General features: G+C 40.3%; 2 protein-coding genes across 3 annotated transcripts; one reads left to right on the forward strand and one right to left on the reverse strand.

Annotated features, from left to right (window-relative positions):
* Positions 1-39,419: 39,419 nt before the first annotated feature.
* On the reverse strand, positions 39,420-156,181 carry PIP4K2A (phosphatidylinositol-5-phosphate 4-kinase type 2 alpha). 2 transcript variants are annotated; one of them, XM_068405552.1, is made up of 11 exons: positions 156,131-156,181; positions 155,753-155,897; positions 90,577-90,674; positions 89,384-89,480; positions 73,203-73,355; positions 60,430-60,576; positions 58,083-58,121; positions 48,150-48,263; positions 44,670-44,913; positions 43,567-43,670; positions 39,420-41,734 (listed from the first exon to the last, which is right to left on the reverse strand). In XM_068405552.1, exons 2-11 carry the CDS (start codon positions 155,891-155,893, stop codon positions 41,654-41,656), a joined length of 1,218 nt encoding a protein of 405 aa, XP_068261653.1. In that variant the 5' UTR covers positions 155,894-155,897; positions 156,131-156,181; the 3' UTR covers positions 39,420-41,653. The 2 variants fall into 2 exon arrangements, with proteins under 2 accessions (XP_068261653.1, XP_068261652.1); XM_068405551.1 differs by lacking the exon at positions 156,131-156,181 and having other exon boundaries at positions 155,753-156,055.
* Positions 156,182-215,709: 59,528 nt separating this feature from the next.
* On the forward strand, positions 215,710-278,527 carry ARMC3 (armadillo repeat containing 3). Its single transcript, XM_068405179.1, is given in 18 exon segments — positions 215,710-215,757; positions 224,659-224,776; positions 227,175-227,300; positions 229,069-229,137; positions 229,468-229,643; positions 230,929-231,123; positions 231,931-232,114; positions 240,070-240,222; positions 240,347-240,452; positions 259,068-259,317; positions 260,488-260,624; positions 264,390-264,558; positions 265,448-265,548; positions 266,623-266,724; positions 268,220-268,309; positions 271,579-271,776; positions 276,650-276,812; positions 278,318-278,527. Coding segments are annotated over 18 exon segments (2,595 nt in total).
* The last annotated feature ends 9,831 nt before the right edge of the window (positions 278,528-288,358 follow it).

Here is a 288,358-nt window from a genome sequence, read left to right on the forward strand (position 1 = left end):
GCTATGTAAATCTCACAAGATTAGGGCATAAAGTGCAGCAGGCAATAGAATGGCTGTAGTTTGAAGATGCTGGAAAAGCCTCTCTTCACATTATTCCTGATAATACAAAATCAATTTACATTCAATGCATTTTTTCCAAACAATCATCCACCAACAATCATTGCTAATGAATGCAGCAATTGGATCTTAATACATTCCAGGGACATATTCTGCAGAGGTTTCATTAGTTCTGAAAATACTTTGTGGCATTGCAGTACTTTGTCATTAAAATTGCCAGGTTTTGTGATACAGATATCATGGAATTGTAATTAAAATGCTGCGGCACTGTAAGTGGCAGCATTTTGTTTTGAAATCCCAGGTCCTTTCCAAGGGCTTTTGAACCACTGTTTATGAGATCCCACCACCTTCCCGCCTTCACCCCGCCACAGCTGAGAGAACGGCAGCAGGCAGCAGCCCGCTGTATGGCAGGGTGGTGATGGGGCATGGGAGCAAGGGAGGTGTCGGTCAGACTCATGCACAGCACTGAACCCCTACACGCTGTCCTTCCTTGGGGCTACCTCCTCCTTCCCTGATGCCCCTGAAGAAAAGGCAACAAGAAGCAATTAAACGAGTTTCTCCCGCTTCGGATGCAGAGTGGGTTCAGGGCAGTGAACGCCGCAGGGTCCCACACGTGGCAGAAGCCGCTCACCTCGTGCTTCGGGGGCTGCCAGGGCAGCAGGCGTCGGCTGGGGCTGCTTCAACCACAAATCCCAGCAAATCCCATTGAAACGAAGGCATCTAGCACATGGAGGGTGAGAAATCCCAAAGGGCCTGACGAGGAAATAAGACCTCAAGTGCCGCAGCACACCCTCGGCTCCCCATCCCCATGACAACCTAGATGGCCGCTGAGATTAAAGCGAGCTGGCAGCGTGGCTGGATGGCACAGAGGCTGGGGAAAACGCTACAGGGCCCTCTGCTTGTAGGTCAACGGCTTCGATCTGCCTCCAGTTAGGAGGAGGTGGAAGTCCCCGCGCTTTTGACAGTTGCTTGGAGCTCCATCTGCAGCACTGCTGGGGAAAATATAATTTCTCCTGCGCCGACGCCAGCCCCGAGCCGTTAACTCCCGGCTGCGGGAGCGCGATCCGGCGTGTTGCAGAATCTGACCCACCGACACACGAGAAAGCGCTGGTGGCTCCCGGGCGGTGCGAAGAGGGGCCTGGGGCTCCCAGCTGGTCCCTGTACAGCAGGTGCTATTTCTGACGTGCCAAACGGTGCTTTTAATCTCTGCAGATTAAAGCCAGCCCCTGAGCACGGGGCTTCCCTGCAAGTAGGCCTCTCTGCGCCGTCTTGGGCAGTTGGGCAGCCCCCCCCTCCCCTCCTGTGACTCAGCTTCCTCGGCTCGGGAATTAGGATAATAATATCTGCCCATGGGAGCTTCATCGGTTACAGCCAGCGGCTAAAATTGTCAGACCAAGTGAGAGAAAAGGGCCGCGTATTGTTAGATTTCCCATCAGGCTTCTGCCTTTTCTACTTTCTAGCAATAAAAAACTAAGTGAACTGAAAATAAGGCACCTGGAAGAGGGAAAAAAAACCACCAAACCACCAAATCTAAATAAGACTCTATTTGTGATAAGCTTCCTACTGTCTTTAACAGTTTTGTTGTGCATACAGGCAAGCAACCCAGCTCTGGCTTGGAGGAAGGTTAAGACCCCCCAAAATGATGGCTGTCAGAGGCAAAGTGGAGAGATGAGTTACAACAGCAGCATTAATATTTTTTTCAAATCCTTTTCAGCTGTGGTTACAGCTCCCATTTATTCTGCCACTGATTAATTTTATCAAACATCGTGAACAAATAATTTGTATTAAAAATCATGCAAGTTCTACCCTTCATGTAGTTGGCTTCAGGCAGGTATTTATTGGATAACATAGTCTCAGACTAGTGAATGTTGACTTTTAATTAATATGAAAGCTTAGCATTGTGAATATGAAGAATAGAAAAAGGCCCAAGAAAATCCTGTGATAATGAAAGGAGATGACAACTAGGTTCTGGTAGTCAGACGTTTCTGTTGACATTGAAGGGTCAAATGTAGATATCTGGTGGAGGGCTGCAAATAACACACTGCAGGTCAGGGTTTGCATGTACAAATAGCTCTGTACGATGCCTGACTTACACCTGCTTGAGCTGCATGCACTTACATTGGCAGTGCTATGGTGGATATTTTTGTCCTGTCTATACTAGGAAGATGCTACCAAAATAGGAAGAGTGGTATAATGTACCAGTAAAGTGCTAAGGCTGTGAATGCACACCACACAGCTACGGGATTGCTTTCCACGGATTATACTGGTAAAAAAAAAAAGCAAAATTAGGGTAGTAAAACTTCATCTATATTAGGGAATTAGCCATCATGACCTACATACCTATGCCAGCAGAACCCTGTAGTAGCTCATAAGCACTTGTGTCCTGTCTAACTTGTGACGGGTAACATCCACTCTCACAAAAAGCAAACAAACGGAAAGAACTTGATTGTAATAAAAGTGTTTTATCATAGAAATCTACAGGAACTGTTTCTCTTGTCATGCATAAATCAGGAGCATGAGGTTGCCTGAATTTTCCATTCCATTAACTCCCTAGTTCTTGAGTTTAGATGAAAATAGTTGTGGAGAAAGGAAACAGAAAGAGCTATTCTGTGCTGTACACTGAGGATATCACAAGACATGCTAAATTGTCCAGTCACTTTGTTGGACATAAACCTACCACTAACTTCTGTTTGTTCTGTGGTTTGCCTTACAAAACTGTGTTCAGAATCTAGTTTATTGCATGTGCAGGAAGGATACTATTTTTCCTTACATTATTGCGCTTTATAACTAAACCCCTATACCTTCATCTACTTCATGCTGAAATTTGACAAAAAAAGAGGTGAGAGTCTGCCTTTTTCTCTGTTTCACGCTGAGGTTCAACAGGGAAGTTTCTACTGAGTGGAAACAGATATTCCATTAAAAGTCCACTGCTGCTGTATAATTTAAATGCTTTTTCAACACCACAAACTAGCTCAAGACAAACAGCTGGTGTTGACTAAGAACAGTATTTCAGCCTGTTACATGCTGTGATTATTACTCCCCAAACAAGAGTTTATACTTCATTTTCAGTGAAGATTAAATTAATTAGGGTGGCAATGTGATATGGGAATAAGGAAGCGAGTGAAATTAACAGTTTTCACCTACTCTGAGGTTTCTTTAATTAACTATTTCCATTTGGAAGTATTTTTCTGGGACTGTATTTTAGCAGTAATATTTCTTTTTGAGCAAATATTACACTTCGCAGGTCATGGACAAAAACACAATCACATCAGAAAGAGTTACTTCCATATTGACTATGCATGACATACTAAAGGAAAAAAAATCACGTTGAACAGACTTAAAAATTCTGTCTTTTCATAACACGTATTGGAAATTAATAGTATCCTCCCAATAAGTATGAAGAAATTGTATTCTGCTCCTTTATTATATTTGACAAAATTCCTTTCTCACGTTGCAGGAAAATTGTCACACTAGAGAAAGCTATGAATTCCTGTTTTCCCCATTAAAACATAGTGAGCATTCTCCGAAACCATCCATATTGTTGCAATGCTTCTTTCTCTACAGATCAGGGATTATTCCTCCATTGTCAAAAAAAAAATTTAATGTTTAGAAGCTTAGCTCTGCATCCATAATGCACTGCTGATATAAAAAATCTTCACTAGCCTTACAGCTGTCTCAGTATTTCGTAAGTCATTTAAAAATGAAATAAAAATGAAAAACATCTGCTTTAGAGACCAACCCCTAAGAATCTGATTCTACAAAAACGCTGGTCGCTCTCGCATGCCCTTAATGACCACTTATTGGCAGTAACATAACTTAAGGTTTTAATTGATGCTTTAGCCAGGCTTTTGACTTCACAGTAGTATTTGTAAAGATTCTAATTATCATGATATAGTAGAAATTAGAAGGCAATTTGTAAATGTTTAGATCAGCGTGATTAATACAGTAAAATTAGAGCAGCCTAAATGTGTATATAGTTTTACTGATGGGAGCAGTTCACACTTAAGAGAACTATCTAAAAATAACTGCAGATTCAGGTCTTAAGAGATAAAACAGTCTGAACAGGTTTTCATTGCCACAGAAATGTAGTATATTGTACAACTTGTGTGCCATCAATCCTGTAAGTATAATTCATATTCCATCAATTATATGAACAAAATTAATCTCTTCTCCTGTTTGAATGTTAACTGTGAATGCATATTGAGAGGTCTGAATAGATTTGTTATTTAAAATTATATGAACAAGTAAACCTTAGTGTACTGTTTCTTCACAAGAAGTTTCTGACGAGCATGTAGACATCTGAGGTATTTTGACTGGACCCCAAGGAATGTTTCTTTCCCTGAAACACAGCCCTGGAAACCGGAGTCTCCACCATGCGCTGCAGTAAATTCCAGATGCCCTTTCTGTGAATATTTTTCCGCTTTGCTTAAAAACGACTGTATCAGTGATGGTCTCACAAAAATTGGACAATATTTTGTCCCTCTGAAGCACATTTGAAAACACCAGATACAAAAGGAATGCAAACAGAGTGAAAACAAATTAATTAAACAGCAGAACCGTTTTGTAGCATCATTCTAAGGCATTCCCAGCCTTCTGCCTTAACACTCACTGTTCAAAAAAGAGCAATTTAGAGGTTGCATTTGCTATTCCAAACCAGTTAGAAAAGCTTTAACTGTGCATTACTTACAGTTGTTCAGTGTCTTTAAAAAATGCCACTTAACACTTTCTAACCATAGCATTTTTGCTCATCTGCCAAACTGTGCTCTTTGTATGCAAAAGCCAGCCATCAGTGTTTAAACAGACTTTTTCTTTAAAAAATTAGTTTCCTTTTGTAATTTTGATACAACCTGGGGCACCTATATTTCACAGAGGCAGAGAGGACAGAAGCATTTTGTTTCTGGGCAGCACGGGGTACCTGTTTTGAGTTAGCTCTTGCTTGTCTGACTCCCCTGAATGATTCTCTTGATTTCGAGGGGTCCACTTGCATGGGAAAAGTGAGCAGCAGAGACTGGATGCTCGTTTTATTGTTTCATCCAACACAGATTCATTTTCTAGGATCAGTTATTCTGTGTGATGAATGGGAAGTGCAACTAAAAAATTGAGCCTAGAAACCTAAGGTTAGCAGCGAGCGTATGGAAGTCTGATTGTGAAATATGATCCAGAACGCATTTACTAACAGACAAAACTCGAGACTCATTTCCCACACAGGCAAGACTGCTAAAGTCAGTAATACTCTGCTTTTCCATTACAGCCAACAGAATTTCTGCTGCACAAAGGCTCAGCAAAGCAAAGATAGAAAGATCTGGTACTCGGAGCAGCAATACTTTCATTTACTGAAACCTTGTGCGTGCAGAAGGTAGAATTAATTTAGTTGCAAATAAGTATCAAGAAATAAATTAATGAAACTACTAAATTTTGCAACAAAAATATGTTATGGGTACGATATTCTTTTGTGTCAGTCTTCTTAGAGAGAGGGAGACAAAGGAAAATGGGTAGGGAAAAAAAGGCTGTACTGAAGGCACATACAGAAATCAAACACAGGAAAACTGTTGGGGACTTAATAGTGCTAGAGGTAAATTGGCCACTATTCTTTCTATCAGAAAGAGACCAGAGTATTTGATTAAGTTAAACAGGAGCCATTTCTTTGTTCTTGAGAATAGAGAAAGCAGCATTTCAACCAGACAACTGAGACAGAGAACCCAGGGAAAAAAATATCTATTAAAGAGAGAACAAAAGGGAAAAGCACTTATACTAATTCTGTCAAAACTCATGAAGCATCCTGAGAGGTTTATAAAGCTGATATTCTTCTGAGGCACACAGAGACCAGGCTACAGTAGAATATTTGAGGTAGGTACAAAGGACTGGTGATTTCTTGGCATTTTTACTAGTTAAAGGCCCGGTAATACCTACGAAATCAGCTAAACAGCTACATCTATGAGGACCAATAAAACAGCACAGCTGTGTGGATTTGAAATTAAATGTTATAAAGACAAAAGCTCTCAAGCTCTATAATACTGAAATTATTTCAAGAGGGCCTGAAGAAAGGCAGGCCAGCAAATTTGATGAATATTTCAGCTGTTTTACCTAGAACAGGCGGCTCTTACGTTCTAATGAAGGGGCTGGCACTAGTATAGCTATAAACAAGAAGGTAAAAAGCTACCATTTCTTGAAACCAGTCATGTCAAATCAGTATCCTTTATTCTGCACAATAATTTATAATATTTACCAATCAAATTGCAAAATAAAACAAACCCCTCATCTGCACCTATATTCACTTAAATCACTGTTCCCCTTCAAGTAAAAAACAATACTAGCCATCTGCTGTTATTTATTCTTTGGCTTTTCATATATGAAGAAATGATCAGTTATCCTTCAAAAAAAAGCCTAATTCTTGTGTTTCTGATAAATTCATACAGAATGCATCTTACAACAGTTTGTGTACTGAACACATTTGGTGCAAATACCTTGAGCTTACAGGGACTAATTAGGGTAGATACTGATTTGAGAGCAAAATATGGCCCACTGGCTTCCATATTTAGGGTAATGCAAAGATTTATTAGTCCTCTAGGTAAACATTGACCTTGGCTTCACCTTGGTCAATATTTACTTCTTGGGTTAATAAATCGTTATATTAACTGCAATTGAAGTCACTCTCTGCTTAAGAGATAAAGACCAAACAGGACCTCATATGAAGACAGCATTCATCAGATAAACTCTGCAGCTTGATTTATCTACTTGCCCACTTGTCTTAAAAAAATGGTAATCCACAGATGGTGAAAGATGTTCCTCTCTGGAGGGGAAGGGGCTTTTTATACCTGTAGTTTGGTGCACTTCACCTGCTTTTTAAAGAAATGGCACAGCTTTGTGTCTCTTGCACTTAGGAATGGTCAGGATTTCCAGGATATTATTCTAAAGGATGTTAACATCCCTGCACTGTCTATTTACCTGTGGGCAAGCCTGGAGACTATTTTACTCAGCGAATAGCCGTCTTGGTCACAGAGTTGGTTGCTGTTTGGTTTGAACAAGGTGACAGGTCTGACTTTTTGGAACTCATAGTTATTTTGGGAAAAGGTGCTCACTGGGGGTGATGAGAATGACACTGCAATCAAACAGCAATAATAAACAAAGCAACTAACACTTGAGGATCTTGGAAAAACAGGAAACATTGAACTTATCAGAAGAGAAGAGACATCAAAGACTTTACTTAACCCAACTGCTGGGAATGGGAATCTCCATTACTGTAAAAGAAACTGTCTTGAGAAACATTTTGATAAGTAGAGGAAAAAGATACAATTAGAGATTTCCTTGAAATTAACAGTGGAAATTAACTCCTTCCACAATTTCAAACCGTATTGCATTGATTAAAATCTCACCATGCTGTTTTCTCCACATTTAAGTTGTGCTTTAAAAAAAAACCAAAGCAAACAACATATTTTGTCCATGGGTCTCTGAGCCCAGACTCGATTGCACCATATTTCACTTTAAGTGGATTCTGAACAATATGAAGTCTTTCTGCTTGACTGTTGTCCAAAAATTGAAGACCTGTTGAGAGATAATTACTCAGATTACAGAAAAATTAAAAATTGAACTTTCTGAGAAACAGAATCAAAGCAGCCTTGGAAACTAAATGGGAAAGCTGTTTCATTTTTAAAAACATATTAAAGATCTCACTTAAATAAACATCAACCACTTCACTCATGCAAGCATTCCCTTTGAAGTCAATGGGATTAGCCATGGATAAAATTTATCCTAATTCTGTGTAGAGAGACAGGTACAAAGTCGGTGAATCATTTAAATCCCACAGATTCTCAGCATTAGGCTTAAAAGCTGCAGAGGTCTCTTGTTAGTCCTTTGGACCAGAGTGTTTTGTCATCCGGAAATCTGGGGGGCAGGATTTGTCCTCACTGGAAGATACTTTAAGACTCTCCACCTACGTCCTCTCTTCCATCGAGTTGCAGTTTCAGCATCCGATTGTTTTTCTCCATGCAGCGCTGATGAGTTTACAATGATGTTGGGATGCCTTTCTGCAGGCAATGCAGGGAAATGTCATGCAAACTCCATTAATAAATCATCCTATTGGCATAAACTATTTGAATAGCACAGCCAGCTCTGCTAGCAAGACAATATATTTGCATGGTTGTATGTGTACAAATCTATACCAGGATATATATTCATCTTCCAAACCCCAAAAAACTGATCTGCATATCTTTTTTTTTTTTCTTCTTCGCTGAAAAGAGCAGCTTATTCAGTAAATGACAAGGATACAAAAGGATACAAGCTGTACAACGCCAATGGTGACTGGTATAATATACCTCTGACTTTCAGTGTAAGTGATGTAACTGTTCATAGCTGTACTTCTCTCTACACTGTCTTATTTCTAGTTCATGACAATAAAACATAGGTAGTATTTCAACAATTTGGTTACAAAATCAGCCAGGATTTTAAAAGAATATTTTTTAAAGGATAAACATAAATAAATAAAGATGGTTTTCTTTAATTTACTGGCATGTGAACCGAGGGTTGAGAATTTAACTGTTTGAAGGCTGTACTGCGAGTAAGTGGAAATCCTGGGAGAGGGAAAACCAAACAAATTATGGCTGCGCACTCCCAATATTCTGCTTTAATTGTTGGGGGTTGTCTTAGAGAACGAGACACGAGCCTTTCCCGGCGGCAACGTGGTATGGACATAGATAAATACAGGGGAGCGTTCACGCATCACGTGAATCATTTCCGTATCTGCACCACACGCCTGTGCGAACAGCTGGAGCGTGTGCCTACGCACGCCGCGCAGATAGAGGTGCGCACAGCAGCTGCAGTAGCATCACCGCGGAAGAAGACGACACGTTACCCGAGAGCTCGCAGCTACGGCTCGGATCGCGGCACCACCTCGGCGCCAGAAGCGCTTTACCGGCACCGAGAGCCACAGCCCCACCCGGGGCGGTTCCGTGCGCGGCACCCTCCGGAGGGCTGCAGGCGCTACGCGGAGCCCCCCCGGCCGACCCCTCCGCCCCGGGGGCGGCCCGGCGGGGGGCGGCCGCCCGGTTGCCATGGGACCGGGGCCGCCGCCGCCCCCGGGGCAGCCGCTCTGCCGCCACCGCCCCGCTCCGCGCTGGGCTGCGGCTCGCCTGCCCTCCCGGAGCCGGCTGCTTGCAGGAAGGAGAAGGGAGATTTTGGGGTGTGCGCGCTAATTTTTAAAGCCTTTTCCTTCGTCTCTCGCCGAAATCAAGTGGCCGAAATTGTCGGAGAAATGCCCCCGCCCCCGCTCCGGGTCTCTCGCCTTTGTTGTGCTGAGCCCGGCACCGGCGAAGGCGTCGCTAAATGAATAGTAAATTGTCTTTTAAAAAGGCGTGGCAGGTGCTGCCCGATGCGCGGCGAGAGGCGGCGGGAGGCGGCCAGCACCGACATACAAGAGGCGCGCTGGGGAGGTTTTAAACCCCTTTCTTTCCCCATTTAATCCACTTCCCACCCTAACGTGACTACTTCCCCGACATACTGCGTGCCGAGGGAGCCGGACACACAAGGTAGTCGAGGGCGCATTTGTATAATTAATAAAGTAAATGAAAGGGTTTTAAAAATTAATTCTACTCATTTAGTCACCAATCTGTTAATGAGGCATGGAAAGCCCCCGGGATCGACAGTCGGGCGTAAAAACGAAGTAGGCGAAGGAGGCACCTGCTGAATGGTAAAAGGTTTACAGAGGAAGTATCCGTATCTCGGGCGATATAAATATAACTAAAAGGATATGTATAACTCTGCCTGCTCTGGCGGGGTCTGGCTTCCTTCAGCGGTATGGAGGCGGCCGCGGTCTTCCTGCTTCACGGGGCTCCAAACTTTCCCTTCCCCAATGCCGCGGGGCTTCAACCTTCGCTCTGCCGCATCCCCCCAGCCAAGGAAGCCTCTGGTTCGTACCATAAATATTAATACTCTGCGCTAGTGCGAGGCATAATTATCTTCCCTTAATTGCAAATTCAACCAAAAATTGAGCCTGCTGTCATTCAGGCACCTCTAAATTATTGTAATTAGGTCTTTTTTAATGTCAAGTGAATCCCTGGGCTGAATGTTAGTCCTTGTATGCAGCAGCGCAACATGTAAACCATATGCTGGGCCGTGCTGCTCTGGAAACCCCACCGCCGGGGAAGCCCGGCCCCCCGGCCCCACTCCCGAGGAAAGGCTGAGCTCCAAGCGAGACGCGATGCAGGGGGATGCGGGAGGAGCTGCCGAGCCCGAGGCGAGCCCCGTTCCGCCGGGGTCCCGCCCGGAGCATGCCGCCCCGCGGGCTCTGGCGGCCGGGACAGAGCCGTCCAGCAGCGAAGGCGATGTCCGGCCGCGGCTCTCTGGCCGCTCCGCGCCGGCACCCACAGCTGCCGTGAACCCATTTTGTCACAGGCCTCCCGTCCCCCGCGGCAGCTGGGCAACGCCTCCTTGGAGAACTGACCCCCGCCGACCGAGCGCTGTCCGCGGAGCCCCGCCGCGGGGACGCGCTCCCGCTGCCCGCCCCGGGCGCCGCGCCGGGGGGACGGGGACCGCCCGCGGACGGCGGGGGCCCCTCCGCGCCTCCCGGTCCCGCCCCGCCACGCTGCTGCCGGCCCCGCCGTGCCGTGCCGCTCCGTGCCGCCCGGCGGGGCAGGAAGGACGGGGCCGGGCGGCCCGCGCCCTCCGGGCGGGGTTTGGCGGGGACCGCCCCGGGGCCTTCGTTCGGGGGCCAGAGGGTCGCCCCGGCAGCCCTCGGGCCCAGGAGGGCCCGGGCTGGGGTCTTCGAGCCAGGCAGGAGGGGCTGGGGAAGGGCCACCTCCTCAGCTGGGTGTTGAACCGGGGCCAGCTTCTAGCACTGGTGCTGCCTTCTTATACCGGTGCTGGGGCCGACGTCTGCTGGTGCTGCCCAGACTCAGGTCTGTTCCCATCATCTTTTGCGGGTGAGAGATGAGTCGATCTCCTACATAAATCCCTTGACTGGCCCGGCCCTGTGTAGCTGCGCCATAGGTGAGGCTAGCAGAGAGCCGAGTGCCGGGGTGTGCAATAGAAGCGTTGTAGTTGTGCCTCTTTCCTCAACGTGCCTTCTGAGAAGTGGACAGGGTGCTGCTCCCTGCGGCCTGGGTTCCCTGCCAAGGAACTGGCACCTGGGCTGTAGGTCCTTCTTCAGGCTCATGAGATAAGCCTTGGCTTTCTCCCCAAGCTCAGAGTAGCTGAGAGCACTGTTCCTGCCAAAGGGCGTGCATCCTTCTGGATGAAGGTAGGGTGCTGTGCAGAAAGGAATACTAGGTTTGTTGGGCCAGCAAGACAGCAATTAAGAAGGGAGCCCAAAGTCTGTGCTGAGGACCTTCTGCCAGAACAGAGGGAGCCTGGGACTCTGTCCCCCGTGAGATTTATGCACTTCATGCAGTGATTTTCATACAAAATACCTAATCAGCCTTTATGACAGATGCTAGAGCATGTCCGGTTGCATGTGGTCTGCTTGTGCTACTGTTCACAAAGTCTTCATCCAGTGTGCTGCCTTCCAGGTTGAAAGGGAGAGAACTACTATTTGGTCTGATGTATTGTTTCTACGCAGGAAACGTGGCATCAAGCTTTCAGAAAACTTAAAAATTCAAGGTTAGTTTGTAGATTGGTGCTCAGGAAGGGATCTGCCACGGCACTAAGCACAAGAGCCATGTGAACACACCATCTCCTTAGCCAGAAAGGAGATGCCCTTTCTCTGCTCATGCTCTCACGTTTGGTGGGAAGGCAGTGTAAGGAGCTCTTCCCCTCTTATCTCCAGTTTATTCATTCCTGCCCTTGTGCTGCCCGCTGTGCTGTGCTTGCAGAGCTATTTGTGTGGCTGTGAGTGACGCAGACTGAAGAATTGTTATGGCTATTTTTTATTCCCTCCCAGGTCTAATAACTCTGAATTCTACTGGGAAATTGTGCACCTCCCTTCCCTAGGCACACTCCTACACTGTATCTTCATTAACACAAGTCACACAGGACTCACCTGCAGCTTCTGATGTCCTAAGTCAGGTGATGGAGTGCGGGATAGATAGAATTATAATCAACAAAAAGTTTATTTTTCATGATGTTTAGTCTTCTCAGTGGGAAGACTGAGTCAGAAATTTTTTTTCCCTGAGTAGGAAATTCCCACAGTAAAATACCATCAAAAGAATAAGTATAAAAAAATCAAGCACTCAAAAATTAGGAAATGACAGGGTGAAGCTTTTCCCTACAAGTTAACGCGGTCTTACTGCAAAGGGCTTTAGGTTCACTTTGATTTTGGCATTTTACATCATCTTTGCTGCAAGACTCCCTCATTGAATGCAGAAGATGATACCCCATGCCCTGCAAGTGAGTCCAGGTTGTGTTTCAATCACCGTCCTTCCCTCGCGCAGGCTGCGGTGTTGTGTGGGCAGCAGGAGTGGGCAGCGTGGGAGGGAAACCCTGCGGGCAGCAGATCAACGCTGCTGGGGGCACGGCTTTGCCTCTGCTGCAGAGCTCATCTGTCACCTGAGCTGGTCCCTGCAACAAACTTTTCTGAGATGGTCATTTTGTGCTGTTCTTATTTCTGGTCCTCAGAGAATGGCAGCTGAAAGGGATCTGATTTGGGAAAAGCTTCTGTTTTAAGTTGTTGAGAGGTACACTGCGAATCTGTGAAGCACTACAGAACATGAAGTTTTCACAAGACCCAGCTCCCAGTGTTTCCAGTTGGGAGATCCAAAACTCAGGGCACTAACAGGTCTTACTGTCCCTGCCCAGGCTTACCTGGGGCTTCCCCCCCACTGCCCATGGCCCAGGACCCCACGTCAGCCCAGCCTGCAGCCATCAGTCCCTGCCCCAGTGATGCTGTAGGATGCCAGTCCCTGCCAGCCACAAGGGAGCAGCCAGCCCTTGTTGCTCCCTGACAAAAACTGTTAGAGAGATCTAACATTTCAGCTTTAAATTTTGTCTTTCAAGGTCTTGCCTATACAACTAAGAGAATAATGCCACCTTGCCTCACAGTGATGTAGTGCAAATAATTTAGCATTTCTGATGAAACGAGCTAGCGAGGTGGGAAGACCAGAGAAAGCCCCACAGAGAACTTACTGGTATAGTGAGAGTCTGGAGAGCCCTCACTGGAACACAGGAACAGCAGATCCCATCTTAAAGCAACCATATGGGAGTGAAGAACTGCATGCTTCTCATTTCACTCTTTGCTGTTGTCTTGAGCAGCTAAATTGCTTAAAACCTAAAAGGTCCTTTGAAAGTCATCAGGTATGTTAGCTGAGCTGTAAAACTTAAAAATTACACTCTAATATTTTTCAATGCACAGCATGTTACTTCCCTCCTCCCCAAACTTTACTTGCTGAAGGGGGATATTGTGGCAGATGACCCTATTCTGGCCCTGTTGAAGTCAATGGGAATTTTTCCCTCACTCCGTGAGAGTCAGCATTTCACATGGATGCAAAAAAAGTTACACTCCTTTGCCTCCTTAAATTCAGCCAAGGTCAGTGTGGATTTGGTGAGCCCTAAGTGTTACAGAAAGCTGTTTCCTTGAGCCTGCAGTAACTGTCCCTGTTTTAGGTAAACTGAACTGTGTTTTAAATTCCAATTTCAGAAGCAAATACAGGTGTGATAATTGCTACCTGTGAGCAGGAAACTATGATTGTATAAATGGGTCAACATGCTGCCTGGGCTTGAGCCAGAGAAGTGTTTTATTTGTGTTACAGAAACCATAGTTTGTTTAGAAGGAAAGTTTTAGATTAAATCTTAGTGTTTTAGGAATAGGCAGAGTCAGTGAAGCTTGTGCTATCCCTAGAGTTATCATCTGCTGTGTATTTTATTTGCTTTGTACATTATTTGCAATAGTGTTAATAACATTGTTTGCAATATTAATAATTTAGGATTGCTGTGAACCTGTGCTTAAGTCTGTGTGGGAAAATTATTTGGGATGGTAGTTATACAGCCACTAACATACTGTCTGTGAATTTGCAAATATTATTTATTAGCAAGTTTGGTTAGAAATCCCTGCCATGCAAGTATAATTGCCCTCGCCCTGAATTTGAGCTTTGCCCCAGCAGTAACATCCCACCCTGATGGGTGGGCGGCGCAGCAGGAGGGGTGCTCGAGGAGCCGTGCTGACTCTGCGGGGTCTGGAGTTGGTCTGACTGCATGGAAATGGCGCGTGGGTGCCTCTGGCCTGCTTGGTAGAGAAGGAAGGAGTGAGGGTGAGCTTCCAGAGAAAAGAGGACACTTTCACTGGAAAGATATTTTTGCACTGATAAAGACGTTCTGCTGAGTACTGTCACAGCGATGTAAAGCAGTTAATGAGATGCAGAGCTCCTCTTTGCCCAAGCTCTCACACCGTGCCCCCTTGCCAGAATGCAGCCCTTGCAAGCTGTGCTAGCACAGTCTCAAACCAGCCTTCCCTTGGGCTGGGAAAAAAGCGATTTTGGTGAGTGAGCCCCGTGCCCCACAGCTCGGAAGAGGATGGCAGGAGCTGGCCTGCGTCACGCGGCTACTGCAGGCGGCACAGTGTCATTGCTGGAGGGCCCTGGTAATGAGATGCTCTTAACTTGCCTTCCCTAATGAACATCTAAGATGGGATGTGTAATGGCAGAAAATCAAGTCCTGGCTTTGACGACTTGTCCCTATAAAGGTGCTGTGATCTGGTGCTGGGTTGGTGCATTAGCTCATTGCCAAGCGAGAAGCGATACCTGCTGGAAGGGGCTTTTTCGCTTGCGGTGGCAGTGGGTGGCTCAAGGAGCTTGGTGGCCCCGGCAATCCTTTGGCCTCATGGTGTGTAGCACCAGGTGGTACAACTGCGGGTGCGCTGGCAGCTCCAGCGCCGCCGTGGGCCCCAAAGCAGACAGCTGGTAGAACCACGGCGGCACAGTGCCCTCCCGTCAGCAGCTGATGCTGGTGCCGAACCGAGAGGCAGCTCCACGGGCACTGATGCAAAGTGACAGCAAGGCCTGTCAAGAAGCCCCATGTCACACCAGGAACAAGCCCCTGTCATCTTGGAACACAGCATTTGCTCCCGTGCTCGTCAAAAGGGACGTGCGATGCAGAAGGATTAACACCCAGCACTGAGAATTTGAGAGAATAGCTTCGCTCCACCTTTTGAAAAACATTTGAAAGCACTGAATATAAAAGAATTATTGTTAATAGAATACTTTCTGCTAATACATAATACTTTGAAATATACTAGTTTGGAAGCTGAATATATTTGATGTTACTTTTGGTGTTTTTTTCTTACATGCAGCAGTGAGGAGCACATCCCTCTCACCTGTTCTGGGCCAGCAGGATGAGGCATTTGCTTTTGGTGTGGGGACATAGATATGGCCATTCGAATGGTATCTTGTTTTTCTTTTTTTTTTCCCGGCAGAAATGCCTTGTACAGCTGACATCACCAGTTTAGCAATCTACAGTGCTGAATAATTGTAAACATGTTTGTCCTACTTATTCCCCTGGAGGATTTTTCCACTTAAAGTATTTAAAGAAATATGCACTTGCTGTGACATAGCTCTATTTGAAATATGTACTTGCTGTGACATAGCTCTGTTTTAGAAATACTGTCAGATTATACTAGTGCTAAAGTTCATAGATTTAGCAATAATTTTCCCACAATTAAAACCCAAAAGGTTTTGCTTGTAGATAAAGAACTCTTTAGCAGTTGAAAATGGTGTAACTGTCTAAGCAAAAACATTTGCTTTATTTATAGAAAATCATCCAGTGATATTAAATACATATCTGTTAAGAGACTGGTTTGTGGTCTTAGAGCTGATAAATGAACTCTAGAAACATTTGTTTCTCAGGTGTGTCATCTCTGAAGTACAGGTGGGTAAATAAGTGTTCGATACTGCTTGAGCACTTGCTTTTTCTGTACGCTTGTGATAGTGTTAGATTTTGTAAACCTTTCACCTCTAACTAATATTTGTCTGAAGGGATCAGAACAGAAAATAAAGATTTTTTTTCAAATTATATCAATGAAAATGAAAGTTAACAAGAGAAAACCACTAACAATTTTGAATAACAATATAATATAAGGATTGCTTACTCTTGTGTAAGCTTAATGTTTATCCTTGGGAATAAAGAAGAAAAGAGAGAATGACTGGGGAAATGGTGTTTCCAGAGCTGCTGGGAAGCACTGTTAATAGTTTAATGGAATTTGTTGTAGTATTTGTTAGAATTTCAACAAAAATATTAAGATGGAGTTAACTTCCTAGTTTTGTTTTTATTTGGTACCACTGTTGTTTGTGGATTCTCAGTCAGGTAAAGTGTCATGATTTATTCAGATACTTTACTACAAAGCTAGTTCATTAAGGAAGTTTATTAAATATTATCTGAAAAATACTCTTTGTAACAGTACAGTGAGTTGGATCATACATCCTCCTAGTCAAAAAAGAAGGGATTTTTCCATGTATCTAGCTCTTCTGTATATATTTTACAACAGAAGGATACATTTCAGTTGTTAGACATTTCACTGTACTTAGGAGACTGCATTTTTAGGTAGTAAATGAGTCAAATGGAGAAGAATCTGCTAAGTACTTTGATAGACAGGGTTACTTCTAATCTGTTTTTCACCAGGTTCCTGTGAAGACAGGGAGCTGATCAGAGAAGATGCAGGCTGGCGATTCCTGCAGGTGAAGTGTAGCTCAGTGTGCAGGGGAAGATGAACCCTCCCCAAGGTCTCTACCCTCTGACTTGGCAGCAGCCCCTTGCTAGGTTGGGACCTGGCCAACTCTGTCCCTGAGAGTGCTCGAGCAGCCGCGCCAGGCAGAGCCCTGAGGGGCGGCTTTCTTCCCCTCCCTTCAGTTCTGGTCTGTCAGCACCTTTCCACAGCTGGGGCCAAGCTCTGCTATTTCTGAGGAAAACCAAAACACGTAATTCTGTTAATCTGACTTCACTCCTTCCAGCAGTTTCTACAGATTTGTGTTTTGTGATTGATTCTGAGCTCTGAGTGAAGCTTTGCCATAAGTAGGATATTTGTGTGGTGTCTCATTTAGTGCCTAGTATCTTGAGGGCTCGTTCTATCACTTTCCCTTGCACAGGATGCTTACGAAGTCCCCTTTTCTACCTGAACTCCCGTCTGTATGAAAATGTGTAGGAACTTTGCCACTCAAAGCAATCTGTACTCCTCTGTCAAATTTGGTTAAAGCTGGCCAGAGGAGTTGGACGATGAGTGGGTCATACACATACAGAGACACATGGTGCCTGTGCGTCCTGGTTTCCTTAGGAAACGAAGTTAAAAATGACATCTGTATCTTTTCCTAAGATCAGAAGCCAAATAATTACATCTGTGTGTGGGGGGAAATCCTTCCTTTATGACTCCTGTACTTAGTGGTAGAAAGCTTAAATGCAAAACTTGAAAAAAAAAAACCCAGCTGTCTTCCTGGGAAGCTGCAAAACTTATGGGCCTTGCCAGTGTCCATAAAGGAGGTGGGCTGAAAACCAGTTCCAGGGCCAGAAAGGACAACAGCTATCCAGCCCAACCTAGGCATACAGTTCATGGGCTCACACTTTTATGATGTGTTTTTCAAATTTTTATCACTTTTGTGCAACAGTCTATAAGGAAGATGAGAGATTTGGAGAAGTGGGCATCAGGACTGCACATAGTAGCAGTCTCAGGAGTGAATTGTACTGTAGCAAAATCAATTCCTTTCACTCAATATTTCCATTTGCACCTTATGCCACAAGCTCATGCTCTGGTGCTTATTTGAACGGACTTCTCGGCTTCCCTCTGAGAAACTGATTTTCAAAGTAGTCTTCTGTCCTTTGAGCATCACCTGCATTTCTGATTACCATTTGGCTGTTCTGAAGCATCCTGTAGGGCTGTGACCATTTAGCAGAGCACATAAGAATAACATGTTCCCTTCGTTACTCTCTGCAGCCCTTGCTTTTAGTGCCATGCACAAGCTCTACTGATCAAGAACTTATGGCATTGTGTAGATCATTGATAAACAGATAAAATGATAAATAGACTGAGAACTAGTCCCAGAAGGTTCACCCAGGAAAGAGTCCCTTTCAGATACTTGCTCATTAAACGGCATTTTATGTTTTGATATTCTTCAGTAAGGTTTTTTTTTTATCTATGTATGCCTTATTATCTTCACGTAAAGCAAGTTTCGCCTGTTGTGTGGTACCAAGTCAGATGCCTGGGAGAGATCCAACTGTACTGTACTGATGCGGCTGTCTTCTGCTTTCTGCTCAGCTGTCTACTGATGTCAGGCCAAATGGTCCATACCTTCCGAGCCATTTTTCTGTGTTTTAAAATGAGGAGGCAGAGTTTGACGTTTTCTGGTATTGCCCAGGGAACTGGGCCTATCCAGGCAGAGTTCAGGGTGAGAAGCTTGAGGTGGAACCAAGGGCTGTGAGTGTGCCTGAAACACTGCAGAGGATGGGGCAGAAAGAGGGCAAGCTCGAGGAGAAAGACTGGAAGCCTGTACTCATTAGATCGTGCTCCTGCTCAAAGCAAGCATGGGATCTAAGATTCCTAAATCTCACCCTACTTTTGCAGTCACCAAATAACTGAGAAGTTTTCTGGTGAGTTGTGCCTTGTGTTCCCTTCCAGTGATGGTCCATGCAGATACAAAAACCTACTTCTGCTGCCAGCTGGTTTCTTACCTCAAGTGGCAGGTGTGTTGGTGGTGGATCTAAGGATGTCAGCTCTGGTGGTGAGACTTGTGGTTCAGCATCAGTCCATGTGATACAATTTCTGGGTTTTTTTTGGGGTTTGCCTTCAGTAAAATTTCTTCATTTGTTGTAGAGGTGGTATAACCATCGTTTAATGATAAAGGAAGCTGAATTATGTTCTGGAGAACTGGAGCCTGCCCTTGCCATTGCTACAGGGCTCTACATGGTCCTGGTCAGATTAATTAAGTCAAATCTTCTATAGACAATCACTGTTTTAATGTTTGTGAAAAAAGACATGTGGAATACTTAGCGACTCAAAGGTGAAGCTGACATAATGAGAGCTGTGCTTTGAATCTATGAAGTCGTATATAATGTCAAATACTTTGAAAAAGCAGGCTCCTGGCATCTCAAATTACTGTTTATTTTTTCTCCTAATCTGTCTCAGGTTCAATTCATGTTGTGTAAAATGGCAGTAATAGTGGTGTCTGCCGTCTAACCTAGGAGCAAAATAATAAAATATCAGCAAAGCATTCTGATACAGCAATGAATGTCCATAAGGAAACGAGTGATTCCTTTTGGATAGTAGAGTTTAAATAGCATGTAGAAATAAAGTCTTGGATTATACCTTGAATAACAGAAAGAAAACAAAATGCTAGGCTTCTGTTCATTAAATAAACTCTGTCTTCTCTGCAATGAATAACACAGAGATCTTGTGGAAGAACACTGTGGAATTATGTAATCAGAGATCATATATTATAATCTGATAAACAGGTATGCATCTGGAAGCAAAGTTGCACAGATATTTAGTTCTATTCTTTTCCCAAATCCAGTGTCAGTAATTCACTAATGTGTTAAATATTTTAAGAAACGACATGAAATATTATTTATCAGAAAAACAATATAAAGATCATCATGAGCTGTTTTGTGTGTCCATCTCCCCATACTCACCTCCCTGCCTGTTGCCGTATACATGTCGTAAATCCTCTACATTGTTGCTCTCTAAGGAACTGTGCAACTAGTTCATTGTTCATATGTCAGTTTGCATATGCAAATGGCACGCCGCCATGCATTTCAGCAGCAGAAAAAGCTGTTTCTGTAATCAGGAAAACTAGCAATTAATGAGGTGGGGGTAGAAGCAGATATTGCTATAGGCAGGAACAGCAGGCTTTTGTGCTGTTTCTCCATGACTTTTTGTGTCTCCGCTTGGGTTTTTAAACTGTTATGTAGCTGAGATGGCCCCTGGGTGTTGTCTTTCTGGTTAAATCTGCCTTCTAAGGGCTCAGCACTATGCAAACATGCAATTGAAAACTCATTGACTCTGAAAATGAATTTAAAGGTGAGGAGACCTGATTTGAAAAAAAAACTATGTAACTGAATAGCAACCTTTGGAAATCTCGTTTCCTCAGCAGATGTGTTGCTCTCCAGGCTGCCTTGCAGCTGAAGGTGGGAAAATAGGAAACAGCAAGAACTGAGGCAAACTTTCACCAGAGGCGAACATGTGTAGGAGCTGGGAGATGCTGCCTGGATGGACCATGAACAGGAGATGCTGCCTTCTGGACGTTTGCTCTGCCATACTTTCTGTATATACTTACACATAACTCCTGTATTTATCTACTAGCACTCTGCCCTGGTATAAACTAACATATTTTACGAATGCTTTTGGATCGTAGCATCGTATTTAAAAGGAAACACAGATGTTAGAGAGCAATTCAGAGAGGAAATGAAAAGAGGAAGAGCATCTGGAGACTGGAGTCTGGGCTGGAGCTCTGGTTGTTGGTTGATTTAGTACTCTTGGGTCTTTGCAATCGGATCTGGCCTTTCTGCTTTTGAGTAGGTGCCCCGAAGTGTTCCCCAGCATACTGGACTTTGCTCTGGGCAGGGGACTACGCACTGTGCAATTTCGAGGGTCTGGAGGAAGGACAGACAGCTGAGTTGCTTTGATGCCAACTCCAATTGCAACATTCACAGCCACGAGTTTTAGATCCTTTTCAGTTCTTACCAACCTTCTGGTAACGCTGGTGTCCAGAAACAGTAGTCTGTGTTAAGAAAAGTTTGGCAAAAGACAATGACCCAAAGAGAAGGGAGTCTGGGGACTCTACCTAAGGGTTTTGTGTGTCAGTCACTGCTCTGAGTTCAGGTAAAGCTGGTAAACCTGCTCCATTTATAGATTTCACAGACAGGCTTGTGAGCACCTGCACAACAAACTGTTGCACCACCTGTGCCGATGATAAATATTTTATACTCTGCAGAATTTGTGTCTTAACAAAACCCATAGTTACAGCTACCCGCATGTTGCTGTTGTGCTTATGTCTGCTGAATACATGCAGACTGTATTTGTACACCTGAACAGGCTTGACAGAAAATTCTTGTGTTATTCAGCTTCTCTCAGGCTGAGGAATACAGAGTTTTATGTTGGAAATTAAGTAGCCAATGTTATCATAATTCCCTGGTATTTGTTGGGAGGGATGTTTCCTTACCATCCCCACAGCCCTGCACTTGCTCTCCCTCAACCTCTCTTTGTCCTTGGTGAAACGTGAGGTTTAATGAACACTAAGGCTTACATACATAGTCAGTCTCTCTTCTGAGCTACGTTTTATTATTTAAATAAACATTTTTGTATTTTGTACCCTTCCGTTGACTTTGTCAATGCATAGTCTTGGAAATACTGAGTGAGTTATCTTTTACTATGAGGGGTGTAGTTTATGTCTCCTAATAAGTAATATAGGTGTTATCTGTGTTGAATGAAATGTCTTCCTTTCCTTGAGCTTTGGCGCTGTATATTATATACTGTCTAGATCTAGTCAAACTTAAAAGCAACACAGAAGACATTTGACGGAGATCAGCCTTAAGGTCAGTTCTTTGTTTTCTTTGGAGTTTGCCATGAATAGTTTGAAGGAAAGAGTAGAATCAGTGAGATGGGAGGGTGCAGGGATTTTTTTTCCAGACTTTTTTTCCAATTTATATTTAAAGTGATCAAAAAGCTTTATTAATGTAAGTTGTAAAGACAGAAATTCCTTTTCTTTCTTTTTTTTTTTTTTTTTTTTGGGTAGTGCTTTCTTACTTTTTTTTTTTTTCTGTTAGAGGGAGATTTTATTCTGCTCTGGGGTATTGACCGTTTTGATCCTCCAAACACACTATTCAGACCTCCCAGAGGTTTCTGCCAATACATCCAATTCAGGCTCCTAGGACTGCAGCGAGAGGAAAGTAGGATATACATGCAACACTTGTGGAGGCCAAAGGTATTAAAGGGTTCAGGGAGGGGTAGGTCCACGGAGGACTATTAAATGTAATGGTCCTGATGCAACCATGGTGTTAGTGGAGATGTGGACTCTAAATGCAAACTCTTTGGTTAGATCAGGAGATTTTGAGGTATTATATATGTGGGTTTGGAGATGTTTTTATTTCATATGTGGCTGTTTTCTAGATAACAAATCATGTATGACTGTTGCAAATGTATCGGGTTTTTTACTTCTCAAAGATAGCAAAGAAAATGTACCCTTTATGAAGCGTCCTTTAAATAATACAACATATAGGAGGGTATAATAGCTTCAGGTTTAGGCAAGCTAGACAATGCTCATTTTTGAGTGGGTTGTTCTGTTCTTTTTGGAAATCCAGTAGAGTTTTACCAACATGAATAGGATTGAGCCTTAAATGCTTAAAAATTAGCAATGATAAATATATGCAATTTAGATAGATATCCACAAATTACACACAGTAACAAAAGTGAACTGAGTACCACTAGCAGAACATGTAAAGGAGTGTACATATGGGTTATGGTGAACTTCAGCAGTTAGAGGAAAAATGATGAAAAGAAAGAAGAAAAGCAAGCTGCTTATGGAAATCATTTTCCAGATATCCTGGGTCATAAATAATTTGTGCCAGAACACAAAGAACTAAAAATATTGTTTCAATGCAGGTTTGACTGCTCTTGTATTGGACCAGGCAGCTAAGTTTGAACAACTGCTGTGTGAATAGGTTGCATAATTTTTAAAAATTGTTATCCCTTCAGGTATAATGGAATATCTATCAGCTAGGACACAGAGACAAGTTTGCAGCCTTTGACATTTTACAGAAGAAAAAAGAAACTGCATGCATACAAAAAAAAAAAATCTTAATTCCTTTATAAAACCAAAGACACCGTTGCTGACTCCATGTGAACAAGAACATGTGTTTTTTTTTACCCCACATTCATTGTCTTTAAAGATAATGCAAGTTTTGATGGTGCCTTTATGTGCCATCATTCTCTTCACAATGTGAAAAATGCTTTTATGTTTCTGATGGGGAAATGATAATTTGCAATCTTGAAGAGATTGTCATATAAAGGAGATTGCATGTACTGAACGGCATATGCTGCACAGATGAGGTAATGTCTGTGCTGCACACTTGAGATGAACCTGGTTGAAGCACAGAATACTATTTTAATGATGAATTAAAAAACAAAGGAGGGTGTGTGTGTGTGAACACATTACTTTGGGCAAAAAGGTGAAATCCTTCTCTAAGAAGGTTAAACATGAGAGAAAAATGCTATGCTGCAGAAATGAGCTGGAGAATTAACGCATTGTCAGAGGGTGTTTAGAGAAAGAGTATCTTCTCAAGTTGACATATGACTTAATGAGGGGCTGAAGAAATGTAGTGGAGGTGTAGAGGGGAAATAGATAAAAATAATTCCAGTTGCCTCTTGCCATCAGACTTCCAGGCGTTACGTGTTTTCTTTTCCTCTTGAGTCCTAATAAAAGACTTGTGGGAGTCAATGAAAATATTTTTGTCTCTGTATTCGATTTTTCTCCAATAATAGAAATCTTGAAAAAAAAAATGGAACACCATGGTAGTCCAAAAGGCATTTCTTTAGATGATGTAGATTGCAAATTATTTCCTCACAGGACAAGCAGTATAATCCTAGATCATAGTTCAGCTTTTAAATCAGTTTTGATCTATTTTCACAAAAGCTTTAAGAAATGTAATTGCCAGACGGTTTCAAAATCTACTTACTATTGCATGTGATAAGCTATGTTGAAACATACGCTTTCGAAAATAATTTGGATATGATCAATTCATATACTACCTGAAATAAACTGCTTTATATACAAAGTGAAGGAAGAGCACGTTTCATAGATGACTGCACTGAAGCTTTGGAAATGTGGTATTTAATATCTATATAATTTTTAGGAATTGCTGAGACTTCGTAGCATAACAATTGAGAGTTTTTACATTTTCCAGATGTTAGGAATTTCAATCTTTGTTGTGCAAAGAAACTTTTTGCTTTAATTATATGTATTTCTTTTAAACTGAAATCATAAGCTGTGTCACTAACATGCTCCATTTATCATGACAGTCTTAAGAGTGCACCTTCAAAAATAGATCTTGTGTAACTGCAGAAGTGGAAAGGAAAGCTGAGAGGTAGTTTTATTAATTGAAGAAGGTTAATCTTGTATGGTGACCTTCTTGTGCGGATAATCACAAATCTGAGCAAAACCTCAATTGTCTGCTGATGCGCCATTTCCACTAGTTACAATGAAATACATTATATTAACAGGAAGAAGGATTATATTAATATAAAAGTCCTTAGATACAATATTCTGTGATTCTGTGATATTTATAATTGTAGAATATAATTCTTGATAAGCAAGTGGAAGAAACAGTTGTAATTAAACAACTGCATATAATGTCAATAGTTTTATGCCAGCCAGCAAGAAGCCTTTCCCCTAGGAAGGCAGCTAGAACTACCGACAGAAGCATGATTGAGGTTCACAGAATCACAGAATCACAGAATGTTAGGGATTGGAAGGGACCTCGAAAGATCATCTAGTCCAATCCCCCTGCCAGAGCAGGATTACCTAGATCATATCACACAGGAATGCGTCCAGGCGGGTTTTGAATGTCTCCAGAGAAGGAGACTCCACAACCTCTCTGGGCAGCCTGTTCCAGTGTTCAGTCACCCTCACTGTAAAGAAGTTTTTCCTCATATTTATGTGGAACCTCCTGTGTTCCAGCTGCACCCATTGCCCCTTGTCCTGTCAAGGGATGTCACCGAGAAGAGCCTGGCTCCATCCTCTTGACACTTGCCCTTTACATATTTATAAACATTAATGAGGTCACCCCTCAGTCTCCTCTTCTCTAAGCTAAAGAGACCCAGCTCCCTCAGCCTCTCCTCATAAGGGAGATGTTTCACCCCCTTAATCATCTTCGTGGCTCTGTGCTGGACTCTCTCTAGCAGTTCCCTGTCCTTCTTGAACTGAAGGGCCCAGAACTGGACACAATACTCCAGATACGGCCTCACCAGGGCAGAGTAGAGGGGGAGGAGAACCTCTCTTGACCTGCTAACCACACCCCTTCTAATACACCCCAGGATGCCATTGGCCTTCTTGGCCACAAGGGCACATTGCTGGCTCATGGTCATCCTGCTGTCCACTAGGACCCCCAGGTCCCTTTCCCCTACGCTGGTCTCCAACAGGTCTGTCCCCAGCTTGTACTCATACATGGGGTTGTTCTTGCCCAGATGCAGGACTCTACACTTGCCCTTGTTATATTTCATTAAATTTCTCCCCACCCAACTCTCCAGCCTGTCTAGGTCTCTCTGAATGGCTGCGCAGCCTTCCAGTGTGTCACTCCTCCCAGTTTTGTGTCATCAGCAAACTTGCTGACAGTGCACTCTATTCCCTCATCCAAGTCATTAATGAATATATTGAATAGTACTAGTCCCAGTACCAATCCTTGAGGGACTCCACTAGACACAGGCCTCCAACTGGACTCTGTCCCATTGACCACCACTCTCTGGCTTCTTTCCTTCAGCCAGTTCACAATCCACCTCACTACCCGATCATCCAGACCGCACTTCCTCAGTTTAGCTGCGAGGATGCTGTGGGAGACCGTGTCAAACGCTTTACTGAAATCAAGATAGACCACACCCACAGCTTTACCATCATCTATCCACCGGGTTATGTCCTCATGAAAGGCTATCAAGTTGGTTAAGCATGACTTCCCCTTGGTGAAGCCATGTTGACTGCCCCTAATGATCCCCCTATCCTTGATGTGCCTAGAGGCAAGTTGTTCCATTACCTTTCCGGGAATGGAGGTGAGGCTGACCGGTCTATAGTTACCCGGGTCCTCCTTCTTGCCCTTTTTGAAGACTGGAGTGACATTCGCTTTCCTCCAGTCCTCAGGCACCTCTCCCGTTGCCCACGACTTAGCAAAGATGATGGAGAGTGGCCTAGCAATGACTTCCGCCAGCTCCCTCAGCACCCACGGGTGCATCCCATCAGGGCCCATGGATTTATGGATGTCCAGATTTCTTAATTGGCCCCTGACCCAGCCCTCATCAACCAAGACAGACTCCTCCTCTATCCTGACTTCTTCTGGGGCCTCAGGGGTCCGGGGCTCCTCAGGACAGCCTCCAGCAGTATAGACAGAGGCAAAGAAGGCATTCAGTAACTCCGCCTTCTTTTTATCCTCTGTCTCCAGGGCACCCACCTCATTCATCAGTGGGCCTACATTGCCTCTAGTGTTGGCTTTACCTGCAATGTATTTGAAGAAGCCCTTTCTGTTGTCCTTGACCTCTCTTGCAAGGTTTAATTCCAAGGAGGCCTTAGCTTTCCTAGTTGCCTCCCTACATCCTCTGACAACAGACTTATATTCCTTCCAAGTGGTCAGCCCCTCCTTCCATGATCTGTACACTCTCTTCTTCCACTTGAGTTTGCCCAGCAGTTCCCTGTTTAACCATGCAGGTTTCCTGGTACCCTTCTTGACTTCCTACCTGCTGGGATGCTCTGATCTTGAGCTTGGAAGAAGCAGTCCTTGGTGGACTCTAATTCAGGGATTGCTGCTTGAAGTCAAGCTGCCACCGCCAGTGAAAAGTGATTTCAGTTGAGGCACCTTCCTGCACAGCATCTAGAGAAGTAAGTGGAGGGAGGTATTGTTCCTGGGTTTGCTTCATATTACATTTTGGAACATGGGTTAGTCTCCTTGTGTGTCTCAGGCCCAACACCATCAGCAACACAGCTGCCATGACGTGTTTCCTTTTAGCCGCCGAGTGAAGGCTACCACACCGTTTGCTGTGTGCAGGGCTTTCCCAGACAGGAACCGCTATGCTTTTACTGTGCATAGCATGTGCAATGAGCCTGAAGCTTCTGGGAAGTGTTGGATTTACTGTAAATGTGCAATAAATTTGGCACTCAGGGAGTGTTTTGGGCTTACTGTGAATGTGTGAATCAGCCATGCAGGCTGTTAATGGCAAATCTGAAGCTTCCAGGCAGCATCTGACTTATGGTGTATGAATGTACAGTTAGAATCACAGGTTGCTTTGGGTTGGAAGGGACCTTTGAAGACCATCTAGTCCAACCCCACACCTGCCATGGCAGGGACACCTTTCGACTAGATCATGTTGCTCAAAGCCCCATACAACCTGGCCTTGAACACTTCCAATGATGGGGCATCCACAACTTTTCTGGGCACCCAGAGAAGTTCCAGTGTCTCACCACCTTCATCATAAAAAATGTCTTCCCTATATCTAATCTAAACATACCCTCCTTTAGTTTAAAGCCATTGCCCCTTGTCCTATCACAGCTGATCTGGACAAACCCTCAGAAACTCACTGCATTTTCAAATGACAAGAAGCTGGAAAAGAGGATGTGTTTGGGGAGACCTGGGCTAGGGCAGCTCAGCACAGATTGTTGCAGAGCAGGTCAGTGCCTTCTGGCAACTGGGGAGACTTCAGGCTTTGTCTTAGGTTTGTTGTTCCTTAAAGTGAAAATTGTGGGGTACTAAACTCTTGTAGAGAGATTAGAGGGCTGTATAAGGACAGAAAAAAATAGAGTGGTTTTTTTTTCTTCACTATGGTTTTGCATTATCTTCCCGTAAGCTGTGTATGAGACAGTGATGGAGTGGAGAATGTGGAGCTCCCGGAGAGGCAGCGTTTGAGGGGAACAGCTATGGGAGTGAGTCCAGACTGGTTCTCCTCATGAAAGCGAAGTGTGCTGCCGTCTCACTGTACATGTGCTTTGCCTGTTTTAATAAATCAGCTGGAGAATGGATTTTTTTCTTTTTTATCTCATTGGGAATAATTTTGTTGCCTAGTCTTCAACCTGGAGGCTATTTTTAATTTTAAGAGAATTTCTCTCTTGATGAGGTGATAACCTAAAATGGCACTGGAGGATCTGATGCAGCATGTTTTAATTCAGGGGCTCTGTTTTACAGTCAAGGCTAGTGATAGAGAAAGGAAGCTTGAAAAGAAATTGTTAACTTTATGGGTCTAAAGATGTTCACTTTTCTGCACATGTGTATTTATGATTTTGAACATTACACTGCAGCTTATATGCCAAAGAAATGCTTGGATCCCATGCAGTCCTCCAATGGGTTATACAGTTCCAGTATCTTATTGTATATGTAGAAAAACACATATTGCATAAAGAATATCTCAGAGAAGCAGCTAGGGAAAGCTGCCTGGCAGAGGACAGGAGGGGATTTGAGGATGGGCTCCTAACAAAACACTGAAGAAGATTGGCACTACTTACAAGGGTAAAGCCCAAACAAAAGCAAGAGGGCAGAAGGAATGTTACCACGTCAGGAAATATGCGCTGACAGCTGATACTGGTGCTGAGGACGGATGTTTCGGGCACTAGAGTTGGTAGCTGTCCCAGGACCAGCACAATTGGTGCTTCTGCCCTACAAACAGCTGGTTGTGGGTGGTGAAATCGCTGCCTTAAAATCAGCTCAGGCCACTACCATCCTTTTTCTTTTCCCTTACTATTTCTCCCTAGAATGACTGTGATTTCCAGGGGCATCATTAATAATGTTTCCTTTGCACCTGCACCAAAGGGATCTGTTTTTTTCACTTTGTTTCCAGAACAGCTGCCTTTTTCTTTCTGTTTTCAGCCCCGACACTCAGCGCGAGGACGTGATAGCAGGCTGTGAGCTTCTGGAGTCCAGAATCAGTCCCTTAACTGCCACAAAAAGTAAAAAAAAAAAAAAAAAAATCAATCTCAGTGAACTTTGGTATATTTTTCTAATTGATGTGAATGAGATGAAAGGGATAGCTGACTTCTGTGACCTCTGCAGGATAATTGTGTATCATGTGTTGTGTGAATAAAGGGGTGTGCCACAACTGCGAAAGTGGGAATTGACACCATTCTGATCTTTAACAACATCCATTGGTGTGTGTCGTCCAAGTACGTTAACAGCTGTCACCTTTCATTTCTCCTCTGCTCACCTCTCACATACCTCGTTCATTTGCGTGCTGCAACTTGGTGAGTTAGAAAGTTTGATGTTTAGAATTGTTGAGGCTCTTGTTCGAACTTATTTTGATAAGTGCCAGTGTAATCTGCTGATACTCTTTCCATCTTTACCAGAGCAAGACAGCAGAACAGAGTCAGCAGAACACCTGGGCAAGTTCTTCCCTGTGTTGCTGTATTGGAACCTGTAGGAGGAGCGCGTTGACACAGGTCTACATTACAGATAAGATACTTAGCAAAGGAACAGGTTCTTCAGTGGTGCAAACTGCCATGTACATTGTTAAGACTGAGGTCTGCTCTCCAGTGTTTTTTTTTCAATAAAATTGTTTTCAGTTGATTTTGTGGTATTTCTTTCTCAATCAAAAATGAGTAGTATTGAAAAGGTTTTGAGCAAAATTGGTTTTATATTATACATTTGCGAAAGAAGTATTATTCCTATGCTTTAATTTCATTAAAGCTTTTCCATCTGGCTGTAAACCACCATGTCTTACTCCTCATGGAAGGTTTCAGAGCAATCCAAGCACAAGTGCATCATCTTACTACATCATTGCTTCAGTCAATTCAAAGCTGAAATGTTCATGGTTGTGTTTTAAATACATATTTAAGCCTCTTTCTTATGGAGTTGAGAAGATGGTCTAACGCAGACAGTATGAGCTTGCTTTCCCTTCACTTGGCTAGGACAGAGTTATCCTGCTGCACAGAGAAGCTGTATGGTACTAATTATGCTGTAGGAAAGCTAGCACATACTGTGTTTGTGCTGGAGCTCCGTTTGTTCTGCTCTCATCTGGTCTATGGGAATTTATTTGGCAGCTGAAGGGATGTTTGAGCTGGCTGTTAAGTACTGCAGGAGCATTAGACAAATGGGACTGAAGATACTGTTCAGGAGAAAGTCTGTCCAAACATCTGTCTTGCTAACTAATTATACTTAATACAGTTACACTCAGTAAACCTTTTGGTGAGAAGTTTGACTCTCCTTTTACAGCTGCAGTTATGCTGTAAAGCTTTTAGTAGAGGTACAGTCATAATTCTTATGCTGGTACAAAGCAGAATATACTTCAATACGCATCCTAAATAAATATTCGAATATGGGCTAACAACATAAGTACTTTTACCATGATATATCCAGATCCATGGTAAGAAAGACAGGAAATATGAGTTTATGCTGGCACTGTTAAAACAGCAACACCTTTTAGTCTCACGGGGACTGGTTGTGTGAGTCACTGATGATGACAAGGTTATGCTTGAAGAACCTGGTTCAATAACTATTGTATTTAGATGGAGCCTTTCCTGGGCTTTGGATCAAATTTTAATTTCTAACTTAAGGTATTTGGAAGTGAGAATATATTTCAAACGCCTTTGGATTTCTTTTGATGTGTTGAATGTGTTCCAAAGTGAATAATGGTTCGAAGGAATGGCTTGTGCTTGACAGAGTGGACTTTAGAAATAGTACAACTTACTTTTTACCACTGTAAATCTTTGCTATAGGAAAGTCATAGTTAAAGCCAGACCTGACTGTGACTGTAGGGAGTGCATTGCAAGAGAAGAAGGTGAGACCATTTTCTACTACAGTGATTAAAAAACAGAGCAGTGCACTCTGGGCTGTGAATTAGTTTGGAAAGGTAACGTTTCAAGTTGTGGAATAAGCAACAAGGGGCTAAAGCACTTATTGTGAGCAGCTTGCTGAAACACAACATTAAGCTACATGGGAGGTCTGTTTAAAATCACTTTGTTTAGCAAAAAAGCAACAATTAGGATTAGAAACTGTTTGCCTGTCAACATCTAAAAATAATTTCCTGGCTGTGACTTCATGGCAATATCTGTATCATATGAAAGACCTAAAACCAAACATTGGTCAAAAAAATCTAGAAAATATCTAGAAGTGTGTTTGTATGTGATCCCTGGCGGTTTCTTTGAACTATCTGAACTTTTCCACCTTTCATTTTCAGGATAAGCTGTGAAATGTAGCCCTCCAGTAATGCCTGTCTGTGCAGTTATGTTTTCTAGGAGCTGGCAAGTCCTGTAACTGTGCAGACTTGCTTCTTTAGTTGCCCCATGTAATGAGAGAATGTACATTTGGAAACATCATAACAGGTTAAGTACATTGGCTTTCCTTCCGACCGCTCCTTCCTCCCAGATGACTCAGATGCTGCTTGTAGGGTTTTGCTGTAGAGCACAGCCCCTGTCTTTATTTTGGCTGTGGCTGCCTCGCAAGAGCTATGCCTGTCCTGGTGCTCACGAGGCTCAGCGAGTGCAGTTCTCTCTGAGCAGGGTTTTAGCAGGGTTTCTGTTTTGCTCACAGCTTGCGCAGAGTGCAGCAACTCATTACCGTGATCCTATTATGTCCCAGCTGCATTCTTTACATTGGCCACCTATAAAGCACGGATTAATTTAAACTGGTAGTTTTGATTTTTAAAGTGCTTAATAGCATAAAGCTTGGCTATGCTTGAAGATCATCTTCAGCCTTCAACTTCTGGGCATCTGTGGTTGGCCATGGTTCACTGTGTAATGTTTCCAACCCTCTTGCTCTAAATTGGGATGTATACTCATCTTTACTAGGGTGCAACCTGCTTTGTTTCTCATCTTTTTGAAAAAGCTTCTTTTTATTTTTAGCGTGTCATGGAATTTGATTACTAACAACAGCTCTGTACCTGCTTTCCCTCCTTCTTTGAAGCCATGTTTGACAGGAATCCAACAAATGCTGTTTTAGTAATCTTGCTAATAAATGTACAGTTGCTCAGTGGTAATGCAGGGCACTGTGCCTTTGGAGAGGGTCTGGATAATGAGCCCTGCTCACAGGAACGTATGGCACAGCAGCTCTTCTCTGGAGGTTTGTAAGTACAGAAACCCGTTTTATGAGGGCATTTTGTGTTTAAAACATTTGTGTTCTAATCTTCCAGAATAGCCATGTGTTCAAAGCACAAGCCTGCAACATGTACATGTCAGATTGGGTGACTTCTAGGATGTCAGCTGTGATCTGCTCTTTCACTGCTGCAGTGGTTGCAATTCATGGTCTGGTGAGACAGCTGATGCACCTTCCCCAAGAAGGCCAGTCAGAGCTCTGTGTAACAACCTAAAGGCTGGACTGAGGGTCCTAACCTAACCCCCCATGCTTGAGAAGGAAGAGGCTGCTTCATAGTGGACCTTAAGAGAATGACAGTCTTTTCACATCCATCTTCTCACCTGAAAAGCTTGTTTTTTTATGGATTAGTCCTCCCTCCCCCTCGCCCAAATGTACCTGTGAAAACAATCAGCTGTTTTAGGTCAGACAACTTAGTACTCTGAAGCCAAAAGTGTTTGTGGGGAGGTGTCTGATGAAGAGACTGGGTTAAGAAGGTAGGAGATCAGCAGGCTACGTAATGCATGAGGAAATATTTCTGGGTCTGTCAGAAGAAAACCCCATCCAAATAAACAGTGTTTCCACAGACTGGTTTGGGTCACACAAACAGCTTATTTTGATGATGAAAATATTCCATGTGTCCATCCTCCTACTCAAGAGTTTTTTCTGTATTAACATACTATCATGTGACATGAGCCCAGCAGTTTATGTTTTGCGTGGGTATCTCCTTGAAGCTTTTATTGCATTGCTTTTAAAGATGTTGGGGTTTTTTTATGGAGTGCCTTCATTCTGCTCTCTAGGCCGATCAGTTCTCCTCTCTGCTTTACTTCTACTCTTACACCATAGCACCTTTCACATTATTTCAGGTGAGAAGGGGACTATTCTAAAATGCTTTTATAGTGTTGTCAACATAATATTTTATGCCTTTCCTTCTGCATCATAACCTTTATGGTCTGAGATTTTTCCCTGCTCCTTAAGACAAATCCATACGGAACTACCCTCCCTGCCCTAGGGCAGCTGCAGTTAATGCCAAACCCAGGAACACCCAGCAGACACCCTTTGCTTGTTGAGTGTGTTCTCAGTAGCTTCTCTGTATTTCGTTTCTCATTCTCAGCTTTATCCCTCTACTGGCCTCACTACTGTCTCTTCCTTACTGCTTCAGAAAAGGTTAAGGTTTTTGATTTATGCCCTCCCCTTACCCTAAACCCTTGCTACTGCAATCTGTGGTGTGAGTTTCTTTTTCTCTCTAGAAGTAAATGAATGACTTATCAGATTAGTCCTGCTTGATTAAGTCCTCTGTCAAGGAAGCTCGGTGCTCAACACTGGTCCTCCTGGGAAGCTGAGAACTTGGGAGCACAGTGGTGGGACACTGCTCAGTGGCTTATTACATGTTTGTCAGATGCCATCGTTTGTGGAGGGCTTGTGCGGGCAGGCAGCGGTGTTACAGTGTTGGAGCAGCCTTCTGCCTGCCCCACGCTTGTCCCTAGCTGCCAAGTTTTGGGTGGAGCAGGCAGTGCCGTGTGTCCATCCCCACTCCATCTTCCCTTGTGTCTTTTTTTTTCCCCTCTCCTCTTTATAAATTGAGTCACCGCAGGACTAAACTTTGTGGCTTTATCCACTTTGTCCTGCAATTTGGTGGCAAACAAGACAGTTATATGTCTACCTGTCAATGAAAGGGGCAGGAACAGAGGGATACAGACGTGGACAATTAGCCACATGAGCATTTTCCTAAAGCATGGCTACGGGGAGCGTGTCTGATGAGGAGACTGGTGTGGAAGATCAGCAGGCTACATAACGTGTGAGAAAATGTTTAGAAAACATTCAAATAACAGGGGGAGACCATCTATTTTCTTACACTTGCTAACGCTCTGGGAGCTGGACTTGCCATCAGCCCAGGAGCCTTCTCAGCCCCATAACACACTTTGGTTGCCTCAGAGTAAAACAGTAACAGGGTAAGCAGGGAGCTGCATTTCAGTTTTGTCAGGCTGGTGGCTGACAGGGGAAGTGCCACAAGGAGCAATACAGGATTTTTTAAGGACATTACTTAAACCCAGAATGCAATTTCAAACACCACAATTCCTCAAGTAACACTAGGTTGTACAGAAAGCACGTTTTTCTCCCTCCAGCCTGGGGCCTCCAAAAGCACCACTGCACAGCTAGGCCCAGTTTTGAGACTACACATGTACACTCAGTTTCTCCCCTTCCAACAGACCCAGTGCCATCCCACTCTCCTGCACCCTGGGGTGAAAGAGCAGCCCAGCGCAGAGATGCTGCAGCTTGCGGCATGTGAAACACGACTTGGAAACTTCTGCTCTAGAGCACTTTACAATGTAATCTGGCCAAACACTGTCATTTTTCCTTCCACACAGAGCTTTGCTACGACTGAAGCTGCAGAGCAGTATTAACTGCTAGCATGCTCATCATCGTGCTTAGCTAAAAGCCGATTTTTTCCATTGTGCCCTATAAAGAGATGATAATAATTGCACAGTACAATTCAGTATCTTAACAGCCTCCCACCCCGAATACAAAGTCTTTGGTGCAGCCGATGTACAAATAAACTTCTGCCTGAGACTGACTAGTGAACTCAGCGGAAATACTTGAGTAAAGCCCTTCAAGGCAGAAAATATTTTGGTTTTGTTATGCAATTACATAGTGCGAAGGAAGACAGGGCCCTGACCTAGAGTGTGAAGTTCAATTTAGCATTATGCACCCGGCTGAAGTAGGCACTAATTGATCAGACCTACTTGGGTAGAAAGGATTCTTATGCATCGCTTGAATGCAAGCTCCTGGGATAAGCAGGCACATCTTGGGAACACGAGACTTTCTTTTAACCAGAATCAAACATGACCCTGTTATCCTCAGGTGGTGGAAGGCAAACTAGAATTGTTGTCAGCCCAGTAACTGCAGCTAGTGCTTGTATCTGCCTTGGTATGCCAAATACACTGTAGACGTTAGAGTGACTGAGTTATTCTTCAAACAAAATATTTTTATGCATCCACTTAAAAATATGTAAAACGGAAAAGAAAGCAGAGTGCTGTGGCCTTGGGCTTCCCACGCAGAGGCAAGGTGAAACAGCAGGAAAGGAGAAACGTAATGACTTAAATCACCTTCCAGGCTTGTATGCAAGTGCCAAACCTCTTCAAAACACAAGGTTCTCACAAATGCCATTTATTCCAATAGGATACACATCGCTAAATAAAATGAGTCACTATGAATGAATCAGATCAAGTGGGAACAAAGTAGGAGCTCTTTATAAGCTCAGAGCATATTGGGCAATAACTAAAAAGCCTGCAAATACTCAGAGCACTAGGTAAGAATGAATTTATGCCAGCTCGCAAATAAGTATTTTTTGTATCTTAATACGTAGGTCCAAATAATTATTTTATGTCATATCACTAACAGAGGTGAGACCAGAAGCTGTGAAAAGGGAGTATCATTAGGAAAGCTAAGATCATGGTACTGTTTACTTTGGGAAAAGAGAAAAACAGTATTTTATTGCAGTTATAGCGGCAACTACAGCTAAGCAGTAGCTGTGTGCTCATTTTGAAACTGCACTCTGTTCAAACAGCAATTATTACAATTTTTTTTTATTAGATGGCAAATGGATGGCTAGGAAATTCTCAAAATAGAAACCTGTAAATCAATTTCTAAAATGTGACTGACAATTAAGAAGCACCATTTTAACAGAAGATTTTTTAAAAAATTAGGCATTACAAAAAATAGAATAGGTCATTCTGTCTGGCTTAAACCATTTTAAATCTTAAACCATTTTAAATTTTAAGTTGGCTGGCTTAAATCCAGCCAACATGGATTCATGAAAGGCAGGTCCTGCTTGACCAACCTGGTCTCCTTCTATGACAAAGTCACCCGCTTAGTAGATGAATGCAGGGCTGTGGATGTAGTCTGTCTAGACTTCAGTAAGGCATTCGACACTGTCTCCCACAGCATCCTCCTAGACAAACTGGCTGCCCGGGGCTTCGATGGGTTAAAAACTGGCTGGATGGCCAAGCCCAGAGAGTGGTGGTGAACGGGGTAAAGTCCAACTGGCGGCCAGTCACTAGCGGTGTTCCCCAGGGCTCAGTTCTGGGGCCGGTGCTGTTCACTATCTTTATAGATGATCTAGACGTAGGGATTGAGTGCACGCTCAGTAAATTTGCAGATGACACCAAGCTGGGTGGGAGTGTCGATCTGCTGGAGGGTAGGAGGGCCCTACAGAGGGATGTGGACAGGTTAGATAGATGGGCTGAGACCAACGGCATGAGGTTCAACAAGAACAAGTGCCGGGTCTTACACTTCAGCCACAACCACCCCATGCAGCTCTACAGGCTGGGGGAAGAGTGGTTAGAAAGCGGCTCGGCGGAAAGAGACCTGGGGGTGCTGATCGACAGCTGGCTAAACATGAGCCAGCAGTGTGCCCAGGTGGCCAAGAAGGCCAATGGCATCCTGGCCTCTATTAGGAATAGTGTAGCCAGCCGGTCTAGGGAAGTGATCGTCCCTCTGTACTTGGCACTGGTGAGGCCGCACCTTGAGTACTGTGTCCAGTTCTGGGCCCTGCACTTCAAGAAAGATGTTGAGGTGTTGGAGCGAGTCCAGAGCAGGGCGACCAAGCTGGTGAAGGGTCTGACCTACGAGGAACGGCTGAGGGAGCTGGGGTTGTTTAGCCTGGAGAAGAGGAGGCTCAGAGGTGACCTTATTGCAGTCTACAACTACCTGAAGGGAGGTTGTAGTGAAGTGGGAGTTGGCCTCTTCTCCCAGGCAACTAGCGATAGGACAAGAGGACACAGCCTCAAGCTTCGCCAGGGGAGGCTGAGGTTGGACATTAGGAAGAATTTATTTTCAGAAAGGGTTATTAGACATTGGAATGGGCTGCCCAGGGAGGTGGTGGAGTCACCATCTCTGGATGTGTTTAAGAAAAGACTGGACATGGCACTTAGTGCCATGGTCTAGTTGACAGGGTGGTGTCAGGGCAACGGTTGGACTCGATGATCCCTGAGGTCTCTTCCAACCTGGTTGATTCTGTGATTCTGTGATTCTGTGATTCTGATTATTTTGTTAGACAAGGAAAGGGAATATTCAATTTAGTATATGCAAAAGCTAATATTTACATTGTTCAGTACACAGAGGCAGGATCACATTAAGAGAAACTGAAAGAGTAGGAGAATAAACTGTTCTCAGGGTCCACTGTAGATAGAACAAATATTAATGGGCTTAAATTGTAGTAATGTAGAGTCAGGTAAGGTATTAGAAAAAAATCTTTCTAATGATACAGCTAGCGAGGCATGGGAAGGGATAGCACAGGGAAGTCATGGAACTGCCTTCCCTAGAAGAGATTAACCCAATTTTCACCAATGTTTATCTACAGTTGAATTGCTCTGGGGCAGACTATAACTATCTCTCCAAGTCCTTTCCAGTCCTGTTTTCTAACAGTTCTAATAAGGCTCTTGTTCATGATTTTAATCTCACATAAGCCATCTTCACCACTTGAAGATGCTGCTCTCAAGCTCTTCCTCAATCACTTGTTCATACACATTCCCTTGTTGTAGCATGAAAGCAGATGTCTGGTCAGTCTCATGCAGGAGTAAACCAGCACCATTGTCCAGATTAGATTAAAGACAGCGCACTGCTGTCTGTGCAGCCTCTGCTCTTTGCTACCACATGGCACTGTAAAGGACATGCTGATTTCCAGAAACAACACCTGACATAGAGAAATCAGGACAGAAAGGAAGAGATGAAACAGATTTCTCCATTAAGTTAACTGCTCTCTATTTTTATTTTTTCCCCCCATTAAATATATGAGATTTTGAAAGAAACCAAGCGGACAGCACCTATAGAGCAGACACTGGATAAAAGTGGGGTATGAGACCACGAGAATGCAATGATCCCACCTGATGCAGGGACTTGCTAACTAGTATTACATTGGAAAAGAAGAGGTAAGCACAAGGGAGGGAGCTGGAAATTCAGGTTAGACATTTAGGTTATGTAGTTGACATAGAAAAATATTGTTTATAAGAATTTTTAATTTAAACATTTCTATTGCCACAGTCCTTACATGAACAAGCCAGCTGGATCTCCTACCTTGAAGATCATCACTGCCTTCAGGTTTTCTTCAGGTGAGAGGGGGAGAAAACATTTTATCAGAAAAGACATTCTTTTCTTATGCATTGTCATATACACACGTCTACTAAAGACAAGGTCCTTCAGCTGCTTGCTGAAGTCAGTAAAGCCTGTCAAACACAGCGTGACCTGTAGCAAACTCCACAAAGAGAAATGGTAATCACCCTTATCAATGCAGGAGAGGCAGGAGGGAAACACCACCAGCTAGACGTCTTGGGGACGCCCCTGTGTTGAGAGGTTGATATGAGCAGGATGTCCACAGGTAGCAGCAGAGCCTTGCAAATCCTAGCTGTGTAGCTGTATGAAGACGTGTCAGCTAGAGAATAGTGCTGTAGGGCACTGCAGGAGTAATTCCACTAAACCATCGCTTCAAAAGACAGGGCTGGCTTAAATCTTCAATGTTGTATACTTACTGGAAAGTTAAATCTGAGCATGTCCAGAAGTCTTAGGAAAACAAAGAGAGGAAAGCCTAACTAAATAACACTTCAGCTGTTGAATAGTTCATTGGAGCAGAGAATTGGAGCAGGATTTTAGATCTGGCACATTGTGCTGGCTTCGTATATTAGAAGCTCTCATTTTATGTTGTGAGGGAGATGGCACTGAGAAATTACCTACTGACAACCCATGTGCATCTGTATTATAAAAGCAGCACAAGAGTTCAGCAGCCTGGTCAGAGGGCATGGTAGATGGTTCGAGTGGTGTGCACAGAGAACCAGCGAGGGAGCTTGCTGTCCACTGTGGCTAACGTGTCCACCTAACTTGAGCAGCATTCCTTGAGCACCATGTTCATACTGAACCCTAAGCAGCTGGAGCAGCTGTGTGAAGTGCAGGCTTAGATAAATACTAGAGACAACATTAAGTGAGTAATTAAGAAGCTGAATCTCTCCCCACCCTATAACTTCACCTACTTTTAATAAAATAGCTCCTCAACCATCTACCCTGTGGGGAATGTCTACTTTATCATTAATTCTGTTGTGTATTTTACAGGTAAAAATATTGCTGAAAATATTGTCTTGCAACATCTGTGCAAAAAAACTGAATGAAACTGAAAAGTGACAAATGTATTAAGAGAATTAAAAGTTAGTCACAATAAAGACAAAAAGGCACTTTTCTGCCATTTGCCCACGATGTGCGGCACAGGCTGTATCAGGCACTGAAAGCCCTGACAATCAAAGCCTTGAAATTCTGGAACAGAGAGCCCTCCGTCCTCCCCATGAATTGTTTGGGTTTATTCGCAAGTACTTTTTAAATAACTGGCTCAGCGTAAGATCTTACACGTTAGAAAAGTTCTGCCAGTCCTTCTATCAATTAACTATTATGGACAATCTTCCCGTTTTTGTAGTAATATTAGGATTTAGTCCATAGAATTGTCAATTACAAACCTCAGTATTTGCTCTCAGAGCACAGTCTAAGCCCAAACACCCAAAGTCTAAATGTTTCAAGCCACTTGAAGTATGCATGGAAGAAGCACGGTAAAAATCTAATGAAAAAGTTTTAAGTTTCTTCTTCTTTTTTCCTTTGTGATATAGGCTACACATTCATTTTAACATCCAAAATTCATCTGTAAGTGATCAAAACCATAGTTGAAAGACAAGAACAAAGGACTTACCTAGTGAGTCATCAAAGTGCTTTATTTTATAAAGCCTTGCTCATGTTTGGAGTGTAATCTAAGCACTAACATATACAATAATGAGTCTTCTTTGCCCTGTCCAAATAAACAGTTTATCAACAGGAATGAGTGACAAAACTGCTACACAGACAAAAAGAATGCTTGGCTGTAAATGTCTAAAATTGTCTAAAAATGTACACTCATTGGCCGCAATTAAATATGTACTCCAAGTGTGTGTAGCTCATTTTTACTTCAGGGTCTCCCTGTGGCCTCATACTTTAAGAAGCCACAGCATGCTTCAGCAAATTAAACTTGGGTGAGAAAATAGACAACTGGTGTATACAGGGAGAGGACAAAAAAAATATCAAGCCACAGTACCAACTTATTTAAATACATACAATACAAAAGTATACACATACATTACAGTGCTGCGGACATCACTAAGTCAAATGTAACAAAAAATCCCGTCGGAAAGGTTGGGGAAAGGAGAAAAAAATTAGTACACAGCAACGGGGACAGTATTGCCTTTGGCTGCTGAAGAGAATGTAATGGGTTGCTATCGTACAGGCTCCTCTGAAGTAAACCACTACAGACGTTACGTGCAGTTGCAGGCTTAACAGCACTGACGTTAGTTACGGAGAAGGCATGCTGGCACTCCTGGTTCGAGTTACAAATGATGACAGAGAGGGTTTGACTTCTCTTACGTCGCCTACAAAATCTAACAACTTCAATAAAGAAATTTCAAAGGCACAGCTTTAGCACAGTGTATAAGTAGATAAACTTTTAAGCATATGTAAATTGGTCTCTTTCAAGCATGGAGTCTTTCAGGGAAAAATACAAGAAGAGGAGAAATACAATGTTGTTGTTTAAAAATTTTAAACAAGTTAAACATGATCAGCACAGTTTTAGGCAATGTACTATACAATCAAACTTGAGTAAATGGCAGGACAGGTCATTTTGATGCTAAAAGACGACCTTGGTAAAATCCCTCTGAAATATCCTTTCTCGTTTTATTGTAAAAGAGTCCATCATGGAGGTGAGCGAGACATTCACTTTAGTACACTACTGCACATGACACCTTGGAAGATGACAAACATTACTTCATTTGTACTGCAAAATAACTTTACATGTAAACTCAGAAGTCATATATTGTACACGGTTCTGAAATTCAGAAATATCCCTGCTTTCCTAATAATGTAAACAGTAAAATTCAGGGTTCATTTTTTGAGGGATAATCTATAACAAAATACCGCTGTTTCAACAGTATAACATAAGCATTTAAACTGCAAATTCCCAGTAAATTACAAGGGAATGGAATTTCTATCAGCGTGCACATCTTTCATGATGGGTGAAAGATGGAGCTACTATTGCCCCAAACTATGCGCTTCTTCAGATAAGCTTTTTTCCCACTTATAACATTATTAGTTCCTATATTGCAAGAATATAAAACAAACGAAAACTTCAGGTAACAAAGTGAAATAAGCAAAGTTTTCCCTTAACATAAGTCTACTCTAGCAAAAATGTACACATAGCACGAATTACATTAGCTCTTCGTTAAGATAAGAGACGCTGGCTCTCAGATGTCTGAGAGGCTGAACTTCCTGATGCAATGTGCTGAAAAGAAGACAAAAATGGGAAAGGGAGAAAAAAAAGGAAAAAAACCCAACTGCTAGGAACTGAATGGGAAAAGCCTCCGGCACCAAGGGTTGTTGCAGCTGTTTTTTGAAGGAGTGCCAGTGTGCAGGGTGTAAGTGTAACATTCGCAGTAAGGTTTTTATTATTATCATCATCATAATGAAGAATACTGTCATGTATCTTTTTAGTTCAAAAAATAAACTGATCCACAGTTTACAATTTGATATCAATATTGTAGATTTAACATGCATTTACTCTTCCCCACCCCCACCCCACACTTCTTTGCTCATTTATTCCGTTTCAGCTGGTAGCATCAGAGCGTTACTGTCACAGTGCACTCTGAGTAAGCTGTTCTATTTATTTAATTTATTTTTTTTTTCCACACACAGAAGAGTCAGAAATAGCTAGAACTATGCTGGGAATATCAGGCAGCTGTTAAAGCGAGTACTCCACCCCAGTTCAGTCATCTTTGCCAGCAGATGTAAACAAAGGGGTTGCTTTCTGCAAGATGAGCGCTTCTCTGAGTTCCTTTTTTTCCCTACACTCATAGCCACTGCTGCTGTCCCCAGGTCTCGTGTCTGTCCTATGTAACATGATAGGTTACGTCAAGATGTTGGCAATAAAGTCCAAGAAGCGCTTTGAATACTGTTCAGGATTAACAGTTGAAATTTCTGCACCAGCCTATACAGAGGATGGAGAGGGGAGAGGAAAGAAGGAAGAACCAGTGTTTTATTTGATGCTTTGTCATCAAGAGTGTTACTTACTCAATGAATTTCATTTGCAGTCCCAGAACCAGACGCTATAAACACAAACTGTAATGGCCCTCAACCAGAGTCTCACTGATGCTTTTTTAGGCTTCACGTGAGTACAGTGATACACGGTACTCACCACTGTAACTGTAGGACATCCATCTTCCATTTCTGAATTGTATTGTCTTTACTTTCCTTACTTCTCTTTACTTGCATTGTACTTCAGTCTCCTATATAATTTCTACTGCTTACTTAATCACGCTACCCACTGATCCATCAATAGATTCTGGTCTGTAGAGCAGCAGTGCCTTCATATAGAGAAGACTAAATTATCGTACTCAGATCCAGTGTGTCAACACTTGTGTAATGTATATTGCTATCCGAATGCTAAATAACCTGGTCTGGAATATATGGTAACAATGAGTAACATTTTTTCAACATATATGCATTTAAATCTGGACTCACTGAATAAGCTATACAATTGCTATTTCAATGAAGTCACGATTCCGTTCAGATTTTTATTAGAGGTTTTCAGAGCCTTAGGCCACATTTGTGGTTATATTTTTCCCATTTCACAAAGGGGGAAAATTGCATGCATGCAATTAATGAAAAAACTTCAGTGTCAGGTGGCTCAGGATGTAGACAGCAAAATAAACAAAATGGTTGTACAACAGTAATGTTCTGTAATAAGTTCTAATCACAGTCAGCTTTAATTATCATAGTTGTTACTTACAATATGTTTCTAGCCCTTATTTATGCCATAAGTGTGAGTTTTTAAAGTCTGCTACATTCAAAGTTCATTAATAATTGCCAGATAACGACTGCATATGGTCTGCATCAACTTTCAGCTGCTCTGACAGCAGAGAGAGTAATGAGAGCATTGTTTCAGAGAGACAAAAAAATACCTTCAACAGGCCTGTGCAGGGCTTATTGCTGAGCATTCCACATCACACTCTACTGTAAACTAAAAAGCCTTGAGCCCTTTGCTTAAAACCTCCCACAACGCCCTGATCCTTCAGATACTTAGACAGAGGAAGGATTTTAGCCTCATGAACAATTATGCTCTTTTTAAAAAGTTTATGAAATTTGAACCTTAGATCACCATAGAAGTGATAATGGTAGATATAAATCGTAATTCTGGAAGACTGGGCTACTTTACCATGGTTCTTTGGTGTCTGCTGCTAAGCTGCAATTTCAGTCAAAATAAAGAAATTCATAGCAGTCAAACAGAAGCTTTCACTTAATGGTCTCCAAATATCTAATATGTACATTTTATGCTTAATTTTGCAAATCATACTTTTTTTTTTAAAGAAGTCTTAAAAGTGAGTCACAGTATATACTGAAGAATTAACTTTCCACAGGCTGTACTGAAACTATCACTAGGGCCCTGCATCTGAAATAACATTCACAACAGCTTTCATAGAGCTGTGTACTAATACAGGTGTCTGGCGAACAGCTTTCTTTGCACGAATAAGGTGGATCTCACAAATTTAGGACAAAGTCCTAAAAAGGCATCTCACTGAGCTCTTTATGGGTAAGAAAGCTATGCGTGCAGCTGAAAAGGGAGGTCCGCTCTCAGTATGTAATGTGTTGCCATTACTTTGTACTTTTATATTACATATTAAACTAGAAAAAAAACGGAAAAAATTCTGATCTGTTTCCCCATTCCTTAGATTTCCTGAACTATGCTGCATCGGTGCACTAAAAAACAAAAATGCAGCAGTATAAATGGCATCAGAGGAAAAAAACAACGCAGATACTTACCCCATGCTTTACCGTTTTTGCCGCATGGGCAGCTTTCTTTTTTGCATCATAATGAGTAAGAATGTCAATAATGGCCATAAAGTATATTTCCTTCCTAGGTGCACCTGCAAATGGCAAAGACATGTCAGTAAGAATGACTTTTGAGACATCTTTATCATGAGTCCTCCTTCTAACGAAGGAGACTTTATAAGGCTCAATCAGCAGCTAAGACAGGTTAATGTCGGTCAGAATCACAGATCTGTAAAGACCGCAGGCTCAAGCTGTTCTTAATTGAGAGTTTAACTGCACTCATATATAATGCAAAACTCTCTACATGAGTGTAAAATAAAACACCACTGTACAGAATAGGAATTATTGCTCACTTCAAGTAATGTGGATTTCATATTCCTTTGTGGAAGAACTATGAAGTTTTATATGAAAGGTAATGCTTCTGTGTCATCGAACAAGATAGTACTTTCTTTATAAATAAAAACATGTCTTTAACCATGTAAATGCTGATGAAAAAAAAAAGATAACCTTCCTGTCTTGAACAGCCACAGGTAACTAGTTATACTTAGTTTTACACACTATCATCAAACCCAGTTTCAGGCTCCTTACGCACTCCTTATAATGACTTTCTTAGCTGGAACACAGAAATTGGTTATGAGTGCACAAATTTTCAAAAAGCAACCAAAAAAGTGAAATATAAGTTAGAACACTGCTTTTCTCATTCTTTCTAGACTGTTTTTAACAGTGTTATCTTATTTGCTGGGAAAAGGACAATTATAGATATAAGATTTCCTGAAAAGGATGAAAAACCCCATGAATTACCTGAGAACTGCTATATCTGAATAGTTAAGCCCGTATACAATTTGATTGTGTAGTAGGTGAATTATTTGACTGCATCCCCACACATCACAATATTTAAGAAATAGGTTCATAAATATGCTGAGCGTTATAGGTGTCTTCTGCTTTCTGCTGCACTGAAAAGCAACTCATTCCCTCGTCTACAGAGTAAATTTATATTGTGCATTTTAACTTTGCCTTTACATGGTTGCAAAGACTTTAGGATTCTGGTGTAAGAATCAAAACATCTTAACATAAAAATATTTATTACTGCTTACTTTCATGGGATTTTATTCCATAAACATCAATAGCTGGATCAAATTCCCCTGGAGCCAAGGGCAGTGAGCTGTTCAGCGTGTTTCCTGGACTGTCTGGAGGGGTTCCAATGGGGTGGGTCCCATCACTTTCACCTTCCTCTTCTCCATCATTCTCTTCACACTCTACTTCTTCCTGTTCAGCTCTTTCAACATCATGAATTCCAACCAGCAAGCTGTAGTCCATGAGTTTTAACTGAGCAAGGAACTAGAAAGTGATAATAAGCAATTTATCAATATCACTGAGAAACGTAAGCTCCACTCACAAACAGAAGTTACACAAAGATGTCATCAGTTGAGAAAAACAGGCACTTCTAAGAGAGAGCAAAAGGGAGGATTAAGTGATAAAGCTAGCAGAGAGATACTTGAATTTTTTAAGATGTAGTAACAGCACACAGGTCACTTGCAACTTATGTTACAAAAAAGCTGTAGCACACTCTCCCAAAATCCTCAGGGAAAAGTTATTTTTCCTGTAGTGACAACCTGTGCCTGCGCAAGCCGATGACTGTCACTCCTGTCCCATGTTTCAATTAGGGCTTATCCTGGCACCGCTCAATGTCCAGACCAGCCTCTGTGCTATCAGGTGTGCTATGATCTAGCGCTAAATCTGTCCCCTCGCTCCCTTTTAAGCCACGATTAAAGAATTGTGAAAAAGCATTTAAATATTCTTGCAGTAGAAAGTAGTGAAGTTTTACATCATGAAGATGTGAAACGATGCTATATTCTCTTAACAGTGAGAGGCTCGCAATTTAAATCATGCAAGCAAAATGTGAATGCGAATGAAAGGGTGGTTTTGAATGAAGACTGAGGACAGGAATTTGAAGAAGACTGAAAAATGAATGCACTAGATGTGTAGACAGTGTTATTTCAGTTGAGGGGAACAGGGTAAGGCAGAAAGCTAAGAGGGGAGGATGGAAATAAGGAAGGTATAAAAGCAGGAAGATGGGATAAATAGTTCAAAGAGTGAGGGGTAGGCAGGGCAGAGTGGTGCTGCAGCTTGAAAGCAATACTGTGATTTGAACTTGTGGAACCACTGTTTATGATATGCGTAGTAAAAGGCTGAAAATACAAGTTGTTTCAGTTTTCAGAAACTCTAAAAGGCTATAAAAAGGAAGTTAGAGCAGACCAGAGAAGGGAATTAAGCCAGACTTTGGAACGGTGAGAGGCATGAGACGAGTATAAAATACTAGCAAATGAGAAACTGCAGTTCGTCAGAATCCTGATTCTGAGAAAAAAGAGGAATCAGAGATAACAAGTGACTGTAAATTCAAGCGCTAGAAGAAATATTGTGATATTGTGAGAAGAGGTTTTAAGAAGGAAGAAGAAATTGGTTTCTAACCATTTCAATATAACAAAGGAAAAGACTCTTCACAAGACTAGAAGCGATCAAGTTTGAAGAGATGATGTACAATATACAAGAAGAACAGATGAGATTGGCCAAAGGCAATGGAGTGGAAGGAATCCATGCATATCATTAGGTACTTGATAAATACCAAGAGAGACAGGAGAAAAATCTGCCAATAATAATACAAAAAAGCAGGAAAGAGAACAGACTCTTGGAAAAAAACAGTGAACTGCAAATTAGAAGAGAACAGTTCTTGGGAAAAAAGTGTGCTGCTGCTGACAGCAAAAAGACTTAGGGAGATCAGCACAAAGAAAAGATCATCTGATTTAAAATTAAAAAAAATATCCTTATGTGCTTTTTCTCACGACATTTTCGATGGAATGAGGAGGCAGGAAAATAGACAAGAGGATATCAAAACAGCAGTAATAGATATTTGTCTGTCTGAACACAGGAAGGGGACATAAGACTTGATTTATGAGAGAAATATAGTAACACAAATTATTTAATAACAAATAAGAATGGATATAAAGTCACACAGTTTAGAATACTACTCCATAATAAGTTTAACTATAAATATTGTGTCTAAGATAATCATATCAAGTGCTGTGCGTTTCTTTCCATTGTAGTGAAATCCGAGTGTTTACACATTGAGTACAAACTGCAGTTATCTAACAAGGGCAGAAGAACCAGTAAAAGAAAAACAAGGTTAAAGAACAGCTTGCCATTGTTAAAATCAGGTGCCAGATCACTTCACACTAGTGGTTTACATGGATATTTAACAATGCTCTGTATAAATTTCAAAACCACAAAAAATAGCCTTCCAAGACATGATCTGGAATCTGCCATTATATTTACAATCCAGTAAATGATGTAGAAGATTGCACACAATCCACTTTCTGGGGTAATAAAGTATCTTCCATGTTCATTGCACACACTTAAGATCTTGTCTGCAACCTACTTACCGTAAAAGCATTAGTCAGCAACAGCAGTACATCTTGAAAGAGCACAAAACTTAAACACAAATAAACTTATCTCTAGAGCTGTGACACTGGTAGAGCAGTTTTCCAGCACAATATTATAAATATAAAATAAACACATTGATATTTCACAAAATATTTATGTTTTCATAATTATCATCACCATAAATTTCTCATCGTTATTATGATGGGAAATTAGGTTTCCCCAAAAGCAAATTATTGGGTAAATTCTAAAGTTACAGTATTTTGTTTTGTGCAACTACTGAGATACAGATCTGAAGAACTATACAAGTCAATTCACAGAGCCATTTTGATATAAATACCTGAAAGTCTTATTAAGTCACAGATTTATTTTGCTATCAGGTCTCTTCCAACAAGGAAAACAGATTTTAGGCTCTGAGTATAGGGATTGAAAAATATTGTGTTTAGTGACAATATTTTCAATTATGGAAACTAAAGTCAAGCTGTGTGAACTAGTTAGCGCAATATTTATTTTATTTGCTGAAATTAGTTATAATAAAATATTACATTAAATTCACATACTGACACTTTCCTATTAATTATTGACTATATTCAGCCAATTACAAATTTATATGAGCAGACTACATTAAGATAACGAGTCCAACTGCTGTATACAAATTCCTGAAGCACTCTTGCTGTTGCGATACTAAGGAAGATTTAAAACTGGACTACTAACATGAAACAAACAGAACATGCATGGCTGTGCGTAGGGGATGCTACATTCTCTGTTATGGACTACAGTCTGTGTATGGTCTCAGCTCTGGTGTACCTCCACCTGTAAAATACAACTAACAGTACTCACCTCTCTCTTGGGGGCATTTAGAAGTACTAGGCTTGTAAAGCGCTTAAGTACTAAGCAGTACCATCATTTTAACATCACATCGTCAAGGCAGGGACAATGTATGGCAACCAGCAATGGCAGCAAGCCATTTATCACATCAGCAAAAGTAGTGATCAACTCCTGAAAGTTTAAATTGTGTTTCATTTAAAACAGTCTTATAAACAAGGGCTTTCATTAATGAATTACAGGTATGATTTCCTGGGCTATCTGTAATCTGCCACACATTTTAATCACATATAACTGAACAGGTACATTCTTACCTCAACATCCTTTTTGAGTTTCTCAAGGAACATCTTTTTGTTATTCTCATCAATATGAATCTTTTGGCCATCGTTAATAAAATCATTGTCTTTGAACGTAGGCAGCTCTTTGGCCTAAAATAAACCAAAACTCCTGTAAGAGCGGGACAAGAGGAGCACGGTGAAGCTGCTGACCCAGCGCGGCCCCCCCGGAGCTCCCCTGCGCCCGAGAGCAGGCACCGCCGAGCTGCCGCTCCGGGGGAAGCAGAGGCACCTCCATCGCACGCAGCTCTCTGTAACTGCGCCCACGGAGCCGTTGGCTTAGTTTATCCCTCCGTAAATGGTCTAGAAGGCGTATGTTTACCAGGCGCGCAGCAAATGTAGCTAAGGCAAAATCTCTGACTCAATACTTGATTTGCATCGAGCTTCTTCCAAGACGTCGTTTGTCAAAGTGATTGGCAATAAGTGAAGTCGAAACACAATCTATACCTCGTAACAAAGTGCTTGCATCAGATCTTATAGATGAAGTCAGACTGGATTGCATTTTACTTCGCTATTGTGAATGTTTATAATGCCTAATACCAAATAATTATTTAAAAAGCATCAAGTGAACATGAATTGTGTAATGCTGCTTAAAAGTGGTGAATGCCAGAGAAGACCACTGCCTTTTAAATAAGTAATTAAACATTTTTGATGTAGGAGTATTAGTTGATTCTCTTTATCTTTAACTCTCCCATGAAATGATTTGCAACAGCACTAAGGAAAGCCAGAAACTTTCACATGACCAGTGCAGAGCAACCACTGGTTTCAGTACTAGGACCCCTCAAACAGGCTCTGTTTTCAGATGACAGTGCCTGGAAGTTTACTTAAAAAAAACCAGCAAGCCAACACACAAAAAAGCAGTTGCTTCAGGGTATTTGGTCAAGCACTAGAAGTAATAGTAGCTTCTGCAATCAGAGCCTTTAAAAAATTGGCCCATTAAGAGCAATGAACAGCCTTTCCTCCCCATCCGCCCTTAATAAATAGTAGGGAAGAACAGGTTTTCTTTACAAAGAAAATGTTGCAGAACCGAGTGCTGCAACCCTCAATCACCATGAACTAATGGGCACTTGGAATAAAATAATTTCCCCTTAATCTGAAAGTGCTTCCGCTAGGAATAAAAGGCAGCTAACATGAGCCTACTGGAATGTCCTCCATAAGTTTAACTAGTCAGACATTGCTCATAACCTTACTGGAGACAGTATTTTTCATAAAGTTTATTTTCTTCCTACAACACAGTAAGGAAAAGAATGTCAGAGGTTCTTTTCTCTTCTCCAAAATGTACATATTGGAAAGCACAGCATTAAAATGTAAGCATCACAGCAGACCCTGAAATGCCCTTATAGATATTCACAATGGCCAAAAGTTCTTCTTGCTGGTGGGCTGTGCATGGAAGTGCTGAAATACTCAGTTCCTCAACTGCCAAAATTTATTTTTTGGACCTGAAATGTGTGAATTGCTCAAGATCCCACAATGCTGCTTTTGTCTAGAAAAGCAACCCTTCTCTTCCAATAACTGCCCAAAACAACTCAAACAATTAATAATGTTTTAATAGTTATGAATCCATTGTTAAATCTATTGCATCCTGACACCTTTGAACTCTGGAAAAAAATAAGGTCCTAGTCTGGCTGCTCTGAATTATTACTGTGTTGCATCTAGAACATTCTGATATACTAAAATACCCTCTAATACAGACCCTCTATTTTAATTTAAAATAAAAGGAAAACCCCTTTTATTTAGCAGCTGAGATGGAGCTATAACCATTCATCTGTCCAAGACTCCTTCCCCAGAGGAGTCATGCTGCAGTGCTCCGCTGCTTAAAGACGACGTTAGACACTTCTTGAAGCTCACAATGAATTGTTCACTACAATATGACAGCGCAGTATGCATCGATTTTCTTTCTGGCCTACTCTGTAAGTGGTTTGGGATGAAAACGAGTAGGGGAAACATCAGATAAGCATTCCAGACTAACAGCTGTAGAGATTATCATACACAATTGAGCAAACTGTCCCATGGACAAGGGCTAATTCTGCAGAGGCGGGACTGCGGATCCAGGGATGTTGCCAATGTCAGAGGATGGAATCCAGTGCGTGGGATGCTTAAGAATGGAGAGGAGATTTTGATGAATTAATTTAAGATGCAACAATAATGAGAAGAATGCAGGAAACCAAGCTCCCTTCATTTCTAGCCCAAAGTCACTAAAAAAAAAAAAAAACAACCCATCTCGTATTATCTTTACACCTGCTATATCCAAGTTACTTATTAAACTAGGCAGGGGTTAAAGTGAAACAAACCCATTAACTCTGAAAAAAACCCCTATTAATGCTGTTTAAAGCTGGGGGGTGGGTAAAGAGGAAGGATGTGCCTGTGGTTAAGATGCTGAGATGCAGGTTCATCTCTGGGCTCTGCCACAGGCTTCCTGCCCAGCACAGCACCAGCCAGTTGGACCAGCAGGTGGTGGGAGGGGGAAGCACGCTTCTCTGCTGAAGAGTCCTATATGCAGTACAAATAAACTTACATTACAAGTAATGTCTTTTTGGAAGATGCTAGAGCTGGTAAGCCAGTCGTGCAGATGCCGTGCTCCACTTTAACCTTGTCTCTAATCTATTTTTAATAGAAGTGAGCTAGCAAAGCCGACACAGCCGCATTTCTTGCCTTCCATCACAAGACCCAAGGGGTACTCCCAAGGACATTCAGGGCAGTGAATCAGCTCTCCCAAAAAGCCAGACTCTTCACTGCCTTGTATGCAAGCTCCCCCAGTCCTCAATAATCCCTCTGAGGAGTTTTATCTGAACTCATTTTTCTCCACCCAAATGCCCGTAGCTGTGAAGACTTGGCAAGTACAGAACTGCAGAAATTAAACGCCAATACCGAGTCATGTGAAGAAAAAAGGAAGAAGAAAGAAAATCAGTGGGTCCCATATGAGAAACTGAAGCTAAAAAGCTACGTGCCAGTGGTTGTCCTCACCACATTATTTGTATGATGTCTCCCAGCCTATTCTCTTCCATCTTTCTAGGTGTTATTAGACAAAGCTTTTTTTGGTGTGCTAGGAAATATCATGCGTCCTCTTTATTTAAATCTGAATAGCCCTGTGATACTGTTGCAGTCCCAAATATTGCTAATGACAGCCAGCACTAGTAGTGATTCTAGTAGTACTTTAACTGAAATTCATGTCTTAAAATTGATTTGTGAATTTAGGAATTAAAACCTATGAAATATGCGACTAGGAGGGGCTCTCTTAGTTATTTAAAATTCATAATATATGCGTTCATGTTGAAAAATCCTAATATGTACATTTTTTTCTTATGCACTGAACTAAATAAATACAAAGAAAACCACATTGTGGCAGTTTAAAACACTATCTGAATGAAAAAAATCGAGACTTTGCTTTAATGAAATAATTGATACGGTTAATTTTTCATGAAGTCTCAAATATTTCCAATGAAGCAAAATCCTTATTGGAAAAAGATTCTCCTAGATTGTAATTCATTATAATGAACATATTACTATCATTAAAGAACTAAATATTTTAAGAGCTGCACAGGAGATGAACATCTAACTACTTCCACTAAATTAATAATAGATTTTCTTTCTGAACCATCTACATTGTTTTTAATCCCCTACTTAAAGATGCAAGAAAGGCACAATAGATTTTACAAATATGAAGTATTTATTTATTAAAAAAGCATGTTCTCTGCACACTTCAGGTTTGCATTCCAAAGTCTGCCATGGTCACAGAGAATTTCAATGGTAGGAGGATTTCACACTGCCTTTGAAAAGGCTGAAAAGCAATAAAGCTTTCTTTGACTAAGATGACAGAATGATCAAGCCTGATTAAAAACCTAAAATTACAGTGAAACAGCCCACTGACATTGTTATTAAAAAAAAAATAAATTATTGAAAGGAAAGAACCAGGTGAAGTTTTATTTCTATATGAACATGGAAATAGTTTTTGCAGTTTTCTTAACACATCTCAATTCAGCATCCTATCCTAATCTGTTGAAATGAAGATTAGCAATTTTTTTTTTTTTCAGAGGGATTTTTGTGCATCATGACCAAAAATAACGATCATGGCTAACATTAATGCTGACATTTTGGAAGAAGCTCGCTAAAACAGCTGTAGTAAAGTTTCAGAATAAATCTTGGATTGAAAAAGGAAAGAGACTAATTGTCTTTACAACCTGGCAGCATTTTCTTACCTAACAAAGGCAAAGATTAGGTTGTAGGAGAAATGTTGCGTAGCAGTCTTATCGTTTGTTTGGAACTAGCCATGAGTCACATTATTCACATGGTTAATCATGCCAAAATTGGACTTAAGAGTCTATAACTTTTGAAAATTGTATAAAACATCTGCCAAGAGTGAAGCTCCTCACCTTGGACTTCTTATCACAGCAAATGGCTCACACACAACTTTTCTTTTTTTTTTTTAAAATTAACTAAGTTGCATTAACTTTAGACTGACTGGGCTCACCAGCACATATGGAAGGCAGTATTTTTAAAAAAAGGATATTATGCTAAATATAGTTTGCAATGATTTGGCATAGGTGGTTTTGAACTGAATCAAAAGTCTGGAGTCACTACATCTACAACATGGAAGAACAACTAGAGCTTTCTTTGGAAGTCTGAAGATTGCAGCTTATTCCCTACAGTAGTTATGGGAGCTGGGTCCAAACTTTTGTTGTACAATTCACCTTGCCCTAGACAGGGGTTTCTAACCAAACGAGAGTCTGCAGCTCCGCTTGCCATCACTGGACTGTAAGTGGCAATGGAAATCGAGCTGTAACCCCAAAATGGGGTTTGAGAGGGAACACTGGAATGGTTTTAGCCAGTATAACAGGCATTTTTGTAGGACAGAAAAAATTGTGCAGGACGTTGTAGCTGGATTAGGAATTCGAGCACGTACCAAAACAGTAACTATACGTCTTTTCAATGCTCAGGGAAATGCATCCAGAATTATCTGTAGGGTTAATGTCTTCCTGCTGCAAAATGAACATGCAACACACGAAATGCAAGACAAAGTTCCCCTTTTGTTTTTTTAAAATTCTTTTAACATATGGAAAACAGACTTTTAAACAAAAAAAACCCAAACAAAGGCCATCTAGTAATTTGTTCTGAAAAAACAATAATGGGTTGGTGTCATGTGAAGGGTAAATACTGAAATAGGAATCTGAACTCGGAATGTCTATTTCTATCTTTGCGATGTATTGCAGTGGGATGTTTTAGAAAGTTATAATCTCTGTATATGCAACCTTGAGATTCATTTCACAGAGAAATCTAAGACATGCTTCACATGTCTGTTGTGTGAGACTGGCATATGCAGCAGATTGAAATCACTAATAGAAATAAGTAAAAAAATGTTGTTCTGAAATTAGCAATTTTAAAATAGCAGGGAAATATAGCTCAGATTTTGGGTGATATAACAAATGAAGTCTGACCTACTGACATCAAAAGAAAAAAAAGTAATTCAAGACTAAGTAATCTTGTTGCTATGCTCCTGTACCAAAATCCTTCTTCCTTTAGTCATAATCGTCCTCTCAGAAATCAGTTAATTACTATATGTTGTACTATATAATGAAAAAAGTAAAGCTAAGAAGCTATTTGTAACATCTAGCAGCATCTTCCAATCTAATTATCAGAGCTATGTATTTTATGTACTATTTAACTAAGATGTTACATAGCCGTCAACTATGGCAATTTTTTCCCCAAAATGAACTTGAATAGAAGATACTTTGTTCAAATGTATTTACTGTAAATTTTCTGCAATTTATGCTTATTTATGAAACAACACATACCACAGAGGCGGCAATGCAACCAGTTTTGGATTGATTTAAAAACATGTAATGATCTCTGAAATTGCTCAAGAAAGATGAAATATGGTGGGCTTCAGTTCAGTTAGGTTTTATTTTTCTTCTTCAGATTTCTGCTTAAGTTCTTTGTAAGTACAAGTTCTTCATAAGTACTCAGCCGTAACTGCTAATTTGCTGTCGGACCGCAAGCATAGCATAACTGTGAGCAGGCAGCCCACCCGGGGAGTTCTGCATTATCCTGGTTTCACTTAAGAGGGCAAAATTGTCCAAGGAATGAATAGAAAATGCCCACTATTAAAATAATAAAAATAAAAAGAGAGCTAAAGCCTAAGAAAAAAATAAAGGAGCACCTGTCAGAATTTGACAACTGTTGCAACATACTCTTAAAATTCAAGACATCTGTAAGTGCATGTTATGATACTTGTTGCAAAGAAAGTAATGCCTTTATTATTAAAAGCATCGCATATAATGCAACTGAGAGGAATTGTGTGTTAAGGTGAAATCTGAGGAATGAAGCTTGTCTCTGTGCTAATTATCACAAAATATTGAAATGACAGTTTCAGAGCTTATCATCAATATGTTAGGATATTAAACAGTCTTCATATTAAAATGTCTTCAGACAGTCAGACAGAAGATAAAACTGAAAACAGGACAGAAAAGTAACATTCTTAAAGTCATTCCAGCCAGCTTTTCTTCCTAAAAACTGATTAAAAAAATGTCTGAATACTAATACCTATTTTACACTACAAAACTAAAGTAGAAAAAGACTTTTTTTCCTGATTTTTTATTTTACAGTCCATTAAATTTTTCTGCATAATTGACTGCCTCTTATTTATTAACTGATTAAATAAGAAGAGAGTAGCTCGATAGGAAAGAGATTCACAAACATCATCATTTTAGCCAAGGTTGCCATTTCAAAGTAATTTACCTAAAATTTGCAGTCTCCATTAGAATGTGACTGAAAGACTTGCTCTTCTGTTTTCTGGTTTCTGCAGCTTTAAAAGAAGCTAACATATTATGCTTGATATTCTGAAAACCATTTGATTACTTGAATATTGGCTTTTGAAATTAAATATGAATTACTTAAAAGCCCATTTAAAAACTACAGCATTGCCAGACATTTTAGCACCAAAAGCTTCCTGTCTTTTATTACTTTTCTGTTTTTCAGATATGAATAGTAGTGGATACCTTTATAATAAGTAATTAAATAACACTGCCATTAATTGGAATTCTATTATTATTAATGTAATTTCAGGGTGATATTAATAAATTGATGATTTAACTTGCCTCTGGCTAAAAATTAGCTAATAAGTTACTACACCAGCTAAGTATTTGAGATTGTCTGGGTTTCTTTAATTATTCAGAGCAATTTTTTCTAACATAGGAGACGCCAAAATCTCTTCAGAGCATTTGCTAAAAATGCCTTCCCCGCCCCCCCCCCCCCCCCGCCTTTTCAAGCTAAAATTTTCCAGGCTTTTTAACATCTTTAAGATTGGCTTGAGATTCCCACAGAAGGCAACAAAAAGTTTGAAATAGTGACATCTACTTAAGGGAAAAAACGTGCTACAGTGCTCTCCCTTGCCAGTTACAAATAGTGGACCATGTACATACTTATGTCCACACAGACCTCAAAGGCCCTGAACTTAGTGCCACACGTGCACAGATACATCTCACGATAGCACGTCTTTAGCACTGCTCTGAGTTTCAAAAACAAACTTTCCCTGTCTATTCATATAAATAGAATCATAGAAAATACACAACCCCCTTTTTATTTAAGCTTAAAACCCATGCTTTAGAAACACTTGAGTAGTTTAGAAGAGTAAACCACTGCAGTTCTAGTACCTGTTGCAGGAGATTCAGATGACAGTGACGATCAATGTTCTGAACACCTACAATACAGACACGCGGCAGCGTTTTCTTCTGACCCTTTCCAATCAAACAGCAGACTCCAAAACTTAGACAAAAAGCATGTAATAAGCAAAATATTATTTTTCCCTTGCTTGAATCCCTAAGAGTGTTTCTTAAAGCGTTTATAAAATGTTGTTCCCTCTATGAACTTAGAATTCTACCCAATTAATTCCCTTTCTTAGAAATGTTTGTTCTGAGTGTTAAGTTGTGGCTTCCCTGCTGCACCGCATTGGCGTTTGAGGGGAACAATGAGTAACAGAAGGCTGTTCTAACAGCCTCAGACCGTCTGCTTGGAACATCAATAAGCTTAGTGTAGTTCTGTCTCCAAGAAATCAAATTCCTCTGAAAAGAAAATGTGTGAGATTTAAAACAGCAGAAGAATAATTTGGGGGACCAGGTTTTTCAATATTTCTTTTATAGAAGTACTCAAAATGAAAGGGGAGGGTCTAGATGTGTTGAAGTTGATAGGCATTTTTGTTATTGGCCTTACTCAAGTTATGATTTCACATTAAATTTAGAGAATAATTGTTGTATACAGTTATACAAAACTACACAACTTTGTTTCAACTTAGTTATAATCAAGTTCAGTAGTAATTTTGCCATGAACTTAGATGGGAACAAAATTAAGGCACTGTTTCTTTGAGATTCTCACTCAACATATTAACTACAGCACATGTGTACTATTATTAATCTATTCATTAGTATGAGACATATTCTTAAAACTGCTCAAATCCACTGCACAAATATCTGTACAGTATCAGCTCCTGTAGAGCTGAATATACATAGTATTGTTAAATTTTACATTACTATTCCAAGCATTAATGTTGCAATCTTAAGTAGTCCCATCCAAATAATTTGCCCTCCTCATTTCTATCAGATCATTTTAGTACTACCAGCAGAGGTGTTCAATGACACTAGGTATTGTTTGTAAGACACTGAAGGGTTAATCCCTCTGCTTTAAAAACACTAGAGTTATGCTACTAAACAAGAACAAAAATAGACCACAAGAAAAGAATGAAGACCATTCAAGACACGATCTTGAGGGCCCAGTACAGCAAAAGAGAGCTAATGCCAACTATTGTGACTGCAGTTGGCATTTGGGACATGGTAGTTGCCTAATACTGGAAGAAGAATTATAAGTGTTCAGTCATGCCTTAGGACAAAGTGGAAAAACTTTGCACAGAGTTTTTCACGCAGCGAGAACTGTAGGACTGACAGCTACTGCATGTCCCTTACTCCGTAGTGATCTGTAGAAGACTCAGAGAGGCAGGTATGGCAGAACTAATGCTTAGGAGAAAAACAAATGATCTGAATGGAATTTGAGGACAACATAAAATGAAGTCTTTTAAGTGAATTGCTGAATGATTTTATGCTAATTTAGAAGCAATGTGCTTGGAAAAATTAAGAAAACAAGTGTAATGGGTTCCTAGACTTCACTCAAATTCGGAAATCTAAGAAGTCTTAGATGATGAAGACTATATGTCCCACCTTCAATTATCTGTAGCATCTCTAGACAAATTTCTCCTAAAGTGCCATCAGGCTGTTTCACTGAAACCTCAGAGAAATGTTGATTTTGAGAACATTAAATTTTCCAAATGAACTTAAGTTGGAGATGGAGAAAAACAAAGTGATCAGTTTCCTTTTACAGCAAAGTTTCAGCCCAGAATTTGAGGCAGGCTATCTCTCATTATAGCTGCATGTACATCTAAGCCTGTCAGTTTTTTGGTTGTTTGTATGAGCTTTACATACCCAAAGTTTCTCACAATTCAAAGTTTGGTTCATCTTTGCATTCACATTAGAAGTGGTGACACATCACATCATTCCATTAACTGACACGGAGTATCGATAAATCTCAATATTAAAGAGCAAGAGAAAGAAGATGAAGAAGCAGGAGGGAAGAGAAGAAAGTCCTGATGTTTTCCTACCACAGGGCAGGCCCTGAAGAAACTAAGAAGAGAGAAAAGGAAAAGGAGGAGGTAGAGGATTGGCTCACTTACCTCTGAAATCTCAACACCATTGCAAACCAATATTCAAAGGTCTGCAGTAAACAGAGGAAAGATAAAGGAGAGAAGAAGGCAGAACTCAAGAGGGGAGAATATGACAGAAAAAAAAGAAAAGGGGCAGAACAGCACTGGTTATGTTTGTCCTGAGACTAGCTAGCAGGTTAGATAACTGAAAAAGAAACAGAAATGCACCATACCTTTTCTTTGTCACTGGCTTCTCGAGCCACAGTAGAGCCCTGAAACAGAAAAAATGGATCTAAAAATGTGCATACGTCAGAAACTAATTTGAAAATGTTACGATAACAGGTCAAAAAGCAGCTGAACCGCATCCTTCTGAACTCGTGAGCTCTTCTAAAGAAAGGTGATACAGTAGGTAGAATGTCCAGCGCCACTCAACTGCTGCAATCACTTGAAGAAGATGTATCGCAAGAGAAGAAAGATGGATTAAATCCTCAAATGCTCTACATCTATTGTTCTCCTGACTGCTGGAGCTTCTTCCTCATGTCTCATCCTCATTTTGAGATTATCACTCTGGAAGTTCGGTTTGCTTGGCAGACTTCTCATCTTTTTTGTGCCAGTTTCGCTGTATGGTTATGGAATAGCCTATTCTATATAACTATCTGGACATATGTAATACACATTTGAAAAGGATGTCACACAATATAAACAAATAAAAATATTTAAAAGATCACAAAGTACAAACAAGAACAAAGCACCGCACAGCAACATGAAGTCAAAAGAACAGATGAGACCAACTGTGGATTCACAAGATTTACAGTGCTTGCCAGACATTCTGGATATTTAGGTTCTTTTAAAAAAATTATCTTTTAGCTTAAAACTAGTAGGCAATATGATGCTTTCTGAATAAGCTGGAGGTGGCTTATTCAAAAAATGGCTGTATATATTTCCTTGCAAATTTCTTGGAGCAGGACCACACCTTTAAGTACCCAGTGTTTGTTTATCACATAATAGCACTGCAAGAAACAATAACTATAAACACAATAACGTGACAAGCATTGGATATTGAAAGACAGGTAAATTAGCTCTATCGTTTATTGGAAGGAGTGCATTGTGTAAAGAAGTGCTGGAGTGGAGTGATTCTAGTTTAAGGAATGTGAGGATTCCCAACCACATATTTATATACCATGTTTTACTCTGTTTGCAGAAAGAAACTTAGAAAACTTCGAAAGGATGGAGAGAAAAGATAAATGGGACAGTACCCCATAGTTATTATGTACGGCCCAGCAAGCAGGGATTTCATTGCATGATATCGTTAACTGATAATAAAGCCTGGTAAAAGTCTGACATCTTAGTTTACTGATGATGCACCTTGTACGTTGTATTCTGTGCTCCAGCAGACTATTGGGCCTGAAAAAGGATCAGCTAAAAACCAAACCGGAGGAAAAAAAGTAGATTTACAATAGTAAAAATTAGGGAAATTGCCAAATTTGACATTGAAGTCATTTTAATAAAATGCCTCAGTGGCCAGGAAAATACCTTTGAAATCCTACGCCCATCTGTGGTCTCTTTTTCTTAGTACCTACACAGGTAGAGACTTGTGCTACAAGTGAGCTCTCACCTGGTGTCAAAAAATATCTTTCTTGGGTAAGCTCTGCTGCCAATAACACTAAATACCAAAAAGGCAATTGTTGACAATCTGGAAATCAGTTCTTATAAATCAGGTTCAGTCAACTGTCTAAGCAATTTCTAGGTAGATACTTGACAGTAGGAAAGGATGGTGCAGCATTACAAATCTCTTAATATAGAATGCTAAATAAACATCTTAAAACAAGTTTGCAGATGCACTTAGTGGTTCAACACATAGAAATTAAACTTATTAGAAAGAAGTAGGTTTCCAAGGGAAGACTATATGGAGGGAATTAAAATACAATCCCTTAGGGTAGAAAGACTAAGACTGTATTTTGGGCATTTGTTGTAAGCATTGTGTATATTAACTATTGGCAAAATTACAATGAGCAAATAAACCTTCTGAAACAAAACTGTAACACACCTTGTAATAAAAGCAACAGAAATTTGTTTTTAAGAACCTTCTCTTTTTTACTTGAATTATTTTTAAAAGATAGAATGAAATACGAAGCTTTTGTAGTAGTGATGTACTTTGTTAGTAGCATTTTATTGGTTTAAATGATGATGATATTTAGTTATTTTATAAAAGCCCTCTGCAGAATCAGCTGTGGCTTTCCATAATGTTGATAAAAAAACTATAGGAAGCAGAATTATTATTGTACTTCTCCGAAGGGTTTTACCTTTAACCATTGTTGCATTTAACAAATGTACCCAGTTAAATTTGCCTCCTGTTTAAAACATGCACAATACAAATAAATTTGTACAATTTCTATAAAACCATTCTTCAGTTTTGCTAAACCTAAATGCAGAATGTAAACCAGTTAATGCTGGCTCTTACATAACACAATTTAAAATTAATTAAAATTCTGAGCACTATTCAAGCATCAGCATAACCTAACAGTTATAGTAAAGATTTTCAGCTACTTTGTCAGTTTTTCATCAGTAGTTATTTCTCACCTTTAAATCATATTTTCTATAAACAGATAAACGATGGCTGAACACATTTCTTGTAACAATCATATATACTTCAACTCCATCAACAGTAAGCCGGTACATGCCCAAAAACTGGGGAAGAAGTGTATTCCCATGACACTCCACAATAAACTGCAGGAGCAAAAGAAAAAACAGAAATGAGGATGGATATATATTATATAAATACATATATTTATACATTTTTAAAGATAAAACAACACATCTATTTGCTGAATATGTATTTGTGTGGAGACAAACCTTCCAAAAATCATGTCAAAACAAACCCCTTCATCAGGAGGTTATCCTGCTTTTAGGCCAGTGTTTAAAAAAAGAAAATTTTTGAACTGCTTAACTTATAACTCTTGACTTCCATAGATGATCTCACAGAAAGAGCAGGCTCTATTTGACAGACCTCTCCACTTCTGTGGTCCAAAAAACACAGCTAATGCAGGTAACATATTTGGTACTGATGTCAAAAAACAAGTGTTTTTTTCAAACATCACACTGCTGTACTTTGTACTCTCTTGTCCTAGATTCAATTTAATTTGTATGTTTCTCCATTCTCAGTATTTGTTTACTACAATGAACATTTACAGTGCTTTCACCAGCAAGGGGTATTATTTATTATCACCAACTTTCTGCTAGTTCCCACATGACGGCTGCATTTCAGCGTCAATAGACTTGAGCAGTAAAGTGCAAAATCCCTGTATTTTTTTATTTATGAATCATTGTATTTCCTTAAGGTCACCATATTCCATTACAAATAGGCTATTAACCTTGAAAAGTTTGCCACCTGCACCTGAAACCTGACTTTTGGGTTTTTTTTTTCATCACTTGCCTTATAACTAATAGTTCGAATTTCTATGCAAAGACTACTGGAGGGAGCAGAAAAAGTACAGACTACATTGATGACGAGAACTATTGAAGAATGAATATTTATTCTCAGAATACTGTATTAATCCTAAAACCAACTCAAACACATCCACTCATATTTTGTGGAACCAAGGAAAAGTTAAGCCGCAATGATGCAAACCAGAAAAGGACCCACCAGCTTTCCTCTTTCTATTACTACCAAGTCTCAAATAGAGGAACTGGGAGAAAAGTTAAAAATTCAAGCCCGATATAGGAAACATGAAAACTAACCAACAGTCAGCTTTTAAAGCGGATCAGCTTTTAAATATTCATTGAATACTGAAGCCGCTGTTTCTTTTGTGCCAGAGCAACCTGGATATTAGAAACACATTATTCTAAAATACTGGAGACTTTAGAACAAGTTAACTGAATAAGCCATTTGAATTGTTTAACAAAGGTAGTTAGCATTCGGTAACATGTAATATAACAAAGCTCTTGGAAACCTGGAGATTTTGCAATTTTGGGCTCCTCTGCTAATTTTAAGGAATTTCTCTCACTAACTTAATACTGGAATCTGCAAATATCACATACAGGCTTTCTTTTTTTAAACGGCAAAATCAAAAATAGCCTTTTAGAAAGATCTGAGAGTCCTGAAAACAATCCTGTTCAGCAAGAAACAAAGTGAATGAACAACAAAGATGGAAACCATTGACCGTGAATCGAACGTTAATTTTGACTAACAACTCTGACGCGCGAGCTCTGTTGAACCTTGCTGGCACAGTTTGGGCTGTGACGCCCCTTTCTGTCTGTCCTGCCTCCTGTACAGGAGGTTACAAAAGCCCAATGCAGAGAACACATACTCATGCCACAGTTGTCCCAGTTCACAGTGTAGCATTTTAAGCTTAAACTGCCGATGGATGGGCAAAATACCTTAAGCTGCTGCAGAGGCTCAGTGAATGCAAATCAGAACCTTAGGAAGGAATATGTTTGTATACCCTAAAATACAAAGAAGTTTGACAGTAAAAGCCCACAAAAGCAATGTCAGTCCTGAGCAGCGCACAAAGATTGATCAGTTTGCACCTGAAAAGACTCCTGTGTTTAACAGATGCAGAAATTTTAAGGTGGAGTTCTGGAATTGAAGGATTTTCAATCATAGGGCTGTTACCAACCTCACAAAGCAGTTATAACATTACAGGATACATCGCTCGTTCTGACTATCAGTAGTTTCTCTTAGAGATCTGATCATAAAGTGAAATTAGAACTATTAGTGCTAATAAATAGTTACAGAAAACTTGTTTAAAATACTAGCCTCTGTTATTCAAACTACATTGATTATTTTGTTATAAACAACAAATACTATCCTAAAGGCAAATACTTTTATAATGCTTTATAGAAGGTGGGAAGGGTTGTTCTTATAAAAATATTTACTGAGTGATTCCTTCTCTAAGATGATTAGGTTCTGCAAGGATGATAAAAATGAATGTAGCTTCCAAGGAGTTTAGTGCTAAGGAATTTCAGGCCACTCAACTCTTTAATGGACCCAGCCATTCCTAATGTTATGGCTCTTAACTACAGAATTTGAATTCCTGTGCATTAAAATAAATGCTGGTATTCCGATTTTCCATATGAGGATCCAAGATGCAGAAGCTTTATCTGCAATCAGAGTTTGTGCCACATGACGGAATGGCAGCTAGACATCACGAGTACCAGACTAATAATCCCCTGCCCTTCCTCCCAGCTGCTAGGGCATAGTCTTGACACAAACCATCTCTTCAACCCTAGCTATTGCTAACTGCAATTTCAACCTTTCTGGTTCTGAGTGTCTGTAAAACAGCAATGTCATTAACACAGAACATGGGCAACATACCCAATGTAATAACATAAAATAAATCTTTTGGTTAGCAGCAGATAACCCCTTCCCGAACTGTTCTGTATTACATGACAAGGGGAAAAAGGCAATTAAGGCTTAAGTCCTATTTGCAAGTTAGGGTTAGCCTAGCAATTTAGGGTTGCCAATGCTGCTGTTTCATTTTAAAATTTTGCAAACATGCCTTCTGAAAGGGCAGTGTTACTAGCATACAACACAGGACATGAAAAGCTCTGCTAGTACCGCTCTTCACTTGATAAAAAAGGGACCTGGCCATGTTCTTGCAGCCTTCTAAGAGACCTTCTCAAAGCAGACCATGTACCCTAACAGTTGTTTCCTACTCGCTGCTGACTGCGGACACTCGTGCCATTGCAGTTTAAAGAAAAGCCCCTAACATGATTTCAGTGTTTCCCATGACATCATTTCTTATCCTGATGGGGAGACAAAGGAAAGAGGGAGGAATGCCACTTGCTTTCAGCATCTACAAGGTTGGTCTAGAACTTCCTACCTTTGAAACTATCAATCCCCCATATCTGCATCACAGAGGAGGCAAAACGTGTCATCTGTTTGGGTGGGAGTCCAGCAGGACTTGCACTGGTGACTGTGGTTGGCAGATTTTCAATTTGTCCATCTTGAAATAAATGAAGTAGCAATTTAGTCACCTCAAGGTGCTTTTTAGGAATGATTTCCTGGAGTTTCCCACTCCCAGCTGGAATAAAAGTGAGCCTAGAAAATAAGCCGGTACATGCTTAACAGGACTGCTAAATTTCAGTGAAAGAAAAGACCTTCGCTCCTTTATTTTCACTCTTTCTGAAATGAACATTAAAAAAATTCTATCAAGCAGCCTTGCTAAATAAAACTGTAATATTTAGCTAATATATTTACAAGTCCTTATATGCAGTAACAGAATCAATTTTTTAAAAGTGTTATAATAAACACCCCATCGTTTTTTGTTAATTCAGACAATTTTCATTTTTCTGCACAGCATGAGGACAATATTACCATTAACAAAATTACCATTAACAAAATAAAGTATCATCAGCATGTTGACACATTTTATCAGCTGTGCAGCATAGTTTTCAAATATGTAATTTTCTGAGCTCTCTTGAACTCCATGCTTAAAGCTGAAAATGAGTAAGAAATTCTTTATGGCCCTATATTCTCATTAATTTTTTGTATGAGTACAGCTTCAAGATTCCTCAATAAGAACAGAACTTTTCCTATCTCATTAGACATGAAAAATAAGATTCTTAGCTTCTTGCTCCCCCATGGTAATGCCAGTAAGATATCAGGATGACTAAAAGATAACATAGTGCATATAATTTATTGGCAAAGAAGTTACGCCATTTTTGGCTCTTTTTGGAAAAACACCGGGCAAAATTCCCTTTTCTGCTATTTTTCCTCCTCACTTTGGAGATAATCTGTAGAATGATCTGACATCAGTGAAGACTAAATTCTAAATTATACCTGTCTTGGTTCTATGTGAAAACTCAACATTTCTATTTCTCACAGGTAGCCCTGTTTTGCAAACAATTCAGAAATACACAACACACTCATTCTGTTACCCCTTTATGTATTATTTTCATGATTTTCTACATCATGATTAAGGCAATCATGTTTAAATTATCAAACGCTTATGTGACAAGTCTATACATTCATTAAAGGATACTTTCATTAAAGAAATTAAATAGCAAGCAATATAGTTCCTTAAAAACACTTTGGACATAGTGAAGGACAAGAGGTTGATACTCCTTTTTTGAGCTCAACTTTCTCTTTCAAGTCCTCTCGCCTGCAATCAGACAATACCCTCCGCTAACATGTTGTGTGCACATGTATTGGCACACGGAATCGCTCCCCAAAAAGGAGGCTGAAAAGTTGTCCAAAGAGTTATGTCAAGTTTCAGAATATTCAGATTATTGTTGTTTTCTTGAATCCTAATAATTTCACAGAAAAATATCACTTGGGTACTTATGCGACCCACTGAAAGGATTAATTAGCTGAATTACAACACAAACCAGAAAGTTGTAACAGCATTAGATGTAGATTTTCAAGGCATATAAAGCTGTTTTCTTCTAGTAAGTCATGCAAGAAAGTAATTTTGTTTAAGGAAGTGTTCAATAAACATACAGGTTTTAAGATACAAGGCTATGATTCACAGGCTTACATTTCGTGTTGTTTCAGACTTGGGTCAGTACTTAATTTTACTTCTAAGTGCAACATAATCTAAATGCCACCACTGCATGCGATTATCTAGGCTGCAGATCTGCTACCAGGAACGGTATACTTGTTACTGCCACAATCAAATGAGTCACTGGGCATGCTGGTTTCCTCTGAAAGTGCTCTGCACAGCATCAATAGCTTATATACACAAAATATAATAAATACATAGAAAACATCTGCTGGTGAAACCCCAGCCTCAACAGAGCCAGTGCAGCCAAGTCCATTCTGCCATTTTGTGTAGTTAGGTATTTACCTATGGAATTTCACATCCTTCAGTGAAGTTTTCCGATGTGTTTTTCAGTAACAGTTCCAGCCCATAGTATGTACAACCCTTTTGCACAGGCCGAATTCCATCTAACACCCACACTAATATTAGAGTTTCCCGTTTTCAGGGACACCTCTCCCATAGGAAACAGCGGGCCCATGGATGCAGGGGAAATGCAGACTGTTTGGATGAGAACACATATATTCTCATCTCTGCTTTTTATGCTTCTCCTGGTTTTTCATATCAAAGCTGGTATCAGTAGTTATCTTAGCAGGCCTAAAGTGATAGCCATGTTATCCCTGGCTAACGTGGGCCACGTTCTGCACAGCCTGTTTATTCACAGGAGGAACTGGCTGAAGGGCTTTCCTTCACTATGTTTCTTCGCAAACCTCCCACAAATCTTCACCTCTTACCACATTAGGACACAGAGAGTCAGGGTCAACGTTACATGATATGCATCATTCTTCATGTGCATTTGCACTTAATAGTACATTATATTGCCTTGGTTTGCCTTTTTATCTACCCCTTCCCTTCCTTTTTGTGGTATGTACAGACATAACTCACGAAGAAATGGAGGGGGAGCAGGGGGAAGCAAGCCACTAATAACCTGTGCAAGTAACGACGTGGACAGAGGATGACAGAGACTTAAACGTAGCTCTGCTTTAGCAACCTACTGGCTTGATGTCAGCCTATCTCAGTGCAAATCTCTAGATACCTAGTCCCCACTCTCTTTTCTGGGGTATTCTCCAGCCTATCTTGTCACCTCTTCTGTGACAAAATTGCTTTTAGCCTACAGTAACATTTTTCCATCTATTTACAATTCGAACGTTTTCTCCTACCTCCCGCTCAATAACCTTGTGCTATTCCTTGATTCCTGCACAGCCCTGAACCCTGCTCTTGGTGCAATTTCCCCTTTTTTCACCTTACTGTCTGTTTTTTTTTCTTTCATTTGTCTTCCTGTTTCTTTCTTTTTTTTTCAGCTCTCCAGAAGCTAAGGTCATTTTTTTTTCCTGCTTTTGTTTTCTCCTTTATGCTGTCATCTCCCCTTTTCAGCTCATTCTATTCTTTCCTTTCTTCCCATTCACTTCCCCATCACTCTGCTGTTCGCTGCCTCCAGTAAATGGGCAGTCCCTCTCCTTTACCACTATTCACTATTTCTGCCTGTTGCCAGGGAGACAAACAGGCACTGCAATAGGTGTCAGTTCTGCATACAATTACCTGCCTAGGGAAGAGAATGTGCAGTCAACAGGGACAGCCACCTATAGAAAACCTAAAGGGTACCTGCACTCATGAGCAGTTTTATACTGGACGGCTTGTATGCTAACAATTCCCTCTTGGTCACCTGCTTTGAGATGGCTTCTCAATTTCTTTTCTTTACTGAAGTCACCTGTGTGTCAGCACTGAGGAATAATAAATCCCTTTTGAAGTCCATTTTAACAAAAAAGAAAAAAAAGGTGTTCAAAAGGTGTTGGTTTTTCTGAGACACTCAAGTTGCTTTCATTTATTTTTAAAAAATTTCTATCCTGCCTGTCATCTACTCTCAAAGAGCACAGGACTCCACTTTTACATCAATTTAAGATTTAAAGCAAGTTTATCTCACTGGGAAGGGCAGGATATCTTGATTCAGACGTTTCAGAAACTACAACATCTGCCTACAGAATTTTACTCAACTGTCACCGATTTCTGCCCTTGAAAATCGTATTTGTAGTTTAGAAAATGTCTACATATATACTAGTAACTACAATAGTATATTCTGTATTTTATGTAAATTAAACTTTTTGCACAGGACAATACATCCAGAAGAAACTTTATATAAAGACAGCTTGAATATATGCTGAAATGAATACTCTCCTTCCTTTAGGAGGAAGCAGAGTATTACCTGTTCCTTAAACATAGGGTGAAACCCTGGTAACGCACTTATCGTCACAGATGACTTTGCTGGGCTCTCCTTTAACAACACCAAAGGGAGCAGTAGGTTTAACTCCATTTTTCTGGTCCATGCTCTTGGGGTCAGGAGGTTTAAAACTGCATGAGATCTGGAGGTATTTCAAATGAATATTTGATTTTGCCCTCAAACACTATTTAAGTATTTAACACCAACATGCTTGATTAACTTAACAATTTTAAATGGTCAACCTGCATCTGTGAGCCCATACAGCAACGGCTTTTCTAATATTTCAAAGTCTGACTCATTTGAGCATAACAATGGTTCTAGTGCATTTGATAAGTAAATGATGTTCAGCTGAAGTAACACCTGAAGAGCAGCGAGGAGTTCTACTAATAACTGATAGTATACCAATAATATAAGCAGCCAAAACCAATTGCAAATTATCATTAAAACGTGACTAAAAGCAGTATTTCACACTATGCATCAGAAAATATTACAGTAGTTAGAAACTGGCTAGCATGGAAATTCACAGCGTAAGAACCTAACGTATCATATATATTTGTATTTACCATAACACTTAGAAACCTAGCTGGTTCATGCTCTAGGCCGTTTTGTCTTTAAATGCAGACAGAAAGCTGGTCCATGCACTATTGCCAGGTTGGATGGGGCTTTGAGCAACCTGGTCTAGAGGAAAGGTGTCCCTGCCCATGGCAGGGGGGTTGGAACTAGATAATCTTTAAGGTCCCTTCCAATCCAAACCGTTCTATGACTTTATAGTCTATAGTCGTACATGACAAGATGCTTTGCAACTTTAAGCATGGAGAAAGATATTATTCCCCCTGTTTGCTTAGAAGTGGTGGGCTTAGTGGTTTGTTTTTTTTTTTTGTTTGTTTTTTTTTTGTTGTTGTTGTTTTTTGTTGTTGTTGTTGGGTTTTTTGTTTGTTTTTTTTGTTTTGGTTTTTTTTTTAACTTTGCAAGAGAAAATAATGATCTCTAGTGTTCCTACTCAGTACTAAAAGCGTCAGACTCATCTGATGAGTTGACAGAAAGCGTCAGTGTTTAGACTGAAGCGTTCACCATCTGTCTGAGGTTGTGGGCTTGACTGCCACTATAAAAAAAAAAGGCATCGCATCAGACAGGGTAAATGAATGAATGCAACTTATAATTTTGGATAGCAACTATAATTTACAATTGTCAGTGCTATTATTTACAATTCAACAGTTTTAATTTGGAATTGATATATATATATATACACTTATATGCTGTTTCTATAGTAACTTCTCCTGACACTCCTTCAAAGCCTGGTTCACTTCTAGTTATCTACACATTTCTAGTATGTCTTTTGGTTTTACTCCTGATAATTTTTTAATTTTAAATAGTGGTAATAATAATGTAAATTGGGGTGCACTCAACTTGATTGTTTTTGAAAAATGCCACGCATATTGCAATAGAACTATACCTAGAAAGGAGAAAGCTAATAACTCATTCAAACTAACTTATTTTATTTTCACTCCTAACAAGTATACTAGCCATTCCGTTTCCTGAAAATAATCTGATTTCTCTAAGATGTATGGTCATGTCCATTATAACTTCAGTTAACTAAAAACCACGCAATCTAGACTTGGTATTTTTAGACTTACAAGTGTTTACAGGCTAAGCACAATTCCTGCTCCTTTTGTAAATACCTAAGCATACAGACTGTGTAACTATAACCTCAGCTCCTCACAGCTCCAAAGAACAGACGGGCTATTGCACCTTCAGACAGACGGAGAGAGGAAGGACGGAAAGAACTGGATGGGTTTGTGGACTATACATCTCCACGAACTCCAGTTACTGATAAAATAATCTTTATTTCTATTTTTCGGTGGCAGTCTATACATCTCTTTCTAACCTTGGTGACTTAGAAAAAAATCATTGAAATACAACTCCAAGTAATAGAGTTGTTCATGGGAAAACCACCCTGCTACATTTCTCTGCTGACCACACTAACTCCCAGATGCCTCATCAGTAGCTTCATAGCTCCAAAAGGTGCAAGGAGAATGACAGCTATTTCGCAAGTGCCAGGGATTAAAGACTATTTGGGTGAATGAAGAACATATCCAGTCTCTCACACTTCTGACTTGACATGGTCCCCTCCCCAGTATTCTTTGTTTAAAGGTAGACATCCTCTTGTATTTATCTTAAGCAGTTCAAACAGTCTTAGAAAACGTTTCATAAGGCTTGTTTGGTCTCTAAGCAAGGACAGGTACTTCCAAGGTCTAGAATGATTCTATCAGGTTGGAGCCATTAGACTTAATAAGGAAACAGGTGAGTAAATATTATGGTTTAAATGAATTTCATTCAGAGTTTTGGCGTGGGGAAGAAACCTGGAATGAATTTGTAGAGACAAAAAACCCACCCTGATGATCTGTCATAAATGGCATGAATTTCACTCATAATCATGTCAGACGTAACTGGAAAATAATTACTGCCTTTTTGGGCAGGTGAAAGAGGGTGCAAGATACCAAGGGTTTACAAGTTACTGTTCATAATGGATAGATGATCTAACTTGGAGGTACTAGATCTCTAATAAGGGAGGCCTGGGAATGGGAGAAACAGTCTTCTAAAATTCACGTGAATCACCTGCCTAGTCTTCATGCACATAAGAAAGGTTATTCCTCCCAGGATGATCCCTGCACTACATAACTGGGTCTGAACACGTCTGCATGCTCCCTTCCTTGGAAGGCTGAACCTTTCAAATACAGCTCTGCTCTAGGAGCAGTCTGGCACAGGGTATGACAGAAGGGCATGCCACGAGAAGTCCCAAACTAGCCACAAACAGTCACACCTGGGCTGTGAAGCAAACTTAGCTGGGCCAGAAATTTTCTCGTATGTGGTAAGTGCTGCTGGAGATCAGTGAACTGAAACAGGAGAAAAGCTAACAAGCAGACTTTTCCCTGAAAATTCCGTATTTGTGGTACTTCTGTGTGTAATTACAATTAGCCTCTCCAACTGCAGCAACAATTACAGTTAAGGAAGATACTAGGCAGTAAGCTAGGTACGTAAATCAGTATAGGGAACTTGATATTTACTCTATTGGCAGAAGAAAGTGTGAAAAATAAAACTGAACTCAAGAGAACTTGTTTTACTGCCAAAGATTTCCACAGGAGTACTAGTGCAGTATCTGAAAAGCTTTGTACTACTGCAACTAAGCCATCTTACAGAACCATAAAGTTACATCCACACTCGTGAATTAGACAGGTCTTGGACTGTTCTCTGGCATCAGTTCTAGTTGGAAAGGAATAGCTCACATCCAAATTATCAAGCTGTCCTCTAAAACATGATGCTCATGTTCGAACTCCTACGTAGGAATAGTAACTGGCCCGAGTTACTACCTTGAACCTTGCCCAGAATTATTCGGGAAACTGCTAGCTGGCCCGAAGCAAAACCACAGTAGGGACCATTAACAAGCTCAATTGCTGATGGTTGTTATCTAGCTTTGCATTGTTTGCTAGTAGAAATTAGTCTAAGAGGCCCAGCCTCTGTGGGATGACTTTGTCAAGAGAATTATTTAAAACCTTCCCACCAGGACAATGGGTTCTCCAGACTTTGTCCAGCAGGCTAAGATAAGCTTCACTTGTCTGAAAAACATCTAGAGAAACGGGAGGACAAGCTGCTGTACCTAATGATTCCAAGCATTCAATTCCCAGGAGCACCACACAGGACACGGTATAAGCCATCACCAGTTAATGGGATTTAATTTAGATTTTCTTTAATTAATTCAAATGATTTTGTTTTTCTAACAACACATTACTGAAGATACTGAAATTAATTTATTTAATTAAAAAGTCCAATTATTAAACTGTCTCTGTACTTGAGTTACTCAGCATTTACTACACTTTGTAAAGTGCTCTCAAGTTCTGAGACAAAAAGAAATGCAAGTCGTATCTTTATGAACCTTTTGGAGGCACCAATGAAAGCTTTCAGACTCGAGCTATTTAAGATATGGAAGCAAAAATGCGTAAGTTTTTAATACCAAGTGCGTGCATGCTTCCATTCTTATATTAATGTTTTTCCAGCATAAAGTGAAATCAGATGCCTGGTACAGATAACTTTCAGATCATTATTACTTGTAAGCTAGCCTATTATGAACCCTGATGTTTTGAAAGCATTAATGAAAAAGATCCCAAATGATTAAGTTCATTCATGTTAGCACTGTCTTGATTAACACCCTTGAAAGGAGATGACTGTTTTGAAAAGCAGTACAACTTCTCAGCTGGATTAAGTCTCAAAATCTGGATCATTAATACTAGCTTCTAATGCCAAATATGAAATGGACTAAAACTTTAATTCTGTTGCACTGCTTCACAGATCAAAATCCTTTCAGATCAAAGCTAGAATTGTAAGTTTGAAAACTCTAATAAATAATAATCCTCAAATTACAATTAGATAATAGTTTAAAATTTCTTGTTGGTAAAATTGTAAAAGATGGCCTTATGAACATTTCTGATAGTGATGATATTTACCTACATTAAAACAAACACATGGTGGTCCTACATGTTATTTAACCAGAAGACAACATGCAGAGAGAGAAAAGAGTTCATATCTAACTCTTTGAAGGCTTCACAAGCTACTCTGGACTTGGATGGTGTTCAGAGATCTCCCTTCAACACAGGAAGAATAGAGAGGGAGGAGGGCAGCCAAGCAACACCTTCAATCCTAAGCACCTCAAAATCATGCTTTTGCCTCCCTTCCACCTCAAAAGATGGCTTTAAAACTGGTTTTACAAAAGTAACAGTATTAAAAAAAACCTAACAAAAACATTCCAAGACAAAAAATAAACCACCCAAAACGATAAAAAAAACCAAACCCCAACTGAAGTCTTTACCTGAAAACCCAACCAATGGAAGTGAGCAGGAAGATGAAAAGAAGGATAAAAAACCCCTTCTTTTGGGTACCTCATTTTATGTGCTTTTTAGAGGCTTTTCTGATTTCTGCAGCTTTAGAGTTTATTCAAACAGATCTGAGGTTAAGAAAATTAGCACTGATTTTATTAAGGCTTCTCGTATTTCCCAAGTTCTGCTTCCCCCTGCGCTGTCCACACAAGTTATACCCTGGCACAGTATGACAGCTATCATGGCTAATTTGAGGGATCTCCACTATTCACTTTTGACTTTAATGCTGTTTATGGAAATTCACATAAGCAAAACTTGTTTTTTCTTTATGAGGAATTTTACATTTTCTCATACAATACAACTTTAATTGTTTGAAATCTGTTGTTAGTGAAACACAAAACATTCAGTGATCAGACCAGGAAGAAAGAGGTCACCTGCACCATTCGTACACATGTACACGGACATCTCTAAGCCAGCTCAGAATAAAGTAGCTTCAAGCCTGGAGCTAGCTGAAAGAAAGGACATCGTCCTAGTAAGGCAAAGGAGCTTACGGCCTCCAAGTACCTCTGTATCACGTAGACATATAACTTTACTTAAAGCTAGCTGAAATATTTAGAAGACTACAGCCTTGTGAATTGCAGACATACAATAAATTGCTCATGCAAAAGGGAAAAAGTCTGAAATGACTATTTTTCCATAATTAGTCATATAAAACTTTTAATACTCTAAAAAAGATTGGCATTATAATATTTAAGAAGAGCTCCCACACCCTGTTAATAATTAGTATATTACCTGATGGTATTTCTTCAGTATGTTGTGCATTTCTGCTACATCTTCACTCGTTATAGTTTTGATGATATATCTTTTGTCGTAAGATGCATGAAAGCGGGCACCACTGCGTGCTTGGGAATCATTGGAAAGGGGTGCACTTCTCGTCAATGAGTTCTGTCAATTGATTTAAAACAAAAAAGCATCAAGTCAGGCAAAAATATACAACTTTTAACTAGAACAAATATAAACCATTTAGATTTATTTTGAAATCTTTCTCAATACATCTGCACCAAGCTGAATTCTGCAAAGCATGTAATCACATATGGCATTATCTTGACAAATCACTTCAAAAATATTCTGAGAACAAAAAGAATGTTTGGGGAAAGGTATTGACCATCAGTGGTTCACAAGTCATTCTCAATGCTGAATGAGAATTTATTGCACTTTGTTATGTATACATTATCAGCTTCTAGGAAGAAAACACACAGTCAGTTAAAAATGCAAAACGAACACTGTATTATACTGTAATAACTACAAACAGAGGATTCATCTGTAGTAACAGTATCACTTTAAAACTGCACAGGATTTGCTCTTGAGGCAGTGTGATCTGGTACACAAACAGGATCATAGCTAGATTTCTGAGCTCTAGTACCAGAGCTATTCCAATGATCTCATACCTAGTGTTAAGCAAGTAATATTATTGTACAGTACCTCCTTTTGTAAAATAGACCTACCTTCCTACAGACTCAAGAGGGGAAGATTAATGACTGTATAGTAGTTAGAAGAAAAACTGCTAGAGATTAGTGACCATTTTTAGACTGAAGCTTAAAATCGCTTGCGCTTCAACACTAGCAAAAGCAGCTGACTTTTTTCAGAAAACAAGAAGTATTCAGACTAGATTTCTTTATATTTAAAAACAGTAAAAACTAAATGACACAAAGTATAACAACTTGCTTTTGTCTGGAAACATCTTTCTTTACCAATAAGAGTTTATGCCAATTGTTACATACTTGAATTACACCATTATTTTTTTTTTTTAAATAAGTAGTAACAGCAGTAGCACAGCCGTGAGAAAACACAAACACGTTCTTACACCCCATGCGTACTTCCATAAAAATGGACGTACTTCCATAAAAATTCAATACTCTGAAAAGGTTGAATGAGTTAATTACAGACTGCTGGAACACTTCTATACTTATGAAATAAACTTGCAGTACCCATTTGGTATATCCCTACTGGTAGGAAAAAACCCCAGCTCCTGCTATCGTTCCTCACTGTATCACGCTGCACGAGCAGCTGTTGCTAAATTGAAATACACTTCCCCTCTTCCACACTAATGTAGCGTAATGTTCTCCCTGCTAGAATAAAAGCCATTTTCACAGAAAGTTTAATAAAATGTTGTACATAAATGTAAATGTTGCAGATTCCTAAACAGCAAAAGTTCAGCTCCGGAAGCTACAGACTACAACATGTTTGTGTGGTTTGATAAGGCACCAGGAACTAAGGCACAAACCAGATTTACACTGGAATTGTTGATGCTTTCAGAAAGTAATTACTGTGGCTTAGTTGACCACAACCAGGTAACAAACCCATAAAATTTTACAGGAGCTATGTCTTATTTGGAAGTTTTACCATTGATAAATCTGTTCACAAGCTCTATGGATTTCAGGAGGAGCTGGACATGCAAATTCAACCCCAGTGACAGAAGGTCAGTAATTATTATAAAGTAATAACCTCAACCAAGAGGTCAGGGCAACTAAAGCGCCAATTTAAGAAGGCACTTGAACACATACAGTTATGTCTCTGTATTTTGGCGACCCATTGACTTCAACAGGCCTTCAGCATAGTTAAATCTTATGCCAAATGTGGGATGCTTTTTGAAATCACTTTAATATGAAATAAAAACATTTTCCCACAAGGTTACTTTGTTCAACTGAAATACTCAGGAGCAGCAGGAATAACAGTAAATGATCCAAAAGCACACATCTCTACAAGGTCTTATTAGAATGAAAACCTTAATTATGAGACATAGGAGAAATAAATCTTTGCACCCTTCTCCCTGTATATCTGTAGGCTTGTGCAACGATCTAGAATAATTACTAATGTCTATTAGTACCAATGTCTATTATCCTCTCTGTTCACTAAAGAAAGAAAGGATGTGGGTGCTCCCCTAATGTTTGTAAATAAACCATTTTTCTAGACTGATCAGAACAGAGCTTTAGGGACAACCATTGCAGAGTCAGTTCCTTCTCTGCACTGGCTTTTGGACAGACAATTTTAACAGATGCGGGTCCTGATACACCACCACCTCACATGGTATTGAAGATACTAGAGAAGGGAATTTAAGTATTACTGCAGTTTTCTTCACCCGTTTTCAGATGTTTCCCACCCAAATTCATTTCCCACCACTCCACTACTGAAATGTTTTATGTACCGATGGAGTCTATTCAAGAGAACAGGTATCATAAACGGACTGAATTTTCTTGATGCTACACTTGATATCAGTACTCCACTAATTTTCAAATTGAATCATAGAGTTCGTCTTAGAAACCACCCACTGTAGAAACTATTATATATTTAATAGTTTAAGAGGAAGAACTGATATTAGAAGTTTAAAAAAAATTGTACAAATTCAGTTACCTTCATCACAAACTAGAAAATATGATGTAACATAATAATTATTTTTAATTTTGAAAAAAGATAAAGCACGGGTGATCATCAGTGTACGTAGTGAATTAAACTACTGCGAAGTTATTAGGCTGTAATTCAGTTAGCAAGAATAAAGGCTACTGGGTAATTATTTGCTATTGTTCCCAGCAGAAAAAGGTGAATTATTCTGAGGTTAACTATTGCAATAAAGCAGTAACCACAGTCTTCTGAATGTATTTTTCCCAGAGAACTCTAATCTTCAAACTGTAAGCTACGTGGTATAAACTTTGAGAGCAGTTAACCCGGGGGGAGCCTTAAGTTGTTTTGCTATAAAACGTCACAAAAAAGTGTACTTGCTAGCCTGCCGCTGAACCTCTGAAGGAGGAGGGAAGGAGGGAAGATGGGAAGGAGGACCTGAACTAGCCTTATTCTCCCAAATTTCAAACACTTTTAAGGTATATTTTAATATTTTTCACCAAAAGACTTCTCAGATTTGAGTGAAATTCAGACCTGGGAATACTCGGTATGAATGAAATATCTTGCCAGTCATGTCTTGACTGAGATACAACACATGGGAGATGATTCTTCTCTGCACTTTTCAGCTGCTGAAGCTCAGTTACTACTTCTGTGGCCAGAAAGGGACAAAAATAACCACTTTTGATTTCAAACCTTCTGAATGCTATTCCTATAACCATTTGCTCTTTTAAAATCTGTCTCCTTTTGTCTTCATAAGCACTATTTGCACAGACTTCTTTTAAGTGTTAGGCCTTAAAATAAAGTTCTTCCTGCTTTCCAGGAACCTCCTTTCAACCCGTTGTTAACCAGGAATATCTAGTATATAGGTATATTTATGTAGCAACCCATCAAAACAAACAAATTTAGATTTTTTTTCCCCCATGATGGAATATGATACTTGATGCATTTAAAAATATGGATAGCATAAGCAATAAGAAATTTTGACTTAAAAAGAAATAATAGCTGTTACACTAAGAGAATGAATTAACTAATACTCCTTTTATCATGCTGCTTTCCTTGCAATTCAGGCTAGACAGAAAAAAAATAGAAGATAGACAGATTCAAATAGAAATTAATACATTTAGTCATATTTTAAACCAACTGGAGGAAATCTTGTTAAGTCACTGATTTTTTACAGATTCTTGTTTTTTCCAGCAATAGCTGTTTTTTTCTAACAGAAGTGATTTCTGCCTAATTGCTAAGTATAATGACAAGTTAATTTGCAGATACAACTATCATACCAAAAATGTTGCTAACAAGAGAATATAATACACCTGTAGATAATTATTTAGCACACAATTTACTGTTTCTTAATGCTTTAATGGGTTAGAAATGGTGATGCATTTATTTTTGAGTAGATGGCTATTTTATTATTAGTTAGCTATATCAAACAATCAAGAATGCATACAGCCATCATTTTACCACATGCATATTCATTTGTTAGAATAAACTAAACAACCTTGTGCTAAGCAGTACAGTTACATACATGCACAGGTAACCCAAATGCCCTGTCTACAAAATACTCTGACTCTAGTAATAAATTGGAGTTTAAGATCAGATGTTTAAACATTAAACATGTTTAAGATAAAAACAACCTCTAATTAAAATCTTTGACACTTCATTTTTACTCCCTCCATTCCTGTGATAACTCTCTCAATATAATGTTTTGCTCATATACAGAACGTAGTTCCTTTGAACTTTGAAGGAAGGTGGGAGATGAAGGATATCATTAATACTACTATTTGCTGTGCTTGATTTTGTTACTTGCATAAGTTTATTTAATAAGGTACAGTTTAAAAAGCTGAAAACATAAATCTAATTCCATCATATTGTGCTGATTACTAGTAATTGCATTACCACTTTCTTGTGCTGATAAATGCATGGCTGAGTTTTGTCTGTGGACAGTTTTATTTGTAATTGTTAACTCTCACTTCTGTGAACAGAGAAAAGTTCACAGATCGTTTCTGCTGGAAAGGACCTTTAAGATCATCGAGTCCAACCATTAACCTAACACTACCAAGTCAACCACTAAACCATGTCCCTAAGCACCACATCTACTCGTCTTTTAAATACCTCCAGGGATGGTGACTCCATCACTTTCCTGGGCAGCCTGTTCCAATGCTTGATAACCCTTTCAGTGAAGAAATTTTTCCTGATATCCAATCTAAACCTCCCCTGGTGCAACTTGAGGCCGTTTCCTCTCGTCCTATCGCTTGTTACCTGGGAGAAGAGACTAGCACCCTCCTCACTACAACCTCCTCTCAGGTACTTGTAGACAGTTCAATTCCTTCTAAAGTAAAGCTTCTAGGTATGATGCAAAGTATCTTACCTCTCAACTATACTAGTTAGATTTGTTTATAGTTAGAAATCAGTCTTCAATAAAATACATATACTGTTGCCTGATCATGACAACAATGAATATTTAAAAAGATGACAAGAATTGGCCTGATAAGTCATCATTAGCAAGTAAGATCAAGGAACAGCTTCACTGAAAGCATCAAACCAGAAGAGTTTAGGGGCTTCAAGGGGAAAACAATATGGCTATTTAAAAATACTTTAAAACCACTAAGATCCTTCCCTTTTGATATAGCTGAAGCTAACTTACCTGTTTGACCCAACACTGTTAAGTATAAATCAAAGCATTTTGCACCCCATTCAATTCTGCCAAATACTAACAAATTAATAGTGCATATACTAGAAGTGAAGAGTTTCTTTGTTGGAAAATGTTTCTCGTAAGTTAACACACAAAATGGCTAAGAAAGTCCTGCACTTAAGCCTCTAAAGCACAGCCACTAGTAAACCTGTAACTGGTAAGAAATCTCAGACAAAAATCCTAGTAACACCATGTGTGACATCCAATACGCACTTTATACCACAAAGACTGTGGACAGTTTGTGGATTTTTCACTTTTAAAACTAGATTTTAGACATATCTAGATAAGTAAAAAAGTTTGACTTGTTCTGGGGTTATCTAAACCACGTTTTTAAGTCAATCACATTTATCTTAATGTAAACAATAATAAGAAACATGTAGTAGTGCTCATCAGACAGACTGAAAACATGCATTTAATTGAATTGTACTGCTCTGTAGTTCAGGCTGTTGGATGCACTGTATAGACTTGTCTCTTACTGTCAAATGAAGTAAAACACTCCTGTGATCGATGACTTTTGCCAGAACACGCATATAGGTTTCAGTGATGATTTGTACAAAAAGTGAGTAAGAGAAGTTGTACTATAGACATCTGTGCACAAATGCTTCACCTGCGTGAAGGAAGAGCAGTGTAGGGCTTCTTCCTCGGCTTCCTCATTCAGCACTAAACTCAGCTAAGAGAGACCCACCACTGCCCCCAGCAACTCTATCTCCTTCTTAGGCGAGTTGTCTACAGTGGACTGGGAAGGAAATAAAGAATGACACTCAAGTATCTGCCTTTTCCAAAAGGGAAAATATAAGTACAGTTGAGGAAGGGGGAAAGGAGAGACAGATAGATCATGAGCAAATACCAGACTGAATTCCCTCTTGGCTCTGCTTCTTAATTAAGGGAAGACTAAGCAGAACAAGAACAGATGGGAAACAAGCCACTCCTCACTTAGCATGGATCTATGAGCCACAAAGCCAGAACAGGGAGGATATCCTTCAGATATAGACAGAAACCCACCCAACTCTCATCCTACAAAAGATACGGGGTTTAATGGTCTAAACAACCCTTTTACCATCAGTTACTGCTACTACACAGCACTTCCATATTGTGTCAGGAACCAGTGCAGCACATATCTAGCTGTACAATGTTGGAGCATTAGTCATAGTAAGTTAAAAAAATATCACCTGCTTATACTACAGCATCAGTGAGCACAAAACTCAAAGAAAAGAGGGTCCCAGTGCCCTGTGCCCTTCACATTTTCCCAGACTTCTCCAACTCCGCCACGGTGTGCCTCGGTCCTCTGGCACAATTAAAACATCTGTCAGCCACACATACCCTGTTCCACTTAACAGCTTCACTTAGCAACTCACTGCAAGTCTCCTGCTCCGAGTGTGCGTGTTCTGCCAATTCCCCATTCACTTCTCATTTGCGAAGTTTTAATCTTGTGCCTGCTGTTTTTTTGGTCTCAGGAGAAAGAAAAGGTTTTGTACTTTTAAAGTGTGAATACTTTTGAGGTCATTTAAAGACTACGCTAAATTACTTGTTTAATTACTTATACAACTGAAGACACATTTAACATGCCAAGGTCAGAGATACCTCTACTAGATAAATTTCTCTTTCACATACCTCCCCCTCTCTCCCAAATAGTTTCCCTCTGAGAAATCACTGTCTGGAAGTCTCACTGTCCTTACGTAAATCAATATAAAAAAATATCACCTATATTGCACTGAGTAGCAGGCAACCAGAAATACTCATCTGGTCTTCAGTGCTGAGAGGCTACAAATCACAATGAATTTGTCCCATACCACATAATTAATTTCTGATAAAATAATAAAGACACAGCTTTAAATATAAATGGGTGAAAGCGGCACCACTTACTAGTATTTCATTTCCCAAAGAGTTCTTGATACAAAAAGGTAATCATCCCACCCAAATTACATGTCATCATTTCACCCAAGAACAGCACATTCTTTAGCAAACCAACTGGAAGGTTATTTAGTTTTACTATAGACTCACGCTCTTCCCTCAGCATTTCTTTCTCAAACTCTCAGCAATCTGCACAGAGTTTTATTTCCTACAGTAAAAATATACTGGGTAAGGAAAAGTTTTTTTCCACAAGTGCTCTTAGGACCTGATCCACAATTCCTTGAAGTTCACAGGAGCTTTTCTGGAGCCTTCAACAGAATTTCATAAACTAGAATCCAACACAACTGTTACCCATCAGAAGCCATTTCAGCCAGCCATTCCTAAACTGAACCCCAATCTCTGTTTTTGGTCAAGGTACAACTTCCAGAAAGACAGTTTTGATTTTTCCAACTTCAGAAGACCAAGACTGACCATTGTAGTTTTTCTAGCATTTAACCATTTGTGTTGCTGAAAAGGTGAGTCTAATTCTGAATTTGAATTATTTCCTTTTCTGGTCGTTCCTATTCATTCTTTCCTAAAGTACCTAGTATTGTTTTTCTGCAAGGATACTCATATACTACTTACTTCTCAGTTCTAATTCTTGCCAGTGCAGCAGGTCAAACTCTGTCACTCCCACCACAAGGCATTCTCTATGTCCTTAAATTCCGTTGATGCCATTTTTCTGTATTTTTTCTATATCCCAAGTTTCAACTTCCTTTTTTAAGATGACTAGCACCAAACCCATATATAGTATTAGCTTCAGGTATAAAATAAACAGATGTTAAAAAAAGGTCAGAGCTCTTTCTGGTCTTATTTCCTACCTTCCAATTTATCCACCCAAGGGTGCAGTTACTCCTACTAGTCAGGAGCTCACACTAGTGCTAAATTCTTGTCCTCCTTGACCTCTTATTCCTTCTCAGAGCTACTGCCTCCGTGAATGCAGCCTTCCCCTCTGTGGTTCTGCACTCTTTTTTATCCATATTCATCTGACCATATGAAAAGGCATCTCATTTGGACAGGCTCAGAATGCCAGGCGATCAAAGTGGGTTTTGTACAAAATCCTTGTCTTTATCCCACTTTGCCATTTGGATGGATTTTGCATATTCTGCAAGTTTTCACTACATGAAATGTCAATTGCTCATTGACAATTAAATTCTGATTGCTGTCATTTCATCATCTATTATTCACATAATTTTTATTTTTTATTATAGAGCCCCACAATTATTAGCATTTTAAAAATCAAAGTCACAAAATATCAAGCCAAATACTTTGTAAGAGTCATCCTCAAGAGTCCTTAGAAGCCAGCTAAAACACCACCTAATGCTTTATCCTTTGGAAGTCTGTTTCTACCTTGCACATCGGTCAATAAAAATAGCAGCCTATTGTAATTAAGTAACACTAATGATATTATTGATAATGCTAGTTATACCAACACCAGATATCAAAAAACGTAAACTGATTTCCAGAGAGACTTTGGTTGTTTCAAAGAGCAACAAGTTAAGCTGTTTGGAGTTGTTTTTTTGAACTGAAACCATTTTTGTGAGAAAACACATGGAGCAAAGCCACTAAAGTACAGGAAGCGCTTGTCGTCTCCCCTCCCTCTGTAATTGAAAGCTATATTTATAACTGGCAAAGTATTGCCCTCCTCTTCAAAGACGAACTGCTGGTGAGGCTCTTCCTCCTCTGCCCACTTTGCTTAAAACGTTCACAGCACGGATATTTACCTCCGCAGTGGGAGGCCAAGGATTAGCCACAGCCTCTGAGAGGGTGAAGACATTTAAAGGTCAGTTTAATTAGCTCTTTATAATCGCTTACACATCTAATGTAAATGTCATTGTTTTCTAACTGCTACTTTAGCAGACAAGATTATATTTTAGAAACTTTGAATATGTGAACTGTGTGTTGCATGTAATACAAATGCTTCACATAACTAATCTGAAAAGGGAGCCTAATAAAAATTGTCATTGAGTCAGAGTTTTTCCCCAAAAAGAAAAAAATGGTAAGAGGAAAATTCTGGTGATAAAGCACGGAGAGCTTGAGAAGAACAGTAATCTTTCAAACGGACTGGCTTAACAGCTTCTCATTGATTTAAATCTTTCCCATTTTGCGATGTCTGGGCAAAGGCAAACAATGGTTTCTGGTACTGTGATCTCATCCGAGAGTCCATGGAATGCTAAAACGAGCTTCACAAGCCCAACGTACCCTAAAGACAAATCGGATCACATCCTAGGCTATTTATGAGTGCCTCTGGGCAAGCTGTGCATGAATGAATAGGCAAAAACAAGTGCACAGATGATGCTCTGTGATGACTGAAATCATAGGTCAGTGGAAAAGCCTGGCAGTGGTTCATCGCTGTTAGAGAACTACGCACACACGGTCTGGCTGTTCTTCTGTGACAGCAGCTACAGCGGTGCTGCCTGGCCCATTCACAGCTTCTCATGAAGACAAGCTGGCAGCTCCCCCAACCTCTTTTTTTTTTTTTTTACAAGACCTCAGGAATCATGGATATGGATGAATTAGACCTGGATTACTGATTAAGAAGCATATCAGAGAGACACAGTGTCATACAACTGGACATAGATGCTTCAAGGTTTATTTTGCTGTAATTTGAAACAAGCAGCCCACTTCTGGGATGGTGTTCGGGACAGTTTTTTGCCAGTGATTTCCAGAGAGAAGAAAGGCAAAGCACATTCAGTGGTAAGACCTCCCTTTGCCTTTGGCAGCTGTCTGCACAATACTCCATGACGATTTCTTGTCAGCTCAAAAGCAGGGCTCTCAAAAGACCTATGGTGAATGTCACGAGACCTCCAAAAGATGAAAACAGGACACCACTGGTCCTGTGGTGCAGCCGTCAGAAATATCGAGTCCCTTCTATAACCTTGTTAAGATGTGGATGTACACACTCTGAACACCTATGAACATTTATAAGCAAATTGTATTCAGGGAGTGATTACTGTGGTGAAAGACATGAAAAACTTTGACAGAGAAAGGCAAAACACCAAGTTTTTCTTTTTTTGCACTGAGCTATACTTTCAGGAGAAAGGTTATGGGTTTCTTGACTTGGTCGAATGAGAATTTAATGAATAAAACATGTGATTCTTTCCTAAATCAAGTTATCCTATTGAGACTGTAGGTCTGGATTTGGAGCTGTCAGCTTAAGGCATGCACTTGCTTTGGAAAGAGGTAGGGCTCTTTTTCTGGGAGCCTTTCCCCTTCAGCCCTGCAAAGCCTGGCTTGATGCCTCACTTTCAATGGCTATCTCCGTAAGAGCTCAGGGAGCGCCTAGCAGCTCATTGTTTTGATATTGCCAGCACATGCTAAATTACTTACTTCTAGTTTGAATACCCTGTTGTGAAAGATACTTAGTTTAGGCAAGGAACTGCTGAAAGCAAGGCAAATTAAATGTTTTCTCTAGGGAAAACTAAGAGAAACTGGAGGTTAACATTTCTGTTGCCATACATATTAAGGTTAAGTCCCACAGTCACTAAGTTCTTATTTGGGCTCACAAGGCACCAAATCCTAGAACATAATTTTCAGATTGCAAGCTTCATTTTTTACATGCTGGAAAGACCAGAAACTCCACAGTTTCTATTAGTACAGCTGGCTCAACACCCTACTGCCTATATCCATGTCAAACAAGACATCAGCAGTTCTGAACATCTTGGTGCCAATGTCCGTTCGGGATCCACAAACTGTATACACCACTACAGGTATCTCATCTGACAGATGAGCTCAAGAACTTCTCATGCACTGACAGACTTACCATGCTAAAATGACCAACCCAGTAATTTTCTTTTCAAGACAGTTTTTGCTTCCATGATTTTTTTATGCATTTTATTAAATATTTAATGAAAAGATCATGTCTTAGGAAGAAGATCCACCTCCTAACATAGCTGTTGCTGAGATAGATATTTATTGCTGACCTGGTTGCCTGTAGTTTGGTGCTAGAGGTGGCTTGTTCCTTCCCAAACCAAGGGCCAATAAATGAAGGCATGAATTTCAGTGCAGAAGCACCAGCAGAGCGCTCTGATTAATATTAGTTTGTGTGAAGAAACATATCATCTTGGATTGTAAAATTATTTTTAAGCTCTTAATATGATGTCTTAGGATTGGATAAGTCACACAAAATGAGCAAAAATATTAACAGGTTGACAAGAATTTTGGTGATCTTAAGTTTAGATACTTAAAAAGAAAATTATATTAAAGGTTGCCTTCTGAAAAAGGAACCTAGAATTTGCATTATTTGCCTGATGCCATATTAGAGTCTGCACTATAAATCCTTCTGTATAGAAAGCTGTGAGAGATCCCGAAATGTAAGGAGACATCCATATCAGGAGAAGTGAAAGATACTGAGTTCATACGGTTTGTTATTAGGGAAATTGCTTAAAAGCAGGAATTACCAATTTTCATTTTAGATTTCAATCTTTTATATGGAAAAAAGCACATAGAGAAGTAACAAGCATCTCTAAATTAAAAAGAACTTCTAGGTCATCTGCTAAAAGTTCTTTATGAATTCTTTGTCCTGTACAGAGAACCTCTACAAACTGCTCCTGCAGACAGGCAAAGTCAGATCTGAGCATGTCTCCTATTACACTAAGTACTACAACTTTAAGAAAAAATCAGTTGTGCTCTCCCTTGTCCCCAGCAAAGGCTCATTAGGTACACTGGGACACTGGTGCCCTCTGGTATGAGCAATTCTATTTTAATGGGCAAGAATCCAGTCTCCCTCTTTTGCCTAGCAGAATCTAGATGTGGGATTCAGCAATAGCTTTAAGCAAGAACAGATGTGTTGGAGCATAATAAAGTACGTTTCCCTTTCCAGAGTAACAGCAGCAGAAGCATTTGTAACTGTAGTAGACCCTATTTTTCTAGAGTTTGTTGGGGAGCATTAAGCTAGCTGCTTGCCTGTTAATCTCTTATAATTTTGCAGTTTACAGAAGCTATTCCTCTAATTCTTCTGACAGAACTGTACTCTTGGATTTTGTAAGATAAGAAACTATGCCAACCAAGGTGAAAAGAAACTCCAAAGGTACCAGAGCTATCCCATATATTTTGGGAAAAAGAGTCCTTTCTGTAGAATAACCTTTGTAAAACCAATATCTAAAGCTATGGGGGAATGCTGAAATAAAAAATTAGTTTAGGACTGTAGTGAGGGATCTACTTTACTACATCTGTTTTCCAGTTCCTTTTTTTTTTTTTTTCTTTTCTGCTAGGAGCTCTCAAGTATTTTCCTGTCAATGTCAGGAGGATCTTAATTTTGGGATTCTTTTTCAATGAAATAGAAGACACTAAAAAAAAAATATAATATCAAGATAACTTACCCTATCAAGGCAAAATTTGTCATTATTTAATGCTCTGGATTGTGGAATTACTTTGACACTTTAAAAAATTATCTTCAATCTGAGATCCATATGTACTTACTTGTAACATCCAATAGCACAAAACATAACAATCCCTTTCCCTTTGATAATTTATAATCTATATAAGTGGTTTTCCCATTATTCAAATGCAATTTTGATTCATACTGACTAATCATCACCTGTGTTCCCCTTTCTAAGAAAAAACAGCCAGACCATTTTTTAATTTGATGCAATAAATATCTTAGCAATATGTAATCACCAAGAAGGAAGACTGGGGTCTAATAAAAGATTTTTTTGACATAAGAACAAAGTTTCTTAACAAGATTGAAGACTTAATTTGTCATAACAAGTTTCTATAGGCAACCTTTGAATAAAACTCAAGGTTTAACTAACTTCATACTACATTTTCCACACTGCTGTCCATAATAAAGAATGAATCACTAAAAAACCCCCACTCAATATTAGCAACCACACATGTATCTCCATGAAACCTTAATCCTAGTTCAGTACGTATCAAAAAGTCTCAGAGATGCCCAACCAGCTATGAAAGACAGACAGATATAGGACAGATTACCAAAGATATCTCAAAAAAAGGAGTTGGTTTTCATCATGTGAAGCTAAGGAGTCCATTATAGGAATTGTAATTGCCATTACTAGAAACGGCTTCCTGTAAGGCATGAACCATATATAACTTAAGGAATTCCCCTGACTCTGAAGTCAGACTATTTGAAGGAAAAAACCTGTACTTTATGAGATTTAAACCTCTCTTCAGGGATAAGAGATGTCTGTAAGAGAAGACCCCTATATTAACCATTCCATATATGAATTAAGCCTATGTGTTAAGCAGTCCACAAAATTACTGTACAAGGTGAACAATACAATGTCAAAAATTAAAATTAGTATAGCCCAGTAATTAGAGCGTACACTACCAAATTCTTTTCATGAGGTAAGGTTTTTTTAGTCTTTCCTTATGAGTAAGCACTGTCTGCCCTCTGGAACAACTCATCAAGGATATCTGCAGAACATTCTGAAAACAAAAACATTTAAAATGAATGTTCTTCCTGATTTAAACTGATGTGTCTGACTAATGAACCAGGTAATTGGGTTTATTTATCTAAACCAATCCTATCTTGCTTAATAATGGGAATGACATTGTTCACAATTGATTAGGACTCTGCTCCTGAAAATCATTATATAAGAAAAACTATCTAGAGAAAGTTATTTGCTATCTCTTGCATAAGCTTTCACTCAGTTCAATACTGCACAGGCTTTTTCCAATTCATATTTGGCTCTGAGTATAAGACAAGCATTTTAACCAACATTCATTGGAATAACCTCCTTGAAGACAAAGATTATCTGAAAAAAAAAAACCATATAGTGAGTCTCCCTTTGTCAAATTAGATTCCCTTTTTGAATCACAAAGAACGTGACATTAAAATGAAAGCAACTTCTACTTTTAATAGGGATAATCCCTATCTTACACATGGAGTGACTTGAATTTTCATTTATGGCTATTTCCGTAAAAATAATTTAATTTAAAAAGTGTGTTCAAAATACATTACTACTTTGAGCATTTTAAAAAAAATATCAGAACAGTCCAGTAGAATAAGAATTCAGAGTGACAAACCGCTTAGACTGAGGAAAAAAAGAACAGTGAATGCAGACATTGCCTTCCCTTGGGTCAAAATTAGTATTAACTATCTTCTGTTTTTTGCTAAATATACTTGAAATACTAAACAGCATTGAAGAATTTTTTCCAACTACTACATCATTTTGTTGAATCAAAAACCAGGATGTGGTTGCATTTTCTTCTTTTGGATTGTTGTTTGGTTACATTGTCAAAAAACTGAAACCACATAGCTACAAACAAGTATTTTTGTCTTTAATCTGAAAATACAGACATTTTATTTAGTGACAATCCTTTAACATTGTTTTATCACTGTTATCATTAATAAATCCAAACAGCAGTATAACATAGTTACAACAGGAATTTCTGTTGTAGAACAGTAGTGGAGATGGAAACGTGCTGTGGAATGCAGCATTTCTGACTATGCTAAGTTTGCCAGTTTTAACTAATGACAGCATCTTGCCTTCTAATATATTTATGAAATATAACTGCCTAGGAACGTCATCACTCCATCTTCTAAAAGATCTCAAGCATGAGCCGATACCATAATTTTAAATTTAGGAACAATCACATGTCCTTCCTCCTTGACACACTGTTCCTTCTTTGTCAAGAAAAAGGAAATCTTCATACAAAGGGATCAAATGCAATTTGATATAACTGTTTTAACTGTTGGCCTGAGTCTTGGTGTATTTCCTCTTAAATAGTTCTTCAGCAAACAGGATAATGAAAAATCACGTGATAGGATCATGTCAGCTCTACCAAAAGAAACCAACCCAACGCAAACCCAACCCAACCCTCTTCTCCACCTACTGGCAAAACATCTCACCAAAGTTAACAGTGGCCATATATTGAGATCCATAACCTAATCTCCATCTACACTCCTGCAAGCTTTTTTTTTTAACCCATCTACGCATTTTTAACACATATTGCTTGATATTGAGAAGGGGAAAACTGGTAAAAGGGATAGTTGAAGGACTTAGATTTAGATTTCTGCTGCAGTATTCAGTCTGCTCTATGTAGCAAGAATGGGAGTGTTATGACCAATGCATTTGGTACAATTTGTTTAGCTACTTGAAACTGTTTATTAAATATCTTCTAATATCTTTTAGTAACAGGCTCCAAACACAATTGCAGCCGACACCAAAATAGTTTAAAAGAGCAAAAGAGCACAACAGGAAGCAGATGCTGGGTTATACAGCAAGTGCTCTTTAGGACAGGACATCTCACATTGTGACTGCATAAGAAACTGTCCCTGTGACTGAAATAGTGTGCATTAGGAGCAGTCAATGGAAAAGCAAATGTCAGTGAGTATTGGCAAATCAGACTGAAGCAGAGTTCAAGAACTTTCTTTTGCAAAGACATAAAGAAACTTTGACTGCAAGGAACAACCCTGCCAAATCTAGAGCAAGTTCTTTTTTTGCTGTATCTGCTCTACACAAGCTATTTGTATCCAGATCCTCTTAACAACAGGAAACGGAGACATAATGAAGCAGTATGAAGTTGGTTGGCCACAGGTCACTCTTTTCTAAACAAAAAGTGCATGAAGAAAAAAAAAGGCTGTGGTCTTTTCAGAAACCACATCTCACATAGACACACCACTGAAGCAACTGTTATCTAAGTGACGCAGCTGAACATAGCATCTCTTGTCAGTAGTGTCCAAACATTTTTAACTCATTCCTCATTGCAAGAGGTATCACTCCGCAGTTTTAATAACATGGCTTATGACTGGGAGGTACTCTAACAGGAAACACAGAGGACTAAAGACAGGAAAAGGGTAGGAACCAGAAGACAGCTAGGGCAGGCAAAGAGGTAAAACAGAAATGTTCTGCTTGCAGGTGGGGGAAGGAGTAGAAAGAATGTCATCTTTTTCTCATATTTTTCCTCCAACTTATATAAAAATAAAACAACTTTATTTCAGCACCTTGGCCTGTTTGCTCACAACTGCAGCATTACTAACCTTAAAAATCTGTATACATCACCAGTTTAGGTGTTTGGAAAGCGAACTTACCTGAAAGTCTTGATCATCAATCCCAAACCTCTCTCTTAGATTACGGAAAACCATTGGACAATATTCCTTAAATTTGAAATGACTTGGCATGTTTTCTCTGAAAGGACAGGAAACAAAATCAACTTAATTCACTTGCATATGAAATAAGTAACTCTAGAGTGTTCTATCTCAATTCTGTTCACACGAAGCAGAGGATAAGGAGATTTACAATCTCTCTTCTAATGCTTTCTTTTATTCAATGAGATTTGGTCTCACCATGCTCTTTTTCTTTATAATGTTTAATAAATTTATGCGTGTTTGTCTCTAACAAGCTACAACATAACTGGATGAAATAAACACAAACTATGTTTTGATAACTTTGGAACATGGACTCAAAAGGAGAAAAGGATGTTTTCCCATTGCCCTAAAATTACTTCAAAGGTGAAATCTTAGATTGGACTACACAAGAATTACTATACCATCTGTGACACCAGAAAGTGCCAAGGCTTCAGGAAAAATGGACTAGTTTAACACAGGGCTAATTTTAATATCCTAATGTTAATTTCAGACTTATATGTGAAAAAAAGTTATTTTAACCTTTGCCCCAGAACAGAGGACCCAAAGTAGCAGAATTCTTCCTTTTTCCAAATATATTCTTGAATAAAATTCAGGTTATACACAAAACAGCATTAATAGGTTTGTGTGTCTGTACATACTGTTCATGGAGCATTTTATTTTTAAGAGATGTAGATATTACATTAAATGCTCCTAATACTTTTGGAGCTTCTGTATGATTGGTATGATTTCCTATTACAGATTACAAAAAGCTGAACATTATTTGGCTTGGTTATATGCTTTAAATTCTCATTCTTGTTCAAATATTTCACTTACTAAGAAGTAAATGCACATGAATTTACGTTTTTAAAAACACCCAAATAAATGCTTATATCGGCCATAAATAATCACACCAATAAAGGATCACCTTCAATATGGAAGATACTCATAAGGCAATAATATACCACATGGAGGAAAAATACTACCCAGCAGCCTCTGCTGTTGCTTTTCAGACCAGCACAGATGGTTATGTTTATCGCAGGATTAACTTAATCATCAAAACTTCAGTCCCATCAACTGAAAAATAAGAGTTCACAGTACTTCACAAAAAACATCACTGCCACTATCCACTTCTACAAAGAATTGTTACTTGTACTTACTTGTTGAATAGGTGATTGTCCACCTTTATCTTTGAGTACGCTTTGAAATCATCTGGCATCAACATAACAGGGATTTGAACATGGCTCAGTTCATTGATCTAGAGAAAACAGAATATATTTAGTTGCTAATGTCTTTGCAAAGATGGTGCATATGTCTTAATTACGAAAATGTTATTCAGTCTACTATTTCGTGTGTATATGTCCTGAGTGACTGTAAGTAAAAGGAGAATGCAAAAGCAGATTTATTCTTTCCAGATTAAAAGCAATCACAAGATAGACACTTCGGAAAAGAAGAAACAGCATTCCATATTTATACTAGTTTCAGAAAAAAAAGTGCTTCAAAGCACACCTGGAGAGTACTTTTTATGGAAGGTCAATGAGGATGCCAGCAAAATGGTCTTTAATCCCAACACACTGTTCTCGTTTTGTCAACTGAGCTATGCTCTCCAAAGATAAACTGCAAAAGTAAATAGTTGTCTGAAATATAGAATTTGAGTTATGAGCTAGTCTCACATGTCTGTCTCTTGAACTATATAGTGAAAATAAAATGAAATTTTGCTTACGTGTGAATGCACATGCTTTGGGCTCGATAAGGAGAGGCTTGTTTCTACCAACAGTGCAGACCTCTGCCAAGTTTTTGCAAGTCACAGCATTCAGGCATTTTTTTGATTGTTCAAGTCAGACAAGTTATTTAAATAGCTGAATTTTTGCTTAGAAATAGGCACAGAAGTAAGTTCTAAGGTTGTCCTTTTGTTTTGACCATCTATTACTTCTAGTTTTGAAATCAATACTGTCAGTCTTCTCAAGATTAGGATTTTTCATATGTATTTGAAATCCACTTCTGGCCACATCTTTATGATAAAACGTAGACAAGTTTACTGTTACCTAGTTTGTAAGCAAGTTTTTATTATTGCATCTATTTATCTACTTTTACTTTAGTAAATTTTAACTAAAATATGATAAACATGAGAGAGAATTGTGAGCTTGCAACAGTGCTTTCAAATCACAAATGAGATCCCCATTACAACAAGAGTCACCAAATACACGACACACATTTTACCTATGTTCTTACAGTGAGTGCTCTACACTCTGGTCACGCATCTCGAATACCCGGTCAAATATTTTTGCTCATGCGGAGCACATTTTGCTTCAGCAGTTTTCTACAGGGTTTAGGGGGAACCCCACTCTATATGAATACAAATGCACACAATGGATGGATATAACAACACTGGGGTGCTCCTCTGCTCTTAGCACTGCTTATCCAACACTGTTTTCCAACGAGGAAGCTGTTAGTTGCCTGTAAATGCTGGCTTGCTCAAGAGGGGCTTTTGGAGAAACCTTCACTGAAATGGCTACAGGTTATAAATACTGGAGGAAAAAAAAAATGCACTCACTGCAAGTCTGACATTTTGCAGAACTGAAGTTAAACAAAATAAGAAAATAGCAACGAGCCTTTTAGCTCTTAAACAGAGGAAAGCAACCAATGCAAGCAGGCAGGTCAGGCAGCCTCATCACTTTTTAGTACTTTCATGTCCCAGTTATATCCCCTGCCATGTCTCATTTTTACTATTCAGATCCTTGCAGCCCACATGAAAATGGATAAAATCTGTTGAATTTACTTTACAGAATGCTTCTTCAGAAAGCTCTGAAACACTCTAGATAGAGGCATGGCAGTTATATAGCAGAGTGGAGAAAGGAAACAAAAAGATGTTTGGGATGGGCTGAATGTGCTCTACTCCTTGGAGCTGTAGGGAGAACGCTCTTTCCTTCTTCCAAAGGGAGAGAAAGAAGAAACTCCAGTAATTTTTTTGAAAACACAGCTGTACAAACCTAATAAATCCTGCTGAGGGCTCATTAAATGTCATAAAATAACAAAACATTGATCAAAAATCACTACGTTTAACATACATGCTTTTTACTACAATTGATATCGCTGTACATCAATCTCACCCCGAAACCACAGGGCAGGTTCATGAGTGTGCAGAACTAGTCTAGCTGTTGTACAAATAAAACTAGAGACAAGTAGATATAATTATAGAGATATGAAATTTTAGATTTGCTTACACAGAATTACCTACTCTCTTAAGACTGCCAGCTTTTACAACAAATTCCAGTGTGAAAGAGGGTAACAGAGACCTACATGCATTTCCATCCTAGCCAGAAGTGATCCCAAGAATATCTTCCATTGAATACTGTCAATAATGCTGAATTCACACATCTTCAAATGACCCACCTACAATTTGCAAGTTTGCTTCAAAATTTTGATTTTAGATTATCAAAATTGTGTTGAGCAAGTTTTCACATGCATTCACTTTCTTAATTTACTGATATAAAGTTTCCCTGAATACACTTATAGATTTGTTTTCGCACTGTGGATATTTAAATTTGTGCTATAACAGCACAGTTTTAATTGTTCCTGTAGGCCTTACAAATGTCATTTGCATAGCAGAATAACATAGCCAGATGTGCTCATATTTGCATACATTAGAGATTATTTTATTCTAAAAAAATTTCCAAAATAATTCTCCCAGGTAGTTCCCTACAAGATGTGAATGTACACCCCCCCATCAAATCAGGAAAAAAATGCAGGCTAACTGAAGTTTTTTGGTTTGGGAAGGGAGGGTCAGGGTTGGTTTATTTTTGGAGGGTGGATGTGGGTTTGAGATTCATTCAAGTCTGAGGTATGTAAAAGCAATTTCTCTAATATTTTAGGGAATTCCTCTCTAGCAGGAGAAGTTAAAAAAAAAGCAGGTGATGAACACACAGTAGAAATGACCTTTGGTATAGCACACCAGCTGAGTAATGGCATGTCCCAGCGGCACAGGCCATTAATTAATTTAAACCTTTCAAGTATAAGGTCTGGTTCTTTGTGCAACAGTACATCTTCTGGATAGATTTGATGAGGCCAGATTGGAAAGCGCACACAAGACAGAAAGGAATACCCATGTCATTAGATCTTGGTGGAAACTGGAACCACATTGCAGGGGGAAGGGAGAAGAAACAATATCCAAAACTCCCCCACAAACAGCTCTTGAAAAGCTAAAAGAAAAAGGAAAGGTCAGAGGGATCAATTCTCCACTTTGCCATCACCGTGTAAAGAAACAGTCACATCTGAAAGAAACTAAATATGAAACACAAAGAAGATATTTTGAGCCTTCCAACTCATCTCAGATGAAAATTTTGCTTCTTTCTCTCTATGTTTTAAAGTCAAGCGTGACACAAAATTTTAAGTAGGGTGCATGTGATACCTTTGGCAAGTATTAGGTGCATCTCTTTGTGTTACCAGTTAAATACAGCTAGCGCCCTTAGCAATAAGCAAATTAAATGTGCCTGTGAGGATTAAAGTTCAGTATTCCAAATTACAACACAAACTGTGTTACAATAGCTGTAATAATTACATAAGAAATAAGTAATATCCATTTTCCTCTAAGGAGTGCTTCTGAAGGTAACAAAATCATAAGCAAGAAATAATTTCCCACAAGAGATAATCACAATGCACGAATGAAGCAGAAAGAGCTCACTGGACAGAGGACTGACTTGTTACTGAGCTCTCAGGATCAAACGTTCATTTAATTACAATTACTTCTAAGAGAACCCACATTTATAGCATCTCTACGATAAATGCGTGTGCATCATACTGAGAAAGAAAGTTTTTAGTCCCGCAGCCTACATCCTTTAACTGCCCTGATTTGTTGTTGCCAATACAAAATTTTGCTGCAGTTTGTCTTGTTATTTGAAACAGACAATGCTTACTGTATCTTTGAGGAATTTAAATCCCATATAATAGCCTCAGAGAATGGATTATTTTAAATATGAATGACTAAGATTTTTGTTGCACAGTAACCATGCATATTATGTATAATAGCTCATGTCTATTAACAACATTTGTAAACTCATGCACACAAGATATTAATAAGTGACCCAGAAACCTCTCTTTAAGTAATTTATTCATGTATCTTCTGTGATATCGGTATGAAATCAGATGGTTATGTGAGATAGAGACATCACCCGTGACTTAGGAGCTTTAAGGAAGAACAATTTTAAAAGTCTTAGACTGGCATCGCCCCTTTAAACACATGGTACAAAAAACCTGTGGCTGTAGGGACCTGCTCAGGGCTGCGGATTGGCCATGGTAGGTGGGAGGGGGCTGAGGTGAAAGGAGGCTTTCAGGCAAAAACCGACTGATTGCAACTCATTTTGCTCCTGCAGGTTTAGGATTGAACTCACACTGTCAGGAAAACAGAGGCTGCAATTAAACTGCAAATAAGGGAATAATAAAAGCCTACTGGACATTGAATAAACAGTAAGACTCAGCTGGTAATGATTCTGAAATTAGCACACAGAGAGGTGTTCCCACAAAGACATCTTATATTGGTGACATTTCAAATAAGCTTCTCTAATTTATATGATTTGAAATCAAGCAATGAATATATCATAAATTGTTAGGCATTATTAATGGCCCTTATTTAATTCAGATACATTCACCCTAAACACCACATTACTAGGGGAATGCATAATTAAACATTAGTTTTCATTCTGTCAGAACATAAGCAGCAATAAATTGCTTGTATGCAAAGCAGACAATGAGATATTTAAGCAGCATATAATAAAGGCAATTTACAGCATATATTGCATGTTTAGCTAGAGGAGCCAGAACAATGATCCTGTTCGCCGACAGATACAAGCTGACGCCTATCACTACGATGCTGCAGTAAGAAACCTGTGTAACACACTACATCTGGTATTATTAATGGAAAAAAAAAATCCAACAAAAAAATGTACAAAATCAAAGGAGCCATGTACGTCAATGTCCAAAATTTCATCCCAAACACATCACAAATCACATGCAGCACATCACAGCAATGCCTAGAGGTTCCTTTTGAAACTCTCTTCCTATTTAAAGCCTTTATTCTATATTTGGTTTCTTGTATTTAATATCTCAGTTTTCATACACAGCACAGATACCGTTTCCTTTCAACATAACATACCACCCAGCCAGACTCGCTGGCTGAACCTATGGCGGGATAAGGTGTTTTCACACCGAACAGCTTGATAAAACATCTCAATCGCAGTGATGGCTCTTGGCAGTTTCACACTGGAAAACCCCTGCTCCTCCCCATGCTGGATGAGGCTGAAGCTGTGGAAGTGCTACTGTCTTTTCAGCTCTGTTTATCTCCCAACTCTCTCTCTGAACTGAAAGCCAATTCACAGCAGTCTGAGCTGCTGAGACAAACAAAGCTACAACTGGTTTGTTACCCTGAGAGAAAGTCAAGTGCATTTTTCAGAAATTTGTGTAGTTTTAAACACAGATTTTGGAAGAAGTGGGAGTGGAAGAGACTATGGAAGAAATAAGTTATTGAGGTCTAAAAATAGAATTGAACTTTTAACACCATCAGCAGCTCTGAGATTTTTATGCTCATGGTTTACTTTCTGCATCTGTTTCTTCTTTGGCAAGGAAACTTGCACAGAGCTCTGAAGAGAAAAAAATATCAGACAGTACTTTTCGTTCAGACACAGAGCCACCATTTTGACAGGACCACAGACTTCTTCCAAGGCACAGTTAATTCATTTACTGGTAGGTTAATGCTTACAAAAGCAACCCTATCGGCTTGTAATGGATTGCTCTTACAAAGCAAGGCTGGACAACAAGAACACAACAGAGGAAAACTGTTTGGGGTAAAAATTTCACATTTAGGAGACTGCTATCCTTCATTCTTCTGACACCTTCTTGATAACTGAACACCCTGCAGGTCTTACCAGAGCATTCTCCTGACTACTAGAGCATAATCATCCAGGAGATAAAGTTTCCTAATCTTATTCTTTCTATTATCCCATAAAAGGCTATTTCCAAAGCTGTTCCCATTTTGCAAGGAGTAAGGGTTTAGGTTAAAGCACAACGGGCTGGGTGGTGACAGGCAGAGCTATAGGCAGGCATTTACATCCTCTCCTTCCCAGATGTGGAACACGCTGCAGTATTGCTACCGGGACAGTAAACGCCTTGTGTTGAAGTATAAACTGAAAGTGAAGTGATTATTTTACAACGCTTTGAAATCTACCTTGAAGGGTCTGAAAAGGGTGGATGAGGTTAGCAGCTAATCAATTTTGTGGAAGACATTTGCCTGTTACAGGGCAAAACCATCATTTGATAAATGTCATTTGACAGTTTAAATTACACTCAAAGCCATTCTTGCAAGAGAAATAAAAGGTTAAGCTAAGTTCTGCTGTAGAGAAATAAATCAGTTCAGCAAAATACTCCTTAATTTGTTTTAAATGAGGTTTTCATAATTTCAATCACACAAAAATTCATCTCTTTTTTTTCCCTAAAAGCACAAGGTAAAAAATACCTATCCAGACTTTTTTTTATTAACTATATAATGGGCTAGGAGTTTAAGTGGCATAGGAGACTTCTATATAAGTAATTTCTGGTTACCTGTTCAGAAACAAGTCCTGAAATTAAAGCAATCATATGACTAAGAAAAACACAGGGTAAAGTATTTAACTTTCTCTGAGTCTTTAGGATCATTTTAATTTAAGGTGTATATATAGAGAAAAAACACAAACAAAATGAAAGCCCACCTAGGTGCCAGAGTACCAGGTGTTTAAAGTTTACAGTCTCAAAACATCTACCAGTAACTACTAGAGCAACTTCATGTTTTACAGTTCAGGTGGATTACCTGTCAATTAGATGTTGCTTTCAATGAAATTCAATAACTAATGCTAGAAAGTTGGCCCAATTTGAACCAAATCTTTTTTAAAATTGCCTAATGGAGAAACACATACTTTTCCCAAAGCAAAAAACACAGACTATCTGAAATACTTTGCAAAAATATAAATACATTTCATGGATTTAGAAATTCTGAGAAATGAACACATCAATTACAGCTTATTTACTTTTTATCAAAAAAGTAGCAAGACTTCTAAAGTCTTATGGTCTCATTTTGAATTAAAAAAAACAAAATGAAATAAAAAAGTTCACAGCAAATCCCAGATGTTTTCATGAGACTTTTTAGCTGCTGTTTTCAACAGTAGAAGGATATCTTTGAGGAGGGAAGGTCTGTAGTTCATGCATCCACGTGGAAAACAGGATATTGTGACATACTTGAGAAAGCTCCGAACAGGATATTGTGACATACTGAATATAGTCCCAAAACAGTGGGGAAAAAATGGTTTTGAAGAACATTTATTTCTTGGTGTTTATCTTTAAATTTGGAATATCAGGGCCCAAAACCTAAACGAAAGATTTTATAGCTTGGTCATCACTCCTGTTCAGAGAGTTTGGAGTGAAAGTGCTTAAAGAACCTACAATAAAAGCACCAAAATCACATTCCCTTTACAAATGCTTCGATGCAAGTTTTTAAGCCTTTTGAGTCACTTGAACATTTGCACAGTCTAGAAAATCCAGAACATCTGCTGTATACTGTCAGACAAGCGTAAAGCCATATTTCTACAGATTTGGTTAAACTTCCTGTGAATCTGCTTACACCTTTCAATGAGTGCAAAAATTAACACTTCATAATGTGCCAAATAATCAAAGACCAAATATAAATTAAGCAGCTCGGGTATAATGCCTGTCACGATAATCCCCCACTCTCCCAAAAAGCTAGGACAAATGCCATAGTGTGTACAAAGATACCAGTGCACATTAATGAAATGGAAGATAAAGTAATAGAAATGTAACTTATTTGTAGTGGAGATTTTTGACAAGCAAAACAGTTTGAGTAGCAAATGGAATGCAAAAATAAAGTGCAGTCTCAGTCCAAAAGGATATTGTAAAGCAATGAAAGTCCTTCAGATTCGTAGAAGTTGTGATGCACACAATACAGATGAGCTCATCCTTGTTGGCTAACGTAATGGTTAAGAAGAAAACAAGACAAGCGATTAGGTAGGGGGGCTTGCCAGAAAATTGATAAAAGAACATTTTATTCTTTTAGCAGAAATATCTCAAGACATCTTTTTTAAACTTCAATTTGTGTGCTGGGATGTTGATGCACTTTAATACAATCTTTCATAGCAATAGGTGTTGTCAGTTATTGTCTGAAATACTGATTTAAAATACACATACTTGTCACAAGGTCTGATAGCAATCTTGTCTGTATTTTTCTAAATTAAGAACAAAACACTTATCTGGCAAGAGATAAACTTTAGTTCACTTGGCTTTGTCCTGAAAGCTTCACAAGAGAATACCTAAGAAGAGAAGGATGCTAGGAGGCACCAAGTATTTATTTACGACATTGGGAAAGGTTTAATGAAAATAAGTTCAACTCTACATACAAAGTAATACACAAACATCACCGATGATGTTCTGCGAGTTTCTAATGATTCTGTTGTGGATTCTGGAAAAGTTCAACAAGCAAGAACAAAATGAAATAAAATTACACTTGTATTCCATGAATCATGTTACTTAGATTTGGAAAACAACCAAACTGACCGACCAACGAACCAACCAAAAAACAGACTTAAAGGAGTCTATTAAATAATGTTCATCTCTCATAACAGCTTTTAAGATCATATTTTTCAAGTATAACTTTTCTGAATGGGAAAAACGAGTCCACACAGTTAAATGTAAAATTCCAGTAAGCAGTTGAACAAATACAGAGATGCTGTAGCTTTACCTTTAACACTATAACTACAAAATGAAATTTAATAGGGGAAAAAAAGCAAAAATTTAAGGCATCAGATGGGCTTCGTCATTGTTCAGAAGCAATAACAAACATAGAAAAAGCCAAATGATTTGGTTATTTTTACACTGGCATAACAAAAGTAATTTTTAAATTATTATTATTAATTATTAAGGAGAAAGAAGACTAAGTTGTGTATAGGCTTTTGGGTAACACACTTTAACGTGCTGTCACACATTCCAACCTCACAAATATGTTAATATTTAGGAAATTGTTGACTTGTGAAAATGAGGACGTTTTAAAACATGATCCCTTCTGGCCATTTCTGATTATGGACTAGGTGAGGGCTGAAGCCATGTGGCAAATTTTCTGAAAACAGAAGCAATACCATTTGCATTATATAAATCTAATTTATGAAGTTAATTAACTGAAGATAAGTGACACCAGAAGCAAGTGCACGAAGGTCGTACTACAAGTATTTAACTGTTCTGTAAAGCAGTACAGCAGTTGTTCTTGGTATTATGGACCCTATAGAGTAACTGGAGACCGCAACATACAGAACTTGCTCTGCCAGCACGCATTAGCCGTCAGCTAAAACAACATTTTTACTTCTCCATCTATATCCTCCAGAAGAAGCAATCATTTTCCGTGCGGCACCATGCAAAATATCGTACTATAAGTCCACATGGGCAAGTATTGCATTTCCTTGGTTTAGAGAAATCCCTTCATTTATCCCCCTGATGCATCTTGGTTGCACTGTATTCCTCTTGCACTTACCATGTAATTTTTCACTTCCAAGTAGTGTAATGCCTGAGGTGAGGCTTACAGGGTTGTAGTCACTGGGAGGGTTACCAGTCTTCCAGATTTTGTCAGGATGCCATCCAGACATTTTTTTGCTACATGAAGCCACTCTATGGACTCTGTTTATAAAAATGCTGTCAGAGCAAAAGCAGAAATTGTTGCTAGTCGTGACAGCATGACAGCTCCTGTGAGAAGATGCGAAAGGCCTTAAGGCCCAAGGAAACCAAAAGGAGCCTGAGCTGGGTGGCAACCTCAGAATGGCCATTTGGGATTGCTGAAGTGTTGGTTTAGCACTTTCCTGTCCACCTCTTCTGTGGTCACTGAGGCAGGAATCCTTACTCGTTCTCTCAAATATAGTTTCTAAACATGCATCACTCTTCCCTTCTGACAGACATATTAAAAACACACATTAATTTATATATATATAAAAATATATATATACACTCTGCAGCTTCTTGCTACTCATGCCATTTATGTGCCAGTTGTTCGGTATTTGGGAGAGAACAGTATCCTGGTGTGTTTACAATGAGCTGGGTTTTGCTTCTGCTCTGGATATCCTTTTTCCACACAGAATCCCACTTTATTTTGGCAGCAACGTTATACACAAAATTTCATGGATTTATTATCATTACTTATTGGATATTAACTGCCCAGATATAACAACCACAATGTTCATTTTGCTGCAGGCCGAGTATTTAAATTCCTGTCTGGCATTTCGTAACCCCAGAAAGCCTTCATGGCGTTGCAGAAGAGGAGGAGCATGAGTGGATGGGGACGTGCAGCAGAGCTGCCGGTGGCTCATCGACTCTCAAGTCCCATCACCCTCCTAGTCCGATTAAACTGGGAGTTGAAATGATTATACAACTCAAGGTAAACATTTTTTTTATCCGCTGAAGCAAAATAAAATACAATTTGTTAAAAGCAACATAATATAATTGCATGACCTTTTTCCTCAGTTTACAGGTCAGACTTTTGTTACAGGAGGATTTCAAGAGCTTAGGGGAACAACAGGACACGTTCAAGAAGCAAGAGGACATAAATCCGCTTTCTATTTATATTTGTCATAGCCCATAAATAAAAAGCAACTCCGGTGGTTGTTCAGTGCTGTTAATCTGAACATGCACCAGTGTCACAGTGCCTCTCTGAAGGGAGATCAAACAGAAATTACCAAACTTTGCCATTCAGTTAACACGGTGACAACAAAATATCACTTTTACTGTAAAGATAAAGACAAAAACAAACTGTAAAGATAAGACCTTTTCTGTAGTAGTTTCTACTACACTATCCATGGTAACCTTGTTCCGAATCCCGTCAAAAAGCATTTTCCCATGATTAGGTGGTTGATGCCAGTATTTGATCAGCTGCCACTTATTTCCTCTCCTGGACTCCAGAATCACATTTCCAAGACTCAAGAGAGCAGAACCAGCCCCCAGAAACTCTCTCACCACTGATATTTGACTCAGGCTATGTATTGCTGATAAACAGTATGAGAAAGAAAATCTAGCTTTTTCACTAGTTCCATGCTTGAAAATCCAAATTAAAAACATTTAACAGATTTAATTTATTTCTTAAGCAAGAATTTCATACGCATCTGCATATTTTACACAGACATACTCATATATAAGTTCTGAATAATGCACCCACAGTGAGCACAACATCGCATGTCTGAAGATCTGAAGGCATGTAGTATCAAACCAAGTAATATTTTTGGGACCAGAGGCATGAGCAGGCTGCCTGCGCCGCACAAGGGCCAGTTAACTCGACTTGCAGCTGCTTTGCATCACCGCAGCAGCACAGGCGATCTGGAATGTGCACCCTTATGCCCTCCACATTCCTCTGCACACACATACTCATTTTTCCATTTTCAGTCTTACTAAGAAATAGTTTTTGAAAAACAATGTTGAAAAGGAAACACTGCCCTTAGTTTTAATTTGAATATAAACCTAAAGAACTTAAAAAGATTTATTTTTTTTTTGAAAGAGAAACTCACAGTAAAAGCTATGGCCATTTTTCTCAAGGAGACAGACCAAAAGCTGCCATACCTTGTAAAATGCATCATAAAATGAGAAATAACAGTAACCTGCACTAATGACTGGACTTCCTGCACAGAAGACAGACATTAATTTCTACTGTTAATTAATTTCTGCAGTGGCAGAAAGGTGGAGTGCCTGAAGGGTGAGGTGGTGGCCGTCCAAGTCATGAGGAGTCAGACGGCACACGCGGCAAGTTAAGGAACATGCTTGTCATTTTTCCGCCATCAGGAAAGATATAAAAACTAGGATGGATTAGAAGTATCTGCTTCAAGCTTGTAAGCTCAGCCTTTTTTTCTTGCATTTGATTTTTCCACCCAATTATTTATGGAAGCATTTATGATTTTACACAACTTTTGACTGAAATTGCACAGTTAATATTGGGGTATATTTCAGGAAATCTAGAATAGACACCTCTACCTAGTTAAAAGAAAGGACTCAAGAGGAAAACAGGCTCAGCGAGCCACAGGTGTTTTCAGGAAAACATATAAAGGCCAGTGCTTCAAACAAGTCAGGACTGCCAACATCACCCCCAGAAGCAGCACTTCTGATCTTCCCCATTTTTCCCTGTTTTTACACCATCATTTTTCCTCTTCTGACCTACATGGGTATGTGGTCAGTCATGTGATGAACCAAAGCTAAAACCCAACCCAAACCTGCCAAAAGGGATTTTTGTTTATTTGGATAATTTTGCCAATCCCACTCACTGCGAGGTCGCAGGAGAGCGAAGGCAGCAGAAAAATGCTTCCTTCTGCAATTTCGGAACTTAAAAGGTTTGGACTACTACAGGTTTTTGAGGTAAAACCCCTCAAGTTGGAAGCGCTGCCTTCAGTCTTAGATTTGGCTATTACAAGGTGAATAAAGATTCATTGGAAAAATGTATTTTTGAAATTTAAATGAAGTTTTAACTTCAGTACCTTGTAAAATGTATCGTAAAACGAGAAACAGCAGTAACTTGTACTAATGACTGGACTTCCTGCACACAAAACAATTTTGACATTTCTTTTTGCTGCCAACATTTAAGTACTTAAAAAAATCAGTTTGCTGAACTGCAAAACCAGCTTTGGGTAACTAACTTGTTTCACAGGTGCAGGCAGAATATTTTCTTCATTTCTGCTCATTCAGCTAACAGAGTTGAACAGACAGGTCATTCAGAGTTGAAAAACCAACTGGGAGTCAAAAAAGCAAGACGACTTGTTTTCCTTTTCTGGTCCCCAAATTAAAAAAATGTTATGGAAGATGAGATTTAGTTTTGAAATCGTATGGCATGTTCATGAGTTGAACTGATTATAGTCTTCAGATAATACTTTCTTTGTTTAAAAAAAATATTACGATGTCAAGTATAAAAATTGCTTTGATTAACTTATTTTCCACTTTATGGATCCAGGATATTTAAGGTTGTTTTACTTAACTTAGGAAAAAGAATGCCAGCTTAGTGCATTGCTTCGCAATATATCAGACAGAGCTTGACAAAAGCTATTTAAAAAAGGATCTCTCTGTTAAAAAACAAACTCTTGCCTGCCAGCCCACTGTCAGGAATCTTCAAAGGAGACAGGCATACAGTGCATCTTCCTAATTAGAAAGACAGTACTCACTTCATTAAATACAAATGCAAAACAGAATTAAAATTGGTTATATATTAACAAAAATCAGTTGCTTATCAATTTAAGCTTCATTTAAATTTAAACTTGTGCTTTAAAATTCACTCTAGTCTTCTGCCTCAGCTCTACAGGTTCACTTAAGGAGAGCCTTGTTTGACATTTTTGTCTCATGCTACCTTTTGCAATCTCAACGGATGAGATTTCTCTAATTCCCAAGTAAACAGAATTTTATCTATTCACAGCAAGAACACATACAACTGCTAAGAAGTACTGAAGAAAACTAAATAATCCCAGATGCTTGGCTAAGAACTGCCATGACTAAGGCTCAGCAAGACTGAAAAAGTATACATCCTTGAAAATAAAAGCAATTAGATTTCTTTTTAAGTCTTAAAATATTGTCATTCTCTAATTCAAGTCTGTACGACATGTTTTCAACATTTACATTTTCCCAGGTAAATTTACTGTCTCAATATAACAGAAAACTGATGCCAAGTTTTGCATTATTTATCAAATGAAAAACAGAGGTACCCTATGTTAGACACGCAGATATGAGAAAAAAAAAATACATTTACTCCAATGACTCTAAGTACAGAAAGAAAGACTTAAGACTAGGTTTGTAGAACTTCAAAGTTTGAAGCAATTAATACATTCTGAAGTGCACACTATCTCTGCCTAGGCTTACAGTTGCAGTTACGTATGACCTTCAGATCATCAATAAGCTCTTCATCAACCAGCAAACTTTATATCACAAACTCTGAAATTTGAATTCAAACAGCAGTGAAACTAAAAGCTCTGACGAACTTTCGGTTTGGAAAATTATCTTTCCAATGCTCATCTTTTCTTCCTTAGACTGAAGACTACTTTGCAGGCTTCAAATACAGTAAGGCTGCCAGCAACGTAATGATGTCTTGTCTTCAGGCTTTCCATATTGTCTCCCTCCCACTTCTACCGTCTAGTAGTAGATAAGCCCAGAAGGCAAGACAGATCAACTAAAGCCAATTTTCAGGAGAGCTGCACTTGGCACAACATGAGAAATATGTTGTTTTTCTAGGGACATACTCCAGGAAAAAAAAAGGGGGGGGGGAGGCAGGGAAAGAGATTAAAAAGAAATGTTTTAGACCTCAATGTGTAAACCCAGTGGGATAAAGATGACTCATAATGGCCCTGGCTGGTTCAAGTGACCTCAAATACTAACAGAGATACCATCAAAGAAAAAACTAAATAAATACACATTCTAAAATAACATACCATCTCCCCGCCAGTGCTAAAAATAGCCTCGTATTAATCTCTGTTAGAATACTGAATGATGGATAAACAGATGCTGCTGTACTGTGATCCCTCTAACCATAGTAGTGAGTGTGCCTACCAGATCCAGGATTCAAAGACCTAGAAGCAAGAACTAATATTTTGTTCCATGTTTGTACACCACCTCGGAGAGGAAAGGTCCTGCATTTCCTCTGAGACAAGGGCCCCTGAGCATCACCTGCAATGCAAATGCCATGGCATAAGCTCTAGAGGGACCAATGTATAGGTATACACAAAGAATTGAAATAACTTATCCCCCTCCATCAAAGCAGAGGTTTTGTTTCTCAGTGACTCATTAATGAAATCAAACACATGAAGAACTGAATAAGACTAGCTCAGATGAAATCCACAGCAATCCTCAACAGCAAGGTGAAATTAAGGACTAGTACCACCCAGAAAGACATTTGAGTTACTTCTTTTGAGATTTTAGTACACATGAAAATTATATACACATAGAATGCTGTATTCTCATAATATTTCACTTTGGTTTACCATCTGGAAGTTATTAGTTTTATCTAGGTCATAATAAAGTTAGAGCTAGCTCTGCACTTGAGAAGTGTCACCAGTAAACCACAATGTAGGTCTAATTTACACCAGAAAAAAAAAATTGCACTTTTGCCATTGTAGCTTGCTTCATCTCACGTGAGCTGGGGACATTGGTACAAAGCTGTTTCGAAAGGAGTGTGGTTTCACAAGCAAACTGAAAACACATAGTGGGTCCTGTCCATTAGCTATGCTTGTCAGGAACCAGTTCCCAATCAGAAGCAGGGTTGGTGCACCTGTGTCTTCAGCACCCAACCGTCCATGGATTTTTGTGTGCTCACATTAGAGTATTTCTGGTCTGTTTTTCAGGAATGCCCCACAAAAACAGCTCCCGCTGACTTTTGTTCAGTTTGGGAAAGTCTATACTCCCAAGAGCTAGCTAGACGGTGTTTCTGATTGAGGTTTGAATAGGAAGGCAAACCTTACCAGTGGAGATTTATTTAGGTCAAAGTTTTCAAACTGAAGTAGCATTAATTGCTGTTGAGACCTCTTTCCTATGAAAACCCTGTCAGTTACAGTCAAAATAAAAATCTACAACAGATATTAGGCAAATACTTGTGTAAATAAGTTTGCATTAAGTGATGAATTTACTGTTGACTAGTGGTACCCTGCAAGCCAATAATATTGTTTTCCTATAAAATATACAGGTCTTACAGCCTAAGGAAAGCATTAAAAAGCCGGTGACATAAACCAGGAACTTTAACTTTATAAAGTATGAATTTTGATATTTAAAGAATCTCCTGATAGAGCAAATGCTGGAAATAGTGTTATAATTACATTAAAACCCCTGTTGTCCAATTTTCCTTTCAGAACCTCTAACCCACAAACTGTCACCAGCTGTAAGGTGTGTTTTTTTTGTCATTTTCAAAAAAAAGGAACAATTTGCTAAAACAAACATTACTGCAATAATCTCTTTCAGCTCCTGAGACCATCTCAGCACACCGGACGTTTGAACTCTGGTTTGATAAGTGCTCTGGAGGAAAAGTCCAGACCATGAGAGGACTTAACGCTCCACTCAAGAGAGAAGAAATGCATTTGCAGTAAAATTATTGAAATGCTTATGTGGCTCTTTAACAGCATCTATCCCATCTTTATACAATTGGTCATTTTAATTTTTTTTATAGCAGATTCTTTGAAAGGAGAGTACCTAAAGGAAAAATGTTTTGAGTTCACAAATTACTATATTTGTTGTTTTACAGAAGCTAGGGAAGATTACAAGTGTAATTTATCCTTAAAACATCCACTTTGTTGTTAACACTTTAAAAATATATTGAAAGCATTTGGTGCAATAAAGAGGAAAATAATATCCGAAACATTAAGTAAATTGTTTCAACAACGAAATTTATGTAACTTGCTTTTTACCTTACTACGAGTTACAGATTGCCTTCTTTCCTTACGGTACTAATGCATCTGAGTAGCAAAGTGCTTTTTAACAGTGCGCTTAAGTATCCTGCTTATGTTAATGTCTCCTGGCAAGCAGTAAAACCAAAAGCAAACCTGGCACTCACTAGCTGAGGTGGGGGCACTTCCAAAGAAGCTTACTTGTGTGTTTTCACTAAAAATGAAACACCCCATCCCCAAAACAACCAGGAGGCACTTCACTAGCAGCTCCATACCTTTCAGACTGGTTGCCATTTCAGTTGCTATCAAACAGTTCCCATTCACAAGTGTAAATCCGAACTGCCAGAGTCTGTTACCAGCTCACGGTTACATCTTGACCAGGAAGCACCTGAAGTGTTCATACCGAGTTGTCACTAGCCTCTTAACCTCCTCTCTTCTTAGTCCACTCTAACCAAAATCAGCCTTTAGTAAATTCTGAGTCATAGAAAGTATGGCAACACCTAAGTAATTTCTCACTTGCTTCACTTTCCCCACTCCACCCTCCTTCATCAAACTTTGGTCTTCCCCAGACAGATACTACATCCATTGAAGGATTTAACTTTAGGCTGCCTTAAGATTTAAGGCAATTGTTAAAGTTGTAAATAGTCTGTGCAACTATTAATAAAGCATCAGAGCAGCAATACTCACACAGAGCAGAATTCAACTGACCATGGAAATACAATGAGCTGAGGCATAAGGCTCAGCTGCACTTAGCATGATGCAGATACAGTCAACAACAAACACTCCAGACTGATCTTGTCATGGTCAAGTGTTTAAAACAGGCCATAAGATAATGCCCTTAAAGCACCTCTTTCTCTGCGTTAATTCCAAGTGGAGCAGAGGATGACTAGTTTGGCTCTAGACATCTGCTACTGTAGAGGTGAGATGTATTTCATTTACCATTCCTTCGCTATTCCGCTAATCAAATGTTTGCAAAAAACCTACTTACTTGGAACTGTTATGTAGTATGAACAACTTTTGGAGACCAAGGATAAAGATTGTTGACTCATGCAAAATACATTCTACCCTGCAGAGAATGTAAATACAGATAGTCACATGAGCAAACAGCAAAGAGCACATGCAAAGGTGCTAGGAGAAGAAACCCAAATCATCAATGCTGGAAAGAGACACAATAAGCAGAAGGCCTGTAAGCAGTTGCTCTTCTTGCAAACTAAACCTGTGCAAATGCTTTCACCTAGTAGTACTGCTCGCTGCAGGCTGAGGAGGGGGAAGAGAAGGAAGAGAGAAGAGAAAAAATACAAAGCCTCAGTTCTGGTTTCTTAAACTTAATTTGATGCGACTTTTATACATAGGCATGTATCTGTCAACACACTTCTACATGAAATATGCAGTGTTACTGACAGAAGATATTTTCCTGGCCCTAGATTTACATCCAAATTATCAGCCAGTTACACTGTAACTAGCCTGAGATTTGTTCTATTTTTAAATCAGTGGATTATGCTTCCTGAACATTCTTCTGATGTTTTAAATTTGTATTTTACAACCAGTCACAGACTGTTATCCAGTTTTTAATAAAAGGACAGGTAGGGAAAAGGAAAAAAAAAGTCATTAGCTAAAATAATGCTAGACTGGAAAGAGCAACTAGCAAATGCATTTATACCACCAAAAAGTACTTATTAATTTCTGAAGTCTTAACCATCCCAGAAGACTTTCCACCTCATATGGAGTGAGTCTGATTCTTTGATTAGTATATAATTATTACCACACATCATTTCCATGCAAAATCTTTTATATTTCATGCACTAATCCATGCCTACTTCCACTGTAATTTTAGTAAGGCTCCCAAATATTTTAAATATAAAACCCTGGGTGCACTATTTAACCTCTAATCACATCAAGTTTGATTTAGTGAGTTTTTTCTTTTCATTAGTTAGGGAACCTGAGTTACACAACATGAAGAGTGCTGCCATTCAAGGAGAAGCCATGCTTTTCTTATCTGCCACTGTCTGGATGAAAGTATTTATTTGTAGCAGGAGCATTACCCATGAGAAATGCTTAACCAACTGAAAGAGCTTAACCACACCTTTAGGAAAGATTTGACAGGACTTAGACCAACCCTTACAAAAAGTAACACACATATATCCTAAGAGCACAGAAGCAAAAACCTGCTCCCACATTCGTGAGGAGCCATTTAGCAACATGATGATGAACAGCAACCTAGAAAGCAGGCTAGTGCTATATACACAGAATGGTTCAGGTTGGAAGGGACCTCTGGAGATCATCTAGTCCAACCCCCTGCCAAAGGAGGTTCACCTAGAGCATGCTGAACAGGGTTGTGTCCAGGCGGGTTTTGAATATCTCCAGAGAAGGAGACTCCACAACCTCCCTGGGCAGTCCTAAAGATTGTTTCTATGTGCAATGTAAATAATTAACTGATTACAGGCTGGATTTGCTCTTTGAGAAAACCAGAGCAAGCCCAGGAGGAAATTCTGCTCACAACACACTGTCACGCACCTTCCAGTCTTATAGCTCTAGTGAAGGTCTCTGCCTTTGTGCAAAGCAGGATTTAAGTTCAAACACTTTGATTTCCTTCTCCCACTCCATCCCAAACTGTACTCTGCAGGAAGCCTTGGACTGGGTGTGACATATATGTATGTGGTTGTGCACATAACCAAGACGAGCAAACAATTATTATGACAAGTGTGCCAAATTCTACAGCCAGAAGAAAGATTCCTCGCAAACACTTTTTGGCATTCAAGAATGGGGACTCATCTCAGTGGTGTCTTTTTTAAATGCATGTCAGGGTCTCTTCCAAAATATCCTCTTAGTTTTCTGCTGAACCACCAGCAACCAGGAAGCAGAACTGATTAAACTAGTGTCACAGCAGTTTTTTTTCTGGGGTAGCCTTCCCTCTCTCTGAAATGCCATAACCAAGACATTAGATTAAAGATAAAAGAAGGCAGAGGCCTTTAAAACAGAAAAGAAATACAAAACAATGGTTTTATCTAGTAAGGAAAAAAGACATTGGTTTTTTGCACAATAGAATTAATTGCTGATGTCAATATTCAGTTGCAAGACAAACTAATACAGTACGAAATGTACAACGTAGGACGGATATTTTGAAGACAAGATGTTCCAAGTAAAGGTGCCTTTGCCTAGAGTCTGAAGTTAGGTGCTCGGGTACACAGCAGTGCTGAAGACACCCTTAGTGTTTCTGAGTTTGATGTAACTATACCTATGACTGTCTCAATCAAAATGTAGCAGACTCCGGTGTCTCCTGATACCAGACAGGATGTACAGCCATCATGTTATAGGCTTCTGCTGAGGATCACAGGCTTGACTGTTCCTTTCATCCCAAAGGCTGTGGATCAAAAATATCTGCACTGATGTCTGTGGAGTTGCCTCATAAACCCACTGAAATACAAAAGGTGAATCAGACTCTCAGTGCTTGTCTTCCCTATATCCACAAGAATAAGGCCTAGGCTGCAGTATTCCAACTACAGAAACTTAATGGAAATTTCCACTGACATTGACAGGAAAACAGGCAGAGAAGCCAAGAATTGTAGAAAGAAACTAATGAAGGCAAGAGAAACTCAGTGACAGTAAGGAAGACAAGGAAATCCAGGCAAAAGCCAAGGTATCAGTGTGATGCTCAAGCGAAAACATCTATTTTTGGGGTTACAAGTTGTTCTGGGCACATCATCTGCCCAGCTGCCTTTGTGCATGTTTCTAAATAAATAAACCAACAGAAGCAGCTTACCTGGCCTTTCATACACAGTGATTCGGAAAGGAAACGAAAGGAGACTGACCAATAATACGGGTAAAATGGCAATTCTGGATTGTAAGTAAAGCACTGCAAATTCAACAGAAAAAAGCCTTATTCTTGTTCCAATCTTTTCTGACCCAAATCTTGTTATTGCAAGGAAGAGCTAAGTCAGCTGCTTTCTGAATTAAATTTAACTGCTTTTCTATAAGCTGGACAACAAAAATCCTAAAGCCTCAGTAAGAAGAAATGGCAAAGGGCCCTCAAAACGGCCTTTCATTTTTTCCTGAAAACGACTTTGCATACAAATAGTTTGTTGTATGTAATATCAAGGCAATTTTTTGGTCCTGCATTGACTAAGGTGGGGAGCTGCAACCAGCCCAAGCCAACCTGGTGCATCCCCAATCTGTGCCTCTCCCCTTCCTCCCCTCCTTGCAAAGGTGCTTTGCTCTTGCTGAGCCACAGGGACAACTACTCTGGTTTTGCCTTCTCCTTTCACAGAATCATAGAATTGTTTTGGTTGGAAAGGACCTTTAGGATCATCAAGTCCAATCGTTAACCTAACACTGCCAAGTCAACCACTAAACCATGTCCCTAAGCACCACATCTACATGCCTTTTAAATACCTCCAGGGATGGTGACTCCACCACTTCCCTGGGCAGCCTGTTCCAATGCTTGATAGCCCTTTCAGTGAAGAAGTTTTTCCTAATATACCATCTAAACTTGCCCTGGCGCAACTTGAAGCCATTTCCTCTCGTCCTATCATCTGCGTAAACAGTCAGTGAACAGGCTGAAATGGCTCATCACCATGCCACGTTGGCACCAAAGCCAGCACGAGAGAGCAGGATGGGGGGATACATGGCATGACAGCAAGCAGCAAATTAGGCACAATATTATACTGTGGTACAGTATTTCATCCTGAGCAGTCCATACCATAACCCTGCAGTAATCCTGTGGCAAGCCCATATAAATGCTTTTCATTCATTTTTTTTTCTGGTGCCAAGTCATCAACTGGATCTAACCAAGCAGTGCCTTGCCTCGAGTTCAAGGGAACTTTCTCAGCGGACCACAGTTACAAATAGGCAAATGACATAGCATGCCTCGCAATTTTCTGAAGCTCCAGAAGCTTGCCGAGATCTACTTTTAGGTTTCAATCGCTGAATTCATACAACTAATTCTTCTCATTCTATCCTGACAGTTTTAGATGGAAAAGAATGCTAGCAATAGGTTCTAGTATCTGATTATTCTGGGATATCTCTGGTTAACCAGGAAATGCAGGGATGCTTTTCCTATATATTAAAACAAACCCTAACCTGAAACAAAAATAAATATTTGCACCAAATCACTCTGTAACCTGCTTAACAGGGCATTTAGAGCTCTACATGGGATATATTCAATTTTTTAGTTTACCTCTTTAGATAAGTTATGTTTATTTGTATTTTCTGGTTGGTATTAAGCTCATGTAGTAACTCCCATTATACTACCTACAGCTAACCATAATGCATGAATAGTGCTAGGAAAATCACATTTTGTTAAACCATTATGTCTCAGTGCCTGATAGGGAGTTTGGTGTTTTAAGACAGTGTAACACCAAACAGCATGGAACTGGAGACTCTTGATTAGTAAACTACCCCTATTTCCCTGGAAAATACAATGAAATCAGGGTGTCTCATGAAAAATCCTATATTTAATTATAGCACTAATCTTCCTGAAACTTTAAAAACACATTTAAAAGTACACCCCCAACCTGACAATATAAAATGCATTAGAAGTCCCCCCAGTTGGGTCAGATACTATAAATCAATCCAAAGCAGGTCTTCAACAAAATATGAAAACACAAGTCAAGTTTTTCAGGTTTACTCCAGCAGTACTTGGGAAGCAAGTTGCAAAGCTGAGAACATACATGGAAGTAATTTCAACCTTATCAGACCTGAAATTTTACTTAGGTCTAGACAGATCCAACAGGAGCTCACACAGGCGTATATTGAATTAGCCCACGCATGCACAGCAGTGAAACGCTGCCCACTTAGAGCCTCACCCAGGCTACAAAACCCACCCCAGGAGCTGTAAAGCTCACACTTCTAGTAAGCACAGAAATGTGCATTGCTCCTGCAATTACACTACTAGCAGTGGCAACAGATCAGTTCAAGTTACTAACACACTACCAACTCGAAGGCAGACGCACCAATGTCCATAACTCTATTAGAAATCCCTAACCAAGCAAGAAGAAGTCTTTGGGCTGGATGTTATCTTCCACTGCTGGGATAATTGCAAAGCAAAAAGAATTAGGACAAAAATAGACTGGTAGAGTCTGCCTTCAACTATTGATATTTCATTATCACATTAAAAAAAAAAAAACAACAAAAAACCCCTAACAACTCAAGAACTTGCAACTACACAACAGTTTCAGAGCTTTTCAGAGCTCACCCCAGGTCCCACCACCCTTCAGGTGAGTACCAGCGAGCACAAGACAACACAGCGGCAGTTAGCTGCCCGTCGCACTGTCAGAGGTAGTTATGGGCTATTTAGAGTTTGAGTGATCTTTTTTTCCTCTTAGGGGAGGAAGTACCATTTTCCAAATCTCTAAGATTCCTACAGATGAGATTGCTGTTCCTCCTACGGTATTGACGACAAGGAAAACATAGCGGCTTATGCAGCTTGTGCGAGGCTGCTGGATGAGGGCAGTTTCAGGAGATGAACTCCCACGCCATCGAGCACTGGAGCTGCCTGGAACTTTTTCTGGAGCAGCCAGGAGCACTGCCACTTGCCTTTCCACTCTCTTGCACCTAGTCCTGGTACAGCGAGAAAGTGAAACATGACAAGGACAATGACAATATTCATTAGTTACCTTAGAAAGATGCAGTGACTTTTTTTTTTAAAGCATTGGAGATGAGCGTAGGCTAATAGAAGCAGACCATACTGCTCTGATCAGTTACTGCACGATGCCAGAATGATAAGGGGCATTTTATTTCCCCTCGGTACGATCCTGAGCTGTAGAGATCACACAATACCACAGGAATCCCTGTTCTGTTTCATGCCGACTATCACCAGCTGACAGCATGGTAGAAATCAAAGGATCCATTTAATTGCTAACCACTTGTCAGATCAGCTACTCTGACAAGGATGCACGTAATTTAAAAGAGAAAGATAATGACTTGATATTTCTTAGGAACATGACTGTGCTTGTGTACGATTTTTTCATTGACACTACTGAATTTGCTATTTTTGTTACATCCTTCAACCCATAAAAACAGAAGAGTATTTTGTGTGCTCTGGTGCTTGATCAAACCATCCCATTTTCCAAGCACTTCTATGGAAGAAATGCAGAACATTACCATTTTAAGGAGCCTTGCCTGTTTCTCTTTGAAACTTTACAGCTCACTAGCAGCTAACAGCAGCATTCACATGCTCCAGCATTCCACCTTTAGTCCCTGGAGGCTCCACTTATGTTCTGCGATCAGCTGACTGAAGAAATCTCTTTACGGGTTATTTGTATCATATAAAGAATCCAACTTTTACAGACTGTGATACAAGTGTATGGAAGAGTAGCAATAGGTGACATGAAACTGAGAGGCTTGAAACTCCTGAGGTCCTCCTGCAGTGAATTATAGCTTCATGTTATCTCAAATGTTTCATGGAATATAAAGAAGGGAAAACCTTATGGAGGATTAATCAGGTGAAAGTACAAAGATTCAACTCTGGAGCAATGGAACACCTCCTGCTACAACACAAACTACCACTCCTGAGTGACGTCCTTCTCAGGAAAGCAAATTCACTCCTAAAACATCTACTGCCAGTAATGGGAACATCCTTTTTCATTTACATCCTCTTTCTCAACATGCATTATCTTCTGTCAGAATGTGGGCTAAATTGGTCTTTGGGAGGTGGCAGTTTTCATCTTGAAGCTCTGAACTGCCTTTACTCATTCAACACAGTTACCACATTGCTGATAAAATCAAACCCATTTGGGCGCAAAGAACTCCAAGGTTAATAAGTAACTTTCCAATATTTAATGACAATATAAAATAATATCTATTATATACACATGGAGGCAAAACAACCAAAAGTGTTAAGCAAATGAAAGGGGGGATTAAGGCCATGCAAGTATATAAATAATGCAGGGGAGGAGAAAAAGGAGGGAAAGCATGGTCAACAAACTTCTCTCTCCCTCACTGCACCCTGTATTATATTACATAGCAGGAGACATATGATAAGGAGGAAAAGGGAAGAAGAAAGGAAAGGTATGTACAGGAGGAACAAGACCCATCAGTTATGCTTTTTCTGGTACAAACTATTATATTAATATAGCAGCAAACTTCAGGCAAACAGATTAACAGACTGCTTTATTTTCCGACTTCACACAGAAAGAAAAACTTTAAACCCTTCACTGATAAAGCTTCATAAGGAAGGAGAAAGCAGCGCAGATAACACCATTACTGTGGCATACCATTTGGTTTATTAGCATTTTTAGCCCCTACGGAAACAGTAAAAACAGGAATTGCATGCTGTTTCAAGCACAAAGAGAGAGCTACGCAGTAAGTTTTTCTCAGGTGTTCGTTGCTAAGCAATCTCTATCTCCGAGATGCTTAAAAAAGTATGATAAAACCTTACCATACACGCAATTCAGAAGCAGCCACAATCACATACCAGAACAATTACTAACATCCTTTTTTTTGATTATAATAAATATCTAGGATAGAGAGCATAAATTCAATACATTACCAGCATGAGCAAGGACTGCAAATCAACCTGCTCACTGGGGTATGCTATGTGTAAAGACTATTTGATTAAGGGAAGTCTGGGCAGCAAGTTTCTCATCTGGCAACCGCTCGTTCTCTTCTTTCTGGAGGTGTCTGAAGGGGCAGACTGGGAGGGGGTTGGAAGCGATGTGATCGCCTGTTGCACAAATCTGCAATCTTCAGCCGCACGTCCACGCTTGCTGTCACAGCAGCAGCAACTCCTGCTGCAGGAACCTGCGCTGCTTACTGCAGAAACAGATCCTCTTGAAGGACAGCATCCATTCTCTAAGCAAGCAGTAACTGATGGGTCATTCCACTTCCATTAGACTTCAAGTCTCTACAAGGTATTTAACTCTGGATTTCATACTCCCTATGTTTTTAAGTTTCCACAGAAACTTGTGAACAAACCACTATATTCTAAAAAACAATTAACTTAATGAGTAAAGGTTACGCTACAGCTGGCTGACTATTGTTTCCTCTGTGACCTCAATATTTAGGGTTTAAAATGAGTTTTCAATGGAAATTATTGTCAGTTTGAACTCTTTCATGAAAAGCTTCAATTGCCTCCTTACACAAGGATGTTTTTTCATTGTAGCTGGATCTGTACTAGCCATTCCTGTCTTGGGAGAAACATGGTGTCATTAACTGTCACACACAGCACTCTGAGGCTGCATAAACAGGGTCAGGCTTGTCCAGTTTCTGCTCTTTTTCCACCATTACAGAAGCAACTGTAGGATCTAGACTAATTTACATGTTAAAATAATTCAGTGCTGTTCTATAAGCTAGATTTCTTCCAATTCTCCTGTCACAGAATCACAGAATGTCAGGGATTGGAAGGGACCTTGAAAGATCATCTAGTCCAATCCCCCTGCCGGGGCAGGATTGCCTAGACCATATCATACAGGAACGCGTCCAGGCGGGTTTTGAATGTCTCCAGAGAAGGAGACTCCACAACCTCTCTGGGCAGCCTGTTCCAGTGTTCAGTCACCCTTACAGTAAAGAAGTTTTTCCTCAAATTTAAGTGGAACCTCCTGTGTTCCAGCTTGCACCCATTGCCCCTTGTCCTGTCAAGGGATGTCACTGAGAAGAGCCTGGCTCCATCCTCTTGACACTTGCCTTTTACATATTTATAAACATTAATGAGGTCACCCCTCAGTCTCCTCTTCTCTAAGCTAAAGAGACCCAGCTCCCTCAGCCTCTCCTCATAAGGGAGATGTTCCACTCCCTTAATCATCTTCGTGGCTCTGCGCTGGACTCTCTCTAGCAGTTCCCTGTCCTTCTTGAACTGAGGGGCCCAGAACTGGACACAGAACTGGTCACAGAAAGATGTTTTTCCAAACATTCATCACTTGCAACAAGCATTTAAAAAAGCAGGCACGATGAAGTTGTTACAGCTGTTATGATCTGTTTAAAACTCTTGCAATATTGTTTTAATCCAAATTGTCCTCTGTAAGAATGTGAAGATCAACTTCCTTTTAATGGCTGAAAAACATGCACTAGGAACAGTCAGTAACAAAATTAGATTAAAATGCTTTAAGGGCAACCATACAGAACTGTAACACTTCAGTCCAAGATGGCAAATTCCAGTGTAAAGTGATTATAATCCTATAAAGAACCACGGTACAGCCTGACCCTTTTCTGCTTACAGGGAAAAAACCCCACAATCCAGACTTTGAGTCAGACGCTGTCGTAAGAACTACCCTGCATGGACAAGAATTTTGCAGTAAAACTCAGCTGAGAAAATAAAACAGAATACAATGCCGGCGTTACGATGTAAAATTTCCATTTGGAAACACATGGTCAATGAGCACTGCCAAAGCAACTTAGATCTTCTGCTTTTCAGGTTCTAATGCATGCGGATTAAAATTTACAGTTTATGGGAATTTAAGACATTAAACCCCCCCCCCCACTAACCAGTCTGCACCAATTCCTTCCCCCCAGATAAAGTGGCTACGGTTGGGCTTGTGCAGCAGCACACTGACCTGACCTGCAGTGGTCAGCAGAAGTCCAGCTTCACCGGTAGATCAAACATCCATACTGAATAACTGTTGTGTGAGCGTGAATCCTCTTTCAAGAGAGGTAGCAAGTCTTGAGCCCGTTGCAGGTAGCTTGATAAACCAGCTCTGTGGTCTTTCAGACTTTTAAATAAAAATGCTTTATTAATATGAGGAAAGGGAAAGTAAATTTTTTCTAATCAGCTTCCCCAGGGCTGTACAGAACAATGTCCGAAGGTTTTGTTAGAGAATTTTGGATTATTTTTTCTTCTCCTTTCTCAGTCATGATGACAAACAAATACGAATTAGCTATGTTCATCAGTATTTTTGAGTAACTGCAAAAGCGTAACGCTTGGAGAAGGGCAAGAGCCCTCAAATGCTTTGCTGCAAAGTGTTCTTAAGTTCATAAACCATCTTTACATACTTATAATCATGCTATAGTAATATGAGGATTTTTAGTTCCACAGAAGTATTAAATATTGTACAGTGCTTCAGTAGATTTGACCGAAGTCTTTGCTTCTAGCAAGAAAAAAAGGTTATTTCCTAAGAAGAGATACAGCTTTCCTTTCTCCCTGTGCTTACATTCGGCCATACAGTGTCTTGGAAATGCAGGTCCACAGTTAGTGTTTGCTCACTGGTCCACCAAGAACCACCCCTCCTCTTCTCCCCTGCAAATTAGAGCATATTTTTTTTTTTGGAGGTTGAAGGTTTTGGAAGCTCCTGTAATTGCTTTAATTATTTTACAGTTTAATGTGGCAGCTTCTCATGCCAGTATATCTGGCATGTCTTTATTATGCCACTTTGCGTTCATCACTGCTTTCAGCAGGCTCCTGTAATGCTGCAACCCCAAGGGCAGAAGTATACCACTTAGAGAAGGCGCAAGAGCCCTCAAATGCTTTACTGCAAATTGTTCTCCAGAGATCTTTCATAACTAACATACTCAGGCAACAACTTAGATGCTCTTAACCTCCTTCTTATTCTCAGCTGATCACCATAAGTGCTGCTAAGACAAATTTTGAAAGTTCAACAAGATACACCATGAGCATTAGAATAGCCCATCCCTAAATGAGGATGGCAAAGAAGATGCAACACGAAGGATGAGGGTCATGAATACTTACAATAGTTATCAGTAGGAGTATCTTAATAAGTCCCAGAGGAAATCTTAGCCTCTCCCACAGGACACATACTTCCCTGCAATAAGTACTATCAGCATGACAAAGAACGAATATATAAGATAATTTCCTTTTTTGTGTAATAAAGCTCACAGAGTTCTTTAGATACCCTGCTGTATACCTAGATCCCTGCTTGCAGAAAGTTGGATTTCATAAGTAAAGATACTTGATCCTATTTTTCCCTTTGCAAGGGTGGGGGTCTCTTAACCCATTTTTAATGAACTTAAATTTCCCTGACAACTTCAGCTGTCAACAAGAATAAAACAGAAGCAAGTTATATAGTCAACATCTTCCCAAAAGCTTCTGTAGGGAAATTACTACCACACAGCTCAGTACAAGATTTTACAGGAAGGATAAGATTAAAAGAGGAAAAAAAAAGCAGCAAGTTGATTTTACGCCTTCACGCTCTCAGATTTCACTCGCTCACTCCCACATAATCCCAGAATGTTGGGTCCACCACATGGTTTTACCACAGAGGGAAACCTGCTCGTCTTGTCCTCCTGAAATTTTGGGGGTTCCCAACTGGGAATAAAAACTGAATTTTAGACAGATTTTTAGGAGTCACTAATTGACACTGGGTAGCCCTTTGTCTCAAAATCACTTTACCTTCAGTTTCTGTAAGCGTTAGGTCAGGCTGTGTGCCCTTTATCTGGTTTTCCTCCCCAGCTAAGAGGATCAGGGAGAGCACACGGGACATGCTGCAGCTTCGTTACAGTTCTCCTGGTGCCAGGATGCAGCGTCTTCTGGTAGCCAGTCCTCAGGGCCTTCGTTTTAGCCTTTTGGTCTTGACATAAACAACGCATTCCTCACATTTTACAGCTAGGAATGGCGTCCTTGGTCATCAACACAGGCCCAGTTTTTTTAACCCTTTATTCTGCAGTTGGTCCTTACCACACACATTTCTACTCATACTGCATTCGTGTCAATCTTAATGTTTCTGTTACAGAACTATACATTTCCACAGCTTTTTCAAATGACCACAGAGTTCATGCCACCTTGTTTTTTCTCCTTTCACCTCTGCACTGAAATTCCCATTAGTATATATACACTACTTCAATCTGAAAACCATGTTAGGGATGTCACACCTAACTATCTGAAGTTCTGAAGCTTGTTATTCAGTAACAAAACAGTAACAGATCAGAGTAAGAGCCTGTTTCAGAACAGAAGACGGCTGTTGGGTAAAGCAAAATTGAAAAATAAAAAAAAGGACCACAGGTATAACACGAAGGGATGCATCACCTACATCAAAAATCCCTTGATTTATATAATACATATTAATCTTAATGCTTGAGCTTTAACTATTATTCTCATTTACCTATGACTCTCCACTAAATTAAATAGTTTTCTTTTTTGCTGTGTAATAGGGTGCATGCAGGCACACACACAAACCTGTGGAGCACAGAGAAATTAAAGACTTCCGTGACTTCTTAGAATATTAGAAAATGACGGTTAACAATTATTTACAAAAACACAGCCTTTTAATTCAGAATTTGTATAACATACTGAAAAAGAAAATATTTTAAAAATGGATAACAGCTAAAGGTAACTGCTTAAACAGTCTTGACTATACTTTAATGATTTTAGCAAAGCTGCCTTTTTTAAGTTATCTGTGCTTTGCTATCCAACCTGATTACTTTTAATCATCATCTTTCAAGATTTCTGAGGCAGCAATATTTCACTCTGTCATACCTCAGTTTTATTTACGTGTGGAGCAAGAAAAAAAAACTTTCGCAACTTTAAATTACCTAGCTAAGTAAGCTTAAATAAAAAAAAAAAGTCCTCTTAATACCTACAAAATAGGCCTCTGCCAGGCAAAGTTGATTTTAACAGCCTAAAGTTTGGATCAAGCTACTTATTGTAAATGAGCTCTTATTCCAGTTTAGTACTCTGATCTTTAAAATCTGAAGAAATAAGCATACAATACCTTCAAATTTCAACTACTGTAGCTACTCGCACTAACACTTTCAACTTTAGAAAAGACTGCGTCTGGGTTGCCTATTAAGATAATTAATCACTAAAACCCCCCCACATTTTAAAATGGGTTTTTAACCATATCGTGAAAGAGATGACTGCTTGCTTGAGTAACTGATTGGGGTGAAGGCATTAGATGATGCCTTCCTTGGCATCCACTTCTAAAGAGGCACCTGTCTTCTCCAAAAATTATTATTTAAAACTCCAGGCAAAATCTGTTGTGTTTTTTTTTTGGTTTGGTGTTTTGTTTTTTTTTTTTTTATTCTTCAACCATACACTTCACCTCCTGAAGTACTATGAGAAATCCCATGCCTAGGTGGGGAGATCTGGTGAGCAGTAGGTCTGAAGAGGCTGGAGTAGAGAGCCCACCTTCCAAAGACAGGGGACAGCCAAGGGGGATGTGCAGCAGTGACGTACCTTCACACCTCTGCTTTAAATAAAGCAAACCCAAATCCAAGCCACGCTTTGCTTTTGCAGTCCAAACTCTGGGTCCAGACAAAGCTGCTAATTGTTGGTTTGGCGGCAGAGTCAGATCTGGGATGAGAAGGTAGTGCCGGAAATCTTTTTTACATTAAGATCAGAGGAAAATCAAGTCTCTTGCGTTCCCAAACCCATCAGCAAATAGGCAGAGTGAGAATCAAAACTCCATTAGGATCAGTCTTATTGATTTAACTGGAAACTAGATAGAGCCTTAGATATCTGATTCTATAACAATGCTTTCTACCATGCTTCAATCGAACCATGGCTTGTTCTATATGGAAGCCACAATACACCTTCTCACAGGAATCACTATTTGCTGTTGTTTCAGTTCTTACTGTATTTATATCCAATAGTGGTGAATGCATGTCAACTGGGAGTATAAATTTATTAGCAAAAACAAGCCATATTTATACTCTTACCCCGCTCTTCATTCTCCTACTCCAAAATGAAGTTATGTGACCATTTACATGTTCAAGAATGTTTCTTTAATATTAAAAGCTTGGGCTCTACTGCTGCACTTCTAAGATGATGGCGACTGTTGCTAGAAAGACACAGGCAGCGCTGGCAATCAGGTGAATGCACACTCTCTGCCAAAACAAACCCCAGGCAAATCCATGACAAACTGACAAACACTGCTTGCTGCGTTTTCTTTCTCTGCTGTTTTACCATAAGCACTTACCCCCACCATCTGTTTTGTGCAATTGTCTCGAGAGGTATCTAAAATGGTATAGTTGCAAGAGGTTAAGAGTTACTATCTTCAAAACATAAGAGTATGTTGTGTTTTTTTTTTTTCCAAAACAACAAAATTGTTTCCACTTACAAAGATCTAAAGAAAGAACCCACGGTAGGTACATGTACTACATAAAACCCTTACTTGCTCCAACAACGTACGAAAATCCATTACTATCGAATTTTAAAGCAGAGCAACATTGGTTTGAAGTTACTAACTCCTGCTCTTTATAAATAAGTCTTATCATATAGGAAAGTTCCAGTTTCTAGGACCACTGTTGGCATCTGTTTTTTCATAAGAGTGAAGTTAAAATGTCTAGCCCACATACTTGTAGTAAGAAGCCCGAGTATATAACCCATAGAGGTTTGAATCTAAAAACAGCCTCTGAATGAGTTTTAATTTTTACCCCTCGTCTTATTTTCCTGTACCTGGGAACTGACAGTGTTGTTCTTATTGACGTTTAGTCTTCACATTTTCCAGATGGAACTAGCCAGTTGATGCTGCTTTGTAGGTAGCAGGAACCTGAAGGGAATTTAAACAGGATGATGACTTTCTTCCAGGTTTTAAAGAAGCACTTACTTAAAAACTGTTCTGTTTTATTTTTCAAACAGTCTCTTTTATCTTTTGCAATCCAGTGTCTCCACAAGGAAAAGGCCTGAGCTTCTGGCCACGTTTGCTTTGTACAATCAATAATTAGCTGGATACAGCAGGATTAATTCAGATCCTCAAAACAACACAAGTAGGTACTTATGTTTACTATTTTTTAGTTTTAGAGAAAAGAATGTCTGGAAGAGGAAAAATGTCCCATCCTATCCCCTCCCCCAAGCTTCATGTGAAATCACTCAGATTTCTTCAAATCACCCTTTAGGAATACAGACATGGGGTAAGGCAGTACTTTCTTGCAAGAGGGGGGAGAAGGAAGAGAAGGGCAGCAGAAAGGCAGCAGTGGATAGTTTGTTGCTTGTCTGTTTTTAAATCAGCAGCGAAACAGTTCTGCTGGGCAGCTGCTGGTACAGCCACAAGTAGGCTGGAATAGGCGAGGCCTTTTAATGTATTTTCTCATTGCATATTTTTAAAGCCCCTACGCTACGAACAGCACTGTTACCTAGATGTTTCATAAATATATTTCATACAACCTCCAAAAACTGAAAGAAACCATTTGAACGCTTCATCCATCTGGAAAACAGGACGGGCACATTCTGTTGAGGTAGGAGGCACGGAGCGCAGAGCCTGCTCTCCAAGAGAAGAGGCTCGCCTTTGCATCAGCTCCTCAGGGAACCAACGCTCAACCTGGTTCTTACATCTGCCTCTCAGCTGCAGAAGTGGCATTTTAAGAACTAAAGTTCCAAGGCATTACAAAGCTCTTAGATTTTATTTTTGTAGGTTTTGTTGTTTGTTTTCCCCTCTAAACAAGGCATAGGTATTTTTCATGGGGGGGGTAGGGGGGCACTTACAGCTGTTACTGCTGTATTTGGGCTGCAAAACATTAATGCAAAAAATTCCTAACTAACAAAATCTCAAAGTGAAAATATTTGTAGGCATAACATTGGACTTAAACAGTATAACTGCACATGTGTTTGTATGTGTCAAGGGGGAACAGAAGACAGTAACTTAACTTGCTTTATTATCAGGAAATCAATTTTGAAGTTTTTTCTAAAGATTTGTTGGTACCATTAAATTTAGTCCTAACTTGATCTTTCTCATTCACTTCAACAGATGTTTTCAACACACAACATTTTGAAACTGAGGCATATTTCTCCACATCCCCTCCAGCCCCAGCATATAGTAATCAATAACTAATATGTGAGGACATACTCCGATTAATTTTGCATAGAAAGTCTTGAAGAATGCAAGCACAGCTGCCTTCTCTTTCCTTAGACTCAAAACACATTTATACTTCTTTTAAGCTTCTCAAAATGTTTTTGAAGTCCAAAAATACTTGCTCCTTATTGAGGTCAGTTCTGCTGGGGAATCAGTCTTGCAATATCTCCTCCCTTGCCCTTCAGCCACCACCCTGCAAGTGTATTCTACCCAGTCCAGTAATGCTAAATGACATTAAGCTTGTGTTCCTACTAGAGAAGCCATCAGATAAGACTGTACATATACCCATCAGATAAGACTGTACATATACCCATCAGATAAGACTGTACATACAAGTTATTTCCTTTCACCTTCTCTTGATTATGATAAATAAATCTGCACTAGAATGTTTTTCCTTCAACTTATCAGAATTAAGTTGAATGCAGGAGTTCAATGCAGAGTTTTCAGGGCTGACAGTTACCGAATAACTGGATCAACTTTGCCCAGAACTGGATCAACTTTGCCCAGATAGGATTCTCTAACCAGAGGAACAGAGCTCGTATTCCTTCTACCACACCATGTCACAACAAGGCTTCATTTTATTCTCCATTTGCCTCTTCCAATCTCTTGCATTTACACATGGAAAAAGAATGAGAAAGTAGAGACTTCTTTACTTTAAAGATAGGTGTCTGGTTCCAAATTTTAGCAACAGTTTAAGTTCAGACTTCAGAAGGTGCTAAATTCTTGAAAATCCATGAGGATTTTAAGAGCACGGCTCATTGCATTTTATGGAGCCTATATAACAGCTCAAGCAGTGCCAATATGGGAAGTTCCTGCTGCCTCCTCCCACCTGCTCCAGCCGCACACTCCCACGCCCCTACCTTCTGCCCGCTCTTCATGAGCTTGCAAATGGAGAGGAGGAACAGGATAGTTTTCTGCTATTCCAAGGAGCTGAAGGAGCTTATGGGACCCTGTCTCTTTTTAAGCACGATCAGGTTGGTTAGCGATGCAGCTGGATGTCACTTGTGAGCTCCCATGCAGCAAATATTACAGTACAGAAGTATTCTGCCCAACTAGTTTGCAGATTACTTCCATGATACGCACTTCAAATTTGAAGTCAAAATATATTTGTGTATCTGGAAAGTCCCCCAAAATTCTTCTTAGCTCCATGAAAGACAGATCTTAACAGAAGGCTAAGAAAAACCCTAAGACATTTTATTGAAATCCCATTATGTCTGAGGTATTTTACAATTCATTAGAATTTAAGTATTACAAAGTAATTTTGAGTACAAAATTCAGGACAGAAAAACAAAGTTATATGCCTTCACATTTATTGGGATCACTAGAGGAATGGACAAGGAGTGAACAGACACAAACAGTTAAAGCAAAGAAAAGGGTAAGATATAGTGCATACTAGACTAAAGGACTTATAAATATGGGTACGGGGAAGGTCAAGGTATTAGGGCTTAGCAGTTTCAGTCTCTCCTCCCACATGTGCTGGCACTTGGGGGTGAAGAAAATCTATCTTCCTTTCCTGCCGCTACTGTACAGCTAACTTGAGACTTCTAAGTGCATACTTAAAAGACAAGATTAACTATCCCATCTCCTGGGAAAAAATTTTCCTCCTACAGACTCAGTAATACATAAATATCAATAATTTTTTTTAAACTGACAGTTACAGTCTTAGTTCAGGAATAACAGAATTAATTTGTGCAACAAAAGCTATCAAAGGGTCTCTTCAAAAATGTTACAGATCTTTAACAATCTCATAAAGTGGAACAAGGTCACTTAGCATTCATTTCCCTGATTGCAAGTCATACAGCTGTCTTCTGACCTTCTTCCAATGACCCTGGTCAACAAATATTGCTCTTATTGATCCCTCTAAAACACTTTTTTTTTTTTAACTTAGTCTGGAAACCTATACCTAAATGATTATAAACACTTATGTTATGGATCTAACAAGATACTTCAGCTTATGAATGAGTAAACTACAGGTGTTAGAGCTGTAGCTTAGGTTCTTTTAGACACTTTGAAGCCTTAAAGCAATTTACAACAAACAGCAGAAACATGATCAGCTATCTGACAAGGATAGCTTTCCTCTGTAAGGAAAAGGTATTGGGCAACCATGAATTCACTGCTTTAGGGTAGGAAGTATGCATTAAGGGGCAAGAGAAAGGGATAAGCCTATTATGACCCTAAAACACACCTTAAATATCCTCAAATAAATCTACAGATTAAAAGTCTGCTAATGCAGACAGTATTTTTTTCAGGACTACTAAATGGAACACTTTTTCCCATTTCAATAATATGCTGTGACGCCACCTCGTCAAGGAACAGAACCAACGACGTCCATATCGGTGAAGCCTGATGCTGCCAAGCTCACAGAAGCAACTGATGCCTTTAGTCACCCTGATGTGCCAGGAACAACTCCTTTCACTTACAGGTAGTCAAGGAAGATACAAAGTCAAATTTTCCTTTTGTACGTTTAGATGATTCAAGTTGACTAAAGAAAAGCAAAAGCACTGTCTCTCAATTTCAATTTGTAGACCTGTCAGCACAACTTTTGATACAGAACGCTTTCTCACAGAAACAGACCCTAAAAAGCAAAACTACAGGGCAAACCAAAGATGACACAATATGATAGGATTATAGTGTGTAGGCAACATGTTTGAATTTCAAATAAAATAATAACTAAGAAATACAGAAAAGGGAGAAGTTATCACACCAAGGGAAAAAAAGTACATTTTCATCATCTCTCAGGCATAGCAACTAGAGTGACAGACTGCAGAGAATGCATGGGAGGTTATTTATAACTGAGACCACACATGGCAATATCAGTGAGGTTTATGAGGTTTTATATCAAGAAGTATGTCTCTAACTTACAGCAATATCAATCACTAGTTTTTCAAGTAATCTTTTCCTATAAACTCAATCTAACTGAGCAACTTTAATGATAGCCTTACAGAGCACATCAGGTGTGCTTTATAAGAGGGCAACAGAATCTGATCGCAAACTATCCAGAGACTTCAAGTCTACCGTGAGCATAACGAACGCAAGACATGTAAACCTCATGCTGTCATATGAGAGCCTCTTTTGTTTACTAAAATATTCATATAAGTAATAAAAAACTTTTCACATAAATAACAAGACTACGCTGAACATAAAGCCTTTAACTCTACACATCACACATACAGAAGTAGGTAAGTAATCATTACTTACTTTCCTTTAATACTTTGACGTTTTATTCCCAAAAGTCAGATTAGTTACTCTGCTCCGATCCTGTTAAAGCCTAAGTAAAACCATCAAAGCAGTTTTATTGTTTTTGTTAGATATTGTAGAGAGATTATATAGTGTTCACCTCGGACCACTCATTTGCAATTCCTTATTTCACTTCAGCCTTACACTTTTTCATTGAGACTCAAATGGAACAAGTGGCAGCTTTGGACTTTGATAAAATGTCACTTCTCATAGTTTTGTACTTTATTCATCTCCTCAGCTACAAGCTGTAGGAAAAAATTAAAATTGTAACTCATTCTTACAAATCTCTTAACACACAAAGTAAATGACAATGATATCACTCCATGCAAGACCAGATTTTAGTTACATTTTCAAAAAGGAGAATGAGATGAAGCTAACACAGCAGCAGAAATATATACGCCGAAGGAAGCCAGTGGTCCAGGTAAGCAAGCACCCAGTCACTGCTGGATGATGCAGCAATTGAGGTAAAGGTCTGAAACTCACTGACTGTAAAAATCCTGTGTTTGAAAAAGCTATTAACCTAGCTGCTGATTACACTACTTGAATCAAGGAAACAATCTTTAATTTTAGCTGAGGTGGTGTGTCAAGGATAAGGGCAAGATTTACTTCTTACTATAGACTCTTCAGCAGAGCTTTCCCTCCATACGTCCTTTTACAAGGGAAAGTAAGGTTCATCATTTTGATTATCCAGGTAGACAACTGAAAGCACCAAGATTAGATGGTAAAGCGAAGACTAAACACAGGTCTTGATTATTAGTTGCCCCCGTCACAGTGATGAACCTTTTATACAGTGTCTAACATAAAATTGATTGGAGTCTTACAGGTTAAACTGATGAAAGGAACATTAAGCTCTATCAGAGTAGCATCCCTTTTTTAAACTTGTACGAGTAACTACATATTGCAACTTTCTCAATAAGCAGTATTTTTATTTAGATTTTAATAAAAAATATGAAATACATAACTAAACAGCAAAGAATTAGCTAGGAAAACCTTTAAGGCAAGCAAAACAAAAACATTAAAAACAAAGGCAGCACTATAGATTGGTTTCAAATTCACTACAGCAAGACCACTAGAATTCAATTAAGTTTCTACTGTGCTGTAAGACATTTAAGAAATAATACAGAAAACATACATGTATTTTGAATTGGAGTAGCAATAACTTCTCATTGACAAAGCAGATGTCTATCACTTTGATAGTTTAAAATTCAGTGCTCTTCTTGCAATGTAGATAGCAAGTCTATAGTATGTCACAATGATTTGTGACTGAAGATCAAATAAAGATTGTTAGATTACATCCTCCAAAAACTCAAATTTGCTGCACGAAGAACCAATTGGTTGTTTTGAATCTGGCTTCTACATCTTTCATGGAAAAAGGCAAAAATAGCTTTCCACCCAGTCCTCAGTTGAAATCATGATTTTTGAGGCTTCTCACATCTCCTTCAGTCATCTTTTTTCCAGCCTGAGAAGTCTTGACTCTTACTCAAGCCTTTCTATTGAAGCTGTTTTGTATCTTTGATCATCCTTGTTGCCCTCAGCTGAGCTTTAAGCTCTACTATACCTCTTAGCAGGAGGAGGGGACCACACATAGCATTCAAAATGTGGATGCAAGCTGGATTTACACAGTAGCACAGCAATCTTTTCTGGTTTGCTCTTTATTCCTTTTCTATAACTCACAACAATTGCTTGTTTGACTCCTATTGAATGCTGACATAATACTAAGACCTCAGTCCTGAATGGTTAGGGCCCGTTTAGCATCCATCACTTCATATGCAAAGCTGGGGCTGTCCTCCTCAATGCATTGCTTTCAGGCACCTACCCTGACAAATGACAACACTGGAAATTCAGTCACTTGCGTTCTTCTGTGGTTCTTTGCAGTTGTACCTTGCTCTTACTATCCCAAATAATTTAATATCAGCAAGATTTTTCCCCACTGATCACCAGGGCTCTTCCAGGTAATTTAGGAAAATGTTAGATTCCCACAGTAATTTGTCCTGCCTAGAAGTGACTTTCTCTACTGATACACCCATGCATTTACTTCTACCCTATATTCTTTATGTTTTAGGGAATTGTTTATCCACACAAAGGCCTTCCCTTCTTATGCTATGGCTTACTAGCTTCCTTTAAAGCCTTGGGTGAGGGACCCTCTCAAAATCCCCTTGGAAATTAAGAGAAATCTAAATTACTCATACCCACACGGTTATTGGCCCTCCAACAGCCTCCACAAGGTCACAAGTCAGGTTTCCTTACAAAAGTCACATTGACTTTTCCCAAGCACAGACTATAATAAAGAACAGAACTGGTGGATAACTGCGCAAATAACACTACTAATGTGACTGTTTCAGACATTAGGATTACAGCCCTGCAAGTGCTACAATCTCCCTTACCTAAATTTTGGCATCACACCTGCCATTCTCTATACCCCTGGTATCACAGTAGATTTAGACAAGAATTTACATGCCACCATCAGCAATTCAGCTATTTCATCCTTGGTTTTTTAGAACCAGAGTGAACACCACCCTGTCCTGGTACTTTGCTGCTGACCATGTCAGCTACTGCCACAAACTCTTCTCCTGTCTCTACTGTGTTACACCCACCAGTTGAGGAGTCCCTCACAACAGAGATTTCAGAAACTGGAATACCCCTTTTCCTCCCCACTGAACAAAGACACAAATAATTTCTCTGCAAAGGCTGTATCTACTGCATGTACTCCATTTACGTCCTGATCATCAGCAACTCCTACAGGCAGTCTGGAAACCTCCTGATCTGTAGGAAGAAAGCATTAACAGTTTTGATGCCTTTTGTCAACCACAAACTTTTCAGTGTTTCTACATTTAGACTACTAGACTCAGGATTTTTATTTAACTCATCTGAACATTCCTCCTGCTCATTTTTTTGTTTTGAAGGCAGTTGTCTTGCTTCCAGTTCTCTCGTTCATACTATCCAGCTTTCTTCTGCCCTTTTGTAATTCTCTTGCTAGATGGCATACACTGGCGCTTTGCTTCAGATATGATCTCCATGTCCTGTAGCCCCATCTCCTTCACTACACTCCATGTCTCCTTGAGAGATTCAGGTCTTAAGAGCTGTCTAGTTTCTTTTTAAGAAGCCTTTTTAAAAATATTTTTTTCATAGCATCTCATTCAAAGAGATGTACCAAAGTCTATGTACTCGATGATGTACAAGAGATTAGAAAGGCTTAAATCTTCCTTTAAAGAATACAAATAGTCTGCTCTCACCTACCATTTCTTTGAGCCATGCTGTGTGATGACAAGTGTGTAATAAGCACAGCTGGTCCACACCACAGTACTTGTGTTACACAGACACTTCCATTGACTCTGAAGTTGTGTCTCAATCCCCTTAAAAAAGGACAAAAAATGCAAAGACACAAAAGCATGGATCTGATAAAGTTAGATTTATGACTCTCTTAAAACTGACAGATTGGTTTATTTGGCTTTTGGGGGGGGGGGGGGGGCGGTGTTGTTTGTTTTTTAATATATAAAGTGGTAGCTGAACTTTATTTGTTCACCAACTCCTTGTCTCACTGCAAGATATAAGCACTAGAATAAATCCAGTTTCCACATAAGTAATTTACATGTGAATTTTAAAAACCACCCAGATCAAACCACCCCCCCAAAACCCACAACATTATCATCCAGACTGTGGAGTAGTTCCATGAAAGTCAATAAATTCAAACCACTTGACATACCCTTGTAGACATGGTCCATGTGTATTACTGACAAACTACACAAAACCATTCACAAAGAACACTATTTTGTTTACAAACCCAGACTGTTAGAGGAAACAAGAGCATGGCAGTAGTTTGTTACTTGTGAACCACTCTGAACAGAGAGACAGCGCCTTTACATCGATCATACATGGTACACATGCTAAATCAAGGTTAGTTTTAAACGCTTCAAAAGGGTTTCTACAGTAACAAGATTGATCTGGGAAACACATGTCTTCAAAGAAGAGACGACAGGACGAAACAGTGCATTTGTGCTCAAAAATATGGTTAGTTACAAGCATTAGCATTATCTCAATGCTATCACATTTATTTTAAAAAGTTTTTGCAGATAGGCTAAATACATGTCTGCTGCCAAACACTGATGAATTTACAGTTGTGGGATAAGATACAGGAGCACTAGCATGGATTTTCATTTCAAATATGTGATGACTCCAAAATCTGGAGCATAGGGAGTTTAAGGAGGAGGAAAAGATGAAATCCCTTTGTATGGGAATGGAAAGGATTCCTCTGGAAGAGAATATAGGTAAGTCAGCAGTTCATAAACACACATGGTGTTACACTAACTGAAAATCTGACCTGTTAGTCTTTTAATCACATCAGTTGCTCCCTAGGCAAGTGATCAAGCTACATATTTTCCTCTATGTTAAAGATGCAGCTTTGGAAAAAGACAAAGTCAGGCTCCCCAGTAGAAGCAGAGCAAAAACAGAGCCTAGAGAGAGACATATATTGAGGAATTATCCTTGTGTATGAAGTTTCATGGATGGAAATTGTGTAAGAGAGGTGGGGGGCAGCCGAGCTCTTGCTTTATGCCTTTTGGAGAAGTTCCTTCATAATCAGAAGATGTTTAAAATACAGAGTTTAAGATTTCTGAGTATACCAGTCAAAAGTAGATGAACAGAACCATTCTTTTCAACCTTCTGCAATGAAGGCATGAGAAATATCTCCATCATCCTTTTTTCATAATTGATATGTCCAAGCACTAATGTAAAACAACAACAAAAAAAGCCCCACACCCCAGAAAACAAACAAAAAAGCCCCAGAGGCTGCAACACAGCAGGAAGATACCAGAGCTAGTGCTAAACTAACAGCATGTGCTGGAAGCAGTCAATGCACAGCAACTCAAGCTGAGGTGAACTGCTTACATTAATTACTGGCTGATAATGAAGTATTCCTGTCAAACCACTTGTGCCCAACACTCTGCAACTCCTTAGACCCAGATCATCTCTCTGCCAGTATAAGAATCTCATTTTCCTTCCAACATAAGTCTACCTTCTAATGGCATTCCCAGTATTGACCAGGGTGCAACAGACCCTAGAAGGGCAGCTCTGCTCCTCATTTTGCAGCCATGCCTTCATTAGCCAAGCCTCAAGCTGCGAAGACTCAGTCTCAGCATTGTACAACAGCAGGCAACTGGTCCCAAAAAAAAAAAAAGGTAAATCCTGTGAGTCAGGGTCTTGATTTAAATAGATGAGAAGTCCAGAAGGGAGCAGACTTAAGACCATTTTCAGCAGACATTTCCCTATTTAAGTCTGCAGATCAGATTTATACAGATTGTGAGCTGAAGCATTTCCTGAAGGAACTACTAATGGCTGGTCTTTAACCTGATCCTTTCATATGTATTGTGATGTATACACAATTTGAAGCCCCCGTGCACCTCAGGAACTTTTCCTGACACCACTTAAAACTGATTACTTTAACTGCTTTGAATTTATCTGCCAATATATTGCATAAATAAGTTATTTAGGTAAACAATTGTATTGGGTTTGCACGGCAAGTTTTTAGTAGCAGGGGGCCTCAGGGGTGGCTTCCGTGAGAAACTGCTAGAAGCTTCCCCTATGTCTGACAGAGCCAATGCCAGCTGGCTCCAAGACAGACCTGCCACTGGCCAAGGCTGAGCCCATCAGCGAGCGACGGTGGTAGCGCCTCTGGGATAGCATTTCTAAGAAGGTGAGAAAGAAAACTGCAAAAACAGCAGCTGGGAGAGAGGAGTGAGAATATGTGAGAGAAGCAGCCCTGCAGACACCAAGGTTGCTACAGAAGGAGAGGGAGGAGGTGCTCCAGGCACCAGAGCAAAGATTCCTCTGCAGCCCATGGTGAAGACCACAGTGAGGCAGGCTGTCCCCCTGCAGCTCATGGAGGTCCATGGTGGAGCAGATACCCACCTGCAGCTTGTGGAGGACCCCATGCCAGAGCAGGTGGATGCACCCAAAGGAGGCTGTGACCCTGTGGGAAGCCCATGCTGGAGCAGGCTCCTGGCAGGACCTGTGGCCTCATGGAACCTGAAGCAGGTTTGCTGGCAGGACTTGCGACCCCATGGGGGACCCACGCTGGAGCAGTCTGTTCCTGAAGGACTGCACCCTGTGGAAGGGACCCTTGCTGGAGCATTTTGTGAAGAACTGCAGCCCGTGGGAAGAACTCATTTGGAGAAGTTCATGGAGCACTGTCTCCTGTGGGAGGGACCCACGCTGGATCAGGGGAGGAGTGTGAGGAGTCCTCCCCCTGAGGAGGAAGGAATGGCAGAGACAATGTGTGATGAACTGACCACAACCCCCATTTCCCATCCCCCTGTGCTGCTGGAGGGGAGGAGGTAGAGAAAATTGAGAGTTGAGCCTGGGAAGAAGGGAGGGGTGTGGGGAAGGTGTTTTAAGATTTTGTTTGTTTTGTTTTTTTTTTTTTTATTACCCTTCTCCAATTTGATTGGTAATGAATTAAACTAATTTCCCCAAGTCGAGTCCATTTTGCCCATGACTGCAATTGCTGAGTGATCTCTCCCTGTCCTTACCTTTTGAGCCATGAGCCTTTCATTATATTTCCTTTCCCCTGTCCAGCTGAGAAGGGCAGTGACAGAGCAGCTTTGGTGGGCACCTGGCTTCCAGCTAGGATCAACCCACCATAACAATGTGAAGCATTTTATGACTAGAACTGATGACACACAAGTTAATCAATGTTTTTGTTTTGGTCAGATATATGCACTGAGTAACTGAATGTAAGCAACAGGAAGTAAATATGGATAAAGGAGGTACTGCTATACACTAGCTGGGACAAGTCATACAACATGAAAAGCTTTACAGCTATACTGTGGAGAAGAATATAGCTCAATATTTCATTTTCCAGTGTAGTCCTTGTAAAAAGTTCTTTATTTAGAAAAAGTCTTATTTAAGATGCCTTATAAAGCAAATACTACTTTTGACTGCATGTTCCAAATCACAGAAAGGAGAAATGTATTTTCAGTGAGTCTTTTGGGGTCATAGCAGCTATTTCAACTCATCAAGCAGAAGCCTGACATGCATAATAGAGTGTTTATTTCAATGCAACTATATATGCTGGCATTCTCACAAGTCAAATGACTGCCAAGACCTACAGATCCCAGCACAGAGGAGAAACTCCAACCCTTATAGAACATTCATAAGGCAATAATTACTTAATGCATGAGGAAACCAACCGCAACAGCTAAGAGAGTTGCAGTTTATGGCTAAAGGGTTTTTTTTTTGTTCAGTTTTTAAATGGTCCCTTCCTATCTTCTCTCCTCCTCAAACAAAAAGAAGCCACATACCCCAAACTTAATTTTTAACTAGAGTACTTTATCTTTGATAAAACATGCCTTTTCCAATAGTTGCTAAAAGGTGGGATGGGGGAAGAGAAGAGATTTGCTGAAATTACTAAAAAAAAGTCTTAAGAACTCACTTAGAGTTATGTATAGGAAAACATACATTTTGATTATTTACAGACACTTATTGCTTTTATGCTTCAGTTGATGCTTCACACTACAGACATTAAACCACTCGCTGTAGAGTATCATTTTCCTTTCATGTATTTTCTCCGCTCAACTTCACCTTGCTTTCATTTTGCATCAGTAAGGAAATAGTTGCAGGAAGTATCCTTTAAAACACAAATGCTCTGATCAGACAAAAGGCAACTTAAGCCTTTTGAAATTATAAAGCATACTATAGGTAGAGAAAGCTGGAAATACCCACACATTAGAGGTATTTCTCTATCAAGCTTGCTTCCTCCAAGTACTACTGGAAATAAGTTGGTACTTCCCCCCAGCCCCGCAGTGATTTACATTGTAAGGACAAGCAGAAGCCAGACTGGGCGCTGGGCACGATGCTGGTTTTTGGTGGGTTTTTTTTTTTTTTGAGAGAGGCAGAAGTGGAACCAGCCAAATTCCCTGCTTCAAGCAAGCCAGTGGTTTTCCAAAGGGTACCAGACTATACATGCATTGGAGAATAGCCCTTCACAGGTATTGTGCAGGCAGAACACGTAGGAACAGAAGATGCTCCACAAGCTGAAGAGATGGCTATCTCAGAGAAGCATCAAACTATTTTTAGGTTAGTGCTCTAATGAGGGGAGGGGGGAAGACTCCCCAGATTATGTTCTCAAAACAGGAGTTATATCCAGGATTTAAAAAACAAATAAGAAAAAACATCTTCATTATGAGATTCACATTAAGAAACTGTACTTAGTTAAGCACTTAACTACACATTTGCTCTTCCTTCATAACAGTAGCTCAACAGAGGAGTGCTTTGTGTTATCTACTCAGGGACCCATTACTGATTCACCTGACACATCATGACAGCTTTAAAAGGGTCAGTTCTGATTTGACAGGTAGGTGTAACTCTCCTCAAAAAAATTAATACAACTACTACATACAAGAATAACTGTTCTTTCACTGTTCCAGGTGTTAGTTCATGTATATCACGCACACACATTGTAGTGACAAGTAACTCATCTTATGCATGGAAGGCCTTTACATAAGAAAAACTATAAAGTTACATTCAAATTAGAAAACAAAACTTGTGGTGAACAACAACAGTTAAAGTCTGCAAGAACTAGAAAGACCTGAACAGTGTCATGCAGTCTTAATTTTGTTCATTTTTCCCACCTAAAGGCTGCAGACTATGCATCACTTCCTATACAAGAGACACATGAATATCTATAATTTATGCCACAACATTAAATTTGCATTAGCTATACAATTAGTTTTCTCATCAGTTTCTAGAATAATGGTGCTTAGAATGAGACTAATGCATTTCAAAACAGTTTACCTTGTAGTTCCAGAGTGTGAAGGCAGGCCCTTGATTCACTCACAAGACACAATGGGGGTTCAGAAATACTAAAAATAAATTTGATTTTCATTTCTTTAGTCTTCCCCAAAACCTCAGTGTTTAAAGTAAGATTGTAGTACTTGGCACATTTAACATCCAATTGATATTCACACCTGACTTCTGAGTATTCTATATTTCTTCAGACTAGAACAGTGGCTTTAAAACAGTGAAATAAATCTAATGCTCACCACATCATAACTAGTCACTTAACCCTTATCTTTTTTTCAGTGAGGGACAGAGCATAGCTCCCTAGTTTCACCTCCCTTAGCTTTAGCCTTAGTTTTAATTGCCTTAGTCTCAAGATAGAAAAATTAAGTTCTCCTTTGCACAATACACATTTCCATTTCTGTAAGAGTGAAGGTACTGTTTAGCACACAATAGCCTCCTCTCACTATACAGTCTTCGTTCAACTCTTCAGCATAAAAAAATGCACAGCAGAGACACAGGAGTCCTGCTTAAAGATATAATGTGGTAAGTATTGCTGGAGTTTCATCAGAAACACCGTGAAGTTCAGCAGGAACTTTAAAGCCTTGCTACACATAAATAGATTTCTGCCTGTTCACTTCCAACAACTTGCAAGCTAACAGGTGCAAGGACAGAAAGACTGGAGAGAGAAATGCAGCAATGAGTCAGACTTTTTTTTGTAAATAAAAAGTCATTGTTTAAAATCCATAGACCTCTATAACAACAGCATATATAATAGTGCACTAAAACATCGCAAAGTTTATTATGGAATTTAGCAATACTGAAGGGCAGTTCAAAGACTCTAAAACCTATATGACATCACTGCAGTTACATCACTGTATTGTAAAATGATATACTAATAATTGGGAACAAAAATCACCTAAGCAAGAAACAAGAACCTAAAGAATTTCTCAAATCATTCAGACTGGTGGCTTTTATTTCTCTTACAGATACAGCATTATTTGAAGTCTTTTCATCAACAATCTTCCAGGTTTACTGAGGCATAGTCATTAATTTTTGTACACACTTATGCAGTTACGTTTTTGCATCAGTTGTCCAAGATGTTTTCCAGAGAAAGTATTACCTCACCTTCTATTGCTCCTGAATTCAATTAGATTGACTCCTCGAGCTGACAAACCCGTAATGAAAAAAAAAATCCTAATGTACTTCTACATAGACAGCTGAACTAATCCAATATATAGTCACCTACTCCGTACGATCATACCAGCACTCATACAAATGCTACAATAATCTACTTTCCCCTTCTCCCAAACTACTTGTTGTACCAAAGCAAAAAGCATTTGTAAATATTTTAACAGGAATGCACTTGCAGAACTAAACTTGTCTTTGACATTAGCTTAGTAAGTCTTATGTATTTACTCTTTGGGGTCTGACACTTGAGAAATTCCCCATTTCTTCTAAATTAAATTAAAAGAATAACCTCATCCTACCACCTTGTTTTAATATGTTCTTCCCTACACTGACACACCTTGAAGTATGAGGGATTGCCCTATCATTCCTTTTCTTTAGAACCATTTGAGCTGCAGCAAATTGGATGAGCAGGCAACTGATCCAGCAGGCTTGTGTCCAGACAACAAGTCTGAAGCTTTGTCAAAGGCCCCATCCACCATGCCACAATTCTGCTATATTAGATTTCATTTTTTTTTAACCAGTTAATTATGCCAACAATAGAACAGACTTCATATAGCTAATGCAGCAGTGTTTCTTGGGAGGATTTAAGGCTGCCAACACAAAAATATTTTAAAGCTTTTAGAACAGCTAGTTTTTCTAGTGGAACCCTAGAAAATGTGATTAAGTGGACTGCATCCTCTCACAACGCTGGTGTTTCAGTCTCTACTGTGCTTAACATATAGGAAAGATCCATGTTGTGAGGATACTATGCAGCTGCCTTTGAGTATTAAAATAGATTTTTAAATGAAATATCAATAGTTAGAAAAAACATACATTTTAACACACACAGAAACATGCAGAGCAAGACTCAGTGGCCACAGTTAAATTTAATCAGAATCTGCACTCCATTAGCAGCTGGAAGAGTTCCAGAAGCCACCTGTGCCCTTGGCCATCTGCCAAGACCACTGATATTGTTTTAAGTCCCCTGAAATTACAAGGATGTGTTCGAATATGCCATTCTCCACCTTTGGTACAGTACTCAATTTTCTTTTGTTGCACATATAAAAAGTAGCTGTCTACCTCACCACCAATATATTTGCATTTTACAGATGTACACAGTCAGACATACTTAATGTCACCTAAATTTCAAATATGTTTGGTACCTTTTGCAAAGCTGCTACTAACCCTTACATTTCCAGGCTTCTTGAACCATAAGAAAGCAAGGCACTAGTGACACCTAACACAAACAAACTATAGCTAGCATCCAAGATTTGAATTCAAGTATGAAATTTAACTTATGTAGATAAAATGAAAGTTCCCAAGCACTTGCCAGTGCTACCTACAAGTACGCTAGAGCCAAGCATCAAAATTCTTGTCCAAAAACCTCATTCATTCAAGTCTACTGCTCATTGGAGTCACGACATGCACTAACACATAGCTCTTAAATAACATTGTGCAGAAAGTGCTGAAGGAAGAAGTGTTAAAACCAATCACAATAACTAAAAAATCTTTATGACCCAACATCAAAATGAGATAAGCTAGTTCAGCCACATCCCAAGAAAGCTGGGGAGTGTTACATCTCCCATGAACATCTGCACATACATGCAGTTACAATTCTCTCCAAAGACCTTCAGATGATAATATTTATTGATCTAAGATATCAGAGAACATCCAGGTTATGAAAAAAAAATTTGAGGTAGATACCATGACTGAAACAACTCTTGCAGAAACAATGGTAGAAAGGGAAGCAGGAAAAAAAAAAAAGCCAAAATACAACACTGGTTCAGTAGCAGGTCCACAATACTCTGGAAGTATTTGATGCACATGTCCCATGTGGAGTCAACTCAACTCTGAAAAGTCCTCAAGCCCATACCAAGACCTGCCACCATTAAAGAAAAGGAAGAGCTAGAATATTTGCACAAAGTGGATGCATCGTAACTCACGCATAGCCTAGAATCTGGTCTTGAAAGCACATTAGTACAGAAGTACTGCCAGGTATCAGGTTTGACATATGGAAGTCTCACAGCATAAGTGAAAATACTCATTGTCAGAATAACTGCTTTAAACTCAAAAGACTACTGTACAATGCAGCACTACAGTGTTAACTGTGGTCATCATCTTCTCTGACTGTAGCTCCATGGCCATCTAAGCCAGCTCCATGGCTGGATCCAGCTTCCTACCCCTCTGGCACTTGACAGGCCTTTTGTTGAGCTCAGCTGGTGGAGAGCGAACCAACCAGTACCCAGCAGTTAGATCAGCGCAGGCTGCGGGTTTCCAGCCTTTTGCTTCATAACTGAGCTGAATTACATGGTTTGCTGCTTGGCAAGTGGGAACAGTCTTGCCTTCTCTTCCCCTCTCTACCAATCCCTTCAATCAGAAAGCAAGTCAATTCAGCCTGTGAGCCCAGCAAAAACAAGAACAACAAAAAAGGCCAAATCACAGACTTTTTGCCAGATTAGTCTGTGGTCTTTTAGCAAGATGAATTGATTTACTGGATGATCAGATAAATACTAGAGCCAGCATAAACTATGCAGTAGGAACTGGGCCTCCTTTTATTAAAACCACAGACAGTTGAGAAGGGCTTGATCAGAGTTACTTATCCCTTCACCTTACACCACAGGTAGTGCTGCTGATCTGCTGCAATTTGTACCGATGAGACCCAGTTTAGTAGATGACCACATAAGGAAAGACAAATTGGTCACCCAGGGGAGAAACCACTTGAATTTGAAGCATGTCTTTTATTGGAGTGGCAAAGAGAAGATACTTAAGTCAGTCTCTGAACAAAGACAGAAATTAAAACAGCATGTTGAACAGCAGTAGATGCAGAAGTGGGTTTTTTTTAGTAAGCCAGTTAACTAGTAGATGTACCATATAAAACACATGGCAGTGGATTGTATCTGCACAGAAAAGTGTATGTCATTTCAAGTAGAGTCCCCTTACATTTTTTGCCCATGTAGATATTATACCTGCTTGCTCAACACAGCTATGCAGTAGTGCTGCTGTGAGAGTTTTCAAGTGTACCCTATATGAGTGAAGTTAAAACTGAAAAGAAGAAAGCTGAAGGAATGCAAGACACAAAACCCAACAGCTTGCTCCCATCGCAAAAGGGACAGACTCATTGTCCAGCTACTCCCTGCACACTGCCGGGCAGCTCTGCCTGCCTCTTTTGCACTGGCTCTGGTACTTGTCAGATCCTACCAGAAACCAATCACTTAATTTCCTAAAAATATCTCCTCCTCCCTAAAAAGATATTTTTCCTGCTGAACTGTTAAGTTAAACAGCTTGGCCAAGGGTACAATACTGAGAACAGTGAAAAAGGGAAGGAAAGAAAAGGACCAAGACCAACAACTCCTGCTGCTGAAAGGAGGTAAAAGTGAAGTAACGTATAAAACTGAATGACAAGTTACAGTTATCCTTTCCAAGACTCCTACTGGGACCATATAGTCAGATTCCCTAAAGACATGTAGATGCAAACAAGCTAATATAGCATTACCTATCCCGCAAATTGTTATTCAAAGTATAAATTGTCCCTCAGGGGAAAGATTTACTAAGACACAACCCTAGACTGGAAAGGGACACAGCCACAGAAGCGTAAGTGATACACATTCAAAAATAGAAGGGAAGAAACTAAGCATGGAAGAAAAGGATACAATTTCTTTTCTGTAAAGAAGTCTCTCCATAGTTTCATATAATGCCAGGAAGGAGTCTCAGAGGACTAACTGGAAAAAAAATTACAATAATTTTCCCGTTTCTTGACAGAGATGCAGGAGAACAGTTTGCTGAGATTTCTTTACCACTTACTGCAAAACCCACAGCATTAAAGACAGAATACTAAGATGTATTAAGTCTAACACATTCATTTTTAGGTTCAGCAATAGACTTAGACTTGGTGTCAGTGTCTCCTAGTGGGAGACACAAAAGCATTTCCAAGATCCCCAAAAGTCCATGGATATGGACTACCTGTATTCCAAAATGTTTTCTTACAAAATCTCATACAGAGACTACACCTTCATTTCCTTTACACTTTAGCTGGCTAGTATTTGCTGCAAATACGTCTTAAAAACATTTCCGCTAATAGACTGGCATTTAAACTGGCAATATCAGAGTCATCAGATTTTACTGCCTCTTTTCATGACATAGAAAGTACAATACTGATTAAGCGTTAAGAGGGGTGCAGCTAATTAGAAAAGACCTGATCACATACAATTTGGTGTCCATTGCTAGAGGACAACAAGGTCAAGAATAAACTGGCTTATTAGGATGCCTGCTGGTAAAGCCTATACCAGCAGAAACTTCAAGCAGCAACTGACTTGAGATTTCGCTTTTTCTTCTATTGTTCCTCCTCTTGACCATCACCAGAATTAATACTTTCCAAGTTTCAAGGTCACTAGCCTCTGTGCAGGGAGAGAAACCAATACAGCCCAGAAGAGGATGTGGGTCACAGCTGGCTTAGGCTGAGACTCAGCCTTTCCTCTGCAGCAAGGAATCACACAGCCTAACTCCCAACCCGTTGCCTTGCCCGCTAACTGCTCCTACCAGCACTGAAAAAGGCCACAAGGAGACCTAAGTCACTTTTCTCATTAAACAAGAGCAACTCACATCCCATCCCTGTCCTCTTTGCTCCTCCCTCTTCACCTCTAGTTGGGTTTGGTGTTCTGCAGGACACGGGGCCAATCTGGCTGACCACACAGCCACACTCGCAGAGAGGAAACGTGGGAACACGAGGTTTTATGCAGGACCTCCCCTCTGCACTACCGTTCCATCACATTTGCCCACTCTGACAATGAAGCCAAGCCTTTATTTAACAAATTGGCCAGAAATCAGACACACATAACTGTCCCCAAAGATGTAAAATCCCAAATGAAATTACGTTCTCTCCTCAGATACACCCTCTTCCCCTTTCCAACGGAGAGAGGGAAGATGCAGCGCCAGCTTTAGATCTCTGGAAATCTTTAGCAGCGAAGTAATTACACTGCAGCTTTACTGGCTTCAGGTTAGTTATTTTGTGCTTCCTGACTTTAAGTACCCCTTGGAGGAGGAGAAAAAGAAAAAAGAGCTAATAAATAATTGAAATAGTTCATTAGTAAATCACCGTGGAAAGTTAACAAGATTAATTAAATGCCTTCTGTTTCCTAGTGTTGGCGCTAAGTGACAAGGAAAATGTCACTTACATAAAAGATGTTTATATTCACACAGGAAATATTTTATGCTTCCAGTAAAGCAATGCAGCTATTCTGCAGTCACAGCCTGGATAGTTAAAGATGACAAAGGACATTGTGGAGAATTTCCATTGGTTGTTAGCTTAACTCAGCTTTGAAGCAATCTTGCCCTATTTTTTGTTTCATTGAAATTTTTGGTGGCAATTATATTTCCAAAACTTTAGACATCCACATAAGCACCTCCATCTGATCTGTCACCTTGTACACTCTTGAGCTGGTTTTGGCTGGGATAGAGTTAACAGAGCCCTGCTTTCCTGGAGATGGCTGAACACCTGCCTGCCGATGGGAAGGAGTGGATGAATTCCTTGTTTTCCTTGGCTTGTGCGAGTAGCTTTTGCTTTATCTATTAAACTGTCTTTATCTCAACCCATGAGTTTTCTCACTTTTACTCTTCCCATTCTAACCTGGGCCAGTGTGACTGGCCTAGGAGCAGAGCTCTAGGCTCGATTTGTTTGACTGCATTTCTATCACTGTTTCATCACTGTTTCATTTAATATGCCTTTCCAAGGCAGCTGCAAAGCTGTCTGCTCACAGAAGGAGCTGTGAAACAGGTAACTAGTGCAACAGCAAATCTGGCCAACTCCACCAGAAGCCCCAGTCAGATTCTCCAGAGCACTTTCCTCCTTGCATTACTTAAGCAAATGTATGTAAATGCACAGGATGTCAAGGCTTTAGAAAACACTTCCCAAAGTGATAGGTTAATCAAGCAGAAAATCAGCTGTTCTGTCCTGGAAGATACAGTAAAATTCAACAATAGCAATCTTTTGACTAGTCTAATATTTTAATTTTTTTTTAGAATTAAACTGCAAGCTCCCCTCAGTTATGCAGTGGTAGTGCTATGACTCACTGCACACTGTTTATTTTATGCTCAAGGAGTCTAAAAGTTGAGTGTTTTCATTCCTGGTTTGTCAGGCTTGTTAAAAAAAAAAAAACAGTCTCTGAGGCCTCAGTTTAGAAGAGTGAATACAGCAATATAATCCCAAACAACATCAAATGCAGAAGGTGGGACTGGATGCTTTTGTCCACCCTACCTCCAGCTCTAAGTCAATATATATCTGAAGACTTGGCTAATGCTAGAAGTTAGTTTTGTCAGACATGTATGTTTTTCAAGAGTGATGGAGTTTGGCACAAAATGTAGAGAAGTTACTGTACAGCACAACTGCATCAACAACAATACTATAACAAGGTTTAGCATTCCTGGACTGAAAAAATTTCAACAACCAAGAGATCATTTTTATAAACTAAGTACCCTATATGGTTACAACTCAGAATTATATTTAAAATGTTTGGCACATCAAGCACATGAAGAGAGGGGAAAAACATAACTACCCAGACAACTACTATTAGCCCATATCAAAATCTGGTATGGAAAAAATGGATTGCATCAGAATAATGGAGCAAAGCTTCAGATATACTCTGCGGTATCTGGAAAGCTGAGTATTTGCATTCCTCAGCAGAGGCACATGGCAGGGGAGGTGACACACAACAATAGCTTCTGTGAAAAACTTATTTGATAGACAAAGGAATTGAAACCTGAAATAAGGGGAAAAGAGCACAAAATATAGCTAGCACAAATACGACAAACCAGTTCCGAGCTCAAACTTGTCAGCTGGGAAAGCAATGGTAAGTAGGGGAGAACATGTAGCTCAAGGATCATGCTTTACTATCTCAGCCTTCTGTTGCTTCTTTCACCTACTTGAAGACGTAGTATTAAATTTCATGATCCAAGTGATCCATGCCAGCTTGCACCACTATTTGAGTCAGTTTTCAGTAGCAGGTGAAGAAAAGCAGGGAAGCCTTCATAGTAAAAACACTTGTCTTGATGAGTAGCTACACAACTTCCATCTTGAGAACTCTACACAACCAAATTATGTTCTTCCTTTAACGAAGGGCCTAGGTCTTTTTATTTTTTAAATACAAACAGTGCTTGCCATGTCAGAAATGAGTTAATCTCCCAAGTTAACTCTTTTCAAAGGCCTTGACCAGCAAGTCCAACATTCACAGAATATTTCAAACCTCCTCCTCCCTCTCCCCCCCCCTTTTTTTTTTTTTTGAGGAACAGGCTATACGTCAGAGTCTATCAGCAAGACACAGACGATCCAGGTTCCTTTCGTTTTTGCTTATCAAGAGGCTAATATTGGTCAGAATACAAGTTTGACTGAAGAACAAGCAACCCTGAAATATTAGTTGTGTGTTCATATGTGACACAAATCTCCTGGTTGATGTCTTCAGTTCAGAAAGGGGTGCCATGGCACCACAAATAAAAGCAACCAGGTTACTTCAGGTTAAGGTGTTACTTCCCACCAGCTGAATACAAGGATGTCTATGCCCTTGGCCAATTCAACTACAAGAAAAACACATTGATTTAAACCATCACATTTTAATTCCACTTTGTAAACAAAGTCACACAGGCTCCCTTAAACCCTGAATTAAAAAAAAAGGTAGTTTAAAAATTTTTAGCCTTGCTTTTGAGGTAAACATACATGCATAGCAACAGCTACTTAAGTGACTGAATTACTGTCTGCCAGCCAGCCATAATTCTATGCCCCTTGACTCCCTCTGTTCTTTAATAAAGTTAATTGCTGAACTTTTGTTCAGCAACATGCTACCACAAGAATAGTACAGTATCCTGTGACAATGCCACACTGGGGGCAGGAAAACATTCTTGTTGTAACTCTTAAGACAAGTACATAAACAAGTACTTTTACATGCCAAGTAACATAAGGATGGTTTAGCCACTTCAGCAGCACAAGGACACCATCTAAACAACCAGTCATTACATACATTCTACTGCAGAATGATTAGAAACATAGCTTTTCAGGAAAGAAGAGTCTCTGCATTTTGAAGGCCATTTATAATGGTGTCGACAAGACCTCAGGCACATCACTCCAGATCAGTTAGCAAGAACAATCCCACTGTAAAAAGAGTCACTGCTGTTCACATCCAGTGGACCTTCTTCATCTTCCAGGTGATCAACACATCATGCAGGAGGAACCACTGCTTTCAGGCTCTTCCAGTAAATTCTTAGGTGCTCAGCCTTTAATTGTGAAGCAAGTCATGTTCAATCAGAAAACCTTAGGAAGTCATTCACAGGAAAATGAAAAAGTTGATGACTTAAATATGAAAGCCTGGGAGATTTCCTCAACAAGATATGAATATTAAAAAATATCCTACCAAATGACACCTTGCAAGGAGAGACTTGCAATATACCTTCTCTAAAAGATTCAGCAAGTACAAGATAATGTCTGAAGAGTAATTCGCTTGAAGAGCGAACTAAAAACACCACTGCCAACCTCAGACAACTGCTGTATGTGAGGAAAAAAAAAAAAATCCTGTCAAGTGGTACCTGGACATGTGGTAGAAAGGAAAAAATCCACCCCACTCCAACCAGAAAGAGGTGTAGAGCACTAGCAAGATTCAGGATGCTCATGGTTTCAATACTGTTTTGCTTTGATGTACTGCAACAGAACAAGCTGAGGAGGGACAAGGAGTGCAGGATTCTGTGAGCCCAGAGATATCTGAACCCTATTAACATCCCTGAGCCAACACAGCCTGAAGGACATTGCTCACTCAAATGAAATAGCCAGCTACAACTGCCTGCAGCTGTAGGTAGGAAAGAGAAAGCAGCATTGTTGAATCAGCTGAAGCCTAAAATAACAGCTGAAGAAACTGCTATATCAGGAACTAGGCAAGAGGTTCTGAAAACAGTGGTTGCAGTGCTTTTTGCCTGCAAGCAGGTACATGGGTTTGATAACAAGCACTAAGATTTTGTTTCTGTAAATTAGTTTTACCGCTCATCTTCTGTGGGTTGGGGAAATATCCAGGAAGCTTTTCTTGTTTGTTTGGTCCTGTCCACTGTGCAAGCGCAGGAGAAGGCTGGTTTACATATCACAGACTACAAGTGAAGCATGAGTCAGACTGAAAACTCAATAATCTAACAATTCTGCTTGAGACCCAAAAGAATAATTATGCCAGAAATTGTCTCTTCCATCCTCCTCTGGTACCTTTATTATCACCAGAGGAAGGAGAAACACCAAGAACAGCAGGGAAACCCTCGTTTGCATCAGCCCCAAGCTGCTGCACAAGAGGGTGGTGCTGAGCTGCAGCACCTTGCCGAGCATCTGACACTGCGTTTCAGTTCGAGTGAGTCATTTCTGAGTCCTCCAACTGCAAGTTTGCGGTGACTGAGGAGGCGGTGGCAGCTGGGCATGGGCTTTCCAGTGAAGTCAGCTTGTTTGAGACTGCTGTCTTTCCCAGAAAGACAACCAGCACTTTTGAATAGCCAACTGAGACAGAATGTGTTGATAAATAATTCCTCTTCAAGGATTTACTGTAAAAATAATTTTATTTCAAGTATAAGCCTTTAAATATTATCACTACTTGGACCAAGTAGTCTCATATATGTACTTTATGAATCAATAACTGATTTGCATACCATCTTTAAAACTGGAATTGTATATCTTTATATAGCTGTCTGAGTAAGTCTGGAAGAGACCATGTTATTTTTCTTTCAGGATTGAAAAGGTACAGAAAACCCCTAGAAACAGAACAGCACATGAGAAGTACAAACTCCAGAGGAGACAGATCTACCCAAACAAAATCATGAAAAAGGGATACTCAATTAAAGAGGCACAAATTGTAGAACTGCTACCCTGAATGCCAGTTTTTGTCCCACTGTTTTCAGAACTATATAGAAGCCATAAGTAACCTTGTCTACCATTAGGCCTTCATTTAAAAAAAAGAAAAAAGCAAAAAGCAGTATTAGGATCATAACTTCAAAACCTAAAATAAAAAGATATCCCTTTACTCACTCAACTGCCTTCTCAGTTTTTGGTATTTTGCAATTTGGTTTTCCAGACCAGGCTCTAGATTTAGATCAAAATACAGAAAGCTAGAAAGACTGAAGCAGGAAGCAGAGAGATTAGCAACCTTGCTTTTGTTATGTCAGTCTTCTGATTTTTGCTCATCTCCAGGCAACCATAATACACCAGATTTGCATGCTGCAAAGGCCTTGACAGTTACCTACTTAAGAGTATTTCTCTCTGAGCTCCTCTAGAAAGTTTTCTGTCATAAACATCCAGAACCCAAGCCACAACGAGGGTCACACCACACCATAACACCAGTAAATACCCTGTAACTACAGTCAGCTTACATGGCTGAGAGAGAAAACAAGGACACTGAACAGAAATACAGCCAGCAACATTGCTACATCAGAACCTGCTGTACCAAAAATGGTTTTGGGTACCTAAATGATCTAGCAAGGGTTTACAAAACACTGGGCAACACGAGTAAAGCAGAACTAAACTCTGCAAAACGGCTTTAAGCCTACTTTGCAACAGGACACGCCACAGATGAAGGACATTATATCAGAACTATTAGTTTAGTAACAGAATTATTGAGGCTTGACACCACAACCTGATCCGATATTGCTCAGTTTCAGTTCAGTATAATAAAATTGTTACAAAGCTGCTTTCTTTTGACTGGTCTTAAGCTAACCAACTTGGGTATTTTCCTCTCTTCCTAAAACAAAAAAGTTAGTGGCTGCTACAGCCCCAGGCTTCACATTCTGCAAGAAAACATTTAAGGTAGGATTCTCAATAATTACGATTGTTTAGAAGGTCTTCCTAATGTTGACATTTACCTCTAAAAGCAACTTCAAAAATTTCAGCCCCTAGGAAGCCATTACAACTTTTCTGAAGACATTTACTCTCTACCTGTACAGGCAAATTATGAGGTTAGTTGGTTCAGTATGTTCCAAAGACCAAGACTGAAGAGATGACCAGAAACCAACAGGTACAATATAGACAGTTCTGTCTCTTATAAAATACATGACTATTTCAAAAGGTTAAAATAGTTGAGAAAGGTCTCCATGTTGAAAGTGTAGAATCCACAGTGACAGTTCTCTAGTCAAGTGGTTTTTACTATGGGCAACAGTGTAACTCCAGGCTACCAAATATGAAATTGAGCTGTAAACAGGAGATCACTGGTCAGTCAAAGAGTACACACCAGCGCTATCCAAGTCCCAACTGTTGTAAGCAACTATAAAAACCTCACTTTAAAGTACACATACATCAGTTTCTCCCCTCCACTCTCCCCGCAGTGTGTTTGCAGCTCCTCTTAAGCTGGGACTGACACTTGTGGATATGGCCTGTTGTGGTATAAAACCCCTGCCCTATTCACTCTTCTGCATTAGTTTTTCCTCTAGCGCATCTCCCCAGTTGAAGTTACCACAGGATCAGATCAGTGCCAGAGAGAGTGGAAACAAGTCCAGCAGCCTCAGCTTTAGCTGGCTTCGGTATTAAGGAGGCTGTGGTTTGACTAACCTTACACTAGCTCAAACTGGCACTTCCTTACTAAGAAGGTATTTTGCCCCATCTTTTCTGCTTTTGCACCAACTCCACATTCTTTGTGCTGGCACAGCTGCTCACATAGCTGGACAATGAACTTCAGTGAATTATTGTCCATCTAAAAACTCCTCCAAATGTATTATTTTTGCTGGGTAATTACTGATAAGGAAAACAGGTACGGCTGAACTTGTTAACCAGGAAGACTGGAATGGCAGGGACTTGATTGATAAAATGCAAACACAGGAATAGCAGAGCTGTGAGAGGTAAGACAGCACAGGACTGAGACATCAAGAGGGAGACTGGGATAAGTGAAACATTAAACCAGTTAGCTCAAGCAGCTGCAAGGTGGTTCTGTAAGTCTCAGCCTCACCAAGGAGCTCCACAGGCTTTCTAATAATGCCACATAAGGGAATGTGATTTTTTTTCAGTTTTGTCTTACAATCTAAGAGGACCATGCATATACTCACAGCTGTGTTAAGTATATTAAGGTTGCCTTGGGAACTTACAATGCACACAAGAGCTGGATTAGACTAATTACCTTGCCTCAGTACACAAGGTAGTTGTTCATCAAGTCTGATGAAAAATATGTACTCTAGAAGGTGTATGGCCATTTAAGTATTTCTACTGAAAACTATTCAACCCCGCTCTTTGAAGATAACGCTAATGTTTTCTTTTCAGTTTGTGACATCCATCACTACAGCATTCAGCTACTTCAAACAATTTTCACAACACCCTTATTAAGCAATCTCTCAACACAAAACTAATTAACTTCTTATAGAACAGCCCAGGCTCTATAGAGAGATAAGACAGATGTTCACATAGCAAACCACATGCAAGAAGTTACCATCTCAACAATTCAAAGCTAACCAGTTTCACCACATACCGGTATGCAGACCATGAAATCTAACAAGGTTTGTTGTGACCATCCCATAGCCAAGGTAGCAATTTCTTAGACTGCTACAGCTATTTTGCTAAATGCAAACATGTGCTTTACCAACAGTGAAAATGAGGAAGAGAAATCAGGACTTCTGTTAGGTATCTAAACAGTAAGCATCAAGTATAAGAAGTGGAAAAACATGGAAACAGGCCTCAAGAGTAAACAAAATAATGAATTCATCCTGGAGTCCATTACCCACAACAGCAGTCAATCACTTAAAAGTCAAGAGAAAATGAACATGTACTTCTCTCAAGCCTTTAAAACTTCATAGTTCAACAACAAAGATGACTAACTTTTCAACAAGTCAAGATATCTGTAAGCCAACATGACTACAACCGAGTGCTTAGCTCTGGCAAGATTACACTGAAGATCTGTAAATAATAAGTAGTTTCACCTTACTCCAAAATTGCCATGAAGTTGCATAATGTACAGCTAGCCTGTGGAACCCTATGGCATGTGATGTTTTCAAGGAAGAGCAGAAAACAGGACTGTACAGCAGGAACTGCATAATGGGGTGAGTCAGTTATATTAAACAAAGTTTGTCACCCTGAAACTACAGGAGGAAAATAAACATCTACCAGGCTCTGGCCAATGAACATAATGCAAATTTCCTTGCTTGTTAAAGCAGACAAAAAATAATCCCCTAGAGACTTTTTCTTAATGCATCTGGTGCAGGATACTCAAATAAGATGACCAAGTTGAGTCAGCAAACCAAATTTGTGTTGCCTGTTTGCTTCACTGAATGTTAATCACAGCAGGGAGGGCTGGAAAATGAAATTCAGTTTCAAAAACCTATAGGCAAAAACCCCCTAGCCTTTACAACTCCTTATCTCGTAGGGCAGAAGAAACTACAGAAAGCAGCTTTGAAACTGCTGGCAGAGCTGCTCTTATAGCTTTTCCCAACTTATCCCTAAAGGAAGCTATCGTTATGTGTCCCTTTCAATAGTTCAGAGGCGGCCATGAAATACCACTCCCATTTGTACTTCATGCAGGAATGTTTACTACCTTTAACCTGATCATAATAAGAATTTACAATCTGTATTTTTACTAGTCCATCCACTCAGTTACAAAAGCAGTATCAAATTAATTTCTGCAGTACACAGAGCCTGACACCCAAAAAAGAACCAAGTTTTCAATAAATAGCTCTTCCTGTTCTACTTCCTTCTATATACAAACATCTGGGCTCAGTGCCCGGCTGACTTTATTTTAAAATAGTTTTAATTGCTTTATTATCTGCTCTGCTGTAATCAATGCTTTTTAATATGGTGTTTCTTCCTGCTTCTTAGAAAGAGCATTCTCCCATGTAGTCTACCACCACCTCCATTAAACAATTAATAAGCTGTGTTGTTTTTTTCCAAGCTCACTGTTATGAATCTCAAGTTAACTCTAAGATCAGCAACTTCAGTTTTACTTTGTCTCAGTCATTTTGAAAGGCCACTTAGAGCACAACCACAGTAGTGGTGTTCTGCATTAAATACAAATACTAGCAACACAGCTGACAACACAGCCAATGAGTAGCCCTCACCATCTCAAGACAGTTTCCAAGCAACCTGTTGTGCTGACAGCTGATGCCACGAGTCAACATTATAGTTCCATATCCTCAGGGTTTCACTAGTCTCATCATTATTTAAGAGTATATTAAAAATATGGACCCAGAAGTTACCAACTCCTGCAACTTAAGATATATTGCTAGCAACAAGCACTGTGGGTTTGTTTTTGTGGAATTTCCCCCCCCCCCACCCCTTAAAGGAAACTGATCATAAACATAAGTCAGTAGTTTTTATTCCAGAGAGCATAACCTAGCTTTTAATTATTTTGGGCTTCATCTTTCTAAGGATCTACTCAATAAGTTCTTTTCAGTGTCCCCTTCCTAAGTGTACAATGTTTCAGGACAGGAAGTTCTTAGGAGAGAGGCTAGGTAAGTCAGTACAAAGAAACTTGATTTATGCCACAAACTGAGAGGGTACACGTTTACCTAACAAGCTCTCCAGTGCCACATTAAAACATAAGGACACGCATGAATAAGTGAGCTATTTGTGTATTTGTCCAGATAAAAGTTTGTGACAGAAAAGACAAGTATGCTACCTGAGAGAAAACCCCCAGACTGAAAACTGACAGGAACACATTTTATAGCCTTCTGTAGGATACAGAAGCTTTCCTAACATGATCAAATATACCCTGGTACATGTAAGGGGGAAAGATGCATTTACTGGCACGCTTTTTTTCCTCCCCACTTCTAACTGTAACAGTGAATGAATCCAGGAGTTACACTGGCAGACAGAGGAGTCCCACAGCTCTCACTCCTTTTATTATTCTGTCCTGGTGCTGTTCCACTTTTGTTAAAAAGATCATGCCAGATTACAGGCAAGAGTGCAACAGTAGCATCAGGCTCACAGTGCTTCACGCGAGCAGTTGAAGGAGGTCATGGAGTTTATTATCTGCTGAATTCTTCACCCATGGAGCAGACGCTCTTCCTGATGTACTCTGCAACATACTGGGGGGGGAGTGGAAGTCATTTGATCCATGTATTCTTATTGTTCCACTTGCTTATTAAGCAGCAAGTGCCACTGAAAAGTCAGGCGCTGCTAAATTTTTAGATCAGCTTGTAATCATCCAAGAAACAGATGGTGATTACAGATTCCAGGGGCGGGGGGGAGTTTGTTTGGTTTTGGTTGTCTTTTTTTAAAAAAAAATTTGTACAGTATGCTAAATAACTTCATTAGGCATTCATTCTCTTCTCCCAAATATATTTCATTTGATGGTTGACACAGTAGGTGACGTCTCCAGCAGTCCATTCTTTATCTCAAAATTAGTTACACAAAAACCTCACTCCTAATAATTTTCTTCCATCTTTGGGGATGATATTTTTTTTTTGAAGGACGTAAGCCTAGTTCCCTACAAATTCCCAGCTTTCCTAACAAGCTTCTAGCAGAAGCAGACAACCAACACGAGCAAGAGCAGACTCACCATCATTGTGCCTGGGACGATCACCGTAGGCTGCAGAAAACACAATGTCTGGGTTTCATTTTTGGCACAGAAAGCAAGGAGGGAAGAATTACTTCCAAAAGCATTAGGCAAAAAAAGTTACATCCACCTTCCTTCCCTCTCCTTCTTCCACAGTTACTGGAAACCCATCAGCAATGACAATATGGAGGTAAGAATAAGGACGTTATTAACCACTTCAGTTGTATATGAAATATTATTACAATTACATTAACTAGCTAAAAGTATAGCTTTAGGTCATACTAACTGCTGAGTTTAAGTATTTGTTTCCGTAACACAGACGGATTATCTTTGACACAGGGTAAAAGACTGAGATAAGATCAACTCTTAATGATGTAGATGCCTGCAAGATACAAGCGCACGGAGAATTAGTCTTTGCTGCTACAAGTCATCAGTATTATAATCTCAGCTACATAATGGGACACAGTTTCTTCCCCTTTCACTCAGCAGAAAGTTTCATTCAACAGCATATTTCAGTATACCAAGAAATGAATTTACAGCTCTGAATGTAAGCACATATTTTCTTGCTTCTTAAGATATTTGGGTAATGTTCATGTTTTCCCCTCACATGCCCTTCTAAGTAACTACTGAATTTGATTGCATTACCAAGAAGGATTTTGCATTGGGTATCTCTCTACTTCTACGTAAACAACAACTGAGACCACCAAAGCAATTTGCTTACAGCTTCTTGGATGGGGGGGTAATTTCTGAGAACCTTGGGTAACAGGCTCCTCCCTGGAGACTTTGTCCCCATTAGGAATTCACACCTTTTCTGTAAGCCCTCTGCTTGGTGACACCAATGCTCGAGATCTCCCTTTCTAGAGTCATGTTTCCTCCCAGGACAGGAAAGTTAAGAGAACAGTTCTTGTAAATCTTCCTTTAGATGGAGCTTCTTCACACATTCAATTTAAAATCTGAAAATCCTCCAAAACTCAACTATCGAGTACAGTGGTATTTGGGCCCCATGATCAAAAAGCTAAAAAGCCTGCAGAAAAAATCTGCTTTTCCCTTTTTATTTTCACCAAGTGCTTCCTTCCGGTACATGCTGCATCCTGTCAGAAATGTGGAAACTGCATCTCAGCTTCATCGTTTCAATACATACTTATCCCCCAAGACAGCTAGTAAGACTCAGAGACTGCTATTGTCTCATTAATTGATATGCACCACACTAGAAGTAGCCTTAAATAAGACTTTTCAAATTACTACTATGTTCTAAGTTTATTTAATTACTATCATCATGAACGATGATCTATGCTCATTTCCTAGTCTAACCTTTCTTTATGGATTTCTGTTTATTCTGCTAAGAAACTTAAGGATCCCCAATTCCTGCTCTTAATGAATATACACACATAATCTGTATTTCTCCTGTGAGAAACTCTTATTTGTGATAACAGAGTCCAACCACACTGAACACTTATTTTCATTTGCTGGGCAACATCACATCAAGCATCACAAACTGACGGGTAAGCACCTAACAGGAGCCTGCAACACTTCAAGGCTGTGTTCTTGGATAAGAAGAGATATTTAGATTTGGACACATCAAACTAGCTTTTTTTAATGCTCTCTCATTCAGAGGGATTTTGCTTCCATGAGGCCCAAAGCATTATTCATGATTACACCTTGCAGCAGGATAAAGAAATGGGAGAGTATCTGCAGAACACGCAGCAGATACTCATGCCTACAACCATCATCTTCGTATGAAGACGAAGCTGCATTTCTGAGTCCGTTGTATTGCTGAGCTTGCCCTTTGAACCCCACAATGAAAGCATTTTAGTTTACAATTTTTAATTTTACGTGCATAAACCAGTACTCTTCATTACATTTTCTAATGGGAACAGCCATGTACGCCACAGTACATGATCATAGGACTCATGTACAGTGTTGTATTTGTCACTATTTGCTTTGTTATTATTTGTACTGGAGAGCTCTTTCCTCTGGAAGTAGTGGTATTTCCAGTACAAACACGTGTAGCAACGAGCTGTTGCAACAGGAAAATCTGTTCTCATCAGAGATGTTCTCCCTCTCTCTCCCCAGGGAGACCGCCGACAGCTAGCGTGCTGCCATTCAGTAGAAGTCTCTCACCCTGTAATTACCAGCTTGCTTGCTTTCATTAAAGAGGCCTGTTTGGGATTTTTTTCGATGAATAATGCTAGCTACTAAAGAAGGAGCAAGAGAAACTCATGTATTTAAGGCCAATTCTGGCAAACAGCATCCCATGCACTTCCACAACTAGCAATCTTTTTGCTTTGTAGATAAATATCTAGTTTCTTATTAGTTCATGCCATAGGATGTCACTGCTTACAACTGACCTACAGAATACTTGAAATCCTTTGTCACCGTTTCCTACAAACTCACAGGGGTGTCTTAAGCAGACTATTTAACCTCACTAGAGCTTCTCCTCCGTCACCCACACCATATTGGTATGTGCAGTTAAAGCATTTCCCCCTAGACTATCACTTCAGGCACTGCGCTGTTTAACACAGATCTAACAGTCCTTAGCCTTGATGCTCAGCCTCCAGGCTTTGGGCAAACCCCACCAAAAGGTACACAAAGGGAAAAACCTCACGGGATCTGGATGCATAGGAACCATACGGAATACCAAGTTATACTACAGACTGCTTTGCGCATTTCATGAAGCTGTTACAAAATTTGTAGTCTAACCTCAAATTGCACGTTGACGGTCATTCTTAGAAGGTCTTCAACAGCAACAAGAAGTAACAACATAAACCCAACGTTTGGACATACAGACTGCATCACCAAGAGAAGTTTTTGGCTTAACTGCCTTGATACCTGATTTTAAGTGATCTTTGGGCTCTACACTTTTAACCTGCCATGGCAGCTATTTAAAGGTGTAAAGCTGCGACTTGAGCCTCATAATGCCCAAAGCATGTGACACCTTTACCAGGCTGATTTTAACGTCTAACAGCAGCGGTTCATCGTTACCGCACCCGGTACGGGGGCTCCTCCGGAGACGGAGCAGCCCGTCATCCGCAGGGTGATGGAGCACTCCGCGAACGCTGCAATTCCGCTGCTTTACCACATCAAACACCGGCCCTCCTCCCCTCCCCCGAGCGCACAAAACCATCAAGAGACACTTGCTTAAGCAAACTGCACGGAAGACGGTAAAAACTTCGCTAGTTAAATGCTAATAACTGGTGGTTTGGTTCCCGCCCCCCCCCGCCCCGCGCAGCACATTTACGCAACACCCGCCGGCGGCGGGAGCGGCTCTAGCTCCGCTCGCAGCACCATCCCCTCACCGGCACCACCCGCACGCTGCTGAACGAGCCGAACCGCGGTTCGAAAGGACACCGGCTGCCGCAGGTACCCGCACACGCCGCGGCCGCCGGCAGCTCCGCGCCTCTCGGGCAGCCGGCAGGGCACCGCAACCTCCCCCGGCGCCCCCGCCCGCGCTCGATAAGGCACTCCCAGCCCCCCGCCCGGGCGGAGAGCAACAACGGGCGGGCGGCTCCCGGCGGCGCGTGCCTCCCCGGACCCCTCCGACCCCCCGCAGCCGCCCCGCATCGCCCCCTCCTCCTCGCAGCGCCCGGGCGGGCGGTTGGCGGGGTGATCCGCAGCGCTTACCGAGTGATTGACCCCCCACATGAGGACGCTGAGCAGCGGGTCGCTAGCCCGGAACAACTTCACTTTTTGCGCCACGAAGTGCTTTTTCTTGGTCTTGGTTTTACTCGCCATGACGGGCACGATGCTGCTGGGGGCCGCCATAGCGCTGCCGGCGGCGGAGGGAGGAGGGAAGCGGCGGGAAAAGAGAAAGGAGGGCACGAGTCAGCGCTGCAGCCGAGGGGGCAGGCGGCCGGCAGCGAGCTGGCAGCCGCGGGGCGCCGCGCACATCCCGGCCTGGCTACCGGTGCCGCGCGCTGAAATGGCCCCGCTCGCGCGCCGCGGCCCCGCCCCCGCCCGCCCCCCCCCCCCCCCGCAGAGGAGCCGCCGCCCGCCACGCACCGCGCCGCTGCGCCCCGCCCCCGCGGCCGGCACGGGAACTCCGGCGGAGTTTCGGTTCCTGCCGCCCCCTGCACTGCGCATGCCCCACCCCTCCGGCCCCCCCCCCCCCGGCTCGCGCCTGCGCGGCCGCTGAGGGGAACCAGCACCCTGAGGGCGGCCCTCAGCGGAGAGGCGAGAGATAGGACGTGGGGTGAGGCAGGAGCGGAGGGTGCGGGGGAGGGCTGGGAACAGGGTGGCCCTGGCTCCCCTCACCGGGGGCAGAGGGGCCTTTGGAGGCGAACCCCAACTCAGCGCCTGCCTGGGGAAGAAGGTGGTTCTCATCCCCTCCCTGTCCACTGCTGCGCTTCCCACCCTCACACTCATCTCTTAAGTCGTCTGGGAAACAAAACCCATCATCGTCCTAATCTTTATCAAAGTATTCATGCACATCGTTACTTTGTGCCGTTTCTGTAATATTTACTCAAGTTTCCAGTTCCCCTCCCTATAAAGAGACCTCTAGGAGTGAGAAGGACACTCTGAGGTAGGACTTTGCTTACTGCTCCTGACCTAGCTCCCATCTGTGAGCAGAGCGATTTGTTTCAGCTGGCATACAGCAAAGACTCAAAACTGCCTCCTGCAGAAGCTTCACTCTTTAAAGGTACTGCACCCCTGTAAGCCAGACTCCTCTATTCATATTGACAGCAAAAAAAGTTAAAATGCTTCTTAACTCTCCCCGTGGCCACAGAGGATGTGGTCAGTGATAGATGACATCCTGCAAAGTCACATCTGCGGAACTCAGAAACGTGGTACCCAACATAGACTTTCCTGTACTGTATGATGAGGAACCTTAATGACAACTGCAGTCACTGTTCAGGGTTAATACATACAGACAACACAGAGCATACATCTCTACATTTACAATGTCATCTATCAACTTATCAACTATCAATCTATGACCTGCCTGCTGTAGATCTTGCTTTGTTCATTGGCTGATTGTTCAGCAAGGTGACCAGATCCTTGGGGAGAAGCCAGAGCAGGGCTGCTCCATGAGGGTAGACAAACCAGCAGCTGAGGGTCATCCCAGTCCAAGCAGTGCCCTCAGCAATGCGGCCCAGTCCCACAGGGTCCACGCACAGTGGGCAGGGCCAGGTGCTGGCAAAGCACTCATCAGCAGTCCCAGAGAAGCTGAGGTGATGAACCAGGTCCATCCAGGAAGGCACAACATAGGCATAGGGTCCGTCCAGGAGACAGGGCCAGAAACAGGACTGTAGGCAAGCTACCTACAGTATAGGCCCAAGGTATAGCCAGAATACAGTGCTGGAGACAGGTGCACCTACGACATAGCTCAGGCAAAGACCTAAACTGAGCCCTCCTGGCACTTAAATGGAGGTCTTGGTCAGAGGGTGGTCAGTAGGAGAGCTCAGGGCCCTGACACAGACTCACACAGCTGCTCATAAATTTAAGAATTTGTTGCACCAAACACAGTTGTTCAAGTGTCTCATCCTCTCCATTTCTCTTTTGCCTTTGTGATCTCAATAGCAAAGTTATCTATCATGCTGGAATCCAAACCAGTAGTGTTTAATCTCCCTCCTGCATAGAAGCAGTTACTGGGATTTATTATATGGTCCCTTTTCTGCATCTTACGGAGAGCAGGAGAGAACAGAGATGCTATATTTCACTTTCTGTAATTCTTTTTTTTTTTTTTAGAGCAAGGAGTTACTTAGGAGTTACAGAGAGACTAATCTGTAATTTTTGTTCTTGAAAATAGATTCAACAACAACCAAAAAATCCCTTATATTTCTACTGCAGTCAGTGGAAGAAGCTGAATAGTCAGCACCTTTGAATAAAAGCAGGTCACTTAGATACCTAAATATAGATTTCAGTCAGACTTTCAGAAGAGTTCAGTACCCATTTTATTCCTTACATTATGCTTAGAACATGACATCTGAGCATTGTACAATGCTGCACACATCAACGTGACTAACATCTGTCACAAACATGTCTTTCATCTTCTTTTCAGAGTAAATCCATATAGTGAAGCATTTTGGTGTATAAATGTGTAATAAACAACAAACATTCTGGTAGATTTGTTAGAGGGAAGGCAAGGCTGAGGAAGGAAGTTGCTCTTTTTTTCTAGGAGACTTTCTTGGCATCTTGGCCTAGATTTTATGGAGCTCTTTCCTGCAAATATGAATCCTTACCAAGGAAGGTTGTTTTATCAGAGGCACAAAAGATGTTGACCATAACCTTCACAGCAGAATTAAAATAAATCAAGGGCCTGGGGTATCTTCATGACAAGGTCTGGGGCAAAGATTTGTCCTCTCCTATTTTAAGAACCAAGAACAGGATGGTTGCCTGTACTTGTCTATCCTGTAGGGACCACCGTGAGCACAGGTTTTCTGCTGAATCCATGATACACGTGCAGCTGGACACAGGGGTTCTCTTGAAGAGACAAAACCTGATTACACTTGCAGCCTACATTCCTCTTGGGAAGTCTCTTTCAGGCTGTGCTTTAACTGGAGCTCCAGGCTCTTTCTTTCCCTCAACTCTAACCCTACCGCTTAAAATAAAGCTAAGCAGAGACTGAGTCTGGGAGCAGGACCCCTCAGCCAGTGCCCACAGCAAAAATTTCCCCAGCCAAGTTCTTGCAGCCTAGACTCCCCTTTCAAACCCCTTTCTAGCTACCCTCCAGCTGGAGCTCTAGGGTTCTTTCTCCCAGTCCTAACACTAATCATGAGAGCAAACCTAATCTTATGCTAAGCCACAGCCCAGGGACCCCAGACAGTGCCCACAGCAAAACATTCTCACGGCCATGTTCTCTTCACAGTCCACCTTTTCCTTTGTCTCTTTCCCTTTTAAGCTCCCCTCCAGCTGCAGCTCTAGGCTGTCTCTGTCTGAATGGCCACCTTAACACTAACACAGATCCTTATACCAGGACCCCCAGCCAGTGCCCTCAATAAAATATTCCCTCTGCCACGTTTTCTCTACCCCACGCTCTTTCTTTTCAAAGCTCCTTTCTAGCTCCACTCCAGCTGCAGCTCCAGGCCCTCTCTTTCTCTCAGCCCTAACCTTAACCCTCACACAAACCGTATGCTGGGCTTTGAACATGGCCTCCAGCCAGCGCCCACACCAGGAAGTTCTTGCAGCCAAGTTCTCCTTGCAGCCTACGCTTCCCTGGGATAGTCACTTTCTAGCCCCAAGCCAGCTGCAGCTCTCGTCTCTATCTTTCTGTCAACCATAACCTCAAACCTCACCCTAAACTTGACAATTATGTTGAGCCTTAGACCAGGCCCCTCAGTGCCTCCACCTAAAACTTGGTGCAGCCAAATTATCTCTGTGGCCCAGCCTTTTCACTAGCAGGTGCTTTCAAGCCTCCCTCCAACTGGAGCTCTAGGCTCTCTTTTTCTCCCAACGCTAACCCTAACCCTCACACTTGCTGTACGCTGAGCCTCAGACCAGGACTGCCAAGCAGTATCCACAACAAAAAGTTCTTGCAAACAAATTCTTCCTGCACCCCACGCTTTCTAGGCCCATTCTAATTGCAGCACTAGGCTCTGTTATTGTCAAATTTAACCCCAGCTGTAACTCCAACCATAATGATAGGCTGAGCCTCACACCAGGCAGCCTTGCCCAGTTCTCCTTGAGCTTAGACTTCCCCTTCAAAGCCACTTTCTAACACCCCTCCAGCTGGTATGCTAGGCTCTCTCCTTCTCCCAGCCCTAACTAACCCTGACGTAAACCTAACCGTATGCTGCGGCCCTCCTCTTAATACCCACATCAAAACACTCTTCCAGGCAAGTTTTACTTGCAGCCCACCTCCTTTCTAGCTGCACTCTCACTGCAGCTTTAGGCTCGCTCTTTCTCTCAACCCTAATCCTAACCCTGGCCTGTATTGGGTTTGCATGGCAAGGTTTTGGTAGCAGGGGGCTACAGGGGTGGTTTCTGTGAGGAAATACCAGAAGCTTCCCTTATGTCCGATAGAGCCAATGACAGCTGGCTCCAAGACAGACCTGCCACTGGCCAAGGCCGAGCCCATCAGCGACGGTGGTAGCACCTCTGGGATAACATATTTAAGAAGGGGGGGAAAAAACACTGCAAAAACAGCAGCTGGAAGAGAGGAGTGAGAATATGTGAGAGAAACAACTCTGCAGAAATCAAGGACAGTGCAGAAGGAGAAGGAGGAGGTGCTCCAGGCACCAGAGCAGAGATTCCTGTGCAGCCCGTGGTGAAGACCATGGTGAGGCAGGCTGTCCCCCTGCAGCCCATGGAGGTCCACGGTGGAGCAGATACCCACCTGCAGCCCATGGAGGACCCCATGGGCTGGGGTGGAGCAGGGGGATGCACCCAAAGGAGGCTGTGACCCTGTGGGAAGCCCGTGCTGGAGCAGGCTCCTGGCAGGACCTGTGGCCCCCTGGAGAGAGGAGCCCACGCTGGAGCAGGCTTGCTGGCAGGACTTGTGACCCCATGGGGGACCCACGCTGGAGCAGTCTGTTCCTGAAAGACTGCACCCTGTGAAGTGACCCTTGCTGGAGCATTTTGTGAAGAACTGTAGCCAGTGGGAAGGACCCACTTCGGAGAAGTTTGTGGAGCACTGTCTCCTGTGGGAGGGACCCCATCCATGCTGGAGCAGAAATCCAGCCCTCACAGATGTACAAGTGTTTGAGACTCCTTCAGTGTGTCCAGAGTTTTTTGAGAACTGACTGTGAAGCTTTTGCACTCCACAAGGACTGAATAGGGGAGCACAGTCAGGGTCAGTTCACAGTGCTTGGAAACTATTAAACGGGTGATATCACCAGTGGACTACGCTAATCTTTTTGCAAGCACAGAACATGTTCTGCCTCTGATGAAGTGGTTTACTATCCCTAACAGAACAGAGTGTATTTGGAAGCTTCAGTGGAGGCTGAAAGGAAGATCCTCGGGCCTTGTAACAGGTTGCAAGATAGGCTTGGGGGAAAAACTGTTTTGTTTTGTCTTGTCTGCTTCAGGTTTTTTCTTGCCATTGGTACTGAAATTTCTGCTTCGTCCCACTTCTGGTGTAAGATGCTCTTAGCTGGAAGCTGGTGGACAAGGGAGAAGAGGAGAGAATGATCTAGCAAGACCGTGCTAATGAATGGCTGTCCTTGGCTGACTTCATCAATAGTTAGAATAAATTAAAAGGGTGTGAGCTCTTATCTTGAATTTTAAGAAAAGCCTGGGATTAACCATGACTAGCAAACTCACTTTTAAAATCTACTTGCTCTTTTTGATGCTTGCCTCAAAGTTTTGTTTAGCATTATTCTTTAAACATAACACTTTCTAATTTGTTACTTTATTCCAGTATGAAAACAGTATATGAATCACTTGCTTTTTGTTTCACTGGTCATCACGAACAATTCCACTGGTGAGTTAGGGTCTCTAGTTTTAAGGAAAGAGATATCACATAGTTTGTAAGTGAGGCTTTGCCTAGCTACTGGAAGGTAATATTTCCCTTTACAATTATTTTCTGCAGCTGCAAAGAACAGAAGGCCCACAGAGTTTCCCTGGGCCAACTGCCATAGAAACTAATTTCAGCTAAGGCAGACTCATAAATTGTTCCATTACTCTGTAAATTGGTCTGGGCACATGTCACTTCAAGCCAAGCTGGGTTACTTTAAATCTAGCCTGTAGTTCTAAAATACTGCCACTTTTTTACAGAACACATCTTACAGACATGATGAAAATAAATAGTATCTGAAGTGAGTTAATCTTCTACAAGAGCGTGAAACCTACAAGGATGTCAAATTATTAACCATTTCATTGGGAATACATAAAGACCAGACCAAATGTTTTGAAGACAAAGCCTTTCCTTTATTTGTAAAACAGAAAAGGAGAAATAGAAAACCAGTATCTATAAACTACTTAAAATGCAGACTCCTTAATTGCTCTGTATTTAGAAGAACAAATACAATCTGTATGTGGGAATGGTTACTGACTACATATGTTTACAGGCAGAGAGCATCGCCTGCCCGTTTTCAGACGTGCAATCAAGAGCTACAGGATTCACAGAATTTCACATTATTACAGAAGATTCCAAACAGTCTATGGAACAAAATTTAAAATACAAAAAAAAAAAAAAAAAAAAAAAAAAAATTAATTTTAAAAGATCAATGTAATAATTTCTTAAGCAGAAAGCATTCTGACATTTCATTTTAAGCACTACCAATTCCCTTTCGTTGCTCAACAGGAAGCACAGTACATAACCAAAGGCCTACAAAGAGACTATCATCCCCAATTAGAGATCAGGCATCTAACCTAAGTGATGCTTTCTTTTTTTGGTTGGTTGGTTTTTCTAAAGGTGAAAAAATAGACAGCCCACTTCAGTCTAGGCTTGGGAAATCAGTACAGCCAGGCGTAGCTCCGTTAGTCACGATCCTAAAAGCAGTGGAAGCCAGGACAACTTCTTTTCACCTTGTTCAACTCTCCATAAACAAGGCACCTAAAAGTCTCCCTACAATCAGCAGTAGCAGTGTCCATTTTAGTTCAAAGTCAACTCTCCCTAGGTAGAGGAACGCTAAAGCCCCACTATCCCACTCCCTCTGGGGCCCTCCGCTTCCCTTTTATGACTTCCCCCACTTAGGCAGCCCAGCTGCCAGTTCCACCTCCCAACAGTTTAACAAGCCACAACTGCCAGGTTTTGCAGCTTATATAGTCTTTAAGGGCTAACCTCTTCCTTTTTCTGTAGTGAAGGCTTTTAACCCTTTCGAGGTTCATTGTGACTACAGCTCAAACTTCCGAGTTGTTTGTGTGCGGCGTTCTAGAGTAACTGGGATTTTCTAATGTCTTTCTGTGGATCCAAACTCCTCTTGTATCAGGTGCAGTCAGCTAGGAAATGGCAGAACTGTTCCTGTACGCTGTTGCTCCAGCTGGGAGGTTAGAAGGCAGTATATAAACAATATATAAACCTTTTTTTTTTTTTCAGCAAATAGATTCAAATTAATAGATTTCACTATTAAAATAGTGATATTTTATGAATGGTATCAAATGCATGTAAACTTAATAAGGACTTTCTGTATATACATCTTCTTGTTTATTCTTCAACTTGAAAGGTATTTTGCTCAACATTAGGTAGTAAATGCCACTGTGATCTATTAATTGCACTTGTGCCTGTCTAAAAGCTGATCTTTTTTCAAAATATGCTCTTTTTCTTATTGAAAGCATTAAGCTTCCTGTATTTGATTTTAATAACCTTTAAAACATACAAGGACACACATTTTAATAATAGATTAAGAAATAAAATGTAGTATTTAATTTCTTTAATTGCACATCCTTTAATAAAAAATGCTTGGTGCAGAGCTTGTCTTATTTGGTAAAAAACACTAAGTTCCATTTTCCTCTAGCTGTTATTTTTATTATTTGTAAAATTTCAGAAGAATTTTACTTCCTGCTCCATCACTTCAGCAGCCTTTTCAATTTGTAGCCCAGAAATACAGCTTCCTTAGCATGTGTCATTTTAGCGTTTCTTGCTTAGTGTGGTTAATCACAGGAACTACAGTAGCCGAAGAACTTAGAGAACTACAGTCGTTCCCACATGTTCTAATTTAGTCTGTTGCCACTGTTACTGAGGGTTTTGCTTTAAAAGGAGGTTATGTTTGTGCTCTCTTTCCATGTTGCTATAGGACTTTCTAGCATTTTTCTTCTGGAGCCATTGAAAAGCTACACTAATGCCAGTTAGGTCAGCCCTGGAAATGTCTTGTGAAAGTCATGGAAAAGTAAGATACAGAGTTTTTCAAAGCTCAATTTACGAAAGCATCCTTCTATTTTGGATGCCTCTATTTTGGACAGAAAACACCAGACACCAAGACCCTGAGCACTGACAACAATAACTGAATTTTGAAGCTCTAGCAGCACAGTCCTTGTGAAAACCAGCTCTCACATATATCCGTATGGTATCTAAACAAAGTAACATTTAAAACATCTGGCCCTATGTACATTTAAATAATTCACATAGTCAGCATTTCACCACACATCAGTTTGCTCCAGACCTCATCCATTCCAGTTTTGAAATCTCCAAAGACGGAAATCCTGCAACCTTCCCCTTTTTTGGGGTTGTTCAGCCTGGAGAAGAGAAGGCTCTGGGGAGACCTTATTGCAGCCTTTCAGTACTTAAAGGGGGCTTGTAAGAAAGATGGGGACAGACTTATTAGAAGGGCCTGTTGCAATAGGGCAGGGGGTAATGGTTTTAAACTAAAAGAGGGTAGATTCAGACGATATAAGGAAGAGATTTTTGACAGTCAGGGTAGTGAAACACTGGAACAGGTTGCCCAGAGAGGTGGTAGATGCCCCATCCATGGAAGCATTCAAGGTCAGGCTGGACGGGGCTCTGAGCAACCTGATCTAGTGGAAGATGTCCCTGCTCATTGCAGGGGGGTTGGACTAGATGACCTTTAAAAGTCTCTTCCAATCCAAACCATTCTATGATTCGAGTATTTGGCCACCCACACAGGGGAAACATTTTTCCATATATCTTACAAGAATTCCCTATGCTCCAACTTGTGTCTGTTGCTGCTTGTTCTGTTGGTGGGCACCTCTGAGAAGAACCTGGTTCTGTCTTCTCTATGCTCCTCTCCCGTTAGGTATTTGGAGGCAGCAGTAAGACGAGCCCCATAACCATGCTGGTGGCCCTCCACTGGACTCACTCCAGTATGTCAATGCCTTTCTTGTCCTGGGTACCCCCAAACTGGACACAGCACCCCAGATACAGCCTCACAAGTGCTGAATAGAGGGGAAGAAACACATTCCCCAAACAGGTGGCTACACTTTTGCTAATATAACCCATTTATTCTGTCCCAGATGCGAGATCCCAGATCCCATTTGCCCTTGCTGAACTTCATGAGTTTCTCTCAGATCATTCTCCAGTCTATCCAGATCCCTTTGAACAGCAGCCCTGTCCTCCCAGCATAACAGTTGCTCCTTCCAATGTCATATTGCCTACAAACTTGCTGAGAGTGCACTCCATCCCACCCCCCAGGTCATGAATAAAGATATTAAACAGTATTATCCCCACTATGAATCCTTGAGGGATGCCACTTGTGCAACCAGTTACCAGTTCTGCTTCATATTGTTGATTACAACTCTTCAAGCACAGTGGTCGAGATGATTTTCTACCCATGTTATCATCCACTTACAGAGTCCATACCTCACTAATTTGGCTGTAAGGAGATAATGGGAGACGGTATCAAAGGCCTTGCTAGAATCAAAGTAAACAACAGTCAGTGCTCCTCCCTTCACCCCAGAGCAAGTCATCTCATCACAGAAGGCAATCAGGTTGTTCAGGCATAATTTGCCTTTGATAATTCTGTGCTGGCTGTTCCCAATCACCTTCTTATCTTTCCTGCGCTTGGAAACAGCTTGTAGGAGAATTCAGTCCATAACATTCCCAGGGAGTGCAGTTTAGCTGCGTGGCCCGTACTTCCTCAGATTCTCCTTCTTGTCCTTCTCCCAGATGGATATGAGTTTGCATTCTTTCTTCTCTATGGCTGGCTTGTTTGTAATATATTATTATTTCAATCAATAAAAAAAATGACAATGGGACAATGCTATTAGAGGGTTAGAATCTATCAGGTCTCTCCTTTTAAGGAAATTTTATATTCTAATGTAAAAAACTTGCAATATTTAGGTTTCAGTAAATTGTGATATGGTTCTGCTAGAGAAATTTTTACCCTAGGTAACAATCTTGTCTCAAATTCTTTTGATATGCATAACAAAGACACGTTTTCCCAGAAATATTCTGTACAAAAATGGAAATTAGATGAAGTCACTTCCTTAAATCTCTTTTAATTATTAAAAAACTTTCCTGATGCCAATCGACATCTAAAATATTATTTTATATAAAATAAATGTGAACTATCAGCTTGATAAACACCAGAATAAGAAGGAGCAAGAAACAAACGATATGAAGAAAAACTTGTCCATCTTAACTACTTGGTAATTGCTACGTAAAACTCAAAGAACTTTAGAGAAAATGAAACTCATGTCTCACAAGAGCAGAAGGAAGAATGGTGTAAGAGCTGCTTAGCCACAAGACTGAAAGAGATTCTAGTGACATCTCCAATAAACTGCATAAAATGCTGTAGACCTGAATAAAGAGAATGGTTTCTGAATGTATGGTAATGTGTTGCAAACCTGAGACTGGACTCACCTTTGATATGACGAAGCAGTTTCAAGCCACACGACCACCACTGTTTTATGTGAGGCAGTGGTAATGCTTGAGTTCAGTTTACTAAAACTCTTCCCTCTCGTACATGTTTGAAAATACATGTGTATGAGGCCTGATCTACACAATTCTTTTTTGTTAATGTTTTGTAATTAAATGAGCAGTGTAAGTTTTAACGCAAATAGTTACTCAAGTGCAGAGGTGACTGCAGCTGCTTGTACTAAACAATTTTACTAGCAAAGGTAGATTATTTCCTGTTCTTAGGAGAAGCTGCTACACCATAAGAGCACCTTTTTACAAGTATGACATCCTCTGCCCTAAGAGATTGTAGCGCTTTGCCTATTCTTGTTTTTAAAAGTAGGTTAAACAAAATAATTGCAGCTATTCTAGAGCTGAGGAGGTGCCTCTTTGCCCAAGGTTTCTTCTTTGGTAAGCTTTAGCAGTGGAGGTGTCACGTCCTGGCAATCATGGGGATGATAAGCTGCTGCTCAGTCTGCACATGTGGCTTGCTGTCAGTAATCAGAGTCCTGGTATGAGATTAATTAGTGTTGTTTGAACAGCATGACCTGTGTGCAGACAAAGCTTTGATCGTTACACAATGTCATGGAAAACTTCATAGCAGTCTTCAGCAGCACATCTCCCAGGTTTGTTATCAGAGATAACAGGCTTTAGGTCCTCTCAGTTTCACTAGGGAAGCATGATAATTTCCAGGAATTTAGCTTTGGAGAAAGCCAGTGGTCCCATAGTGGAAAAAAAAGAGCCATTCTAAGCAGGAGTCTGATCAGTTTGCTCCAAATTAGTGTGTTACATCACTCCCAAAAATTATTCAATATGTAGTGGAGGACTTGGGAATGCACATACGGCCAGGGCTAGGGCCAGAACCATTTACATTGCAGATATTGTTTTGACAAGTAAATGAAGGTAGACTTCCCCCATTTTTTTGTTGGTGGTAAAAATATGGTCAAATAATATGAGCCATGCTTTATCTTAAAGTGACACAATATAGGTATGTGACTTACAATAGCTTATAATTGGTTATTAGTGTATTCTACATTGTTTTTAAACTACTTTTCTTACCTGTTTTCTTTTTTTTCCACAAATGTTCCAGAACCCAGTTTGTGTTTATTTTGCATGAGAGCAAAATCCAGCAGAAAGTGGATGTACAATTGGCATAACACAGATGATGGCAGGATTATCCATGCGAGTTACTATAGGCAAAAAGGAATGCCTTTTCTAAGCACAGAACATGTCAACCCCAGCTAGTTCCTTTTCTCACATAAAAAGGCATAGTTCTTTTAAAATCAAAAAAGTTACAGTGTTTCATACCAGGAGAGCATCTTGTCTGTGATTACATATAAAGTAGGTTTGGTGATTAATTCAATAGTGGGGGGGAAAAAGGACTGAAATCACAGGTGAACAACTGATATATGCCCAAAGCTCTCTCTAAAGTATACAGTTTTACGTGTGTGAGGTGGGTAGGAGCGGAGTGGAAGAAAATGGCAGCAAAAGACATACCACAAACCACAGCTAATTTGGCCCTCAACTTTCTTATGCTGTCACTGTTTCTACATTTGCAGGTGAAGTTGCAGGCACATTTCCTCTGCAAGGCAGGCAGAAAGGGCAGCTGAGAAGTTTGCAAACTGCAGAGTAAGTACAGCTCTGCAGGAGTTTTCATATTGATATAAATGGCAGGTCTTTGATGTTAGCTACTGCACAGTCCTGCAAAAATTAAGGCAGAGTTCCCATCCTATGCTGAAGAACACAACGAGGAAGCCAAGAGGCTTTGTTTTGCTTTGAAGCAAGGATGAATAAAGACTGTCTATGAATGAAATATTCATGCCTTCCAGTGTGTTTTTTCAATTCCTTGAACAACTGTATTTTGATTTGAGCTCAAGCTTAAAAAATGTCTTAAACTACTGCCCCATGGTAGGGAAGGGCTCCAAGGCCTGAAGGCTGTGCTCAATACAAGAAGCAGAGTATTGGTGACACTGGACCAACACCACACTTACTGTTGCAGACCCTACTTTGCCATTTAAAACCAATATTTACTGACAGAAAATTGTCAAAACAAAAATAAAAGTCAGACATGCTTAAATATTTGTGATGGGGAGGGAAACCATTTCCATGCTGCTCACAGTTTGCAGACCACATGGTTTCTGTTCAGGTTCCTGCAGGGAAAGAACACCTGTGGCAGATTGTGGGGTCTCTTCTGTTTCCAAAGCAGAGAAAACTTCAGTAAACATAACCATGTAACCTGACATTTGCGTGTCCTCTTCCCTACTATTTTGGCTGCTGAATATTGCAAAGGAGAGGCTTTAGCCATTCTCACACATAGCAAAAAGGTCAGCTCTTTTCACTAATTGGCAGGCAGAATCTATTTTTCAGGATCATTATCTGACTACCAAAGAATAAAGTGAAGACACCATTAAAAAAAATTACAAGAAGATATTATTCCTTGTCATTTATTGCTTGCACAACTATGCAGACACATGGACACGAATACGCCAGCCAGAAAGAAGAAGGACTGTTGCAGGAAAGAGCTGACAAAAAGGGAAATGAAGGAGAGACAAGTAAATAACACAATGAAAAGGGAGGGAAGGTGAAAGCACTGGGTGTTTTCTTCCCTCTTCTGCATGCTCTTTGTGACAAGAAAATGACTTCAGAGGTTTAGGCATTAGATTAGATATTTAAAAAGGAATAGCAGAGAAAGCATGAATGAGACTGATCTTTTGAAACAAGCATTACCTTATAAATGAAATCAAATAGCTTCTGCTGGGACAGCAGGTCTCATGAAGTATGCCGTCAAAGTGACCTACTCTGTCAGATAGCAAGTCATGTTTCCCCTTTTGTTCAGAGCAAAGAAACAATTTGTATGAGTTATCACATCAGTATTTTATTAATTTGCTTTCTCATCCATTACTGGGTTATTTGCTATCAGTTACCAGGTTCCTCTTGGCTCTGTCCTTCGTCATGTTCACTGGCAGAAAGTATTATTAGCTTGAAACAAATCTCTCAAGGAGAAAGATGTATTTCTCTAGGCATTTCAATAAGTCTGAAATATTGTTGCTTCTAACAGTCTTTAAGGGAAAGTAGGAAAAAAGCCAAGTCTGAATATCTTTTGCATGAGGAACTATTTAAAAATACACGTAATCTTTTGTATATTAATTTGGTTTCTATGAAGAAAATAGTATTTGCACATCAGAGAGCATAGGGTATGGCAAAGGGATGGTCCATGTTGTGGTTAGCCCTGACAAGCTGGAGAGGGAAATGCAATCCCCTCTCTTCCATACAGAGAGAGTTACACTGCTCAGCTCTTCATTACATTTTAGGAGTATCACAGACTCCATCCCCAAGGCACCGTTCCCTGACAGTACCTGCTGTCTAGCTTTAGAGTATCCCAGCTGGTACACAAGGAAATTATATACTAAATTCTTAATGTTCTTCCAACTACCACAGCACTTGTTAGTTAATAATAGTAGTAATACTTAAATAGTAATTACTAATATAGTAATATTAAAAATTGAAAAGAGAAATAAATAATTACCAAAACAGTCAGCAATTTATAGGTGAAAGTCAGTCATTTCTCTGTACTGCAGCTCTGAGATTGTTCCCACATTTAAGTGTTTTAAGAACTACGCTTTAACAATTTTATGCAACAGCCTAACAAAGTGGATAGACGCATTAAATATAAGATTAATAGAGGATATATGTGAACATTTACAGCCATGTAAATAACATGAACATAAGGGATTAAGGTTGATGGCTGAACCAGTTAAAACTCCAGTTTCTAAAAGCTCCACCACTGTCCTGGAGAGTTTCATAATTGATTTCTACAGGAGCAGAAAATTTTGGTTTTTTAGAATCTAATTATCCATAAATATGCAGACATATTTTCCATGATTTCCAGGTGAAATTTGTCAACTTTACGAGTAATGATCAGTGTCAGAACTCAGCCTCCAATTGGAGGGGTTTCCTTCTTTTTTTTTTCTTACCATGTCTGGTACTAAAAGTTCAGCAGCACAAATGATACCCTCATTGACTTCGCCTGGTCAACTGACAGGGTTGGACCTCAGTAAAGAGTTCTGGTCACACACAAAGTCCTTTCAGAGAGGTTAGCTCTGCACTGCATGTAGTAGTGAAGTGCTGTAATGATATTTTAACCACTTTAGTAGAGAGTCATTGTGCCGAATGTGCACAAAGGAGGGAACTGAGGAGAAGGAAAGTGTCATCGATGAGATATTTATCACCAGAGTAGAAGTGCACTTGGAAAGCATTCAGATAAAAAGAACTACCTCAAAAATAGCTATTCTACAGTAAAACTACTTCAATCTGGTACCTAGAGAGAAGACAATGTGAATAATGACACCTGAGGACTGGTTCTGTTGATTTTTACTCAGGAGAACAACTTTAATTGAGGAGAATTTTGCCCAAAGAAGCATGAGACTGCTTGGGTGACTTGGGATCTACTTACACTGGCCTTGGTAAAAACATTTTTGCCTTGGAAATGAAAATGAATGGTTTAAAGGAAAAGCCATAGCCCAAAAGGAAGGGAGCACTGGAACCAGTGTGGAGTCAGGTACGGTCAGACCTCAGTGCACAGCAGACGACCATGCCATGGGAAACTGCTGCAATGGGAAGAGGGAAAAGAGGGAGCAAGCTGCAGGCAGCCTTAATGTCTGAAATGAAACAAAACCCTGCACCTCCAACCTTTAAGGCTAGAAATGACTATTTTGGGCATTCTTAGCTTTCTGATAGAGAGAAATTTCCAATATTTTGGCCCTTTCCAAAATGGACATTTTGCCTGCTGGCCCTTTTCTGCTGAGAGAAACCTGAAGTTTCAGCTATTAGGACACACGTGTCCTTTCCTAGGCAGAACCTGTTATTTTAGGAAAACTTCTATAAAGTATCCCAAAGGAAGTTACTAGTATTATTTGACATTTATATATCATATTAGCTTTATAAACCATGGAACAAGTTATAGTTGACTTGTTAATTAACTGATTTTCAGCAGATGGTGAGAACAGACATTGAGAGGTTAGAATAAATTGGCCGTACAAGTTAATGGCAGTCAGGAACATGAATCAGTATCTTCTGGCAAACAGGGCGCAAGTCTTTGCCAGCTGTGCCACTGTGACAATATGGGCTGATCTGGGATCATGTCCTCGCTCTCTCCATATTTGCCTCCTGCCAAGAGGCACTGCATTATGCCTGCCAGGAGGGTCCTCATCCTGGCATGTGGTGTGGCCTGGCCATAGTCACTGCCCTACCCCAGCCATCTTTACTCAGTGAAGGACTCTACTTTGCATGTACGGAAAAGCCTTAACTGCTGACTTTTGTGGGCTTAACTTCAAGCTTCTTTTTCACATCATTGTCAAAAGCCTTGCAGACCTGATCCACAGCAATTAGGTTTACAAATGCATTTTAATCCTCAACCCTTTTAGTTACTGTCTAAATAGTCATCTAGTTTATGAGATTATTTATGTGATTCAAACTATTAATTTTTTGAGATCTCTGAATTTCAGCCAAGACGTTTCAGGTATGATGGATGACTGTTCAATACAACCATCTCAAACAGTTTATAATCTATGACTTAGTCTGCCATCACTTTGTTAAAACTGTCAAGCCTTCCCCTTTCAGGCTGGAATCAGACAATCCATTTTGCACGTCTCTCTGGGTGACACACAACCTTTAAACACAGTTTAAAAAAAAACCTCTCTTGATGCACTCCCCTTCTCTGTAGAGATGAAGCATCTCTCGCTTCATTGACATCTGTGGATGACAACATCAACACTTACCCTACCTTCTAGGAAGGATGTAGTTTTGCAAGGTTGGCCCCTTGGGCTCGATTTCTGCTCAACCAGCAGTAGGGCTAATGGCACCTACAGGGACAGTTGCTGGTGGTAGGGATGGACTTGATTCAGTGTTCCTAAGCATCGATGTCTGGATTAAAATCTAGATCCTTGGAAACAGTTTTCCTGAACTGAAATTAGAGTACTCAGTTGTCAGTACTTTTCCATGTGAGGGGAAAACCAAGTTCTGCGAGTCCTGAATCTGCACTGTTTTTGCAGGTGTTCAAAGCATTTCTCTTAGGATCACTTGGCCATACTCATTCCTTTCAGGGAAGCAACATGCCACCTATCTGTCTGCTTCACATGAGTTCACTTTACCCCTAGAAATTTTAATATGAAAATAACAATTTTATTCTTGACATAACTACAGAAGAAAAGCCTCCTTGGAAAAATTTAGAAGCCTTCTGGACATGTTCCTGGTCAACTGGCTCTAGGTGGCCCTGCTTGAGCAGATGGGTTGGACCAGATGACCTCCAGAGGTCCTTTCCAACCTCAACCATTCTATGGTTCTGTAATTGCAAGTATAAAATATGCCACTACCAATCTTTTGTCTTAACTTTCGCTTATGCTGCAGTTTCATCACAATTTAGCAACTCTTTACCCTTCACCCCTACCTGCCTGTTCCCCTTTCCCTCCCTTGTGCTACCACTGGCATGTGTCTCAACCTGGGGGATCCAGTTCAAGAAAACAACCATTTTTCTACTTGTTTAAGTCCATGAACTGGTACACTGTGGATCAGATGAGCATCAACACCAGCGTAAGAGAGGAGGCAGGCAGGGTTAACTTATCTGGGAATCACAGCCTTAGGCATGCTCTGAGGTGTCTTTTGGCCACAGTAGCCAGGAGCCAACTCATCAGCACTATGCCTCTAAAATGCCTTCTTTAGCAGTGAGTTCCCTTTCAGTAAATCTATATTCAACTTGGAGGTTTTCCGGTTGCCACTGGATATACAGAGTCCACCAATGAATCTTTGAAGAACTCTCTGTTTCTCCAGGAAGATTGTATTTCTCTATCTCCCAATCTCTCTCATTATACTGTGATTAAAGGTATGGGATTAATTGCTCAGCATCTGTGAGAATGAAATGGAATAACCTGAAATTTACTTGAGCTTGCCCCTCCTGTGAAATGCGGAGTTCTGTTTCTTCCCCTCTTTTGTCTTAGGTATTGAAATTTAGACATATTTCACTGCCATTTCACTGATTTTGAGAATCACATATCACAAAAATGTGCTTACTGTGTGGAAATTTCAGCTGTCTTTTGGCATTACTGGCATCTTACATATATCACGCGTGCCATGATAATACCACAGTTTTAGTTTCAGAAGCCAGTGTGTCACTTTGCCTCCATGTCCCATTTGTACTCTTTGAAACATTGCTGCTTTTTTGCACTTTCAGAGGCTTGAATGCATCCCTCCCTTGCAAAGGGCCAAACTGGGACACCTCATTCACCAAATATTGCTATTAAATGCAAAAAGTGCTAATGGCTAAATAAGCTACAACTCAATATTACTAAATGAATGAGAATATATCCTCCACCTCTTGCAATATAGGAACCTGCTATAGTGCTGGCTACAAAGATGTCAAAAGAAAAGATACTCAAAAAACCTGAGAACTGTACTGGTACATAACTAATCAGAATCCCCCTTAGCCCCAACAAAACAAAGTAGCTTTTTCATGTGTTATTTTAAAGAAATGGTAAAAAGAGAACCACGACAGTGGCGGCAGCAGCGACAGCGGCAGCAGCGACTTGAGGTTAGTGCGGGGGCGAGGGCGACATCGGGCTGTAACCGGGCGGTTTTCGTACTCTGGGCCCCCCCCGAGCCCCCCCCCGAGCAGCAGCCCCGAGCTGCTTCCCCCCTCACCCCGGACCCGGAGGTTCCCGGCAACGTATCAGGAGAGGAGGGAGCGTAGCCGGAGGCACCGCGGGCGATTTAAACGCACCACCCCCTGTTGATTGGGTGATAAAAAGCCTCCTGGAGGGCAGGGACTAGTCCCTGGCCAGAGGGGAGAGGGAGACTCAGCAGTGACTGGGTGAGTCAGCAGTTGCTGTGTGTGTCCCAGGGCAGGAGAGGCCACAGCAGTTTGCAGCTCGTTGGGGAGGGCGCTGACTCCCTCCCAGTGCACAAGGCGAGGAAGGCACCAAGGAGCTGTGAACCAGGGGTGTCACCAACAGGTATTTCCCAGCTCAGTGAAAGAACAATGGTATCTACCCGGCGGAAGAAGACCAAAATGGATGTGGGAACCCAGACAGAGCTCCCACGGAAGGAGGCAATTGTGCAGGTCGCAGGCTGCAGGGAATGCTACAGCGTCTCTGTGGTGGCAGGGGGCTGTGTGCGCTGTGAGCAGGTAGATGATCTGCTTGGCCGAGCGGCACAGCTGCAAAGCCAGGTTGAAAGGCTTCAAGATGAAGTAGAAAGGCTTAGGAGCATTCGGGAGGCTGAAATGGAGATAGACTGGTGGAGCCAGGCTCTGCCTTCCCTGCAACAAAAATGGGAGCACCTGCCGGAGAGCTCCCAGGATCGAGGGACCCCTGTACTCTGCCCCTCTCAGGTGGAAAACAATAACCTAAAGAAGAGGAGTGAGTGGAGGCAAGTCTATGGCCGTGGCAAAAGGCGAGTGCCCTCCTTGCCTACCTTGCCTCCACAGGTGCCTCTGAGCAATAGATATGAAGCCCTAGTGGAATACAGCCGGTCCAATGGGGATGTGGTGGAGAGGCAACCTATATCAGAGGTCCCACCACAGTCAGAAAAACCTGACAGGCGTATAGCTACCTCCTCCACAAGGAAGAAGAGAAGAGTTTTAGTGGTTGGAGACTCCTTCCTAAAGGGATCTGAGGGCCCAATATGCAGAGCTGACCCCCATCACAGGGAGGTCTGCAGCCTGCCTGGAGCCCGAATCAGGGATATCACCAGGAAACTCCCCAACCTGGTGAAGGCCACAGACTACTACCCCCTGCTGATCTTCCAGACAGGTGGGGAAGAAGCTGCATCCCGTAGTCCGAGGGGGATGAAGAAAGACTACAAGGCCCTAGGACAGTTTGTGAAAGAGTCTGGGGCACAAGTTGTTTTCTCCTCCCTCCTTCCATTTTCAGGTGATGACGTGGGATGGAATAGTAGGATTCTCTCTATAAATGCCTGGCTACGAGACTGGTGCTACAGGCAGGGCTTTGGGTTCTTTGATAATGGCTGGTTTTATAAGACACCAGGCGTGACAGTGATACATGGGAAAGGTTTATGTCGTAGGGGCAAAAGGGTTCTGGGACAGGAATTAGCAGGGCTCATTCGGAGAGCTTTAAACTAGATTCGAAGGGGGATACGGTAGTAGCTGGGCTTGCACCACTGGGGCAACGCTCTAGTGTTGAGGCAGACCAGGAGGCCTCCCATCCCCCTGGGGTGAAATCGGTGTGCTCAGCTCGCTCCCTGAAATGCCTGTACACCAATGCACGCAGCATGGGGAATAAACAGGAGGAGTTAGAAATCCGTGTTCGGTCGGGGGGCTATGATCTAGTGGCAATTACAGAGACTTGGTGGGACGCCTCGCATGACTGGAATGTGGTCATGGATGGCTATGTCCTGTTCAGGAAAGACAGGCCACTAAGGAGAGGTGGTGGAGTTGCTCTTTATGTGAGTGAGCAGCTAGAATGTATTGAGTTCTGTCCAGGGGCGGATCAGGAGCGAGTTGAGAGTTTGTGGGTGCGAATTAAGGGGCAGGCTGGCAGGGGTGATACTGTTGTGGGTGTCTATTACAGGCCACTGGATCAGGATGAGGAGGGTGATGAGGCCTTCTACAGGCAGCTGAGAGCAGTCTCTCAATTACAGGGCCTGGTTGTCATGGGGGATTTCAACTACCCTGATATTTGCTGGGAGGCCAACTCAGCCAGCCATCCTCAGTCCAGGAGGTTCCTCCAGTGCATTGATGATAACTTTCTGATGCAAATGGTGGATGAGCCAACTAGGAGAGGAGCGCTGCTGGATCTGATCCTCACTAACAAGGAGGGTCTTGTTGAAGCGGTGAAGGTTGATGGCAGCCTTGGTTGTAGTGACCATGAGATGGTAGAGTTCAGGATCTCATGTGGCAGGAACAGAATAGCTAGCAGAATCACAACCCTGGACTTCAGGAGGACTGGGAGGAGTGGCTGACGCACTGGAAGGCTGCGCAGCCATTCAGAGAGACCTGGACAGGCTGGAGAGTTGGGCGGGGAGAAATTTAATGAAATATAACAAGGGCAAGTGTAGAGTCCTGCATCTGGGCAAGAACAACCCCATGTACCAGTACAAGTTGGGGACAGACCTGTTGGAGAGCAGCGTAGGGGAAAGGGGTCCATAAATCCATGGGCCCTGATGGGATGCACCCACGGGTGCTGAGGGAGCAGGTGGAAGTCATTGCTAGGCCACTCTCCATCATCTTTGCTAAGTCGTGGGCAACGGGAGAGGTGCCTGAGGACTGGAGGAAAGCGAATGTTACTCCAGTCTTCAAAAAGGGCAAGAAGGAGGACCCGGGTAACTATAGACCAGTCAGCCTCACCTCCATCCCCAGAAAGGTGATGGAACAACTTGTTCTTGGTGCTGTCTCTAGGCACATCAAGGATAGGGGGATCATTAGGGGCACTCAGCATGGCTTCACCAAGGGGAAGTCATGCTTAACCAACTTGATTGCCTTTTATGAGGACATAAGCCGGTGGATAGATGATGGTAAAGCTGTGGATGTGGTCTATCTCGATTTCAGTAAAGCGTTTGACACGGTCTCCCACAGCATCCTCGCAGCTAAACTGAGGAAGTGTGGTCTGGATGATCGGGTAGTGAGGTGGATTGTGAACTGGCTGAAGGAAAGAAGCCAGAGAGTGGTGGTCAATGGGACAGAGTCCAGTTGGAGGCCTGTGTCTAGCGGAGTCCCTCAGGGGTCGGTACTGGGACCAGTTCTATTCAATATATTCATTAATGACTTGGATGAGGGATTAGAGTGCGCTGTGAGCAAGTTCGCTGATGACACCAAACTGGGAGGAGTGGCTGACACACCAGAAGGCTGCGCAGCCATTCAGAGGGACCTGGACAGGCTGGAGAGTTGGGCGGGGAGAAATTTAATGAAATATAACAAGGGCAAGTGTAGAGTCCTGCATCTGGGCAAGAACAACCCCATGTACCAGTACAAGTTGGGGACAGACCTGTTGGAGAGCAGCGTAGGGGAAAGGGACCTGGGGGTCCTAGTGGACAACAGGATGACCATGAGCCAGCAGTGTGCTCTTGTGGCCAAGAAGGCCAATGGCATCCTGGGGTATATTAGAAGGGGTGTGGTTAGTAGGTCAAGAGAGGTTCTCCTCCCCCTCTACTCTGCCCTGGTGAGGCCGCATCTGGAATATTGTGTCCAGTTCTGGGCCCCTCAGTTCAAGAAGGACAGGGAACTGCTAGAGAGAGTCCAGCGCAGAGCCACGAAGATGATTAAGGGAGTGGAACATCTCCCTTATGAGGAGAGGCTGAGGGAGCTGGGTCTCTTTAGCTTAGAGAAGAGGAGACTGAGGGGTGACCTCATTAATGTTTATAAATATGTAAAGGGCAAGTGTCATGAGGATGGAGCCAGGCTCTTCTCAGTGACATCCCTTGACAGGACAAGGGGCAATGGGTGCAAGCTGGAACACAGGAGGTTCCACATAAATATGAGGAAAAACTTCTTTACGGTGAGGGTGACCGAACACTGGAACAGGCTGCCCAGAGGGGTTGTGGAGTCTCCTTCTCTGGAGACATTCAAAACCCGCCTGGACGCATTCCTGTGTGATATGGTCTAGGCAATCCTGCTCCGGCAGGGGGATTGGACTAGATGATCTTTCGAGGTCCCTTCCAATCCCTAACATTCTGTGATTCTGTGATTCTGTGACAAAGACCTCCTCCCCCACCACGCAGACAATAATATTATGCATTACCCTTTCTGAAGGTTTTCCAAAAAGCAGGGAATGATTGAGTATTACCTGCCATACGAGTGATGTATATATTGCTATTGAAACGGCAGCTTATGAAGCAGATACTCAGACACGCAATGGCACTGAAGAGTTACTCATATGCTAACTGTGGTTTTCACTTCTTATTATCCTGTATGCCAGTGTCTAGCACTTAAATCACACTACATCCTTTTGCTCTGTTCAAGCCTGACCCCAGTTTTTAAATGGAAAATTATATTAAGAGAGTCATAATTATAATCCTCCCTCTGGTTCCATTAGCTTCAGAAGAACTGTGTTTCATACATTATACGTGACCAAATTAAAAGGCTCAAGTTTTTTGTGTGCGATTCCTGGCTTACAGAGGCTGAGTATAATTATTTCTTCTAGAGTATTGCATTATACTATAATTTGCACAATGGTCCAAAAGCCTTCCAATGTGCCAGCAGAATCAAAAACCCCACCACTTTACAGTCAAGTGCAGTGCTGCTGCTCTGCTTGTTTCAGCGTGATTAGACAATTAGGTAATTAGGGTGGAATTAACCCCCTCATCCCCAAATTAGGGGTTGTACTAATATATGTAAAAAGAAACCCTGAGTTTGGAACATAAACATGTTGATCTCATTTCATCAAAAGTCACAAATGTAATATTAAGTTACATATGAAGTAATTATTTTTAAGTGTCCAACTTGAAATGTTGAAGAGGTTCTAGATAAGATCTTCATACTGAGATTCACAAAACTGTTTCCTCTGCAGCCTTTGAAAGCAAAAGCCATCATTCCTGTTCTTCTGTACGTGTAACATTCGGTGCCATTGAGTCACAGCCATCTCAGTGGACAGAAAATATTGTTACTGTGACAAACAGTACCCTCATATGAAGCATTTTAGTAATGTTACCATTTCAGCTGTCAGCTGACATTCAGCTTGATATTTATAAGGTAACTTTAGTGACATTTCTGTAATTTGACTAACTAATGAACCTGAATAATCAACTGATGATAGCCAAGATCAAACTCAAACATCTGAAGCACTTAGATTTATGTTACAAATTGGTATGAAAGTTTGAAGATTCTAAATAATTTTGTGAATAATTTAAATCTTGACTAGATAATCGATATCACAAAAGCAAAAACTATGAAGGAAAATTCATGTCAAATCATTGTAGAATTTGTGCACCTGGGCTCACCGTTCACTTCTTACCAAATGGGGGTATCTTGTTCTTTACACCACAGGCATTTTTTAATAGCTTATAATAAAGCTCAATGGTTTCTCTGCTCCCAGATTAAATTGTGCTTTCTTGAGATTGGATTATTTCAGTGAATTGCCATTTTCAAGAGGCTGATTGAAATGGAGAAGATAACTATTAGGAAATAGTACCAAAGAAAAATACCAAAAAAGAAGGCTTAACTTTTTTCTTTGAATTGTCAGACCAATTACTTAAACTCTCATTTCAGGAACTTTTGATGCAATTTCAGAATTTCCCATTTTATTCAGAAAATGATGACAATTATTCTGCATTATTACCTTTTGTTGGATATAGAAAATAAATGCTTAGGGAAGCATATCATACTTCATATTTCATATGCTGAAATATATAATTTCAATTATATTTTCTATTAATGTCATGAGTTCATATAGTACTTACTGTGCAAGTATCATTTTAAGGATGTCCTGATCTGCAAAATTAAAACATGTCACTGCAATAAATTGCTGTCACTCATTCTTCCTCTTGTTACAGCATGGCTAACATCAGCATTACAAATTGTTACATCTATGGTCTTGAGTATGTTTATTCAGATATACCTGTTTTCTTTTTTCCTTTGGAAGTGTTGGAAGCTAAATATATCACTTACTATTATAATCTCTTAAAGAAATGCAGTTGCTTTTAATAACTCAAATAAATTTGATATCTCTTCAGCACTTGCCTCAAGCTCCTCTTTCTTTCTTTCTGTCTTTGTCTCTCTTTCTTTCTTTTTGATTTGGGAGATTGTAATTCTCTAAAAGCTTCACTTTTGTACTTAGAAGGACATTGTTTCTAAAATCTGTAGAATAGCAAAGACAAGGGAGGTTTTCATCTCAGAAAAGTTTTTTTTCAACTCAGAAGAGTTGTGTTCTTCATCTGGACTCCTTTCTAAGCACTGAAGATCCAGTCATCATGTCCTAGAGCAGGACAGGTGGACCATGCCCTGAAAGTGTTTCCTCTCAGCTGAATACAACAGGATGACTTGGTCTGACAGAGACCTCTTGTTGTTGCCATCCAAAGTCAGGGCAGATGAAGCCCTCCCAAAGCCCCTTTCTGTATATAAGCTATAGTAAAGCCACTGAAAACTGTCAGCTCAGGTTATGAAGAAAGATCAGCCTGCTTAAAAAAAACACATGGGGAAAGATTTTTTTCTGATGAGGCAACCTAGAAACAGTAACATTATCAGGCAGCTGGCATTTGGTTCCTATTACAGGGAACAGTAAGGACAGGTCAATGCTACAACCATGAGAAATTAATTTCCTTACAGGAAGTGTACTGGCTGTCTTTTTAATTACTTCTATTTCAAATGCTTTCACTTTATGACTTTGGAACTATGCACGATCATGCACCTATCTAGACTGGCAACTAGAGTGTTATCTAGAGTGTTTTTTTCAAGGGGAAAAAACCCCCAAACCTCACAGTATTAAACTTAAAGTTTAATTGGTATTTTGGTTCATATTGTCATTCAATAGAATAGTCTATATCAGGACAGAATTTTTAGGGGATCACTCCCAACCCAATTTGCATGATTATACTGGAATGCAGCTGCTTTTATGTAGCCACCGTCATTCTTCTTGTACCTGAGTCTGCCCCAAAGGTGCAGTAGCTGCCTTAACCTACCAGATATACCCAGAGAGAAAGAAGTCCTTGAGTGAAGAGGCTCAGAAGTCCTCATGACTTGGAATGTTATTTATAGGGCTGAGTGGGGATTTTCAGAATGTACTGTTTTGCCATGAAATATTTATTAGTAAAAAAAAAATAATTTTTTTTTTCAGGAATATTTGTACCACATTGAACAAGAATGAAATATCTGACCAAAACCACCTGGCCTTCTCCTAAGAAGCCAAAAGCCTAGTAGTCACAACACTCTGGTGTGATGTTGGAAACTAAAGTCCAAATCTGCACTCTGCCCGCTGCTGACCAACACCTGTGTTGGAGTCACACCTCTCTTGTGACTGCCCCGTCGTTTGGTCTAATGGCTATTGAGGAAAGGGTCTCTCGTTCTCTCCTGTTGTAGTCATTGCATTTTATATAAATAGTTAATTAGTCATTGAAATAGAGACTTGAGCCTTGACTCCCACATCTCAGATGAACACTGTAGCAATTGACCTACAGACCCACTCTGATCCAATGAATATTTCACTTATACAAGGTGGAGCTGTTCCAACAGAAGAAGAGAACAAAAGAACAAGAGAGAGACTGAAGGGCTGCTCATTAGTTGAATACTATCCATCCTGGAACCAGAAAAATAAAGTCTTTTTATGAAAAATATAATATGTAATAATGAAATGAAAGACTGACCATAAGGTATATATACAGAGGAAGAAGAGGGCAGGGTAAATTCAGTTTAATCCTAGCTTTGAAAGATGGTCAATGTAAATTACAGAGAATTTCGACTGTACATTTTTAATGACACAAGTTTAGAAAAGTAATCTAAAGAGATGGAAAACTCACCAGTTTCTTACTGAGACCCACAACAGACCAGTAGAAGGTGATCAAATTTAGATCTACTCGAGAGACACCTGCCATTTAAGTTTGTGGAGTAATTTGCAGTCATAAGTTGTTTGTCTGTGCATGGACTGACAGCAGACTGGAATAGGATGGGACACACCTTTGTATGAATATTGTTGATTCTTCCCAGAATCACAGAATTGTCTTGGTTGGAAAGGACCTTTAAGATCATCAAGTCCAACCATTAACCCAATTTTTGTTGGCAGTGACAAAAGAAGGCTTAAAAATCTTATATTCTTTTCCAGTCTCTGAAAAGGAAGTGTCATTTAATTGGAATGACTTTTTCTTCCTATTGCTCCCAGGCCTGAACTCTTTTCTGCTGTCCCTTCAGCTTGTTCTTACCCCAGTCCTCTTCTCCACTTCTCACTACCCATCGGCATCTCGTACTCCTCTACAAGTCACTGCTCTACAGGCTTCTGAGACTCTTACCCCAGTAAATCCCCGTGTCATTGGTTAAGACTGCCAGTCTCCCATTTGCCTGTTGGGGTTTTTTTTGTCCATGCTTTTCTATTCCACTGTGCTTTTCTGGCTCATTCTCCACTGACGGGATAGATGCTTAGGAAACCATATAAGCCCAGGGCAAGCTTGCAGTCAACCTGCAAGTTTCCCAGAGAAATACTCTCAGCTCTCATTACTTCTCAGCCTAGAATTCCATCTGTCTTGTTATTTATTATGTATCAATGGATTCCACATAGGACAGGATCAGCTTCAAGCTCAGCCTCACCTCTTCCAAAGTGTAGATCATCATAAAGAAAGTTCAGCTTTGTCCCTGTGTCCTCAGGCTGGAAAGATGCTCACTTATTTTGTGGATGTAACTCTTGTGAAGTCTTGGCAATCCTGGGAGCTGCCAGACATTTGAGCATGCTAGGGAAAGTAGAATCTTCACATTTTTTAGTTTCAAAATGCAAATGCCTCTACAGAGCAGGAGCAATCTGTGATTTTATAAGAATTTACGAATCTTACAGAAGGAAAAAATGACTGGCTGAATCTTTTTTTTTTCCATGCAAGATGGACAATTTCAGGCCAAATTGCTGGAGATCTGCAAAGCTACAAGTAACTGGGAAAAAAAAAAATCTATAAGGGAAAGTATCAGCTGACCCTAATAACTGTGCTGCTCTCTGCCCTGCCTCATAATCGTCTGCTGACCTATAGGCACAACACTTGTAGCACAATGAGTTAGATATCTCTAAGTTCTCATCAAACTAGGTACTTGAAATGTTGTATACCTGTTTGCTACAGACAAAACCAAGATTGTACCACTGTACTTGGAACACAGATTACTTTTCCTTCTCTTGACACTGTAAGTGTTGGATGCATGCAACAGCTTGACTTTCTCCTGCCTTCCCCTCTGATCTCCTTCTTTCTGCTCTAGTCACCCAAAACTCAGGAATGATGCAAGTCCCTTTCACTGGGGACTTAAGGCTCTTGCACCAAGCCCCATCCTTCAGTTTGTGATGTAGGAAGCGCACTTGAGTCTTAGATCTGGTCGTAGTTTTGCACCCTGGCCACTTCAGTTGACGTTTCATGGATGGGAGGCTACACCTAATTCTGTGTTCCTACAAAGAATCATCTGCTGAGGCTGGGGCTAATATGGAATCAGCCTTGAATCCAAGGAGCTTCAGCAGATCCAGCAACCTTCAGCATTGTTACCGTGCTCTGCATCAGGAGACACTTCATTTATTGACAGTCTAGACTATTAGGGCCTTCTAGACCATTTACGAGAAATGTAGACACAGACAGTGTATGCTGGTGTTTATGCTGGTGTCACGAAGCAGCATAATATATTCATCCTAAAAAAAAATCACAGCTAATAACTGATACATTTTCTGAGGGAAAAAAGTTTCAACAATGGTTTTCGTCACAAATTTTGCAACTCTCTTCTCCCAGCTTTCTGAAGAGTTTCTTCTAACTTGTTCTCATCCCTCAAATCCCTGCAATAGCTCAGTTAAGCTTTTTCTAAAGCCTTATAATTTCAAGGAAAGTCTGTTTCCACGAGTATACTCCGTATTATTGTTTATTGCGACCTGCATATCAAAGCCGTGCAGCTAATTAGTAGAATACTGTACTTGCTTTTAGCCCTCCTCCCATACATACGATTGCATGTGGAGAAGAAGTAATTTAAGGACACAATGGATTTTTGTCTACTTCTACAGAAGCCTGTACAACTAGGTATTAAACGGAAAGCTTTAAACTATGTATGACTCGTTTAAATTAATCACTCTGGCAGTCTTTAGGATGTATGTTTATTAAAATGGAAAATCAAAATATATTAAATTACTGCCAGTATGAAACACTGTTTGCAGTTCATTGTCTGATAATATTTCATTTAGTTTAAAAAAACAAATAAAACCACACCAAAGACTAAGCCAAACTCACCCAATAGCTCAATGTGTGTCAACTTCAGACTTGTAATCAGTGGTGTTCTACCAAGGGAGAATATGGCCCACACCTTTAATTTTGTTTGACATTAGCAGTTAGCTACTATAATATTCCATATGAAAGGATATCACTTACAGTAATACAAATATACAGTAACACAGTAATACAAAAAGAAAGAGAAATGGTGATGCAAGTAAGTTAACAGAAGTTAGGAAAAACAAGGAGCAGAACATATGTTCTTCAGATTTGGACAGTGATGGCTTACTGCACTTATGAATAATTTCTTCCAGTTTTTTATCACTTTCTGCCCCAGAAACTAAATTAGTTTTACAACTATGAATTGTCTAACTTCACTACACACTGGGAGATAGAAAGGATTAGTAACTCCACTTTACAGATAAGGAAACTGAGACAGGGAGAGGAAACGATTATCTGGAGGTCACATGGGGAATCAGCGACACATAAATCCCAGATCTCTCCATCCAGTGCATTAAGCACTCAACATTGTTCTTTCTCCACACAAACAGCCGCCAGAAATGAGACACATTTCAAAGAGAAACAATTAAAGCACCATTTCATCAAAGATAAAAGCTTCTGAAATTCATCGTATGCTGGTGATCCCAAATGTTGCTCTCTTTTGTCTCTGTCACATTGTTTTAAGTGCAGATTATCCCTCCTTCCTTGCTGCTGCACCATTAGGGTAGCATGTGCAGCACATGCACTTGCATCACTTGGTACAGGCATGCAGCCCTCCTGCAAATATCTGCCCTACCTATGTACCGTACACTGCTTTGTATGCACGTAATCAGTGTTTCCCTTGTAATAAGGACAAAGCTGATCATTCCTTAGCACTCATGGTACGTGAAGTACATGTCTATCTCTCCAAAGGGACCAGTCTTTACATCATAGACATGTAGGATGTTTTTTTCTTTTAAGAAGTTAATAGGCAAGTTCATAAATAAATTGTGCAAGGTTTAACTCTCTGAGAGGATGGGGGAGGATTAACAATAAAGCAAATACCACATACTTCTGAGATTTGTTTGGCCTGACCACACTCGCGCGCTGGGTGTCTAGGAAAGCTCTAGCATACTCACCTTACACAACACGTTTACAATTTCAGCTATCACCACTCTGAATAAGGTATTTGATTAAACTAATTAAAGTAGTGTTTATTAGCTGACAGCCATTAATAAGTGAGCTGGTTAAACACTTGCCACAGTGTATCAATCAACAGAGTAGAATTTTCTTTGTTTTACTTTAAGCCTACGTGTCTCTGTTATAATTACCTTAGTACTTAGATCTAATCCTGAATTTCTGTAAAGCAACATACATGTTGCCATTAATTTCCACAGGAAAAACATCAGGATCTCTATGAAAAACATTTTATAAAGCACTGTATGTGAGCAAATCAGGTCTCTATAAGATCTACGGTTTTGAAGTGACTTTAGTGTCTGGCTTTAGCATTTCTCTGCGTACTTTCGTCTCCATTTAATACTTGTACACAAATAATTTGCTACATTTCTAACAAATGTATGGTCTCATGAGTTTAGTTTAATGGGCGAGATCTATACTGCTAAAGAAGAAAACAGAATTATTACATAGCAAACATTAGGGCAGAAGTGCAGATTCATATAAAACAAAACAAAATGCTTCAAAAGTTAGCATTAATTATGCCAAAAATCTTGCTTGAGCTACAGCATGTTCACCGTTAAAAACCTTTCTTAAGTTCTCTTGAGCAAGTCTGTAAAATAAAGAGTTTCTAAAAAGCAGCATGGATGAAAATCAATGTATTTTTGAAATAGTTCTTAATGACTGCTAATTCAGTATAGAAGCATTCTTCAGAATTTTTCCAAGTTAAATAAACATATGTTTTTCTGGATTGGTTTCAGTGGAATCACTGGAAATACAATCTGAGGAAGGGATTTATTAGCAGTACTTGAAGTACCTTCAACAAACAACCTGGAATTCAAGAAAATGCCATTAGATAAAATTAAAAAGACTTAACTAATCAATCCTGACACTACTAAGATTGTCTCTGCCCATTACTTTCTATAATTATACATAGTTCTCTACCAGCTAGTCCTGATGTCTCTTACAAGGCCTAGAACATGAATGCATTCCAATTTACCGATGGTTTTCCTTAGCTAAAAGGTATAATGCGTTAAATTTTAATATTTGGTCTAGACACAGAAAAAAGTATTTATTTTTCTTGTTAGGTGAATACTACTCTTATTTACTTACAATTGTTCTTGGGGGCACTTGTATTTTGTTGGAATAAAGCTATAATGTGTAAAGAATGATAAATGAATATTTGAAAAATACGCAAAGAGAGTTTAGTTTATAATAAGACTTTTTAAGTATCTTAGAAACGGAATTAATAATGAAAGTCTTTTGTCTTCTCAATGACAGCTATAATAGCCTTCCTTAAACTCAAAACCACATGTTTAGACTACAGCTCTAGGCCATTAAACACCTGTAACCTTCTCCCATGAGCTGCTGAAGATCTTTGAAAACGACTCTTTACCTAATGGCAACTGTGTAGTCAAAAAAAACCTCCCAAAACAAACAACAAAAAACCACAACCAATGAACCAACAGAAAAACCCCCCAAACAAATCCCAAAACTCTGGAATGAAGCACTGGCCCACTTCCAGGGGGCACTGGCCCTGATCTTCCAGGCAGGAAGGGGGAACACTGGCTCAGGAGCCCAGTGAAGTTCCTCCACCAATGGTATTCTACAGAGGGCAAATTTGCTTGGTGTATGATCTCATTGAATGCTTAGGGCTGTGTAAGGGTACTGGATTGTCACGTCTGCACAAAGTTAATTTTCAAACCCATCTCCAGAAATAATTCCAATTTTCATCTTCATGTCCCAAGTCCCAGCACAGAGGCTTGGTCTGCTTAGGCTCCATTTTAGATGCTGAGAAGAACTGAATGTTCTGCCACAAAATCAAGGCTACAACTGCATCTATATTAGTGTTGCGTTTTGAGGCAATGCAAATCCCGACAGTCCTCGTTTACTGCACATTGGTGCAGCCTGCAGAACAGTGTTTATACTAACTGGGTTTCCTTTCAGAGAAATCTAACCTGATGGCTGTGCTCCATATGGCCACCAATTGCACTTCAGTCCCTAATGGGTTCACGTGAGCCTGTAACAGTGCTTGCTGCTTCAGGGTACGTCTACATTACCGCTAGTCAGTTCAGATCACAAATGTGCATTTGAAGCGGATGTCCTGGCTGTCCCACTTACTCTTTGATTCATACTGCAGTGGTCTCGGAGAGCGTAAACTGGATTTCTTCTAGGTGAAACTAAACTGGAAAATGTACTCCAAGAGTTTCTCCTAATGTACTTCAGCTACTAATGGACATTCATTATATAAGACCAGATGAGATCTAATTTGAAGTAAACCCTCTGAAACACATATAACGTGGTCCTCAGCACCAGCTACTTCACTCTGCAGACCTGCTTTTCTCACAGCACACTACTTGCTAACTTAAACACAGCCTCATCTTCAGACCACATGTGTGATGATGGTGATTGTGGTCATCCAGGGAACCAAATTGAAACTGCTGTAAAGTAAAGCCCCTGAGCTGAACATGATGTAGATGTACAGGCCTCAGTACTGGTAACTTCATTAACTGTTCCTTTTATTGCACCAAATTACTTGCTGTTGTGGACATAGCAGAGTGCTCTTTGCCTTTAAACAGTGGCCTCTGATGCTTAGTCATGCTAACCAGAGGACAGATATTGTAGCCCTTTTAAAAAGATATATGCAGTTTTATCATGTTTTTTACACCTGAACACTTACGTTCATCTCTCTGTTGCTTTAACTCTATGGCATTACTGATGCCGAGGCTGTGAGTAAGGAGGGGTGGGAGACATGCCACTAAGGAAACCCTAAAATGGGCTGAGAAGGGCTGTCAGTTTTCATAGCTCTGCTCGGTTAAGACTTAAATTCTGTCATACAGCTTTTACTGATGGTTTATTTAAATCCTGCAAATGCAGTTTTATTTTATTAATGTGCTCTATATCCGATTAGATTTTATGTATTTTTTTATCTCTGTATATCACCTAGCATTAAAAGTAGAGTCACTGGAATATAAATAAATACATAAGTGAACTCAAATCCACCATAATTCTGCTGGTCTCATTCTGATTTCATGCTAGCATTAATCAGAAATAAAACAACTGAAAAAAATCAGAGCCACATACTTCCAGAGTTTGTACTAGTGCACTTGGTAGATAGTATCAGGAGGTTGTCCTCTAACAGTATAGCAACTTCTGCTGTTGCAGACTGTAAATACTAAAGTAAAGAGGAAATCACAATAAGATCTAAAATTAATCTGGTGCAAAGCCCAGGACTTATCCTACATGGTCTGTTTCAAAAGGGAACATGAAAGTTTTGACCAAGTGTTATTGGTCAGAATTTAAAAAGTGGAAATGAAGGTTTCCACATATCTCTGACTTCTGCCTTGTGATTTCAGTCTGCAATAGAATTAATCTACAAAAGAAAACAAATTGTGGCAGGACTACAGACGCAGAACAAGGCTGCTTTAGATTAAGTTCTCTGTATACATCATGGATCTGTACCATCTGTTTTGTATTGAAAAAGAACAATATTTTAAGGCAAGTTTATTACTATATATTAAGAATCTTAAGAGCTCACATACTCCTTTAAAATATATATTGAAATTAAAGACAAAGTCCTACAGTGGAAACTGAGGGTCCTTAGCATCTTTCAAGAGACATTCAACAATTTCATGATAGCACTGTAAATGAAAAACAAGCCTAATATACATTATTCTTGCCTGCATCCTGTAAAAACAATCACCATTACCTATACTGCACTACTTACATATTTTACATGTATATCCTATAAGTTACAAAGAATAAACTTCAGTCTTAATGTTCACTGATAAATTTCTGTCATACAACTATATGGAGAACTTCATAAAAACAAAGTATTTGTTTCTTTCTAGTCATGGATGGACATGCTGAATTTTCATATACTAGACTTCAGAGAAACTGGATTTAAAATACATATAGCTTTTTATTTATGCACTGTATATGAAATTCATGCACTTTTTTTGTTGGGGTTGTATAACTTTTTGTCTAATTATTCAGACTTCACAATGTCCTTGCATTGTATGCTTCAGTGAATTCATTATTTTTGGGTTTTGATAGCAAAAAAAAAATCAATGAACAACCACATATTATCCTTGAGCACTGCAGTTACACGTTCCTTTATACAATTTAGGCTACTCATCTATGCTAGGAGAACTCTCAGCTGTCTGTTTAAATGAGTTATCCAACATAATGATAGATATAAAAGGGCCCTTATGGGATCTGGGATTTTTTAATGGTTCTTAGAAACTAGCGTTACAAAGACCACTTCTCTGCATACGCCCAGTTCTTTGGCTCTGAATATCAGTGCAGCAGCAATGCTAATGCCATACTGGGCTGCACTAGGAGCAGCATAGCTGTCTGGCTGACAGAAGTGAGTGGTCCCCTCCATTCAACGCTCATGTCCAGTTTTGGCAACCCCAGTACAAGAAAGACTTGGGCATACTGGACCAAGTCCTGCAGTCACCAGGATGTTTAAGGGACCAGAAACATAACATAAAGGAGAAGCTGAGGTATCTGTGTTTGTTCAGCCTGGAGAAGAGATGGCTAAGTGGGAATCCCATTGCTGCTTTGAACTGCCTAACTGGGCTTATAGAAAGGATGAAGCCAGACTCTTCTCGGAGCTGCACAGGGAAAGGACAAGAGACAACAGCCAGGGTGCAACAAAGGAAATTCCGAGTGGACACAAAAAAAGTCCTCTGTGAGGATACTTGAGGACAGGAACAGATTTCCCAGCAAGGGTAGGAATCCAACCTTGAAGATACTCAGAATTCAGCTGGACTGCCCACTGCAACTTGAAAGTTGGTCCTCCTTTGAGCAAGGGGCTGGATTTGATGACCTCTAGAAGTCCTTTCCAATTAAATTCTAAACCTGTATGCATGGGTTGCTACTTCTACCGCTGTATCTAGCTTTTCTGCATCAATACACTAAATTTGTAATCTAGATCCTCATAATCTTGCATCCTGATTAATTTAAAACTGCAGTTTTCAGGCCATCTGTTATACATATCCCCCTCTCATCTGAGTATATACAAAATACAGTGGCCCAATATGCAGAGCTGACCCCCATCACAGGGAGGTCTGCAGCCTGCCTGGAGCCCGAATCAGGGATATCACCAGGAAACTCCCCAACCTGGTGAAGGCCACAGACTACTACCCCCTGCTGATCTTCCAGACAGGTGAGGAAGAAGCTGCATCCCGTAGTCTGAGGGGGATGAAGAAAGACTACAAGGCCCTAGGACAGTTGGTGAAAGAGTCTGGGGCACAAGTTGTTTTCTCCTCCCTCCTTCCATTTTCAGGTGATGACGTGGGATGGAACAGTAGGATTCTCTCTATAAATGCCTGGCTACGAGACTGGTGCTACAGGCAGGGCTTTGGGTTCTTTGATAATGGCTGGTTTTATAAGACACCAGGCGTGACGGTAATACACGGGAAAGGTTTATGTCGTAGGGGCAAAAGGGTTCTGGGACAGGAATTAGCAGGGCTCATTCGGAGAGCTTTAAACTAGATTCGAAGGGGGATACGGTAGTAGCTGGGCTTGCACCACTGGGGCAACGCTCTAGGGTTGAGGTAGACCAGGAGGCCTCCCATTTCCCCAGGGTGAAATCGGTGTGCTCAGCTCGCTCCCTGAAATGCCTGTACACCAATGCACGCAGCATGGGGAATAAACAGGAGGAGTTAGAAATCCGTGTTCGGTCGGGGGGCTATGATCTAGTGGCAATTACAGAGACTTGGTGGGACACCTCGCATGACTGGAATGTGGTCATGGATGGCTATGTCCTGTTCAGGAAAGACGGGACACTAAGGAGAGGTGGTGGAGTTGCTCTTTATGTGAGTGAGCAGCTAGAATGTATTGAGTTCTGTCCAGGGGCGGATCAGGAGCAAGTTGAGAGTTTGTGGGTGCAAATTAAGGGGCAGGCTGGCAGGGGTGATACTGTTGTGGGTGTCTATTACAGGCCACTGGATCAGGATGAGGAGGGTGATGAGGCCTTCTACAGGCAGCTGAGAGCAGTCTCTCAATTACAGGGCCTGGTTGTCATGGGGGATTTCAACTACCCTGATATTTGCTGGGAGGCCAACTCAGCCAGCCATCCTCAGTCCAGGAGGTTCCTCCAGTGCATTGATGATAACTTTCTGATGCAAATGGTGGATGAGCCAACTAGGAGAGGAGCGCCGCTGCATCTGATCCTCACTAATAAGGAGGGTCTTGTTGAAGCGGTGAAGGTTGATGGCAGCCTTGGTTGTAGTGACCATGAGATGGTAGAGTTCAGGATCTCATGTGGCAGTGTCACGGTTTAAAGCTGGGCCGGCTATTAAACCTGCGGCAGACGCTCTCTGTTAACCCTCCCCCCCACACCCGAAGGGAAAGGGAAAGGGAAAAGGGAGAGAGACTTACGGGTGGGAAAGTTAAAACAGTTTTAATAAACCTATAATAATGAAAAAGAGTATAATAATAATATTGGAATAATCAAATATATACAAATATATATACAAAACCAAGATCGAGCTCCCCCGATGTCAGCCACGTCACCACCGGCACTGCAGGGCAGGCTCCGGGAAGGCCCAGGCTGGGCCTAGCGACGGTCGAGAGCTGGATTCAGGGATGCACGGATCGGGATCAGGGGCAGCAGGAAAACAATCGGAGTCCTCCTTGGACACCGGCCATAGCAGAAAGAGACCGAGACCCTCGTGATCCCCCCGCTTTATACCGAGAATGACGTGTGTGGGATGGAATACCCTTGTTGGTCAATTTTGGGTCACCTGCCCTGTCTGCTCCCCGCTGCAGCTGCGACCCCCCTTCGGCTCTTCACTCGTAAGCAGTGAGGAATTCAGCAGTGACCTTGGTTTCTCTAAGACTAAGTACAGCAAGAGCCTTACTGCACAACATCCCTAACGGTGCCTCAGCGATAACTACAAACTTCGAGCGTTATCAGTCCTGGAAGCAGACACTGTCTGCAAAACATGCAGTTAGTTTCAGAAAGTGCAGTTACTTAGAGGAGACTTAGCTGAAAGTAAAAATCACTGAAAGGAAAATCGGCCTGGTTTAGGCCAAACCAGGACAGGCAGGAACAGAATAGCTAGCAGAATCACAACCCTGGACTTCAGGAGGGCCAACTTTGGCCTTTTCAAGCAATTGCTAGGGGAAATCCCATGGGACAGGGTACTAGAAGGTAAGGGGGCTCAAGATAGTTGGTTAGCATTCAAGGACTGCTTCTTCCGAGCTCAAGATCAGAGCATCCCAGCAGGTAGGAAGTCAGGAAGGGTACCAGGAGACCTGCATGGTTAAACAGGGAACTGCTGGGCAAACTCAAGTGGAAGAAGAGGGTGTACAGATCATGGAAGGAGGGGCTGACCACTTGGGAGGAATATAAGTCTGTTGTCAGAGGATGTAGGGAGGCAACTAGGAAAGCTAAGGCCTCCTTGGAATTAAACCTTGCAAGAGAGGTCAAGGACAACAGAAAGGGCTTCTTCAAATACATTGCAGGTAAAGCCAACACTAGAGGCAGTGTAGGCCCACTGATGAATGAGGTGGGGGCCCTGGAGACAGAGGATAAAAAGAAGGCGGAGTTACTGAATGCCTTCTTTGCCTCTGTCTATACTGCTGGAGGCTGTCCTGAGGAGCCCCGGACCCCTGCGGCCTCAGAAGAAGTCAGGATAGAGGAGGAATCTGTCTTGGTAGATGAGGGCTGGGTCAGGGACCAATTAAGCAATCTGGACGTCCATAAATCCATGGGCCCTGATGGGATGCACCCACGGGTGCTGAGGGAGCAGGTGGAAGTCATTGCTAGGCCACTCTCCATCATCTTTGCTAAGTCGTGGGCAACGGGAGAGGTGCCTGAGGACTGGAGGAAAGCGAATGTTACTCCAGTCTTCAAAAAGGGCAAGAAGGAGGACCCGGGTAACTATAGACCAGTCAGCCTCACCTCCATCCCCAGAAAGGTGATGGAACAACTTGTTCTTGGTGCTGTCTCTAGGCACATCAAGGATAGGGGGATCATTAGGGGCACTCAGCATGGCTTCACCAAGGGGAAGTCATGCTTAACCAACTTGATAGCCTTTTATGAGGACATAAGCCGGTGGATAGATGATGGTAAAGCTGTGGATGTGGTCTATCTCGATTTCAGTAAAGCGTTTGACACGGTCTCCCACAGCATCCTCGCAGCTAAACTGAGGAAGTGTGGTCTGGATGATCGGGTAGTGAGGTGGATTGTGAACTGGCTGAAGGAAAGAAGCCAGAGAGTGGTGGTCAATGGGACAGAGTCCAGTTGGAGGCCTGTGTCTAGCGGAGTCCCTCAGGGGTCGGTACTGGGACCAGTTCTATTCAATATATTCATTAATGACTTGGATGAGGGATTAGAGTGCGCTGTGAGCAAGTTCGCTGATGACACCAAACTGGGAGGAGTGGCTGACACACCAGAAGGCTGCGCAGCCATTCAGAGGGACCTGGACAGGCTGGAGAGTTGGGCGGGGAGAAATTTAATGAAATATAACAAGGGCAAGTGTAGAGTCCTGCATCTGGGCAAGAACAACCCCATGTACCAGTACAAGTTGGGGGCAGACCTGTTGGAGAGCAGCATAGGGGAAAGGGACCTGGGGGTCCTAGTGGACAGCAGGATGACCATGAGCCAGCAGTGTGCCCTTGTGGCCAAGAAGGCCAATGGCATCCTGGGGTGTATTAGAAGAGGTGTGGTTAGTAGGTCAAGAGAGGTTCTCCTCCCCCTCTACTCTGCCCTGGTGAGGCCGTATCTGGAATATTGTGTCCAGTTCTGGGCCCCTCAGTTCAAGAAGGACAGGGAACTGCTAGAGAGAGTCCAGCGCAGAGCCACGAAGATGATTAAGGGAGTGGAACATCTCACTTATGAGGAGAGGCTGAGGGAGCTGGGTCTCTTTAGCTTAGAGAAGAGGAGACTGAGGGGTGACCTCATTAATGTTTATAAATATGTAAAGGGCAAGTGTCAAGAGGATGGAGCCAGGCTCTTCTCAGTGACATCCCTTGACAGGACAAGGGGCAATGGGTGCAAGCTGGAACACAGGAGGTTCCACATAAATATGAGGAAAAACTTCTTTACGGTGAGGGTGACTGAACACTGGAACAGGCTGCCCAGAGAGGTTGTGGAGTCTCCTTCTCTGGAGACATTCAAAACCCGCCTGGACGCGTTCCTGTGTGATATGGTCTAGGCAATCCTGCTCCGGCAGGGGGATTGGACTAGATGATCTTTCGAGGTCCCTTCCAATCCCTAACATTCTGTGATTCTGTGATAAATCTGCAAACTAATGTCCATTGCAAAGGTTTGATTCACATACCTGTACATAGGCACGTGATGATGCCATTTGAGATGTCCTAGCTTCCTGCGTACATCCCATGGCCTCTATCTGAGCACTATAAAAAGAGAACCAATGATACACTGCATTTGGCAGCTGCCTGAGGATGTCCGAGATCCTCTAGGATGTCTGAAAAGATTTATGTGCAGGCAACTAAATTAGAGCCCGTAGTCCCTAGTCTGTACATAACTTGTAAAATAATTAATACAATAACAATAACAAAGGAGCTAATCCTACAAAATACACTGAAATGATTAAAAGAAAATTGTAAGAAATCCAGAGGAACAAAAAAGAAAAAAAAGTCTTCATCAGGTATTCAGTTTCAAATGTTATGTGAATCACTACTTGGCACACTGGAGTAGAAAGGGCTTCCAGTGTTAGTGAGTCCAGTCCCTGCCATCATTGGCAGGACAACCTATAATCCTCTCTAAAAACACAAGTTTTGTCCTTAAGCATATATCACCTACGGCTCTTCAAACTAACAACCAAACGTGTTAATCAGTTATAACCCATAGATATATGTGATAGACATATGGGGTATATTTCACTGGAAAGATCTACATTTTTATTGTTTCTCATGCTCTTTCCATTTTTTTGGAGTGTGTTTAGACCATGATTTTAAAGTACTGTATCAGTCAAGCTGGATATCAAGCTGCAGATTATGGGATACTTGTCTTCAACTATCTGTCTGCAACTTTGTTAGAGAAAGTGGAAGCACTTACTAGACAACAACTCTATATTTGTCATGTCTTCAGAATAAAAACTACAAATAATGACATCTCCTTTTGCACTGCCTCTGTCCATTTTGGACTGACAATCAGCTGTCTAAAACCTGACATTTGGTTTACCTTATCCCAAATAAAAAAGAGAAGAAATAAATTCAGGACTGATACATCAACATAGAAAAAATTATCCTCATTTTCAAAGTGGTCTGGCAAACAATAGCTCCAGTAAGGGAAGATTAGTAAAATAACTAATAAATTAGCTTTGTACTGGACTCTCTGCATAATGGGAAGTCAGAAACGTTTGTGGCTGAACCTCAAACTACATAGTCAACAGAACTCAAACCCACTAACTGGAACTGAGATGTGGATTTCATTCTCATTTCAAAGGAAGTGAGCACTGGTCATCTTTGGTCATTTTTTGCTTGAAACTCTTTACTGGAAAGTTCAAAATAAGGTAGAGGAGGAGGAATATGAATACAAACTCAGTGTTTGGAAAAAATTAATGCAGTGTTTATCAAAATTATAGAAAGCTTTGCCCACCAGACAACTACGAGGTGCTAGACCATAAATAACTGCATAACTCAGTGTGAATATAACCACTGGCAAAATCTTAAATAATACTGTCTATATCTGTCAAAACATTTGCATACTGAACTCACCAGAATACCCCCAAATGCATCCACATAATCATTATTCAGCACAATATATTAATTACAGATTGAACTTGACAGCTATGACCAGCTTCATAAAAGCACTCTGACATAAAGTTTAACCAATGATTGTACTTATAGTAAAGGATTCTTTTCTGGTTTTAAATCACTTGTCTCTGTCTTTTTTGGACTATCATTACTATATTTTTTCCTTCCTTAGTAGAGAATTTAAAAATAACCAATGGTGTTCAACTTGTTTTCTTGCTTTATTTGCTTCTGGCATAGTAAGCACTATGTGGTTATGGCCTTCTATCTTTTTCATCTGAAAGACGTGAGTGATTGATTGTACAAGATGCTAGTCTGTGGCAATCACATCCACTACATCACTGAATTTAGACTTTGGACCTGCCAAGTATTTCACACTGTTTGCAGGGTTCACGCAGTTGGCTCCCGCCTGGCAGTTTCTTGCAGCTAGGGATGCAACACACACTTTTATTAAGCATTTGCACAAATCCTTTGATTTGGTGCATGAGATCATGGAGCAGGAATGAAGCTGTTGCAACTCCACGCAATCCTAATGGAGCCTCCTGCTCACAGAGGTCCTGCTAGCAGATATACTCTCTGGGTGCAGCCCAGTTCCCCAGCTCCATGTTAGCCCATCACTCAGTGCTCCCTTTGTCCCCTGGCCTAGCACAGCATTCTCACAAGTACTGAAATGAACGGGACCTGAGAGCACTGATATCTGATACCATACAACACACAAAACTTGCAGACAAAAATTCTAAAGCAGACAGTGCAATAAATCCCTCTGTATTATATTTAGTAATGATATCATCTGTGTCATTCAGGAAAGTGATCTTGATAGTTTTGTAAAACCCTGCGGCTTTGAATAAATCACTTCCATAGTGAAGTATTTGACTGATGAGACACTAACTGTCCTACAGCGAGAAAATTATTCAGGCTGGGAAGATGACAGGTTCAGAGCACAAAAAACAATAAGTCATAGAGAAGCTGGAAAGAACAGCATGTACAAAAAGACCAAAGGGCAATTGTCACTATCCCTGAGTAATGACCATAACAACAGGTGCTAAAACATACAATACAACGATATAGTACCAGCCAATTTCTAAACTGGCAGAAAGCTCAATAGCCAAGTGAAACCCTTTATAAGCAAGAGAGTCTCATTAGCACAATGAAAGGGACAAATAAAAATGGCTAGGTTTTGTTTGCACTACCCATTACGGTCGCCTGCAATGTGAAAGAGCTTCCTGTTTTCTATTATTTCCGTTAGATCTCCCTATGCTATAGCTAATATAATAGTTGCCAAGTGGAAAAATAAGTAGAATCTTTAGTTAAAATTGTCTATGGCCTTGAAATTGTTATAATTTCTTTCCTCGACTTTCTTTCCAACAAGATCCCTGTCTTACCAAGTACAATATATAATTATTCCAATTTTTCCTCATGAAGATGTTTATCCTTTCTTATCTAGCCTGCCTGTCATATCTTGTTATAATTTACAGAAATCTGAAATACGCTGTTCTGATAAACCTGTCAGAATAATAATAGATATACATACAGTTAATCATTGTGATAGGGTTTCCATATTATTCTGAGAAAGATAGAACTGAATATTATGAATAACACTCTAAATATAATTTATATCAATATATAAATCCTTACCAGTGGCTTCCATTTACTAATAATATTGAAATCTTATCAGGTATTAATTGCTAATAAGCATGATTGATTGATCATGACTTACTGCTCACAGATTTACTGTTCATGACAGTGAAGTAAGCAAACTGGCATTAGCATGGAGTATTCCTGAAAATGAAAAAAAAAGTTTTAGTTATCTACAGGCCTGCCAAATATGAAATAATACTTGTTTTAAAGAATGTCAGTATGTCTGTGTTGGTCTTCAGTACCTACGTTACTCTGAGCCTTTTTTTAGTATAAATTTACAAACACTTTACAGAAGAAATAGAGGAACTACTGTAACACCGTGCTGCAGAGCTGAGCTAGCTAGAGATAAGAAGTGGTATTAAGCTGTCATTTGGGGAAATGTTGCATTCAGATTCTTTAGGTCCAGTCAGGGAGACCTGAAGGGAGATTTATCTTCTCCCGTATAATTGCTAATGACTTCAATGTTGAATTCAAGAGTTCTGAGAACAGAAAACATAAACCCCAGAGAATGACTTTTTGTTTGAAAGGCACATTAGCTTTAATCCTAAGCATATGTCCCTGCCTTCTGCACGAATACAGGAAAATCCAACAGAATAAGCAATACCATCCTTTGATTTATTTCTCTGAATGCTCGTGCTTCAGCTTTGTCAACAAGCGATCCATTTCAGCCTCCTCTGTGCACCTTGCATCTCTTCTCTTTTTGCCATTTCTCATCGCAGCTCTTCTTGCTGCTACCACCTCCTGAGTCACAGGCAAAGAGATTTAGGCATGAACATTTAATGGCAAAGGCCTTTGAAAATTATAGAACTAATTTTTTTTTAAATTGTTTTTGTCTAGTTGATAGCTTGCAGCACCAAACCAAACAGAATCATTAAATGGTTCAGTGGACTAAGATCAAAGACAGACACCTGTGAGCAAAAATCCTCAGTTATCCTTTCACTGTCAAAAGTAATTGCTGCTAATTGAACAAGTTTGTTTAATTCTAATATAGCTCAAGAGACCATATCCTGAGCTGCTGGAAATAGATCTGGTTCTGCTGAAGTCAGCTCTGCTAATCTATAGCAACTGAGGAACTGTCACAAGGAGAGAAGCAGTTAACTCATTGCTTAACTGCATGGGCTGCGTGACCAGCTATTGCAGCAGAAATACATGTCTCAAGACTTGGGCTGATCAAGAAAAAAAATGACCACAGTCATCTTTGCCTAATTTTATGTGACAAGCTATTAAACACACACTTTGATATCAGTAGACTAGAAGGCGTCCAATAGGATTTGATGAAGGTAAAAATTAAAATATGCTGGAAGATCTGCAAGCAGACACCAGCCATCATTTTCTAAATGCTTTAAAATCTGATTTCCCTTTGCAAGAAAGAAAGTTTCTCTCCTCCCTACCCAAGTTTAACATGAAACCACAATCAACCAGCAAGTAACAAAAAGCACAGTTCTATTGTACGGATTTAAATGTTTAGAAGGTAAATAATCATAAATCCAGACATCTTCAAATCAGGCATCTTTATAAAAAGAGCTCAGAATAAAGTGTAGCTCTATCTGCCACATCTTAAATCCTGGCACAGTGAATGGAAAAAAAAAAAAACCAACCAATCACCAAAATGACTTCCTGTAAGAGCAAATTAGATAGAGCTGTAAGATATAGGTCTGTTAAACACATCACACCAGCCTGATTATCAACAGTAAAATTATATACAAGCAATGATTTCTGAGGCAGCAGTGCACATTAAAAATGAAATAATGAAATTTAGGGAAAGATTAAAAATAATTGCAATTGTAAATATAAATATTATTTATTTCAGAATCAGTGCTGGCACCTTCACTCAGCTAAGTTAAGAGAGCCTACAAGTAACTCCAGTAAAACCCCAACTTATCCTGTTTCTCTGTCTGGTGCTTCATGTGCTCCTGTTTTACTAGGGCTTGGCAGCAGTTCACAGCTATAATGGAATGCCAGTGCAACACTGAATTGCCATGCAGATCAAGTAAATCCTAGCATTTAAAAGACTCCGTATTATCGAGGCTGATGCAGGTACAGTCTGTAGAGAGACAGACTGGTGCAACTACACAGACGTATCATGAACAGAACAGCACGCTGCATCATGTGGTCCTAAGCAGAGGGCCAAATTCAACTTAGTCCCCTTGCTAAATCCAAGGCTATTTTCTTTGAAAGTTTATTTTACTATTATTATTGTTGTTGTTCACCACTTATTTTCTGTCCTTTTGCTTGAGCTATTCTAAGTCTCCAACCATTATCTTTAACTCTTATTACCTTGCAGTTATATTGTTAAAAAAAAAATTGATAAACCACTGAAGAAGCTGACACATTATGAAGAGAGCTTGTTAAAACTCACTCATGTAAGTACATAGGCATGACAGATGCCATACATTCACCATATATGTAAGAAGTCACCAAGTCCCTTTTTTTTTGGAGTAAGAGACTTTCCAAAACCAAGAAACATTAAAAGCCATCACCCAAAATATAGGGCACAGCTAGATCCTACCAATGACTGAGCTACGTGCATACCAGGCACTGGGATCTAGATGTAGGTGCCAATACTAGGGATTATTGAATGGAGAAATGGATTGAGGATCCAAAGCAAGTATAGAAAGTAGCAGAAAAACCAACATGTAGCATGTAGTAGTGTAGCCCAGGGATGAACAGTTTTTGGGAGAGGGCTGTCTGGAGAGAGGCATAATGAGCAAAGAAACTTCTGCTGTGGTGGAAAGAGGAACTGCCTCTAAACACACAAGATTATATCTTGAAAGTGGGTGTCTATTTTGATTCCAGCATACAGAACCTGAATATTAACCAATTCCACACGTCACAGGGAAGGCAACAGAGAAAATACACAAACAGTATACAAACCAGCAGTATTTAAACACTGGCTAGTAACTCTACATTGGCTGTGATGGCATCTCTTACTTCAGGGTAACCACAATGGAAAAGGAGACAGGACCACCTGGCCTAAAAACAGCTTTTAGATACAGAATTGTGCACCTGCTGGTGGCTTCCTGGATTGGTTAGTGAAGACATGAGGCACGTATTATGGAAATATATACAATTGCAGCTTTTATCTTTTTAGTACATCTCAGATCACTTGCAAAATTTTACAGGTTGAGATGCAACGCTGTGAGATGCAACACATTTTCTGTAAAAGTTGATCTGTCAAGAGTACATATCACGTGAAGAAGAAGAAATTATTTTAAATTATCACCGAAACACAGGGACATGCAGTTAATAGGTAACTTTTCAGATCCTGATCTACATTACAATAAAAGAATGCTGCACAAAACCAGACTCCCAAGAACAAAAGTCCTGGGAATCAGTACAGAACCAAACCTGCATTAGCTTAAATCAGAGGCCCAGGAGTGCTTCTGAGCTCCCTGGTTTGAGTGTGCTCGGCTGCATGTGTCCGTGTCAGGGACTAAAACCCATCAACTTTCCAGCTTGCATCCTTTCCCTTCTCACCCCCTGCTTTGGTTTCTGCAAGATGGTACCTGAATCCAAATGGCGAAAAGAACAAGATCCTGAGGTATAACAAAGACAGTCCTCGTTCTGTCTAGGTACAGTCATTTACGTATCTACCTAATTATAAAGCAGGTAACACAATTATATGCTCTAAAAGCCTTTTTCAATACCATTACCCTCTGCATTGGAAACCACACCGTCAGGTCACAGACTTTCCAAACTGCTTGGAAAGTTTTTGCTGTGTTCTTATTATCCATCAACGTACCCTGTAAGGCAACTGAACTCAAATTATTGCTGCTCTGGACAACAGTGGTTTTGCAAAACCACGCAGCATTGAGTCCTATTGTGATTTAAGCATAGCAAAAGGTGCGTTAGTATGTATCTGTTCAGAAATCAGGACTGGGCAACTACAAAAGTAGTTCTTCTAGAGTCAAAGGGAGTGCAAGGTCCAACAACCCTCAACTGAACATAGGAAAAGCAGAAGACAAAGGAGGGCTGTGTTGCAGAATATGTTAGCGAGCACCTTATTCAGCATCCTAAACTAAACACAGCTCTGAAAAAATTCTGTGCAGATGCCCTACCAAACGCTCCTGAGTGCACCATGCCAAACACCTAAAATGACTGGGCTGATGACCAATTTCTTAATATCCAGAAATAGGTAACATTTTGGTAGGCTGACAATATGCCAAGGTAATTTTCAACACAAATAATGCCAAAACAAGAATTGGATAGCAATCAAGCTAGGAAACATGTCAAATTAAAAATAATTTCAAGTTAAAACAAGAGCCTCTTATGCTGCCATGGAGTTTCAAGGTCTCTCACTTAAAGCACAGCTCGTCTCGCTTTTTGTGCTCCTCTTCCACTTTGTCTAGCTTTTATAGGAGCAAGAATATAAGAAGAGCTTGGCTGATAAGTCTAGATCTATATCTAGATCTAATTCAAGCTGTGAATTACACTATCCTAACAATAAGGCCTGGCACCACAAACAGGCTTCGGAGACAGCAGTGCTGGCATCTTTCAAGTTACCCATGGGCTCATTAAGCTGTTGGTCAGCAAGATGCTGGATTCTCATATCTGGTCTGAGTCTGGCAACAGCACTGCAAAACAAGTGTTTCCTTAAAAATTAGTAGGATGTGGGAAGAAATAGATGCTCTGATTTTTACAAAAATTCCCCTAAATGACAATGAGAGGAAACCAGTTTAAAGATACTTAGGTATCCCTAAATACATGTATCTGACTTAAAAATATTTCAGTAATAACAGGCTATTTACATATTCTCACAGCTAAACATCAGAAACCACAACAGAGAGACATAGCAGTTAAGATTAAGGAATGTGATAAATAATATTTAAAGCAATATATAGACTGGTAGTTTAAATAATTTTTAGATACAATTTCTCATCTCTGAACCCAATTTCTAGACATAAAGGGCATTTTCAGTTAAAAAAAAAAAATCACGCAATATATGGACTTTCATCCAAACTAGTATCTTTCTCAGGAAGATTGATTTCTATGACTTGTGTGCATAACTTCAAACTTAAAAATGTTTGTTTCTTTTCCGATTTCCAAGCTCAAAAAAATCCCTGCATGGAGGATTTCTTCTCTCTCTCTCAGCTGCAGACCTATTTTGCCTCAAGTTTTTAAAAGTTACACAGTAAGCAAAATAAAAATGAAACTGTAACTCTGTACTCTGTACTATTTTCTGAGTGGAGAGAGTTATGTAAATTATTAATGAAGAGGAACTGAAGTAAAGTGAAAAAATTGCTCAATTTCCCCTCTGAACCAGGAAGAAACATAGGGAAAAAAAGAAAGGGACTGAAACCTCAAATTCTGAGAATTGTAAATCTATAATTAAATGAGCAAAGACTTTGACCAAGAAAAATTTCCATTTTGAATGCTACAGTATTGAAACAACTTAAAAATATTCATTGGGCTATCTTCTATATTTTGTGACTTTAGCCTTCAAATCCAAGATAAGAAGAGAGTTGTCATTCCTTGTTGGAACACAGCCTTTGGCAAAGTTTCCCAGGATCAGTGCTGTTATAAGAATGGAATTGATACAGCACAATTTGTCCTGAGGACACTACAGAATGTTTAATCTTTGAAGACTGAATTCATAAATTGAAGTTTGGGCAAGAAAACTGTCCTTTTTTAAACACAATCTGTGTATTCCTTCATCAGCACATGAGATTATGGCCTCTGAGAACACCTGATTTCAAATTTAACATGTCGATGACACTGAGAATTGATTCAGTTTACCCTTAAAAAGGATCTATGTCTTGGGAAAACAAGTGATGTTTTAAAATATATTTGCTAAGAGACTGTGAAAGTATTTAGGCAGAATTATCTGATCTGTGTTAGACATAAGGTCAGAAAGGTGGTTTCTTCAGTTATCCCCTCCTTCAGTCATTCCTTACAGCCATCCCTTAACATCTCTGATAACATCTACAGTTTTCAAATACCACTTTAGATAAAAACCACACTTGTGTATGTTCATTCATGTCAGCTGACAGTGGTCACTCCTAACCTACTGGTTTTTAAAAACAAAAAATGTGACTTAAAACACAATCTTGTTTTCTTAGGATACATGTGCCCTAAGAAACAAGCGTGCCACCTATTGATTTACCAGATACTGCTTAAGCATACCCTTCCTAATTTTGTATTGCTTCTATGCTCCAGCAACAATATTTGAGGACCTTAATGCGCTTCCGCTCAAAACACTGTGCGTGACGAGGACTTCAGAAGTGTCCAGTTTCATAGGCAGAAATTCAAGTACAAAAATACTAAGGTATTTGGTCATTCCAGTTAAAAGAACCAAATTGGTTTCATTTTATGCAATTTATTCTGGATTATGAAGGAAGCCTATGGTCTCAACTCCCAGCTTAAAACTTTCACTGCTGAACAATCTGTCTTCTTCTGAGTGCCTCTGAAGATGTTAAGTCCATACGCATACATGCACTGGTGTTACATATCACTGCCAGCAGTCAGAGGTCTAGGCTGCAGATCTAAGTACAAGCTGTGGCTGCTAGTCATCAGTTTCTAAACAATAGTGCTATGCAATTTGCCATTTAAAAACTATGATTAATACATTTGCTAAAAATAATAATCCATTAATTTAGTTTTAATGTCGTATAGAAGAAAAAACGACTAGAGAATACAACTACACTGGGAGGGCATTTTTCAGTACTCCCACAGCATACACTTGGGGAAGGCAGGGTGCCTGCGAAAAATGGAGACTTACGAATCTCTCTTGCAAGCCAAAAGAATGAAAGGCTTGTTCTTTGTTTTGATTTCCATTTTTTTTCCTAGAGAAAGAGGTCCATTTACATTGATATTGAGTATTTTAATGTGTGAAGTAATACAGCAAACTGAAATGCCAAGATGATATGTTGTAAATTCATCACTCCCTAAGCCAGCTGCTTCTTGTCAGAAAAGGAAAGTTCCTTTTAAGTGTCTTTTGAGACTGATATAAAACAAGTTACATGACAAGACTGTTTGTACTGTATGTCATCAGGTATTTCTTAAAGCATAAATTATGACTGATTTTTTTTTTAAATGGAAAAAAGAATTATTTCAGACAAGCAATCCAGCAAACAATAATTCCACTTCTGATGTTCAGGAAATGAGAAATTACTCCCCCAGTGGTGCTTTCAGTAACACTAGAAAGATAATATAAAACACCTCGACATGCAAATTTCCAACACTTAAATTCAACAAATACTTTGATTTAGCAGGAGTTTATGCTCTTAAATCCCTTATGAAATTAAATGTTTAAAATGTTGTTCCACAATATTCTTTCAAATATGTTTTTAATCCATACTTGATTTATTTTTGCAGAAGCCTTAACTTAATCAAACTGATAGGATATTTGGCCCCGTTCCTTCATAGGAAAGCATACAGATTCTATAGTGGCTTTCTCAAAAGCTAAGTCATGAAATTTCATTAAAATGTGTAGTTAATAAAGTCCTTATTCACTTTATTAAGTATTTAGTCTCTAGAAAGCTCCTTAATTTCATAATCTCCTATCTTTAATACAATTTGTATTATTCTGGTTTGTGTATTTTTAATGTTAGAATAAATTATATTTCAACAAAATATTTGTCATTTGTGACTATTTGGTAGGGTTGTGAACTCTTGTGACATTTTGTAACTGTTCTCATTATCCCTCTTCCTTTGCTTCCTTATTACTATGTTGTTACTTAATGACACCCTCAGAATATTTTCACAAAATTAAATTTAAAAATATTTGTCTTGATATATTTACATGACTGTGCCAAAACATAATACTGGAATGATATGGCTGTCACACAGTGCTTGATTGTCTCTACCCATGGTAAACACAGATGAAAATAAAGACAGAAAAGATAAACTCTGCATAAATCATTTCCATGGAATGAAAATACCACATTTATTTAGACTACAGAGGAGGTAGTGCCCACAATGTGCTCATGGTCCTTAACACGCAGGCACCCAACTGAGTAGAAAACATTGGACTAAGGAACACAGAAGGGATGTGCTCAAATCTCACCTCAGATGGAGTCAAAAATGCCACAAAAGCACATAGCTGGAGGTGCTTCTGGGTCCTGAAGGTTAGACACGTGAACATGGCACGAATAACAAAGCTGGGGAGGGAAGAGCATGCTTGTCTTTTGCCTGGTCATCTGCTGTTGTACTTCTTTCTTTCTGTCTGTCTACTTCACAATACAGATGCATACTCTTCACAAAATTTGTGAGAAGGTGCTGGTTGTGAGTTTGAGACTACCCACTTGTGTCCTATCTAAAGACACTTTACTCTTCAAGGACAAATGAGCCCATTGTTCCAGGAGTATATTGAAACACATGGTGATCATGCACCTAATTACCACATACCTCTTCTTTCACATGGATTCTGTATCATCATACATCTTTGATAATATCTTCTATGATTTTATGTTACCATTAATACGAAATAAAGAGAAGTCCTAGCCAACTAACGTTTGGCCAGAATTATCTTTGAAATAGCCATAAGAACTACCATCATTAAAGACAAGAAAAAGAAAAGCTTTACCAGTCATGGAAATCTTTGGGTTTCTGGTGAGTAGATCCCAGGTGAGTACCTGCCAGCCACTTGCTCATGACCCCCCCACACCCACAGCAGGATGGGGGAAAGAATTAGAAAAGCAAAAGTGAGAAAAAAAAACAGTAGGTCACAATAAAGACTGCTTAATAAATGAAGGAAGAAAAAGTTTAAAAAAACACAAGTGATGCAAAGGCAATCACTCACCACATCCCACAAGCAAAACAATGCCTAGCCAGTCCCCAGGCAACAGCTACCTTGGAAAGACCACCCTACAGTTTTATTACTGAGCCTGATGTTCTATGGCATAAAATATCCCTCTGGTCAGTTGGGGTCAGCTCTCCCAGCTGTGTTCCCTCCCAGCCTCTTGCCCACACCCAAACTAATTGCTGCCAGGGCAGCGTGAGAAATAGAGACGGCCTTGACATTTTGCAAGCAGTACTCAGCTAAAACATTGCTGTGTTATCAGCCCTGTTTTGGTCACACATCTACAACACAGCAACATACAAGCTGGTACGAAGAAAACTAACTCCCTCCCAGCCAGAACCAGCACAGTTAAAACCAAATCTTTGCCTTCACTATTTACATTCATCGCTTGCATTTCTATCACCTGCTCGTCACGGCGGTGCCTGAGTCTGTTTAGAGAAATAAAGATCCGTGAAAAAATTTGCAAAGCAGGTGACTTGCCTCTACCAAGCTCCTGCAAAATTTTTCCCTTTCTTGCCTGCCAGTGTGAGCCTCTACTAACTGTTCTAAGTGTGAAAGATTGATCAGCTAGACTTCATGGAGAGCCAGTCCATCATAAATTGGCCTTAAAACTTCGGTGTGATTTCTCCTGTCTGCCTAGATACTGATCAGTATAAATGGTTCTTGACTTGTCATTGCAGTTGCTTTCCAGTGAAGGTAATTATAAATCTCTACAAAGTTTCTGTGGGAGTGGTGATGTTAAAAGTGGAATGAGACACCTTTACATGTGGCTTGCTTACACCTAAAAGTGACTCAGCAACTCTTCTCTTATGACTGTATACATTTATCATAGTGTAAGGCTAGGATCTGTTTGTGCTGTGATCTCAACAGATTGATATGGCTTATAAAAATAGAACTCAATTTATACTTGCAGTGCAACATTATAAGAAATCTGGGGAGAAAGCAATGAGATTTGTGATAAAAAGGAATCACAGGAGAGTGTTGATAGCAGCTGTAATTTCTTTACCTATTATTACCTGACTTTGAGGCCCAAAAATGATTATATTTGCCTGTTTCCTGTTACTTCTACAGTTACTGATAACAATTAAGCTGCATTTCAAGCTAGAAAATGTTATTTGCTTTCAGAATTCGGCTTAGTATTCCTTCCAAAATAGCTGTGGCTGGCAAAAGAAAATACTACAATGAATTATTATTCTGAGAATATCACAATTATCTGTACAGCATGGCCTTCTCCATCATCAACCCAGAGCTGATAATAGAAAGGAGACAACCCTTTTTAGCCCTCTGACAAAGCTCTGGGCCGATGCCTTACCAGTGGGGCCACAACCGGTAATGCTCTGATAGAGGTTTGCCTGCGCCTTGCTCTGAGTCCTGTTTTATCCCAAGAACAGATGGCTTTTTCAACTTTTCTTTTTTCCATGAATGCACCGAAAAGATAGTGAAATAGGAACAAGAAGATAAAAAAAAACAAGCAAAAAGAAGGCATGAATATCACAACTTTTAAAATTTTAGGCAGACTGTATATGTTTTTTCATTTTCAGAAATACTCTGTTCTTTGGGTGAGAAAGTAGCCTTTTCCTTTACTTTTGAGAAATAACGAATTTATTGTCTCATCACTACCCTGGCCCATCAGTGTTAATGACTTAGTACTTCCCTCAAAGGTGTGTTACCAGCACTTTGGGGTTGGGATAAATTGTGAAGAAATTGATTAATATGCGTGTCATGGTGAAATCACTCTCCAAGGACTCTGGAAATTCATATTAAACGAACACGCTTGAAGCCGCTGCCCAGGGATAACTGGGAAAGGCGAGTCGAGGGAAGGCGCGGCGGCGGCGGGCCCAGGCTCCCCTCAGGCGGGCGCGGCCCGGCCCGCCGCCTGCCCCACCTTCCCGCCCGCTGCCCCGCGCGGCGGCCGGCGCATGCGCCGCGGGCGTCTCCTGGCAACTGCCGAAACAAGGGCGCGGGCTGCTGCTGCGTGATCGCCCCTGGGCGGTGCGTCGTGGCCGGCCGCAGCGGGTGAGTGGGGGCGTCCGCGCCGCCCCGCCGCCGGCGGGGGCTGCTCCCGGCCCGGCTGCCCAGGGTGGCCGGCGGCAGGCCCGGAGCGGGCGAGGGGAAGGGAGCGGTGGGTCGAGGGGGGTCTCCGCGGCTGAGGGGAGGCGGCGAAGGAGGCAGGTACCGCGAGGGCGGAGGGCTCGGGCGCTGTCGGTTCCAAGTGAGCAGAAATAATCCGTTTTGTGTAGCTGGCGGGTCACCGGTTGGAGTCCTAACGGTACGACGGCGATCGGGGGCGGTGGTGCCCTGCCGGTGCGGCGGGAGGGGGCCATTGGAGGCTGCTGCCTGCGGGTCGGCGGGCCCCGTCTCGTCCCTCGCCCCGTGACGGGTTTGGTTCCTTGGCGCTTTGTCACCGAGCTGAGGCCCGCGTGCCTCCAGGCTTTCAAAAGTCATGAGTCTGAGTTTAAAAAGAATAATTATTTATTGTTATTAATAATTTTAATAGCATATGCTGAAGTTTCCTCCAACCACAACCAAAAAACCCCTAAAATCTTACTGTGTGCTTAGTAATGGCATCTACACCTTTAAGAAAAATAGTGACAATTGCAAGATTATTATAAAATTGTGAGATTTCCTAACAGCTGAAGTATATCAAAGTGAACATAAATAACATTTAAAACGAGGCAGAGCAAATCCTGCACTTAGAGGCTCTTGACACGACTTCCAACTAGAAACTGGGAGCTTAGGAACTGGTGTCAGCAAAGGTAGGGAAAGACATGGGTGGACTAGTTCAACAGAGGGTAACTGTGACCACTATGTCCAGATGTGAACTGGGAAGCAAGAAACTGCAGTGGACCTGCCCTAAGGAAACTTATACGGTAGAGAAAAATAATTGTATTTAGAAATTTGGATAGGTAGTATGAATAAAGAACGGTGCAGTACAGGTAAGATATGTAGAATTTATGTGTGACAGTAACATGAAAGGTATGAGACTTAAAATTGTATGGATAATAGATGAGAAGGAAAAAAAAAAAAGAAAAATAATAAAATTTTAAATACAGACGTTCTATCCTAAAGAACACTAACAGGTGATTAGGCTATTAGGGAGGAAATCTCACCTAATTTATTGATGTTTCAAAGGTTTTGGGGCATTGGCAGACAGGAATTTCAAAACAAAGTATGGATGTGCTGTCAGAGGAGCATCATCTGTAGAACAGAACTCTTTTATAATCTTATTGTTAATCTGAAATTATAATCTATATAAGGTAGTCTGATATTGTATCATCTTCACCTATGCAAGATAAAGACACCTGCTTTCTGTTGTTCATTGGTTGTGAGCAAGCTCACTTTCTCACCTTTGTTGATGGAAGCAACTTTTTAAAAACCTTATTTCCTTTCATTTTTGTGATTTTTGTCATGCTGCCATTTTCTGATTATCTAAAGTTCTGCTAACATGATGAATGCCAGGTTGAGCTTATATGTCCTGTAGTTCCTACTTTTGTTTGCAAACCTGCTACCTGTATTTTTGTTCTGAACTGTAACAAATGTGTGGGGTTTTTTGTTTGTTTTTGTGTTTTTTTGTTGTTTTCTTTTTTTTTAAAAAACTGTTAACATATTAAAGGCTGGTAAATGAGCAGTTAAAATTAAATGATAGGGCTACCCTTGCAATTTGACATAACCATAAAACTGCGATAGGAACACAGTTTAGGTATTTCCAGTGTCGACAAAGAAGTATGAGTACAGTTTTGTACCAGACAGGAGAGGCTTCATCTGGGATGTTGTGTTCAGTTGAGGTCATCCATGTTTTCAAGATGTTGACTTAAAAAAGGCTTATGAGTATGATGTGGGGAATGAAAAATCATTTTTTGGAGGAAATTAGAAGAGTTCTTTAACCCAACAAAAATGAAAACTGAGTGGGGATATGTTATCCTCAAATATATTCTATGTATGTAAATATATATAGTGTGCATATAATATACTGTATAGTATGTATAGAATATAATAAATATATATTGTATAGTATAAATATTTAGTGAAAAATATCTTTTTATACATGCCAGCAAAGAAAGTAATTGACAAATGTTTGAACATGACACTAATACAGTAAACTGGTAGTGAATAAATGTAGACTAAATTAAAAAAAGTCCCTCGCTATCTGAGCAATCAGTTTGTGGAACAGCTTCTTAATGAGAGAAGTGAGAACAAAATACCAAACGGTTTTTAAGATACAGTGTGATGGGTATCTGGTGGGATTAATGTGATGTGGTGGCTGTGACAGGGGAAGAGAATGAATCTGATCATGCAGAATGTCCCTTTCAGCCCAATGTCCCTGTGAAACTGGCAGAAGGAGGCATTTATTTTAAGACATGTAGATTGGCACAGCTGGCTAAAAACTTAGAAGTGTCTTTAATTTTTTACTAGTGTTTAAAATATCTTTCTTCCTAAAGCAGACCATCTTTGACTTCTGTGTGAAAAGTTTCCAGCTATTGTTGCTCAACCAATGGTTGCATAACAACTGTGTCTCATTTGTTTTCATTTAAGTCGATTTTTCTTTAGTCTCTTTCTCATGGGATGAGGGATTTCACGATGTGTCTCAGTGAGACATTTAAAATAACACACATAATTTCTAAAGATCTCCTTCATTCAGGTTGTCACAGCTTGGATTCTCCAAGGGTAGATCCTAGGTCTGATGTTATTTAATATTTTCATTAGAATTTGGAAATGAGCAGTAACAGAGAAATCAAAATTTTCTGGTTAGATAAAATAAATTATTTTAAGACTAGAGAAGACTGGTAGAAACTTCTGAGAGCTCTTCTGCAATTAGGTGAACTGGTAACACTGTGACAGATGAAATTCATTGTTGATGAAAGCAATGTAATTTACACTGTCAGGAATATTTGGAACAATATACTCTTCAGTAGTGAACCTAAATTAATTGTGATCAACTGGGAAGGCAACCTGTTTACCATATGTGGATAGATTAGTGAAAATCTTCACTGAGGAAATTGGGTAAAAATTAATACCCCAAAAGTTATAATGTCACTGGAATAAATCAGAGGTGTTATAGAATTGATTATGGTATTTCAGGTTAGGTTCATCATATCTGAGAAAGATTTAACAGTCACAGAGGGACTCTGAGACAAGAAACATGTATGTCTGGAAAAGCTATGTGGAAAAAATAATTAAGGCATCTTAGAAGGGTGATAAATCAGAATGTACAGGGAGTTATAAAAGAAAGTAGAAAAGATCAAGTCAGGGCATCTTTTAACTAAAGTTGTAATACAAGAACAAGGGGATGTTGTATTGAATTGAATAACACATTTAAACTGGTTACATATTTTTTAAATCTAAGGAGTAGTTCCTTATACAGTACACTTAACAATTGGACCTGTGCCATAGCATGTCAGACTTAAGAATGAAGAGTAAAAGGATTAAGCATTTATGTGGACAGTAAAAATAGCTACTATTGTTAGAAAGAACATAAAAACTTCAGGAGATCTAAACCTTCATACTTTAGGGAAATAAAAAGCCTGTAACAGATGGAGGAAATCTGACTTTTGGGATTGGTTTCATGCATTTATCAGAAGCACTTGGCTCTTTACCACTCTGGAGGCAGGATACTGATCTGCCATGGAAGACTGTTCTTATTCGTTGAAGGTTTTTTATGCTGAGGCCTCTTAGTTATTCTGTGATTTGGAAAGAATGCTATCATGTTCTATAATTCCTGTTACTTCTTTTTTAACAACGTTCATACATCATCTTTTACACTGTACAAGTTGGAGTATACATTCTGCCTCTACAGCTTAGGATCTTAACACAACTGAAACACTCCTGACTTAGTACACCTCCTACTAGGTGTACCAAGCTGTTCAGCTTCAGAAAACAGTGAAGTATGGCCCTTGGGACGTATGAAAAAAGGCGCTGCTATCAATCAGAGGCTGTACGAGAGTCAAGATTTTATTGCAAATCTTGCATATTTTCACAGCATCAGGTTGTGGAATCAAATACCTGAGATTCTTGGCTTCTGTTAAAAATCTAAGGATCTACCCTTGGGCTTTTGAAGGTAACACTCAGCTGAATGTTAATGTGATGTCAGAATGTAAATAAAAAGTATCAATGTATCTTAAAAGTTCTGAGATTTTAAATAAATTATCGTATTATTTTTTAGCTCACAAAAAATCCCCACCTTTTCTCTCTCATAGCTATTTCCCTCAACCTGGCATCTAACTACAAACTCATTTTGATTTTAAGGATTTGTCTGCAGAGTACTCCGCTCTGCATCTGTCATTATTTTTTTTTTATGATTCTTTTGTGTGTGTATAATTTATAAACACATAGATCATTTGAAAAAATGGAATCCTTAAATGAATTCTGAGAATTATTAGAGTATATTTAGTCTTTTTTTTTCTGCAGTGGGATGAACTGAATCAAAATGCTGAATCAAAATAGAAAAAATTATCTTGTATCGAGGAACAGATTCTAGTAAAGTTTGGTTAGTTAACATCTGTTGCACAGTAGCTAATTCTTGACTTCATCCTGATAATTTTTTGCGTAATATACACATGGGCACAGATAAAACAGTGGGCAAATTCAAAGGTCTTGACTTAATTGGTCTCTCGTATCATGTATTATTTTCATACAGCATGTATCTTCAGGATCTGAATATTAAATTGGACCTGGTATATCTTTTTAACTCTCCTCTTCTATGAAGCCAAGTTTTTTTATAATGTATTAATGCTTGCACTGGCATTACAACAGTGGGCAAAGGGAGTCTGTTGATTGATATTTAAGGAGTAGGACAGAAGAAAGCTGGAAAAAGAACTTGGGAGAAAGAAAGGAGGGAGTTTCAAGATTATTCCACACTGTTCTCTTAATTATGACAAAGCTACCTCAGAATGATGAGGAGGATATTTAAGATGGCATACAGAGGACATACTAGTTTATGGACTCAAGAAAGGAGTGAGATTATCTGCTAATGCTACGATTATAATTAATCAATGAAGATGACCAATTTATAGGCAATTTTCACTGATACCACAGGAAAAAAAAAAATTAATTTCTGTGAGACGAGAAGAAACAGCAAGACTTCAGTTAAACTAGCTAGACTAAATTGAGATTATGTCATTGTCACTTGGAAGGCAAAAAGAATCTCACTTGTGCATCATTTTTGGGAAGAACCTGAAAATCATGGCCAGGTTGTAGTAACACAATTTCAGACTGTCTTAAAGCATGGGACCGTTAATTTGCAAAATGGATCATGTAATAAATAACTGGTTAGAAGCTATTCTTAAATCCTTCTCTTTGCACTGCTTTTCCATAGGAGTAATTGCTCTCAGAAGAGACCTTTGCTTCCTTGACTAAGAGGTAAGTTCCACAGCTGGCTGTCTCTTTGACTTATTCCTGTTCTTTGTCTCATGTATTGAAATCCAGAATAGTAACTGCAACAAAGAAACAGACTGAGGGGCATAATCCAAAATAAAGTAATTGTCCTGTTTGTGCTTGTTGCCACGGATCATACTGCTTTTTTAATATTAACCAAGGAACCAAATATTTCTGAACATGTATAAAAATGTATACGTTTCTTGAAAATATTGTCAGAAGTTGGATGTATTTATACAGCATGAAGAAATATTTACAATTAAAGGCTTTAGTTATTCACAGTCTTGGAATATGTATAGTTATTTGAATTTGTGAAAATTAATTTTACAACATTATAAATACTTCTACATGAATTAACTTCTAAAATTATTTGGTTTAAACCTAATTAAACTCATTCAGAATTAAAATTGCTTTTTATGACTTTAGCTTAATTTATATCAGAAATGAATTGAGCTGAACTGAATAATTCTAAATAAGTGTCCATATCTCCATATGAGGATTTAACACAATTCAAATAACCCGGATTTCCTGAATGTCCTTGTAAATCTGATCCTTGTATGTGTGCATGATGCTGACTTTCTAGAGTGACTGCATAAATCAGGTCACATGTCTATCATTTTTGTTGAATATACTGTCAATAATTTGTCCTTATGCTTTTCTTATGTAAGTTAATTTGTCTTTAGCCAAAGCTGCACTTTCTGAAACACTGAATTCTAGTGTGTATGGAAACTATGAAGTTTCCAATTTCCAGTCCATTTTTAGGATGTGCTTATCAACTGGTTTTACTACTGCTGTGTTACAATTTACTTGAGAGGCCAGCAGAGGAACAATGCCTGAAAAAATTCAGAGGATTCAAGAAGAGCTCCAAATTTTTGTAGAACACAACAAACAATAGCCTTGACTTTTGTAACCAGCCAGGCTACAGCTCATACTGCTCTAGAAAATAATCTCTCACACCACAGGGAGGCTGTCAAGATAGTCCTGGCAGAGGGTGAATGTGTGGTTTCCCTTTGAGAATTAACTGAGGAATTACTAAGGGGTACTAACAGTGCACATTTCACTTCTACACAGTGCTAAAACAAACCTAAGTTTGGCATAACTTGGGTTATGTTCTATGCATAGCTAGTGCTAGTGGATCATATTGCTCATTACTTTTGCCTGTAGCTTAAGTGGAAGGCTTTGCTGAAGTTTTGCAAGCCACATGAAGTGTTACATCCATATGCTTCAGAAGCTACTATTAGATGCAGCTGAGAAGGTCTTCCTGGTTCACGTGCTCATGTGCTGATACAAAAAAAGCAGAAGACAGAAGCTGGACTTGGTGTAAATAGATGTAACTTTTTTAAAATCAGTGAAATTTGTACTGTGCAGAACTGTTTCTTAATACCTGCAGACCTGATTTTTGTCTTCTGTGAAATACGAAGAGAGAATTCAAATTGAATTTAAACCATATTTTCAAGGTAGAACTTATTTGTACATTCTGCAGTTGCATAGAATGTTTGCCGACATAGAATGTCTAGACAAACATGGGGAAATACCCTAATAGGACCTTCAAGTTCATACATGATTTATAGATGTGGATAAAACTAACTTACAGAAATGCTTGTCCTTTGTATTTCTACCACATTACAACTTGAGCCTGTGATGTCTCACATCTTTCTTTTTAGTTATGTATTTTGTTGACAGATGTATTTTACCAAACGTGTTCAAGTGTTAAAGTGTTTTGTTTATAGGGGACAACTTTCAGCATAGAAATTACTATGTCAAAGAAATCTTCAAACTGATTAGGTGGGTCAAATGAATAAGAAAGTCTGTCTTACAAGCTTTCCTAAATCACTGGTAAACTGATTCCTAAAACACAGAAGGGATTTTGTTTGTCTGGTTTTATTATTCTTGTTTTTTGTTTTTAGAATGGGTAAAAAAGTAAAGAAGGAAGTAAAACCTCCACCCAAGGATGTGGTAAGTTTATAAACTGCTGTGTGCTATAAAATAAACATTACACAATTATAGGCCCAGCTCTACCATCCTTACATAGTTCCTTACTCTCCTAGTTTACCCACATTATTCTAAAAATGTCTTTTAAAGATGATTCTGTTTCTGCTTTTCTTGGACAGCATACAAACCAGAGTGACTGGGCATGTATAGTTCTTTGTGGAGATTGTTGTCTTTGGCAGGCTTTGGCAGGCTTTGCAAATAGTAATATATGAAACAATCCAGACTTCTTTTTATTTGAAGAACTTTCCATTAGGAAAAAAAGGAGAAAGGAAGAGGACAGCAGTGGCAGGAGCGACAGCAGCGGCGGCAGCGACAGCAGCGGTGGCAGCAACAGCAGCAGCGGCAGCGACTGAAGTGAGTGTGGGGCGAAGGCGAGATCGGGCTGTACCGGGCGGTTTTCATACTCTGGACCCCTCCCGAGCAGCAGCCCCGAGCTGCTTCCCCCCTCACCCCGGACCCGAAAGTTCCCGGCAACGAATCAGGAGAGGAGGGGGTGTAGCACCACCCCCTGTTGATCTGGTGATAAAAAGCCTCCTGGAGGTCAGGGACTAGTCCCTGCCCAGAGGGGAGAGGGGAGTCAGCAGTGACTGGGTGTGTCCCAGGGCGGGGGAGGCCACAGCAGTTTGCAGCTCGTTGGGGAGGGTGCTGACTCCCTCCCAGTGCTCAAGGCGAGGAAGGTGCCAAGGAGCTGTGAACCAGGGGTGTCACCAACAGGTATTTCCCAGCTCAGTGAAAGAACAATGGTCTCCACCAGGCGGAAGAAGACCAAAATGGATGTGGGAACCCAGACAGAGCTCCCACGGAAGGAGGCAATTGTGCAGGTCGCAGGCTGCAGGGAATGCTACAGCGTCTCTGTGGTGGCAGGGGGCTGTGTGCGCTGTGAGCAGGTAGATGATCTGCTTGGCCGAGCGGCACAGCTGCAAAGCCAGGTTGAAAAGCTTCAAGATGAAGTAGAAAGGCTTAGGAGCATTCGAGAGGCTGAAATGGAGATAGACTGGTGGAGCCAGGCTCTGCCCTCCCTGCAACAAAAATGGGAGCACCTGCCGGAGAGCTCCCAGGATCGAGGGACCCCTGTACTCTGCCCCTCTCAGGTGGAAAACAATAACCTAGAGGAGAGGAGTGAGTGGAGGCAAGTCTATGGCCGTGGCAAAAGGCGAGTGCCCTCCTTGCCTACCTTGCCTCCACAGGTGCCTCTGAGCAATAGATATGAAGCCCTAGTGGAATACAGCCGGTCCAATGGGGATGTGGTGGAGAGGCAACCTATATCAGAGGTCCTACCACAGTCAGAAAAACCTGACAGGCTTATAGCTACCTCCTCCACAAGGAAGAAGAGAAGAGTTTTAGTGGTTGGAGACTCCTTCCTAAAGGGATCTGAGGGCCCAATATGGAGAACTGACCCCCATCACAGGGAGGTCTGCAGTCTGCCTGGAGCCCGAATCAGGGATATCACCAGGAAACTCCCCAACCTGGTGAAGGCCACAGACTACTACCCCCTGCTGATCTTCCAGACAGGTGGGGAAGAAGCTGCATCCCGTAGTCCGAGGGGGATGAAGAAAGACTACAAGGCCCTAGGACAGTTTGTGAAAGAGTCTGGGGCACAAGTTGTTTTCTCCTCCCTCCTTCCATTTTCAGGTGATGACGTGGGATGGAATAGTAGGATTCTCTCTATAAATGCCTGGCTACGAGACTGGTGCTACAGGCAGGGCTTTGGGTTCTTTGATAATGGCTGGTTTTATAAGACACCAGGCGTGACAGTGATACATGGGAAAGGTTTATGTCGTAGGGGCAAAAGGGTTCTGGGACAGGAATTAGCAGGGCTCATTCGGAGAGCTTTAAACTAGATTCGAAGGGGGATGGGGTGGTAGCTGGGCTTGCACCACTGGGGCAACGCTCTAGTGTTGAGGCAGACCAGGAGGCCTCCCATCCCCCTGGGGTGAAATCGGTGTGCTCAGCTCGCTCCCTGAAATGCCTGTACACCAATGCACGCAGCATGGGGAATAAACAGGAGGAGTTGGAAATCCGTGTTCGGTCGGGGGGCTATGATCTAGTGGCAATTACAGACTTGGTGGGACGCCTCGCATGACTGGAATGTGGTCATGGATGGCTATGTCCTGTTCAGGAAAGACAGGCCACTAAGGAGAGGTGGTGGAGTTGCTCTTTATGTGAGTGACCAGCTAGAATGTATTGAGTTCTGTCCAGGGGTGGTGGAGCGAGTTGAGAGTTTGTGGGTGCGAATTAAGGGGCAGGCTGGCAGGGGTGATACTGTTGTGGGTGTCTATTACAGGCCACTGGATCAGGATGAGGAGGGTGATGAGGCCTTCTACAGGCAGCTGAGAGCAGTCTCTCAATTACAGGGCCTGGTTGTCATGGGGGATTTCAACTACCCTGATATTTGCTGGGAGGCCAACTCAGCCAGCCATCCCCAGTCCAGGAGGTTCCTCCAGTGCATTGATGATAACTTTCTGATGCAAATGGTGGATGAGCCAACTAAGAGAGGAGCGCTGCTGCATCTGATCCTCACTAACAAGGAGGGTCAGGTTGAAGAGGTGAAGGTTGAGGGCAGCCTTGGTTGTAGTGACCATGAGATGGTAGAGTTCGGGATCTCATGTGGCAGGAACAGAATAGCTAGCAGAATCACAACCCTGGACTTCAGTAGCGCCAACTTTGGCCTTTTCAAGCAATTGCTAGGGGAAATCCCATGGGACAGGGTACTAGAAGGTAAGGGGGCTCAAGATAGTTGGTTAGCATTCAAGGACTGCTTCTTCCGAGCTCAAGATCAGAGCATCCCAGCAGGTAGGAAGTCAAGGAAGGGTACCAGGAGACCTGCATGGTTAAACAGGGAACTGCTGGGCATACTCAAGTGGAAGAAGAGGGTGTACAGATCATGGAAGGAGGGGCTGGCCACTTGGGAGGAATGTAAGTTTGTTGTCAGAGGATGTAGGGAGGCAACTAGGAAAGCTAAGGCCTCCTTGGAATTAAACCTTGCAAGAGAGGTCAAGGACAACAGAAAGGGCTTCTTCAAATACATTGCAGGTAAAGCGAACACTAGAGGCAATGTAGGCCCACTGATGAATGAGGTGGGGGTCCTGGAGACAGAGGATAAAAAGAAGGCGGAGTTACTGAATGCCTTCTTTGCCTCTGTCTATACTGCTGGAGGCTGTCCTGAGGAGCCCCGGACCCCTGAGGCCCCAGAAGAAGTCAGGATAGAGGTGGAATCTGTCTTGGTAGATGAGGGCTGGGTCAGGGACCAATTAAGCAATCTGGACATCCATAAATCCATGGGCCCTGATGGGATGCACCCGCAGGTGCTGAGGGAGCTGGCGGAAGTCATTGCTAGGCCACTCTCCATCATCTTTGCTAAGTCGTGGGCAACGGGAGAGGTGCCTGAGGACTGGAGGAAAGCGAATGTCACTCCAGTCTTCAAAAAGGGCAAGAAGGAGGACCCGGGTAACTATAGACCGGTCAGCCTCACCTCCATCCCCAGAAAGGTGATGGAACAACTTGTCCTTGGTGCTGTCTCTAGGCACATCAAGGATAGGGGGATCATTAGGGGCACTCAGCATGGCTTCACCAAGGGGAAGTCATGCTTAAGCAACTTGATAGCCTTTTATGAGGACATAAGCCGGTGGATAGATGGTGGTAAAGCTGTGGATGTGGTCTATCTTGATTTCAGTAAAGCGTTTGACACGGTCTCCCACAGCATCCTCGCAGCTAAACTGAGGAAGTGTGGTCTGGATGATCGGGTAGTGAGGTGGATTGTGAACTGGCTGAAGGAAAGAAGCCAGAGAGTGGTGGTCAATGGGACAGAGTCCAGTTGGAGGCCTGTGTCTAGCGGAGTCCCTCAAGGGTCGGTACTGGGACCAGTTCTATTCAATATATTCATTAATGACTTGGATGAGGGAATAGAGTGCACTGTCAGCAAGTTCGCTGATGACACCAAACTGGGAGGAGTGGCTGACACAACAGAAGGCTGCGCAGCCATTCAGAGAGACCTGGACAGGCTGGAGAGTTGGGCGGGGAGAAATTTAATGAAATATAACAAGGGCAAGTGTAGAGTCCTGCATCTGGGCAAGAACAACCCCATGTACCAGTAAAAGTTGGGGACAGACCTGTTGGAGAGCAGCGTAGGGGAAAGGGACCTGGGGGTCCTAGTGGACAGCAGGATGACTATGAGCCAGCAGTGTGCCCTTGTGGCCAAGAAGGCCAATGGCATCCTGGGGTGTATTAGAAGGGGTGTGGTCAGCAGGTCAAGAGAGGTTCTCCTCCCCCTCTACTCTGTCCTGGTGAGGCCACATCTGGAATATTGTGTCCAGTTCTGGGCCCCTCAGTTCAAGAAGGACAGGGAACTGCTAGAGAGAGTCCAGCGCAGAGCCACGAAGATGATTAAGGGAGTGGAACATCTCCCTTATGAGGAGAGGCTGAGGGAGCTGGGTCTCTTTAGCTTGGAGAAGAGGAGACTGAGGGGTGACCTCATTAATGTTTATAAATATGTAAAGGGCAAGTGTCATGAGGATGGAGCCAGGCTCTTCTCGGTGACATCCCTTGACAGGACAAGGGGCAATGGGTGCAAGCTGGAACACAGGAGGTTCCACATAAATATGAGGAAAAACTTCTTTACGGTGAGGGTGACTGAACACTGGAACAGGCTGCCCAGAGAGGTTGTGGAGTCTCCTTCTCTGGAGACATTCAAAACCCGCCTGGACGCATTCCTGTGTGATATGGTCTAGGCAATCCTGCTCCGGCAGGGGGATTGGACTAGATGATCTTTCGAGGTCCCTTCCAATCCCTAACATTCTGTGATTCTGTGACCTGAAATCTGCCTGCCTTTTCAACTGTGGAGACATTCCCTTTCTTTAAGGATGAAAGAGTTAAGAGCGTAGATCGATCTGCAGAGTTTTTTTACTAAATACAAAATCTTACAGATATTTTGAATGACAGTACTACATATTCTGGATCTTTTGCAACGGTTCAGGTTTTTCTGGTATCATTGGAAGTGACACAGTGAGAAGTAGAAGAGCTGAAGCCAAATGTGGAATAATGGTGGTAGACTTTTTTTTAGAAGGTGGAGATTAAGGGTCTGACACTAGCACACTTTTCAAGAGTTTCTGTAAATTCACAAGGTACAAAGAGACCCCCAAATAGACAGAGGTTCAAAATATAGGTATTTTAAAAGTTTAATTTGTTTATTCAGAAAGAAGTAGAGGAAGTAAGACAGAAACATTAACTAAGTTAATGAAAATCAGGACCTGAACAAGTCCCACAGAGGAGCATGAAACTAAATGCAAAGTTTAGCACACTATTTTAAAAAAAACAATGGGTTTGTCTGTAAAGAGTGATGGTATTGCAAGAGCTTTTTCAAAGGTCATAGAAAAGTTGATTAGCAAAAACTATGTCACAATTTCAATATTAAATAAGCATAAATAATTTTGACTAAGACAGTAATATCCAACAGCCATGATGTCACTGATGCATAGCAATTGATATCAGGTTTTACCCAACTGTTCTGTGGAAAGATGAATATTACAAACATAATTCATAAGCTCCAATTGATAATAAATCCTTATGAAAGGAGACTTGACATAAAACATCAACATGAGAGGATAAATTGATCTAAAGCCATTTCTGTATGGAATAACCTAGAAAGCCAGGAGGAGACACAAAGAAGGTATATGTGGATAGGACTAATTAAAACAGGCCTGAAGAATTAAAACTAAGTATCTTTGCAGTCTAAGAAAAAAAATTGAAAGGCATGACAGTAGATTTAAGGTATATGGATGAGCTAGCCCCCTCCAAAGTAATAAAAGTTGACTTTTTGAGTAAATATCTAGAAAGTCAGTAGGAGCAGCACCACAATTTCTAAATCCAAAAGACACCATTAGAGTTTCTGGAGAAAAGTATGGTACAGCCTACTAACTACTAGAATAAACTGTCAATAATGTTAGAAGAGATATTGAACAATTGAAAAAGTTAAACTTAGAGAAAAGGTCAATAAAACTATTAAAAAGGAAAGAATTGGGAAGAGTGAAGTCCAGATGGCATCTGCAGTTTTTGGCTTAGTTTTTACCCTTATTGTCCTTCAGGCTAGCTTCTCTCTTCTAGCAGTCCTATCAGGAGAAAAAAAAACCCTGAATGTTGTATAGCAAAACAGTATTAAACATGAAAATAGATCATCAATTAGTTGTAACTATCAACAAAGAAAATCTTCTAGCTGTGAGAATATTGTTAATAGTGATCATGTAAAATCAAATCTCAAAACTCCGAATTTCACCTGGACATTTCAGATGGCAGGAAATGAGATGCAGACAAAATAAAAGATGTGTTAGCTATTATCTTCTGATTGATAATCTGCTTATGAAAATGTCAAGTCAAAGAAAAGAAGCCTTGAGATAATGTGGACAGGCTTATAAAAGAAGGCCTTTGTGCTTGTGGAATGCTCTGGGAATATATGGTACTGCAGATGACCACTAATTTTTATGGATTTCTAGAAACACATCTCTGAGCCTAGCCACTGCTTATATGTTTCAGAAAGTATTCCCGAGGACTCTGTTTTCCCTGCCTTTCATAATTTGTCTTTTACTATTATCTGTTCTGAGAATTGGGCTTCTCCAGGAAAAATATTGCTTTGAGCCTCTATCTCTATATGGATGACCTTAGACAGTAATTCAGGCAGATAAAATATGCTATCTTTGACATAGATTGATAGGAACTTTTCATATGATATCTTCATTAAGTTTGGTCTAGACAATATTACTATTTGATCATCAGCTAGGACATAGACATTAAAAGGGAAGCCTGAGATTACCACTAGGGAAATGGTTGGACTCGATCCCAGAGGTCTCTTCCAACCTGATTGAGTCTGTGATTCTGTAAAAATACTGAGGCATTATCACTGAAATAAAGCTATAGATACCCTAGTATTTTTGAAAATGGCTTCACTCATGACACTGATGTTAAAAAGGTAGAATATATGAAATGGCACTATCAACTCCTGAAATTGAGTCTCCACAGAAACACCTTCTTTTGAGCAATTAATGACTAAGTATTAATTTGACTTGACTTTAGTAAGGCTTTCAACACTGTCTCTCATAACATCCTCATAGACAAACTGATGAAGTACAGACAAGATAAATAGATGGTGTAAGTGAATTGAAAACTATCTGAACTGCCAGACTCAAAGGCTTGTGATCAGCAGCCTGAGGTCCAGCTGGAGGTCAGGCACTGGTGTTGTGCTCCAGGGGTTGATCCCAGGGTCAGTACTGTTTAACCTCTTCATTAGTGACCTGAATGATGGGACAGAGTCCACCCTCAGGAAGTTTGCAGAAGATACAAAATTGAGAGGAGTGATTAACAGACCAGCTGGTTGTGCAGCCTTTCAGAGGGACCTCAACAAACTAGAGAAATAGGAAAATGGGAATTTCATTAAGTTCAAGAAAGGGAAATGCCAAGTCCCGCATGTAGGGGAGGAATAACTGGTATAGACTGGGTGATGACCAGCTGGAAAGCAGCTTTACGGGAAAGGACGTGGTGATTCTGGTGGACGTACACCAGCAATGTGTGCTTGGGGCAAAGAAATCATCATGGAAGATGATGAAATTACTTAGATTTAAAAACCTACCAAAAATATGAATTTAGGAGTGTGGGTAGTATCATATTTTGCCTTATTTTTTAACAAGTCAGAAGAAGAAGAAAAAAGCCTTCTGTTTGTTCATTTTCCTTCTAGCACACTCATAACTTTTTTGAAGACTTGCTCCAAATTATTTCCTTGCTTGACAACTGACTTGTATATATCTTCATGCCCTTGTTGTTCAGCAACATGTGCCTCTGATATAGCTATTAGAGGGTTTTTAAATGAAGTAAACCAAATCATATACATTTTTAAATATATACAGTATAAATATACATTGTAATATTTTTAAATAATTTGTATTGCTATCTTAAATGACTAATCTACTGTATTTTAAGATAAATACATTGATTTTGAGAGACTGCATGACTCCCGTATCTAGTAGTTTCTGTATGTAATACAGATACTCTGTAGGCCTAAAGTGTGAGGGCAGAAGACAGTGTTTCCATATCAAAAAATTATTTTAAATCCAAATAAGCTTAAAACCTTTTTGTAGGTAGAATTTTCAGAAATCCTTGAGTCTTTTTAAAGAGCGAAAGGCTTTTTTAGAAGATTCCCTTTTCAAGTGATGTTAGTCCCAAAGAGTCTATTAAGAGGGTGAAAACTGCCAGATTTGTTGGAAGATTTCTTTCTGTATCAGAGAGGTCAGAAATGGAAATGAACACTTTGTATCATTTCTAGCTGGCTGAGCAGGCATTATATCATGGAAACCCTTCAGTTGGTACAAGATCATGGTAAGCTAGTGAACTGAGTTGACAAAGGCACAGGAAGGGTGCTTTTACTTTTGTAAAGCAACCACAGTGTTAACACCACAGAGTAACCAAATCTTCTTCCTCATACAACATCTCCATTTATAGGCTCTGTGCACGGTTGCTCAAAAGAAACTTCTTCTCATGTTTGGTTCTGAAGCCACAGCTCTTACACATGTAAGAGAATTACATAGTCTGTTGCCTTCAAGACTTCCTAAATGTACAGGGAAGTGTCAAGGTTTTTCCAAAATCTTCATACAGGATGAAATCATGTTTATATTTGGAAGTCAATTATTCTTTCTTATTTTTCAACAATGTTGCAAATTGTTACTAAAAATTAGATTTCTCCAAGTAAATAGCAGCTCATGTTAATATTTCTAACTCAGTGTAGGTCTCAAACTAGATTTTTTTAAATGAAATGTGGGAGTCTACTGCAGCACAGGGGAAGGGTCAGTATAAATCAAACTATTCTTGCTCTTTTTTTCTTTGTAGTTTGATCCTTTATTGATTGAAAGCAAAACAGCAGCAACAGTTGTGCTAATGCTTAGTTCTTCTGAAGAGGAAGTTTTGGCCAAAGCATGTGATGCTCTATATAAATTTGCATCAAAAGGTTAGTCTTTTTGCAATGAGCTTTCCTCTGTGTTGCTTAGATTTTGATAGTTTACAACTTTTTAGCTTCCTAGCACTGAAATCTTCATTTCATCTCAAATGAAAACCTTCATGTCTGTCAAGGTTTTGAGAGGTTTCTGAAATATCTGTCAAACCTATATTTGCAGTTATAAAGAATTCCTGTGGTTAGCGTGAAGGAAACTTTTATCATTTTGTTGTAGAATTTTATATTCTCTGTTTAATAGAGCTTGGTTTAGGTATAATCTAGATCTGTTTTGTTATGAGGAACAAACCTGCATCTGAGTAAGAATTCTCTTTTTTACGTTACGGTTTTAAACTTCTGTACTAGTGTAGTTATTTTAAGGTTCAGTTTTCAATGAAAATTACTTTTTAAGCCTGTTTCTGTTATTTTTGCATATATCTCTTGTGTCAGTACTTCTGTGACAGGTGATTTATTGGAGACCACTCAGCCTCCTTTATCAAGCTTATTTCTGTATGTGTTGGGAATCTAACAAGTCTCCAAGATTCCAAATCTTCCAAAGGTTCCTGTATTATCTATAGCTAAGCATCATGTTCTGGGTACTCAGAAGACAACTGTATAACAAAGGCTCAAAATTATGATTTCTTAAGTTGCCTCCTACTCGTTCCATGTCAGCCACTCAAACTGGTACACCACGGTAGCATTCTTGGTATAATTAATCTGTTTTAATATTAGTCTCCATTTAATTTATGTTTTCTTTAAAAATCATGTTTTTATATGCTGATTGTTGTACTGATGGCAATTATCTACACTGCTAAAGTTCTGAGAGGAGAGCTGAAGGCTCTGACAGTTGGCATGGGATCACATTTATGCTCAGCTTAATACGGCAAGCTTGGCTAGGGGCATGCAACCAAATTTTGAATATGTGAAGAGATAATTTGGACTGTTGGGAGACAGCTATGAACCACACATCATAAACTCTTGTTGGCTCCTTCCCTGCTGCCCACAGTAACACATGGCATACTGCAAGAGGACAGATATTTAATTTTTATGCTTCAACTAAATAAATAATCCTTTAAATTGTTAATTGTCCTCATTTAGCCTGCACCCAGGGCTAAACAATAAGCAGTTTTTCTATCACCCAATGTCCCTTCCCCAAATGAGGAAGGGAATTGGGAAAAGGAAGGATACTTGTAGGTTGAAGTTAAATAGATTTAATGAAATAAAGAAATCAATATAAATAACAACATAAAAGAGACAAAACTATACTTACCTACAAAGCACAACCAAGTTGCTCCAGGAATGACAGTCATTGGAAACGATACAGAGAGGAGAAAACACAAGAAGAACAGAAAGAACCCCACCTCTTCCTGCCAAGCCCTTCCTTTTATAGTGAACTTGATGTTAATGATGTAGGATACACCTGTGGGCCAGCCTGGCTCAGCTGCCCTGGATTTAACTGCTAATGGCCTTGATCACCATGGCTGGCCACAAACTGAAACCAAATGCCAATGAAACCAGGACATTAATGTAGATATTCCTGCAATCTTCCAGAAGACTGGACTGTAACTTTGCAGTGTGGCACAAGAGAAGGAGTTGTTTTCACTTTGCAGTTAATTTATTTCTTGAATGTTGCTGGTAAATTAAGTCCCATCCCTCAATAAAAAGTAGTTCTTGTATTTTAATTGTGTTTTGGCCTGAGAATGAGCATAGTTCTCCAGTTTCTTCTCACATTGCTGACTTGTAGCAGAAAAGGAAAGGCATGGTTCATTAGAAAATGAATTGTAAAGCTGTTGTGGGAACTGAGAATAGGAGTAGATTGGGGATTTTGTTTCTTGAGTTTTGGGTGTTTTTTGAGTGAGCAGGAACAGAAGGCTGTAATCATAGAAAACGCTTCTGTTCTTTGCATGGCCAGAGCCTATTCAGCTACAAAGTGCTCCATTTTCAGGTAGTAGAAATCTTAGGTGGGATTTAATGATCCAAATCCTTGTAGTTGCTTCAGTTGAGGAGTAGTGCAGATCCACAGAATGAATTAATTGTTATTTTGAGGAAAATAAAATTGAGAGGCAAGAGGAACATAAAATGAGGTTCTTAATGATATCATTCAGCTGTACTTTGCTAAGTAGAAAGCTGTCCTTTGTGCTACCACTGCAGTCTCCAACAAGTGAGTTGGGTGTCCAACAGACAGAAGCATCTTTTGCTTTACAAATGTGAATTAATCCTAGATACTATTAATCCTTGATACTCTTTGACACATGTTTATTTGGGGTATAGATTAGACAATCTCCCAAGATCCTGTCCAGGCCTTTGTTCTTTGATTCTACAGTCCAATAAAAGATTGGTAGCTGTTTGACTTTATTACATTAGAAGTGTGAGCTTGTTGCATTTTTACAGAACTTTTAACCTAATTACTCTTCAGATGATGAAAATAAAGTGACACTTCTTGGTCTTGGAGCAGTGGAACATCTGTATAAACTCATCTCGCATGAAGATCCAATTGTACGCAGAAATGCCATCATGGTATTTGGCATCATGGCTTCTAATCGTAAGAGTCTCCATTTTATCATATTTTTCAATGTGTATAAGTGTGGTCATCAAAGCAATAGGTGGCCTGTGTGAAAAAACCCTATGTTAACTGCCCAGAATAAAGGAACAAATTCAGCTGGAGTGAACTCCACTGATTTTGAAAAAAAAATTACAAGATAAGTTAATTTTCCTCCAACCCTTATTTTTGTTTTGACAGGGCCAAATTGAAACAGTTTAATACTGGAATTATGTCTATCAGGGAAAGCCTGACGACATAAGATGCCTGCCAATGTGGACAGGACACACTCTTCTCTTTTACAAAAATTGAAAAAGAAGTATAAAGTAGTATTTATCATCTACAGGAAATGCTATTGTTAAATATCAGTTGTTACTTGAGACATTAGTGTAACTACAGTGATAAGGGAGAAAATGTGTTAAATTCAAGTAGCTAACTCAAGTATTGATGGCAAAAAAAGCCCTGAACTATCAAGCACTGGCATGCATATTTACCCAGCTTCTTTGGCAGGTCAGTGCTGCTGTAAATGTTTTGTTATCTGTATCTGAGCTAGTGAAATTCGAGCGGTCTTGAGTATCTCTCAGAGATATTGCATTCACGGCAAGGTAGTGTATCTACTGTAGCCATGCCATTATTAAATGAGTTAACCGCAGTATATGCAGATTTTCTTGTGCCTATGTATAAGGTGAGAGTGAATGTATTACATCCATGCTGTGTGGCTGAGTGACAAATGATCAAGCTGCAGTGAGTGGTATGTAGACATAATTGAAGATGAAAGAATAAGTGACGTAAAGTTGAGTTTCAGGGGCTATTATTTTTACGTTGCTTTATAAACCTACCTCTAATGAATATGATTAATCAGGTCTTATTTTGGTAGATGTTCTACCCGGTTGTCTTCCATGGTGATATCCTAACCGCTATTTAAGTCTTCTTATCAACTGCTTTTCATGTTGTATTGGCCCTTATGCTCTTTACCTTACTTTCAACTCAGCATTAGCATATAGTCATTCCCTTCAGACCTTGGCTTCCAACACTGTTGCACAAATGTGGATTTGAATGACTGAGGATCTTGCCATTTATATTCACATCTTAGTTGTTTTTTTCTTTAAAAGTATATTCAGCTCACGCCTTTTTTCTTACATTTCAACACTGTAAGTGTTGATAGTAACAACACAGCCCTGTAAGATCACATGAAGCCTGTCCCAAAGAATGTTTTTTGGTTATTCTATCCGGTGGTTGTGGTTTTGCTAGTTTGCCATTGACAACAATAAAAATACATTCTGAAAGTCTTTACTGTGATTTTAATAAGACCTATATAATTTGTGTTTTCAATTTGCAATGCGGGCTGTGTTAGCATAAAATTCGAAGGTGATGGCTTGAAAATTAAATAACAGAAGGATTGCTTTTAGTTTGATAATTTTAACCACAAATAATTTTAACTATTGGGATATGACTTCTTTGACAACTAAAACTGTGAAACATTTAATCAGAACCTGCTAGATGCAAGTACTTGGAATAAAGTTTCAATGAAGTATTGAGGAACTTCATATACATCAAATGTCGAAGAATCTTGTCTGCTACTTTCAAATCTGTATGTTTTCTGGGCCCATTATGAACTTGGTATAACTTCAGTTGTGTGTCATTCTCAGTCAGATCTTTTTGTCACTCAGGGAGTAACCATAAGTACATTTCCCTTGGAGCAGAATCTGTTTCTTTACTCAGCCAAGACTGCCAAACTAAGGATTTCATATTTGTATTTATTTCATTGTAGATGATGTCAAGAAGTTACTGAGGGAACTGGATGTCACAAATTCACTTATACCACAGCTGGCACCAGAAGGTAGCTTGCAGTATTCGTTCCTTGTGTAAAAATACACTCAGAAATAATTTATAATTGCCATTTGATTGGACAATTTAATTAAATCTTCCTTGTAACTTATGATTTGTCATACTACATGTTAAATGGGTAATTGCTTTTATAGGGCTAGCTCTGTTACTCACTGAGTAGTGTTTTGTGTTGTACAGATGGAGCAACATGTTTATGGAGATGTCAAGTATGATTAACAGCTATTGTTTATTGACTTCAAATAATACTTTAAATCACTGGATTAGTGAACATATACTGTGCTGAATAAAACTTGATCAAAATATTTCTTTTTTTTCCCCATAGAAGATGTAGTTATCCATGAATTTGCTACTCTGTGTCTAGCACATATGGCTGTTGAATATACTACTAAAGTACAAATATTTGAGCAAGGTGGATTAGAACCACTTATCAGACTGCTAGGTAGCCCTGATCCTGATGTTAAGAAGAATTCAGTTGAATGTATCTACCTCCTGGTGCAGGTAAAGTTTGTTGTTGTTGTTTTAAATTAGAGGCAGATAAGCACTCTCCTCCCCACCCCCACCGTCCTCTGTGGGGTTAATAATTTTAAAATATTTGGTTCCTTTACTCTCCAGTGCCCTTGATTGTTATATTAGTTATGAATATAGCTGATTTGACTCTTAATTCTGTTGAACTTAATGCAAGTATCCATGCTGTACAGCAATGTGAGTGAGATCAGAATCAGACTCAGATTTTGTTAATTAAATATGAATTTGTTTTCTTAATTGGAAAATGTTAATCTTGGTAATGAGAGTTATAACCTGTCTATCCAAAAGTTTGGAATAATCCTGTAAATTAAAGAACTAGCAATTGCATTGTGCCTTGTTTTGGTCAGCAAATCTATAGTCACAATTTTGAACATCTTTTTAATGACAGGTGAATGCTGTCAACAGCTCCTTTCCGTACTGGGAGGAATAGATTTGTTATTGGCTACGTACACACTCGGCGCTAATGTCATCCGTATGCTGCTTAGCAAAAGAATGGTGCATTTGTATGGCAGTTCTCTTCCATGGCTTAAGCGAATCAATTCAATAATGAATTCAGTTTATAACTCTATCTCTTTTGGGGCATCAGAGCATGTCTATTCAGAATCACATTTTACTCTTTCTCCTTTTTTACTGTCTCACTGTCTTTGTTGCAGGGTATATCTGGATAACTGCACCTGGTGCTTGCTTATATTGATAAGGATAATTGCATGCTGCACATGTGCAATAAGCTATTTAAAAGCAAATAGTATTTTTTTTTCTTTTTCAATATAATCTGCTACTGTCTTTTTATTAAGCTGCATATACACTGTTTAAAATTGAAATTTTAAATTGTCATTTTATAATTACTAAAACAGAAGATATAACAAGGCAACCACAGTAGAGTGCGAAAACTATTTTCCCCCCACTGAGGTAAATAAAAATGATGAAACTAAATTTAAAAAACTTTCTCAAAGAAACATGTATTTTGAAACAAACATGGGAAAAACAAGAGTAAACAGGCTTCCTTAGACAGGACTAGATTCTGTAGTGTGTACTTCAGCCATGCAAAAAAATTGGAATTTAAGGTTGGTAGTGCTTGATTATATTCAGTTTGATGCTTAGCTGAAAAGAAAAAAATCTTCAGAACTGGAAGCTCTGAATATTGACTTATTTTTGTATGTTTGAAATCAGATTTTTGGTGTTCTTTCTGTAAAGTCAGGAATTGATGTACTATTATATTCTCTATCACTAACATTCTTTGTTGTATATTTTACTGCAGGATTTTCAAAGTCGTGCTGCAGTTCGTGCGCTGAATGTAATTCCACCCTTGCTGGAACTACTGGAATCTGAATACCCAGTTATTCAGTTGTTAGCCCTTAAAACCTTAGAAGTAATTAGCAAAAGCAGAGAAACCAGGATAATGCTGGGAGAAAATAAAGGATTAGATGGTCTTCTGCAGATACTGGAAACCAATGTACAGTTTACGTGCCTTAAAAGTTTTTTGTTCTTGCTGCTAATGTTTGTATGACTAATGAGAAATATTATTCATGTTATGGAAGAGTGATAAAAGACGACAGAGCTCCTTACTTGGAGCTAACTATGATAGAAATAGGATAAGCTAGGATACCTAGCTTACTAAGAAAGGAAGCAAAGGGATTCACCAAAATGTTTATGTTCATTTTATTGCTTTATTGCTATTAGTAATACTGTTTTGCATTTACTGTCCATTTCTCAAACTGTTGTAAATATCAGAAAAAATCACCATATAGCTTTTTATATGATTTTTTCTCAAAATTTTTTATTATATGCTGAACTCTGGTGCTGGTTCCTAGTTTGGACATTGATCTTTTTTTTTCTGAATTTACTTCGATATCAATGGCCTTAAATATAATTTCCTACCTTGGAAATTTCAATGTTTATGTTATTATGAGACTCATTTTAGTGCTTCTTGAGTTCAGATGTCACCATGGAAAATATAATGCATAGAGAAATTTGTGCAGTTTTTGAAATTTTAAGAAGACAGGTCTTTTCTGAATACCTGCCTAACCCACTTTCATGTTAATGAGAAACTTTCGGTGTTTTTACTGGTTTTGATAAATTGTGTTGCATCCTAAGGCACATCAAAGAAATTATACAAAAAATATGAGTATGAAAAGATGTAGTTTGCAGTATGAATAAACTGTGCAAAAGAAAGTTATGATAACTATCCTACAAAGTTCAAAGCCAAAGGTATTTTAATCCTGATTTGAAGGTTATTTGTTTGGGGTTTTTTCCTTATTAGGAATTCAGCGATCTACATGTGGAAGCTCTTGCCGTGTTGGGAAATTGTCTTGAAGATGTGCATACTCTGCAACTGATTCAGCAGACAGGAGGCCTTAAAAAGCTACTTTCATTTGTAGGAGTCTCTACCGTTCCTGATATTCAGAAGAATGCAGCAAAGGCAATTACCAAAGCAGCTTATGACTGTATGTGACTTTTTAAAAGTCCATGGACATTAATTTGTTTATGAAGTAAATTTTCATCCAGAATGAGGCCATCTTATCTGGTTGAGGGTAATACTTGTGCCAAGGAAAACACTGGCAAGAATGAATTACAGTGATGAATCTTGCCAATCAGAGCAGCAATTGGATGCTAGGTGCTATATATATATATGAAAATGTTAAGATTTTGCCTCAATTTATTTTTAAATGTAATATATTATTGCAAAATGCTGTCCTCAAAAAGGAAAATGGAGCTCTGAAAATATGATCTTTATCTTTTGTTCAGTGATGCCAGATAACTGCCATCTTAAGCCACCTTTGCTGGCACTATTTCTCATCACTATCAGTTAAGTCTTAATTTCAAGCTTACTTCCTTTTGCATACAACTGCTCATCTAAATGTCAGGCAATTTCAAATACAAATTCCTTTAACAGGGACATGATAAAAAGCCTTTCAAATGGCTTGCAGATTAATATTCCCAGTGGAGTTAAAAGAGTTTCATTGTCATCTTTTTATAATTATTCATCCTATAGTTTTTTGTTATACACTTTTCTTTAATTCACCAAGGAATTCTGAATTAGGCAGAACATGCTCGTCACTTTTGCCCACAAGGATGCTCTTTGAGTAAATCTAGATTTGAAATTCCTTCCGTACATTGGCTCCTGAGTTGCAACATATGTCTAGTAGTGCTATGTAACAAAATGCAATGTAAGAAATAACGTACTTCTGTCTATAGAAGATTTTAATTCTGTCAAGGGATTTTGGTGACAGTAACTATGACAGTAGAGCTTAAATATTTCATTCATATTTCTATCATCTCATAGTTGAATCATGGCTTTAATTTATGTGTATTTTACAAATATGTTATCGAATTTAATACATGGCTAAAATAATCTCTCCTTTCTACAGTATTTCAGATCTCCTTTCTTCTATCCCCGTCCTATCTTTCCAATTATTTTCTCACCTTCCTTAGTTTGACATCCTGAATATTTGTAATTATTTGGATCGCAAATGATACATGAAAAGAGTGGAATCTACGTTTCCTAGTATTCTGTGGGCTTCTGTATGCTTTTATCATTATCTGTTGGAAGCTTTGCAAGTCAGTGAAAATTATTTTCATTAATGTTTACGTATCAAAGATAGGAAGGGACTTCTTATGCCAGTATTTTCTTTGTGTATTTTCCTGTATTGTTATTATGCTACTTAGGACTGCCAGTATAATTTTTATAGTCCTGTGACAGGCTTGTAAGTAGTATGCTAAGCAGATTTATATTTGCTCCTACTGCTTTCTACTGCATCTTACTCCTTTTTCATATTTATTTTCAAATAAGCATAGCCTTCTTTTCCTCTTTCAGACCTTCTTCAGTTTTTGTGGCCTAATATTTTAGCAGCTGTTAGTAGAAGCATGACTGAACACGTTTTTAAAGCATGATGGCAAGAACTACACATAATATATTACAGTACTGGCTATGATCTTATATCATGGGATGTTACCATCAGTGAAGATGCATCTTCTTGTCATACCTCTTTACAAATGGAGTCAATGTGGTTTCATTATAAAGGTTTGCTCTCTTCTTCAGCCTATGACAGCTGGTATGGATGCAGCAAGCTGGGAAAATAGATCAAAAGAAGATTTAAGATATTTGCTTCCAAGCTGTAGAATTTTGGTGCCAACCAATTAGACAAAGGGCAACATGTTGTACTGGTGCAGTGGAAAACACAGTCCAGTAAACTTGCTGTTCAACATGGCCTCCAGAACTATTGAATTTATTTCAGATGCATAGAGCTACTGATCTAAAGTCAGCCTTCCAGTGGAAAGAAAAGTGACATTGGGGCCATTATAAGAAATAGTCCAAGTGCAAAAAGAAAACAGAAATATTTGCAGTTCTTGTTTGTTTGGATTCTTGTTTAGCAATCATGAAATGACAGAGTTTTCGATTCTTGGAGAAGTAAGGAGGGGGGTCAGCAGAACTGCTACCTTGGACTTCCGGAGGGCAGACTTTGACCTGTTTAGGAGCCTGGTTGACCAGAGTCCCTTGGGAGGCAGTTCTGAAGGGCAAAGGAGTCCAGGAAGGCTGGACAATCTTCAAGAAAGAAATCTTAAAGGTGCGGGAGCAGACTGTCCCCATGTGTTGAAAGATGAGCCGGCGGGGAAGAAGACCGGCCTGGCTGAATAGAGCTTTGGCAGGAACTTGGGAAAAAAACGAGAGTGTATGACCTTTGGAAGAAGGGGCAGGTCACTCAGGAGGACTACAAAGATGCAGGGAGAAAATTAGAAGGGCCAAAGCCCAACTAGAACTTAATCTGTCCACTGCTGTAAAAGACAATAAAAAATGTTTCTATAAATATGTTAGCCACAAGAGGAGGGCCAAGGAGAATCTCCATCCTTTATTGGATGCAGGGGGAAACATAATGACAAAGGCTGAGGAAAAGGCTGAGGTGCTTAATGCCTTCTTTACCTCAGTCTTTAGTAGTAAGGCGAGTTGTTCTCTGGGTACCCAGCCCCCTGAGCTGGAAGACAGGGATGGGGAGCAGAATGAAGACCCATAATCCAAGGGGAAATGGTTAGCGACCTGCTACACCACTTAGACACACACAAGTCTATGGGGCCAGATGGGATCCACCCAAGGGTACTGAGGGAGCTGGCGGAAGTGCTCACCAAGCCACTTCATCATTTATCAGCAGTCATGGCTAACTGGGGAGGTCCCATAGGACTGGAAATTAGCAAATGTGACGCCCATGTACAAGAAGGGCCGGAAGGAGGATCCGGGGAACTATAGGCCTGTCAGTCTGACCTTGGTGCTGGGTAAGGTTGTGGAGCAGATCATCTTGAGTGCTATCATGGGGCATGTACAGGACAACCAGGCGATCAGGCCCAGTCAGCATCGGTTTATGAAAGGCAGGTCCTGCTTGACTAACCTGATCTCCTTCTATGACAAGGTGACCTGCTTACTGGCTGAGGGAAAGGCTGTGGATGTTGTCTACTTGACTTTAGTAAAGCCTTTGACACCATCTTCCACAGCATTCTCCTGGAGAAAGTGGCTGATCATGGCTTGGACGGGCGTACGCTTCACTGGGTAAAAAACTGGCTGGATGGCCGAGCCCGAAGAGTTGTGGTGAATGGAGTTAAATCCAGTTGGTGACCGGTCACAAGTGGTGTTCCCCAGGGCTCAGTATTGAGGCCAGTTCTCTTTAGTAACTTTATTAATGATCTGGACGAGGGGATTGAGTGCACCTTCAGTAAGTTCGCAGACAACACCAACTTGTGTGGGAGTGTTGATCTGCTTGAGGGCAGGAAGGCTCTGCAGAGGGATCTGGACAGGCTGGATCAATGGGCTGAGGCCAACTGTATGAGGTTTAACAAGGCCAAGTATCGGGGCCTCCACTTGGGTCACCACAACCCCATGCAACGCTACAAGCTTGGGGAAGAGTGGCTGGAAAGCTGCCTGGTAGAAAAGGACCTGGGGGTGTTGGTCGATGGCCAGCTGAATATGAGCCAGCAGTGTGCCCAGGTGTCCAAGAAGGTCAACAGTATCCTGGCTTGTATCAGAAATAGTGTGGCCAGCAGGACTAGGGAAGTGATCATCCCCTTGTACTCAGCACTGGTGAGGCCACACCTCGAGTACTGTGTTCAGTTTTGGGCCCCTCACTACAAGAAAGACATTGAAGTGCTGGAGAGAGTCCAAAGAAGGGCAATGAAGCTGGTGAAGGGTCTGGAGCACAAGTCATGAGTAGTGGCTGAGGGAACTAGGGTTGTTTAGCCTGGAGAAAAGGAGGCTCAGGGGAGACCTTCTTGCTCTCTACAACTACCTGAAAGGAGGTTGTAGCGAGGCAGGTGTCAGTCTCTTCTCCCAAGTAATAAATGATAGGACAAGAGGAAACAGCCTCAGGTTGTGCCAGGGGAGATTTAGATTGGATATCAGGAAAAATTTCTTCACGGAAAGGGTTATCAAGCATTGGAACAGGCTGCCCAGGGAAGTGGTTGAGTCACCATCCCTGGAGGTATTTAAAAGACGTGTAGATGTGGTGCTTATGGACATGGTTTAGTGGTGGACTTGGTAGTGTTAGGTTAACGGTTGGACTTGATGATCTTAAAGGTCCTTTCCAACTACAATGATTCTACGATTCTACTTGTAAATGTACTAAACAGCCTATCCAGACTGCGACACTAACGTATACTATACTAATACTTGCCTTGATGTAAATCCAATATAATGCAACACATGTCTATGTTCTTTTATGACTTTTTAATTAAATTTGCAATAGCCATACAGTAGCTCACATTCTTCAGGCCCGATAATCGTGGTTGCAATATACCAACATTTCCCACATACTTAAGAAAAAAAAAATACCATGAAAAACTTACTTCTGCTATGATAGAACATGTATCTGTCTATTTTTTTAATCCTGGCAGCTGAGTATACAGCAGTGTCTGGCTCTGAAATTATTATTGTTGACAGACGGAATTTAGTTTTGTTTTTTACCTGATAGATGTGATCGTAGCAGTTTTGTTTTATGTCCCTTTCAACCCTTTGGAAAGGGACTCCTGTAACTTTTTGTTGTTGTTGTTGTAAGACAGATGTATCCCTTAAGAGCTATTCTCAATATCAGAATAAGTTACATGGTACAAACACTATATTCAATTTTAAATAGCATCTTTAGGAAGCTGATCAATTTTAAGTAAATTACAATTGATTGTATTTCTATACATAATCATTATCCCTTTGCCCCCGAAAATTTGTTCTGTAACATGATTTTGAATTTATTAATTTATCAATGGTTTTGTTTTGTATGCTCAGAATTACAGTGTTGAATTTTACTGTGATTCCTTCCTTGCCCAGCAAATAGTGCAGTCATTTCAGAATGCAAAATATAATTTAATGGTATAAATTATTGAATATCTGTGAGTGGATTACCTGGACTGTTTATTAAGGAGGGCCTGACTTTCCCCTGACAATGCCAGACACACTAGCAACAACAAAATGCTGTGGGGTGCATATGGAGAAAGTGATGATCATGCTCACTCAAGTTTGGCCTCACTCTGCCAGACTTCTGGTTTGAAGCTCTCCTTGTTCTTTACGTGTATTTAAATGCAAATCCTTTCAAAAGGGAGCATACTAAACATGCTCTGTGGCCTGATTAACATATGCTTTTTCATAGTACAGGTTTTTATTTATCTGGGTTATCTCAACTCAGGATCAGTGAGAGGTTATGATACTATTTAGCCTTAAGTTTTTTTCATTTGAAATTGGTATAAGTAATTCCAGAAGCTGATGACAGTGAGCTGAATAGGTAATCAGCAGAACTCTCATCATGATTTTGGGGTAAGAAGGGAAAGTAGGAAAATACATTGAGAACAAAGGTTGGCTCATGATGGGGTCAATGCATGAAAAACTGGACCCCGAAGTATTAGTACTCCAGACTCTTTTAGTTGGGTGGCCTGAGTATTTTGCTTTGTGTTAAATCAATGTATTCAAATTAATTAGGGGTCAAGAAGTTCATCACTGTAAGTATGGTGTTGGCACTGACATCAGAAGTGCTTAAGTGCAAAGGATTATTTTCAATTGTACATTCTTTTTTTTCTATAGTAAAGGAAACAGCTCATACAAACAGAGAGGATCAACAGAAAATATTCATCCCTTAAAGAGAATTGGCACCTCGATCTTAAAATATTAATCATTTTCATCTGTGTGCCTAGCTAGCTAAATATAGGTGCATACTCTTTACCATAAATTCAAATCCAAAATCTGTTTATCCGCATTATTGAAAAGTTCTTTATTCTATTCAAAATATTTTAAATCATTGTTTTCACTCATTCAAATGAATTCTACATATTGTTATTTCATATAGGCATAAATTATCTGTAAAATGAAATGCTTACCCATCATCATAACTGCCTTTAAAAGCAAGAATAATTTTTAAGAAAATCTGTATAGTAATAAGTAACTTGCTGTAGTTAGTGAGGCGTGAAGATCTTCTAGAGATCATTAGGGATTATGGACTACTTTGGCAATAAACAGGCCAACAGCATACTTGATAACTTGTCAAAACGGTCTGTAATCCCAATTAAGGCCTTCTCTTGAGAGCTGGCTAATATGCATCAAGGTTGTGGCCAAGGTTCTGTTGACACTTAAAATCCTCTGTTTTATTTGTTGCGTCTTTTGCTTTGTTATTTCAATTGTGTATGTTTGGTGATTCTAAAAATATTTCAAATTGAGCTAGAGAGGAGGAAACGGCTAGCCATCTCGTGTGTGCATTGAGTCATTTCTGCTGTAACTAGATTTTCAGTCAAACTTTCTTTTTATTGGCTTTGTGGACTTCTATTTGTTTACTTTATTCACTACAGATTCAGTTTTATGCAAAAGAACACTTACGGTATTTTTCTTTCCTTGTTAAACATTTTATTCGTAAGACAACAGTCCAAATAAGGGAATGATCCCTCAAAGCATTAGTAAGCACTGGTAAGATTTCCAAATGTTTCAAAGTCCTGTTGTCTTCTCAGTTCCTGAATTTCTTTGATACATTCAAAAATTTTACCATGTAGATATAACTTCAAGCATGTAATTAATCAGCTTTAAATTATGCATATGGTTAAATGTTTATTGACCCTCATAACTGTAGAGCTTCTATGCTGTCCAGTGCCTTTTGGGATGAGTGAGTTTATTAGTATAATTGTCAGATGTCTGTAGATACTTTGCAGACGCTCTGTGTTGTGTAGAGGAAGGGAACAACTATGTCCTCCTTTAGCTGCTGCCGCCGATCACTGCAATATAGGTCAGCACTGAACCTGTGTTACCAGGCTAAAATACAAAATTGAAGTTCTCTGCAAAGTGTGCATTAATGAAGAACTGCAAGCTGTGCAGAATTTAAAATTCAATTTTTAACACCCCTTCCTTTTTTTTTTGGCTAGTGTAGTATGTTAACTGGTACTCCACCAAGTTCAATTGTACATTTACTGGTATGTTCTTCAATTTTATGCATTTGGACTTTGTTAGCATAAACCAAAGTTAAGCATGATCCATAGTAAGTATGATCTGTTGAACTGGAAAAGCTGTTTTTATCAAGGGTGTATGCATTCTGTGGTTTTAAGTCTTATAGAGAGCAAACTTTGCGTTCTGTTGGGCTATGTATGCTTAAAGCTGTATTTAATAGTCATCTTTTGAGCTTGATTCAGAGTTCACTGAAGTCTAATGGGTTTTGGATCAGGTGCACATTTCTTAATTGCTGATGCCTCTGTTACCAAAATATTTCCATTTCCATGGTATCAAAAGCAAGTGTTGTGTTGGAAACATCTATCTGGCCAGCAGGACTAGGGAAGTGATTGCCCCCCCTGTACTCAGCACTGGAGAGACCGCACCTCAAATACTGTGTTCAGTTTTGGACCCCTTGCTGCAAGAAAGACATTGAGGTGCTAGAGAGAGTCCAAAGAAGGGCAGCAAAGCTGGTGAAGGGTCTAGAGCACAAGTCTTAGGAGGAGCAGCTGAGGGAACTGGGGTTGTTTAGCCTGGAGAAAAGGAGGCTGAGGGGAGACCTTATAATTCTCTACAACTACCTGAAAGGAGGCTGTAGTGAGGTGAATGTTGGTCTCTTCTCCCAAGTAACAAATGACAGGACGAGAAGAAACGGCCTCAAGTTGTGCCAGGGGAGGTTTAAATTGGATATCAGGAAAAATTTCGTGACCGAAAGTGTTATCCAGCATTGGAAGAAGCTGCCCAGGGAAGTGGTTGAGTCACCATCCCTGGAGGTATTTAAAAGACGTGTAGATGTGGTGCTTATGGACATGGTTTAGTGGTGGACTTGGTAGTGTTAGGTTAATGGTTGGACTTGATGATCTCAAAGGTCCTTTCCAACCAAAATGATTCTATGAAATCAAATTCATGTCCTTTCACTGATTTGAAAAGTGAATGCAGATTAATGTTATTGTTCTTTTTTGTTTAAAGCTGAAAACAGAAAAATCTTAAATGAGGAAGAGGTTGAGAAGTGTCTCATAAACCTTTTAGAAACTGATAATGATGGAGTTAAAGTTGCTGCTTCCCAAGCAATTTCTGCCATGTGTGAGAATTTAGCTAGCAAACGTGCATTTGGACTCCAGGGTAAGTAAGGTGGGAAGGGATGAACTGAGAATCTGTGCTTTTCCTTTTATAAGGAGCATATTATAATTTTGCGGACTGCCATGGTTTATTTAAATGTTCATGTATACCATTATTTCTTTCAAAGGGATTCCACAGCTAGTACAGTTGCTAAGCAGTGACAATGAAGAGGTAAAAGAAGCTGCAGTGACAGCATTAGCTAATTTGACAGCAGCCAGTCCTAGTAATGCAAGGTGAGTCTGCAATAATTAAATTATTTAAAACAGTAATCTGAGCACAAGTGATAATATTCTGATTTTTAAAGAATGCTTCATCTTGTCCTTACCCTACAAGGCCGGTCTGTTTGAATTTGACTCTAAGGCACTTCTTGGTGCTTATGAGTCATCTGGAACAGGTTGGTTCTCATCAGTGTTACAAGAGTTATGCTATCTCTACTAATGTTTGCTTTATCAAGGAAATGAAGCAGATGTAAAGAAAGCAGAGATATAAATTATGTTTTGAAGAAAACATATGAGGAAAATATGCCTTGTAATCTAAGACATTCGATGTGGACTATTTTTTGAAAATTCAAAATCAGTAAGGTATCCTTTAAAATTTGATGGTTCATGCAACTTTTTTGACTGATTTAAACCCAGTCTTTGAAGGAGATAGCACTCAGATATTTTGAATATTGCCATTGTCTTTATTTTTTTTATTGTTTCTGAAGTAATAGAGAATGCTCATAGGGCATTCTCTAAAAGAAAAGTAGTGTAACTTCAGTATCCAAAATAACTAGCAAAGGATGGTTAGCTAACTATAAGTTCCAAAATAGTTGTATCAACTAAATTCTACTGTCAGTTGCAGAGTTCTGTTATCCCAACTCTATTAAAAGTTCTGTTCAGGGAAAAGAAACAGAGCAGTCTGACGTATATGAGCAATCACGTAACTAACAAACCATAAAATAAAATTCCATAAAAGTTTCCTGGAATATACTTAAGGAAGTTGTAATCCATTCACAGGCATTCTTTGAAAAGAAAAAGTAAAATAACTCACCAAATAAATTATTTGTTTTAATTTATTGATTCAGCTCTAATAGTCACCAGTATTCACTTCATGTTACCAGATGGAGCCATAATTTGACACAAGAGAATAGTACTCTGTTCTCAGATTCACGTAGTAGATTTTTTTGTGTGATATTCTTCTCTCCTCATGTGCATGCCACTTCAGTTGATGTCAGTGGGAGTCACACACACATAAAAAGAGGACAGTAATGGAGCCTAGGGGTCAAACTTTCAGCTCTGCTACAGCTGTTTTTCGTAGCGCAGCCCTTCGAGGTTTCACATTGTGAAAAGGGAATCTCCTCTGGAGAGTGTTGAGTTAGTATAGCAGCTTATGCCAACTCATTCAGTTTCTTTTGCCAAGGAGATAGTCAGGACATTGTTTAGCTGAACTGCTGGAACAATTCTCTGAGATCCCAGGCAGAAAAATAGCTATCTCTGTTCCTCTGCATTATAATGGAGTCCGTATTTGTTTCTTGCTGGGCAGAGTGAGGAAATTGTAAAGGTGGCTTACAGAATCACAGAATGTTAGGGATTGGAAGGGACCTCGAAAGATCATCTAGTCCAATCCCCCTGCCGGAGCAGGATTGCCTAGACCATATCACACAGGAACGCGTCCAGGCGGGTTTTGAATGTCTCCAGAGAAGGAGACTCCACAACCCCTCTGGGCAGCCTGTTCCAGTGTTCAGTCACCCTCACCGTAAAGAAGTTTTTCCTCATATTTATGTGGAACCTCCTGTGTTCCAGCTTGCACCCATTGCCCCTTGTCCTGTCAAGGGATGTCACCGAGAAGAGCCTGGCTCCATCCTCATGACACTTGCCCTTTACATATTTATAAACATTAATGAGGTCACCCCTCAGTCTCCTCTTCTCCAAGCTAAAGAGACCCAGCTCCCTCAGCCTCTCGTCATAAGGGAGATGTTCCACTCCCTTAATCATCTTCGTGGCTCTGCGCTGGACTCTCTCTAGCAGTTCCCTGTCCTTCTTGAACTGAGGGGCCCAGAACTGGACACAATACTCCAGATGCGGCCTCACCAGGGCAGAGTAGAGGGGGAGGAGAACCTCTCTTGACCTGCTAACCACACCCCTTCTAATACACCCCAGGATGCCATTGGCCTTCTTGGCCACAAGGGCACACTGCTGGCTCATGGTCATCCTGCTGTCCACTAGGACCCCCAGGTCCCTTTCCCCTCTGCAGCTCTCCAACAGGTCTGTCCCCAACTTGTACTGGTACATGGGGTTGTTCTTGCCCAGATGCAGGACTCTACACTTGCCCTTGTTATATTTCATTAAATTTCTCCCCGCCCAACTCTCCAGCCTGTCCAGGTCTCTCTGAATGGCTGCGCAGCCTTCCGGTGTGTCAGCCACTCCTCCCAGTTTGTGTCATCAGCGAACTTGCTGACAGTGCACTCTAATCCCTCATCCAAGTCATTAATGAATATATTGAATAGAACTGGTCCCAGTACCGACCCCTGAGGGACTCCGCTAGACACAGGCCTCCAACTGGACTCTGTCCCATTGACCACCACTCTGGCTTCTTTCCTTCAGCCAGTTCACAATCCACCTCACTACCCGATCATCCAGACCACACTTCCTCAGTTTAGCTGCGAGGATGCTGTGGGAGACCGTGTCAAACGCTTTACTGAAATCAAGATAGACCACATCCACAGCTTTACCATCATCTATCCACCGGGTAACATCCTCATAAAAGGCTATCAAGTTGGTTAAGCATGACTTCCCCTTGGTGAAGCCATGCTGAGTGCCCCTAATGATCCCCCTATCCTTGATGTGCCTAGAGACAGCACCAAGGACAAGTTGTTCCATCACCTTTCTGGGGATGGAGGTGAGGCTGACAGGTCTATAGTTACCCGGGTCCTCCTTCTTGCCCTTTTTGAAGACTGGAGTGACATTTGCTTTCCTCCAGTCCTCAGGCACCTCTCCCGTTGCCCACGACTTAGCAAAGATGATGGAGAGTGGCCTAGCAATGACTTCCGCCAGCTCCCTCAGCACCTGCGGGTGCATCCCATCAGGGCCCATGGATTTATGGACGTCCAGATTGCTTAATTGGTCCCTGACCCAGCCCTCATCAACCAAGACAGATTCCTCCTCTATCCTGACTTCTTCTGGGGCCTCAGGGGTCCGGGGCTCCTCAGGACAGCCTCCAGCAGTATAGACAGAGGCAAAGAAGGCATTCAGTAACTCCGCCTTCTTTTTATCCTCTGTCTCCAGGACCCCCACCTCATTCATCAGTGGGCCTACACTGCCTCTAGTGTTGGTTTTACCTGCAATGTATTTGAAGAAGCCCTTTCTGTTGTCCTTGACCTCTCTTGCAAGGTTTAATTCCAAGGAGGCCTTAGCTTTCCTAGTTGCCTCCCTACATCCTCTGACAACAGACTTACATTCCTCCCAAGTGGCCAGCCCCTCCTTCCATGATCTGTACACCCTCTTCTTCCACTTGAGTTTGCCCAGCAGTTCCCTGTTTAACCATGCAGGTCTCCTGGTACCCTTCCTTGACTTCCTACCTGCTGGGATGCTCTGATCTTGAGCTCGGAAGAAGCAGTCCTTGAATGCTAACCAACTATCTTGAGCCCCCTTACCTTCTAGTACCCTGTCCCATGGGATTTCCCCTAGCAATTGCTTGAAAAGGCCAAAGTTGGCGCTACTGAAGTCCAGGGTTGTGATTCTGCTAGCTATTCTGTTCCTGCCACATGAGATCCCGAACTCTACCATCTCATGGTCACTACAACCAAGGCTGCCATCAACCTTCACCTCTTCAACCTGACCCTCCTTGTTAGTGAGGATCAGATGCAGCAGCGCTCCTCTCCTAGTTGGCTCATCCACCATTTGCATCAGAAAGTTATCATCAATGCACTGGAGGAACCTCCTGGACTGGGGATGGCTGGCTGAGTTGGCCTCCCAGCAAATATCAGGGTAGTTGAAATCCCCCATGACAACCAGGCCCTGTAATTGAGAGACTGCTCTCAGCTGCCTGTAGAAGGCCTCATCACCCTCCTCATCCTGATCCAGTGGCCTGTAATAGACACCCACAACAGTATCACCCCTGCCAGCCTGCCCCTTAATTTGCACCCACAAACTCTCAACTTGCTCCTGATCCGCCCCTGGACAGAACTCAATACATTCTAGCTGGTCACTCACATAAAGAGCAACTCCACCACCTCTCCTTAGTGTCCCGTCTTTCCTGAACAGGACATAGCCATCCATGACCACATTCCAGTCATGCGAGGTGTCCCACCATGTCTCTGTAATTGCCACTAGATCATAGCCCCCCGACCGAACACGGATTTCTAAATCCTCCTGTTTATTCCCCATGCTGCGTGCATTGGTGTACAGGCATTTCAGGGAGCGAGCTGAGCACACCGATTTCACCCTAGGGGGATGGGAGGCCTCCTGGTCTGCCTCAACACTAGAGCGTTGCCCCAGTGGTGCAAGCCCAGCTATTACCCCATCCCCCTTCGAATCTAGTTTAAAGCTCTCCGAATGAGCCCTGCTAATTCCTGTCCCAGAACCCTTTTGCCCCTACGACCTAAACCTTTCCCATGTATTACCGTCACGCCTGGTGTCTTATAAAACCAGCCATTATCAAAGAACCCAAAGCCCTGCCTGTAGCACCAGTCTCGTAGCCAGGCATTTATAGAGAGAATCCTACTATTCCATCCCACGTCATCACCTGAAAATGGAAGGAGGGAGGAGAAAACCACTTGTGCCCCAGACTCTTTCACCAACTGTCCTAGGGCCTTGTAGTCTTTCTTCATCCCCCTCGGACTACGGGATGCAGCTTCTTCCCCACCTGTCTGGAAGATCAGCAGGGGGTAGTAGTCTGTGGCCTTCACCAGGTTGGGGAGTTTCCTGGTGATATCCCTGATTCGGGCTCCAGGCAGGCTGCAGACCTCCCTGTGATGGGGGTCAGTTCTCCATATTGGGCCCTCAGTTCCCTTTAGGAAGGAGTCTCCAACCACTAAAACTCTTCTCTTCTTCCTTGTGGAGGAGGTAGCTATACGCCTGTCAGGTTTTTCTGACTGTGGTGGGACCTCTGATATAGATTGCCTCTCCACCACATCCCCATTGGACCGGCTGTATTCCACTAGGGCTTCATATCTATTGCTCAGAGGCACCTGTGGAGGCAAGGTAGGCAAGGAGGGCACTCGCCTTTTGCCACGGCCATAGACTTGCCTCCACTCACTCCTCTCCTCTAGGTTATTGTTTTCCACCTGAGAGGGGCAGAGTACAGGGGTCCCTCGATCCTGGGAGCTCTCCGGCAGGTGCTCCCATTTTTGTTGCAGGGAAGGCAGAGCCTGGCTCCACCAGTCTATCTCCATTTCAGCCTCCCGAATGCTCCTAAGCCTTTCTACTTCATCTTGAAGCCTTTCAACCTGGCTTTGCAGCTGTGCCGCTCGGCCAAGCAGATCATCTACCTGCTCACAGCGCACACAGCCCCCTGCCACCACAGAGACGCTGTAGCATTCCCTGCAGCCTGCGACCTGCACAATTGCCTCCTTCCGTGGGAGCTCTGTCTGGGTTCCCACATCCATTTTGGTCTTCTTCCGCCTGGTGGAGACCATTGTTCTTTCACTGAGCTGGGAAATACCTGTTGGTGACCCCCCTGGTTCACAGCTCCTTGGCGCCTTCCTCGCCTTGTGCACTGGGAGGGAGTCAGCGCCCTCCCCAACGAGCTGCAAACTGCTGTGGCCTCTCCTGCCCTGGGACACACCCAGTCACAGCTAAGTCTCCCTCTCCCCTCTGGGCAGGGACTAGTCCCTGACCTCCAGGAGGCTTTTTATCACCAGATCAACAGGGGGTGGTGCTACACCCCCTCCTCTCCTGATTCATTGCTGGGAACTTTCGGGTCCGGGGGCGGGGGAAGCAGCTCGGGGCTGCTGCTCGGGGTGGGGGGGGGCCAGAGTATGAAAACCGCCCGGTACAGCCCGATCTCGCCTTCGCCCCACACTCACCTCAGTCGCTGCCGCCGCTGCTGTCGCTGCTGCCGCTGCTGTCAATGTGTACTTCTCTCTCTTTGCAATCCAGCTCCAAGTACGATATGGAAGCACCAGATAATCTAATCACAGGTCTTCTGTGAAAATCAGGAAGCAATCATTTACATTAAATATGTATATTGGATGAATGCCATGTGACTATGTAATTACTAAAAAGCTTCACTTCTAAATCAAAACCATTAATGTCATAGAAGGGTCCAAGTGTGTCTAGGATCTATAAATGAATATATAGAGTTGAACTCTCAGCTGAGACAAATGGGTATAGTTCCAGCTCACTGACTATCTGGCCTATCTTTATTTTACATTCATGTAGTAGGAAAAAAAATAGTTTGGAGAAATTGCATTCCAGATTGAGTTACCATCATCATATTTCATTCTGGAATATTTTGTGTGTATGTCTTGTAAACCACTGAAAATAAGTATATATATAATGAAGATGCTGATATACTTTTATAATAATGTGACTTTGCTGTGTAATTATGTTGACAATATTCTGGTCCCAAATGAGACTAATGAGACTAGTGCCCTTTTATTGGTTATATATTAGATTCTTGTTATAAACCTTCCAAGAATATTAAATCATAAAACTAGTAGTAGCAGGTAGACCTTATGTGGCAAGAACAAAATGGCTACAGTAAAGGGGAAGACTATTTACTATAAATGTTTTCACATTTTACCTGCTGGCCAAAAATTAAATCTTGTTGAACTCATATACATGTGTTCTGCCATATTTCATTTCATGAGGTTTTTTGCATGTATTATATTGATTGAAGGATGGGTACTTGCCCTTTCATTTTGTAAGGTATATATTACAGAATATAAACAGAGTACAAGACACGGCTATTGTTGCCGGAGGTTTGCTGTTCTTGGTAGGAATATTTGGTCAAGAAGTGGTGTCTGCTTTTCATATAATATGGAAAAAAATGCAAGTTAAAACAAATTGTGTAATTAAGGCTCCCACAATAGCTAGCTCGTAAGAATAAAGTCTTCCATTGATTAATAACACAAGAACAGCATAGGCAATGGGCAATACTACCCCCCACTAATGTATATTAACCTTGACCTTTAGGTGCTTCCCCACAGCAATGAAAGGCCAGTTCTATACCCCTACCCAATCAATCTTTTGTTTCTCAACTGAGACAGCTAATAAAGGTGTCAAATATGGTGGAGGCTTTGCAATTAGAACACCTGTTCACGACGAACAGGACTGAGACCAGCTTGTCATTTCGCACAAGTCCCCAAGCAACCACGATTTGGCAAAAATAAATAAATTAATGAATGACTCTGGCCCCTGTAGTATTTTAACCAAGGATCTAGAGCAGAAGAGAACATGAGTCCCATACAAACAGTTTGAGTTTTCAGGTTCACTGGAAAACATGGATTTTCAATATGATCTCTACCAGAACACATAAAAATTACTATAAATAATTTCTAAAATATTTCAGCATTTAAGTTTTTGCTGCAGACCTGATGTTGTGTCATGCTTCAGTAGCACATAGAAAAAAGTACGGTGGTCAAATGCCTCATTAGTTTACAGATTGACAGCCCCAGATGATGCTTTTATCAGAATTTAATCACAAAGTAATGACAGAATTTTAATGCTGCTGTACGTTGATGATAAATTCTTTGTAAACTTGTTAATAATTAGGCTAAATAAAAATAAAATTACAAAGTGTACTGTAGTTCAAAATCCTATTTATGTATTCTAACATATGATAAAGAAATTATTTTGTTCTATTACTATCTGTATAGCTCCGAGGCCATCCTTGACATATGTGTCAGAATTTGTTTCTGTGGTCTGCTTCTGGGAAGAAGAGAATTATATTCAGCTGGGTATTTGCATCCACTTCACATTTTTTAATCCAGAACACTAACTTGTTTTATTGAAAACTGTATACAGTTATTTGGACAGCAGAATGCCATTTTAAAGAATCTATGAAATCTGTCTATTTTTGATGTGTCCAAGCATGGGGAAATGTAGGCACAGGCACTTCAATAATGTACATTATGCACAAATTGAAAAATGACACCCAGGCAAAGAAGCGGCAGTGCCATCTATTGGGCAGGGAAATAAATTCTGCTGTGCTACAACTAACCACAGAACAAACATTTCACTTCAGCCTCTGCCTATTTTTCTCCCATTTAAAGTATAATCAAATATTTTCGCTTTTCATGTATTTAGGATAAGCTAATCGTGTTAAATATAAATATGAGTTAGAAGTAACACATAGAAATAAGACCTCAAGTGTACCAGTTAGTCAGACATTCATTTGACCAGCTTTTTTCATCAGTATTGTTGTAGCAGAAATGCCATTTCTAATAGCTGTCTTCATAAATCTGGCAGCGTCTGAATTCTGGGCACCTAATGGAGTTACCACTAAAGAAAAACATATGCTCTGAAATTTAGAGCTTTGTACTGGACATGAAAACTAATAAACAGCCTCAATAATATTTATCTTAAATTGTTTATTTTAAGTGCAAGATTTATAGCATTCAGTTAGAGTTTGGTCTGGGGGAAGAAGGAAAGGGATGTTTTTTGTTCGGCTGTACTAGGAGCTGCAGGAAATTGTGGTACATGACAGACTTATGATCTGGCAGAATGTTTCTCCTGGGGTTTATAGTTAGTGTCGTGTTACATATTTCTAAGTATTCTATCTGGATTCAAGATAGTAAAGTATCATCGCAAAAATTGCAAAGTCAGCAAGCTTGATGTTACTTAATTTTCTAATTCTTTAATTCTTCACAGGAATCAGTGGACCTATTTACATTAGCAAAATCATGTCCATGTAGGCAGTTAGAGGCATTATCACGGCATCTGAATGTGTGTTTTCTCAAATGTATCAAGTTTTCCAAGATTTGGGAGTAGGTTGGGGATAGGAAAATAGGTTGGGAACTCATTGGTTATGGGCAGTGCCCAGTGAGGAGAAAGTGAGCTGTTCCCTTGACTTGAGTGGGTGTTGCATCTATTCCAAATGGAAATTCATACACTGATCTAATGACCCAAGATACATCCTCAGTCTATTCCGTGTGGATAATGCTCACCTGTAGTGTGAGCCTCTCACCTTCTTAAATGGAGATTATATCCACAACAGATTTTTATTAAGATGGGTATGGATGTCAAGGAATAAATTTTTAAAATGTCCAGTTTTCTTACATTTCAAATTTTGTTATTATCATTAGGAAGTAATCATTATTACCATTGAGTAGTAATATCACTAGGTAGTAATCTTCCATGTTGGGAAACTTAATCATGGCTTTTCTCTTTCAAGACTGTAGATGGAACCTAATTCACATAAATGGATCAATATTGAAGCGTCGGTATTACGTAAGATAATGCATTTGCGTGAATATATGTGTTAATTTATGAGAACAGGAACAAAGATTTCTAGTACATGAGAGCTACATTTAAGAACAGAAACAGGTAATAATCCATTGTATAGGTTTTGTCTTTCTTATGGTTTAATAGTGCTTCTTTATAACATAAGTTTGTGTTTCTGAAGGAGGGAATCAACAATAGAATGCCCCTGGCTGTGTTGTGTAAAGGTAATATGTTTTAATACTGACCCCTAGTGACACAATTCTATTTTTGAGCTACTGTGCTGCAAGGTAAAGGGATTTTGTTGGGTTTTGTGATTTGTGTTGTTATTTTTTACATTAGCACCCATTCTGCTGAGCACTATGCAAATGGAAACAGTTAACTCATGCCATGAACATATGCCTGTTTTGACTTTCTCTTGCTGTATATCCATAGTGTGATGGGTGCTTTCTAAAGAAAAAAGACAACACGGTCATTACCTGAGAGCTCACAAGCTTTTCCTTACAAGTTACATGTTGACTTCCACTGAAAACTGCAAAATGTTTTATGGTAAATTTCTCCCTTGGCAGAAAAGCTGAATCAAGGCCTAATGCTGGGATGTCACTCAGAAGTGGGTTCCCACTATGACTTTAACATCACATCAGATGACTGATAGACAACCCATGGACAGTACCCTAAATCATGCCCTGCTGGCAGGTGCAAAATGTTTCTTTCGCTCAGCCAGCTGTTGGTTCTCTTGCTTAGATTTGTGAAGGTGTGGCTATATGCAAAAGTCCCTCTATAGATTCAGACGCTGTATAACTGCATTTTGTTCCCAGTACAGCTCTTCTTTCACAAAAAAAAATGTTATGCATTTTCCTGTTTGTTTGTTTTTAAACCTATCAGAGGTTATATTGAAGACAGAGGCCAATATAGAGCATTCATCTCTATCTAACACAAATCTCATCTCACGGCATCCTAAAGTGCATGAGAATGTAAGTATATCCAAAATAGTTTCAGACAGAAAACAGGACACTTCTAAATTGGGATAACAGTAACACAGAATCACAGAATCACAGAATCACAGAATGGTTAAGGGTTGGGAAGGGACCTCTGGAGATCATCTAGTCCAACCCGCTGCCAAAGCAGGTTCACCTAGAGCATGTTGCACAGGGTTGTGTCCAGGTGGGTTTTGAATATCTCCAGAGAAGGAGACTCCACAGCCTCCCTGGGCAGCCTGTTCCAGTGCTCTGTCACCCTCAAAGTAAAGAAGTTCCTCCTCATACTCAGATGGAACTTCCCATGTTTCAGTTTGTGCCCATTGCCCCTTGTCCTGTCACTGGGCACCACTGAGAAGAGTCTGGCCCCCTCTTCTTGACACCCACCCCTAAGGTATTTGTAAGTGTTGATAAGATCCCCCCTCAGTCTTCTCTTCTCCAAGCTGAACAGACCCAGCTCCCTCAGCCTCTCCTCATAAGAGAGATGCTCCAGTCCTCTGATCATCTTTGTAGCCCTTCACTGTACTCTCTCCAGTAATTCCTTATCTTTCTTGAACTGGGGGCCCCAGAATCAATATAGATGTTCTATCAACAATATCGATGTTCTACCCCTTATAGATACAGCAAAATTTTGGGGGCTGTTTGTACTCTCCTACCTTAAAGCCTTACAGTATGATCCCTATTTATCTTAGCTGTGGAAGGCTGGAATTCCACTCAGAGCAGGTGTGTTGTCACTTGTAACTTCCCGTGGTAGACTTCTGTGGGATCAGGGGAAACTCTCTTCTTCCTAGATGGAGACTCCTAAGCCTGGGAGAGAAAACTGTGTTTTATGTAGTGGCACAAGTACAATGATTTCTCTTGAGTGTGTATCCCTACAATGGTATTCAGTGATATGCACTGAGATTAATTATACTTTTTATGAATTCAGAGCGGCAAGGGTTATTTTACATTTGGGTAAATTTCAGACAAATGTATTGGTGCTTTTACATGCACGTTTTCTTTGTAGCATATTTCTAAATTTAATGCAAATTATTTAAGTATATGTTTTAACTTACTTTAGTATAGCGTGAAGATATTTATTTTAGGTGTATATAAGGGAATTACAGGTTTATGGCTGATCACGCAAGCTTAATTCTGTTCTGCTGTGAATTTAACCTGTGCACTGACTGTGGCATGTTGTCTAATTGAACTGTCATACACACAAGGGGGTAAAAATAAGCTTTCACAAGTAACTTTAAACCTTTTGACTTGCAACCTCAGTAATTTTATCTTAACATAGTAGTAAATGTGTACTTTCTTAGAGATTTAGTTTTAAGAGAGAAAAATAAAAGCATAAGTTTCTCCATTCTGAATCATTGTAAGAGCTTGAGCCTTTAGCAAAGCAAAATAGATTGCTGCCATTTGAGATAAAGTTCACAGTTGTCCAGAAAAGACTCATCCAGAAGTGAAAGATGGGCTCGAGTCTCACAGTCCGAGTACTGTTTGTGGAGAGACTGACTTGGCACAGCTTTTTTTGTCCTTCCTCAGCTGGTGCTTCCAAAGTTGAAGACCCACTGTCTCCTCAGTCCCTGTGTTCAGATGGGTTGTTGTGAGGACCCTGCTTTGGCTTTCTCTTTCCTTCCCTAATGCCTCCACGAAGGCTGCTCTGGCAGCTCCTCAATGATCCCTGTTACTTTGCTTTTGTAACAATGTGGATACCAGACTCTCAACATTTGTGCTCAGTTATTGATTTTTGCATGCACTACTTCTTGGATCAGGAAAAAGAGAGGGGGATAGTGTCTTTTTCATTAGCTTATCCTGGCTGAAGCTACATGGGATTTTTAAGGGGCAAAAAGGCATTTCTATTGCTGAATTTCAAGCCTTTCTCATAATAGTGGAAGAGTCAGAAATTCTTAATAAAGGTTGGAAATAATATTATAATTGAAAGGCTCAGATATCATGAGTAGATAGTTCATTACCAATGCCCCTGTAATATTTTAAATCAGGTATAGTACAGTTTTAGAACTGAGATCTATGTAACTTTGTCAGATGAATTCAATGACAGCCATTAGAAGGTCTATGTGTATCGCTAAATGAGAGTCAGGTATTACAGTCGCTGCTAACCCAGACAGTTTAAGGTTTTATTGCTTCCAGACTGTGAGGTTTATTGAGTTTTGCGTTTGTTGATGTTTTAACAAGATACTTGTCATTAAAAAATGGGAATAGAGGGTTCAGTTCCTGAAATGAAAAAATAATATGGTTTGTTGAGATCATCAATATTTTTATTGTAGCACAAAGGGGCCCCAAATTGTAGATCAGAGTCTCTTGTGCGAGATTCCCTTACTCAGAATAAACATACTGACATTAATTTCCTTTGTATAGTGAAGAAAACGGAAGTAATATTAGTCTTTAAATAAAATACGAGTGACAATATACAACAGTCAATTGCTTTTGAAAATAATTAAATAGCAAAGTGAAATTTTTTGTAAATGCAGAAGACATTTATTGGATGTGATTATTCTGACGGCATAACAAGACAAATGAAGAATACTAAATACATTTAAGGGATAAAAAGGAAGATATTTCTTGAGGTTTTTCAAACTTGTGGTTATGATATTCTTTCTCAGTCAGAAATTACTTAATAGAGCTGGATCAGAAATGCCTTGTGTGGAAAAGAAGTCATGCGATTTAACACAGATAGAGTTGATTTTAAAAAATGTGTGTGTAATTAGATGCATAATTCTTATGCATAATTTACGTGCAATTATGTATGAAAATGAGATATGCACAGGCATAAATGGCTAGCTAAGCACCTCACACACAATCACGGTAATTTTGCACAGAAATTAAACATGCAGTTGCAAATACATTTGGAAAATGAAGTCCATAAGGAGTCCAATGGCCTTTGTGAGGAGGAAAAATCTGAATTTTTTCTGAGCAGAAATTGTGTTAAATCCTCAGTCAGAAGGAGGGAAGTAAACAGCATAGAAGTGAATAAAATTATAATTTAATATAAACAAGTTTATGTTCAGTTGTGGTAGAAGCAGCAAAACCAAACATACTTCACCATTTTTTACGAAGTGTCAATCTCACTAGTGTAAATTAAGCACAATCCAGGGTAAACAGTGGTATGAAGCTGCACCACTGCTCTTCCCCTCTGTCCCCACTCCGTGGGAGGTTGCTTAGGTTAGGGGTTTGGGGGACAGTCTCATTGCTTTGTCAGCCCTTTGAACACTGATAGTTGCTTTCTCCATTGGGCTAGACCTTCTCTTCAGGAGGAAAAGCTATCTGGACCTTTCCCTATGCACTAAGTAAATAATCTGATATCTTTCTTGCCATGAATGGGAGGTTTGGGTGAGGACCAGAGCTATTATGCTTGATGTGATGCCAACAAAGAGCTGGTTCTTGCCCCAGAGAACTTACAGGCCTAAAAATAAAATAAAAAAAACCCACAGAGTTTTGGTCCAGTTTTTACTGATGGTTGTTTTCACAACACTCTACCAAAGTTTGAGCTTCCCCGATGCACCCCAGACAACTAAAGCAACAAAATATTCAGTTCAGTGAAATTCATATGCATCTCCAAAGTAACTGTTTAAAAGAAGTATGTGTTGTGAAACTTCTGGTAATGATTTTATTGTCAACTTTTAATTTATTTTTGCAGTAAAAACAGTAAAGAAAACATTTGTTTTTCTCAAACTCTCAGCATTAATTCTTTGAGTCTTGAGTGATCTTTAAGAGGATTTTTAAGAACATTTCTTAATAACTTGTTACAATGTATATTTAAAATTAATAATTTGAAATAAATACTTATTATCTGACCTTTTAATGTTTGCCTTTCCAATGACACTTGAGAAAAATATTTTAGCTATTGTTGAATATTCTTTGTTGGACTAGATGATCTCCAGAGGTCCCTTCCAACCCTGACCATTCTGTGATGCTGTGAATACAGTAATTTGAATTCAATTCTAATCAGAATTTTACTGTTTCACTACAGAGCATGGTTAAGGTCATTAGGGTACCTGAACCGTGTATACCCTGGTTAAGGTAAATGCCTAACCCTGTTAGGTTAGGCACTCTAATGATCATAACCATGTGCTTATAAATCATAACGTTTGAATTAATTTACCTTTAAGTTGAGCTCTGTAATTTCTACACCTATCTTGTCTGGTTTTTCTTGTTTGTTTTTTGTAATTCAGATAGTCAGCTTCCATTTAGTGATATTGCAAATGCAACATCCTTTTTTTTTCCCCTTGTCATTGTCTTCTTTCCTTTTCCCTAATCTTTTCTCTCCATGATTAGGTAAGTTGATGTATTTTGAATCTTTGCACAACATGGAGGAAAAAAGCTGTGGATTTATATAAATTTACTCCTTTTCCACATCAAAAAGTGTGTACTTTTTTTCAGCTAAACCAAGGCTTCCTTCTTCCTTGAGGATGTAGTCCTGTACTGGGAGCACTGATAAAGTCCACCATCTCAGCAGGATGTGTCTGAAGCAGAGTGTGTTCTGGAGGCAGGGAGAGAGGCTAGTGCTGATCTACATTAGGCAAAGACAATGCTGGTGAAACCTCCTTCCTCTGGCTTTTGTTCCCTTGTAATAAAAAAACTACACAGTGCATAACTCTGCCCGAGATGGAAGGGAATGAGGACCTCCGTACTTAGATTTTAATGTTGTAGTATTTCAGCATCTTAAAAACTTAAGTATATTCATTCTTTCAGCTCCCTTCTGAGGTCAGGCACTGCTGCCTCTTTAGCAGCTGGGGCTCCATGGCCCAGCGTGACAGTGCTACTCCGGAGGGCTATGGGGTAGGAGTGAGTTGAATTATGGATTCCCCATTCTTCCTTCTTCCCTCATAACCTCTTCTGTACGCATCTCTGTTACCTCAGGTGTTCACGCCCTCTTAAAATCTTATTCTCAAAGGTGCTGGTTACCTTCGACTCTCATTACCTGCTGTTGTCACTTCTAACATGAATTCTTTTTGCCTTGTGATCCATCGTGCTACTTGATTAAACTATACTCATGAAACTGTGATTCAAAATGAATCTGCACAGAAGCAGAACGCAGGATTGAAATAAATATGTATGATCTTCTAAATCAGTGGTTCTCAACCTTTTTGAAGTTGAGTGGCACTTGAGGAAATTGGCTGTGCTCTGTACCTCGCTGAGGTCAGCTCTGAACACATGAGGAGCTGTCACCTTGCTCTTTTGTTAAGTACTTGTGTACTTGCTGGCTTTATGGAAATTATAGTAAATCTGCTTATAATGTGATTGGCTATGTCATTCAGCTCTGTGTACCATCCTGGAATCAGTCTGTTAGGGACTATGTGTTTATTAGAATTTCCTACGGGAGAATACATGTATTACTGGGTGTCGTATAGGAATACTAAGTCCTATACTTACTGCAAAAGTATTGGATATACTACACCTGTGAGATGCAGTGATGCATTTCATGAGTAGTGGATCTGTCCCATAAAACCTGGAATTTCTGTGTATCCATTGTACAGGAAAAAACGTTTGATTTTGTTGTGTTTTTTTTTCCTGGATAAGGTATGTGTGTATATATTGTGTAATGCTGTAAATCTGATAGCTTATGGACATGCCCTACTGTGCATGGCTGTATGCATGTATGGTGAGTCTCTCCCACGCTTTGCTAGCGTCTGTCATTGTTACACGTGCTATGAATGGGATGTTTTCCAGTAAACCTGTGATACATGTGGTGTATAGCTGATCCTTACACGTGCAATCAACGGGTCCAGGATTTCTTCATATACAGCAGCCTGGATAGAGCTACAGCACTCCTGAAGCTGGAAATCTGGATAAAATTTTCATGGGGAAGAGAAGACAATATTAACCAGGAAACCTAGGAATACAGTGGCGTTACCGAAGTAAAAAAAAAAACCAAACCAAAAACTAAACCAAACCAAAAAACAACAACTAAAAACCCCAAACAAAACATTTTCAGCTCTTCTTTTTCTAGTCAAGGTGGGAAGGGGAGGGAGGGCACCCAGATAAGGGGAAATCCAGCTAACTGAAGGTAATCTGAGGAGTGCAGTGCAGGACATCTGAAAACGTGGGATTCAGTCCTGCACAGAGACTGAACTGCTTGCATTAAAGTTACTGTGCTCCAGGAGGATTAATTAGCCAACACCAAACTGGCCCTATACCTTAATGCAGCACCCAAGCTAATAACCCTGCTCACCTTCAGTCCCTGGATTGCTGCCTTTTCCCTGGTTTTCCAAACTGGGAGCTACTGCCTGCCTGCCTGCTAGCCTTCCTTACACCCATGATCCAGCACTACCTGTGAGCTCCCATCACCTTATAGCTGAGGCAGAGATGAGACTAACAAATCCTGTTGGCCTCTGCTGATTCGTTCCGGGTATGCTCAGGAGTACCTGCATCCCCCTCTCTGAAAATGTGGTTTGGAGGTACTTGCACTAAGATCAGTTCACAGTAAGATCTATGTCCTGTTGCCCGTGTAATGGGATTATATAGCACAGGTTGGAAGGTATTCTGCTTTCTGTCCTGTTTGCATAAGAGTGTGACCGTCAGCATTCCTGATGTTTTTTTGTTTTTATCAGTGCCTTGACAGTCTTTGATAGCATAACTGTTTCTTGTATATATAATACTTCTAAGCTTGTGCTTATTTTGTAACTGTGAAAGCTGACAAAAGGTTAGTTAGATTTTTGGTAAGACACTGTTACAGTAAACATAAGATTTTCACATCCAGATTTATTAATGTGTTGACAGAAATTTAGCAAAACATAAAAAATCTACACTTCTGTTGTTGAAGTGCTTAGATATGCTTGTATAGAGGTGGGAGAGTTTGTTATGTTTTTGATATAGACAAAATGTACTAAAAGGGAGTATAAAAAGCAGTTGCAATGAAAATTCAAATTGCCATCTGCACATTTCCATTGCTAACAATATTGCCAACTTTTGTTTAACAAACAGATGAGCCCAATGTAAAATTACGAAAAGCAGATAGTAAATTGGACATATGCCTCAAATCATTTGATCAAGTTTTATATACAAACTCAGAAGGAAGACAATTCAATTTTTATAATGTGTTGGTTTATAATGGGATTGGAAAAAATACCACTGAAATGAATGTAAGATGATATAGACAAGTAAGTTTCTGTTGTTTAGTAGAAAGCAAAGTTTTGGCAAGAAGGTCAACAACTTAAGTTATAGAATATCTTAATGGCATTTGAAGAGTGTAAACTACATTTGTATCAGTAGTCTCTTTTGCCTATGGCAAAGAAACCGCAGAAGATATAATGAGGTGGTAACTCGGAAGCGTATGCCTTTTCAGGTTGGTTAGAGCATGGTAGTTTCCCCTCAGCCAGGCCAGCTGCTCTCTTCAGGGTCTGCATCAGTTATAGTCAAGAGTTTACTGTCATTATAAACTAAATATGTTATTTATCCCAGACACTAAATATGAAGTTGACTTTTTTTTCTTTTAAAAGGCACCATCCCAGTGAGTGCCAGCAGCAGAATAGCAGTGTTAAGACAAAGTGCTCATAGGCCAGTTCCTTCTGCTGTGACTGAGATGTAGTCTATTAGTGACTACTAGTTTTGCGACACATCAGATTTAAGTCATTTGTAAATGTGTCCGCTAATAGTGCAGCTGCCTGCACCTTCTGCCTGAACTTACTATTTCCTTAGAGGTGCTTCTTCAACTGTTTTTTTCTTGGCTGTTCTTTAACCTAAATCTATGAAATGATCCTAAAAAAAAAATCCCAACTATCTTCCCCAATTTTATTTGCAAACAGGTTGTTTTGCAGGTCTAGCTCAGAACTTGACCACCCCAGCATTTGTCCCAGCACTGCTGAGGGGCGGCACCCTTCAGCCACAGCTACAATAATATCTCAGAGCAGAGGGGATATTTAAACTGGATCTGTTGCTGACAGACTAGTTGATGTGGAACCACAGTCATAGCCAGCCCTGAACTCTGTGCTGATGTGTCTGTTGTACTCCTGCTGTCTAAATCAGCTTGTATAAAGCCAGCTCAATAATTTCTACATTGCACTGAACTGTACCATATACACCTACTCTGTAAGAGTGGCAGCAACTTGGTGCACACCTAGGTATTTGATCACAGAAATTTATGGAGACAGCACAAACAACAACAACATGATATTCTATGCACTATAATCATCATTAGAAGTAGTGCTAGAATGATAATGAGAAGAGGTGATAAGAGTCTGCAGAGGCTTTTGCTTGGAACTAAAGATACAGAAATTCTGCATCTTTGAAAAGATGGAAGATTTAATTAACTTGTTCAAAACCTCAGAAAGAATCCATGTCCTAGTAAGTTAAAGAATCCAGAAGTTTGTGACTTGGTTTGTCTGCTTAGGTTGTGCCTCTTGACCTTCTCACCATGAGTCATATATGAATGACACACACATATATATAAATATATAAAAAATCTTGAAATGTAATACTGATTTAGTTGGTAAATACACCACACTAAGAAGAAAAAATGGTCCTAAAATAACAAAGATTTTTTTTTTCTCCTTCATTTTGCTAGTGCTGTTGCTGAGGCTGAAGGAATTGAGCCATTAGTAAACACCTTGAACGCTCAGAGAGATGGAGCCATTGCTAATGCTGCTACAGTGCTAACAAATCTGGCCATGCAAGAGCCATTCCGCGTAAATATCCAGAGCTGTGGCATTATGAGTGCGATTGCAGAACCATTGCGCTCAACCAACAGCCAAGTGCAAAGCAAAGCAGCATTCGCTGTGGCTGTGTTTGGTTGTGATGCTGATGCAAGAACGGAGGTAAAACTACTCTTTGTGGTTATTTATAACATTTCTAGATTCTGACTTTGGTGTTATACTTTTGTAGAATCTTTGTATTTTGTGTCTGTCCTAAAAGTCCGGGCTTTCTAGATAGTAACTAATTTTTCACTTTCCTCGTAGGCTTGTTCAGCTGAACTTAGCTCAGTTTGTCATGAGAACCGGGAAAGGGTTTCCTTTAATTTGTATTTTTACTGCTGTATTTGCTTGCACCAAATTAATGCTTTACAGCTTTCCAGTGGCTTCAATGAGCTTTAACTAGGGCTATATCTTAACCCCATGTTTATTAGCATTAAACATTAAGGTTTCTTTCAGCTGCAACTGTCAGCTGAACTTTGAAGGTGAGAAGTTCTCTCCTCTTTATGCTCCCTCAGTGTTGTTCTGTTGCCCAATTTCAAGGCCTGAACAGCAATGTCTGACCTTGATTAATAAGATAGTGGATGTGCATGGAGTAAATGTGATTCAGACAAAACTCAAAATATAATTAATCCCTTGATCAGTGGCATCCAGCAAGTTGAACTTTTCACTGTTTATCAACGGTCATACTGTTTTCTTTTCATAAATAAGGATGATGCTATGTGCTTTCATAGATCATAAGCTGGGGTTTTCTCAAGGGTCAAGCCTGTTAATTAGGACATGAATAAGGGGCATAGATAATTAATCTACCTCTTTCAGTGTCCTTAAAATGCCTTTCTCTTCAAAAGTACAAATGAGCAATATTTCCTCCAGCGTGTATAGGAAAGATACTGTAGCACACAAGAGAATAGGATGTTAGTAAGATTGTCATACATACAATATGATACAAATTCAAATATATTGTGATGTAAATTAGTTGCTAGGAGGCAACAGAACACAGAAAAAGCTGTGTAACTCTCCATGCAGGCTTGGGTTGCATAGTCTCTTCAGTTTCCCACCACAATCTAATAACTGAAAAGCAAGGCAGAGACAGAAGTGATGTGTGCCTTGTATGGCTCTGAAGCTCGCTTCAGCTCCAGCCTATGCAGAACCACAGAATCCCCATAAATGGCCTTTCTACCAGCCCAGCATAGCTTGTCTACAAAGCTTGAATATGTTTCGAAGGTGAATTTCACAGGCTGCTCTTGCTGGGACAGAAGTAATATGTAAGGGACAATGTCTTCATTTTTTTTATAGTTAAGAAATGCAGGTGGACTGGGACCACTCGTTGAATTGCTGCATTCTAAGAATGAAGAAGTCAGAAGAAATGCCTGTAGGGCTATTATGGTCTGTGCAAGTGATGAACTAACCGCTGTTGAACTATGCAGGCTAGGGTGAGTAGAAATAGTATCAAAGGGCAGAGAGAAGATTTTGATCAGAAAACTCTATTGTTGATCTTTACATGTTTATAACGGAATAACGAAGTTAAGCTATACTTTCTGGTAAGCAGAAACTACTTTTCCACCACAGATGTTACAGATGAAATGGTATTGATTTTAAGTAACAGAAGTCTTAAGAAAAAATGCAAGCCTGAAGAGAGAACTGTCTGCAGTTATAAAAACGTTTGTTGTTTCTGTGATTGAATTAGGCTTTATATTGAAGATGTGCTTCTATCAGTCAAAATTAGGGACTACAGTGCCTCATACATATGAAACTGAAATTAAGGTTTCAGGCTAAGTTCAATATACAGGACATTGTATTTATTACACACAGGCTAAATTTGGTTTACAAACTCTGGTTAACTGCAGGTGTGCTGAAGTGTCATGTAAGAGAGACTCAATTTTTTTTTCTTTTTAGAAACTCCAAGTTCCATATATTAATATCGGAATTACAAAAGCTGTTTTAGGTTATAAGAATTATGGCACAGGGCTCCTTATATGAGGTGACTCTTAGATATCATTACATTAAAATATATGTAATTGCCCTGCTCCCTCTGCTGGACACTTCTCTGATTACCGCACAGATAATTAAAATCCATCTATGAGGGGATTCTGCAAAGTGAGGATCTCAGAAGTTTAGGCCTGGAGGGGACCTCAAAGGTGATGTTATCCTTCTGCCCACTGTAAAACTGAATCGAGTACACTGACATATTTTCACTTGTTAAGTGTAAATACCAATTCTGAGGGGGTTTCACAACTTTCCGAGGTAACCTGTTCTAGTGCTGAACTATCCTTAGAATTAGAAGGGGTTTCTGAGTTGTCCCTGACAGCAAATCAGTTCAACTACATGTTGTCCTACTTTCAGTGGGATCGCATAACCACCTTTTTATAGCAATTTGAGTTTAACTCACCGAATTTTCTCGTGTTCCATGTCCGTCTCTCAGTTTCCTTTTCATGACAAAGTAAAAATGTTAAACTTCTTTTTGTTTTGAAATCTTGTCTCACTTTGTCACACATGTCTGAATTTCTCTCATTTATTTATGCCATTTTGAAGTGCCATCTCCCAGCCTGGATGAGGTACTTCAGCTGAGGTCATACCACCATCAAATAAAGCTCAGTAATTATTTCTTATATCTTGCATATAGCACTGTTCTTATTTAATCCCTTCTTTGTGTCAGTATCGGAGTAGGACTCTAATTTATGTGTCCTTCCAGTTTGACAGCATATTATTGATAATAATACATTAAGCATAGTTTTTCAATCAGTCAGGCGCTACTTCACGTTATTTTCATGTATATCATATTTCCCTGACTTGCTCATGAGTATTCAAGTAGGAATATGTGAAAAGACTTATTAAAGTCAACACATATCTCAAAGTCAACTCATATTTCACATCTGCTTCTTCTGCCTATACATTAAGTCAGTTACCCTATCGCAGAAAGGATTAGATTAGCTTTACATGATTTATTCTTGACAAATACATAATGGCTATTTCTTACCATCTTATCTCTTGTTGCTTGCAGACTGATTGTTTAATAATTCGATATGGTGTCCTTTGGACATTGAAATTTGGCTGAATGATTTCTATTATTTCCTTGTTCTTCCTTTTTTAAATCTAGATACTATCTTCACCCTTCTCCACTTTTCTGGCACCGAGCCTGTCCTCCCTGAATTTTCAAATATAATTATAAATAGTTCAGAGGTTGCTTTTGCCAGTTCATAGAGTAGTATGAGGTAAGTCTCCTCAGGCACTGATAACTTTGCCTCTTCTTATTCTAGACGTATTAAGCCTACTGTTTCCACCTCCTTGTTAATATTGCTGCCAGGCATCTGCTTGCAACCTTTTTATGAAGACTGAAGCAAAAAAGGCATCAGACACTTCAGTCTTTTCTGTGCCATCTGTTACGAGTTTTCTTCCCACATTGAGTAATAGGCCTACGTTTTCCTCTCTGACTTGCAGCATATGAAACATTTATTTTTGTTTCAGTCCCTGAATAGTTGTATCTCACTTTGCCTGTGGGTCTTTTGGTTTTTTCCCTTACTTTTTCTTCCCAGTTGGAAGCGTCAGTGTTTCCATTTCTGTATGAGCCCTTTTTCGGCTTTTGGGTCTTCACAGAATTTTTGGTGCAGCTGTGTTTGTCCCTTTTTGGCTTGTCTTTCCTCCACATGAGGATAATGTGCCATTGTGCCTGTAATGTCATCTGTCTTCGACACTGCTCTACTCATTAGGCTTTTTTTACTCATTTTCCGCTTTAAAATTCTTCCCTGCATTACTTGCTGGTTACCTGACTTTGTTGCAGTATGCTGTGTGACAAATAGCCTGTACTGCTGTTCTACTATTTTCTCCCATTGCTCTCTTCTAAAAGAGAAGATTGTCATTTGCCTTGCCTGAAAAACTTGTTCTCTGGAATCCATCTGAGGTACCTTTAGAAGTCTATATTGTAAATGTCCACAGCTGAGGCTCCCTGCATAGTTCACAGAGAGAAATGGGCAGTCTAAACATGGAGTTCATTATATATGTATATATAGAATTGATTCCTTAGGATGCGAAGAATGTCTGCATGTGTGTGTAGACAGACACAGATATAAATTTGAATATACACATACACACACACACATATGAATGTATCGCCCTCTTTTTTCCTGTTGTTTTCATTCCTAAACAGTTCCAAAACTGCACTATGTTACGTTCTCCTGATTCAGCTCCCTTTTTCTTCTTAGTGACCTTTTCCTAAGTTTCTCAGGTCAGAAGTTATCAGTATGTAGGTTTCTGCACCAAAACCAGCTTAAAGAATGAATTCCTGTCCTCAGGTGTCCCCATGATTTTTTGTTTCTACCTCCATGCTGCAAAAATCCTGCACCTGGTGATGCTGTCACAACTGCTTGTGTTTCCGTGCTCATCCGTGTTTGGCACATCTCTGCCAACTATCCCTCCCCAAACACAGTAACAGTCCTAAACCAGAAGGATTCATACATTGCATAATGGCATCTGCAAATTGCCTTGCAAGTTGCGGGGACAGAGAGGGAGAGAGTCCTCGAACTGTGTCATATGGTCAGCTCTGAACATTATTCCTTTTACTCTGCTTTTACATCCTTCTTTTTCTCAAGTTCTCTGTGGTACCTAACATCCTTCTGATAAAAAGTTGTGGCACCCTGTCAGCATTTCTTTATGTAAGTGCTTAACTGCCTAAAGGAATTGCTTTTTGCTTTTAAGCACTGCAAGGCATTTTCCTCCCCTAGAGAAAGAATTCTGTGCAGCACAGCCAGCTCCTTGCTGGCCCAGAGGGCACCACACTAGCACTTGGAAATGAATCTGACTTGGCCTTGGCAATGCTGAAAACTGTAGGGGCCTGGACCGTGGGAAAGTTATAGAGAGAACATACCAGTACACTGTTATGTAACAGCATGAAATAGCAAGAAAGCATAGGGATGTGGCTTGCTTAAGTTTATAGTAAGTATCCAATTAGAACAGTAGAGGTGGCATGCAGCCAGATTATGGACAATACTTGTAGCCAATAGCTTAGTGTGTGACCGTTACATAAGAGAGTATGTAGGTTATAAAAGTGTGTGTTAACCAAAAAAAAGAAGCTACTAGAGCACCATATTGGTGTGCTGTAGTTCCTTCCTCGCGCGGACCCCAACAGAAAACTAACTCTGAATTGTATAATAACAATTAATTGATATTTAATGATGAAATAGCTTTTGTATTGTGTTTAACAGTGCTTTAGACATCCTAGAAGAAATTAATCGATCAACAGGGCGCAAAAATAACTTTAGTGAAGCTGCTCTAGAAAAGCTCCTTGATAACAATCTTTCCCAAAAGTACAGCCAGATGGGATATTTATCATCAAGTAACATCATTACCGATGGATTCTATGATTGTGGTCGGGTAAGCTACTTCAAATACATTGCTCAGAGTAAAATTTTCTTCTTGATTTAAAAAAAGCAAGAGCACTATAGCAAAAGCCAGAATCTGGCTACATAAGATACTTTGTTTTCTTGTCCTGAAGTTTCCCAGCTTTATACTAATTTCTTTTTATTATCTTTCTTCATGGATGAAATCTTATCATCTTCATGCTATCCCCCAGTTACGATCTTCTTCCCAATCCTATGTAAGCTGTGCAGCTCCTAGTTCCTTTCCAGATCCTTTCTCAGACCTTAGTTCTTCTGATCTCTTTCCCTGCAGTATACTTAATATGAACCTGACACTGAATGACCTATAGACTTTTTGTTTGTTTAGTTTTACATAAAGAAGGAGAGAGTTCATGTTTTCACCTTGGTCATGACCCTTTCTCTCACAAAGCACTGTTTATATATAAAGAATGACTCCACTGTTTATCACTTGCTAGTGCTGTGTTCAGTTTAAATTTGAGGAGTTTTCAAAATGCCCAAATTAATTAGAAATACCAGTCTTACTGAAAATCAGTGAAATACGTGCTCCTAAAGCCCTTTGTTACTTTTGAAAATTCTATCCTATATCGTAAAGCCTTCAGAGGCAGGAACATTTCCTTATTCTAGGACCATTTGGAATGACATAGTAACAATAATTACAGGCTAAATGATTTATAAATAATATTTTCTAAGAAAATGGATGAAGAAAATGCAAATGAAGAAGAAATCACTTTCACATAGTTTGAATGTCTTTATAAGTTCTTATATAAGTCTTCTGTTTAAGATCAGGAATTTTAAATTACTCTTTAGGTATCTTTTAAATATTTTTTTTCTTTTCATCTTTAACTGAACAGAACACCTTATCTTTTATTCTAATTTTCTTGTAGGTAAAACCTGGAGTGAAATTTTTATCTTTGGAGGAACTGAGTATGCAAGAGCTTACTGACGCTCGGGCCATAATCTTCATTAATGCTAAACCACAAGAAGAGTGAGTCATGTTTGATCTACCAGCATTTATTGCAATAGCTCATCTTTTCCGTTGTTTCCACTGTTTCCAGTACAAACTACGTAGTCTATATATACACACATATATATAAAATAGAGAGATCTCAGCATAGTGCTTCATGTTGTAGAAGGCAAGAGATTTGTGTTTTATAAAACACGAATTTGGAAAATAACTTTTTTTTCCCTCTAGACAAAAAAGATGTATTCAGTTGTGTTGCTTTTCTTTAACTTAGCCATTAAGACTCATTCATTTAACACCCTTGCTGATGGTGGGACACACAGTGTTTTATTAGTTATAGCAAAGCTTGTCATCTGCCATAATAATGATGTCATCTAAGCTGACTGTCAACACGCAACAATGAAACCTATGATTTGATGATCTTCTTGTACAGACAAATGCATGGAATTTTAAACACAGCATGCCAAGAGGCAGGACAAAGCCAAGCATCAAGTTTTCAGGCTTGATAAAGAACCTGTGTCCATTTCTTCTCTGTTTAAGTTGAAGCCACCCTAACAAATCTTCTTAGATTTGAATGCAGGAAGTTGGTATTGGGCTTGTTTAACTGGGAGTCATTTCCTGTAAACAGTCTCACAGATCAAAGAATGCTCTACCAATATTTTGCATGTCCAAAACCTTCTTCTCTGTCAACACATCACATATTTGGTTTACAGTATAATTAGCTTCCCTTTTAAGCTTATATATGACACCATAAAGATGTCTGAGAATATCTATGACAAATTAAACTTCCATGCTCTTTGTTGATCCCTAGAGTTGTCTTTAACTATCAGGTTTTCTTTCTTTGACTTTGATACAGCTTCTTGCCTTTGCAGCTTGGCAGCAGTCTTACTCCCCAGTTACTCGTGTCCATCATTTGGTATTCTGTACTTCATTTTTGATCCCTGAATCAGTATCCGGTTTATTAGTGGTGGTGTTATTTCTTCTGCTAATGTACTTCCTATGACTATATTTACTGTGCTTTAAGATTAGAACTCCGTTTTAATAGCTTAACATGCAAATACTATCTCTGCAAATAATATGCAAAAATATCTTGTTCAGTTTCAGTGTCCTTGCAGTAGAGGAAAAGGTACAAGATTAATCTTATGAACAGACTATCTTGACACCTTCTATTTCAAGAAAAGGCAGTAGAGAAAAAGCAGGGTGTAATCTTAAGATTTACTTGTCAATGTTCTGTTATTGCTCTCTAACATTAGAAATAGAATTCTGATTGAAAATAGTTATGGAAAGTTTCCTAACAGAGTAGAAATGCTCAAATACGATGTTAAATATGTTTTCGGAGTCTTTCTTTCACCTCCTAATTGCAGTAATCTTCCTTTGTCTATCTTAGTAATTATTTGTCCTCCCTCCTCATGCTGTATTTCAACATCTCCCATTTATCTGGCTGGTTTTCCTTTCAATATCCCTAGGAGGCAGTGAAATGCTGTTATTTTACAGCTTGACAACCAAGACACGGGCAAATTAGGGTAGAAGTTCTTTCTCAGTTTAGAACCTAGACCCATGAAAAGTTCCTACACTGCCTACATGCATCCTTATTTCTAGATGAAATTTCTTCCACTTAAATTCCATAGATGACTAAAAGCTGAGAAGGGTGTGCTCCGAACTGTCCCAGTTTTGACAGCAACAAACCTAAAAATGCCTTGCTCTTGCAGGGCTCCTTCTGATCCATACCATACACTAGGTACAGTCCCGCAGTCCTTTCTGTGGAACTGATCTGGTGGATGTGTCTGCTCATACCAAATAGGTCAGAATCTCTAACCTGGTTGTGGGAAATTAATTTCCTTCTTTTACAGAAAGAGGATCTGAGCCCGTCCCTCCCACCTGCAGGCAGCTGATCACATGATATTTGGGGTTTAGCAGTCTCATTCTAGTTCGTTGTAACTGCTCACCAACGAAGAGGCATAATGAACAGAGCTTTCTACTTCAGCTGTTAGGGCACTTATCTGAGAGAGTTAAGTCTGGAGTTCTAGTCCTTGTGTTGATGACTTTTAATATAAAATGTTTAACCCTTAGTTTGTTCCTGTGGAAGAAAACTGAACCATGGTCTCCCAACTGAACCAGCAACTCTTGATGTAAAACAGCAGCACAATCACGACCACAACAGTGCCTTTCAGAGAATTCTAGGGGAATGTTCAGGATTCCAAAACCAGTCCAAATAGAGCCTCCTTGCCATCAATGGGTTGGTGTCTAGTCCTTGATAAGAACGTGATGTAACCTACAACTCTCCTCGGCTTTTCTATTAGCTTACTTAGTGAGCTGACCATTTATTATGCTGGTTTCTGTGGATCCTAGTCCTTACCTCATAATTTTCCTTATTTTATGATATAGGGCACCTTGGCCATGCCTCAGGGCTGTTAATTCTAGTTAGTGGTGGGCATTACAAAATGCTAAGCGCTGCAGAGTTTGAAAAAAATGGGAGAGATGGAGTGTCTGTTGTAGGAACTGAAGTACTATATTTGCAATTTTTAGCTTGGAGCTCATCCATAAACTATGATATGCTACTGTCTGTACAGGCCTTTTATCGTAGAGATAGTGGTTGATTTCTTAGACTGTTTATATGTTTCTGTGTATGTATGTATCTGTGTGCTTGAGAGATGAAATCAAGAGAAAATTGGAACCTGCTTTGTCATCTCAATAGTTCAATGGGATCTCCAATGGAGGAAAAGCAGGAGTTATCTGGACCATGGTCTTCATCGAGCAAAAGCAGCACTAGAGAAAAAGGCTTAAGGTATTATACTTTGAATTGTATGTGTATCCGTTTGTTTAGAACTGACATGCAAATTGTTGACAGATAATAGCTACTGACTGTGAAGGGTTGAGGTTCTGACTTAAATCAGGACCCGAATTGTGAGGTAAGTCTATCCAAAAGTTATTGACTTACATGGCATACGTTTACATTTGACTAGCTGTTTGGACTGCAAGCACTTCTGGAATTCAGTCTAAATCATTTTGTAGTAGATACCTGAAATGGATCATATGAATCTCATTGTGGAAGGTTCCTGTTTCAGGATGCAGAAAAGTAGATACTGCATCTTGAGTGTCTTACCAGCCCTATTCTAACTTCTGCTCATTTACCAGCTCCTCCCAATGCCCAGAATGCTCTGGTCATGACCCACCGTGCATATGCCAGTTTACTCAAAGGGAGCAGGAGGCAAGGGGAGATATTGAGCTCCAGTTATGTTTGCTCTGCACCAGTGGGGGATTCCTTAATCTCAGAAGATGCTCTAGAGTCATAGACCATGTTGCATAGTCTCAAGCAGCTGTGCAGAGCTGAGACACCTGTTCTGACATGATAATATGTTTTGTTTATTACAGTGCAAGATGAGGATAACCTTGGATAGTTGCTTTTTAATGTAATTTATGTCGATTACACAATAAATGACTGCTCTGTTAGCAAACATAACACTTTCAGAAAGCCAAAAAATTTCGTTAGAAAAAAACAAATACCTCGCTCAATTTCCCATAGTAAACTTGCAGGGGTACGAAGACTTCTTTCTTCAAGTATGAAATAATTGCTTTTGAATGTCATGATCAAGTTGTATGATTTATAACCCCATTGTCATTCATCTTGAATCCGTAATTCATACATCATTATTATTACTAACTTGTGAGATATATGGGAGTTACTTGAAGGTCAGTATCTGACTCCAAGTCTCAAACATGCTTAGACATTTTCCCTACATAATTTTTTCCTTTCATCATATGTTTCTGTTCATCACTATTTTGCAAAGTACTACTGAACACAGTTTAAAGCCATTGTCTTGAAAAACTGATACTACTTTATATAAACCATAGTTGAAAGCTAAGAGAAAGGACAGTTGTAATTGTCTGCTGGAAGTGTTTGAATTAGATGTAGAGGATGTGCCTAGTTGATAGTTTGACATATTTTGCATAGACAGCAACATTTTTTGATCAAACAGTTGCATATCTGATATACACATTGACTGGGCTAAAAGATAATAGTTAATGTAGACTGATAAATGTGCATTTATGCGATGCTATGTTCCAGTACAGCATTTAACGAAATACTTTCCAATGCTCATTTACTCCTTTTCTAAAGACAGCCAAGGCATTAAGCTGTGCAAAAAAAGGAAAGAAAATAGGTGCCGTGGCTGTGTTTAGGTGGTTGGATATTGTATTGGCTGCCTTCTTCCTCACACTGGCTCTCTGGTGACTCATTGGACTTCTATACTGAAGTTGCAACAGGAATCAGAAACAGCTTGGAGACTATTAACTTCCATGAGCTCTCCTTTGCAATGTTCCTCTGCATTTGCAGCATGTATGTCTCACGAGTAGTAAGACAGCTTTGGGAAAGAGTGATTTTTTTCTGATGTTACAATTCCTATTGGTAAATAAAATGGGGATAAAAAAGAGGACAGGAAAAAGATAGCAGAATGGTTAAGGAACAAGAATGGTACCATTTATAGAAATTGTTGTTTTGAAAACCTGCTAAGTCAGACACCAGACAGGTGAGAATAATTCAGGTTTTTTTAAACAGGGTATTCTTAACCATAATCATAAGTGTATAAATAGAGAAGCAAGTAGCTGTTCAATCTAGCATTGTAAGGTCTCCTGGCTATAGTTAAATAGAGTCACCTTAGATAAAGAAAACTGTTTGTCTGCTTTTTTCAAGTATAAGTGTAATTAATAACCAGAACAGTTTATTTAAGAGGGTGGTGAATTTTCTATAATTTGAAGATTAAATCTTAATTGGCTATCCTTCTAAAAAAACGTACTTTATGAAATCTATGAAAAGGGCTTTTGTGAATATGATAAATCTCAATAGGTAAAAGAAAAGTTTGCAAAGTATTCTGAAGACAAATTGCTTGAATTAGGCTACTGATAATGGTATATGCCCTTCTGCTTTGTCCAATGCCTTCTGTCTTAAGAATGCTGTTCTTTGTAAAAATGTTAAGAATAATTTGAAAAACATACAATAATGATAGTGTGCCCTGGAGCCATGTACTTTAGTGGTTCTTTATTTCTTTTTTTTTCCTTCCAAGAATGCCAGAATTATTATAGATTTAAAAAAATAAGCCAGAACTGTTAAACAAATGAAAGAAATTGTCATATTTCACATTAGAACTATTCAGGACCTATGCTGAAAAAAGACATAATGCTTACAAAACACAAGTTCCATGTGTTCCCACAAATGAAAAATCCTAAACTGTCTGATTATATAGATCTTAACGATACCTCTGGTGAGATACTGATTTTATAGTTGCTGCGTAACTTGTGAAATGCACAGTATTCTTGCTAAGCAGAACAAGCATTTCATTTATGCCTCTGCTAGGTGCTTATGGTGCCTGCTCAGGATCACAGTCATTTCTCAGATTCTGAACATTAGTGAGAAATGTCATGTGTACAGTGAAAAAAGTCAGAAAAAACAGATGTCTTCGTATAAAATCTTCGTCTGACAAACCATGTTGTAGTTTGTATAATGCTTGAAGTACATGGATTTGCAACTACAGAGACTAACACTTAGCATGTCCTGTCAAGATTTCAGCTGTGCTCTTGATACCATTTGTTCCTTTATTTGAACTCTAGATCTCTATCGAGTAAAAACTCATGGGAGTTCATGATTTTTATGACCATATGCAACCAAATGGTAACTGCCTACAAATGTTTCCTATATACTCTCTAAAAACTTGTTATTATTATTATGTAGCTGTACGCAGCTGAGTGTCTTCTCCCCTAGATAATCCACATATGGGAAAAGCATATCAGAGCCACAAACAAACATAAAATGATAATTTACAGGAATATTAATATGGAGCTAGTGTAATTTATTTCCTACCATCTCCTGAGGGCATGTTCCACAAATATTCTCTAGAGCTTTGTAGATTTTTGACTATTCATTATCAAGAGAAAAGATTTCCCCTATGTTTCCCCCAAAATCAGTTTGTCTAAAATGTCCTGTTGGAGAACTACTGTATTAGAATATGGACTTTAGAGATTACAGTATTCTAAATAAGCGTCTATTGTTTTCCATGTAAGAAAAGGGAAGGGGAAAAAAGAAGACGAAAAAATGAAAGAAGTTACTCAGATTGTATCTAAAGTCCAGGATGAAATAAATCTAGAAAATTCACATTGGCTACCACCACCTGACTTCATTTTGCTGGATTACATTAATGATGCTTCCAAAACAATTCTACCACTAACTACTACCCGGGAACAGGTTGTGGCTCTTGCACAGTGAGTACCGAATTGTATTTCCATAAATAATGCAAATAAGTTGAATTGGTAAAATAACAGTTTTCTCATCCAAGGACAACTTTTCCAAATTTGTTATTTTTCCTATCCTTAATTGGAATCCAAATCAGCTTTGGTCCAGAATTTTGATGTAATTTTAGATTTTAAGCTACTTGTTTCTAATTTTGTTGTAATTAGTTTAATTTTTTTAAAATAAAATATACTTGCAAAAAAAGGGTACAAATTTCTCATTTTGAAAATATTCATATGGACAATTTCAGTTTTTTTCACATTTATATATCTGTACCGATCCTTTCCAATGAACACATCAGCTGCATATAGCATCTATATCATCAAGGAACAGGAGAGACCCAGGTGCTGCAGAGCCTAAATGCACAGGCCAAAACCCTAACCTAATACTGAGACTGTTGCAACTTATGTGCATCATGTCTGTTCTTTCTCTTACAATCGCGCTTGCCTGGTTGGTTTGGAAACCCCTCGGGACAGAAACTCTCTTGTATTTTGTTTTCCTGTAGAGCCAAAAGCACAAGACATTTTTCTAGTGTAGTTTTTAGGTGCTATTGTAGTTAATATCCTGATGATTTAATAGTGCCAGAACATTGCAATGGTGCGTATACAGACTGTTGTTATCAATGTGTGAATCATTTGCATTCTGATGCAAATGGTGGATGAGCCAACTAGGAGAGGAGCGCTGCTGGATCTGATCCTCACTAACAAGGAGGGTCTGGTTGAAGAGGTGAAGGTTGAGGGCAGCCTTGGTTGTAGCGACCATGAGATGGTAGAGTTCAGGATCTCATGTGGCAGGAACAGAATAGCTAGCAGAATCACAACCCTGAACTTCAGGAGGGCCAACTTTGGCCTTTTCAAGCAATTGCTAGGGGAAATCCCATGGGACAGGGTACTAGAAGGTAAGGGGGCTCAAGATAGTTGGTTAGCATTCAAGGACTGCTTCTTCCGAGCTCAAGATCAGAGCATCCCAACAGGTAGGAAGTCAAGGAAGGGTACCAGGAGACCTGCATGGTTGAACAGGGAACTGCTGGGCAAACTCAGGTGGAAGAGGAAGGTGTACAGATCGTGGAAGGAGGGGCTGGCCACTTGGGAGGAATGTAAGTCTGTTGTCAGAGGATGTAGGGAGGCAACTAGGAAAGCTAAGGCCTCCTTGGAATTAAACCTTGCAAGAGAGGTCAAGGACAACAGAAAGGGCTTCTTCAAATACATTGCAGGTAAAGCCAACACTAGAGGTAATGTGGGCCCACTGATGAATGAGGTGGGGGTCCTGGAGACAGAGGATAAAAAGAAGGTGGAGTTACTGAATGCCTTCTTTGCCTCTGTCTATACTGTTGGAGGCTGTCCTGAGGAGCCCTGGACCCCTGCGGCCTCAGAAGAAGTCAGGATAGAGGAGGAATCTGTCTTGGTTGATGAGGGCTGGGTCAGGGACCAATTAAGCAACCTGGATGTCCATAAATCCATGGGCCCTGATGGGATGCACCCGCGGGTGCTGAGGGAGCTGGCGGAAGTCATTGCTAGGCCACTCTCCATCATCTTTGCTAAGTCATGGGCAACGGGAGAGCTGCCTGAGGACTGGAGGAAAGCGAATGTCACTCCAGTCTTCAAAAAGGGCAGGAAGGAGGACCCGGGTAACTATAGACCAGTCAGCCTCACCTCCATCCCTGGAAAGGTGATGGAGCAACTTGTTCTTGGTGCTGTCTCTAGGCACATCAAGGATAGGGGGATCATTAGGGGCACTCAGCATGGCTTCACCAACGGGAAGTCTTGCTCAACCAACTTGATAGCCTTTTATGAGGATGTTACCCGGTGGACAGATGATGGTAAAGCTGTGGATGTGGTCTATCTCGATTTCAGTAAAGCGTTTGACACGGTCTCCCACAGCATCCTCGCAGCTAAACTGGGGAAGTGTGGTCTGGATGATCGGGTAGTGAGGTGGATTGTAAACTGGCTGAAGGAAAGAAGCCAGAGAGTAGTGGTCAGCGGGACAGAGTCCAGTTGGAGGTCTGTGTCTAGCGGAGTCCCGCAAGGGTCGGTACTGGGACCAGTTCTATTCAATATATTCATTAATGACTTGGATGAGGGATTAGAGTGCACTGTCAGCAAGTTCGCTGATGACACAAAACTGGGAGGAGTGGCTGATGTGCCGGAAGGCTGCGCAGCCATTCAGAGAGACCTGGACAGGATGGAGAGTTGGGCGGGGAGAAATTTAATGAAATATAACAAGGGCAAGTGTAGAGTCCTGCATCTGGGCAAGAACAACCCCATGTACCAGTACAAGTTGGGGACAGAGCTGTTGGAGACCAGCGTAGGGGAAAGGGACCTGGGGGTCCTAGTGGACAACAGGATGACCATGAGCCAGCAGTGTGCCCTTGTGGCCAAGAAGGCCAATGGCATCCTGGGGTGTATTAGAAGGGGTGTGGTCAGCAGGTCGAGAGAGGTTCTCCTCCCCCTCTACTCTGCCCTGGTGAGGCCGCATCTGGAGTATTGTGTCCAGTTCTGGGCCCCTCAGTTCAAGAAGGACAGGGAACTGCTGGAGAGAGTCCAGCGCAGAGCCACGAAGATGATTAAGGGAGTGGAGCATCTCCCTTATGAGGAGAGGCTGAGGGAGCTGGGTCTCTTTAGCTTAGAGAAGAGGAGACTGAGGGGTGACCTCATTAATGTTTATAAATATGTAAAGGGCAAGTGTCAAGAGGATGGAGCCAGGCTCTTCTCAGTGACATCCCTTGACAGGACAAGGGGCAATGGGTGCAAGCTGGAGCACAGGAGGTTCCACTTAAATTTGAGGAAAAACTTCTTTACGGTAAGGGTGACTGAACACTGGAACAGGCTGCCCAGAGGGGTTGTGGAGTCTCCTTCTCTGGAGACATTCAAAACCCGCCTGGACGCGTTCCTGTGTGATATGGTCTAGGCAATCCTGCCCCGGCAGGGGGATTGGACTAGATGATCTTTCGAGGTCCCTTCCAATCCCTAACATTCTGTGATTCTGTGATTCTGTGATTAGATTCACTAACTACTCAGCCTGGGCACCAATCACTGTCATCTCCAAGCAGTGTGTCTGCTTTCATCTTCTCCTTAGTTTAACCTTTACTGTCTTAGCAGCTTCCTGGCTACCTCCTGAACCTGGAGAGTTTGGCATCAGATCCTGCTGAGTATCACAAAATTTGTGACTTCTACTAACTCCCATTTTAATGAAGTGGTCTAATGTGATATGAGGAATGACTTTTCTGTTGATTGCAAAATTTGACAGATATTCATCCTTAACTATCCAGCTGTGTATAAATCATGCTGCCTTCCTCAAGGTGGAATCCATAAAATGCTCTTTCAAATCTGCTCTTCAAACAAACCAATGAAATACTTGCAGACACACAACCAGCGAAGCAATCACGGGAAATTTAAGTAGAGTGTTTTCTGTGGGGATTTTTATGTGTATGTTCCGTTTTGAGCGGCTGCTTGAATAGCGTGTGCTGAATGGGAAGGGGAGGAGGAGGCAGCTGCAGCAGCCCTCGGCAGCCTGGCAGCTCGAGCAGGGCTCCTGCTCTGCTCACCGGGGAGGGAGCCAGGGTAGAGGATGGAACACACCATAGCGCTGGCTGTCTCCTTTTAAACACACGCAGCACATCTTTGTGTGCACGCGGGAGTGGTGTGCACATAGGCTCAAGAAGCTTTGCTCTCTCTGCTGAGGGCTGGCTGTAGGCACAAGCACCCCCCTTCTTCAGGCTCATCCAGTAATTCCCAACTTCAAGATACTACGTCTAGCCTGCTCGGTGATAACTCTCTGTACCCATGCTGTTACAACCACTACCTCCTCAGGCCCTAGCTTTTGAGAAATACAGCATTTGAGGTTGCCTTGCATGTACTGTGGGGGCAGAACCTGTTCACAATTACTGCAGAGGAGGTGATGCAGATTTTAGCTCCCTGCCTGAAGCAGTGGCTTGTGATTCCCATGTCAGCTCTGCAACACCTTGTCCAGAGTGAGAGTCCTCAATAACACTTGTGCCTGTGGCTGGGGACACTTTGAAGAACAAAGGTCTTTACATACAGGAGCCATGCATAGGGGAGGTGAAGGTGCGTGTATGAGGAGGTAGGGGCTTGACCTTGTGGGTGCACAATCACCCAAAGACATGTGCTTTTGGCAGCATTTGCACAGTCCGTGAGTTCTGATCTTCTGTTTCTGTGACTGAGCCATTCTTTTTAATGCATAAATACATGCCCCTTACCCATAAATAATGGCTTCAATATAATCATAGAATCATAGAATCATTTAGGTTGGAAAAGACCTTTAAGATCATCAAGTCCAACCGTAACCCTAACACTGAATAAGAAAGAACACGTAGAAGTTGAAGTACCCTTTCTGGATATAGTTGCTTTCCTATGTTGGGGTCATTACCTGTGGCTGTATTTTTGTCATATGGATTCTCACACCTTTATTACTATTTGAAACAAGTGGTAGGGCTGGGGATTGTAATATGCAGCTCATGTAATCTGTTAGCTGTAAGGATGAACACTAGCTTCTGAACTACTTCCTCAGTAATTACACTATTATTGGTGATTTTGTCTGAGGACTTTGTGCCTATACTAGACCTCTCCAGAACCTCTGCTGACAGCTGTTGCACCTTGGTTTACATCTGTGACAAATGTGAATGACCTGAGTTATGGTTATCTGTATTTAACAGTGAGCATATTTAAAATATGAGTTACTAAATAAAATAATTAAAGCAAACATAGCAAAAGTATTAGTCTTATATGTCATTCACTTATTGCTTGTATACACTTCATTTTGCTGTATTTTTGTGAGAAGTACAAGAGGAATTATAGATGTAATTAATCCCAGTCTACATTGGAACAGGTTTGTTGCAGACAAGATGGGTGGCCCAATTGAAAGAGACAACCTACATGACTTCAGCTGGGAACTTCACATAAGTGAAATAGAATTTGAACTGAAATGCAACGTTGTGCCTATCGGGAAAGTCAAAAAAGGGACATTCTATCACAGGGCTTTACTTTTCAAGGTACATTAACATTTATTTTACAACATAACGTTATTGATGTTAAATGGATATTATAAACTAAAGTATACTTGCATCAGTATAATATAATATTTATATTCATGTAAAATCTTTTGTATACACTTAAGTCGTTTTTCACTGGCAAAGTTGATTTCCCAATGAATGAAAGCCAGCATCGCTTCTTTCTGTGAACATTCTTGTTGTCATTAAATTGTCTCAAGTGATATCAGCAGAATACTTGATAAATGGCAAAAAGCCAGAATATTTTATTGGGAGTCAAAACATTTTACTTTTTCTGTAAAGTGTAAAATATTGAATTATGCAGCTTCCTTTTTTTTCTACGCTGCAAATGTAAAATTGTTGGGACAATTTTTATTTGGTATCTATCCAGTATTCTATGACAGGATATAACAGCTTTTATGGTCTAGTTTCTTAGACTAGGAGGATTCATTTCTTCTGTCTTCATGTGAAGATGTACTGGTACAGCCTGCTTATCTGTCCCGTCCTTTTTCCTTGGCTGTTGGGTAGCTGGACTTTTCTCCTTCTTGGATGGAAAGAAAAAGAGAACCTAGCACATTAAGCGGGAAGGACCTAGGAAACAGTACACAGGAGAAAGACCACAATCCTAAATTTATGGTATCCACGGGGAAAGAAAGTTCCTGACGCATTTTGTGGAGGTCTGAGGGCATGAATTAGTTGTGCTGAAGGAGCACTGATGTTCTCTTACCCTCCACTGTCCTAAGAAGCCTTTGTAGGCATGGGTCATCTCTCTTGAAGCCACAGCAGTCTAAGCAATGGATATCCTTGTCCACTTGTAACAAGTTAGAAATCTTTCAGGATTTCATTCCTTTGCAGCAGACACATTCTGCAAAAGCAGTTTTGTAGCTGGAAACCATTATAGGTCTGTCAGTGATAGCGCAGTGCAGAGGAAAGGCGGGTGTTTCATCTAGCAGACACTTACCTTGCATTTTATTGCTTCCCACATTTGCAGGGCTGAAAAGCTAGGAGTGTGCTTTGGAGTGAAGCAGCAGTCCTACACTTACACTGATAAAAATGTTACATTTTTACACTTAATATTTCATACTAGCTAATGTGTGCAGTGTACCTACACCTCACTGCTTGTATAGGCAGTTCTTCAAAATGTTATTCGGAAATAAGTCTTCCAACTAGAAAAAAACATTGCTGGGTGCTGTGGGTGTTGCACTTCATTTGAGATCTGAAGGACTGGCTGATAAACAAATGTATCAGTGTCTGAAAAGAGCTAAAATGAGTTTTTTTCATGTGTATAGAATATGGTAGAAATAACATTTAAAAGCCAACACTTTCTAGGCAGAACCAACAATAAAGATTTGCAGTTTGGAACACTTTAGAGATTTACAAAGTCTGTTTCAAGAAAGCTCTTGGCCTTTCAGGTATTTGTTTCCTTTTTAAGCATCTCTTAGTCTTGCTGTATATCACAGAAGCTACATGTATTAACTGCGATTAACTCCTTTTTCTTTCCTTTTTAGGTGATAGCAGACAGAATTGGCATTGGCTGTAGTTTAGTTCGTGGCGATTATAACAGAGCTTGGAATGAAGTTCAATTGGTTGATGACTCTCCTCAAGGAATAGCTGGGCTTCTACTTCCTCCTCAAGAGTATATTGTAGATCTAATGTTTGAGCCAGGCTCTTTGATAAAACTGGGAAGCGCAGAGGCAGATCAGTACAAATATATTTAATCGTTGTGACAAATTTTGCCAAAATAACTATTTTGCAGATGCTTGCAGTGCTAATATTTATGAAACATAAGGAGTTTCAGGTCCAGCTATAAGAAGCAGCATATCTGGTATGTTGTCCTAAACGTTTAATTAAACATATTTTAGGTATCCGACTTCAATGCTTAGAAATTTTGTTAATTTTTTGGTACTATTTTAAGACTAAATTGTAAAACTACAGATTAAAATTTGGTAGATCAAGAATATTTGGTATGTGTTGACATTATAATGCTTATTAAATAGCTTTAAATTAGTTCCAAAATACAGTATATTCTTTTTTTCTTATGTTCCTTCAACTCCCATGCACATTTATAGGAATTATATGTCCATGAAGCAAGAAAACGTGACATCTCGTGAAATAACAAGTCACCTAAAAACAACTGGATTATTTTTTGTGTGAAACAACCCAAGAACTGAGAGTTAGAAGAACTAACAGCCTCTGTAGAAAAAATCCCATTTATATTTCTTGGAACTTGGCAGAGTTAATAATTACGGGTAATAACATACTCTGGATGAAAGTCAATACTGTTTGTCCTGGCACAGGGAAGACAGATGACTGATAAGTTATTGCTTGCAATCTCCCTTTAAATTCTTCATTTTTCATTTGAAGATAAAATGGACTCTGAGAAGGCAGCAGTTTTAGACAGGGAATTTGTATTTCTTGCAGCCTTGGGTAACATGGTGCTGCTGAAGTGTGGTGTTATATCTAAGAGAGATAAAACACTGGCTAGAAACACTTTGTGGTAAAGCTGTCAGGAATGTACTGGAGTATTTCAGGGAGCAACACTATCAAGTGAGTTTACTTTATTGTGGAAAACTGAGGAAAAGTCCTGTATGGAAATTAGGCCAATGCAGACGACATTGTGCAAAACTGAATTTCAGAAGACCGTAACGCCAACAACAAGGTGTTTACTTCCTGCCCACCAAAAATGCGATAAAGAAATTTGGGGTTTGTGTTCTTTTGGGTCTTTAATGTTCATATAAGCACAGTCACTTGTATAGTCTGCTTTGGTTTGAAGAGATTTAAATCTTTTGTGTTCGTTACTGCTTATGAGCATGATCCCCCTCCGTCCTCCTCTGACATGCAGCATGATTTTCTGGTAGCCCTTTGGGGAACATTTTATCTTTCTGTTGTAAATTCACTTACATGGCCTCATGTTCATTCTTTTACCTTATGTTCAGCGGTACTCTAGACATCAGAATGAGAACAACTCTGGAAACAAAATACACGATGTACTAGCAGAACTGAGTGGAAAGTGAGGATGTGATTCTTATCATTGCTATGTAGCAGGTAGGGGACTGATGAAAAGTTATATGCTGTCACTGACAGGAATGACTGGATATAGAAACCTGCAACTTTGAAAGTGCCATAAATGGAAGTAAAAGAAGAATTAATTTCCTACTAGCTATCATGTTGTATAGTTTTCCTACATTAGAATTCCATTATTTTTATTGGAACCATAACATTAAAGTGTGACTTACCCTGTTTGAGAAGGTCTTGAAAAACAAAGCCATTTCTGTTGTTTCTAATAGAAGTCAATATTTAAAAGAAAAGACAAAATTTAAGTTTTTCAAAATAAAAATTGGGAAACTTCTATTCTAGACATACCAGCTTACTTTACATAAAATGATTTGCTAAACAAACGAAAAAAATACTACACAGCCTTTTATAACACAGACTTTGATGATCAAAAAAATTTTGGATGGAGGTTCTTTTATGTCTCTCACAATTTTTAACTTTGTATTAGCTGAGTTCTGTCACTTCAAAATTGTAATGCACTTGGGTGTCAGAAATGAGATCTAAGTAGAGTATAAACACTTATATCCCAAATTGTTATTTTGAAAACTGCAGTTCAGTTGTCAAGTAAGTCAAGAGATGCCACAATTTTATATTTGATGCTTCCCAGGGACCTGTAGCTGTGCCCATGCCCTGCTGACGAATTCCCCCAGCCTTGACAAGAGCAGCCCCACTCACATTCATTCCAGATCTGAAGGGGAAAACAAAATGTTCAAAAGTTTCTTCAGGGCTCAGCTGGGTAAATATTCCCAGGACATGCCCAGCATGCACCATTGGGCCATGCCTGAGTGAAGTGATCCCCTACCTTCTTTTAAGGAGCAGATGGGGAAGGGCCTCATACTTCCTTTTACATAATGGTTCAGTGAGCAGGTCACTCACTCAGGACATGAGTCAGGCTTGATGCCTTCCTAAGCATGAGCAAAGCAGTCTGCAGCTCCCTAATTGCCATGATATCTTCTAGGCACGAGGCACTCTTCATCCCTCTTTTTGAAGCTCTGCTATCGTGTAGAAAAGAACGCAGGATTAATAGGCTACAGAAACTGAAAAGTTGAGCCTAATATTGGGGTAACAGGTTTTTCTTTTGGGAAAAGAGAGTCTGGGTCTCTAGTGCCCACTGCCAGAAATGTTCTTGTAGTTTACTGTGTACTGTAAAATGTAGAAACTGTGCCCTACCTAGAACAACACCCTGTTGGTTGGGCACTCTCCTGCAAGGTGAGAGGCTCTCTTAAGTAAAGACAGGAACTGAAACTAGGTTCATTCCTCCACAGCTGTCACCACTGGGCAATTACACAAAAGTAGGCATCATGGCCAGCAGCTGTGCAGAATGAAAACCAAATGAGATGTGCTCAGCTTCTTGAAAGACAGGGTATGTAGAAGATTACCCCAAGACAGTGATGCTGACTGTAGATCCTGATTTGAAAGAGGCACCTCTAAGTCATCCTTACTGTGATGTGTGTGCTTCTGAGAGAAGCTAGCATGAAGACAACATAGTCTTGGTTCCTCTCGTTCACTGGAACTACCCAGCTTCATACTGACTGTGCTGAACTTAGGTAGCAGCCTGCTCTGCTTGCTGCTTACTGCAGGATCTGTTCCAAGGCATCTGGAACTGACACACCACACATGCACACACACACACACACACCCCCTCCATTCATTTTCATAAAAAAAAATTTTTGCTTTGATTAGGCATTGAAAAACACAATGTTTAATATGTAGCACATCTGCATATCAAGAAATACAAAATTGGCCTGTGTTGACGAAAGGTCAGACGTGATTTCTTAACTTTTTAATGAACATGAACCAGCAAAGCAGCAAACCAAAATGGATGGTGCCGTCAATGTGATTTTAAGTTGCAACAGAGCTTTTGGTAAAAGAGAGTCTAACGCTTTGACCCTGCATGCTTCTCTGCCTTTGCTTGTTCTGTGTGTGCTGGAACCATTGTGGCTAAGGGGATTCTAAGTGGATAATTCCAGGCTTTTCAGACCAGTTTTTGGCTGAGACCTGTTTCTGAGGGGTGCTTCTGGTAAATGCCTTGCTGCAGAAATGGATTCTTCTGTTTTTCCCCAAGCAGGTGCAGAGGCAGTACAGAGTGCTGGCAGCAGCGGTACCAGCACTTCCATGCTTCCCTTCTGTTGCCCTTGATCCCAGAGCAGTAGGAGCACTGAGGTTAACTTACACTCGTTTTATCTGTATGCTAGCAGGGAACAACTACTGTGTAACTTACAGAGTTAACACATTTCAAATAATTTCTGATTACCCACCGCTAAACTACAGCAATGGCAGAACATCACCCCTCAAACTCTGTATTCCCTTGCGTAGTAGAAATTGAAATGAACTCTTCCTCCAGTAAATCTCTGTTGCTGATTAACTATGGATCCTGAGAAGAATTCAGGGCTCTGAGAGCAAAACAGGTGTTCTTTTCAGATCCAAGAGGAACTTCTATTCTGTAATTTTTGACATCAAACTTGGCTTTAGGGAAAAGCAAACAAATAAAAAAAGCATTTTGTTAGTAAATATGGGTTTTGAATGGTGACATATTATTTCATCCATAGCTTCTTTGCATGAATCTGCACCTCTTCTACTACATGATTCATTTCTTCATAAATCCAGCTCATTATCCACACAGAGTGTCAAAAGGCAGACGGTGCAGAAGCAGTAGACTTTTACTGGCTAACGTGCCAACTTAGTTAAGATAGAAAAGTGCATTAATACATTTATTATATTCATAGCTCTCTTGCTGGTTTATACAAGAGTCTTCCCCCCAGCAACTCATTGGCAGTACCTATTTTCCTTCAGAAGACTGAAAATAAGCAAAAAAATTCCCATATAATTCAAAGCCTGAAGACAGCGTATGCCATCACAGCAAAGTAAAAGAAGAAAGCATAAGAATGGACATCCAGGCTCAAGCAAAGAATCTGTTCAACCAAGTAGCCCATCTCCATCAATGGTCAATATAGAAAAGGTTAAGAACATGGCACAAATACATTTATACTTTTCTGGAGTACTGCGGTACTGTTCAGCAGTTTGCAGTTCAGGGACTTGCGATGTGCCTATGTATTTAATAGCCCTTACAGTTGTCCAAAGCAGCATCTTCTTTCATTTATTCTGAACTTGTCATCTGCTGCTTTAATTTAATATCTCCTAGTTTTTGTAGTAGAAGAGACAGTGGACATTCATTTCCTACTTAGCTTCACCATAAAGCTTGTGTTCTTATGGACCTCCATCCTATCTTCCCTCAGTATTCTCTTCCCTAAGTATACTTACATGCAGAGTATATTTAATCACTTCTTGTGCAGCCTCCCACCCATACCTTTGGTCATTGTGCTGTTCCTTACTTGTCTCTCTTTCAGTTATACTGTATTTTTAGACATAAAACTAGACCTCAATACAATATTGAAGAGTTTGTGATGCATTCTCTTTTTTTTCCTAATAGCTTCTAATAATCCATTTACAATTGACAATTACTGAACAGTTAGCTACATGATTACCTAGAATAAAGGGATATGGAGGAGCAAGTGCAGCTCATTTCAAGAATCTTACTATGCATAGTCTAATAAGGTATCTTTAAAGAAAGTCTGTGGTTACAGTGGGAAGCCTAACCTGTATCAATATCGTAGATCTCAGGATGCTCTGTATAGCTCCATGGTCTTCCTGAACCCTAATGTGAGTCAAGGTTTCCTTACGATTCCATGACAGAGAACTCCATTGCCATGTGACAGGTGAACAAGCAGGAGATACCAAATTCAGTCATCACTATGAAAAAAAAAAAAAAAGGATATCTCTGGAAATTATATACTCAAGATAACACAGTGGTTCATCCTGCAGGCCTTCAAAATACACAATTTCCTTATGCAATAAAGGATTTGGCCATTGTGCTCTTGTGCCATCCTGAATTGCTAAACACAACAGTAAATGACAGCTCTTATATTTCACTAGGTAGAAGGTCCAAATTTCCAGGAGATGCCTTTTTGGCTCCATGGACTTAGCCCGTTTCATGTATATGCTCTGTTACTTCTGATCTTAGAGGAAGATAAAAGAAGACACACCAGAGAAAGTATGAAGAATAGGATGTATCCAGTAAGGACAAGTCCAGAGTTCAAGACTTAGGAAATAATAATAAAAACAGAGCTCTTATGCCTTTGGTATCTTCCTTGATTAACGAGAATACATCCTCCAAGCTTCATTCCTTCGTTGCCATGTTTTCATTCCCATGGTGTGAGGACTAACCAGCTAGCCAAAATGGGAAAACAGTCTTTCACAGTCATCTTGACTATTTTGGATTATAAGGTTCCACAAACTCCCAAAGGTGTTCTTCAGTTACAATTCCTTCTCTGCACTCAGAGGCTCATTCTGAAAAGGGGGGTTCTAACCCTGTGGTTTCATCTTGTAACCACAGGGAAGAAACAGCGCTGATAGACATCAGTTTGGTTGTGGGCTAGGGTGGTTATGAACCATAGGGCATGACTTTGCAAGAAAAATCCCCAAATCTATGGCCAGTCTCTCCTCAACAAACTTTGCTGATAGTGCAGCAATGGCAAAACCCTTACCACACCATGACAAAAGACCTCTTTTTCGCCTGTGCAAACTATTTCCCTGAACTACAGAAGCTAAAAAAGAGCTCTTCCAATGCCATGCGTTGGATCTACATGAGGCACTGGACATTTTCAGCCCTACAGACCAGAGCGATGCCACCCAAACACTGAGAAGTGGGGCTGGCCGTGCAGGGAGCTCAGGGAGGCAGGACTCTGCCTGCAGACAGCAGGGGTGGGAATCCGTGGTCAGCTAACATGCGTTAACTGCTGAGTGCAGTTACATGAAGTGCTACGCAGAGATGACAACACATAATACAGCACAGATACACATGGACAAACGCCTACTGGCACATCCAGAAAGCAAACCCTCTACCACCACGGCTGTGCCAAGGTGTCTCCTCTCCTCCCAGGCAGCTGCAGCTCTCCCCAAACGGCACAGAGGGAAACCACCAAAGGACTCTGCTCTAGCATTTTGCCATGGGCTTTGCAATACAGCTGTGTGGACTTGGGGCATGATTTTTTCACACTCCTTACCAGTACAGCTATTATAGCAGAACTTTGCAGATAAATTAACAGCTCTTTAGCCCTCTTAATGAGCTAATTATTTTTCTATTGTACAAATGGCTCTGACACTGAAATATATCAGAAATATTGGAATGACTTTATCTGGCCTTTCTTGTCCACCATAACCCAGGCAGAATTTACATTTCAGGTGTAGGTAGAATATGTGCAGAAATGACAGAAACACAGAGGGAGACACATACACATGTACATGTCTTCGACCTATAAAAAAGTTATTTGTAGGACATGGAAGAAATTAGTGTATTGGAGACACAATGAGCTAGTAAAAGCTTTTCTCTTATTAAGGAGTGAGCTTATTTGCATGCTAATGAACCAGCTTGTTCTTCCAGCTCACTGATGTTTCACTGACATGCTGAGATGTCATCTATGGAAACCATGGGCAAAGCATAACTGAAGCCAGCTCTTGCCTGAAGTTGGATGAATGTTGGGGGAAATACAGCAAGATGAGAAAACAAATCATATCAAAGTAGGCAGCAGATCCTGTTGCTCGTGCCGTCTTTTGCCCAGGTTATACCCACCCACTTAACTGCTGTTTACAACCAGCTCTCCTTTTTCTAGTCCTGCCTTGCCAGTGAGCACAGCAGAGGGTTTCTCTGACCTTGTGTTCTAGCAGTCCTAGTGCTTGGTCTGTGCAAAGTTGCCTTGCTTATTTTAGACTGAGAGATAAAAAAGGCTCTTCAGCAAAAGACTCTTCTAGAAAGTGCAGCACCATTAGGTTTTGCCTGGAGGTCTTACCTGTGAGCAAACCTTTTCCAGTCTACATAAAGCTGTCCACTGCTCTCACTCCCTCATCCATGCTGCATAAAACTGCCAAAAATAACAAACTCCTCCGTAGACGCTGTAGTGTGTAACATCTTTCCCTTTTGTGGTGCCAGCATTGTGCAAGTTTGCTTTAAAACATGGTGCTAACTTCTTGTGGACCAGAAACTGCTCCAAAACCAGTTCACCCTCCTGTTGCAAAAAAGGTTGAGCTAACTACCCAACCAGACACCTCAGCACACGCTGGTCCCACATCTAAATTACAGCTCATAGACTCAGTGTTCCCCATTTCCTTGTTATTGCTCTCTTGCCATCTCCAGGAGGTGTCCCTAGATTGTCACTGTTTCTGATATTCATCCCTTGTGTTTTCTAACCGACAACCTTCTACAGATCAGCAGTGCTTCCTAGTTATAAGAAGGATTTAAAAAAAACCCAACATCCTATAGCATGTTTTTAATTCCTTTTTAATACAAACTTCTCTAAACAAGATGCTTTTAATGACAGAGTTTGAAAGAAGATATCATAAAGGCCAGATGTCAAAAAGATATTGTCTCCATTTAGCCCACACCCAGGGCTAAACAATAACCAGTTGTTCAGTCACCCAAGACCCCTCCCCAGCTGAGAAAGGGAATTGGGAAAAGGAGGGAGACTCAGGGCCTGAAATTTAAACAGATTTAATAAAGTAAGAAAACCAATATCAATACTCATACAAAAGACACAAAGTTATACTCAGCCCACAGAGTGGCAGCAAGTTCCTCCAGGCACCACACCCTCTAAGGAGAAGAAGAAAAAGAGAGAAGAGAGGAGAGCAAAGAGCCCCAGATCTCCAGCAGCTTTCCCATTTATAGTGAACCTGACGTTAGTGTTACAGAACACACCTGTGGGCCAGCCTGGGTCAGCTGCCCTGGCTCTCACTGCTAATGGCCTTGATCACCATAGCACAGCTGGCCACAGACTGAAACTAAATGTAACAGAAAAGTGATTCTATAAATTTTATCCCCACGAAACCAGGACAGATATTCAAGAGTCAAAAGGCTTTTCAAAATGTCAAGTCATTAGTTTTAATTGACATTAGGGAACAAATTATGGTGTGTCCCAAGATGTAAGAGATTTTGGTAATGATATCTAATTTCCAAAGTTGGAAAATTAAAGTATTCTCTGACAAATGGGCACTCTTAAAACACATTTTATCTATGGTAGATCATACAGCAGAATCACGTGCTGCGAGTGCCAATTTCTTTTCATTACACCATTTTTGCTGTAGACTTCTAATGTCAGTGAGTTTAACCCTAGATCCACCTGCTATTAACAGGACCTGCAGTACCAAAAAGAGAGTTAGATGACTAAAGGCTGGCCCTTAGGTATTAATGTATTTTTAAAAAGTCATGAGATTTTTTAATAAGTCTAAACTTATTAAAGGTAGTTTAAGACTAAACACTGGATGAGCTTAGAGCTATTCATGTATTAAATTCCTCTAGGAATTCCCAACGACAAGAAAGCTAAGTACCTGGAATCAACAGGGACGGGGGCTTTGCAGCACTGGGCCAAGTGTTATGTTGGGTGTAAGAATCTCATGGCAGTTTCCGCAAGCCAAGTGTTTGTGCAGCATGTGGTATGCTTCTAAAATAAGATGACATGCAGGGTGAGTTCAGGATGCAGTGTTACATGTGCTAAGGAGCACGCTGCTCCCTTGGTCAGGGTGCCTTCTTCAGAGCAAAACCTCTGATCAGAAAGCTGTGATCATTCACTCAGGGATTAGGCTGTAGCTTTGCTTACCATGGGATAGCAGACAGATAAGAACGGGGCCACCACCAATTTAGTCTGTTGTTGCCACTTGCGGTGTATTTGCTGACCAGGGGACTACAACAGCAAACAGCGGCACAGATTCCAGTCAAGTCTGTGCTCATTTTTGGTACTGAAATGCCACGGAACATTAGGTATGCTGGGAAGGTGTCTGTGCTTGCCACACAAAAATTAAAGCAAGGCATGCTACGAACATGCTAGCAATACCTGATGTACTGATATTTTTCCCTGCTAGATGAATGGCAGTATGGTGTGGAAACAAGAGGTCTGTATGAAAACTGGAGCCTGATCTGATCCTTTCTACCCTCTTCCTACATAGCAAATATGGACCACAACATTTACAGCAGCAGCATTGACTGAGTACATTCTTTTAAAAGGCTCCTAACCCAAAGTTCCCATAGGGGTAGTTGTCCCTGCAGATCTGGCCAGTCCTGATATCACATGAGGCTGGAGTAGAAGTTTTTGCTCAGCCCAGAGTTGTTCAGATGGGCCCTGGAAAGGAAACCCCAACTCCCGTTCCTGTGGGAGCGGGGGGTGCTGGGCCAGACCACCACTGGGCACTCCATTTTCATGAAACAGAAAACCAGCTCATGCCTTGAGGACAGAATGCTGTTTTTTCCAACAGGTAACTGGTGAGCATGCTGGAGACCAAGGATTATAGCCCAGTCTTGAAGTACTGCTAAAAGAATGAGTTTAAGGCAGGCAAATCATGCTAGGCAAAGCAGAACTGCACGCTGTACGCCTGAGAATCCCCCAGGCAATTTTTGGAATTAGAGTGATCTCTTGCACTGCTTCCACCCTACTATGTGTTTCCTGTTTTTC

Source organism: Nyctibius grandis, chromosome 7 (genome assembly GCF_013368605.1).
Source record: "Nyctibius grandis isolate bNycGra1 chromosome 7, bNycGra1.pri, whole genome shotgun sequence".
Taxonomy (NCBI): Eukaryota; Metazoa; Chordata; class Aves; order Nyctibiiformes; family Nyctibiidae; genus Nyctibius; species Nyctibius grandis.

What these genes read in the sequence shown, in the direction of transcription:
- PIP4K2A (XM_068405552.1), bottom strand. Translation starts at nt 155,893, where the DNA reads ATGGCGGCCCCCAGCAGCATCGTGCCCGTCATGGCGAGTAAAACCAAG. An exon ending in GACAATCACCTATTCAACAA is followed by an intron (nt 89,481 to 90,576) that starts GTAAGTACAAGT and finishes CTGTCCTTTCAG; the next exon opens with AGAAAACATGCCAAGTCATT. An exon ending in TGGAATAAAATCCCATGAAA is followed by an intron (nt 43,671 to 44,669) that starts GTAAGCAGTAAT and finishes TGCCATTTGCAG; the next exon opens with GTGCACCTAGGAAGGAAATA.